Source organism: Falco punctatus, assembly GCF_963210335.1.
Source record: "Falco punctatus genome assembly, chromosome: Z".
NCBI classification, from domain to species: domain Eukaryota; kingdom Metazoa; phylum Chordata; class Aves; order Falconiformes; family Falconidae; genus Falco; species Falco punctatus.
This window is the reverse complement of record NC_137586.1, coordinates 14,839,856-15,063,449: the sequence shown is the minus strand read 5'-3', so window position 1 is coordinate 15,063,449 and position 223,594 is coordinate 14,839,856. Positions and strand designations below refer to the sequence as shown.

Below are 223,594 nucleotides of genomic sequence, written 5' to 3'. Positions count from 1 at the left end.
GGAACCTAGATTCACTGTGTGAATTAGATTACCCATTACAACTACATTATTTCATGACAGACACAGGGTAAGCATGTGTGTGTTTATAATTTATGTCAAATAAGACAGCTTCTGAGGAAATTAATGAACCCGTAAAAGCATATCTTTATATCTTTCATACAGCAGCCTCAGACCATCCTACATGGAAAGGCTTTTGCGTGTAGCTTCACCACAGACCAAAGCACTCAAATGCAAGGATGTACAAGAAATTAGTTTGTATTTGCACAGCCTTTGTTTTGCCTCCTTGTGTGAATACGTATTTAACCATGAGTGCAGTCTATAATTTCACAATGGCTCAGTATTTTTCTTCCCAGGATCCCCACCTCATTTAGTGCATGGGCTGGGTAAGAGTTAACAGAAAAGGTAGTTGTTCAGCCCTGCCCATTCAGTTTCTGGCCAATCGTTTATTTAGGGCAAATCTTCCCAAGCCTATGCTGCACCCAACATTATTAGTTACTCATGGCATTCATCACGTTTCAGATTCCCGTGAAGAGGAATGGATTTATCTTGTGAGGCAAGAAAACATTTTATCCCCATTTTTAATGTATGAAAGGAAGGCACCAACACAGAACTGTTTGTGGCACATATCCATTGATCCTGGCTATAAAACCAAGCTGCTAAAGCTAAAGTAATTATATTTTTAGTACTTGCCTTGATTAGGACTCTCACTATTTTCTCTTCCTTTTCTTTGCCTCTACTTGTGGTTAAAAAAGAGAGAAAACACCTCACATTTTAAAAGTATTCATTCATTCACATTCAAAAGTATACATTCAAAACATGTATTTTAAATGTACCATGCTTACAGCAGTAAAAAGGGGGCAGATAAAATTTAATTTAAATTTATAGTTTAGTTTATATTCTGAAACTTAATAAAAACTGGTGACAAATTCTAGAATTGAGTGATGTACGTCATTACCTCACTTGCAGACATCATCTGCTGTCTCCCAGCTCCCATGTCAACAGGAAGTTCGTTAGCATGGTTTTGAGTCAGTACTACAGCTTCCGCCAGAATTAAATCCTTGCATACGGTCTGGGGATACACCAGGCTGAGACAACCAAAGCAGTTCTGAAAGAATTAACTTATTTATCAGAAGCCATTCAGCCAGGGTAGCAGCACAGGCCCCCAAGCCCTCCACCTTAACTACTTAACCTGTCTAAGAAACAAGGTAGTAGTGCAGCTGAAGCGTCGTCCTAGGCAGGTTCCAGCATCCTAGCCAGCAGGCAGATGTCTCTGTGCCAGTTAGGTCAGCCACAGTACTGCAAAATGTCACAACATGTTGCAGCCTTGTGCACAGCAGCAGTTGGTAGCCCCAGGTCCCTTTCTTTGCCTGGATGGAGAAAAGTTACAATGATTTCACAAAGCCTTTCCTCTACGTGTTTCATTCTAGCTGGCTGGCTCCTGAACATATGTAGAATTTGTTAAATTATTTATATTCACCTCTGTTTAAGGCACTGTGAGAAAGAGGATTAAGCTGTTATTAAATGTATAGAGTTTCTTGCTCAAGACTTTTTACATTATGGGCCTTGTTGAAAAAAAATATTGATGTTTATTTTCTCTCTTAACACAGAGACACATAAATATTGCTTAAACTTCAAATGTTCACTGTTAGGTGCAAAGAAAGTTTGCAAAATGTCAAAATAAATGTGAATGAAATGTGAATTAGATGGATAGCAAGGGTTTTAATAAACATTATACATCCTACAGCTCAATCGTCCTGAGACAGAAAAAGAAAAGAAAAATCAGCATTGGCTTTTTTCCCTGCCTTTTAATTCTTTTTTTTTTTTTTTTGGCCTGATTCCTGATTTTGAAGTTCTTAGCATGAAAAGCTGCCTGATCCTTCATTTGCGTGTGGATGCACTTCGGAAAATGTACACAAAACACAGACACAGAATCCAGGGCTCTCATCCCCTTTTTTTGCTCATAGAAGGGACACCCTGCCAAGCTCCCTTCCCTTCTGGATCTCAGCTTCTTTCATATTCTCCTATCCTGGACAATGCCATTACACACCTTCCAGCTAACACAGGTAAGACCAGTTTCTTCTTCTGTTCTGATCCAAAGACATCCGTATTTTTTTGTTGTCACTGCCTCCTTTCACCATTTGAAATGTTCGCTGTACTCTTCTACTTGTTTTCTCAATTACTTCCCATTCCCTACAATTCCTTTTTCCCTTGATCCTCCGACCACGGTGTTCTCTTCTTTGCTTTTCTGTTTCCTTGTTCTTTTCTCTTTTTGTCCTTTCCAGTTGTTCTCCTGCTCCTGCTTTCCTGCCTTGGGCACTTTCATTTTTATCCCATGTTTAAAAGCTGCTCTGTTCAAATGCTCATTTTTTGTGCAAGATTGCTAACACTGTGGGTGACACCAGCAGAGGTTTTATTTCTCACCAACCACTAAGAAGAGTTACTATTCTTGTATCTTTTATTCTATGCTGCTTATCACCTTGCATTTAAAATCAGGACAAACATACCTTCCTTCTGCCCTCAGTATTTGACGGAGTTTTTTTCAGTACTTAAGTCAGGATTCTATATATAGGTAAATGCTACTACGGCCAGTTTAAATTAAAAAAATCAAAATGTTTTCTGTCACATGCCTTTTTCTGCTCCTATATTCATAGCAAGCTACTTGCTACTGGCCATGTGAAGAGACTGAAGCCTGTTCTAATGATATCCACTGACTGCTGAGCATCTCAGATATCCAAATATTTCAGTACAGATACCATGATATATAACAGCACTGCTATTAAAAAGTTAGCCAGCCTTTGTCAGCCAGTGCCCAAAGAAAATTTTAATGGGCTTCTATCAGGTTTTAAAAAGAGATCATGAAGACTTACGAAAAATAGTTTCTGCTGCCATGTGGATTTTGAGTAGGATGATGATAAGTTACCTTTACACACAGCTTCAGCACTATTACTGGTATTTATTTGGACTGAAACACTTAACAGCTGTGTTTTTTTAACATTTTTTTCCTCAGGTCTAATTAATATGCCAACCATACACAAACTCAACACCTGTTGCTTTTCACAGCTTCAATAGGATTATGCAGTGCAGAATGCTGTGAAAAATCTTACATGAACGGGTGCCTAAATATGAGGTTGCAGTAATTAACAATCTAGTTAGCAACCAGCCCAATTAATCAGGAAGATCTGTTGCATCACTTGACATTCTGTTATTTTGCAGCTGGTTGTTGTTGCTTTAGTATGATACTTATTGCTACTCTTGCATAATTTTCTGCTATGCGCTATATGTTCATTTTTTTTAATTTCTTCCATTACTGGACACTGAAGAAATATTAACTTTTTACCTAGTTGCAAATAATTCAGATTTTTTCAATAGCTTTTATTTCTAGCTGGATTTAAGGGTACTGTACTAGCGAATCAACTTAGATTATGCTGTTTTCCAAAATCAGAGCAATTCCAGAAACAAAATATTTACTGAGCTAAAAATTGTGTTAGGAATTTTTTTTTTCTTTTAGCCAAATGATCTCACTTTTGTAAACTGATACATGAAATATTATCAATTGAACTTCTTTTCCATAAAAATATATGTAGAAATACATTTATTGGATTGTATTTGAAAGGGCTGGCATAGGGAAATATTAGGAATATACCACATGAACCAGAAAAGCAGTTATACGCCCAAAAAGCAAATGCAGTGGAAACAGCCTCCCTGGGGAACAAGCTGCAAATTGCCCCTTGCTTCTTCTCCAAGCTGCTTAGCGAACATGAGACCAAAAGGCATGAATCAAAAATCCAAAAAAATACTCAGCATCCACCTACACCTAGTGGTTACACACTAGGGTCCTCTTTGCTTGCTTATTCTCTGCACTGTCCCAGTCTGAGCAGTCTGGCAACTCACCCCATGCCTGTAACCAAATGCAGCCCAGGCACTATAGGTACATCTATACTAGTCACTTCAAACAGTGCTAGGGAACATCCCTGGGCATCAGACCTTGATGGCCTTTGCTGTCCCATTGGCCGAACCGGACAGTTTTGGCTCAGGACCAGTGCAAGCCTGTCCAAAGTTGGCCAGCATGTATTTACAAGATCTCCATGTAATCAATGCCCTCCCCAAGTGACCCCATGAGCCAGCTGGATTCCCAAGGCAGCAGATGTGTGTACGATGCAATATCCATGTTTTCACATTGCACTTGTGTTTCAGGACCTCTGTACTTCCCAGTATTCCAAATTCTGCTGGATTTTCAACCAAGCTGTGGCCACATTCACAGTGTCTCAGATCCTCTGGCAGGGCCCAGGACAAAGAGACCCTGTTCCCAGAAGGCAGCTGATTTTATACACAGGAGGACAGACCTTTCCTATTTCTGCTTGTTGCTGCATTATAAAGATACAGGACACAAATCTCAAGAACAGCTCACTAAAGGACTTTGATTTCTGTAGATTAAGCCAGAGCTAGTAGCGTCACCTTTTTCTCCTCATTTCCTTTCCTGCATCATCTGAAGACTCAGACTTTCTAATCTTGCAGCCCAACCCTCTCCCTAGCAGATCCTAGCACCTTCCACTGCATTACAGGCACACAAGCACTGAGCTGCCGCTGCATCCTCCCACAGACTGCTCTGTATCACTGAGCGGAGATGTTGTGTGCAGGCTTTTACTGCCTCACACCCACTACGTAGCACTCGGAGGTCTGAAATACCAGTGAGTGGCTGCCATGGGCCAGGCATTGTGCAGGTCTGCTTTAGCAGCTGTATGTTACTTCAGTGACCACTGGTAATACAGAGCTCCCAGTAACTTAATTTAATATTATGCATTTGCCCAGCTGCTAAAAATGTGCTGATGAGCTGGATTTGGTTGTCCCAAACTGTAGAACTTCTAAACCGAATGCCCACCAATGCCTGTTCTTGACCTGACTCTGAGCTGCTGCTGAGGTAAACGTTTTTTACATAAGAAAAAACAGGTCAAGTGATTCTTGCAATATCAAATGGACAAACCAGTACCTGGTGATCTTTGGTGCAGACCTGTTTGTCTATTGTATCTGTCCACTGATCAACTTCTGAGATACTTCATTCAATCAGTGATGGCTTCTTTATACCTTCCTTTTTTATACCTCTGATGCCAATATTTCTTGGCTGCAGAAAATAGCTCATGTCTCTCTCATCCTTTCCTAAGCAGTTTAATGGGCTTCATGTGAAGGAAAAAATGAAAGAGTGATTACAAAAATTCTTGCTAACAGTATAGAGATAGCAACAGATGCAATGATTTTTTTTAAACCTTTCGATCCCATTTACTAGGTTTTCCCCTTTTTTTGTTTGTCCCAATATCGTTCAGGATTTATCATCTATCTAAAGCAAATTTTATGACATTGCAAATTAAGGAAGAGTGTTACAAATAAATTTGGATAAGACAAAATTCTCAACAACTACAAATCATTATAGCTCAGTTAAATTCAATACGCTAATTTCTTACCTGAATAGCTTGATTCAATTTTATATTTTTTCTTCTTTTATATGTGTATAAAGGTTAGGCTGCAGCTGGTGTAAACTGCACATCCATATTCGTTTCCATGGAGTTCTAGCAATTTAAGCTTGTTAAAGCTCTGCTCCTAGCTTGTTCCTCATACATGTATTTCTTCATTTGACCCTAAACAAGTGGAAAGCTCTTAGACCTTTATACTAGATTTTTAAACTTGAAGATTTACAACTGACATAGTAGTATCCTCTACAGCATATTGCAAAACCCTGTTTGGTGTATAAAAAGGCTGTCACTGGCAAAATCCCACACATCAGGGGGCAAAAGGGACAATCTTCTGATTTGAGAAGGACAGAACAAAGCAGTTTCTTCAGGAGGCCTTTACATGTACATGCAAAAATGTAGCTCTAGCTTTAAAAGCCCCTATCCACCACTGAAAAGGCAGAAACATGTTAACACAGTTTCAAAAGTAACCCCCCTCTGCAAACCTCCAGATGACACTGGAGGTTTTTTGTTGTGTTCTCTTACATCAAAGAGCTTTAAAAGCCCCTATCCACCACTGAAAAGGCAGAAACATGTTAACACAGTTTCAAAAGTAACCCCCCTCTGCAAACCTCCAGATGACACTGGAGGTTTTTTGTTGTGTTCTCTTACATCAAAGCAAACAATTCTCTTTTCAGGCTGTGTCCCTAGCTTTATATTTACTTACCTGTATAAAGTTCTAGTCACATAAAATTATAAACTAAGAAGTAAAATCGAACTAGTCTGATTCTCCATTTGGCCATTAACATATCTTTTCTTTGATTTAGAGTGAGTTATTGCAATTTAGACACTGAAAGACAAAGTTTATAAATCAAAGACTCTGCCTTACACTGGATCAACTGTAATTTGTAACACAGACAAGCCATCAGACCAGTGAAGAAGTTAATTTTCTCTTTAGTATTGATCTTCCCCCTTCCAAATGGACAAAATAGCCTTTTTTTTTTCAATCCCCCTCTATGTTTCTTCTCTCCTGCATACTCAGGAGCAGTGACTGATGAAAATGTGTAGAAAATTTGATAGGTAGAGAAACTTTATAATTTTTTAATTAAACTATTGTGTTTCTTTCCCCACATCTAATGGGAGAATGGAACATTGGAAAAGCTCCAAAAATAGATCCCAAAATGTCTTCTCTCACAGGGTGAGGGCCACTCATACTAGTGATGATCATGACATTTTAAGGGTCAGTCTCACTTTGCTACATGCTCTTTTGAAATCTATACTTATTTGGGGGGGGGGGGGGGGGGGGGGGCAAGGAGGGAGCTCCCATCTATCTAAATGATAGTTAAGGCTAATGCATACTTGCTACTTTCCATTTTACCATTACAAAACCTTAAAAATCTAATGTTCCTTCTTTATTTTTCTCCCCCATCTGTGGCAAATATTAATCAAACTACCTTCAACATAGCCTTATGGGTTACCACTTACAACTGACATTACGGCATTATTTTGTGTTTTGTGATCAAAGACCACCTTGATTTGGTCTGCATAATTCAATATAACCAGGGGGCGAAAAAAGGAACAGAAAACTGAAGCCCAGCAAATTAAGTGAAGTATTTTGATTATTAAAGGGTATCTGCAGGAACAAATCTGCAAAATAATACTCTGGAGTTTAAACATTACTCCTTTCTTACTCTTCCTTGTTGGAATAAGATATTCCAGTTTTTTAAAAGACATAATCTCTCTGACTTCGTATCTGTAAGGGAGCTAGTGCTGTATGGCACTGGCATGTAGCAGGAGGGTCCAAAGCATTTTACATGCAGATTACAAATTCACATCCAATCCAGAAGTTTAATAGTGAGCCAACACTTAGTGGTGCTTCAGAGCTTATGTGAAATTAATTAGTCTCAGCAGAATTTGTAGTAAACAGGTTACAACATTACTATCACAAATATCAGTTAATTTGGCATTTTCAGGAAGTCAAGTGTTCCCTGGACATGAAATTTTAAAGGACAGCCATGAAGCATATTGATGAAACTGTTTAAGGAAATTTGATGCACTATGATCCAGTGTTATGGATGGATGAGATTTTACCATTTAGACCTTTTCATTCTGAAAATCTGGTGTTCCTCAAGAACATTAGTTTCATATTTAATATGCAAAAATCAAAATAGGATAATCATTGAAAATCACATTTTAAATTAAACATACTTGGCATAATCCTATTAGCAAGATTCTTATATGCGTGTCATGAATTGATATGCCAGAAAGTTTTTGTACTCTGGATTTACAAATAATTAATCTCCTACATCAGTACAAATGTTTTAAAAGTGCACTAATCAGTGTAAAAACTAATTTACAATTTTTGAGATGAAACTTAATGGTCGCAAATACCTAATAGAACTATATTTTTACAAGTAGTGCAGGATCTGAATTGAAAGACCTCCACAGAGAGAAGGGAAAACTCACGAGTGCAAAATGATTGACTACGGAACAGGAAAACAATTACCTGCCCTTGTGAAGCTATTTTTATACAGCTGGCTATTTCTACACTTCAATTCGATTATTATTTGCTGGTTTTGTTCCTGAGAATTTGGCAAGTGTAGTTGCAAGAAATTGCCTTGTCTACGGCTGTCTGAAGTGTCGGGGCTTGATGGAAGGCATTACCTGCTAATTTATATTTTTTTTTTTAATACATACGCTTATCTTATTACCCAAGTGTAACAAATATCAAGGCAATAAACAGATCAATATTTGAGGCTGCTGACGGACTCGCTGCACGCAAATCAAGAAAGCAATGAAAAGGTTGTTTGGGGTTTTTTTTTAATTACTTCACGTATTAAAAAGCAGAGTACAGGAAACATTCGGTGTACAAAGCTAACGGTCACGCCGTATCCGCATGAGCGACCATCTCGTCACAAGGCAAGTGAAGCTCAAAAAAGGAAAATTCAGCAGGCAAACCTCATAAAAACAAAACCAAAAGTAATTTCACTTGACAGACCAAAAGCTTCAGATGTGGTGACGGAGCAGTAATATAGGAAGCCAGTTGCCAGCAGGGCGAGCTCTTCAAGAAAAGGAAGCGTTTCGCCTCGTTTTCTGGCGCAGCGGCGAAGCCCCCTCAGACGCCCCTTGGTTCCCGCCACAGTCCTTCGCCCTCAGCCTTGGTCTGTGCGGGCCGAGGTGCCGGAGGAGAAGCCCCCACAGCCCCGTCCCGCTCCCCGCCAGCACCCACGCCGAGCCTCCGGCAGCCCGGACAGGCGGAGGCCTCCACCCCCTGCCCGGGGAGGCTGAAGATTAGCAGCCGTCACCCGCCCCCGCAGTACTCCAGCCCCCTCCTCGGAGCCGCCGGGCGCCGCTGCGACACAGGGGAGCGGTCACGGCCAAACAGCGGCCGCCCAGCCGCCTCCCACGCCCGCCCTCTTCCCGCCGGCGGCGCGCGGCACGGTGGAGGGAGGGGGCGAGGCGGTGCCGGCGGCTCCGCGGGCTTTTCCTCGCGAGAGCGGACGAGGTTTCCGGTGTTGTGACTGCGGGGCCGTAAACATGGCGGTGAGTCTCCGCGCCCGCTCGTTGCGGCACCTCCGCATCCGAGGTAAGGGGCCCCAGGCAGGCCGCGGCGGTAGGCTGGCCCCTTGCTGGCTCCCGCAGCACGCCGGTGCCCAGCCGTCCTCTCCGCTTCTTTCCTCCCTTCCTCCTCTTCCGGCTCCTTCCTCCCCGCCAGCCTAACGCGCTTCTCTTCTCCCGTCCCCGTAGGTCGGAACGACAGCGGCGAGGAGAACGTCCCCCTCGATCTCAACCGAGGTAGGGGGCGGGGGTCGGTGGGCCGGGGGTCGCCGCCAGCCCCTCGCTGCGCGTCCGCGGCGGCGGAGGGGGAGCCGGCGGCGGCGAGGGGCCTGGCGCTCCAGAGCGGCCGCGGGGGCTCCGTGAGCGGTGGGGGGCGGCGGAGAGGGAGCGGGGCGCGGGTGCCCTCCGTCAGTGTGCTGCCCGGCGGCCTGTAGTGAGCGGAGCTGCCCGTAGGTGGAAGCCTCCCCTCAGCCCCGCCGGCTACGGGCACCACGGGGCCGTGCCGGGGCCGCGGGGCTGGCCTCCCCCGGCCACAGGCGAGGGGAGCCCCTGCGTGCGGGCCGAGGCCGCTCGGCCGCTCCTGGGGCAGTTTTTCAGAGGAGGTCGTTGCTTGGGGACGGGGCTGTTGGCAGCGCCCGTTCCGCAGCGGGGCCGCCCGCGCCGCTCCCCTCTGCCCAGCTGCCGGGGCTTCCTCCCTGCGGCCGAGGCTCCGCTCGGCGGGTCGGCGAGCGCCTCGGCGGAGGTGGCAGCTCCTGCCTCCATGCCTTGTGTATCCCTGCCTGCCCGGGGCCGGCTGGCCACGGTGCTTACCGCGACTCTCTTGCTGTGAGACCAGAAGGCACTCATCTGCCGTTTGCTTCTTTAACTGCTCCAAACATCCCCGACTGCGCTTCAGGTGTATGGGGGGGATAAGAGGAAGGAAGGAACAATAACATCTGCTACACACTTAACTAATTTTGGATCAGACAAATAGGAACTATTTCCTTACCCAAATGTATAGTTCATCTTGCCTTGCAGAGGGCTAAGGTAAGGGTTAGACTCTCCCAAAGAGCCGAGTAAAATGCAGAAAACAAACTGGCCCACTAGAAGCAATGATCTTCCCTGGGGCAGAAGGTCTTGGTCTGGGATAGGGAATAGAGTTGATGTCTGTGATATAACTGTGCTGCTTCAGGAGTTCCAGGACTGCTGCTATCCCTGAATAGATCCATTTTATGAGGAAGTAGGCAGGGAACTACAGAATCAATGATGTAAAAGTAGAATGTGAAATGTGGAGGAAGTACAAATACTAGCAGCATCAATAAGTTTTTCAGCTTAGTAAGAGGCTGTATCAACAATTACACTTAATTCTCCCCCCCCCCCCCCCCCCCCCCCCCAAGCCTTGTTTAGAATTTTTTTTGTTAAGCAGTTTTACCATGGGCTGAAGGTTCTCTCTTGTGTATATGTATCATATTTACAAGTGTATTGTAGTTCCTGGGAAAAATGCTGAGGATTTTTCAGTGTAAGGAAACAGGTCTCTTCCCACCTTGCCTCCAAATGGACGTGATTGCTTTAGTGAGACACTGTCTTTAAAATAAAGTGAAACTTCTCTCAACGAAATGTGGGACAAAGGCCTTAACAGTTCAAACACATGATGCAATTATTACTGTAAGCAGTGTCACCTGTTTATGTAACTTACAGAATCAGGGTTTTAATGAATGGGCTCAGTAGGGTTTTTTTATGTTGTCTAGCATACTGAAGTGTTTTTGGTAAGAAAGAACTATATACAAAACTTAAATGCTGGAGTGGTGTTTTTTAGATGTGGTCTGTTTGAAACCTTTTACTCAGAATTTGATAGGCAGCTATCATTATGATACTGATTTTTGCCATGAGGTGTGTTTAGCCACATACTGATTCCATGAGACGTGTAGTAGCAGCAGTATAACTACTTTATGTGTATCATATTGTAAAGGATGCTGTCATGTAAGATGCAAAGTAAATTTTAATTCAAGTGGGAAAAAAAAAGGCGTTCTGCACTGTGACTGTATATAGCCTTTGCTTCAAAAAAATTAATAAATTGTTGTGGTGGTTGCAGTTGAATAAGAAGCTGCTTTTAAATTTAGTTGTGAACCCCTTATGAAAAAAGTGAGGGGTTTAGGGTAGTAGTCAGAGAAGCTACAGCTGACTGATCAGTAATCATATAGCTATCCATGGTAGGTATTAACTTCATTTTAAAGAGAAAACAGAAGTGGAAAGAAGTCAAGACACTAACTAAGCTAGATAGATGATTACTTGGTTTCCACACTGAACACAATGAATGTTTGTTTTTTCAACTGTTACAATAGTTATGTAAGCAGTTAGTTTAAGTATTTTAAATTGTTACCCTAATTCTGTACTAATAATACACTGTTTTGATTCACTGTGAGCGAATCACATAGTTTTCCACAGGGATTACGTTTTCAGTAACTTGAAAGAATATTCTAATGTCTTTTGTTTCCCTGGACAACTGAACTTTGTGTTGATTAATATGAAATAGCTGATTTGGGCAAAGTAGAGAAGCACCATAAACAGTGCCTAAGCCATATGTTTCTGGTTACAGTGGTGTCCTTATTACAATTGTGAAATTATATTGGTATTATTTTGTTTTAAATTTATTCCTATTATTAATGGCTTGATGAACATGACAGCCTATAAAAGTCAGCCCTTCACTGGTCCATACCTGTGGACTATATGCTAACAATGCTTTTTTCACACAGAAGACCAGTATTAAGGATTAAGTATTTCAGAAGGAAGAATAGATGCAGGGATGGTGCTGTCTGTGTTTGTGCTGCTTTGGTTCCTTCTTCTTCCTGGCTTTTTGTGCAGTAAAGCTTGGGGAGTGCTTTGCTACTTGTAGAGCTGATCTAGCTTTCTTGGCATGCTTTTTGTTAGCTCTTTTCTCTGCTGCTGTAGTATGAGGGTTACCCATGTTTTTCCAGAAGACAGCATGTTGTCCTGTTACGTATTTTGGCCATGGCTGGTATAGAAGGTTTTTACTCTTTGGAGCTTCTTAGTGCTCAGTCTTTTTAAAAATATTGTTTATGAAAGGCATTTGATATGATGATATATTGTATGTGTGTGTTAACTCTCCAAGTTGAGCCTGGTTAAAGATGATAATGTGAAGTCTGTGGTTTGCTGTTTCTGGCTGCGGGGTTTGGGGGGGAGGTGGTGAGGGTGGGGGTGTTTTTTAAAAAAGAATTCTGGGCCACTCAGCCCCATCTTTTAAGAGGATTCTGATAAATCATCTTTTGGGACAACTTCAAGAAAATCAGTGTGCTGAAAGGGTGATCAATTCTGGAAGAACTGTCCCCAGGACAAATTGGGCATAATGTTGGTATAGTAAGGAAAAGCTACAGATACAGGTTTTGGTTTTGTCTACTTAAGGTCATATGTCATGTCTTCTGTTGATTACAAAATTGGAATTAATAATTGGGATTCGGAGTACTCAGGTTTTGGCCTTGTGTTATATTACCTGCTCAGAATAGAACAGAAAAGGAGGACAGACTTACCGCCAGTGCAACTCCCATTGCAGTCATCTGGAAGCAATGGGATGAGGTGGGCTGGTTTAATTAGACTCCTGAAATCAAGCTCATAACTTTGTAAGGCCAGAAAGGACAGGAATTCTTGCACAGGGTCCAGTCATGGTTGTGCGTGTAAACACAATGCGAGTATTATATGCTTTGAGCGTAACTTATCTTCATTTCTGACTGTTCTCCAGGTATTCCAAGCTGAATTACAGAACCTTATATACCTACCAGAGCTCTGAGCACTGTAAAAGGCTTGTGTAACCCAAGCTTCATTTGCTGTTAAGTTCTTTGCTCACCTCTGTAAATGAATTGCTTTATCCTGTTGGGTGACCAGCACCTCTTCCTTTGCTGGAGTCTCAGCTGTTGCCTTTGGGTTATGGAGGCCGAAGTAATTTACAGCTTGCCTAGTTGAAAGCATTGTCTCACTGCATTATCTGTAGTCAGGCACCTTTAAATGCCATTCTTTCAAGAGATCCCAGTTTTCTTGGATCCCAGTAGCTCTGAGCCTGCAGTGGCTATTAGGAACTTTTCAGAGCTTGTTTACTTGCTGAAGCTTTGGGTAGATAGAAGGATGCCAGCTGCTGATGGTCAAGTGCTGTTCATGTCTGTGTTCATTTCCTCCTTTCTGTGGGTAGCAATCTTTACTTTCTGATACTGTAGTCATTAACTGAAAGGTACCTATCTCCAACAACAGTACTTTATTATTTATAAATGTGCTTTATGAGATGCTACTTTGATTTAGCAGCTTTTCTTGTAGAGCCAGTTTTCTCCATATTGTAGAAGTTGAGTCTTCTAGCTACAACATGAGACAGATACGGATAAAGTAGCTGAGAAAACTGGCACTTTTTTTTTTCTCCCCAAGAGAGAGTTTCACAAAATTGGCTAGTGTTGTATAAAAAATAATACCGTTTTTATTTTTTGCCTCCATTGCCTGTGTCCTGTCATGTAGGTAAATGGAACTTCTGTATCTTTTATTTTTTAATTTCACAAGGTCTGAACTGTATTAGTTTTCTTACTGTGCTTGCATTACTTTAAACCATGTTGTATTTGATTCCATGTGCCCACATGGCAAATTGTAATGCATTGCATGCAGGGCAAACATCTCAGGATGCTATTTGCAGTTTACAGCCCACAAAAATGTCAGGCATTTTTAGGGGTTATTTGTGGGCTAGTCAGAGAAGGCTGGATGAACTTTGTTTCCAAATTCAGCTTGAGATTTGATGACCACACGGTTTCCACCTTCCTTCATCAGTATGGAAGAAGCAAGGAGGTATGCCGTCCATGCACCTGTGATACCCACAGCTAAAGTAGTGTGGGAGGGGAAAAAATACTTTTTAAATGCTTGCAGCAAGGCAGTGGGGAACCAGTGCAGAGATGGTAGCTAATGTATACCTTCTCAGTGGCTCAGAGGTTTTCACACTAATGGCAGGACTGTTATGGAAAGACTTTTTAAGTTCTTCTTTGCATGCTGTTGCAATATGTAGTCTGGGTTGAAAATACAGAGAAGTGGGGCTCCACCGCACTGTAGAAACAGTATTTTTAAACTGCCCAGATGAACAAAATGTGTGGGCACCTTTCTCCCTCACTTCACAGTGTGCCACCATTGTGCAGGATGCTTGTGTTAGAGCAGATCACACAGAACAATAGCTGGTTTTTGCTCCCTTGTTTGTTAATCTGTAACAGAAGCCATAATGGGAGCAAGAAGGTAATTAGTAACATTTTTTTCAGTTCTTCTGATATAAAGGGGCAACTTGAAAAACAGCTGGAGAGATTTCTTCTTGTCTTGCTGTCTGAGAAAGTTTCTACTGCATTATTTTTGTATATTGGGGGGTGTGTTTGTGTTGGAACACCAAAGAGGAAGTGATCAGTGACATTGCCTGCTGACTTTTTGGGCAACTTTTTGTTAAATTGTAAAGGTAAGGAGAGTTGGTGGTGCTGAGTATATGCACTCCAGAATTAAGGCTTACACTTAGCTTTCTTGTCTGTACTTGTGCTGTAGTTGACTGTTGTTTTGGAATTGTATAGTGCACTGGCCTGGTTAGATTAATAACACTTGTGTATCTTTGGCTTTGCTTCCTAACCTATTACTGCTTTTACAACCTTAAGACTTCTCCGAACTACTAAAATGGTGTGGACTTACAGTACTTTCACTTTTATTTTCTTGAAAACAGAACACTTCTAATGAAGGAAAAAACAAATGGCAACTATAAAAACTTATGACTTGCTTACCTAATGTTAAGGTGTGTGTAGGAGCTGGGTGCTACCATGTGATTCAAGATCTGTGTTCATGTCTGTCTTTGAAGTTTTTGTCTACAGCATCTCTAAATTTGTTTTGGTGGGTGGATTCTTTGGTTTCGCTGCTGTGGTTCAGATTGGTCAACAAATGTCAGCACTTTTTTCTGAAGGGCAGAGAATAAAATGACAGTAAAATGATGATCTAATATCTTGTTTCTATTTATAGTTGACAAAAGAGATTGTTCTGCAATTTGGCTCAGTATAAATAGCTGCTTAGGTGTTTAAGCAATGCTGTGTTTCCATAACATTATAGTAATCTGCATCCCCCTCCACCCCCTCACCCACCCTCATGTGAACCTTAGAAACTGTTGAAGTACCAAAATACCATTCCTGGCTTCTTAATATGAGTTTTTTAGTCTTTGTCATAAATGATCTTCAAGTTTTTTCCTCCCTTCTACCCCTGCGCCCTTCCCTTCCACCCCTACACCCCCCAACCCCCAAAATTAATGCACTGCTTAACTTCAGGATTATTTTCTTTTTTCAGAGCCTATCCAGTCTAGATGCACTGTAAATAAACACACCCTTCATCATAATTACAGTAAATAAGGAAGTTATGTCAATGGTAGCCTTCCCAGAAAGAAACAGATCACTTATTTGCCCAATCTCATGACCTTCATGCATACTTTACGAATTACCCAGCAATCTCTGAAGTCTTTCCCTAATAAACATAGAAAAGATGCTAAGCATCAGGTAGAATGTTTCTCTGTAAGGTGAGAAGCAGTTGAAGTAGTCAGTTATAGTGAAAACCTGCTGTTTTCCAACTGTTTATATCCATACAAACCAAACACTGCAGAAAAAGAACAGTGTTCAAGGGGGTTGCGGGATGTCTTGGGAATTGATGTTGAAATGATGGCTGACTAGTTTGGAGGAATGTACTGAAAAATCAGATAAGCCTTTTATCTTTCATACTAATGAGACTCCTGCCTGAGACCTTTTTTTTTTTTTTTTTCTAAATAATAAATGATGTGAATAACCTACCTTGAAAGCAGCTAGCTTCTTACAACTAAGATGTAAGTGTGTGACTTGAGGCTTTGATAACTACACAGAAGATTAGATAAAATAAGAGGTTTGCTTTTCATTGGAAGTGTTCTTTACTACGTGCTGGCAGATGGTTATGGTTATATCATAGTGCAAATTCACCTGCATGCTGAGCAGCACTCCTGTGATGAGTCCTGATACAGAAGGTAAGGTCCCAAAACACTGCTACACAAGTGCTGGCTGATATTTGACAAACTGTTTTAACTGGAGCACTTGCAACTTTCATAATAAAATGTATTTTGCTTTATTCTAGTTTAAAACTCTGTAATATTAGGATGTTCATGTATACTGCAGATTATTTTATTTTTTTTTCATTTGCCAACCATCTGTTGTGGTTGGAAGATTTCGGTGGAATGCATCAGGAAAAAAATAGGAGTTAGCAAAACTTTGAGCATGGTTAGTGAAGAGTGTATTCACCAAATCCTTGCATCTGGTGAAGAGGAGGAATGCTGGTAAAGATGCACAGTGAGAAAATGGAGTTAAAAAAAAAAAAAGAACATAATATCTAATAAATAAAAAGAACCAAAAACCCTACCTACCATTATATTTTCTTAGTTATGTGACTGATTTTTAATGGTGGCACATACCTGAAAGCTCTGTAGGACTCATATTCTTACTCTTCTGGTATATTCATCTGAGTGTATCAAGGTGCATCTACACAGTGGCCTAAATAGGTTTGGGTAACTAAATGTCATGAGGAAGTCTCTTCTGCCAAATTCTACCTGAACAGCAGTATCCTTGGAATCAACATTATTCATTAATAAATTATTCTGAGTGATAGAGCTCTTAGGAAATTTTTCCTAAGAGGGGTGGTTTTGTTTCTAAATTTACTGGTTTATTCTTCACTGTCTAGACTACTTTAAGCTCATTTTAGTCCAGGTGCTATTTATTGTGAAAGTTTTGGTTACATCTGACCATTTCTTCAGAGAGTTGCTCCTGGAACATTTCAGAAAGCTACTTTTTAAAGTATTTATGAATTTTATAGAAATTAAATACACTTAATTGTCTGATATGTAAAATGAAAAGTACAAAGATTTTGAGTTCTCTGTCAGATAGAGAAATGAGTAGTTAACAAAATTTCCTGCTGTTTATCAGTGATACATTGAATAACCTTGTAAGTATAAGACCAAAAAGGTGGCAAAATGGCAAAGATGAGCTGGGACAGTCACTTACCCATATTTGAAGTGGTTACTGTTAGTTAGCACTACTTTGGTTAAAATGAGAGAGGTATATCTCTCTACCCCATTTGCATAGATTTTATTTGTTGTGAAATGAGCTGTGGCTGTTAGTTGAAGACTACAGTGTGATTAGTAGGAGATAGTTGTGCAAAGAGGTAAGGTATTTAAAGCAAAACAATATGGCCTTGATTTATGGGAAAATCTATAAAAGTAACAAAAATAATTTTATTAGTCTCCTGATGTAAAGGTATATGGTGAACAATACAGGGATTTCATTTGTTTTCTTTCAACTGCATACAAGATTGGCTTCCTGCTTGAAGTATATATGGACTAGAAATAAATGCATATATTTTTAAAACGATTCATAAAAATAAAGGACTAACAAGAGCAGCTGTTGCTGTTTAAAAATTACTGTAAATTACTGTTTTAAAAAAATCCTGATTAAATTTGTAAGTAATCTTTTTCCATTGTTAACTTCTGAGCATCAGTGAAGTCAGACTTCAGCTTTAGCAACTCATATCTTTATCTAATGTCTGTAAACCATATGTGATTCTCATGGCTAGGCTTGTTGGTTTTTTTTTTTTATGAAATACAAAAACTGAAATGGAAAAATTTTGCTGTTTCCTTAGGTGTGGTGTTTCCAGCTCAGGTTTTTGGTTAGCCTGTTACTTCAGTGGCATAGTTTTTTTCAGAGTTGAAATTGAACAATGAATTAGGTGTCTTCTGTGTTTGAAGAATTGTACTTAGATTTTGCTGTGAAATTTATAAATATGATGCTTCCTGTCCATTCTCTGAAAATGACCTTTTCAGGAGAAAGCGTAAAAGTCTTGAGCTGTCACAGCTATGGACAGATGTGACCTGTCCTATCTCTAGTACAAGAAAGTGGAGTTCCCAAGCATCATCAGTGTGTGTACTTTTTTGAACTCTTTAAGTTATAGCATTTTAAGGGGAGTAGTTACCACATCACACACTTGCCAGAAGTTAAAGTTTTTCTTCTGCAGTTAGTGCTGATTGTGAATTACTTGTAGTTTCTAGTTATATGCCCGTAATGTTTGAATTTGAGGTTGTTACTATTTTACTCTTTCCCTGTCTTGCCAAATTGCCTTTCATGCCTTCATCAGCAAACTGGGTGATCCTACATCTACTAATGTTGCTAGGCATTTTCTTCTTACTTGACACTCTATGAAACAGGGTATTTCTGGGGACAGTGGCTACCTCCCAACGCCTTGGAGTTTATCAGTAAAGGCCATTTAACTGGGCAACATTTGGTTTCAGTTTCTTGAACACATAAAATGATACAAAGAAGAATCAGAATGTTAGTTGGGAAAATTTTATTAGATATGATCATATTTCTCCCTTTCACAAATTTTCTTCTAATGTTGCTGATATTATTATTAACTTGCTTGTCAGTTTGATAATAGTCAGAGAAATACATGATCAGAATTCTTTTAAGTAGTTTTGAAAGATTTGCCTGATACAGTCACCAAATGGTAGTTGCATGATGTGAAGCAGTCACAGTATATCTTTCATTAAAACAACTAAAAATTGTGACTCTCCTGAATTTTCTGTTCCTAGGATTGGTGGCAGAAAAGAACAAAATGGATTGAAGAAATTGAAGATAATTTTTCTAAATCATTACAATAGGCTCATTCACTATTCAAATTCATAATTGATGTTCTGCAGTGTATTAATTTGGTTATGTGGGTATAACAATCAGTGTTGTGAATCTGGAAAGGCTTATTGTCCAGCCTTTTATTGGCTTTTGAGTATAAGAACAGCTGTACTGGGTCACTCCAGCCTTGTGTCCTGTGTTTGACAGTAGCTGATAATTGATTGCAGAGGAGAGAGGAGAGCAACAGGGCAAACAAACACTTAGTGGTGCCACTATGGAGCATTCTCCAGTCTCCAGGATTTTGTGCCTCCATTTGTGTTCTTTTTGCATTCTCTTTTTCTTATCCTTTTTCTTGAAAGAAACTTCTGAAAGTTTTAGAGCAAGTTCTTCTAGAGTTTAACTGTGTATTTGAGAATAATTTATATTTCTGTTTCAGTATGAAATGGTAATGAGAGAAACTTGGTTAGACTGTAATCTCTTCTTGGTTTTAGTTGTCATAATATGCAGTAGTTATAGTTGTGTAATATTGTAGAAAGATGGCATTGTGGGGTTTTTTTTGCGGCAGAGGGGGGCAGCGGGAGGATAAGTACGTAATACACAAAGACTGTATATACTAAGAATGATTGCTAAGATTCTTGGCATTATCATCACATCTTCTTGAGTATTGAGGACCTAATGGTAAATTTAAATGGGGGACTAAACCAAACGTTCACTCTCTATAATAGACAAGTTACTTAAAGAACAACAGGGTTTTTTTCAAACCTGCCTTATTTATTTTCATAATTGGTCTTTGAGGAAGCTCCTGCAGGAAACTAGTCTGTGTAATGCTATAAAGCATTTAAAGTATAGTTTATAAAAAGCTGTATGTAACTAATCAGCATTGTAGCTATGTATTGGAATGGTCCTCCAATTTTATCTTTTTGTGTTCGAAGTTCAAAGGTGGTGTAAATTTGTGTCTAGCAATCCAAAATAGTTTATGTGACCAATCTTCAGCTTTGTGCCATGCTTCTGTTTAAGTCATAATACTGTACCTTTAAGTGCTAGGAAAGCTGTTAACATTTCAACTATAAAACTTGTTTTTCAGGAGGTTTAGCAGTAAAGCAGTGCTGTCTACAAACTTGGCATACAAGATCACACACTTGGAATAATGAACATAATTCCAAGGGTCAGGATGTAAGGATGGCTTTTCTACACATGATAGTATTTCTTATTAAGACACTGAGATTATGTGAGACAGTAATTTGGAAAGTAGTCCATTCTTGAAATGCTGTCACTGCTTCAAGAAGACTGCAAAACCAGAACATATGTTTTCTGCCACCTTTATCCATATTTAGGAAAATTTTTAAAAAATAACCTTTATTTTGCAGTATTTTGTGCACATCTGCAGAAGAGAAATTGTACAGTCACAGTAGACATTTAAACTTTGCTTTCCTGTTTACTTACAGAAGTCATACGTGCAAATCTAGATACACAGTTAAATATGAAGAATTAGACTCCTAATCTGTAATCCTGATACAAGACTTCCTTCTTATCTGAGGTTCTAATGATTCTTGGATCCTACCTGGGATATGCTGTCTTTTGCACTGCTTTCTAGTTGACTGATTTTTTTTGTAAATGTGACGGTTAATTTCTACCTGATTGTAGGAAGAACAGTTCTCTTTCTTTGATAGCAGTGAAAAAGAGGTGTGCTTTTGCTCCATGTTACTAAGTCAGTTTTGTCTATTCATAGCTTTTTTAAGCAGCAAGAGTGAAAACAATCTGAATTTGTAACTTGTTTTCCTTCTGTTTTCATGGACATGGAATGTCTCTGTAGTCAAAGTAAAGACCTTTACGTATGGTTCACCTATAGAAGCTATAGGAATCAAACTAAGTAAATGTCCAGGTACATTCTGCAGAAGTCACTGGTTTTTGTCACCTATACTTTTCAAGGGGATGCATTGTGGTTTTTTTAATCTAAAATTTATGAGAATTAATTGGCAAAACTTAACATCACACTATACCAGTACACGGTATTTTGCACCTTACTGAATCAAGTGTGATAATAAATTTTTAACAATGATTGTAGAGGACACCTATCTGGCTTAGTATTCAGTATGTTTTTCAACATAGTATTAACTGCCTAAACTTGATACTACAAACAACTAATTTCTATGTTTTAACCTTGTAAATTGTCACATAATGTCAGTCTAAATGGCTACTGCTGTGTTTTTGAAAATCATAGGCTGAGTGTAAACTGTTCATTGTCTGATTTTTTAAATCTGGCAAAGTGGAGTTGATGTGTCAATATAAATAATTCAGGAGTGATTTCTGTCATGCAGTTTGCTTTTTTTATGTAGCTTTTTCTTCTTCCATTGTTCTCAGAACCTTGTGGGTTTTCTTCTGTGCAGTTTCCACATTTTGAATTAGATGTAAATTAAGAATGTGTCATATTATGAGGGACTACATAAATGTCCTGATTTTATTCCCAGCAACTTGATAATGGCAGGATATGCCTTCTCATTGGTGTTCCATTTCATTATTAAAGGTGTTGATAGAAGTGTTTGAGCAGAGTGATTACCTGTCATCTAGAATTACATAGACACCTCTAACTGATTTCTAATGTTGCATTACTTGTAACAACTGATAACTCATGACTATTTCAGTGGAAATGGAGAACAGTGTGTTAATATTTCTAGCTGGTGTCTGTTTGACTCAACTTCTTTCATTTTGGCAGCATGTAGTTTAGCAAGCCACTCAGAGCAGCTTTGCAATATACAGTTGCTTAGCACTTAGACCTTAAAAATCTCTCATAAATGTAGATGTGTATAGAACTTCACCAGGATCATCCATTTATATTGTAAGAAGAAGGTATCTCTTGTGTTCTTAGTCAATGGTGACATGCTTAACTGTTGTGAAGTACAACTTCCTTCTTTAAGAGAAGTCTTTAGGCCTATTTAGTCACTTATTTTACTTCTTGGCACTATGATTTTAGTAGGTGTGATAACAGCTGCTAGTGGAGTGTCTCACTTGATACTGTATGTACATCGGTTACTGTGTACAGCTGCTGTCCTAGCATCTACCAAGTGTTGCGTATAAAATACACACTCCTCAGTTTAACTCATTATGCCTGACTTCAGGGTTACTGCATTATTTGTGTGCTGAAGCCTACCATTCTTTTATTTGATTATTATTTTTTTTTTAATTCACACATGCATAACAGAGTAGCCAACTGGCATGCTGCTAGCATACTGAATGTGGCTAAACAATGCTGCTAAATATGTCAGGGGAAGGGAGTTGTCACTTGTGCGAATATAGCTATTGCTCGTCCTGTTTCATTCCTGCATTAGATGGAGCACTAGCTGTTTTGTGCAGCTGGAGCTCTGCAGTGTTCTTTCTCTTTGGAGAACAGAGCTGTCAGAATGCATCACAATTCTCACTGGGGAGAAACAGTCACAGTCCTGAAGGGGTGAAAAAATGAGTCAAGCCCTAAAAGGTAATGAGAGTTTAAAAACAAACAACACAACTTTGAGGATCTTTAACATATATGTGTAGAGAATCATGGAATTCTTGAGGCTAGGGTTCTAAAAACACTAATTTCGCTCTGTGCTAAAGATTATCATTGTGTTTTAGGTGTTACTCAATGCAGGCAGTTGTGAGTGAGAAGCTGTTTAGTGTATAAGAATTGCACAGAACAAAAATATCTGCTACTTCTAAGTGCTTGCTGTCCAAAAAAATAAGATTGATACATAGACAATCAGATGGTAATGATCAGCAAGCTAACCTGTTGTTGCAGAAGATGTGTGCCCTGAAATTTTTGTCTATATTAACAAGATTTTATATAAGCTTCCAGTCAAAGTGCCTTTGTATACATTAATTGGGACAATTTGCCAACTGTAAAGTGCAGGTAAAAAGACAGTCTTCTAGTGAATTTCTTCCAGAAAGGTGCATCCTGCTTCCACCGTTCCACCTGTGAATGGCTGAGTGGCACTGCCATTTCTACATGTATACTTGTAAGACTTCAGTATTCAGTTTGACTTGGTAACCCAACAGAAAACTAATGTAGCCAAAAGAATGAAAGGTGTTCTGCTGAGTTAGTGTTATTTTAATGTGAAGTCAATGGGTGCTGGAGTAGTGTAAAGGATGGGGCGTATCACAGAGTGGGACGGAGTAGAGGGGAGGAAAGTAAGGGAAAGGGTTGTGCATCTTCTGGAGAAGAAAACTCTTAAGATCAGCTCAGTCGGTTTGCATAACTCCACCCTCAGAAGCACCATGGGGAAGAATGTGAAGATATTTGGTTGTCACTATCGGCCAGCTTAATCATAGAATCATATTGCAAAAGACCCTTAAGATCATTCGGTTCAGCCGTTAACCTAATGCTGCTAAACCATGTTCCTAAGTGCCACATATACACATCTTTAAAATACCCCCAGGGATGGTGATTCAACCACTTCCCTGTTCAGCCAAGTGCTTGACAACCCATTCAGTGAAGAAATTTTTCCTTATATGAGTCATCAATTCAGTAATAAATGAGGTAAGTTAGGAAATAATAGACTTTTGAGGGGTCTTAAAGTTATAACAAGTAGCTTTTCTTCTTTGTCTTTTTTTTTTTTTTTTCAGATAGAAAAGCAAGAAATTCTGAAGACCTAAAGAGTAAAAGTTAATCAGAGCTAAGAAATCTCTGCAGCAGTGGTCTGAACTGTGTCCTTAAAAAAAAACACCAAAAACCCCCCAAACAACCAAAAACCTCATAAAACCCAAGTCCTTGTCAATGAAGTGTTAAGGCCATAATATTTCATCTTTTGAGAGAGAAATCTCAGATTTTGTACCATGTTTTTTTTCCATTCTGCATTAATCCATCTCCAACTTCAGTGCTGTTGCATAAGATCTTGTGATGGGAAAATGGGCAGTGGTGAATTTGATCTTTGAGTAAATTTTCTACTTTTCTAATATATGATACTTTTCCAGAAGAGAAAACACAGGATAGCCAGTCTTTCCTTGAAGTTAATATTTCATAACTCTTTTTTTCACTTTTTTGGAAGAGACTTTGCAAGAAGGTTCTTCTGAAGTTTAAAGACTTGAACTGACAAGGCTTGGCCAAAAAGCGTTTGTAATCTTGGTTCTTTCTGAGGTACTATGCAATTAGTACTTACTACTTTTATTGTCTGGTTTTTTTCTACAGTAGTAGTGGTGTTCATATCATCAAAGTGTGTGTAAGCCAGCTAACTTGCTGTATTCATATTATCAGTTTGATAGTGGAAAAGTCTATTCTCAATTTTTCAGTGTTGCAGATCCTATACTGGAGTTCTCACTTTGCTTCAAATTACTTACCTGCTAATGAAGCTTCTGGGAAATACCTGTCTGCTTTGCTAAGTACTACAGAGACGGTTTTCCTTCAGCTTTTCTGTCTCTCTAGATAGGAGCATTTTTCTCAGCAGAAAGAGAACAACTTGAGGAAAAATTGCTGTAACTGCATTTTTTCAAATGCACATAGAGTAAAATGGTATTACTGCACATTTTGATTAAGTAGCATTGTTATATTGGTCTGCCATAGCCGCAGAATTGTTGATGTGGGGAGTGGTAGCATCATTGTATCCTGGTTTCTTCACATTCGAATTGGCTGCCTTTCTGCACAGCACAACTTGCTCACTTCTAAGTTAGTGCCCGCTTGTGTCAAGTAGCTGAATTAGAAATGTTCATTGTCAGTGACATACAAGAGGTTTCCTGACTTTCCTGACCTTCAAAATTAAAGCTTACAAGCATATTTCCAGTCATTTCGGGAAGTTTTTTTTGCTGCTTGTTCTCCAGGGAATTGAAGTAGAACATTCTGGAGAGATTTAAGTCTCCTTACCTGGGATCTTTCTTTTGGACCTGTAATGTACTCTGTTACGCCACAAGTTGTGTGAGCCAGGGAAATTCCCACCCATTACCCAAGGCTGGCTAAAGCATAGAAGTCAGCCAAATGTATTTTCAGAGAAACCAAATTATGAGGAAGTTTTTTCCCTTTCCTATTATGTTCCCTTGAAATTAGGGGCTGTGATGTAAACTATTTGTAGTGCTATCTCAACTATCCCAACCTACTTGTCTTCAGTATTTCTCTTGTTCTCTTGTTTCTATGGCTTGTGCTATTGCAAACCTCTCCAACTAAGTTAAGCCCTGGGAAAGTAAATATGCAGAGGAGTCCTAAACTTGAGATGGATCTAGTAAGATTTTAACTGTCTCTAATTTCTGTGATCATATCAAAGATTGTTTTTTTTCCTTGATTTGGGGGATGTTCAAAGAGGTGCATGTGTATTTCTCAATTTGCATTCAAAGTTATTGGATGTTTGGTTTCAGCGTGCATACTGCTGTGCAAGGTAGCTCAGTACTTGTGGCTGTGTATCTGACAGTTGATTTTGCTTATTGCTGTGACTTAGATTTGTGGAAAAGGATATTTCACATCAAACTGGTGATGATAAAGATTGATGCCCACACTTAGGAGCTTGCCTTATCCTCCCAAAATCTTTACTGATTCTTTGAAAAAAATCACTATTATGTGGCAGTAGCCTATCTGTACTTGTGCTGAAGTCTCATTATAAGCAGTATAGTCAATACAATTGATTCACCTTACCCTTGAGTAGGCATCTTGCAGCTAGTCAGGTTGTTTCCAACTTCACTGGCTGGTAGACAAGATATCAGTTGACTACAGTGGGTTACAGGTTTACACACCCTAATTCAGGTGCCTTCCTGTAGGTGTCTTAAACTTTAAATATTGTCTAGTATTCCTGATGGTAGTGCAAGTACAGGGTCTTGTCTTTCCAAATATGTTCTGTATGTATACTGATGAGTTTGAAAACTTAAAAGCTAAAATTTGAAAAAGCAGACATAACTAGCAAACTCAAGCCAGGCTGAGTATTTTTTTATTTATCACCTCCAGTAAAGAGGTAGTGAAGGAAGTACTTTCTTTACATCTTGGACACTTTGTTTCCTTTGTGTAATGAAAAATACACATCCTTTCAGGATGAACAGGGGAGTAAAGGACTACGTATACACCACAAATTCAGCTGTAGCTGTTCATAGTGCAGTGGGAGGCAACCTTCTATTACTGAAGTTAGTGTGGGGCACCACCCACAAAACGCTTCTCTGCTGCTTTCCAGATGTCTGGTGTTTAGATTCGTCAGGCTTTTTCTAAAGACTTCCATTTTATGTAATGCATTTTTTGGGTTTGGGGTTTTGGTTTTGTGTTTTTTTTTTTTTTTTTTTTTTTTTTTTGTAATGTAATACTTTCTAACAGTTCACATCTCCAACATGGCATTGGTATTTCATTTATTTCAAACTACAGTGCTGTTGATAGTATTGTTGTAGTGCCTATCACATGATGTCTAATCCCAAGACTGCAAAAGAGTTCTTCCTTGGAAACCTGTTCTGCCACAATACCACTGTGTACAGAGCTTACTGCAGTTTCTGTTACAGTAGTTTTGCGTGCAGCTGTCTGCCCAGCCCCAGTCTGTGCTGTTTGTCCCACTCTGCCTCAACTCACAGCCTTATTCCTGAAGATGTGGCTATACTGTCTTTTCTCATCATGTTTGGTAGTCCTTTTCCATTTCCCAGCAGAATGCAGGGTCATCAATTGTGTGAATTGTGGTTTGTGGGATTGAGATTTATTGTTGTTGGGATGGTGGACCCTTGGGAAGAAAGGAAAAGACATTCCTAGTCCCCCTGTTTACCTTGTAGTTTGCTTCCCATGTCACTGAAAAGTCCTAGCCCTCTAGTTAAAGCATAGGGTGATAGTGGATAGAAATTAATATAGAAGGCAGAAGAGAGTCCTGTCTTACCCAAATCCAGCCAACCCTTTGTTTAGAGGAAAGCAGTCGTTTGGTGTGGCAGTAACATGCTGTCTTTCTACTTCTAGGTTTACTTCTTGTCTTTATATTAGAAGAGGATTAAGGATAAAGTTGTTCAGTTATAAGATGTTAGGATTGGAGGTTCAGACACTAAATGGATTTCTTTGTCAGTTGTAAATCTAAGACACTGAAGAAAATCTGCTTTAAAATTGGAGTCTCTTCTCCCTGGGTTTTAGCATTTATTCTAGAGAACTTGGGTATACCTGGTTTTGGTTTTAAGCATAAATCAAATTGATGCTTCTTGAGGTGAAAATGATCTGCGTCTTTAATTAAGACCAAAAGTACCAGTTATATTTAGGAAACTGCATGCTGTATGTATGTTTAGATTTTTCTTTTCAACTGTATCTGCTAATAACCTGTATTCTTTTGCAGAACCCTGTGATAATATGAGAGAGATTCTCCAAAATGTGGCCAAATTACAAGGAGTTTCAAATATGAGAAAACTAGGTCACTTGAATAATTTTACAAAGGTAAGAGCTCAAGCAGTGTCAGAACAAGTGATCATACAGGCAAGGTATTTTGCATTTACTTTATCAGACATTGCCTGGGAGATGCATGAAACAGCTTATTGTTATGGAACAGTACTTGAAATCTACATACTGTGGGAGAGGAAGTGAGCAAATAAGACAAGCAAATTTGTAAAGGCGGCATTCTGCTGAACGTTGTCTACATGTCCTATTGGCTCAGGGTTTTGTAGTACTTTAGTGCTTAGAAGACTGATTTCAGGCTTCTGATATCTCCAATTAATAGGTTAAGTTGTGCAAATAGAGCCAAAAATTGGTTGCTGCTCCAGAGAACTGAATTAAAAAAGTGAAATGCCAGACTCTGGATGTAAACTGACAAAGTGCGGTGAGGGGGAGGACTGTATCAATGAGCATGATATGCAGTGGTTTGGACACTAATAGAACAGCAACTGTCAACTTTCACTGCAGTTTTCATAGTGAAAAAGATTTAAAGGGGCAATTTCTAGGAGTGCTGTCAGTACTGCTGATTTTTGAGGTGCTTTTTCCAAGTACGTGCTTCCAAATCATAGACATACGACAGATATTTGCCTCAAAGTATGATGGGTATGTTGGAAGCTGTCACTGTGAGCTGACAGGAGGCAAGAATTAAAATCTTACTACAGGCTGAGGAAGGAGGCTGTGAAAGGCCTTCAGAAGGAGAGCAAGTGCCATTTTTTGGGTAGGTGAATAACCTCTGGAGAAGAGCGGAGAGGACAGATGGGAGGTGAGCAGGGTGTTAGGAAACAGGTGTCTGTAGCATTAATGGTTGTGGTTGGGCCAGTGTTACATTTATCAAGGCAAGGGAAAAGTGCATTGCAGTCAGTGAGCTAGGAGGCATTGGAGCTTCAGTGTGAGAGTTACCCGAATAGATGGACTGATACTCAGAAGGAGCATGTAAGTTGCCTGCCTTCTGGATAGAGCACCACAGATAAGGCAACATGCCTAAAGATGAAACACAAGTTTCTGTGATGGAGGATGTGTCCTGCAATCAGCTTTAGCCAAGAAACAAGATAGTAGTGGAGAATTTTGTGGGTAAAGTTAGTTGTAAATTATTACTGTTGTAGAAGAGCTGGTAACAACCAGTGATTAAAATAACCAGGAAGCTACTTGACAGTTTTGAGTCAATCTCAAGTCAAAGAATGAATGCTCAAGAGCAGATTTGGGGGACCAGTATATGAGAATGACAAATATGCATGACAATCTTTAAAGTGGGCATGCATCTCAGCTGTTAAAAGCACTCCTTGTAAGACTGAGCACCACTTCAGTGGTAGTATGAGATTCAGTTGGCAGGAGGGCGAGTACTGAGAACAAAATCACAATAGCAAATACATTTCTCTTCTAGTGCATTAATAACAAATCTGTAAATGCTCCAGGTTGGTTCAGAGCACATGTAGGGGCATAGTATTCACTGGGGAACTGATACACTGAAATACTTTCTTTGGGTCATTGCCTTATGGTGTGTGTTGGACATCCACCACTGACAAAATGCTGCTGTTTTTACTGAGATTCCACACTGTTGCAAGAAAGCCCTTTATTCTGCTAGCATAAGCTGGTGCATAGCTGTGTTTCATTTATCTGCTGATCTGGAAACTTAAACGTGAGTCCTTCCAAATTCTCTGGTAGGCTTAAAATTGAAGAGCTGGATTAGGTTTGCAGGTGCATGATTCCTAGTGAAAAGTCAATATGTGAAACTACGGATCTTAAAACACTATTGATTTTACTACTGAAAATCAATTGTTTAGCACCTCTAAATTTGTTAATTAAAGTACAAACCAAAAATTCTTTTTAAAAGATGGTTTTGAAAAATTGTTAAAAATGGAAAATACAGAAACACAAGGAAGGTGATCATAAATTGGACTTAAGGCTAGCAAGAAATGATGAATTTGTGAAAAGTAACTTGATAAAATTAAATATGACTTTTGAAGGCATAGTGTGTGGTTCATAACCTGGTTTTGATTCTGCATCAGAGTGATCCTGTATAAGGGAATCATCCTACTCTATTTAATATTTAGCACTTGTTCTTATATTCATCTTCCTGGAATATCTGCTTTATAAATGTATAACTTGTACATATGGTTTTGCAAACTCTTCCTATTTTTGTTTGAACTGTAAATGCAGTTATGAAAATAGAATAAAGGTTGCAAATTGTATTGTATTGTCTGCCTTGTGGTTGGAACAATTCTGTGTTTTTCATTCCAGTGGTTAAGAGTGAAAGCCTGGAGCCTGGGGAGACAGTTTTGTTTCGTCTTTGTGCTCTGGTCTTCCACCATGAATTGATACAGTTTCAGTTCTCCCTTTGAGATTCAAGTGTGGGGAAGATAGGCTAAGAGCTGGTTATTTTTGTACCCTGTCTTGGAATTATAATGAAGATCAACTTCATTTGCTTGTAAATTCTTGCATTTTTTTAAAGACTACTAGTTACCAAAGATACTTGCCCTATGGACACGGACAGGACCTTTGAAATCTCTTTAATAGCATATTTCTGGAAAAAATACAGAAATTCTGTAAAATTTAACTTTCCTGCTAAGAATATAATTATACTGAAAAGAAAATGCTAGCACCAACCTAAGCAGTTGCTTGCCACTGCAACAGATTTTTCCTTCAAAGACTGGGCAAAAATTGCATTTGGAAGAAATACTATTCTGCTCTTTTGATAATTACAATTAATGTAAGTTAACGTGGACTTCCCTGACAGATCACGGTAAACATTAAGTTTTGTGTTAATTTCAAGATACATGAGATATGCTAAGTTCAGGCTTCTTTCCTTGAAAGAAGACTAGATTTCTAAGGTGGGGTTTGTGCCCTCCACCCCCTTTACTTAAGGAGAAGGAAATTAATCACCCTTTAAAAATTGCTAAACTCGGCTCCACTATTTTATGCAGAAGTTAAATATTTTTAATAAATTTTATTTAAAATATTTAACAATGATGGTCAGCAGTCAACAGCATTTGTTACTTTACCTGCAGGAATGATACCATAAGGCAGGTATTTTGTATGAAGCTTGGTTGCCCAAGAGATGTAACTCCCTTTTCATTTGTCTTGCCCTTCAAGAGAAGTGTTAACTAGTGATGTTCAGGTCCCCACAGCACCCATACTTACTGTGCATAGTATGCTGTATACATGATATTTTATAAAAACTTGCATTTCATTCATCAAGTTTTAGCTAGTACTTCTTGGTAAAAGCCTTAATGTTCATGTTGTTGGCTCTTTGTCTGCAGAACATGCGTTGTTCTTGCCCAACAGATGCTTTAAGTTTTCTGCTCCAAGAAATAAGTGTTCCCACTCTGGTAATACTTGGGCTATGGAAACGTGTGTTTTGTTCTGAATTGCAGCAGTGGCAGACTTGGAGATTTATTTTTTTTCTCCTTGTCTGTTGCTTATCACTTGAGTGAAGCTGCAGTTTCATGGGCAAAAATTTTCTAAGTACTGCCTGACCTATATTAGACAAAATAGTCCTGTTTCTTTCAAATGACCTGCATCACTATTTAAGCTAACCTGAATTTTGATCTGAAAATTCTTTGAGGATTTGACCTCTAGTAAATGGTCAGTGACATTTCCAGTTGTCACAGCACTTCCCAAGCTTGGCATGTGCCTTTGGCTTCAGTAAACTGAGTAGGATTATCCATTTTTCATTTATATGGCCAGCTATGTAAGGCAAGCGCCTTGAAGTTTCCCAGCTTCTGCTCATTAATACCAGAACATCATTGTTACTACTTTGGGGTTTTCCCCACCCCTGTGAGAAGTAGTAAGTGAGAAATTACTGAAAACCAGAAGGAGCTGTACAATTGCATATACCTAGTGGAAAATATCTTTCGGATTTGAAGTATGTGTTTAGAATCCTTTATTATAGAAGGCTTATTCCATTGTTGGGTTCAGAGAGATCTTTCAGAACTTTTTAAACCTAAGAGCATATTTAAATAATGAACAGAAAAAAAGATCCACAGATGTTATTAGAGGAATTTCTATTTTTCATTTAAAAAGGTGCTTCTTTAAGGTCAAAATGAAACTTAATTCATTTTTAGCTTAAATTTACCAATTGAATAGCATCAGTGATTTGGAAAATGGTATTTGCAGTCTACTCAAAACTAAGTCTGTGATTATTTAATGAGGCTCTACTGTTGTGCTGTATGTTAGGTTTTGACCATGCTGCTGAACTTCACTAGGATGGGGGTTGAGTTTGAGGCTAACAGAGGCTTTCATGGATTCTGTCTATGATTCATAGTCTGTCATTTTAGTGTCTTGGCTGTCTTTTGCAAAACCGAAGAATCTTAGAATCTTAATGCAGCGCTGACTGACTGTAGTGCCCATCCGAGTAGCTAAACCACTGTGGCAAAACTTGAAATCTCATGATGAAGTATGTAGCAGATAGGAACAGATCTGGAGAGCTAATGGGTCTAAATCCAGTCCACAGTTTCAGTAGGGGTTTCTCCTAAGGCTAGGATCTATTAAGTAGTCTCCTCATAAATATTACTAGTGATGGTTCAAACTTTATTTCCAAAATTACAATATAATAATTATATTTTGGATGCATAGAATAGTATCATACTTTTACCTAGTAATTGCTGTAACTTTTGTTAAATACACCTTTGGTCTCCTTGTGCACTCAACTTGTGTATGCTGTTGACCTCCTGTGGTTTTGTTGTTTTGAGCTACTGTTTCCAAGACATGTTGATGTGTTACTCACATTGCTATGACTCATCCAAGTAGCATGAAAAACTCATAGCTGACAGTAAACATGAAAAAAAACACTGTAAGTTAGTCACTGTCTGGCCTAGTGTAAGTACCATTTTGTCTTAATATTGAATCATACCCTCAAAGAGTTTGTGCTGTTCCCATTCATTGACTATTACATAAAAAAAATCTTGAGTTTTAGAGTTGACTTATTGGCAGTTTTAACAAGCAAAGTATACTGTGTGTTTATGTATACATATTGAAGTATATTGTATATATAAATGCATACATTTTATATAAAAGTTGTTGTGTTTTTCACAAATATCTATTTGCATAATTCCAGGCACTATATGGTAATCTGTTGCTATTTTAGTGAAATATAACAATGTAATTAGTCAAAAGCAGACTTTAGTGTTCTGGTACTGCTTGCTTACAAATTTATACTACAGTGATATGCATATTAATTGTTAAATGTTACAGTCAAACATGTGACAGTTTGGCCTTGTCAAGAATTCAGCCATCTACAAAAATCACTGCATTTGGGCTATTATCATTGGCCTGCTTGTGTTTGAAGGTGAAATGAGAAGAAAGTTGCAGTTTTCCCTATAGTGTAAGACCAGACACTGAGCAAATACCTAAAGCATTGAGACTAGCTGAACAGTATCTTCTTATAGCAGCTTCCATGACTTTTTCCACTTTTAAACATACATCAATCCAACCTTACGTTTGCAAGGCTTTTTTTTTGCCCAGACTAAATAAGCCCGATGGCTCAGCCATCATGGGTGTATTTTGTAGCTGTACTGTACATTTTCTGCTACACTTTTTCCAGTTTGTCAGCTCTTAAAATGTGGTACCCAAAATTTTGGTTTTCATGCTGTTTTGAGAGCAGCCTGTCAAACAGAAAAACATCTCTTAACCTCAAACTTCATGCAATGCTATTAGTACTTCCAAAGGTAAAATTTCTCCCCTCCCCTCCTGAAATTATGTCACTAACTCATTGAGTTTATAGCTTGCTGTAACTTACAGTTCTTGCTTTCCTTTTGAAATCTGTTTTTTTGTATTTAACGTTCCAAATCTGTTCTGGACATTTTATATTTCTCTGCTGGACTTCTTTCAGTTTTCATATGCCTGTTAGTATGTGGTACCCTGAAGGATATGTTACAGCATTCCTTCTATTTTATTCAATTTTCTCACTGAGTTTGGGCACTCCTTTCAATTCACTGAAGCATTTTGGATTCAGATCTTGCTTTCCATCTCTTAAATTCTTTTCTAGCTGGAAATCCTGTAAGCACACTACTGTGTGTAAATTGGAAGGAGAGCTAGTACATAAGTGACAGCGGCCCATTGGAATGAGAATAAACTAATAGCTAAAGTAGCTAGTCTTCTTAGGTTTTTTAGCCAATTTTATCTCTTTATTTTCTGTGAGAAATTTCATGTGTATACACAGACAGCATCAAACACTCTAGTAATTACCATCACATTCAGAAATTTGTATCCACACAGCAATTAAATTTGATGAAAGTTGTAACTATCGTGAGGTTACCTGACTGTATAAGATAAGGTTAAGTTTCTTTCTATATCAGTGAGGGTATATGCAGTGGGAGCACATGTATAGAGGAAAACAATTGGCATTGAGGAGCTAGTAACTGCGCTATATGTAGCTATATTGGCTAAGAGTGGTTACTGACAACTAGACTAGAACTCATCCAGTGAACTGAGTACTCTGTAGCAATTGTAGCAAGCTAGGTGAATTCCTGAAAAATGTCATCTGCTTTGGTTTCATCTTGGGACTGCTAAAGATGCAAACCAATAGTAAGTGCAATGGTAGCAGGCTTGCTTCAGAAACGCACTAGTGGACACAATAGCAGCTTTCTCAAATATCATTTTTTCCTACATCTAAACTAATTCTATGGGTTGTTTAAAGTAGGAAAAAAGACTGTCAAAGATAATCTGGTATGTTAAACTAGGATTTCTCATTTATGTCTGGGGTGGATTGATGGGGAAAGATTTAGATGTGTAAATGATTGGGCTAAGCAATATTGATGTACTTGTCTGAAACTGAACAATGCACTGGTTTTACTCACTATCTTCTCACACAGTTTTGCTTACACTCTGCCAGCCAATTTTTACAGTTCATAAAATGTCAATAGAAATGCTAAAGCAGCAGTGGTGGCCTTAGGCAGTTCAACAACATGGCATAAAAATAGATTGATGCTAGGAAGTGACATATTGTCATAAGCAGTTAATGCACCAATTGTCTAGTTTTATTATCACTTAAATTTCAAAGGGGGGGGGGAGGTTATATAATAACTTCCCATAGGTTTTATAATAATCTTTGGTTATAGCCACTGTTAAGAAAAACGCAAAATCCAGATTATTTCAGTTAGCTTATTTGAGCCCAAATGTGAAACTGATTCAGGACAATCTGATAATCTCTGTCATTAACAACTTTGGATTTCAGCATTATCATTATGCTTATTTCTGTATCCTTTCTATTTCACTATCACTTATTTTTTTAAAAATGTTGCGTGATCCTTGGAAGACTTGGTACCTGTTGAGCATAAACCTACATATTGCTTGAATTTAAATCATCATGCTAATAGAATGACTTCACTTAAAAGCAGAGTTTCTGTGCAATATGCTGTTATTTCAGGTGGAGTTGAACAGTAGAACAGGAGCATGGAACATATTAATTATTTCAACTCACAGTAGCTTTAATTTAATTGTTTGTTTAGTTTATAATAAACTTATTGCTAGCAGTAAATACATGTAAAGAATGTGGCATGGGTTTTGAGATATATTAATACTTTCAGAGTGAGGGTATTTACTAGTTAGCACAAACACTTACTGAATTCCTCACTGAGGAGAAAATAACTGTGTCGGTTTAGAACTGAACACATGAGAGGACAAAGTGCAAAGCTATTGCACTCAGTCACCTGAGTGAAGTGCTTGGAAAAATGCTTTGGGATTTGGATGTGATAATAAAGTATTTTGTAATTTTAGCTAGGGGTAGTAAATGAGATTGCCAGGAATGTCTTTGTCACTCTTGCAAAAGGAGAACAGAGTCAGCTTTTATGGAGGAGACACTTTCCCTTTCATCAAGAGGCTAAAGCATTGGTACACACCAGATTGCTGCTTTTGAGATTGGTTTTGCATGTAAAAAGTGCACTTGTAAATCTTGAGTCTTGTGTTCAAAATGGATGGATATGGTTGAAGTGTTCAGGTTTCACAATGTTATAGGTGTCTTCTTGTGTGCATAAATTCAACCTTTGCATTGATTGTTTCAGAGGTACAAGTTCTGTGGGAACAATGGCAGGCCAGGCCAAATGTCAGTTACAGGATACTTACCATTGGCAATACCTTTTGATTTTTATTTTTTTTGTAGGCCTGTGCTGTTGCAAAACATGACAGTGGACCATCAGTGGCAATCTGTGCTTCAAAGCTGTCACCAGAGCCCTCTTTTTGAATGCAGATGTGCTTTGACCTCAGGGTTTTTCATCTCTGCTCAGGTTACCAACTGCCCAAGTAGCAATCTGGAGTTGAAAATCTGACCAGCTGGCAGTTTACAGGATTGTACAAGCGTTTCTCTCATATAAGAAACCATAGATTTGTGTGTATGTGGTATATAAACAGAATACTGACAGAAATTCTCAGGGTAGTCTGAAGATTATATGCTTCCCCTTGCCATATATGAAATTTCTCAGGTTTCTTAAAAAGCATTGCCAGAAAGCTACATTTTACATAGTTATTTTTGAAGAGTTGTAATTAATGGATACATTCTTTTGCTTTCAGCTTCTGTGTAATGCTGGCCATTCTGAAGAAAAGCTAGGTTTTACATATGACAGCATCATAATATGGTAAGTGGTAAGGAGCACTAGAGCAATACTAGGGTACTTTAATTATTCTAGGTATAATTAAATAAACTTTATTTGTACTTTTAAGCTAGTATTTTGTATTTTTACTGTGTTTGAAATTTCATAATACAAATATGTACCTTACACATATTTGAGTAAAATCAGAAATATATTACTAGCTTTTGAACAAAGAGAGGGGAAAAAACTTTGAAGTTAAACATGTGGGTTTCTTTGTTATATTCTTCATAGATGTAAAAATACCTCTGAATAACTGTACTCGCAGAAAGCACTTTTAGTAAGAACGTGCACCTATAGAATGTGAGCATACTGCTGATTTGAATCGGGATTTGAAGATAAACATTTTACGTTGGCTTGATGTGTATGATTGTCTTTGTAGTAATGCTTTCCCTGCTACTAAAACACCCTTTTTTCAATCAATCAAGTGGAATTTTCCTGTATTTTGTCACAGTTTCTGACAGTCAGAGGTAACTACATACATATTTTTAGAATGTATCTGTTTTTACACAGACATATGTAAACTTGTCCTGAAGCTTAGCACTGATGGCAGAAACAACTAAGATCTATTATTTAATATGATTTTCTGTTCCTTCAATTTAGTTAGCTGACTTAAGGAAAGCAAGCTTAGAAGAAGCTGGTAATTCTTACTTAAAGTAAAATGTTGGAAAAACTTGTGTAATATCTTGTGGAAATACTATAAGTCGTTTTCTTAAATAGAACTGATTTTCCTTGCTAGTACTGAAAATTTCTTAAAATGTTAGCATATTTTTGTGAAAACATGTTTTGCTGTAAACTTCAGTAGGTTATCATCTTCTGATCTTATTTATATAATCTATTACAGTGCTTTATGATAGGACTACTTAAAAGTACAACTTCAAATTTCAGAGTTCATTACCAAATATTTTTAAATACAAATCTTGAAAGGTTATGCAAATGCCAGTGTTTGTTTTTATAGGAAGAAGTTTGCAGAAATATCTGCTAATCCAAACACAACTATGGATATTGATAAGGAAGAGAGAAACTGTTGTTCTAAGCAGATGCATGAAGAGAATTAGCCCCCTGCTTAGAAAAATGCCAAAAATTACTTGCCAAAAAAAATGAGAAGACTTAGGGCAGGAAAATAAGCTTCGTTAGCATTGTTACTTTGGTCAGTTCAATGGTTCCTCTGTGTATGTATATGAGAAGCAAATCTTTTATGCATAGATGTAGGTTATTCTGCTAAAGTGATAATTTTCAAACTTAATACCACTCAAACACTCAAATTTTAACAATCATAATTGTGCTGATTGGTAGTTCTACAGAAATATTAATTGATCGTTTTCATGAAATAGAGACTTTTCAGGCAAACTTCTAAGTTTTTCTCTATGGAGTGGTAGGATTATGTTTGCAGATTATTTTGCTATACAGCATACAGCTGTTGCAAGTAACGGAATTTTGATTTTGGAAATGACCTTCAGGTAGGCTAAGTACCTTTGGAAATAACATTCAAGTTCTGTAATTTGCTGTGCTGATGTTCCCAATGTTATTTTAGATTTCTGTGGGGAAACCTTTTCATTCTGCAAAACAAACTTGTTTTTCTTTGAAAGCATGAAAAGTTATTTAGATGCAAGAAATACTTTGAGTTTTCCATGTTTGTGAAGTATGAATGGCTTACTTTAAGAGTTAAACTCAAAAGGAATCAATGATTTCAAGGATAATTGTAGATTTCCTTGATAGAATATTTACCTAAACTAAAGAGTTACAGCCTACAAGAATTGCAATTATTTTCCAGGTAGAGATCTGTATTTTAGAACTTGTTCTCTTTATGGAATTTTATTATAATCAGGTGTCTGATTATGTCCCCCCAGCAGATGGGGATAATGGTGACACGTTTTGTTGTCATTCCCGGTGTGGATGGGTCTTCCCATACCGTACCATTGACAGGTGAGAGGAAGCCTTGAGCCATGAAGAAAAGAGAGTGTCGGTGGGCCTCAAACTTTTGAGGTCTTTTAGTAACATGCCAGGAGACTTTGGCCATAAAAGCAAAATCCAGAATATTCACTATTACCTGGCTGGATTAAACAGAGATTTGTGAAAACCGTGGTTGTCTTTCTCTAGTGGGTGGATAAGATGCTACAGGATAAGGTGTGAGAATGATTCTGTGATAGGTAGTGAGTATGCTTTCTTACTCCACCCTTTGTTCTTCCAGACTTTATCATTCTTATTGTTTATTAGTCTTGATGCTGTCTTCAGAAGTTACTTTCTTTTCTGCAGTGTTGTTTAACTGCAGCTGGTAACCGAGCCCCACGCAGCTGCTCTCTCATTCCCCCTTGCCCCGGTGGGATGGGGGAGAGAATTGGAAGGGTAAAAATGAGAAAACTCACGAGGTGAAATAAAGACAGTTCAATAAGTAACGTAAAAGCAGTGTGCACAAGCAAAGCAAAACAAGGAATTCATTCACTTCTTCCCACGGGCAGGCCGGTGTTCAGCCATCTCCAGGAAAGCCGGGCTCCATCATGCCTAACGGTGACCTGGGAAGACAAACGCCATCACTCCAGATGTCCCTCCCTCCCTTTGTTCTCCCCCCAGCTTTATATGCTGACCCTGACATCGTGCGGTCTGGAATACCCCCGTGGTCAGCTGGGGGCAGCTGTCCGGGCTGTGCCCCCTCCCAACCCCCTGTGCCCCCCCAGCCCCTCGCTGGTGGGGTGGGGTGAGAGGCAGAACAGGCCTTGGCTGGGTGTGAGCGCTGCGCAGCTGTAATGCAGACAGCCCCGCCTTACCAGCGCTGGTTCCAGCACAAATCTGTAACACAGCCCCATACTAGCTAGTATGAAGAAGATTAACTCTGCCCCAGTCCAAACCAGTACACAAGGTTGCTTAAAATACTGGGGCAGGTAGTATTGTACTTACTTTCTCTTGCAGAAACGTAATGTCTTTTTGGCACAAAGGCACTTTGAGCCACAGATGCATGCAGAGTGTGCATATCTAAATAATTTTCTGATGGCTATTTTGGAATCATGTAGTATGGGTTTTTAACACAGTTGTTGTCTTGATGTGCGTTCACATCCAACAATCTTGAGTTTTATTCATCATCTCGTTCTCTTGAAGTTTCTCATAACCCCATCCTGTTCTTATTAATATGAACAGAAATGCTGCCCTCTGCATTTCTGTCCCACTTGCTTTCTCCAATTCAAGAAATGTATACTAAATACTACCTACAAAAGTAGGTTGTGAACCTGGATAAAAATTTTCTGTTCACCTCTGCTCTTTAAATTAACCTTTTCAGATTTTGATTTGTGAAACTACTTTTCATCACTCTCAGATCTTTTTATATCCCTTAATACAGGTTGAGCAACACCTTAGGGCTTTTTATTTTTACTTGTAAGTCTTTCAAAGGATTAGTGGAATAAAGTTTGTGTACAATCTACTGGATGTACAGTTATATTTTAAGGTGATTTTATTTTAAGTTCATGAACAGTCCTCTGGATGCCCTTTGGAATCCTTTTTTTTATAGACCTGTTTATCACCTTTTCTCCATCTTGGCCCCTACTGTTTCTCTTACAGTGCTAGCAGATATGTACACTAGTTCATGTTAATGTTCTTTCCACTTAGATGTGAAGCTTGGTGGGCTGCTGATGGTACTTACTGATAATTTCCTCCATTTCTTTTGCTGTTTTTCACTTGTTAGTCTAACATATTTTTTATAATAAAAGTCTTTATGGTAGGAATCTTCATGCAGATGTCTAAAGCAATGACTTAATATGAAGAGAATGTTTGTTTCTGTCATGCTTCTGTTTGTCTGTTACTGGCTTCATCCCGTCTCCTTTTCCTTTTGGGTTAGCCAGGGGGTCCAATTTATTTTTTTGAGTTGTCTCCTTGTGGTATGGCTGATAAATCAGAACATGTAGACACATGCACATACATTTTCCTATGTATTTTTTTCTACCTGCTGTAGCATATCTTCATTGTCTTTATAAGGTCAGGTTTCTTTCAGGTTTTTGCAGGTCAGTCATTGACTAGTGAGTGTTTTGTTTTTTGTTTTTTGTTTTTAATAGATTTTTGTTCAGTGTTGTATGCTTATATATATCATTGTTTTCATCCAACCTTTATAGATTTTTGTGACCTTTATATTATGTCTATATCTTTCTGGCTAGCTATATCTTTAAGTAATGAGAATACAATGAAATGCGTAGTGACACATACGTTTCTGGTACCTTCTGCTTTTGGATGTTGAATCTCATGAGAGTGTTGTCCTTTGTAGTGGTTTCACTGTTGCTAATTTTTTAATTAACTTCTGTCTACAAATTAACAATATCTTCCTCTTTTGAGTTGTAGAGCAAGCTTTAGTAGCTATTACTGCTTTTGAGAAACTATTAGTCTAAAGATTGCTTTGGTCTGCCTTTCAGCAAAAATTTTCCTCTCGGATATAAAAGTAACATTCTTTACTTGAAGGGAAAAATAAATAAATAATATAGATTCAGGATTTGGCTGTCCTAATAAGAAATGTCATGGATAGCAAAAACACCATTTGCATGAGTAATAGGTAACTTCTGCCCTAAGAAGAAACTGCTTAAGTCTGCTGAATTGGTATATCTAAATGAATTGTAAACTATAAGGTAAAAGTTCAAATAGAAAAATGCCATTGAATAGAACAGAGTCTTAGTGCTCATCCATCAGACTTCCATCTCTGCAAAGATGCAGAATTAGAAACAAAGCACGATTTGTGATCTGAGGAATACCTGTTATCTACTCAGTACAATGGAAAAGTTGATTGCTTTTCTTGAATGACTTCAGAAATAAATCTCTCCTGTAGTACTTTTTTTAATTACAGGAATAATTTTTTGTGACCTTACAGTATTGAGAATCTGTTTTTTTGCTTCTAGCTCAGCTTAAAGTAAATTAATAAAGGCAATTAGTGGCAGTCATTAGGTGATGAGTGTTTGAATCATGTTTGATATTATAGCAGAGATGGTCTGCCTGAAGTTAATTCCCTACTCGGTACTGAAATTAATAGCCGCTCCATCTTTATTTGCATGTAGTGTTGCAGCCTTTCTGCTTTGTCTGTATATCATGTGGAATTAGGTTCCTGTTACAGTGACTTTTACACAGGCCACTTAATGTCCAGAAAGATTCAGAAGGTTTTTGGCCTTAGAGTAGCTGATTATCATGCATGATGATCCTGGAATAAGAAAAACAAACAAACAACCCCCCCCAAAAAAACCAACAAAAAACCAACAAACAAAGAAAAAAAAAAACAAACAAAAATGTGCCATTTGTATAGGTGGAAATTCAATCTCACTGACTGAAGTATTTATATTCTTAAGTGTTTGCTGAAAGAATCCTACTAAAATACATCAATGGAAGGCTGGATTTTTTTTTGCCCCACTGTGTAGTCGGGTAAAAAGGGCAGATCTTTGAAGGACCTTGAAAAGGACGGCATGTCACTTCATACTTTCACTGGAGGCCCTCAGTATCTCATTTCTTTTTACCTAGATAGTGAACTTAGGAAATTATATTATGATGACAGTTCTGTTTAGGAAAGCTCACCTTGGTGCAAGCAAAATGCTTCCAAAATGTGTGGAAAGACAAGTATGTTTTGGTTATATGTTAAAATGAAGTCTGTGCTGTGCGGGGCTGCTTTAGTTATGACTCAGTCATATTTCATGTAAACGTAACATGGTGCTATAACATTTGTAGTGAGTGGTGCATATAATTCGGGTAAAAATCATCTGTTAGGTGTCAAGATACGTTTTTGAGGGCTTACAGTTATGGGCTGGCAGTCTAGCAGAGGAGGAAATGCTATCTACCTGTTAAATTTTATTGGGCTAATACTGTGCTTAGCTGTTATATCAAGTAAGTCACATACAGGTCTTGGTTGTGTATCACTTCATGAATGTGCAAGCATTCTTTTAGTGGAGAAAATTGATTTGTGGCTTTCAGATTAATGAATTGTCTACATCTGCTGGCAGGGTGAAGGTTTGCCTTCTAGGCTGTACAGGTGAGCATCCTGAAGGCAGAAAATCTAGGCAAAACATTTCTTTATAAAAATCAGGGTTTTCTTTATTTTAAAGGAGTATTTAGTAGCTGCATGTCAGATGGCAAAGTCTACCTGCTGCTAAATAGCTGTTTATCCCCCTTTTCTTCTTCATTGTAGCCTGCGGTTAGCTTTACTCAATGAAGCAAAAGAGGTGCGAGCAGCAGGATTGCGAGCCCTCCGCTATCTCATTCGAGACTCCAGTATTCTCCAGAAGGTGCTAAAGTTGAAAGTGGATTACTTGATAGCCAGGTAATTTTTCTCTTCCTTCTTGTTGTAAATTGTACAATTGTAAATCTTTTTCACTTTTACTTGCTTTCTCATGGTTAAGCAAGATGAGAATACGTGTTTTCATATCCTCTTACATTCTTGATATGTAGTTTTATAAAAGCCATTTTTCTTCAATATGAATAATTTCCTCTAAAATTAGAAGGATAATACATTACATCAGCTAATCTAAATAAAATGTTGTCCTAATATACGATATACTATGAATAATCTATATTAATTTATAACTGAAAAATACAGAAATCTGTGGTGCTGTTAGAAGGTTGAAACATAAGTAATTTTCGTAAGTTGGTTTATGGGAGTTGTTCTGATTCTTGTTATTATCATAGTGCTTTGGAGCCTTTAGTACAGAGTCAGGGCTAAAAATCAGTTCATGCCCAAGAATTTGTAGCCTAAGTGTAACCAGTGACAGAATAGAATACCAAAGGGCAAACTAACAATGAAATAATATCAGCATGATGAGTGGATGTAAATATTAGCATTTATAGTGCTTCCTTTGTTTAAAAACTTGTTGGATTTAGTATACTGCTATAAGCATGTGTGTTTCTGTTTATAAATATACACAGTCAGTTTTAGTGTGCTGTTCAATTTTATTGGAGCAAAAGGACTTTTCTGATCTGAGAACACATGCAAAACATGATGTGATATATTACAAATACTTCTAGTCTCATTTGAAATGACAGTTGCAGCTAGCTCAGAAAATACTTGTTGAAGCCATTATACCTTGTTATTGTACATTTGAGAACATTCTAGTGATTTAGTTATCTTCATTGTAATTAAAAAAAAAAATCAAGTGAAGCTAAGTGACCAATCATAATGAGTATACTTGCTGAAAGGCAGAGTTTTTAGCGAGTCATAACACTCTTTCTTCTGTTTATTCAATTGCATAAATATTAACACAAGCTGCTAACAGTTAAGGTGAAAGTTAATGTTGCTATAAACAAAATATGTTCTTTTAACTTATTTTAGGTGCATTGACATACAGCAGAGTAATGAAGTAGAAAGAACCCAAGCACTTCGATTAGTCAGAAAGGTAAAATCTAACTATAGATGGTCTTACAAGCTATGCCAGTCAGTTGTGCTGATTTCTGTCTTTTTCCATCAGCATTTTTTTTCCACAGGCTCTAATACCTTACCTTACTTTCTCATGTAAGAAGAAATTGTAGCTAATAATTCAAAAGAGAGAAGGAAGGGTAGTGCTGACAGTTTTTTTGAGTTTAATCTCTTAGCACTGAGAATCTTGAATGGTCTAGAAAAATTCTGCTAATTGTCTTTAATAGAGATCACAGTGGACAAGATTTGGGAAAAATTTATCAAATGAACACAAGGGTATAAAGCCCATATCATTAAGTTTCATCTAATGATTAACTTTATTGTATAGTGCGTTTAAGCATCTGTGAATCAAGAATGGGAGATTTTCTGCCATTTGAGAAATGAGGCAAATGGCTGTCACTGCAATAATCACTTGAAGGAATGCTTCTAGTACTGCTTTATCTTTAGATGTTGATGCTGTCTATAATTATTTTCTCAGATACACAGTAAGACATAGTTAGTTTGTGGTGGTTACTGTCCTGTGTAGCCATGGATCTGAGATGTTTGAAGCTCATTTTTCAAGTTCATCCTAGAGAAATTGGCATATACAGCTACTGAAGGTATTTTTTCAGGCAACGTGGTTCTGCCTTTGTACTGGACTTTATTGTTCTTTATCATGCTTATATTACTCCCTTTTTACTGAGTGTCTTAGCAAAAACTACCAAAGACTTGAAGTAGTTGGAAGAATGATTCCCCAGGAGCACTGTGTGTTTAATCTGTTTTGTGTGTTTATGTATTTTTTATATATTTAGGTTGAAAATATGTGAGTTTGATATGCAGTTTGTTTTCTTACATTAGCTCACTTGGTTTCTGTCTTGCAGAGGAGACAACATGCCTGATTAACAGTTGTGCCAAAAAGAGTTTCAAAGCTTAAACACTACCACCACCCATAAACCCAAACAAACAAAATCCACAATCATAAAGGAATGGATCCTTGAGGAAGTCAAGTTCTTAGCTAATCTGCTTTAAAAAAAGAGCTTCAATGTAGAGCCAGAACAAAAATTGGAAGATGGAATGGAAACACATTTATAATTGGCTTTATTTGGGTCAGAAACTTGTCCTCATTATTCCTGGGCTTTTTTGAGCATTTTCTAGTTGAGCAAAGACTTCTGTCTTGCTTGAAAGAGGCAAGAGGAAGCAAACGATAAATAGATTATTCTGATTTGCAAAAATGATACTGGAATCATGTAGCTGACCACCAGAGCTTTTTCTCCATCATTGTACAAGGATGCTGTGCATGTGTCGTCATTTAATCCGAGCTAGCAACCAAGCCTCACGCAGCTGCTCTCTCATTCCCCCCTGCCCCAGTGGGATGGGGGAGAGAATTGGAAGGGTAAAAATGAGAAAACTCACGAGGTGAAATAAAGACAGTTCAATAAGTAACGTAAAAGCAGTGTGCACAAGCAAAGCAAAACAAGGAATTCATTCACTTCTTCCCACGGGCAGGCCGGTGTTCAGCCATCTCCAGGAAAGCCGGGCTCCATCATGCCTAACGGTGACCTGGGAAGACAAACGCCATCACTCCAGATGTCCCTCCCTCCCTTTGTTCTCCCCCCAGCTTTATATGCTGACCCTGACATCGTGCGGTCTGGAATACCCCCGTGGTCAGCTGGGGGCAGCTGTCCGGGCTGTGCCCCCTCCCAACCCCCTGTGCCCCCCCAGCCCCTCGCTGGTGGGGTGGGGTGAGAGGCAGAACAGGCCTTGGCTGGGTGTGAGCGCTGCGCAGCTGTAATGCAGACAGCCCCGCCTTACCAGCGCTGGTTCCAGCACAAATCTGTAACACAGCCCCACACCAGCTTCTATGAAGAAGATTAACCGTATCCCAGCCAAAACCAGTACCGCATGGGATGTACACAGGGGTGCTAATGGCTCTTCAGTGCTGAGAGCCATGTTGATGAAAAATACTTCCTTACATCTTTTGCTAACTAGAGCATCATTGTCTTAAAAGACAATCAGACAAGTAAAAATCCACCCAACCTGCCTACCAGTAAAATGACACCTTCTTCATGTCAGGTCAGGGCTACAGCAGTTAAGCATTGGCATAGAGCAGTCAGTAATTGAGAAGCTCTCACTCACAGGGAATGCTGGGACACGTCCTGAATGGCACATTCTGTATTTTCACACTTTTTATTATTCTGCTCTAACCCTTTTCTCATCTCTCCTGTCTCCCTCAGTATCTCGAACAGTGGTTTGCTATTCCTAAAGATTAGGTCTAGAAGAAGAGAATAAGTGGCAAATAAAACAGAGTTAATTCATCTGTGCAGGAAGCAATTTCCTGTGAGCTGTGAAAGAGCTGAAGTGGGTTCCACCAGCATCACTGAACAGTTGTTTTCGGTTTCAAAGTCTGGATGCAATTTTTCAGCCTCATCTTTGACAGTAAAAATGTCTGTGTAAGAGTAGCATAGATACAAAATGTTAAAATTAAAACATTTTTCTGTTCCTTTTCATTTTTCATGGAATAGAAGAACAAAATGTAAAATGTTTATCATGTTTTATGAATTTATAAAAGGCACTGAATGCTAAAATTATTTTTAAAACATGTATGTTAAAGAAGGGGAGGAAAAGAAAAGAAAACAACTTTAAACTCCTAAAACTTCGTTTCTGGGGTTTTTTTAAGGCTTTGAGTGCTTACTCTTTTGACTGTAATTACCTCTACATTTCCTAGTAAGAGCTTTGCAATTTAATAGTGTCTTCAGCCCTGAAAAAAATGATATAAAGTTGTTTCAGAATGTGTTTTTGCATCTAGTGGAAGTTGGTAAGACTTCATTAATTTTAATAGGCAGGATGTGTTATTTTCAAAACAGAAGTCAGGGTTAGGTACAGTATGAACCACCTGTCTTCCTCTTGGGATCTTTAAAAGATCCAGTTCATAATCTCTGTTACTTATTTCATCGTAGCTTCTTGTAAGTAGCTTTACATCACCTGTCTTTGGTCTTTCGAATTGCCTTTCAATACCTAGAGCAGAATGAAAGCGAATGCAAAAGTTTGTATTTATTCTGCTAATATACATGGAATTCAATATTAAAAGAAAGAAATCTTTCCTACTTATGTCTTAAAATCAAAGAAAACAATGAAGCAGAACAGTCTTAACAGACTGCTTGTGTCGTCACTAAGTACGTCAGTATCAGTAGAAAAAAAAAAGTTACTTTTGTAGAGTGGATTGGTACACCCATTCTATTTCTAATTATTGTTACTTCATGCCACTGTAAAAGTGAAAGACTGGGGGGGGGGAAACTTTTTTTCTTTGGAGTCCTATCTTAAAGCTTCCTGTTTTGTGGGTGACAGCATCATGTATGACAAGAAGTTTCTCAAAAACATGTCTTAAAAAAACTTGTTAAAGTGTTCCAATATATTTGTTATAATGGTTGATCTCTTCTTGTTTTAACATCCTCTGCAAAGGTAAAACAATCCTCTTTGTTGTACAATACCTATAAGACATCTAATGGAGCTGTAAAGTTTTTGAGAAAATTATTTTTGAGAAATAATGAAGGTAAGCCTGCTGTTGGAAACAGAAAGGGTATTAACCAAAACCATGGAAAACCAGCCACAAGTTTTTAGGTGTTTGATGGTTAGTGGTTTGGTTTTTTTTTTTTTGTTTACCTCTTGCTTTTATTTATTAGTAGAAAAAAATGTGAAGTGGTTGAGTGGACTGTAACTCATTCAGTTGTTCACTTTTTAAGCAGTCAGGCAAAACCCCCTACTTCCTCCTTAGTAATACATCTGTTTAGTGATGTTCATGTTCTGTAGTATAGAGGATATATATTTAATTTTCTGAAACTATGAAAAAATCTGAACAAATAACTACTCAGTCAAAACCTCGTTTGGGGAAGGGTGAGGAGAGGTGTTACAGGTTAATTGTTTTGGAATGGTGTTTTTTGCCTTTCAAGTGTGTGCAGGGTCTTGCTCCTTAATCTGGTGAACTGATTTTCCTAAAGTAGCAGCTGAGGACTTCCATGGTGCAGGACCTCTTCAGTAGTGTAAATGAGCATTAGCTGTTAAAATCTGGTCCTCTATTCTGTCTCAAATTTATTGCAAAATTTTTTTTAGTTGAAGAGTGACTTAATTAATGGATGCAGGTCTTGTGTTCATCTTTGCTTTTCAGTTTACGGTGTTTAAAGGGTGTGTGTTTGTGTTTGTGCCATAGCTACGTAACTTAGGGTGAAGTTAAATTACACCACAGTTCTAGGCAGATCAGGTACTATGCCAGAGGATATTGGGGTGTTACTGACAGTTGTCTTCCAAATACTATAGCAGCTTCTGTTGACCATTCTATCTTTTGTAGTCTGCAGCAACCTAAGGATCCCTCTACAAAACAGGGGATTTTAGTCTTGGCTAATTAAAACAGTTGAATATTTATTGAAGAATCTACTGCCATATGAATTAATCTTCTAGTAGATTTTGTAATCTGCTGTGTCATTGCATAGCATTTTTTTGTTGATAAATTCTTGGAAAAAAGTACAAAAAAGGCAGGCATAGTTCTCTGCAAGAGTCCTCTTTTTAACCTTCTCCTCTTATGATAAAATGATACTAAACTAAAACACAATCAGGAAGAGAGTGGCAAAGTAAATTGACAAACAGAATTTCAAGAACAAAAGCAACAGTTTTGAGGACTTACCATGTACAACCAAGTAATAGATTAAGTGGTCTGCCTGGTTGTATCTAGGAAGCAGAATGCTGGTGAATCTGTGAGTATATTTAGAGAAATACTATGAAGAAACCAGAGCATCTTTTCTTTCACTTTTGGCAGATGATCACTGTGAATGCTTCATTGTTCCCCAGTTCTATTACTAATTCTTTGATAGCAGTTGGAAACGATGGCCTTCAAGAAAGAGACAGAATGGTTCGAGCATGTATAGCCATTATCTGTGAACTAGGTAAGATAACTAAAAGCTAATTAAGAAAAATTTTAATTTGGTTATCATCAGTTTTCTAATACGACTCATCTGTGGGTTTGTATTAAATAGATTTTATTGAAGCAATCAAGGGCATTCAGTTAAGAACTTTAGCATGTTGCTCATTATTAATGTCAGTTTCATGGATTTCAGTCATTAGTTTGATATATAAAACAATATAACTTTAACTTAAAATCTAAATCTGTTAAGTGAAGTACCTGAAGATTTCAGATGGTGTTCTTTCCTTGAAGACTTGCTGATTTTTCATTTACCTTAAAAACATTTCCCTACTGCAGTTGAAGTTTCTAACACTAAGGGATTGGAAGTAGGGAAAATTCCATACATGAGATGCTGACCAATGTACAAGCATTCAGAGAACTACAGAAGATCTTACTTTAAAAACTTTTACAGCACATACTGTGGTTAGCTAGCTTCTGGAAGGCAATATTATGTGTCCCTATACAGGCTATCTGGACAGTGGTTTGTACTAACTCCCTGTACTTACATGTGGGTATTGATTTTTAAAGCTTTTTTTTTTTTCAAAATCAATCAATGACAAGTAACTTCAGTAATGTTTTCAAGATACAAACTTCTGTTGTAAAGAAGTAATGTGCTGTTACTCTTTTATATTCTAGTATAAATATTTTATCCATGTCAATCCAGTGAAGCACAAAACTTTTTTGTAGGGAAATACAGAAACTACTCTATGGAGACTTGGTTGGAAGTAAGTTGGGAAATTGCTGCATAATGGCAACTGACTGACCAGTATCTTTGTTCATGATAAATTAATCCAAAATCCCAGTTCATTGCAAATGTCAGTCAGTTCCATTAAAAGCCTTACTTACACCTCAGCAGTGTCCAAGGAGAAAAAGATTTTATGTACTAGAGACAAGTTTGTTGTATTGGAAGCCATGAAATGTTTTCTTCCCTATTACTGGCCAAAGTGACGTGTTTTTGCTTTATTTAGCACTTCAGAATCCGGAGGTGGTGGCTCTTCGAGGTGGTTTAAGTACCATCTTGAAAAATGTGATTGATTGTCAGCTAAGCCGAATAAATGAGGCTCTGATAACTACAGTTTTGCACCTCATTAATCATCCAAAGACCCGACAGTATGTGCGAGCAGATGTAGAATTAGAGGTGGGTTCAGTTTTACTTGCTAAATAATAGAAATTAAATACTGTATGTTTAGTTTTTGTCTCAAGATTTCACCCTCTGTGATAGTGCAAAACGTTTAAAATATAACATTTTAGGCTAAGAGCATAATGAAATATAAAGTAGGAATAATGTGGGACTGAGGAAAGAGCAAGACCCATTTAACTGTATTCTCATGTGAAAGTAATGCATGTCTTTCTTTTGTTTAGCGAATTTTAGCTCCTTACACAGATTTTCACTACAGGCATAATCCAGACACAGCAGAAGGACAACTCAAGTAAGTGTTAGTGCTGCTACTTGTGCTACCAGTTGTGTTCATGGTATTGGAATTAAGCTGGTTTTCTTTCCACAGTGAAAATAAAAGCAATGCCCTAATACTAAACTACTTGAAGTTGGATATAGTAGGTTAGGATGCGACTTTCTGCGATACTGTTAAGCATTTAAGATTTAAAAGGCTTGTTTAGCCTGCAGAGGAGAAATTTGGGGGGCACCCTGCTTCAAATAGCAGCCTTTCTAATACCCATGAAGCTATCAAGAAGATGTAGCCAGGGCCCTGCCTGGTGGTGAAAGGTGGGAGGACAAGAAGGAACATACAAAAATTGAAGTGAGAGGTACCAAGTCGATGGAAGGGCCGGGATTTTCTGTGAGGCTAGTAAAGTGTTGGAACAGGCTGTCCAGACAGGTCCTGCAGCCGCTGTCTTTGAGAGTTTCTAAGGCTCAACTGGATGAAGCCTTTAGTATAACTTGGTCTGGTTTGATACCTGACAACTTTGTGCAGGAGTTTGGACGAGAGACCTCCTGAGATTTCTTCCAACTTCAGTTATTCAGTTCTTTTTTAATTTTGAAAGGGCATTAGATGCTTAGGTCTGGGTAACTGAATAAGGTCCAAATCTTTAGGTTCCTGCTGTAGACTCGCTGTCAGTGGAGATGCAGAGTGATTCATCTGACCACAGATAGATGTTTACCTTGTGATGTTATCCTCCTGCCATGGAAACTCCCCTGAAAAAGGAAAAGTAGCAATACTTAAAAATTCCAATCTTTGTGTGTATATACACATTGCCTAAATACATATGCACATATATATGCTTATATAAAAGACTTCTCTTACTCTGGACTTTGTCCCCATCTAAGATCTCAGTGAACTTTTTACTTGCTATGTTTTATAGTAATTAACTGTATTGTGACACTGTTGTTTTAATGATAGGGAGGACAGAGAAGCACGGTTCCTAGCTAGTAAAATGGGAATAGTGGCTGCATTTCGATCATGGGCAGGTAAGTTGTTTTTTTGTTTGTTTGTTTGAAGCTGGGTGATTGGAAAGGGAATTTTACTTTCTAGTATGAGTGGTTTGTTTAAACACTGAATCCGTCTCATTTGACATGTCTCACTTCTATCAATACCTTCCTATAATGCTACTAAGATGGGGTTTGATACTGTAAAATTGGAGGATGCATACATAGTTTTCTTTGATTACTGACAGGATACAACTACCCCCCCTGCTCTGTATCGAATACCTTGTAAGTTGTACCTTAGTGGTGGTACTTGACATTTGATGGGTGAGAGGATGTTGAGAATAACATCATACCATAAGACTTTGCCTTTGAGATGGTTCTGCCGCTTTAAATAACAAATCTTTATGTGAAGAGATAGATCAGATTAGTTTCATTAGCACCTGCATTTACCAGGTGCCATAGCTGAAGACAAATTGTCGTTTGGGATTTTTCATGTAGAATGCATTTCTAAACCAGAAAAGCAGGTTTCTGCATTTTTCTAAGTCTTTTCTCTGCAGTGTTAGAATGTCTAACATGAAGACACTGCTTCAGGGACTGCTTATCCTTTTAGTTGAGACAGTGTCTTGCAAATAAACTCGGATCAGTTGGTATGACCATTACCGATATTTTGAGCAGGATTTTTATAGGCTGTACTTAGGAAAAGTTCAGACTGTATAGAAAGCTTTTTTCATTGTAAAACTATTTGCTTTATTTTTTAGTGTTCAGAAAACAATCACTAAGCTTAACTTGATATCCAGATATCCTTCAAAAGTTTCTCATATGTATTCTCTCTTGTTTGGGGAGGAAGCTTGGGAAATTTATGAACAACTTTGAAACTTTCAGAAAGCAGTTCCTGACAAGAGTGTTGCTGCACTATCCCTTACTCAGACACTTAGAACTAATGAGATATGCCTGACAGGTCAAGTGACTGAAGAAACAGTTGTCTTGAAATACGTTACTTGCTGTGGCACTTTCACTGTTACACATTCATCCTTTTTTATATTATTTGTTAAGTTGGGGACTTAGCATTGTAAATGCTTTTGGTACAAAAATGTCCTTACACTGTCAGTCTTCCAAAGGACATCTAGTTGAACCAGGCTTGAGGATGTTCTTTGGTTTTGTTTTGGGTTTTTGGGTGGGGTTTTTTTGCCTGTGTGTACTACCTGCTATGCTCTGCTGTTCTGTTCTCCTTATTTTGCAGACTGGGTTATTCTTTAAAGCTGGTGGTTACTATGTGCTTTATCCTCATGTGTGATGTCCTTAGAGATAAAACTAGGGCATGCAGCAATGACTGCATGCACCCAAATCTATTCCTGTGTTGCAATTTGGGTATGACTCCTACAAGCTCTTAGAAAAGACCTTTGAGATGCACCGTAGAACATATGTAAAAGCCCTCAGTGTGTCTGTGGCCACATGTGTGTCTCTTTTTAAGTTTTTGTGACATGGAAGTTTTGGAATTGGGGACTTTCAAGTTCGTAAAAAGCACATGTCATTGAAGTTATTCTGTAGTAGTGAAAATACACAGATGAGTGGGTGCTATTTTTCATCTTCTAGTAATTTTTAAAAAGTACCAGTTTGGTTTTACAACGTAAGACAAAAGTGCAAACGTGGATTCTTTTTGTTCATTTAAAGTTGCCTTTGGAGAAACTAGTTTGTTTTTCTGGATAGCATGTTTCTGTAAGTTTTAATTTACTCTGTGAAGTATGAAGAAAATGATCAGGGAAATGAGCAAGGTTACAGTCTTTGCAGACACATTTTTAAGGAAAATTAAAATAAATTGAGGCTGAAAATCTGTGTAAACTTTAGGTGGTATTCTGTATCGTTTAGAAACAATCTGAAAGTTTTCCTCGTTCATATCGAAATATCAAACTAATTGAGTAATAATACAGTATAAAATGACCAAATTATAAGAGGAGCTTTGAGATTTTATGCAAATTAGATCAACTGTGTTGAAACTCCTGGAGGTGAGCACTAGTCTTTTGGGAAAAGATGGCTTAAAATGGTGCACAGATAATGGTATTCCAAGTATGTTTAAACGTGCTGCTTAGAATTTGCCTCTAAGATTAAAAGAAACTGAAGTTGTTACATTAAGACACGGCTCTTGATGGAGAAACTTCTTATAGTTTTGCTGAGGTGATGCAGATCTTTTAGGATTCATTGCTTTTATTGCTTTTAATGAATTTATATATTCATTGCTTTTATTTTTGTCTTTCTGCCATTTCTTTCATGTAAATGTTCTTTTTGCAGATAATTTGAAAATACTCTTTACAGTAGAAAGGGCAAAAGTAGCTATAGCTTTTAACAAGGAAACAAAGTACTGTGATTAGAAAGTTTTGTTAAATAACACTGCTTGGAAAGGAGATGACATTATAATGGTGAAAATGTTTATGATTAGTAATCTTCGTCATCTGTGCTTGTACTCAAACTGGAAATAAAACTTACAATGTGTCTAGTGCTTTTTTTTGTCGTTGCTGAGGGGATATTATTATGTATTTAATGTTTTCTAGGTATTATCAGCCTATGTAAACCTGGAAATTCTGGGATTCAGTCTCTTATTGGGGTACTCTGTATACCAAATATGGAAATACGGGTAGGTGCTAAATATTTCATACTGATGTAGGAATAATACTGGGTGTTTTAATTAGCATATTCTTGACATTGTAACAATTTAGTCGTTTAAACGGAGACTCCAACTATGAGACCACTGCCCTCAAATTCGTTTGACCCTCAAGTTCAAGTCTATGATTCCATTATGAGGTTCCTGTGAGAATGGAAGCATACCCTGTATGTCTGAGAGGGGGACATGGAGGAGAGAAAAGTACATAAATTAATTTTTCTGTAGTCACAAGGCAAAGCAAGTTCACAGTAGCTGCACTTAAGAGTTTAAAGCATAATAATCAGAGTTTGAATCTGAGATAATAGGTAATTGGGAAGAAACATTTTTATTTAAATCAAGAATTTGATGGTGGCAGCGCTGTTCTGAAAATCTTTAATCCCAAGTAGCCTGAGCTTCTGTAGAATTCACAGTGACAATAGGGCACAGTTCTAAAATAAACAAGCCCCTTCTACAGATTATTTCGGTTAATGAAAATAAACATGTTCTCAAAAAGAGATACACTGAAACAAATACACCAATTTTAGCGTTCTGTAGTAATCCCAACTTCAACATTAATAGTGAACAAAAGAATAATTTTTGTAAATCTGTAAAATTCCTGTTGTGTGTGTTTGGTTTTTTTGGTAGCGAGGTCTGCTTGAAGTTCTCTATGATATATTTCGCCTTCCTCTCCCTGTTATTGCAGAAGAATTTATTGAGGCACTTCTCAGTGTAGGTAAGTATTTAGAACCAGTTCATAAGAGTTCTCTCTGTTACGCTCTTCTGCAAATTTGAACCCTTCACTGTCTATATTGTAAATTAAGGGTATTAACTGTATCACTGAATTAATTGTGTGCTCTAAAGTCTTCCTTAAAATTCTTTATCAACTGTTAAATTTGTAAGTTTGGTCAAAGGTCAGCAGTGGAGCATAAGGGAACATTTGCACAAAAAACTGTGTAAACACATTACTACAAATTGGATTTCTTTGAAGTGTTAAAGCATTAGTAATGTTAGAAACAATTAGAAGTGTTAGTGAATGTTACAGAAAAGTTATTAAATAGTCTTTTCTGTTTATTGTGTGTCTGCTAGCTATCTCCTCTGCACTTTAGCAGACTTTTACTTTTCCTAGAGCAAGTGTATGCTTTTTAATGTGTTTAGTAGAGTTAGCCTTTTATCTTTAGAATCATTCCTTTGTAAACCCAAGAGTATCTTCTGCTTTGTCTCACAGTGCAAAAGGCTGAGCCCCAAAGGAGCAAGTTTCAGCCTTAAATGTTCCAGCAATTGTCTTTTCTGACTTTTGGTTATAAATGTTTTGTCATACAGTTGATTATGAAAACTTAATCCTTATTCTGTGTCTCTAAGTAAATAAATTATTCTTTGTTGCAGACTTGCTATTTTGTGACATATGGATGTGCATTTTAAAATTTTAGGTGTTATGATATTTTTTTGTTTTGTAAGTTCAAAGTGTTTATGAATTGGAAATGCTACTGTTTTGGCTGACACAAATACAATATTTCTCCTAGTTTAGAAGTTAGCCTTGCTTTATTCAGGAATGTGGATTGGATGTCTTGTTTTCTATAATTTTCTATAATACAAAACCTGAAATAACATTTCTTGGCAAGAACTGCTGTGTACCTACTGACAGCCATTAAAATAACACTATGAAATCCAATGTTGTAATTACCATCGTCCATATTTTCTTGTTTTAGATCCAAGCAGGTTTCAGGACTGCTGGAGACTTTCTGACGGCTTTGTAGCTGCTGAAGCTAAGACTGTATTACCCCATCGAGCCAGGTCAAGGTGAGCATTTAATGAACTCTGTCTAAACCTTGGTTTTGTTCTCTGGTGGTGTTGACAAAATATTTGGTTTTTTTCTTGCAGAAACACACAATAAGAAACGGACTTTCTAAACTGTTGCTTTACTTTTTTTGTCCTTAGGCCTGATCTCATGGATAATTATCTGGCTTTAGTGCTTTCAGCTTTTATTACCAATGGACTTCTAGAGGTAATTATTAGCTTTAAGTTTGAATAGATGCTTGCTACTTTTTTCCTATAAACATTAAAATAAGATGTTACACATTAAATGTTGTAATAACTTCTTAACTTTTTGAAGGGTCTGGTTGAAGTGATCACAAGTAGTGATGACCATGTGTCTGTTAGAGCAACTATCCTTTTAGGAGAACTTTTGCACATGGTAAGTAAAACCTTTTGCTGAGAATGCGTAATATTAGCAGCTAGTTTTGAATAGTTATTTCCTATTACACCATTGAATTTGTGTTACAAACTTGGAACATCTACTCTTCATCAGAATGGTGGGTTAACTTACATTACGTCTTTTGGCACTTCATATATGAAAAAGTGTGAATCAACACAAAAACTGTTGGAAAGTACTGAAAGTGCTAGGGGTTCTGCTCCAAGGATAATCCTCAGCTTTCAGACTCTCACCAATACACTTCACTGCCTCAGTAGCTAGTTGTATTTTTTAGCTGGAGTCCTGCAAACTCACCCATCGGTGTGTTTGGGAAAAGGACTGTTGCTGATTTTTTTTCTTTTCTTAGAATGATGGTAGCCCTCTGGCAGTGTGTTTAGCTTTCTGCCTCACAGGCTAAGCAGGTGAAACTTTTTAGTATTCAGCTTGATGTGGCTGGGGCACTTGATACTACTTACTCGAGCAGCTCCAGCTTGGTGGAGTGCTATCTCAGCACTGCTGTGGGTAGCCCCTGCTACAGAGAAGCTGAAGGGATCTTGCTTTCTTCACTTCCCTCTACCTAACATATATTTTACAGTAGGTTCTCTCTTAACCTAAATTATTTTGGTATAGAGATGGTGATACTGTTTTCATATACAGTCCAGTGCTACCTTTTAATCCTCTACGGAGCTGTTATTTATATGTAAAGTAATACAATTTACCTTTCTTGCAAAACAGTTCTCTTAGTTTTCATATCCTCTTGATAAGAACAGCATACGCAGCAGTGCACACTTTGATCAGTTCTCTTGTGTTTTTGTAATCTTTTTCCACATAAACTATACGAGATTGTAATATAGTGAAATACAACTTTGTATTACAGAAATTTAAATATGAGTTGCCAGACTTAGTCTGCATCTTCAGACAATTGACTCATTTCAGTGGTGCTTAATGCTCCAAAAAATGATCAAAATCTTCAGATGTAGGACTGCTTACTACTACAGTGATTTATAACACACAACAAATCTGTTCTTCAGTCTCAAGAAATTCCAATTATTTTAAAAAATATTACTAAAGAGTATTCAGTTAACAATTTAGTCTAAAAAGAGGAATTTGTAATAACGTATACTATTTTCTGGTTTCCAGAATTCTTTTAAATGGGAGTGACTATCACTGATGTTTGTGTGCTGTAAAGCACAGCTGTTCTTTTGTTTTCTGAAGACATAAATCATTAGTCAAGAGATGATTTTTTTGATTTTTCAAAACACTGAACAAATATTTGCACTTCTTGAGTTGTTTTTTTAGTTTTAATTTCTTTACCTTCGTTATTATTTAGTTCCCAAAAATACTTAGAACTACCTGTTTCCCAAAATAAAAGCAATTAGATATCTAGTAACTTAGAAATCTGTTAATTAATCAGAATTTTTTATGCAGAGAGGTTTTAATAGAAATCATCAACTTTAATGGTATTTCTGATTTTAGATTTTGATAGTACTTTCATACACATGACATAAGGGTATCTGATGCTTTGCATGTTTTTGCGTGTTACCACTTAAACACCAATGCAGACAGTACAGATTAGAAGGCTCTGAAATTGTCTTAAATTAGTTTCAGTTGTATTTCAAAATTATTAGTTAGATCAGATATTCAACATGTGTAATTATTGCTTTGATGTTATGCAAAAGGTAATTATTTTTTTTTATGCATTTGTGAAAAGTAGTTTCTTCAAATCCTGATCCTAAAGAGATGGCTGAAAATGTAGCAAGTTATTCTAACTGGTCTTTTGTTGTTTAGGCAAACACAATTCTTCCTCATTCTCACAGCCATCACCTGCACTGCTTACCAACGCTAATGAACATGGCAGCATCTTTTGACATCATGAAAGAGAAAAGGCTGTAAGTTACCCTTACATCTTCTTTCCCCCTGCAGTTGAGGAAAAACCTGCATTATAAGTTTCCTGGTGGCTGAAACCACTGCTGGTCTTTATTTAGAAGCAAATGTGTACATATGGAACATTCTGTCACAGTTACTAAGGAAATAGTTTATAGTGCATCATTCCAGAACTGTTTACAGTAATGTGGTGGGTTGACCCTGGCAGAATGCCAGGTGCCCACCAAAGCCACTCTACCACTCCCCCATGTCAACTGGGTAGGAGAGAGAACATATAACAAAAAGCTTACGGGTCAAGATAAGGTCAGGGGGATCACTCAGCAATTACTGTCACAGGCAAAACAGACTCTACTTGGGGAAATTAGTTCAATTTATTACCATTCAAATCAGAGCAGGATAATGAGAAATAAAATTAAAACTTTAAAAAACACCTTCACGCCCCCCCCTCTCCCCCCTTCTCTCAGAGCTCAACTTCACACATTTCTCTGCCTCTCCCTCTAACCAGTGCAGGGGAGTGGGGAACAGGGGTTGCGGTCAGTTCATCACGTGTTTCTGCTGCTCCTTCTTCCTCACACTCTGCCCCTTCCCTAGCATGGAGTCCATTCCACAAGAGACGGTTCTCCATGAACTTTTCCAGCGTGAGTCTTTCTCACAGGAGGTAGTTTTCACAAACTGCTGCAGCATGGGTACCTTCCATGGGTGTAGTCCTTCAGGAATATACTGCTCTGGCCTGGCTCCTCTGAAGGGTCACAAGTCCTGCCAGCAAACCTGCTTCAGCATGGACTTCCCACAGGTCACAGCTTCCTTTGGGCCTCCACCTGCCTTCAATGTGGGGTCCTCCCTGGGCTGCGGGTGGATATGTGCTGCAGTGGTATCCTCCATGGCTGAGGGGGACAGCCTGCATCACCATGGTCTTCAGCATGGGCTGCAGGGGAATCCGCTCTGCGCCTCCTGCTCTCCTTTTCACTGACATTGGTGTCTGCACACTTTTGCTCTCACATGTTCACACAACTCTCTCCTGCTGTGATTTGTGTTGCACAGATTTAGAATTGTGAATTTAGAAATGTGGAACTTTGGCAGGAAAGTTTTGATACTGTATTTCAGAACACTGTTGCATAGATTGCAGGATTTTTATGCAGAATTTTTCTTAAATGAACCTGTCACTATTTGACCAAGCAACATCCAAGTCATGTTCCTTGTGTTTGACCTCTCAATTGTTTCACACTTCTTTTTTGGCATTTTGATGCAATTAAGTTTTCAAAACTATAAAAAAGCTTGTACCATTTTTTTTCTTCTGTTGTTGTTTAGCTCATTAAATAATAATAGACAAAATCAGTGAGTTGTCATTAGTGTGAGAAAGAGTAAAAAGTATAATACTGGCAGGGAGCTGGATTTGGGTTGTTTGTTTTTTTTTTTAAACTGGCTTTTTCTTCAGAAGAAAATGGTAATTATAATGATAGTAATTATGTTGAACAAAAGCACCAGAAAGCTTTAAGTTGCACTGATAATATTTTCAGTTCCTTCCCTTCCATTTAAATATAAGAATGTATGAACAGAAAGCTTAAATTTAGTGCAGCATTCTGCAGTAGTATGTGATCAAGCAGTTATCAGGGAACTGTTTCATAGTGGTGGTGCCAATCACATGAGGTATGTTTAAGCAGCAAAAAACATTTATAGAACTGTTTTATTCTTTGAACTAGAAATACTTTGAACTAGAAATACTAGAAATAGAATTCCAAGATCTTAAAATCCTATGGGATTTTTGGTTAAATTATTTTTTTAGAATTTCTCTGTACATTTACTAATCTTACAATTTAACCTCCAAAGTGCTCTGTCATAAAATAACATCTCATGGGTACTTCACATGATTCAAATCTCCTGAGGAGAAGTCAAAGAATTTGATAGATTCACGTACTTTCAAAATTTGTTTCTGTAACTCAGTGTTCTTACTTGCATTTCTTTATAGAAGACCATTTACATTGAGTGTGGGTTTTTACTGAAAGCAAATTATAGGAAACGTTTTTGTTAATTATTCTTACCATTCCTGATCTGCCTTGTCAGATGAGTATTCTGATAAATGTATAATAACTTTCTATTTTGTCTTTCATTGTGTTGTCAGTGATAAATTACAGAATCTTTCTGAATTGCTACTATAAAATGATAAATGCTGTTTGTGGAGTGCTTCCAAAAAACAGTGCTCTTCTGCTTTTTAGTTTTGAAGGTTTCATGTAGGGAGATTTTGATATGTGAAAACACGGATACACCTTTTTTGAAAAATAGGTGAAACTCACAGGGTATTTCACTTGGTCAAAGTTGTGGGATGAAAGGAAGGATGAAGAGCAAAAGGGATGCTTTTCTGGATTACCTTGGCGTTTTTTGCTTTCTGGCATTTGTGGGCACACTGATAGAGTAGTAATAATTGTTAATTTTTGTTTTGTTTGAATAAAATGATTTTGTGAAAGCCATGTTTTTTATTTGGGGACCTTGGTTTTGGTCAGCACTCTGCATTGTTTCATACTCTGAAAAACCATAAGTGCTGGTATGGTTTAAAATTAGATGTGACCAAATTCAAAGACTTTTATTTGTTTTAAGATAATACAAACTAAAACCACTCCTTTTTTATGAGGATTTTTGTTCATGAGGAAAAAAGGTAGACTTACCTCCTCATTTTTAGACTTCCTTTTTTATTTGCTCAGATTGGGCTTTTTTTCTGTTGCCCGTATTTCATTATTATCTTTCTGCCCCTGTATTACTTCCTATCTTTTCCTGGAAAACTTCTTACATGCTGTTGCTGAACTCTTTAGCTATAAAGAGCAGGAAACATACTAATGATAGTCTCGTCACCTCCTGGAGGCGGGGGGGGGAAGAGAAGTTACAAGAAATACTTTGTCCAATTGAAGCTAGCTAGCTCGACTCATGTTTACTGCAGAATGTTGATCTACTGTGACATCTCACAACACTTATCAACTTTAAACTTTTCAATATTTTCTGTGAACAGTGGTAGACGTTACTAATTTCAGAGTAGAAGAAAAGGTATCAATAGGGCTTATTCTTCAGTACTAGAAATTCTGAAAGATAAAATTATCTGTATAATTGTAGTACAAGACTGAGGCCTATGGATGTATGAAAACTTGTATCAAGAAAATTCTTTAAATTTGCTTTGGAATTGTTGGGCATTCCGTTCTTGAGCCACGTTTATTTACTTGAGATAGAGCAGTGGTACCCTAGTTGGATAACAGTTACCAAATATTGATGATAGTATTTCTTTTTCCTATTAGACGAGCAAGTGCTGCACTCAACTGCTTAAAACGTTTTCATGAGATGAAGAAAAGAGGACCTAAACCTTACAGCCTCCATTTAGATCATATTATTCAGAAAGCCATCTCAACGCACCAAAAAAGGGATCAGTACCGTGTGCAAAAAGACATCTTTATTTTAAAGGTATTATTATTATTGATCTTTCAAAATTGAATTTGACTTTGTATTTTGGAGGCTTAGATCCTGCTGCCCAAACTTCACTCTCGTCTAGTTCAGAGCAATTCATGTGATTTCTTTGTAGTAATTTTTTCATTTAATTTGTCATGTACATACTTGTGGATACTGTATGGTATTTGTAGAAATGGAGGAGTGAATTTTTAATAATTTTTAATACTTTTTAGGACCAGTTACGATCTCTTATTATGAGATTCTTAATGCAGTACTATAACCATGCAATTTACTTTCAAGTGCAAGTTACTGTGGAGCGTAACTCTTACAATGATTGTTACATGAACAGTAAGTATATCATGACACAACTGAAAAAAATTATGCAAGGAAACTTACTGTAGCTTTTCATGTCTGTATTTCAGGATACAGAAGAAGCACTTCTAATGAATCTTAGAGACAGCCAAGTTCTCAATCATAAAGAGAACCTTGACTGGAATTGGAATCTGATAGGGACCATACTGAAGGTGAGCTTTAAAAGAGTGTGATATTCTTCTTATGAAATTGTTTGAACAAAGTCTCTGTTTCACATGTGAGCTTTGACTTTCTAATATTAATTCCATGGTACCTCTCATAATCTGTTTTATTTCAGAAAATTAGGATCTTGTGGGTTTAATAAGTGGTGCTGTAGTTTCTTTGAATACAGCCCTCACACTATATGCAAAAATACAGTTAAATTCACAAATTTTTTAATAAGCATGTATTAAAACTTATATAAATTTATTTTTATAGAAATAGATTTTACAGAATTAGCTGTAATGACTTTAATGCTGCTAATACATTAGACTTCAGTCCAGACTAAACAAGGATACTGCCTTGTTCAGTTTCATAGCAAATATTTTTATATAATGAGAGCTGATAAGGCTGGAGTTTACAGATCAAATTTCAGATGCTTAGACTGAGCTTCATATGAAAACTTCAGTAGTATGTAGTCTCATTGTATGTTTTGAACTAATACAAATACTCCCACAGCATCAAGTTCATTACAAAATTAACTTGTTTTTACAAAATAAAGGAAATACCTTTGACAGGGAGGTCATGCTCTCAAATATATTTAATGCACGACTTTTAAGAAAGCCTCTCTTCTTAAGCAGAAAAATTACTTTCTTTAAGAAAAACTTGGGTCAGTACTGTCCTCAAACCAAAGTATCTCCTGTGATGCTGTGCATCGAAACCATCCTTCACCCAAATCAATGTTTTCTTGCTGTCTTCTTTACTGTGTTGTTATAAAGATAGTGAAAGTACAAAAAAGTTCAATGGTGACAATCAGAATCAAGGTATTTTTAAGTTATTATTAAAGAAACTTAAATATTTCTGTGCGTTTTCTCAAGGACTGATAAACTTGAGAGAGCAAGCATCTGTGTGGTATAAAGAGCTGAATATATATATATATATATGACAGTAGCATTGCTCCACCAGATTTCACTGTTTACAGGCTTTTCACTGGAATTACTGGATGTACTGGATTACTAGGTGTTTATGATTATTAATCATAGATATTTTTACCTTTCCTTTAGTATTAAAGTGCTGTGATTGAGAGACGGGACACAACTTGATGCAAGCAAATGTCACTTCAATTAGGCTAATGTCATGATTATATACACACAAACAATTGTTACATCTTATTCTGATAGGTTCCAAAACTTGCTTATTCTATAACTATGTGGCAACTCATGCGAAGATCTCACACTAGCTGTTTAGGAATTCAGCAATAGTTAAAGACAACAACGTCTGTAGTTCTTGCACCACGTCCTTGAGCAAGCTGACAAACAGACCAACCTATTCCTTGTGTAGTCTCAACTTGATACTTAGTCCCTGTTTCTATACCCTTCAGTAATTTCTCGTGTCCCTTATGACCAGGGCTTGTGGCCTACAAGCTCAAGCACATTCCTTTCAGCTAACTGATTGTTACTTGTGGTCCTGCTTCCCAGGCCCCCTCCTGCATTAAAGATATTATCAAGACACTTTTTCAGATTCTCACTGTTAATTAGTCTAAGTAGTAGGAAGCTTTATGGAGTTGACCACTAAGGTGGTGTGTGATTTTTTTTTAATTATTATTATTTATTTTTACCTGAAATTTAAGTCAAACTGTAGGTTTCCATGCTATCTCGGACCTCCCCAGTACTTTCTAATGTCCTGTCAAGCAGTTGCTAATATCTCAAAATCGGAGAATTGTCTTTCAGAATGAGAAGGCTATGTGTTTTCTGGTTTAATTCTAACCACTTCCCTTCCTGTTAAACTGCACAACAGCAGCATAAACTAAGATAATGTTATCACAGTGATTCATCTTTAGTCCTCCAATGAGCAGGATCCAGATTCCAGTGTGGTTGCTCACCTCCCTCTTGTTTCTGTTGCACCTTTTTAGCTGTGAAGCATCAGCTTTCTAACCACCTCGCTACTTGCATCTCATGTGCTCCCTTACTGCCTTTTATATTTGCTTAGCTTGCTGTCTAAGCTGCTAAAAGAGCAGCAAAAGTGGTGGTGGTCAGGATGGAGGACTTGCAACTTCGTTGTTGACAGCAGAGCTTCATGCTTTATCTGGCACTGTTAGTGTAGTCAGTTTTACTAGTCATCAACTAGTGTACTGTATGTCTCAGTGCTAGTGTACCAGTTGGAAATGCAGAAGTGTACTGCTTAGGTAGGAAAGAAGAATGATGCATTCATTTCCATCCCTTTCAAGAAGTAACTTACTAGTAGCAACGGAAATAAATCTGAGACCATCAAAACAACAGGCAGCTGTAAAAACAGGGGAAAACATAATAGGAAGAAAGGATAGGTCCAGAAGAGAGTATTATGTTTTCATGTGGTCCTTCTTAAAGTATCTTATGAATTATCAACAGAAGACTTTAAAATACCATTTTAAGAAGCAGTGTTTAAGTGAGCTATAACAGAGTAATGATTATTTTTAAAACAAATTGATGAATTGGTGAAAACAACAAAACAATTACTTCCCCACCACAGCAAAACCTGTTATTTGCAGAGAAGAAACTGAGCAATAAAGTGTATTTTTCATTACCTTTTCATAGTTTGCTGTTTTCATTAGAATTGTGGCCTTGTACACATAGCATGTGACTGATGTTCCCTGTCCTTCTCTAGAAAAAAATCAAACAGTTCTTGGAGGAAGAAGTGTGGGCTTTTCAATAAAATAAGGTTTTTCATACATAACATTAAATGCAAGAAAAATTACACTGCTAATTATGAGGTAAATGTAGCTAAATGAGTACATTTTGATGACTAATCAAGGACTGATGTACAGGTTTCATATAATGCTATATTTGCTGTTTTTCTAGTGGCCAAATGTAAATCTAAGGAACTATAAAGATGAGCAGTTGCACAGGTATGTAAAAATTATGTAAGACTTAATTGAAAAAAAGAAATTTGGAAAAACTTCGTAAATATTGAAATAAACTATCCCTTGGATATGTCACATTTTTAAAATTGAATCTATAGATCAGCAGCAAAAATGAAAATTTAGGTAATTAGATTACAGTATTTGCTTTAAACAGGTCTTTTAAGATTTAGTGCTTTCTTTTCTATGCACAGATACTTGATATATTTATTCGCTTAACAAGAGTCATACTAGCTTTGCAAACACCCTATTTCATTTTAAAGCTTAAAGTATTACGTCTTCAGTATTTCATACATTAGTGTTTGATGTCAGCGCTTGACAAGTTTTGACAGAATAGGTCTACAGTTGTAGTTACAGTTACAGCTTTCATCAAAATCAGAAAAAGTTATTTCAAATTGCTATTAATGGCAATGGAAGCATGTGGGACTTGCAGAAAAAAACCAAAAAACTTAGTACTGCTCTAGTTCTTTTTATGTACGTTGGCATTAAGACAGTTCTATTACTTTTGTGCATGTTTTGTAATGGCGTTACTAATTAATTCTGGGATGTACCCTCTAACATGCATTTCTGACATTGATTTGGTTAAATTATTTTGAAGAGTAGTTCTGCATTTGTAGGCATGGAAAGGTACTTCTGCATAACTTTGTGGAAAAAGCTAAAGCTAAAACATATGCTGAAAAGCTCATGCTACTCCATTTTAAATTTTTACTAAAAAGTAGTCAAGTTACTTTATATAGTGTTCCCAGCATAAGTGGTAGTCCTGTTGTAAAAAAAAAAAATAATAATAATAAAAAAAAATAGCCATGACTTAATTTTGCATCTGTATTTTTGGAGGTTTTTTCTTCCCCAGGTGTTAATTGCCAATCCGTACCTTGTGGTAAAGGATTATTTTTCAAATCTAGTAGTTTATAACATTGCTTCTGTAAAGCAGTGTCTGCAGGCTGGGCTGTGGTGCCCATACCCACGCCTCTGCCTACCTACCTACGACAGTGTTTCTGTTCCCTGGTTTTGTGCTGCACTCAAGCATTGTTCAGTGCCTAAATAATGTAATTCCAGATAGCTTGAGAAAATCTATGATTGAGTTGGTCTAAAACTTCTACACTCATTGATCCTTTCTGCAGGATTGTGGGTTAGATGCTTTAAAATGCTGTTGCTGATGTTTAATTAAAACTGATCAAGCCCTAAATCTCTCCAGTTTCACTGCTAAATTTCATAAATTTACAGCCACTTTGGTTTTAAGTGTAAAGTACATTGATTTGTCCTTCCATAAGTTGATTTTTTTTTTTATTGTTAGTGTTCTTGTGGTGATCTTAACAGCTGTTAAAATGAAATTCCAGATATAATCACTTTATTTCATAGAGCTACAATTAATGAGATGTGTGTATACACATGTACATGTATATACATACATATATCCATGCTTAATAACCAGAATAATATACATTTAATTTGACAAAATCTAAAGAAACCTTTGGATTTCCTTTGTAATTGGTTCTGTATTTAGAACTGGGGCTAGTGGCTTACTCTCACTTTTTGTAACTAAAGCACTGCACCTTTACTTAAGTTTTCTTAATGCTTGACATAGCTACCTTGAGACAGAGCATTTTGTGTTACGTTAAAGCACATATAGGTGTTTATTTTTTGACAAAGAATTGGTGAGTGGAAGCTCTTTGCTGAAGTTTTATTCCTGCGATGCAAAACTGAAACTATATTTCTCACCATGATTTCAGGAAGTCTTGAGTGAGAGTCTGTGTTTGTAATCACTGTTATGCTTCAGAAATGCTTAAGTGAGGTTAATGAAAATAACAGTTGCTGAATAAATACAGCCTTTTCCTGCCAGAACACAAAAATGTGTTTTTCACAGTAATGTTGACTGTCATAGCTGCAGAAAACTCATGTCACAGATTCTTTTTTAGCTCTTTGGTAGTCTAGGTAGTATTGCCTTTGAAATTCACCACAGGATAAATTACAGCAGAATAAATTATAAGCGTGAGAATGAGAAGAAAGCTATGGCTTCTAAGAGCATAGAGATTTTGAGTGCCATTGCTTATTTTAAGTCCTGGCTTAGAAAACCTTTTATAACACACATCTCTGAAATCACGTCTGCATAGACTCACTACTGCTATCTACTACTGTTTTAATAACTTTGGAAAATTTATTGCAAATAAGCTAATTTAGTCCTATCTTTCCTACCAGCGTAATTTGGTACTATGAGACTGTCCTTGCATGCTGAAAAACAGCAGACTTTTTTATTTTCCATAGGTTTGTAAGGAGATTGCTATATTTTTACAAGCCTAGCAGTAAACTGTACGCCAACCTGGATCTGGACTATACCAAGGCTAAACAGCTCACTGTGGTGGGTTGTCAATTCACTGAATTTCTTCTTGAATCAGAGGAGGTAAGAAATGTTATTCTGCAGGACTGGAGAATGAGTAATGCTGCTGTATGCCACTTAGAGGGGGAAAAACCTTAATTTTGGTAAAGACTTCTGTAAGACTTTGGCTGTTAAAAGTAAAATGATCGGTATAATTAAGAACTATAACTTAAAGTTTTGAATTATCCAAATGAGAGTGAGGAGTACTGTTGTGTTTAAGTCAAAGTTTTATTAAATATGGCATTTTTAAAAGCAACGTTGGGTTTGGAGTTGTTTTGATTTTTGCTATGTGTATCTTTCCTTTCTTCTTGAATGCTAACTTTCATGCCTGAGGCCAGAGGAAATTGTCATTGAACAAACATTTTCCTGGAAAGAACAGAATTGGTCCCAAGATGTCTCCAAGCTAAACTCCTTTTATTTGCCTTGAACCTTCTTCTTTAGTCTGAATTGTGTTTGCTAGCCAGCATTTCTATTTTGTATCTGTATTGTGTTTATGCATTTTAAGAAATTTTAAATTGGATTTCAGTAAAGAGAGACCCAGTTCTCTTACTAGTAAATGCTATTACTTTTGTTTTATTAGGATGGACAAGGTTACCTGGAGGAATTGGTTAAAGATATTGTACACTGGCTCAATTCTTCATCAGGGATGAAACCTGAACGTAGTCTTCAAAATAATGGGCTACTAAATACCCTTAGCCAGCACTACTTTCTGTTTTTTGGTACTCTCTCTTGTCACCCTCATGGAGTGAAAATGCTTGAAAAATGTAACGTGTTTCAGTGGTGAGTGGTTTTATTCTGTTTGAATTGTGCTTACCGTTACAATAGTTACAAAAATAGTGAACTATGCATGAGGACCACCATCTGTAAAGCTGTGAGTCAGTCAAAAGAACTTTAGAAGTTTTCGAGTGAAGATCCCCAGTTTTGTGGGGTTTTGGTGTGTTTTTTTAAGAAAGGGTCTTACAGTCTGGCACTACTGATGATATATGGGTGATTGTGCCACAAAATAGCTTACTTTTTTCTTGTCTGCACCTTTCTGGCAGAAATCAGCATCAGGAAACATGGTACTGTACTGAAAAGACAGGAAAAAAAATACCCCTCCCCCCAACAATACAAAACAAACAAAAAACCCTAACCCAAACAAACAAAGAACTCCCCACAAAACACCAAAAACAGGCAGGGATCATCCTGTTTGAGAAATGTGATGATGCCTGTTGTACCTAAGCTTCAGTCCAATATACTTGGGTAACGCTGTGAAGTTCAAAATTCTGTTTGGGTACAAATGGACGTACTTCCTTAGGGAGTGAATTGGCTTGTGGCTAATACTGAGGTGTTTTAAGTATAGTAAACTTTAAGTAAAAATTTAGGTGTTATGATGTACTGTCTTTTTTCAGTTGAATTGTTTTTATTGAGTTTTAAAATTCAAGTATTTTACTGGTTTCAGAGAACTTGATTTACAATAAAATTTATACAGTTAGTAGGACTAACCTTATGGCAAGCTTTATACATGGAATGTTTTACCATGAGGAATTGCTTAGAGCTTCACAAACAGTATTTTTGTACTCATAATCACTAATTAAAGTATACTGACAAAGTTATTGGAGCAATTATAAAAAGGGTTGGTTTGGGGTTTTTCCCCTTGCATTAATTATAAAAAGGGTTGGTTTGGGGTTTTTCCGCTTGCAGTTTAGCATATTTTTTGGTCCCCATTTGACTCTTTAACAGCTGTAACAGTTGAAGGTTAACTCTGATTCATATGAGAACTTACTTTGTGATCTGTGTTGATAGAAATGAAAGTCTAATTCAAAATACTTACATTTGAATGGTTGATTGAATAAATAGGTTTGAATGGGTTCAATTACTGATTTTTATTTTCTTTTCTTTCCTTTCCCACAACCCCACCTCCCACCCCCCAGTCTTCTTAATCTTTGTTCTTTGAAGAACCAGGATCACTTGTTAAAATTGACTGTTTCTAGTTTGGACTACAGCAGAGATGGGTTAGCAAGAGTCATCCTTTCTAAAATCCTGACAGCAGCTACTGATGTAAGTTCAGTTCAATTTATGTTTATTGTTATTTGCCACTAAACATTTATTTTGTTATTCAAGGTGTATGACTTCATTTTTAAACTATTATATATCCAGAAAGGTTTTTATTTTTATATTTAGAGAGATGAAACTCCTACTTTACGTAGCTTTTGAATTTGCTGTGAACTTCACAGCGTATATTGGGTTTGTGCTCATGAAACTAAGTCATTCAGATAGAGCTTTCTCTCATGCACAAAGAGGGTTAAAGTCTTCAAATACATAAACCAAGTGTAATGTTATTGTCTAGGTCAGCGGACATCCTATATGAATTGAGAAAGCATTGTTTTCACAAACAGAAATAATGTATTTCTAGCAGTAATAAACAGGTTAACCTGCCAGTGGTAGATACTGCTTTGATAATGATTGGTGTTACTGTGATGGAATGGAGTAGAAGCTATAGCTCCTGGAATGAGAAGGTGGTTCAGAAATAGGCATTGGAATTTGTACTTTTGAATCTAAGAAGCTGAGCAGATACCAAACATGGAGTTATGTAGACTTGAGGGAGGAAGCTCTTGAACTTCTAAGAAAAGAGAAATGAATCATGTGTAACATAGTAGACAAGCATTGATGTCAGGGAAATGACAATTCATAAGTTGAAATCTAACTAGGGAAGAACTCGTGTATTACTTCAGGGAGAGGTATTCCTCTGTCTCCTGGATAAGGCAGAATATATTCTAGAGTGTATACAAGAAGGAATAAGCTAGATGCTAGCTTTAGATGTCTCGCTGTATTTTGGAAGAGGAGAGGGAAAGAAAGAAATTGAGGATATTTCTCTGAGACTATCAAAGATAAGATTCTTACAAGTAAAGAATGGAGTCTGAAGGTAATGAAGATAGTTGGGGTTCAAGGAATGGCTCATTGAAAGAAGAGGCTGAAGCTCCCTACTGAGTAATTTTAAGTGATGACTTTGATAACCTTTCTCTAAAGTTATTTTATGCCTAGTCTGAGCAAGAAAACAAATCAATATGTTGTGAGGACATATGTCTGTGTCTTTATTAGACTTCTATGCTGTTAATAACTGTCAGTTAAGAGCAGTTTAGACTGTGGAATTTCATTTAGCTTTTCTATTGAGATTTTTGTGTCAATGGGTACTGCCCCCTCCATCACCTCCCAGCTTCATAAAAGGGGGCCATACATGGGGGAAGAGCACACCAGCATTTCAAATGCTAGTTAACAAAGAAGTCGAGACATGCTGTCACAACCTCCTTCATAAAATATACAGTTAGACTAATAATTTGAGGAATTTTATTATGAATTAGTGTTTGTGGTTTAGATTTTGGGAAGGATTTCTTGATTCTGATAACCTATAGTATGAAGACTTAAATTCTGTTTTAAGAGAGATTCTTCCAAATGTTTTCAAGCATCCCGTACTTACACCAGAAGCTTTATGTAGGTAAGAATAGGTTGATCTCCTTCCAAATGTTCTATAAAGACCTACTTTTGTACTTTTTTTTTTTTTTTTATCTTAGCAGGGAGGAAGAACAAAACAGAATTCATTCAACACTGATACCCATATCACTCACTAGCTGTTAGCAGGCTGGCTGGAAGTGGGGTGCAGATACTGTCTGAACATACTGTCTCAAGTATATACAAAGCCAGAAAGCAGTTGAAAGCTACTGCTGCTCTTAGTGATGATAACTAAAAATAGTTTCCACCTACTTGTAAATCAGCTTAATGAACAATGGGTAGTAAACACTTCCCGTACTTTAGATGTGAATAGGTTAGACATCACTCTCCAGCACCTTAGAAATTAGGAAAGCTTGTAGAACCCCCAGGTTTACCCATTTTAATTCTGATCTGTTTGGGATTGTGAAAAGTATTAGATTGCGATCTGATTGCTGGCATTACCTTGACTGTTTAATGCCAGAGCTTGACAGATGTCAAAGTAAAACTCTGGAGAAAGCTAAGAGATATTCTACAGGCTTAAGAGTTTAAGAACGCAAATTTTGGATTTCAAACCTAAATAATCAGTTTTAAAGTTGAGATCTTTTCTTGCTGATACACTGATACCTTCTCACATCAATGATGTTTTAAAGTCTCAGCCTACATTAGTAGCCTATGGCTGCTGAGGTCTAATACTTCCATTTCCCAGTCTCATTGAGGTATGGGTCTAGCAATATTGTCTAGTGAAATGGCAGAGATTAGGTAACTGTCTATTTTTCACAGTCTCCTGAAATCTGGAAGAACAGAAACTAGTAGAATTTCTCAAATGCCGGGCATTGACTTGCTCTGTAAGTCTAACCTTTCCCATATGTGCACAGTCAGTAGTCCTTACTGTCAGTGTTAGGTGTGCATTCAGGTATAGCAGGTATCTAGCCATGTCAGTCTTCAGGCAAGTTCATAGGTGACATCTGTTGAGGCTTAAATTTTGCTGTTTAGAGTTCAATGTTGCACTGGATAAGACTGTACCTTGATTTTTATGTGCTGCAATACCATGAGAATTCCTTCGGTATTTTCTTTTTTAAAAAAAGAATTTAGAACACATTTAAGAAATACAAAAAATAATTAAATCTTATTTGTTCATCACAAATGTAAATGAATCTTTTGCTATCAGGATACTAAAAGATGATGTACTGTTCGAACCTAAACAGAGCGTGACTTCCTTTGTGAAACATACTGAACCCTGAGAGACAGATAAAACTATTTCAAGTTGGTTTTTTTCCTGAATTAGTTGATCTGCTTGGAATTCTTAGAATTCATAGGGAAGTATTTTGTGACTCTCCTCTTCTAGATAAAATACACAAACAGAATGGACTGTCTCAGCCATTAGAAATGGGTCTACATTTGCATCAACCACAGATGATTTCATACGTGTATAAAAGTTATTTACTTCCTTAAATTCTTTTCCTGTTTTACCATGTGCCCAATCCCATACATTCTTACAGTGGAAATGGAAGTGATAGGATTTTGAAGAGAAAATTTCACTAAATACTACTTGACAAAAAGGCATAATGTTGACCTGTCCAAGAACCCTTTGGCCATCCTTCGTTTACACAGTATTGCCAGTATCATATCTTGGACAAAATGCTGTCTTCGGTCTTTCTGGTGTTTATGCTCCCAATAGAAGATCAAAGGTGTAAAAAGCTAATCCAGAGGATAAAACTTCTTGATTATTCAGTATTAACTGTATCCTTAGTAGTATAAGTGGTATTTTTGAGCAACTGCAGTTGGCAAAACTACGGGTCTCTTCCCGAAATTCACATACTCGTGTGAGGTGGAAATAGATGTCAGTTCCAAGAGGAAAAGCTATCTGAAAGAACATGGAAATACTGGAACTTACAGGTATTTGCATGGGCAGCTCCACTGACTGAGAAGTAATTTGGAAGTACCTCTGCTTAGAGTATGGGGAATGTTAGGGGAAGGTATCTGCCTGCCATTTTGTGGGGTTTACAGTCTGGAATTCTGAAATAGCAGCATTGTCGACAGCAAAAGAAAATGTACTCCTCCATCTTCAGCAGGCACGACAGGAAAAAATGAAAGCTTAGCACAGTTTATACCACTCACTGCACTGTCCCATAAGGAGAATATATTTTTAAATACTACCAGAACTGACGTTCTGTCACCTTGGACAAGTAAGTGAATCTTAAAATTAAAAATGAACATGCAGTTCAATTCAAATAAGGCACTTGCCCTTCCACCTTCCCTTTTCAAAGGCTTCTGATGAGGGCCTCATAGGATGAGTGGAGCCTGTATAGTAGGGCTCTGAAAGGGTTTGTATTAATTAATAACCCAGAAGACAAAATGTGATTTTGATTCTGTATGCTGCCTCTGGCTTCTAAATTCTGTTTAAAAGCAATAATAATGTGTGGGACTGGGCATAACTTCTGAAGAGCTGTGTTTTCTGAGGGAGGAAGACTGTCTCCAGTAAAGCTTCTTCGCTTCAGAAATTTTAATTCCCTGAGACATTTGTTAATGAGATACCTATCTGTTTATTTCAAAAGCTGAAAATGTGCTTTTTCTTGGGTTAACTGAAGTTTATAGCCTCATACACCTTTTAAAGTTACCCAAAGCTGTGAAGCACGTTTGTTAGCCATTTGCTAATGAGTGTCTCTGAACAAGGAAAAGTAATTTCTGTAGCCAGCTTAGCATTAGAAGCAAAGAGTAGCATTTTGGGCTGGCTGTATATAACAAAAACATTTACAGAGCAATAACCTTGCAGATCAGTGAAGCAGAAGCTCACCTTAACCTACTTCCAGATGTGCTTTGTTCATTCATGCTAAAGCAAATTAATACTCTCAGCTGCCTTTCTGCCAGTTCATGGTAGAAACAGTGGAGTAGCCAGTGTGTCCTCAAGTGCTGTAGTTCATGACCTAAAATTTTATCAAAGGGGTAGACTTTACCCTACATCTGCTGGCATCTGTGCTGAGCTGTGTGTAATCGGATAAGCTTAGTGACCTCTGGCTTGCTTCTTCACTTCTAAGGGTCTCAAAGGCCTTTAGTAGTAAAAGGAAGGATCTTCTGTCAGACTTAGTACAGGGCTTTATCTGTGTTTTTCATGCATGAGGGGAATACCTGTTTCCTCCAGATATCCTCTGCAATGGTTTTCCTATCAGTTCTCATCAAAAGTAAAAACATTCTTGGATTTTGCTTCATCTGGACAAGCAGTGCTGGGCTTCACCCCTCCGATCTGGGAAATGCGTACAGGTGATGTTGCACACAAAGGCTTTGGCCCTGATTGAAGTCTTTACCACTGTTGCGAATGCACACAGCGGCTTTGCAGCAGGTCTGAGGTTTGAATATCTTAGTCTGAGTCATTCTTTGTTGTAAAGACCCTTTTCCATACCTGCAGTTACTTAAAACCCTGTTCTGCTGTTCTTTACACCTTTATAATTGTTCTTCTTTTTCTTTCTGATGGTGGCAGGAAAACCAGAACAGTGTCCAGGATGTCAGCACTCAGTGAATTTACCTAGTGACAATGCTGATGAGTTTTGTTCTGTTTACTTTCAGTGGGTTTGGTTGCCATTGAACTTCTATCTAATGCTTCCACAGAATTAATACTAGTATAAAGATCTTTTCCGTGGGTGGAGAGAGCTGGCTCAGAGCCTGTTGCGTGTATAGAGCTGGGATTATTTTTTTACTTTAGCTCATTGTTTCAGATTTATCTGCAGTGAATTTTATTTGCCATTTTAATGTTGCATCAGAGTCATGAGTTCCATCTTATCTGTTCCTTCTCCAAGCAGAAAACAAAAATTATTCTAGCTCTCTGTACTAGCTGCTGGATAGATTAATTCATGTTCAGGAAGTATTTCAGGAAGTGAACATTGGTATCTTTTGTCCTCTGTATCACACTCAGTGTAATTATAGCAGTAACAACAATTCTTTATAGACAGATTTTAGTACTTGAACTATGTGACACTGAAATCTGGTTTCATATTACTGTGTTACTCTGCGGGCCTAACTTACCAAGTGATTGTTTTGACATAATAAAGCTTGTTCTGATCTTTAGTAAATACGCTGCTGGTTGCCTATCCCACATACCAGACATACCACTGAAGAGATGCAAGCCATTTCAAAATGATTGTGCAGCTTAGGTCAGTTGTGAATCACTGTTCCACAGTCTTTCTTGGTACCTGTGCTACATCCTGCCTTCCCTTCAAAATCAAAAAGCTTCTCTATACTGAAAAAGCAGAAATATGCACATGATATTTGAAGGTGAAATAATGAAACAAAGTTTTTGAATTGGAATGTGCATGTTCATATTTCCTACTCGCGTTTTTCTTTCAAGTCCTGCTTGCCAAATATTTCTGGAGAAAAAGAAAACAGTCCAGAAGATACTGTTAAGCTAGGTAGTGGTGTCCAACCTGCATCACTTCACCTATCGCTTGGAATACTGTTCTTTACACGCATCCCAACATAGATTATTTATATTCTAATGTATAGAAAATTTACTTGGTTATAGCTATCACAGCCTTAAAAAGGTATAGGGACTGAAGACTTGAAGAAAGATTTGGGCACCTGAATTTATCTTTTCCAGCTATACTTGTCTAAATATAGTTAATGCCTTTCCTAGTAAGCATACGTTGTCAGGGTTTTTCTGTGCTTACTCCAGATTCTTGTAGATTAAGCCTATTTGCTTTTATTTTGTGTGTAATTTTTCTAATAGAAAATGGTGTTAATCAGTTTATGCTGTTTATTCAGCAAGCTTTGAACAGCAATGCAGGAACTCACGGTATATTTACTTCATTCTGCTGTTACTTGGAGCAATTCATAGTAGTAAAATAAGTGTTGGGAAACTGTCTTATTACAGAAAGTAACGTTCTTTTATCTAGAAGGTTTTCTGAGAAGTTTTGAAGATCAGATCCTTTGGGAAACAATTTTAAATTTACTGAAATGCGTTCCCCAGAGGTTCTTACATATTTGCTTGTTAAAGTTCTTTGCGAAACATTGCATACGTGAAAGTATCTGCAATTGCACTGACCATTTACAAGGTATTTTTTCTGCTAATAACTTTGTGTGATGCTAGTGTTCACGGTGAATACTAATTGATACGTGCTTTCCAAGGAGACTTGCAGTAACCAGATTACTTGTGATCGCAGATTCAGATTTCCCATTTGATAAGGTGGAAGCAGTTATCTATTAGACTGTAGCTTTAATTCATAAGGTGTGAATCACAGCTCCTTGCTATTAAATAGGGTAATTGAAGTGTATTTTTTAAAATGAAATATCATTAACTACACTAACTGTTTTTCCTTCATTCAAAAAAGCATTTTCCTTACTTTTGCAGAGCTGCAGGTTGTATGCAACAAAACACTTAAGAGTATTACTGAGAGCAAATGTAGAGTTCTTCAGCAACTGGGGGATTGAGTTACTGGTGACCCAGTTACATGATAAAAATAAAAGTATTTCTTCTGAGGCACTTGATATTCTAGATGAGGCATGTGAAGACAAGGTGAGCTTCCTTTCCCTTTTCAATATCTTATCGGTATGCTACTCTGTAAGCTGTTACCAACTCCTCCCCCACTAGCAAAGTAAAAGTATGCAAGAAGCTACTGGTGGTTTCCTTTCTTGATTGTCATTGATGGACTTCATAATACTTTATCGACCCCTTTGCTGAAAATACCGCAATATCAGTGACAAGAAAGAATAGACTTCTGGAGTATGCCTACTTTTAAATATGAATTCAGACTCATTCAGCTATTTTGATTATTATACTTTTTGTGAAGTGATATATGTTTAGAAGGTACCTAAATGGATAATATTAGAATGAGGTTAGTGCTGTTTGATACTTCCTTTTGTGAAAAACTTGATGCTTCGTTGCTGGCAGATTGTAATAGTTGCAGTTTTCAGAATTATATAGCGCTCAGATACTCTTTATGCATTTTTAATCATTTTAGGCTAATCTTCACGCCCTTATCCAAATGAAACCAGCTCTTTCTCATCTTGGAGACAAGGGTTTACTTCTACTCCTAAGGTAAATGTAGAAACAAGTAAGTGTTTGTTTTTATTCAAATTATGTGATTTTCTTTAAGTGGATTACTGACTGTCTGATATTACTTTACAGATTTCTGTCCATCCCAAAGGGGTTTTCGTATCTAAATGAAAGAGGTTATGTAACAAAACAAATGGAAAAGTGGCAGAAGGTAATGCTAAGAATAAAAAGTGTGTCTGATACTAGGAGGAGTAAGAGTCTAAATATGCAGGTTTAGAAAGTCAAAGGTTCTCAAAAATACTGCGTATTCATATACGTGAATTGCTAATGTCAATACATTTATTGCCTCGGTTACTTTAACGATTTTGCTGAAAAAGGTGGAGAGGGATTTACACTTCCATAGCTCCTCTGTACATGTGTGCTTTTGATTTATACAGGCCTTTTGTATAATTCTGATACTTCAGCAAATATTTCAGGAGTGTAGTTACTTCCTAAAATAGGTTATGTTGTAAAGTCATAGCTGGAGAAGTGCATAAAGAAGTACAATTTTCAAGATACCTGTTACCTCTGATTGTTGCTAATTAAAGTCTAGAGCTAATGAAGATAGATATGCTGTTAGGAAGTGAATAGGAACACAAAACTTAAGACAAATGCATCGTTGCCATGAGTAAAATAAAACTCTTCATACGTTACTCTGTTTTCATAATTGATTATAAATACTTGTTCTCATTCCTGTTGGCATTTTTTTTTACTAACTCTACAAGATGTCACTTCTCTAGGAATACTGAAATACGCGGTGGCCTGTTAGATTATTTGGGTTAAAGTCAGATGTGAAGCATCTCCTTCTTTCCTTCCTTTTAACAAATTCTCTGAAATAATTGTTTTTGATTGTTGACCCTGCAAACCCATTGTGTGTATGAAGTACAGTAATTTTGGTGAGCCCCATCTTCAGATCATAAAGAAATTCAGCCTTCCTTAAGGAGCACTTCAGTTATTCCTTCCTTTACAAAGTTTCATACTATAAAATGTAATAGTATTGTGTCAACCTTTGGCTGTTATCTTTTAGGAATATAACTTAAAGTACGTTGAGTTGATTGAAGAACAACTTAATGAAGCACTTACAACATACCGCAAACCTGTTGATGGTGATAACTATGTTCGTCGGAGCAACCAAAGGTAAATTTGGGAAAATGTATCTTTGGGCATAAGCTGGTGGGACTGATCAATAGGGCTTTAAAGTAGAATGTGGGGGGAAATGGGATACCAACAGGATTGCAGTAGGTAAGCTAAGCATTGGCATGGCATCGCCTGAGGGTGGCAATGGTGCTGGGAACATTTACAGTGCTCCTGGGAGCAAGAGCACATCTGAAATGCTTGTACATCAGTGCACATGGTGTGAGAAACAGGATGAACTGAAAGCATTGTTCAGTTCCCAGAGCTATGGTATTGATGTTAGCATGGCTTGGTAGAATGAGTCCCACAGCGGGAGTGCTGGGATGGAGGACTACAGGCTGTTCAGGAAGCATAGGCAGGGCAGGTGAGGTGGAGCTGTGGCTGTAATGTAAGGGAGAGGTTTGATTGTACAGCCCTCACAGTTAGTGGTGATGTGTTTGAGAGCTTCTGGGTGAGGATTAGGGGGATGGCAAGCAAAGCAGATGTTGGGTGTCTATTACTTATTACTCTGCTAGGATGTTAGCACTAATGGATTATCCTGTAGACAGGAAAAATTTCGGTAGCCCTTGTCCTCATGGGGGATTTCAACTTCTCAGACATCAGCTGGGAATACCGTACTGCTGTGCTGAGCAGGTCTAGGAAATTCCTGAAGTCTGTAGGAGATAAATTCTTGTCAGAAATACTCAGTGAGCCAACTAGGAAAGACACCCTCCTAGACTTGCTGTTTGTAAATAGAGAAGGACTCATGGGAGATGTGATGGTGGGTGGTTGTCTTGGCCACAGTGATCATGAAACGGTTGAGTTTAAAAATTTCATTGTAATGAGAAAAAAGGACAGTGGAGTTTTTACCCTGGGCTTCAGGAGGGCAAACTTAGGGAGCTATTTAGCAGGGAATCTGCTTTTGAGGGTTTAGGAGTCCATTAGTGCTGGTCCATTTTTAAGAACCACCTTTTAAAAAGCACAGGAGCAAGCAGTCCCGTTGTGTTGTAAGTCAAGCAAGTGAGGCAGAAGACAAGCTTGGCTGAACAGGGAACTCCTTGTGGAGCTCAAGGAGAAAGAAATTTTATGATCCCTGGAAGCAAGGTCAGGTTTCACGGGAAGATTATAGAGCTGTGGTTCATATGTGCAGGGAGAAGACACTAAAGGCCAAAGCTCAATTACAGTGGAAACTGGCTAGTGTTGTGTTAGATAACAAGGGCTTTAAGTACATTAATAGCAAGAGGATGTCTAAAGAAAACACTGAACTGATACTTGTTGAAGATGGTCAGCTGACTAATAGGGATGAAGAAGAAGCAGAGGTGTTCAGTGGTTTTTTGCCTCAGTCTTTAAGAATGCTGATAGACCTTAGGCTGCCTGGTCCCCTGAGCTGGAGGACCACAACTGTGGGAACAGCAACTTTCCATTTGTGGACGCTGAAATTGTAAGGGACCAGCTGTATCAGCTGAATGGTCACAAGTCCATGGGACCTGATGGGGTAATTCTGGAGTACTGAAGGAGCTAGCAGATGTTGTGGCAGGACCCCTCAATCATCTGCCAAATGTCTTGGGCGTCTGAGGGGGTCCTTGCTGGCTGGAAGCTAGCCAGTGTTGTGCCAGTTTACAAGGAGGGTGTAAGGGAAGACCCAGGAAGCTACAGGCCTGTTAGTCTGACCTCACTTGCTGGAAAAATTATGGAGATCATACTGAGTACTGTTGAAAGGCATTTAAAGAGTAGTACAATCACCAGGTGCAGTAAGCATGGGTTCAGAAGGGGAAAGTCCTGTTTAACTAACTTCTGTGATAAGGTCACCTGCCTAGTGGATGAAGGCAAAGCAGCGGATATATTTTTTCTGGATTTTAATGAAGCTTTTGATACTGTCCCTTACAGCATCCTTTTGGACAAGTTGTCCAGCTGTGGGATGAACAGGTTCATGATGTTCTGGGTGAAGAATAGCAGGGTTCCAAGGGTTTCAGTGAATGTGGCTACATAAGGCTAGTGACTGATCACCAGCGATGTTCCTCAGGTCGCAATTCTGAGGCCAGTTCTGTTCAGTATATTTATCAGCAACCTGGATGCAGGAGCTGAATGCATGATTAGCAAGTTTGCTGCTGATACCAAACTGGGAGATGCTCTTGACTCTTTTGAGGGTCAAGAGGCCTTGCAGAGGGATCTAGATAGATTGGAGCATTGGGCAATGATTAATGGGATGCAGTTTAACAAGTCCAAATGCTGGATTCTGCACCTAGGATGGATGGAGTGATGCTGGGCACAAGTATAAATTGGGAGAGGAGTGGTCTGCAGAAAGGGATCTGGATGTGCTGGTTGACAGCAGCCTCAACATGAGCCAGCAGTGCCCGGGCAGCCGAGGGACAAACCGCATCCCGGGGGCACCAAAGGCAGCCCACCCCGCCGCTCAGAAGGGGCGACGTCCCACCGCATCCAGCGCCGGTGCGGCCTCACCCCGGGTGCTGTGCGCGGTGCTGGGCCCCGCCATTTCAGAAGGGTGTGAAGGTCCTCGAAGGCGCCCAGAGGAGGCCAACAGCGCTGGTGGGAGGGCGGGAAGGCCCGGCCTGCGCGGGGCGGCTGAGGCTCTGGGCTCCTCTGGTTTGGAGCAAAGGGGGCTGAGGGGCGACCTCGCTGCTCTCTGCAGCTTCCTGGGGAGGGGACGTGGGGAGGGAGGTGCTGATCCCTTCTGCCCGGGATCCGGTGACAGACACGCGGGAATGGTTCAAAGCTGCGCCAGGGGAGGCTCAGGCTGGACGTCAGGAAGCACTTCTTCACCGAGAGGGTGGTCAGACACTGCAACAGGCTTCCTGGGGCGGTGGGCGATGCCCCAGGCCTGTCAGTGCTTCAGAGGCGTTTGGCCAATGCCCTTAGTAACGAGCTTTAACCCTTGGTCAGCCCCGAAGCGGTGTCAGGCGGCTGGACTAGGTGATCGTTGTGCGTCCCTTCCAGCTGAAATACTCCATTCTGTTCTTGTCTAAGTTCTCCAAAAGAATCCTCTTTGTCTGAAAAAAAACTCAACTCATTGCATTACATTGCAGTGTAATTTATTTTAATAAGAAAATGTCAAAACTGCTGGGATAGCATATGATCTCTTTTTCCACCAGATTACAGCGACCACATGTCTACCTGCCAGTTCACCTTTATGGCCAACTGGTGCACCATAAAACAGGCTGCCACTTATTGGAGTCTCAGGTGAGGACAAAAAATATTAATAATTTGAAAGATTTTAAAGAGTTCTGTAAACCTTTTAAATTTTTTTAAGAGATGGCATTTAAACAGTCATTGCAAAATATGGCGATTAAGACAATCTTAAGTTATATGGGGCCAAATATTTGTGAAGACAGTCTTTGCCATCTATTCTTAACTAAAATTCCTTCCTGACACTGCGAGGTATTTCTCTAATATTTCAGTATTTTACTTACAATGGCTAGCAAAATCTTAAAATTTTTCAGTCTGTGTGAGTGAATTGTATATTGACGATATATATAGAGAGAGAGAGACAAACTGTGTCTATCCTTTTACACATACAAAAATGTGGAGATGGGGGAATAAAATCTTATTTCTAGTATTCTGAAAAACTAAGAAAACAAGCCCTAAGCCAGTACATTGTTACTTAAATGAGTTCACTTTTAATGTAGGTTTGCAAGATGATGTAATGAATTGAACATGACAGTTGAAAAGTTTAAGAGAAAGCTTACATATTGGCAGTGTGTTAGCCTGATTAATCTGTTATATTTATAAAATCTGAATTAACTTGATGCAGTCAGTGGTTACATTAAAATTTTCTACTTGCATTACTGTTGCTGTTAATTTATGCTTATTATTCCAGAACTACCGCTGTTCATTTTAGGGTGCATACTTTAAATTAGTGCTTTACCATTTTATTAAAAATGCAGGAGAACCTGTTTGACTGGAGGTCTCCTTTTCATTTCCAACTGAGTTGGTTTTGTCTTCTGTTTTTCTCCCTCAGAGTGTTGTTACAGATCTAAGTTACACTGTTCGTTCCCCAATGCTGGATAAGTGGGAAGGAATTAAGCAGCTGAAAGCAGCCCTTTGGGCCTTGGTTAGTAAAAGATTTCAAAACTTTCTGCAGTTGTTTGAGTTCTGTTATGACTCTCAATTCTGAAATAACTAAGGAAAGTTCCATAAAATCATTAATTAGGTTTTTTGTTGTAAATTATGTGTGACTTTTTCCAAGTTGGTATTCTGTACCTTAACTGGACTTCCAGTTGAAAATGGGTCACTGCACCTTTTTTGTTCTTTATTCTTTTTTAAAAAATAAAAAAGAACAGATTATCACAAGTAGCAACAGTATTAGCATGAAAAGTAGTTAGAAGTTGCTGTGGTCTGGCTTTAATGTATTTACTGTGGTGGTGCAAAATTCAGTGTTTCTGGCAGAAAGTTGGCTGCCACTGTTGATGCATGTGAATATATATGGTTATGACACCTTTGGTACTTGTGATGGGCAAAAACCTCATGTCTCTGCCTGTCAGAGCTACATTTCTGAACCTGCTTTGCCACCTCAACTGTTCATCTGCTTCTTTCTTCTCTTTCCCAAACTTTATTTGGGAACATTTGTCCAAGGTGACTGTTACTGGAAGATGTTGTAGGTAATAAAATGCCTGAGTAAAGGAGAATGTAAAATGAGTAAACCAACATTGTGCTTTTGGCTGTAGTAGAATTGGTAAAATGAGGAATATGTAGTAGTTAACTGTGAGCAGTTTTAAGTACTATACATTATATGCAAAGTTCTTTTTTGGATTTTCACAACTAGGAAATGCCAGAAAGGGTGCTCAGATAACTTAACTGCTTTGCGAAGACGTGGCTTGAAACTGTGCTACCAACAAACAAAAATGTCAGAAGTTTTACACTGATAGTACTTCAAATCACATCAGAATAAAAGCTTACTTGACAAAACTTTTCTTCCAGGGCAATATTGGATCATCAAATTGGGGTCTTAACTTACTTCAAGAGGAGAATGTAATTCCTGATATAATGGCACTTGCCCAACATTGTGAGGTTCTCTCTGTTAGAGGGTATGTGTATCCAATTTATGGCAACTACCTTCTGTAAGTTTCACGTATAGGTTTTCAGATAGCCTTACCTAATTTACATGATTATAGTTTTTTACTTACTTGGTAGTCAGTTATTAAAGATCAATAACTGAGTATCAATCTCAGTCCTATACAATCACAGAATTGTATAGTAAGTGTGAAAGAACATGGAGTAAGAAAATGAAACCTATGAAAAAAGATACATACTATTCTCCTTTTTTAAAAAAACAATTAAAATATTTGCTACTTATATCTCTGTAATCATTTTATTATTCCATAATTTTTATTAAATGTATTTTTGAATCTTTAAAAGCATAAATAGATGGTCTTTTGGCTAATATTGCTACTATATTGATGTTTGTCCTTTTGCATATTTAAAAAAAAAGATACTTTTCTACTTTCTGTAATCAGACTATTGGAATAATTAGGTTTTATTTCTGAATAGGATATTGTTCTCAGATATTTTAGTCCATTTTTAAAGCTTCCGTTGACTTACACATAAAATGAACCAAAAGCTACTTGGCAGTTTGGTGAAGTTTCTGCTGAATTGTTTTGAAAGTTTCCTTTCAAAAGAGAAATAAGTTTAGTTAAATTAGATGCTATTATTGTTGCTCTTTTTTCCATATATACATTAAATACAGAACCTGTGTCTACGTGCTTGGTCTAATAGCCAAAACTAAACAAGGATGTGACATTTTGAAGCATCACAACTGGGATGCAGTGAGACACAGTCGTAGACAGCCTTGGCCAGTGGTCCCTGATGACATGGAGCAGCTCTGCAATGAACTCTCTTCTATACCCAGTACTCTTAGTTTGAACTCCGAGTCCACCAGCTCTAGGCACAACAGTGAAAGTGAATCTGCTCCTTCAAGTAAGTAAAAACAAAACAAAAAACCAAAACAAAAACCCCAAACCCCACCACAGAACAGCATCTTGGTGTTCTTATGAACCTTCTAGCAGGATGAGGTTCAGCCAAATACTGTAAAAAATGTTATTGCAAGGAGTAGTGCAGGCAAGGGGACAGTTAGTGTGCATTCGGGGGATGTAGACAAGTGAGAGGGAAGAGAACAGTGTCTTTCGGGGGTTTACATTTGGTGTAGAAGTAAGAAATTTTAACATCAGGCTAAGTTACTAGTTTTTATGTTGAGTCATGGCAGCTTGCTGTAATACCCTGCTGAGGAAATCTCCATGCTGAGGTAGAAAGATACAGTTACTTGGTTGTCCTCAAAGGAATATTCTAGAATATAAATACATATAATCTGTATGTGTATATATACACACCTATTGCTGTATTTAAATTCTTGTGTATTTTAGAGTATCTAATACATTTTAATTTTGCTGTGGATATTTGGACTTTAAATCCAGAAATATACCATATTTAGATATCATTAAAGGAACACATGGGTTATAATCCTAGTAACTGGGTATTTGCACTGAAATAAGGTAGTGGCTTTTCTTCTGAAGTGATGAGACCTTCAGCTCAGGTCCTCCTCAATATACTTAATTTACACTATTAAATTCTGCAGAGAATATGCTGCATTAAAAAATGCAGTAAATCATGTAGCCTCCCACTTTGGCTTACACAGATTTGCTTACTTTTTTTGCAACACAGACATTTCTTCAAAGTGTATAAACAATTTTCAGTGACAGTCCTGTATAATTTCAGGTATGTTCATCATGGAAGAGGACCGTTTTGGTGGTACTTCCACTAGTACGTTCTTCCTAGATATTACTGAAGATGCAGAACAAATATTTTGTGACAGACCTGGACCTTCAAAGGACAAAGACCGTAGTCCCTTTCCTTTTTTTTCTTCTAGTAGACTTGTGAAAAATCGCATTCTAAACTCTCTTACTCTACCTAATAAAAAACACAGAAGTGGCACTGATCCAAAAGGAGGAAAGCTGACATCATCTGACAGTAAATCAGTTCTGAGGCGAAATCGTACAGTAACAGAACCTGCCAGTAGCATAGACTTTCCTGCTGGGGAAGAATTCAACCCTGTTTTCAGAGTTCCTAAAATCCAGACTTTACGATTAGAAACTTCTTTTGTTGGAAGCAAGCACGTGGAAGATACTGATAGTACCCCAAGTATTGGAGAAAATGATCTAAAGCTGCCAAAAGGTCTTGGAAATGAAATTCATCGGGAAAATACAAGCAGAGAAAGGCTAATAGGAGATGGTACTACACAAACACATTTCAAGAGTCGTAGCCTAAGTTTTAATACAGATACCACAACAAGTGGCATAAGCTCAATGAGCTCTAGCCCTTCAAGGGAGACTGTAGGTGTGGACACTACGAATGTAGATACTGACTATGGAAGTTTGAGTACTGTGGTAAGCACAAAAACAGTTAAACCAAGTCACTGTTCAACACCACATTCTAACCACCTGCCTCTCTCAAAATCCAATTCTGTATCCCTGGTATTGCCAGGGTCTTCTCATACTCTTCCCCGAAGAGCCCAGTCTCTTAAAGCTCCTTCTCTAGCTACGATAAAAAGTCTTGCTGACTATAACTTTAGCTACACAAGTTCTCGAGATGCCTTTGGCTATGCTACACTAAAACGCTTACAACAGCAGAGGATGCATCCTTCACTGTCTCACTCAGAAGCCCTAGCATCTCCAGCAAAGGACGTGCTGTTTACTGACACTATTACAATGAAGTCTGGCAGCCTGGATTCTCGGCTAACCCCAAGTCGGTAAGGGATTATTATGTGCTCATTTATTTCTTCAGAGCTGTAAGAGCAATTATTGAATAAAACCGGTATTTTTATAATATTTTTTCCAACTTCACCTAAACATGACAGATGTTGCAGAATGATTCATAACTTCATTGAAAGCAGAATCAATATTGGGGAAATAATGTAATGGAATGAGAATTCTCAGTTTCATAAGTGCTGTCAGAGAAGCCTGGCTCTTGTAGCTGTGCTCAGCCCTTTTCTTTAATGCTGTTAGTGACAAAGGAAGATGTTTCCTTTCATCACATTGGCTTACTGTTTAATTTTTTAATATTTAAATGCAATTACACTGCTGACATTACTAAAGTTGCAGTCACACAAAAGTGCCTGTGTAGTCAGGGTCAGGGACTCTGCCAACATGCTCTAGTCATGTTCCCTGTGGCACTGAGGCCATACGACTAATAAAAATGTCAGTTTGGCTTCTTGGCTACAGCAGAGCAAAAATTTTTACTTGTATCATTTATTTTTAGATGGCAGTGTCACCTCATTATTTTTTAATAATATTAAATGTTCTGAAGACTAATTAGATAGTTACATAAGATATCTAGCTCATGACATTGACACTGTTCCCAGCAGCTACAGTCAAGGCTTAACAACTTTCTCATATAAGCTCTTCTACCAGTTTTTTCCTTTCAAATAATCTTTGCTACTGCATTGGATTATCACATTACTATTGAAAGAGGAAGGACGCTTTCTGTCTCTGTTCTTGCCTGAACATCCTCCTCTCAGATGACAGGAAGGGGACAAGCCAGCAGTACATTAGTCATCTGCTCACTGTACGGAACAGCAAATGCCCAGTCCCTGAACTGCACTGCACATACCCAGTTGAATGTGTATAGTATCCATTTACTACTATGCATTTTTGTCCTGATAAAGAGCGATGTTGGTTTGTTGATGTTTTCGGCAAAGATGCCATGAAGTGAGTTTTGTTCGCTTTGTTCAGTTATGTTAGAGCTAGACCGAGTGTACTGGTCCAGTTCAGGATGATTCGGTGGTTAAGCTGCACTATGCTCCATCACTGGCTTCCTGTGCTAATGCAGGAACAAATCAGCGTCATTTCAGTGGCAGTACAAGTTTTGTTGCGGCTGTAATAATGTACCATTCCTTGCAGTAATGCCCTTGATTTCATCCTGAGACTCTGCAAGCAGTGTAGTACTAACAGTATTCCTGGTGCTTAGCTGCTCATGATCTCTGGTGTCAGTGGTTATGCTCAGGGATTTGAGCTGACCTGTTTAACATTGAACTGAAGTGGCTGGAGCGCACCTGTCTCTGAGAAGGTTCCTTGCAGATGTACATATGACAACAGACTGTCAGATTGTGTTGGTTAACAATATAATTGATTGGAAAGACTGTGATGTACCTAGTACATGTATTTTTCTTACTGGTCACAGCTGAGTTTGCACTGAATAATTGTGGTCCTTTTAATTTCAGAGTGTGTTACTACTTCCAGCTAAATATTGTCTTTAAATGCTATTTAAGTAATAAATTGGAAAGCAGTAGTCTGTCATTTTTGTCTGCCAAGGCTGTTTTTCTGTCCTTCTTCAGAAAAATGTCTTAATTTCATACTTCATACTCAAATCCATGTGTTCATAGCAATGAGCAGCTGTAAATTGATTTTTGTGATATTTCCAGTTGTTCTTTTTGTTCAAAAGGTTGAAAAGCTTATTTTTTTGCATAAGTTGTTTTGTGAGGCTAGATTTCCTACCTTTGTCTTTAAAGACCAACTAAAAATGTTAATGTGCATGTCACAGATCCTGATCGTGGCTCTCACCCTGTCTCCTGCAGACATGCTTTTCCTGAAAATTTAGTGGTGTTTATCACTACTAATGATATATCTGTTAGCTTTTGCAGGAAATGCAGGGATAAATGTTTAGGACTAATAATTTTATCATTAATTTTATGTTCAGAGTAACTGTAGAATGCTTTACTATGAAATAACTAATGCAATTGTAACTTTTTGGGGGGTTGAATCATAGAATCATTTAGGTTGGAAAAAAACTTTAAGATCAAGTGCAACTGTTAACCTAACAGTGCTGATGGAAAGCAGTAATAGAGAGCAGTTCTCCAGCTGTCAGTGTGAGCCAGGGCTCTGGTGCAGCACAGACCTATATGCTGAGAATCTGGTAAGGTTGCTTGAAGAAGTACTGAAATGTATAGAATCATAGAACCTTTTTGGTTCAAAAAGACCTTTAAGATCATCAAGTCCAACTGTTAACCCAGCACTGCCAAGTCCACCACTAAACCATGTCTCCAAGCACCACATCTACAAGTTTTTTAAATAGCTCCAGGGATGGTGACTCAACTACTTCCTTGAGCAGCCTGTCCCAGTGCTTGGCAACCCTTTTGGTGAAGAAATTTTTCCTAATACTCAGTCTAAACCTCCCCTGGTGCAACTTGAGGCCATTTTCTCTTGTTCTTTAAGGATGGCTTGACTCTTACTGTAAGTCCACTGCTACTTTTGTTAGCATTGATCGGAATTAGTTAGTAGCAAGAAAACCATTGATATCCTGTAAATTTTGTTCTGCACATTCCCATCTTACTATAATGTTTTGAACCTTAGGTCAAACCTTGATAATTTAATAATTTTATCTTAGTATAAATCTCTTAACTATTAGGGATAAGAAGACATTTTAATTGTCCATTAAAACAAAAACGTTATAGAAAATTATAAGGCAGAAAGTCAAGTAATCAAATGTCTACTGTACCATACTTCCCAATGTATAGTAATTTGCAGTAATATAATAAAAAAATACTGTTCCTGAAGTGTGTGTCTTTTTACTAGGAACCTTTAATAAAACCTGCATATAGTCCATTACAAAGGGTGATTAGCACCTTTGCTAAAAAAGAAAAACGTTTACAGGTTTTTTTATCTGTGATGAGAAGTAAAATGACAGATAGCCCAATGTGAAATTTTGATCATCAGGACTCTGATCAGCACAGAGGACTTGTTCTCCAGCCTCCCATCTCATTTTACCAATACATTTCTTTGTTCCTGAGGCTGCGTGTCACAGCCACCTCATTGTGCAGGTTCAAGTTTGTTGTTTGTGCATTCGCATTGAGCAAATTCTTGCTCCAATACTTGGGTGACCTAATGGGTGGCTTCTTTAGAGTACAGGAAAAAAATCTTCCTTGCTGTCATCACTAACACCTTAGAGACTCAAGCTTTTGCATTTGCAGGGATGTGCCTTAGTCAGCTCGGAGTTTGTGTATATCCAGGGAAGGCACATTCCATGTATGGGTATGTTTCAAAATGAGGCAGTTAGTTTAAAAGCCTGAATCTTTACTGACTGTGTCAGGGCTGTAAAACTTCAAAACCTTGTAAGTTGGAGAATATTTGTGGTTTTGCAAGGTTGGCAGCCCCTTAAGCAGAAGTTTCTACCTGCTGCCTTTTAAGTCCCTGTCCCAGGACTTTCAAAGAAAAAAAAATTTACCTGAGGAATTACCAAACCATGCAGTACAGTATGAGACAGTAAAAGCCAATGAGCCTGTAGCTGTGATTTGACAAAGTAGCAACCTCTGAGTTCTGCAGTGGGAAGATGAGGGTAGTCTGTGTGTCAGCAGTCCGTCCTTTTAATGTGCCAGAATGAGAGATTTACCAAGATTGTGATTTATTATTTCATGTTACAGGTTCATGAAAGCTTTAAGTTATGCTTCGTTGGATAAGGAAGATTTATTAAGTCCTATCAACCAAAATACACTTCAGCGTTCGTCTTCTGTTCGCTCCATGGTATCTAATGCTACATTTGGTAGCTCTGATGATTACATTGGCCTTGCTCTCCCAGTGGATATCAATGAAATATTTCAGGTATGTATGTGATAACTTACTGGGTTAATTTGCATTTCTATACTGAAAGGTAGCCAGCTGTTGCATTTTCATCAGAACAGACCAGACCTACACAAGTGGCAAAAAATGAATGTGGTACTTCCAAGGAATGCGTTTTGAACAACAGGAGTTTCTTTTCTACAGGAGATTGCTATTCTGTTTTGTATTATCAGGCAAATAATGACACAGACAAGGCTAGAAGAATGTTAACTAAAAGTAGCATAAATACTTTGTCATAAGATTTTTAGTTCACAGCTGGCTTTTATACTAAATTTAGCATAGTCTGTGGACATTTGTTAGTACCTCTTTAGCCAACTAATTGAGATGTTCATTGGTCAGCCATAAATGATGTGTTTAATCACACAGTTAACTTCCTGCTACCACGATCTTGATATAATTTATTTGTATATATAGTCATAGCATTAAATGATATGTCTTTAACCTCACAGATACATATATTTAAGTTAAACTAGATTATTTAAGTATCTTGCCAATTGCCTTCCTCTTTCTACTTCCATTAAAACACATTCCCATATAACAAACTGATGCATCTCAGGGTTTAATATTTTGTTACTTCATTATAAACATAAACAGGACATGATCCATGTTATAGGTAAATCAGTCTGCTTCCTTTATCTTTATTTTACTTAGTCTTTGCCTTTCAAACCTAAATTACTTACTACTCTTGAATAAATTGCTAAAGCTAGAGCAAAGGCAAGATTTTCCATCATACCTGCTTCTGTTCCCTTTTTATGACATGACTACTACTACTTTCTCCTTCGCAGTCTTTGGGCATATTTGTTGCCTTATTTCTTCTCTCACACCTTGACTCTACAGCATCTTACAGGCAACATTTTAGATATCCTGGGTGTTTTTGCACTGCTCTCCCAAGTTTGCTAGCGGTGCAGAGTCATCATGGAGAGATCATTAACAGCCACCTCTGGGTCACTGTTTTCCTTTAATAAGTGTTCATTCACAAATATATGGTTTTCTCACTGGCTTTTCTTCAGTACTCAGGAGTCCATTCCTAATTTCCTCCTCTATGTAGCTTTTTTTTTTCTGAAGTAAAAAATGGCCAACATTTTTTTCTCATAAAATCTACTTTTCCTTTATATATGATTAGCGCCTGTGCTAATTTTAATTTTCACTTGAATATTGCAGGTAAAGGAAACTCCGTATTTCCAGAAGAAAACCACACCTCCATTTGATGACCGTGGAGCTAGGGTCTTTGCACCTGATGCAGGAGGTACTGTTTTTATTCCTCTCCTGTACATTTCTGTTGATTGTTTGTACGTCTGGTACAACAAATAAAGTGTTGGTTTCCTGAATTTTTTTTTTTTTTTTTTTTTCCTTACAAGAAAGGGTTATTCTTAGCTGTTTAGTTTTGAGAGCTGTGTTCTGGATTGAGGACAGCAGGCTATTAATGACCTGTTTTATTTAGCATGAAATAACATGATGTTACTTCAAAGCAACGTAAGGTTGGTCCAGCTCTAATAAACAAAGGAGGAAAGTCTGTCTATCTTTGATTATAATACAGGCTAATGCTAATTGAAAACTGGTAGTGGCACTGCATTAAAGAAAGAAAAAAAAATTAAGGTAAGATAAAATACGTATGCCACATACTGAGCTGTTACATTTTTACTTCCATTTGATTACACGGGAATTCACAAAACCTAACAACTGAATTGAATAATTGAACAAAAGAACTAATCATGTTAGGTGTGTATTTCAGAAATTAAGCTTTGTCTGTCTGGGATGTTTCCATGACAGTCAGCGTAGTTGACGGGACATGGGACAAGAGAATTTCCAAGTGCTCTGTAATGCTTGGCTTGTCCTAGAACGCACTTACTTTTTACTCCAGAGTAGCCAGAAATCTACAGGGCATCAGTATGTGTCTTTTCAGTGAGACAACTGAAAAAGAAGCATTGAAAGTTGTCCTAAAATAGTATAGGATAGCTGTTGTCTTGCCTCCTATCTAACTGGAGCTTTATTTACAAGTACTTGGAATGTCAAAATAGACCCACCTTTCTGATTTTATTATTACTTTTGTGGTGTTAATATATAAAAACCTGATTTTCCTGAAAGTGTGTTTCTGTAGTTTGCTAAGTTTCAGTGTAAAGTAACTCTTGTTCAACATTGTATTTGTTGGTATTTTCTAGCCAGTGAAGAATGTCACTGAAGTGTCTTCGCCTTGTTTCTGTGTTGCGTCTAGTTTCTTCCCATTAGGGGCACTCAGTTACAGGGGGGGTTTTAAGTTGTGTTTTCTGTGTTCATTGGTGCATATGTCATTTAAACAACTGGCATATTGTTACACTGTTCTTGTTGGACACTATGGAAATTGGTAACAGTGGTACATGTGTATTACTAATGTTGATACAATGTCACCATTTACATCTTATAGCATGTGTGTTCAGAGGTTGAATTCTGTCCTTGGCAATGCTTTATCTATGATAAGCTGGGACTAAAACATGTTTCCCAGATACTAACAATATTGGGAGTTTAACCACTCAAAAGTTCCTCGATTTTCACATGCACACCCTCCCAGCCCTAAAAGGCTTACAAGGGGAAACTTAATGGAAATAATGTTGGTTGCTTGCTTTGGTTTTTTTCTGACCTGTTAAATGCTTATCTGCAGGTCTTCCATCAGGTACAAGTGATGTTGTCAAAAGCCCTTTTCAGATGCTCCGACAGCAGATCAGTCTTACGGAAATAATGAATACCAGCCGTTCAGATGCCTCTCAGTTTTTAGAAAATATGGAGGATACGGGGCTACAGGAGCACACAGATGAGAACTGCCTTTACTGTGTCTGCATTCAAATAGTGGGTTATCAGCCTAACAACAAAGTGAACTCTTCATACAGTCGTACAGGTTAGTGTTCCTTGTGGGGAAGTGTGATAAAACTGACTGAAAATACTGAATTTTTATCGTTTTTAAGATTGATCAGTAAGGTTTTTTTCTTACTGACTGTTGACCTTGAAATTAATTCTCCCTAATAAGCTCACTGTGCAACCGATGGTATTTCTAGCTTTTCTGTTTTAGTGATGTTAGTATGGCTAAATGCCTGCATGGTGTTTTTTAATATTTCTAAGAGCTTATCAGAATATAAAATTGGAAACTTTATTTAGTATTTAAAATCTATGTCCTGAAAACTGACACTCGCTGCCAAAGTAATGGAAAGTCTGACTTCAAAGCAAGTCTGTACAAACCAAAACAAATGAAATTGGAGGAGTTTGAAGGTGAGCTGTAGTTTCTGGGATTTAGTCATCTTCCTCTATATTTTGAGATTCAGATGAGATTCAGAATTATTTTTCTGAACTTGCTCTGCAGTGCTTGCAGTACATGCCTTTTGTAATGTCTGGAATAAAAAGATAATACAGTAATGGATGCTTAGTAGGATTCCTCACCATTTTACAACATTGTTACACGTTGAGCTAGCATATAAAGAGTACTATTGGCAAGGAGGATGATGTACAAAATGTGAGGAGTGGCCCAGAGAGGTGTGTTTGAGCTTGAGTTCAGTATTGAGAAGGGATGGCAAATAAAATCCCAACTGTAGTCTTCAAATAGCAGAAGGGCATTACAGGTGTGGCAGAGCCACCAGGCTCTTGTTGGAGGCACACAGCCAAAGGACGGGAGGCCATAAACACATGCTGCAGGAATAGAAATTTGAATTCAACGTAAGGGGGAAACTCTTTGCAGTGTAACCTGCCTCATTTTGAGGTGAGCCCCTCTTTGAGCAACGGGTTGAACTAGATCTTCAGGACTTCCTTCAGACCTGTTTTTCTGTGGTTCCGTTAACTGCACCACATTTAAGTTTGGATTTTATATCCTTATCTTTAAATCCAAAATGCCAAAGGCTGTGGATAGTGAAGCCTCACAGCAGAATCTTACTTATCACATCTTTCTGTGGATGAATCAGAGCCTGTTCTGCAACATCTGTGATAATTGTATAAACAAAAAATTATGTGTATGCAAAAATTCTTTTTTGTGGTTGCGTAAAATAGAGCACAGATACAGCAGTAAGAGCCTTGTGTGTGCTGACAGGTTTTGGGCTTCTGTCAGTGTCTGAGTTGATTATTTTCATTCAAGTATTTCAAGATTCAAAAAAAGTGAATTTTAGACATTTTGACTATGATTTGCCCAGAAGTCCAACATCTAGTTTCCAGCTGTTTTATATGCACAGTACTTACTGCATCAGTGTCTTGCATGCCTACCATTGTTGAAAAATAAGGAAAGCATTTGTAGTGAGGAGAAGTGTGAATATCAAGGATGTAACATCTTGTTTATGTTAGATTTTTCAGACATTCCATATACTGACTGGTGTGGGCAGACCATACACAATCACTTAGATGTGCATTCCTCCAAATTTTCTGGAATTTCAGGCTGTAGCGATGCAGTATCCCATGGTTCAGCTAGCAGCACCAAGAGTACAGAGCTTGTACTAGGTAAGTTTGAAAGTCTTGTGATTAATAGCAATTATAACTTACATATTTGAGGTATTCTGGAAAAATAATATTTCCTTTACATATACTGCAACAAAGTAATGCTCATTATTTAAAAAAAAAAAAAAAAAAAAGAATAAGAACAACCACTGTCTTGAGATGGGAGAATGTACTTTTAAACACTTGTCCTTTTGCTATGCAGCATTTCTGCAGGTTATTAAATAGTTCTGTATCCAACATTACAAGCAAATCAATTGCTTTTTTTCCCCACAGTAGCGTTAGGTTTTTTTTAAAAAAAACAACACGCCATAATATCTTGTCAAGTAGGTGGTTGCTGATTTCTCCAGTATCTGATAGAAACAGGCCAGGTAGTCACTCACCCGGTTTGCAACTTGATTTTGTGGTAGAACAGCACTGTAATCGAAACTTACAGGTTTTCCCATTTATGAAATGGTGGTTTACATGTTTAAATTATTTATGTTAAAATTCTGAAAATAATGTGGTTTTTTTACTATTTCAATGGAAATATGTGTTGATAGTTCAGAATATATACATAAATACTTGTGTGTGTTTATTTATGGAATGCTAAAACAGACTTACATGGTGTAAGATTAGCTCAGGCAAAGATTATTCTGTTTAAACTCCAACTGTTTAATTTGTTTTTCCAGGAGTAAAATCAATCCCAGATGATACACCAGTGTGCAGAATACTTCTGCGGAAAGAAGTCTTACGTTTAGTAATCAATTTGAGTAGTTCAGTAGGAACAAAGGGCCATGAAACCGGACTCTTGACGTAAGTTCAGTGAATTTCAGACATTTTAGCAACATCTAGTTTTATGTATTCTCCAATATCTCTGGGATTGTGACTAACCTTACTTCTGACTCCTCAAAAAATTTTCAAGCAGATATGCTTGAATATAATGTAAAAGCTAAACAAAGGATTTTCTTTCTAATATTTATGAAAATCAGTAATTCAACTGTAGTGATAACCTCATTACATACCCACTATATCATGCATCTTTAGAAAAGAAACAATTCTTTTTTGTTATTTGTTCCAAATAATAGATATCAGATAAGCAGAATAATGAACTGAATGTAACTTCCTGAGAAACACTATTACGCTTTAAGCAAGCGTCAACTACTAGGATTAATTTATAGAAAAAAAAAACATTTAAAAATATATGAATACAAATCCAGGGACCAAATGTTATAATAAAAGCTGTAGGTTTCTGGGCTAGTGACATTGGAAACTGATGTACAATCGCTAAAGAAAAATGCAGAAATGTTCATTTTAGTTTCAGAAATGCTTGCAGTAATTAAGTTAGCTTTTCTGTATTTTTTTATTACTGCTGCACATGTGGATAGCAATTCTTTGATATACTGTTCTCTTTCTACATCTATAATTTTAAGAGTAGGTGATCTCACCAATTCCGTACAACTTTCAAATTACATACTGTTTCATCTCATTAGTATAGATTTCTTCCAGTTTGGTACCAAATAATGCTGTCTATTTTGATTTCCTTGCTTCATCAGATCCAGAATTTAAAATGCCTGTTACTGAAGAGCTCTACTTTGTTAATGATGACAAAAAATCTAATGGAACAGTTTTGGTTTCTTAAATAGATAGAAATCTCTTCCAGACTTAAAAAAATGCTTTTTCACCTTTTCAGAATTAAGGAAAAGTATCCCCAGGCGTTTGATGACATATGCCTTTACTCTGAGGTGTCCTACTTGTTAGCACACTGTACGTTCCGACTTCCATCACGAAGGTTCATTCAGGAGCTATTTCAAGATGTACAGTTCTTACAAGTAAGTGGAGGGTTCAACTGCGTAGATTGCACCAAAATGTGCCAGCTGGGTGCAGGTTTCACGTTCTGAATAAAAGATGCTTTCAGATATGTCTTAAACGAAACCGGTTTATGATGTCTCTCTAGTAACAGCATTGATACTTCATCTGTCTTTTTCTTTAGATGCATGAAGAAGCAGAGGCTATTTTAGCAACACCAACAAAACAGCCAGTAATTGATACATCAGCTGAATCCTGACCTCTGTCTTACGCAGTGCGTCGCATTTTAGACTTTCTGAAATCCTCAGACAACCTCTGACTGACTGGATAAAAGGCTTGGAGCATCACCTTCTAGACCGTTCCAGAAGCTACTGGTACCTGGAGACTGAACTGAAAACTTTCTTCCTCAACCAATTACTGCCCCAGTCTTTTGAGCCCTTTGGGGAGTTGTTAAACGTTACCGTAGTTTTAATAATAGTAATTACCAGTATATGCAAGAGCCAAGCACTGAACACCTCCACAAGTTTTCATTTCATTTTCTACCATAAATTAAAAAAAAAACAGGACAACACACAGAGACATCTTTTTTTGATTGACTTCCAATTCTGTTCTAGAGAAGCAGAAGAATGCCTTGCTTTTTAAACCCTGGATACCAGGAGTCAGAGATGAGGGTGCATTCCATTGCCAGCAATGGGGAGCCATGCTGTAATCATGGGCACCAGGGGATTAATGTTAGCCCTCCTCTCTTGGTTTTTGTACTGTTTATAACACTACTTGGGGGTTTGTAACTTCAGACAGAAAGAAAAACCTCTGTGAATCTGAGGTTTCCTTTAAGTTATTTTAATATTGCTGTAGTTGTAAGTCATTTTATTAGCAGTCTCTCCAATTTCATGACATTTACGTACATGTATCTTATCTGAACCAGTTAAGGATTTTCACTACAGTTTGATTTTAAAACTAACAAATTATTTAAACTTAAAATGTTGAAATCAAATTGTTTTCCCTGAATGATATGCATGTGTTTGCAGTTTCTACACTCATATAGTATGAATGTTGGTATTACTTTTAACTAAAATCCTTAGAAAAAGCATGATTTCTGACAGATAAATGAATATTGTATAAACTAAACTTGAAGACATTTAATCATTGCTGCTGTTATGAGAAGACATATTATGAGTGTTTTCCAAGTTCCATGAAACAGCCAAAAACAAAGGTTTATTTTAATTTTCAATGGATGAGTGATCAGGCATCAGATAGTACTATTAATTGTAGTGAAAAGCCTTAAGTACCAAATTTTGGAGCAGCATTATGTTGCAAAAGTTAAATGATACAGGGGCTGTTAATGATTGAAATGGTTGCGCCTATAATGAGGTTTCTAAATTAATGAGTGCAAACTTTAGAAAAAAGTAAGAATCCCTGTCACTTTTGTCATGACTCTAAAGATTCAGAAGCCTTTACACAAAGGTAATATAAATATATGCAAATGTGTATATACAGTAGCATGGTCACCTTTGTTAGAATGCCTGTGATAGAAGGGATTACCCTTTGATTTTGATGTAGGTGAATAATTCAACTGGACTGTACAAAGTAGAACGTATTTTTGTCCATTGGCTTTTACCATTTTTTTTATAATTGTCAGATTAATTCTCTAAGTGAAATTTATCCTGATACTCATAATTCTGTTCTTACTGGCTATACCACTGGAGATTTCAGTAAGTAGTCCTGTGATTCCTGGTGAAACGTAGAGTTCATTTGTTCTTACTGGATATTTCATCTTGCCACATAAGCACTGCTTTGCAGCTATCTTTTCACTGAGTTCTCACGTGCACTGCATACCGTCAGGTTCAGGTAAAGCAGATTAAGTTGCTGCTCAGAGTCAGATTTAGTTCCTAAGATTATCTTTTCATGAGTACCCACTGAAAGAAGGAGCAAAAAGAAACTTCTATGGTCAGTGACACAAATATATCTGTGTGTCAAGACATGTTTGAAATGCTTTGAAAACATACCACACCAGTAACTATAGGACTTCTGGTTGTAAGAAATAAATGCTTCTGTAAAACCAAAATGTCAATCACAGTAGACCAAATAGTGGTATAAACTCCAAAGGAAATAACGTAGTTTTCCCAAAAATGGGGCTAGTGTATCTTATACAGTAGTTTCAAACACTACCTCAGTTAGGCTAGAGTGTAAGACTTTTGTTTCAATAACTAGATGGGGTTACATCAAACAACTCCATGATATTTTTCTGCAGTTCAAGCAAAATAAACAAATTTTATCACCTGTATTAAAAAAAAAAAAAAAAAACCAACCAAAAAAAAACGAAAAGAAAAAAAAAAAAAAAAAAACAAAAAACAAGAAACAACTTTGTTCATTTGTTACCAGTTTAACCCATAGCACTTAATGTAGAAAGCACCATAGGAGGGCTTCCAATTATAAAAAGGTAAGCAAAAGCAATGTCAATATACTTTTGGAAGAACCTCCATCCTGCAATGCTCATGTGTTCTGATGTACTCGCTCGTGTGGGGATCCGTGACAATAGAAACTTGACATACAAATTATAGCTACAAATCCAGTTATAAAATATGGTCGTTCCTTTTTCTGAAAGTATATGAGTGTCAGTAGATTTCAACAAGTATGCATCAAGGATGTAAAGTCTGTACTGTAAATAATGTACAACATTTCTAGAATTAATTTACATTAAGCTCATGTTAATACTTCATTTTAATTGGCAAATGAAGGGATACTGTTACTGAAGGAATTTGATATTGGCCTAGCTATAAACTGTGAATTTCTAATTCTGTAGATTTCTTTTTTGAAAGATCCCTTTCAAAGTCTTATTTTGGGATTTTATTTGCTTTGTGACAAAACTTTGAAAGAAAACAGTAGTAAATAAAAATTGTGCTTATATTAACCCTAATAAAGAATCCTTCCACTTCTCCTAGAAAGGTTTGCAAGGGAAGCTGACAGACCACCTGCTTTCTATTTTTCCAACCCGAACAATTGCCAATACTGTCAAATAAATGGCAAAGCATATAGTATTCACTTACACTATATAGAAATACAGTTTCATTGCTGTGGCAAAGAAAACTCATGGATGATTCAACATGCTAACACAGAATACTCGGGTCTGGTGCAGAAGCCTCTGTGGGAAGGAGACGGCTGGCTGTGAAACCGGTTTCATTTGGCCTGCTACATTAAGCTGGCTAATTTTCTTAGGTCGTCTTTTACAGTCAGTGGAAAGGGGTAGTCCTTCCCAAAGGGCTGAAGGAGAGCTAACTGAAGGGCTCCCAGTTACTTCCTCACGGGACTCCTTCTCTCCACTGAGTGGGGATGAGGACTAAGCTGGGTGCTGCAAGAGTCCTTTTGGAGAGAGGTGTGCAGAATGCTCCCAGCTGCTGTGGACATCCCTTGGAGCTGGAGATGGTCAGGCTTTGAGGTGCCTAACTTGTACGTTGGGCCCCTGGCGTGTTGTACTTGAAACAGCCTATTTTCCTCATCTGTCAGGTCTTACTTGACCTGACAATTGTGCTCTACACATGCTCTCCTTGGGTTTTGTTGTTTTTTCCGTAAGACACAATGAAGTGCAAAGGATTTGGTAGTTTACTGTGCCGTGGCTTGGCACACTGAGGTAAGCTGCTCTTACAAACATTTAAAAAGGTAGCAGTGAGAATCCTGCTCATCTTTTTGTCATCTTATTTTGGAACATAGGTAGTGGTCTTGCATGTGAGTTGTAATTTGCAATGAGACTGGAAAAACCTGTAAGACATTTACTAGGTGCCTGAAGAGAAAGGTAGCCATCTGAGAAATGGGCAATACTCAAAGCCTAGTAAGCAGCAAAAAAGTTGCTACTGCTTATTGCCTTTTTGGACTGCAGGAAGCTGGTGTTGGCTTGTAAGTGAATGTGAGCTCAAGCTGAGCCAGCCACAGTGAAAGGACTCTTGCCAGGCTTTGGAGTGTCTGAGCTTTCTGCTCGCCTCGTGGCAGAGCTGCTCACAAGTCCTGTTACTTGGAGCTTCGCTGGAGCCAGCTGAAAGCAGGTCCTGTAACTTCTTTTTTTTTAAAGTTACACTTGTATTATCATGTGCTTATTAAGGGTATGCTAGGTGAGTGTAGAATCTGACAACTGAAAAAGACCTTTGGGGGCCATACTAGAAGACACATTTGTATTTTGCTAGAAGCCCCCCTATCCTCCTTGGTTATTGTTGAACTCCTGATCCTGGTTCTCTGGATAGTTTTGTTTTCAGCAGATTTGTGTGTTCAGTAAACAATGTGGATTTTCTTTGGGCTAGCTTTGTAACATAGACAGACAGCAATGCCACAGCATGCAGAATTGCACATTTTGCTTGTAAGATACACTATTTTATTTGATAAATATAATTTATGCCAAAAAATGTAACATGCCATTTTGCCACTGAATAGTGTTTTAAAACACACAAGATGCATTGTCTTGGGGGGGAAGGCAGACATTTTGTCAATTTAATTGAAAAATTGTTCCAACACTGGGCTGTCAGCATCCCCAAAACTGCGTTATAAGAGATTAGCTAAATCATTCTGAGGAGGGAAAGGATCAAGGAAAATCTCAAGACTTACTCTCTCTGTCCCGTGTGGTCTTTTTTTATTTAGTAATACGCTGCTACATATTTGGAGGTTCTAGTGTTTGTAGGTCACTGAACAGACAATGAAATCTGATTTATATTGTATACCTGTAACATAGAAAGAAAAAGTATTTATATATTTTCCGTAAGAAAACTGCATTGAGCTGTGTATAATTTAAACAGAGGCTTGTCCCAAAATGGTATTGCCCACCTTGATTTTTTGGGTTTTTTCTGTTTTGTTTTTTTTATATAGTGTGTACAGTTAATGTCAATGGGCATTAAAAGCCTCCTGAAGCGTAGTCTTATCAAAGGGATGCATTGTTAATAAAATGTACTTAAACTTCTTATAGTTGTTCTTGTCTCATCTGTACCTCTCAGCCCTATAAATGGGTTGGAATTTGTATTTGGAAGTTACTAATTAACCAGGACAACCTGAAGCTTTCCAAATAAACTTTTTGGTAAAAAAATATATTTTACATTAATGCTTTGCAAGACATAAGAATAGAAGGGGACTCCTTTAACAGTTTGTACACCATTTTTATTTCAAAAACCTTAGCATGCTGATACTGAGAATAATTTTCCATTATGCGACGATTTAAATATTAGCATTTCAACAACTGCTGTGAAAGTTGAATTAACGAAAAAATTAAAAGTTTACATTTTTACCCATTCAACCATTAATGCAATACAGATGTCTTAAAGATAAAAATTATACGTGCCTCCCCACCCATGCAAAAATTACTTTTCTAATCCTTATTTCTAGTTCTAGTGCCCTTTGAGTGGCATGAAGGCATTTTCCACCACCATGTGTGCTTTAAAGCACAGGTGGTTTCAGCAACCAGAAACGGGGCCAGCAACCAGAAGTGTTTATAGAGGGAGAGGAGATAGCTTCTTAACCACCTTGCCAAGCAATCTGCTGGTACCTGGTACAGTGCTTCCATGCTTTCACGTAATGAAGCTTCATCAGTGCAGGATCTCCTCAGGAAAGACCAAGGGAATTGAGGTGGGAACTCTTCAACAGGCCAACCTGTCTCCCCCACCATCAGGAAGGCACAACTCATAACACTGCTTCCCCCAACCCCTGCCCAGTCACTCCGGGGCTGAATTGCCCCAGCCATGCCCCAGTGACAGCAGCTTTTTCAAAAGTAGGAATTTGTGCTTTGTTACAGCTGTCCTCAGGCATAAGGAGCTGCATCATGATGAAATTTAAAATGTTTTGTTGGATAACCTGACTTTTTTGACTGACTTCTGCTTCAGAATTCCTTAGGTGTATAACTCTTGCTTTAGGATACCTCTCAAACCTTTTAAAATAAACAGGCCTTTTCTTGAAACACGCAGCTAGGAAGCTTTAGTTTGGTAGTGGCAAAACAGCTTGCCTCTGTGTATTGGCCTTTTTTCCAGCAGTGAACTTCTTAAACTACACAAGTACACATGGTATGATGAAACGCTTTGGAGAAGGAAATGTTCGAAGTATACCATGGTATAAAACTTCAAAATTCACTGTCACTCAAAGGAGAGTAACATAAAGGGAGGAAAAGTTTCTCTGGGATGTTTCCCTATTCTCTGTCAAACTGCACTTCAGCGAAGTGTGACCTGCTGTGTTTCCTTACTCCACCGTCTGAGGGCTGAAAGGAAGGCCTGTGCTGCTTTGTTTTGGTTAGTTTGTTTTTTTCTTCTCAAGTAGATCTGTGTGTGACCTGCACATGGACACAGCACAGTGTGTGTTGACTGGATACCTCTAACCACAGCCTGCCACCTGTGTGTTTGTGCCTCACCTCTGCCTGCCTGAAGACTCTGCCACAGCCTGTGTAAGGTCTTGCTGGTTTTCCTGTTGCAACTCAGCTCACAGACATTACAGCAGTAGCTGTAAGCAACAGTATAAAACCTAGATGTTGGTCAGCATCAAAACTAATTTCTGTGTAGAGCTGCTTCGTTTAAACTAACTTAGTTTAAACTTAGCTAAAATGTGATTAGCCAGTTAAACATGGGGGAAGATAAGTAGCTACATTTTTAAAAGTTAGCTGAAGATCAAATTGCAAAAAACACTTCATTTTTTCCCTTTTGAGAACTGCATATTTTATGCTTTTAAGTTGAATTCATAATTAGGTAAGACCAAAAGGTTCTTTGTTCACTAAGGCAGTTAATCTGATGAGGCTTTCAGATACAATTCCAACTATTCTCTTCATTAAAAACGTACAATGTTTCAAAAATCAAAATGGGAGACCAAATTCACCGCTGCCTACTGTAGGGATTCTGAGCACTGTAATAAAAATACTACTTTTTTAGTACATGCAAAAGTAGTGTTGGAAGATGTAGCTGATACGTAAACTGAATACAATGTTCTCCACAACTGGGATTCGTACACCTATGCATTGACTGCTGTGTCTGCTTACCTTGTTTGGGGCTTGCTAAATCTGTGCAGGGGTTAATGCCAACAAAAATGAAAGTCATGTGCACAAGCCCCTCTACTTTCTGAATAAATTTTTAATCTCTGCAAAATCAGTAGTTTTCTGCATCAGGCTAAGAGAAATTGCTGTGATCTAACCTCCTACATAATACTGGCCACGAAACAGCCTATAAATCTGATGTAATGCCTGTAATTTGTGATGAAACAATAGCACGCATCATTCCTGCGTGCAAGTCAGTATTTTTAAACTAGCCCTGCAGCAAGAGCTTTGCAGCATTAAACAGAAGTAGGACAGTTGGACTTGTGAAAGCCTTCATCAAAAGAAGTTGTTGTGGTTAAAGAAATTCTTACTTACATTGTGTAACAGACATGGGATGGACTCAGTGGAGGAGAGAGTAAATCAAAGCTTCCTCCCTAGGCAGTGCACATCTGTTTGTGAAATGTATCTCAGACTGGTCTTTCTGCCAGCTATTTCTCTGGGTGATGCAGCAGCATCTTCATTAAAAATATCAAAGTAGTAGTGTGGCTGGTACAGCATGGCTGATGGTTCTGGCATGCTTGCTTCTACTGTCTCCAGAATTTGATAGGGGTCAGATTCAGCTGCAAGATGAGAAGAATAAGTAAAATTTTCAAACCAAGTACGAGTCTGAGGTGCAGGTGTTGGCGTAAAGTTTCTCTCTTCGTTTTTGTTAGGGTAAATCCAGGAAGAGTTGTGACAATCAACCTTATCTTCTGTTGGTGTTGAAGACGGCTTGGTCCATGGATGTAGTTTCTGGGCTTCAGCCTTATTGTCCACTGCTAGCATGTCAGGAATGCAGTCACTTATTTTCAGTACTTTCTCAGAACTGATCTACAAGAGAATAATTAAAAAAAAAAAAAAATTACTCATAAAAAGAATCTCTGCATAAAGGAAAGGCAGTGAGTACTTCAAGCACTTCTAATGTCTGAAGTTCTTTTAACTTGGATTTTTCAGATACAAATGAATAGAATTTGAAGGAAAGACATACAGAATGCTCAATGGAAGCTGTATTTTATGTGGAATTTATCAGAGTGTGTATTTAGAGGTGTTTTTTTTAAAGTAAGTTCGATATGACTACATTTGAGGAAGGAACCATGTCCCTCTACTTTAAAAACTTTGCCAAGGTCTTTGATGTGTGCCGTCTCCAGGCTGAACCGCTAGCCAGCAGGGGGTGGCAGCAGCGCGGGCTGTCGGGTTGTGCAGACTCCGGCGCTAAGTGGTCACTGAACACCGGCCGCAAAAATGGCAGCAGCCCCGTGTGTGCCAGGGCGGTCAGGCTCCTGGTTTTGCGACCGCCTTAGCACGCAGCATGGAAGCAGCAGCTTCTCGTTCAAAGGGCCTACAGAAGATGCTGAGGGCTTTTTTGCCAATCCTTTCCTCCCAGCCAGACCTAGCAGAGTCCCCTGCATGCTCCCAAGAGACAGGACATGCATCACTCCGCTGTGCCTTACCACAGGGGGGTGTAGACTAGGAGGAGCGGGTGGATGCAGTTCACGGGATGCAGCGAAGTGCAACATTGTCTGGTCTGTTGTGTTCAGACCGTGCTGGGTTTTGAACAGTAATACTGGAAGAATCACCACCTACTGTATCAAAAGGTTTAATTTATCCTCCAATTATGCTTTAACTTTTCACAGCAACAGACTGCAGAATGTAAACTTACCACTGCAGAGTCACACAAATATCAAAAGGAGAATTTTCTACTAAATCGTGACATTAAATTATGTTCATTTCTGGGTGAGTGTCACTCATTTTTAAATTTAGTCAACAACAAAAAAAAAAAAATTCCTGAAACTTCACTCATCAAAGAATGGAAAATTTTAAAACACTACATTTTCAGTGATCTTTCTTACCTTTAACTCTTTGAATGACAGCACTTTGCTTTTGCTAGGACTAGGTATTACAGGACAGCAGCACTCCTTCACCCTGGAAATGAGACAGCAAAACAAATGATGTTTTTGTTCTCTCATCTAAGCATATCCTACCAGCAGAAGCCACGCATAGATGTATACAGAAAGAGCAGCAGATGATGAGTGTCTCAGGAATGCCGCAAGCCAAATACTTACAACATCCACACAGCTGGACAGCCAAAGGAAAAAATGAATGAGGCCTTCCAGCAGGCTGGAAGCAACAAGCCGCAGCTGTGGTTTGTAAATTACACTAGATATGTTCTCTGTCTACAACAGAAAAACGCACTGTAACTTACCATTTCAACTTCCAGTGGCATATAGCTGCTACTAGTGCTGGAACTATCACTAGCAGGACTAGAAGGTACAGCATGCTTGCTGTGAAAGAAAAAATACTTCAAAAATTTGTTTTCAACTTCTCACCCGTTAAAGTCAATATAGCCTGAGTTTCTGGGACAAAAATAACACCAAGCCCACATGAGATACCTTGCAGCTAACTCAGCAGTAAAGCCGTGTGGTCCATGGTTGCAAGTTGGGCTAGAAGTTCTGGGATGCAGCTGTAAGTCTCTTGATTTCCTTTACCAAAACTGAATTACTAGATTGCTTTTAATTTGCCCTCATGTTAGCATCTTACCTATAAAGGGTGCATTTCCAAAAGTTAATACAATGATAATCTCCCTGAATTATTTTGTTTACGTTTTCTCTCAGATCCCCAAAGATGACAGATTTTACCATGAGACATTGACAGAACACCTGTACCTCCAGTATTAATGCACTGTAGCAAGACAGACACTACGCAAGTGTTCATGCTCCCTGAGGAAGCATCTCAGTATCTGCTTCTAGCTGGAAGGAACAGCCTTGAGCTGTTTTCCATGAACAGTTGGAGCTGTAATAGGCAGGCCAAGGGGGAGCACTGGTTAGTGCTCACTCTCCCTCTGCCCTGGCCAGTGCCCTCTTGCCCTGTGCCAGCAAGTGGGTGCGCCACTACCACACACCACAGCAGCAAATGGGCATGTGTTACATTCTGCTTTTATCTTTTCTGGGTTAATTAACCCCCCATTTTGATTCCTTGTACGGCAGTACAAATGTCTGTCTGTGCCTGTACAAGAGAAGGCTGGCTAAGGGGAGCTGGAACACAGGTGTAAGAGGCAGAACTGCCTTGGCAAGGGTACGATGAGGGTTTAGACATTGTTCTGCTTGTTAGCCTAGAACATAAAGTCTCCTTGCATGACCAATGCCTTTTCCTACCCCTCCCCCTTCACCTCCACCCCCAACACATTTCTCAGAACCAGGCATCTCCGATTCAGTTCATAAGTTTCACAACCACGATTGTTGAGTGGTATTTCCAAGGGAACAGAACTACAGGCAACTATTTCCTGTTCTGCTTTGATGATCAAATCTGTCCAGTTAGTGAACTACAGTGCTTAAGCCAGCAACCCTTTCTTATTGGCTTATGAAGGAGTCAACTTAGCAATGGATTTAAAGACTGATGAGAATATGAAACAACATCAGAGTTTCAAGAATCCATACAGAAATTAGTTGTTTGCACACAGGTCTGTAGTTTTCCCCACATTAGAAAACTAGTTAAATCCAAATGCAATTCTTCAATGCATTCTAGCAAACCAAACTCACTAGTCATGCAAATATGCACAAATTAAGCTACTTCCCAGAAAGATATGACTTAAATAAGCATGTAAAAAAACGTAGCTAGTTGAAAGTATCAAAAAGCTGTGTTGATATGCACATATTGTTTCTCAGTTGGATTCTTTCTCAAGTGCATTTTACATTGAAATAAATGTTTTCCCTTGAGAAAGGAAGATTATTCTAACCGTTTGAATCACCCCATCCTTCTGCCAGAAGACAAATTTTCCACAGCCAATACTCACAGTTAAACGGTGTGTCTATGTATATAAAGTCAACGATGGGAGTCTCTCCTCCACCTGTATATGCTTTAACCACTAGTTTGTATTTTGTGTTTGACAGAAGGTGTTTCACAGTGTATCTCTTTTCTTCTGGGTTTTCAATTGTGTATTTACATAGCACTGAATCATCTAAAATGAAACAGAAAAGACAGAATCATGGAATTGTAGAACCATGGAACGGTTTGGGTTGGAAGGGACCTAAAAGATCACCTGGTTCCAACCCCCCCTGCCATGGACAGGGACACCTTCCACCAGACCAGGTTGCTCAAAGCCCCATCCAGCCTGGCCTTGGACACTGCCAGGGATGGGGCATCCACAACTTCCCAGGGCAAGCTGTTCCAGGGTCTCACCACTCTGAAAGTAAAAATTTTCTTCTTTATACGTAATAAAGCTACCCTCTTTTAGTCTAAAACCATTACCCCCTGTCCTATCACTACATGCCATTGTAAAAAGTCACTCTGCATCTTTCTTATAAACCCCTTTAAGTACTGAAAAGCTGCAATAAGTTATCCACAAGATGTTACAAGTCAGTTTAACTGAGACCACTAGACCACTGAAATAACAGAACATTTGTAACCCACCTTCTTTGTAATTTACATACTTCCTTCTGAGAAGGATGATGCATCCTGACTCATTGCCACTGGTATGAACTCACATCCCCTGTAACCGGACTGTCCACAACATTGACCAGCCTCTGGCAGACCACCTAATAATTTGCTGTCAAAAGCTGCAACTGTTTATTTTTATTTCCTTTCACTAGAGCTTTTTAACAGAATGATCTGGGTTTGCCATTTCCTTTTTCACCAGAATCCCGTAGCCCTTAAGCTAAGGTCAAGTTCTTTGAAGATAACTAAAGCAAGAAATCTCTGCCCGAAAACAACTCTTTTGCCTCTCTATTGTGCAACTCCCAAACCCCAGGGACAAAGGGTTAGCATATTCCTCCTGTTACCAGTCACACCCCTTGTTTGCTAGCTCAGACAAACTGGGAAGCAGGAAATCTTCAATTTAAACATTTAAAGTCTAACTGGGATTATTTGCAGAATTATGGTTCATCTATGATTAGTTTAGTTCTGATAGGAATTCCTACATCAGCTGCCTTCAGTTCAAACTAGGCTTTTTAGCCTGGTACTAGTCTAATCAGCAGAAGGATCTGATATAGGACATGATGCAACTGGAAGAAGAGGCAAGGGAAAAAAAACCAAAATCCTTAAACATGGAAATATCTGAAAACTGTAATGGAGCAGAGTCATCTGGAACAGTTTTGAGTGTGGAGCAGGAAGATCAGATATGAAAATTTAAACACGGCTTTGCGGCACCCCACAGCTCCGTTCTGCTGAAGGAACTCCACTGTAGAGCACAGCCACAAATACTTTCACTATGAAAGAATTTAAATGGGGAATTTACACAGTGCTCAAATTCTAAAGGAAATAAACTGTATCCCGACTGTTTCTAAAATACCCCAAATCCTAGTAAAACTAACATACTTTCTATGACTGTCATCCAAGTAGACCACAAACAGATGTTTTTGAAATTCATCGAAAATTCAAATCACAAGAGGCAGATATTTGACTTGTCCTACAGTACTGCACGAATCTTTTCTGGAGCTTGCACTGGTGTTAAAAGGAGCTACAGACAACAGGACAGGGGCTATAAATCTGTAAAAAGCCAGGACCCACTTCTGCCCATTAGCACCTCAAGCATTAGAGAGGAATCAAACGCAGGAGGTGTTGAAATCTGTATATTGCCTAATAAGCCAATTTTCTTGCCTAATGTGAACTTTCTAAGGGGCTACAATAGTCAGCAACAGCCTTTTGGCTGTTTCTTTTGTTTGGCTGTTTCACTTGTACCAATGACAAAAATTCCTAAATCCCAGAGCTCAATTACCTGGAAGGATATGTTTTTTGGATCCTTTCAAACTGCAGTATTCGTGTACAGGTGACACATAAACATGGTAGCCTCTTACAAAACCAGACTGTGACTCATTTGTGGGGTAAGAATCCCAAGACAGCGTTACTGCATTGAAAGTCAGTTCAACTTTATCCACCACAGGATCAAGCAGAGGAGCTAGAAGAAAGGAAATTCAAGTAAAACTCTCCATTATTCTTCAAGAATGTTTATCTTCTAACTTGAAAAATATCTACATTCCCATGTGGTGTTTCTGTTCATATCTTACTTGTATTTAATAGCTGAATAAAGCCAAAGCGCTCCACCAAAACTGTCAACTTCACAGAGCTTTCATGCAGTCCACATTATACACAAAGCTGTGACTGCTAATCACAGATTTGTTTAGCTATTCTAACATGGACTCTGCCTGGTCACTGCACTAGTTAAATATCCTCGATGCAGGGCTGTGTACGTTGTTGTACAACTTTTAAATGATTCACTGATGATATAGAAACAACACAGCAAATAATGGTTTTAGCAGGAGGAAAGCTGTGGAATTCTTCTGACTGATGAATTTAGCAAATACACAGACCCTAAAAATGTTGCAAACTTACGAAGCTCCCTGAGATAACCAGTCTTCTTCTCCAGTAAGGAGGCTGTATTAGCAACAGATCCATAGATGTGGAAGTTGTATCTCACCCCTGGAACAAAAGCAGCTAGAAAACAGTGGAAGTAATTACAAAAATAGGTTATGGTTTGTCTTTTGGATTTGCTTTTACTTAACTGCTTTCTATAGAGGTCTACGATCCATTAGAAATCTTCTTTGTGTGCTACTGTGTTATTGAAGCTACTGAAGGAGACACAGCATAAACCAATTCTTAGTGTGCATAATGTGAATGGAACACATGTATTCTGTCTGAAAGGGAGAATTCAGAGGGAGGTTTAAAATCTTTTTGTTGCCCTACATAAGTCAAGATGAGTGTACAATAGACTCCAAATGCATCTAAGAGCAAGATAATTTCATTTCCATTTTTGGCACAGGCAAAGGTTGTGTTTTGGGCTGTTTCATGCAGACACATACCCATGCATCAGGATTCCATGTTATCCTCACTGACATCCACTCCCATTTGGATTAAGTAAATGCAACCCACTGAAGAAGTGGGCAACGTTTTTTCCACAGTGTCGCCACACTCTCCTTCAGTGAGGACACAGGATGCCATGTGTTTGTATGAATTGAAGTGCAGTTCCCTTATTGCGTATTGAAATATGCTCAGTCAAATTTTGTTCAAACATATTTCATTCCTAAGTGAACTCTCAGCTTGAGAGACTCCGGGAAGGCTATATTCTCGCAGCTCTAGAAGTGTACCAGAACAATTTTCACACAGCCAGAAAGGTCTAATGGCCAGCACTGGGATAAAAACCACACAACTGGTCCTAAGCAAGGACTGGTGTTGAAACACATTTTTAGCACATTGACAGCACTAAACCTCTCACTACACAGTGGGTGTTAAACTATTGACCTGTGTTACAGCCAAGGCAGAGTTCCATTTTTTCCATGCTTCATGTCTCCTGCTAAAAGATTTTTAGCTCCTTCATTAACCTCACCATGCTCCTTCAAAGTGTTACTACAAGCTACTCGGAAGAGTTTTCTTCTAAAATACTATGCTGATTTCCAAGGCTTAATGGTGCTGGCACATATGTGAGGTCTAATTCATTTGTTAGGCAAAACATAATACCATGTGCCTTTGAAAAATTACACCTGCACTGCACAGACTTCAATATTACACAGGATTTGTTTCCCTAAATTCAGTTAATGCCCACAGCATGAAAGATTGATGTACAGATATCAGAAAGAAAAATTGTTGAGCTGTCACCTGAGTTGATCAGAGCACTGGAAGCGTTGGGCCCAAATCTTTTCCACTGCAAATCACAAGGCTGCAACATCGGAAAGTTACACCAATCAATAATATAACTGTCATACATATGTCTGGGGTCCCAGGAAATAAAAATGCCATCATCTGTACCATTAACCTCTTCTTCTTTAAGTTCTTTGGTGCCTAGGAATGTACAAAACAGTCTCTATATTTTGCTGCATGAGACCTCAGATTCATAAATGAAGATCAATACAGTTTCTATGCTAAGCTGTTAAACAACAATAAAATAGCTGTGTTCATTCACTATCAGACATATGGGATCTTTCACATGCTGAAAGCTGATCTTTTTGTATGCTGAAAGCTGACAGCTCAAAACCCATCAGTTTTCATAAAAAGAACCCAACTGCAGAAACATGGAGTCATAAAACAGAAAGTCACAAGAGACTAATCACACACAAGGGTTCCCTGTGAGGCAGTGGCTGCACATTCATGGCACCTGTGGCAGGTTTGAGGCTCAAGTTTAAGCCTAAATGTGTTTTGCTCTGTGGAGACAATCTGTGCAAAACAGACTTTCTCTTGTAAGGCATAGATGAAGGCCCTGAAGCTTAATATACATACAGTTACCACCTTGTAGGCAAAAATACACTAATAATTTCCATATAGCAGTGATGTGAGTTAACAGGCCAGGTTAATTTGTTCCCCTAAGACGATAAATTATTATTTCACTTAAAATAGGTAGAAACAAAACTCTCATAATGAAAATCTAACTGAAAATACTCCTACTGTTACCTGTAGCTTTAGGAATGATCAGTACTGCAGGAAGTGAATAATTAACACTGTTCTTTGCCATGATACTGATTCTGTAGGAATGGTTATCAATGGAAATCCTTGTGCTATTGTAGACTGATGAAAAGGAAAGTCTTTCAGGCTTAGAGCCATCTTCTACTTTTTCCCAGGTTACTTCATATGAAATACTTCTTCCATTTGCTCGAAAACTTGGTGGTTGCTGGGGAAATAGTTATGGAGGTAAACAACAATTACTTAGTAAATTTTGCCAAAAAATATGAGAGGAGCATTTAGAACTTTAAATAACTAACTGGATGTATTATTTCTGTAAGAATATAAATGCTCGTTTTCATACATACATAAATATACAGGATGAAATGGAAGTGCAGAAAACTCAGTAATGGGATTTGTCTTGTTATAATACTTAGAAAAAGAGAAGTGTATGTCTGAAATGCCAGGACAATACATCATCATACAGCTACATACGTTCTGAAATAAGTTATACATATTTGTCTTAGATTCTTAAAGGACATTTTCATACTGAATTGCTATTAAGTGCACAAAGGCTTGTTAAAGTTCATGGGAGAAATTTCCAACCCCCTTGTGAAAGGGTTTGTTTCTGTTTCTGTTCTGGTCTCACCTTCCAGAACAAGGTCACATTCCTCCCACCCAGAACCGGTGTGATTTCTCTCCAGATGTCCAGTTTCCCTGTTGGAGCTGGAATACAGTAAAACAAAGATGTTTTAGGTGCAGAAAGGATAAACTATTTAATTGCTTCCTCCCATATAATGAAATTCCACCCCCAAAACTTCTTTTTCCCCATCAGTCCTAGGTCTTGTCAAAACATTATTCTTTCTCCCTTAATTATTTTTTCTGAATGGATGTCTGGTTAGTTTCCCCAGAAAGTATTTCTTTGCTTGCAGTTCTGAGATGCTTGTTTCCACCTCTGCACCATTCCTACAGCCTTCACTGAGCATTGTAACTCAGTCTCTTCACCCTCCCAGTCATTCAGATTTCCCACTGCCTGCAGTGGATGAAATGGCAGAAACTGGCAGAGGACAAGAGCTGTTTAAAAAGCCACCTTCTTAAATTTTTCTTACTGTGCTTTTGCTTTTATGCATGCAGCAGGAGTCTGCTTTAGCTACACAGCAGAAGAGTAGCAGCAGATAGCAAACAGAGGTGGCAAGCTAAGAACGCTCTTCAAGGTTCCCGTCCCAGTAGGCTGGACATACTTGCTTCCTTTGTTCTGATGGTTTGGACTTCACTCCATTCACTCCACCTCCAGAAATGCTTAGCTGACCCACAGCGTACTCTAGTTCTGTATTCAGTGTATGGCTGCAGTCCACCCAGGGTGATGGTCCCATAATGGAGATATGTGTCTGAAATATTATGCTGCAAGACAAAGACAGAACAGTCAGAGCTCAGTTCAGCTTCATTAGCAAGAGTTTTTTGTCTGAAAAAAAAAAAAGTTCTTCCTCTAGATCCTACAATAGTCAGTTAAGCCTGACTTGGAAAAGGTAATCATGGAACAACAGTCAAAAAAACCCCAACAAAACACACACGATCAAAAGACACAGAGGTCCAAAAAGAGGTCTGCAAGCCATCTCTCTGTAACTGTCTGAGTAGCAGTCAGAATCATAGACTCACAGAATGGTTCGGGTTGGAAGGGACCTTAAAGACCATTTAGTGCTAACCCCCCTGCCATGGACAGGGACACCTTCCACCAGCCCAGGTTGCTCAAAGCCCCATCCAGACTGGCCTTGAACACTGCCAGGGATGGGGCATCCACAGCTGCTCTGGGCAGCCTGTGCCAGTGTCTCACCACCTCCACGGTAAAGAATTTCTTCCTAATACCTCATCTAAATCTACCCTCTTTCAGTTTAAAGTCATTCCCCCTTGTTGTATTGCTACATGCCTTTGCAAAAAAAAAAAAAAATCGCTGTCCAGCTTTCTTCTAGGCTCTTTTAAGGTACTGGAAGGCTGCAACTCACAGCCTGTCAAATGACTACTCTTTACACCAAGAAGGGAATTTACTGAGATCTTATACTCACAGACTCTGGGTCTTTTACTCAGTTCATGTAAGTAGGACACTGTTCCAGACCTATGCACAGCACCTACAGTTACCTTTTCTTCCCATTTTTTCCTCAACTTTTTCCCCCACTCCCTCCTTGGAGACAGGCTGAGTTCTGGTAAGAGTCAAAAAGTGAGCATGCTTTTAAGCCTCTCCTCTAAACTGTCTCCTGTAGTGGCCACCTGTGGCAGCCATTTGAACTAACATCTCTTGACTAATACTTAAGACAGAGCATAGCTTCATCCTGATCTTCATAATGCCTCTCTCATACGCTACAGGCAAGCTGCCTTCATAGGAAAAGGGCTCCAGAGAAAACACAGTATGCATGCAAAGAGTCAGACAGTCTCACTGTTCATGGAAGAAGTGGAACAAGACAAGGAGTCTACTCAAATAATCTTCAAGGAGATGGAAGAGGATGGGAAGAGAAACTGTCCTGGGGTTTCCTCACTAGAAAACAGGCACATTACCACCAGGTACAGCAAATAGTACATAGAAAGCTCCTGGACTAATATAAAAAAAAAAAAAAAAAAAAAGCCTTCAACACACATTTCCACCATTTGTGCCTAAGACGATATGAGTAATAAAACCATGAAAAACCAAGACTAGCAATAGCTAACAACAGCTATAAGGCCCATAAATATTTTTATTTACTTCCACAAATCTCAGAACCCATGCAGCAGAGGACAGAGCCACATATGCAGACCAGTCACACTGTACACTTTGGCCTGCAGTATAGGAAGTGTTGGCGTATGAATTAGTGCCAGCAATGGCTGCCCACATGGACTACGTCATCAGTGTAGAGCTTGGGGGCAAACAAATGCAGAAAATAGACACATCCACATGCTCACAAGATTTAGAGTGTATTGATATTGCTGTGGAATTATTTTTTAATCTCATGTCAAAAAGATACTTGTTATGTTTTTGTGTATGAAAGTCAGGTTTCATACCAGTTCTACTTTCCCATTGGGTAGGAGCAGTTCAGTTTGACAAAAGAGTTCAATTCCTTTGATTTGATGTTTCCAATATAATGTGATTTCCGCATCTGTGTATTCTTCCCATAGCTGGAAAGGTGCAGCGGGATAAACTGCCAATGGAAAATCTGAGTTAACTCTTGGAAAACATAAAGTACATGCAAAAGTATTTTAAGGTATTTTAGTTTAGTAGTAAGAGCAAAGATGACATACAAATCTTTCTGCCAGTCTAGAAGAATCAGATATAAATTAGTAAAATTTAATTTCAAAATGTAAATATAGTAATCAAGTAAATGTGATATAAGTTAAAAAAAACCCTTATGTGACTTGAAAATATTTCAGAACATCATGAACAAAATAAAGTCTTTTTCTGCAAATCCAGTAAAAATCTCTAATCCTTCTGGTGGAAGCTCCTGGATCTAGCATTGTAAGTAACATCTGCTACATTTCTACATCCCAGAATGCAGCCTCTTCACCAGAAATTTTATTCACAACTCTTACATTGACTCCTTCCAGTAGTCACCCTCTGGTAAACAGAGATAATGCTACTCCTTCCAAAAGATTTCTGACATCCTTTACTACTATGCAAATAGCATTCAGCAAGGGCAGCAGATCTCCAGCTCTCCCATATTATCAGTACAATTGTAAGGAATGAGACATGGCAATGGAAGTGAGTGGTATGTTTACAACTTTGGCCATTATCCTGACACTTCACAGACCAGGAATTACAATTTGAGGACTTCCAGACTCAAAGGAGATTGTGTTTGATACAGAAGGTCCCAGCTACCTAATGCATAATTGGAAATGATGGACTTCAGTCTTCCTTTACTTGCTGACATCCTTTAAGTAAGGAAAATTCTACTGTAAATATGTCCAGGATCAGAGAAAACAGAAAGAGCTTTACAGCAATCACTATTTAAAAGGTTAACATCATAAATATTATATATAATTCCTTTAACTTGTAACAATCACTAGAACTGAAAAAACAAAACTGTAGTAAAGCTTTAATGTACTTAGCACGTTCAATGTAACCTATTTTAGCCTGCCATGTAAACTTAGTTTGTAATATTGCATTGTCTTATTACGTGTCAGTTTACTCCTCCACTTTCTTCCTGCTCTGTTTCCTCCACCCCCAGTCAATTAACTTTTAGAACTCTCATGCCTTTCTGAGGCAAATTTAACAGACAGGCATTTAACATATGTTCCTACAAGTCATATGAAAAAGCGTGTCTAGCAAAACTGTAATCAATGCCTCTGAGGAAGCAAGCCCTGCCAGAATGCAGCAGTTATACCACCAGCCTCCTCACCCATCAGTCTGTCAGCTTCAGAACGGAGCAAAGCACACGTTGCCTCCTGCTTCTTCAAACAGGACCACAGGTGGCCTAAATAAACAGGTGGCCACAGGACCCTGGGAACACTGAGATGGATGTGGTGGGACTAGAAGACACAAGAAGAACTGGAAATACTACTGGCAGGAAATACCCAGGTGTTTTGAAGCTGGGGTACACTGTGATAAAGGACAGAACTAATAGGGAAGAAGGAACCACAGCCATCAGTAATTGCTCACAGAATAACCCATTTTATTTGTGATGATAAACTACTCTTCTGCCCTTACAGTAGCACTGAAGACGTTATTGTCCCATATTAGCACTATCAGTTCTTCCTGGTAATAGCTGCTTACATCTGCATCACATCCCATTGAGAGAGGTGCTAGCAATTTTATTTACCTGCTTTTCAAAATGTGCATCTCCATTTTATTTTGGAAAGACAGTAACATCAGCAATAATATTTTGGAGAAAGGACTGAATTCCCAAGTAACCTACACAAATATTTTTTTTTTACACCTCCCCATTATATAACCTTGTATCGTGTTGCTTCACATACTATGAGCCAGCTTTAGCAAAGAAGCAGATTTTGAAGCATTAAAGGGTCATTTCAATAAGGGTCGTTTCAACAATCAAATTTGACCTTTGGAGTGAAGCTGTTTTCCACCATTAACACAAATTTTGCAAAGCTGAAACTGAAGAGACAGCTGATAACTAACAGCACAGGCACCACTAACAAATAAAAACTGGAAAGACAAAAATCAAGGACTTACACACTTTAAACTGGGACACTCAAGTATTGAGATCAGAAGGAGAACAAGGCCCATGACAAAAAAACTTCAAGACAGACATTGAAAAGACCTTACTTCTGTAAGTTACATCAAAAACATCCGTGGCAGTTTTCTTTCCCAGTGGGTTTTCCGCAGTCACTGTGATATTATAGATCCTCTGCTGGCCTATATCCCAAGAACAGGAGCACTGCTCAGAACAACTTACTGTGCATGGAACCCTTTTTTTGGAAAACCTATTGGGGCAGGGAGAGAAGTGAGGAAGGGAGGGAAAAGAGAGAAGAACATTTTTCCAAAATGTACAATTGACATAGATGCTGAAATTTTTGAGGCTCAACTACGTTACAGCATCATACAAAATAAGGCAGAGGGGGACAATAAGAAGCCACCCAGTTCTGTCCCCTAGCCTGAAGCAGAATGAATATAGGTATTCTTACAATTAGAAGAACGTTTTCTTCAAAGTCTAAGTACTTTTTCCTTTTAAGATACAGCTAAGTTGCTTTTAGTGATTTCCTCATGGAAATTCTAAACTAGGGACCATTTGCCAAGAATTAAGCCATTCACACGTCTACCACTACGCTTTTAAATGAATCAGTAATTTCAAGTGCATCTTCTAACCTACCATTTTTAAATCACCATCATAATATCTTAATGGAAGTGAGTGATGCAGAGACCATGAAGGTACACGCAGTGATGACCTGCCTTCTGCTGAGGTCTTTTGATGAAAGTTTGTTGTGTTGATGAGATATCTGCCCTGCTTAATGAGTTTCCCTTTCTCTGCAGACCCTGCTGCAAAGCCCCTCTCTTCTCCATTTAGGTGCCTCTGTAGCAAGGAGCCAAGGGCCAGGTCTGATATGCACAGCTGTGTAACCTTGACTCAAACTGCTAATATAAAGCTGTGAGAAAGTCTGCAGAGAGATTAAAAAAAAATTAAAAAATAAAAAAAAAATTTAAAAAGCGCTGAAATTATAAAAGCTGAAATTATAGAAACTATAGACAGAAGTAGGATTTTTGAGATAGGATTGTCAGTAGCGAAAGGACTCAAGAAGGAAAACAATAGCATGTAAAGTGGAAAACAACAGCATGTAAAGTTATAAAATCATAAAGAACAAGAACTAGGGAGGCTAATCAGGCTAACTAGAGGGTTAGCAGGGAATCATCATTTTGAGTCAGCATTAGTGGCAATGGATCATGAACACATAGTCAGCCTACCAGTTGATTAATTCCTAGTTATCTGTTGTGTGTGTTGCCCAATACTTATATTACACTTCTAAGTTATCTATATCCTGATTGCAGGGTGTCTTCATACCTGCTGAAAGATACTCAGTTAACCCAAAATAATGGTTAGAACAAGGTTTATCAAGCAGAAACTGGGCTGATAGACCCACAACTTTGTTAGAGGTAATCCAGTTCAGAGCGGTTCTGCACTGCTCAAACTTTGTTAAATAAGCTGATCAGTGAGCTGGGAAGAGGCAGGCAGCTAATTTCAACAAGGATAAAAAACTTTTCCACATATTTAAAAGGAAAGAACATGACTGTTCCGTATAGCACAAGCCAGAGATAATGTAACAATGAGGAGACTTACTCTTCAGACAAGGTGTATTTTGTTGAATGACGTCCATAAAGATAGGTGTCTCCTCCCTGGCTCCAAGTACATGTTACTACTCTCATGTCTTGAGTTTGGCAGGAAAAATCATTAGGTGTGTCAGGTGGTTCTTGTCAGAGGTAATAACCAAAAAAACACCAACAGCATGGCAGTCAAGGCAAAAGTCATCAACCTTTTTACTGTATTAACAAACTAGAAATAATGGATACGTGTAAAGTCTGGTTTACTACAGATACTACTTCAATTATACTTACTCAATGACCACTCTGCAGAGAAAATCAGGACAACACTGTAAATTAATTGCAATCCAAACCCCTCTATATGCTATTATTTTTTGTTATATTCATGCATTCATGAATATAATCGGTATTGTTTTCTGTCTGTAAAAATTGCTGCTGGCCTTTGAAAGGGGGACTGTGCTGAGATTTTACCACATGCACACAGACAATACAGCTGAACTCCTAAATGGGTAGGTATATTTAAAAATCAGTTACCTGTCCTAGGATCAATTAATGAGATTAATCTGAACACATTTAATGCTATTCTTTAATGTGTTCCATATGCAAGTGTACAGATCTGAAGACAGACATTAAACAGAGTTCAGCTGGACATGATAGGACAATGACGAACTTACAGTAAGCTTCTTTTTTCTTCTCCCTCCCATTCCCTACAGCCATTCCTGACTTAAAACAGCAGGAAAATATAACTGTAATAAAACATTCACTTACTACCCACAAAGAAAACTGCATGATCATAGCACTGCTCTTCGTTGCAAGAATCTTGACAGTAGACACTGATGTGAGGCATCTCTTGATGTGCCACATTTTTCACAGTGATAAGTCTGACTTGACCATTTGTGTGATTGAAAACATGAACAGCTGGGACTACGAAGAATTCCTTAATGATTTGACCTTTCCTCCCAATGCAACACAGAGTGATATCAGAACCTTCCTCTACAATTTTTTCATTTGGAAAGATTTGTGGTTCACTGTTATTTGAAGTGTCCAGGGCTGCAAAGTAATACATAATAAACAATTTCAAAACCTGCTTATAGGAGCAGCCTTCAAACAGAACACATAACTGAACATTTACACAACAATCTGCTAATGTTATATTAGCCATTCATGCACTTTTATTTAGGATTTTTCCCCATACAGAGATCAACTCCACATCTAACTGTACCTATATTTCTCTTAAACCCATAAACATGTAACGAAGTCCAACAAACTACCTAAGAGACTAAATGCATCTTTCTGCCTTTCACTTAAGAGGAGACAAAGAGTTTGTGTTCAACAACTGCCTTTACGGATGAACACTGCCTCCTGCACCTATGAACAGGCTGATGCTTACATTCAAAATGCCTGCTTTTGAAGATTATGAGCAGGAGGTTAGAAAAACATGTTCTGAAGCTTATGCAGACCTCAGCTAAGAGAAGTCAACATTGAGTGAATCAGATCAGTAAGGGGATAGTCAGCTTTGAGTAAGACCCCTATGGCTTTCAATGTTGGACTCCTTGCTGAATGCAAAAATCAGGGGGAATTAACTGCCTTTTGGGTAGGTTGGAGACAAAATCTACTCTCAAGAATCTGATCCAAAAATCTGATGACGCCTAAAGTCACTGTCTTTCCAGAGAGCTCTAAATCAGGTCTGTAATGCAGGATCAGTTTGCGACAAAGAAATAGTATTTCTGATCCCTATCCAATTTCCATTGAAAAAACAAGATCTCCAAGATAGAGGTTAGTGAGAAAGAAAGGGAACCTTGTATCCTATTTCCCATTATATAAGGTGAGGAAGAAGAGCAATTTATGTGCCACAACCCAAGTATACAGACCTATGATACTTCTACAGCCCATGGTATCTCCCACAACCAAAAGCCATTGCAGCTCCAGCAAGAGTAGTGTTTCTTTACAAAATCACTGTAGTCATATTTTCAAAGGCAGTTATAAAGTTTGTTTAAATTAAATTATCTGCAAACCAAATTGTTCTAGTAAGACAGTATAGCCTGGAAAAAAAAAAAAAAAAGGGGATGGTGGTGGTTTGTTGAGCAATCGTTAATTACATTATGGGTTCACTCCCTATTCACTCTCATATAATTCACAGAAGTTCATTCCAAGTGACATATGGAGCTGTCTTGTTTGTCTCTTCATCTTTTCTACTAATGAAAGCTATGAACCCCAGACAAAAGAAACATGCATCAGATGATGTAACCATAACTATGTTCTTCCTCTCCTCTCCCCTAGTTTGGGCCAGGGCTGCATCTAATCTGGTGATAAGCTACACTAGAGCCTATCCAAGATCCCATGCCACTCTATGCATGACTGTTTTTAACGTGCAAGCAAGAAAAGCTCTAAAACTTTTGGTCTACTAGCTTAGGAAGATAGTCTGCAAATTAAAAAAAATAGCTGAAACATTGCTATTATTACCAGGGGAAAAAAAAAAGGGGGGGGGGGGGGGGGGTGTTGGCGGGAAGAGTTTGTCAGTACTTAGACATGAAAGCGTTCAAAATGGATTCTTAATTTGATGCCATCTCTTCTGAACTGGACTTCACCGTTACACTCAGCAGTAAATGACAATCTAGCTTTGTACTGGAAAAAATAAAATCAATATTGCAAAGTCTTATTGTGCTTACCCAGGACAGTCTCCCACCGACTCCACTGACTCCAGATTTTTGATGCTTCTGTTCTGCTCCTGATTCTCACTGAGTGTGACATACACTCCAAAGGTAAGTCTGAATCCCATACCCAATGAAGAGGCTTTCCTGATTTATCCAGTGTGACATTATGAAACTCCTACAAACAAAGGCCAGTAAGGCAAAGTATTGAAAACACAGAGATGTGTAGACATTTTGGAAGTCAATCAAAAGCAGTGAGAGAGAGAGAAAGCTCAAAGGAGGACAATGTTTTTGAAAAATGAGCCTCTGAAATATCACTTGCTAGACGTGATCTCACACTAAGTAACTAAGAAGCTAAGTAACTGCTTACAAATCTGTACTAGCAGTGGTAGAGTGACTGAGGTGCTGTCAAGACTGCTTGATTCTGACAACATAGTTGTGAGTCAGACCCTGCTTCTGATGAAAGTGAAAATAACCACTCTCAGTGGGTTATTTGTGCCTGCTATTACATGGGTCGTAGCATGCACAGATACTCCTGCCTGCAGGTGACCTTGCCTAAAGCTCTGGGTTACATATCCCTAGCTCTGAATTACAGCAGGCATTTGCACTGGCCAGTAAGAATTAACACAGGTGATACTGTAGGTCTGAGGCACAGCATCTGAGGACAGTACTACCACCAGTGACAGGCAGAGTAGGAGAATATCTGCTGATTTCCTCAATACACACATGCAAGAACCACAAATAAATATATTCAAAACTGTTACAGCTCCATGAAGACAACAGAAGGACAGCCTAAAGTATGAAATGGAGTATAAAACCCACGAAAGCTAAATGCCCTGTAATTTGGCAAACATTTTTATATCAAATTACATAAATTCAGACAAACAGCAAAAAACATTAAATGTTCTGCTGCTCTCTAAGAGAAGATACCCTACAAATTTCTTTTAGCATGTACCTACTAAGGCCCACCTGGGTGCTAAATGAGCTGCACCAATACACGGCACAGCAACTCAAACTAACCTGGGCACCACGTAGGCACACAGACAGATGAAAATGTAACCCAAGTGTGAATCTTCCCTGGCATGACAGTCCATAAGAAGCAGGAAAAAATGGCTCAAAAAATTCTAGTAATCATCTGTAATTATTAATACATTTTAGAACAGAACACATGAAAATGAGCCCCCCGTGTGCCCAGGTGGTCAAGGAGGCCAGCAGCATCCTGGCTGGTGCCGGGAACAGCGTGGCCAGCAGGGCCAGGGCAGTGCTGTCCCCCTGCACTGGGCACTGGCGAGGCCGCCCCTCGACTCCTGTGTTCAGGTTGGGCCCCTCACTGCCAGGGGGACGCAGAGGGGCTGCAGCGTGTCCAGAGACGGGCAGGGGGCTGGTGCCGGGGCTGGGGCACAAGGCTGGTGGGGAGCGGCTGGGGGAACTGGGGGGGTCAGCCTGGAGAGGAGGAGGCTCGGGGGCACCTTGTGGCTCCCTGCAGCTGCCTGACAGGAGGGTGTAGGCAGGGGGGTCGGTCTCTTCTCCCAGGTGACAAGTGACAGGGCAAGAGGAGACGGCCTCAAGTTACACCAGAGGAGGTTTAGACTAAGTATTAGGAAAAATTTCTTCACCAAAAGGGTTGCCAAGCACTGGGACAGGCTGCTCAAGGAAGTGGTTGAGTCACCATCCCTGGAGCTATCTAAAAAAACTTGTAGATGTGGTGCTTGGAGACATGGTTTAGTGGTGGACTTGGCAGTGCTGGGTTAACAGTTGGACTTGATGATCTTAAAGGTCTTTTTGAACCGAAAAGGTTCTATGATTCTATACATTTCAGTACTTCTTCAAGCAACCTTACCAGATTCTCAGCATATAGATCTGTGCTGCACCAGAGCCCTGGCTCACACTGACAGCTGGAGAACTGCTCTCTATTACTGCTTTCCATCAGCAACACCTGCACTTTCATAATATCACCACTGAGAAACACTCTGCAATCAGTTTACAATTTAATTTCTCAGTTATAGCACTGAGGAATGTAGTCACTGCTTTGGAAGCTAGACTGTCCATGCTTTGGTATGAGCAGGATCACTTTCTTTATTGGACCACATTCTTCAGAAAAACACAGAAGCAAATACATTTCTGTCTGGTAGTGACATCACAAATACCCTGTTTATTTCCCTTGTCATGTTTATTATAGTTAACAGACAAGACTATGTCCTTGGATTCGAAAAACTCATTCTTTCTTCCAGCAAGTTAATAAGAGTTTGTTGGAAGGATACTCAAAAAAAAAACCCCACTTACTTGTTTGTAGCTGTATGGCCCCAGTTTCTGACTTGGCTAGATCTACTCATGGGATGTTAAAAATCCTACCCCATGTATCAAAGTAGTCATAATCTTCTGAATTCCATAGAGCTCATCTGCAGGGAAGATGTGGTTCTACAGACTTAGAAACAAAATACTAACAACTTGGCTGATCTGAGAAAGCTTTGATTCTTAACAGTGCCCATCTTCTTTTATTGACTTCTGGTTTCAGAAAAATAAGCCCTTCTCTGCTTTACCTACTTTCTCACAAATAGCAGCTTTAAATAAGCTAGAGCAGTTTGCCAGTTTTACTGAGTTTTAACATGTGCATTTCATCTTCTTCCACGGTTCAGTCAGCAGATGATTCATAATAGGTTATAATATCCCTAAAACATGCATTAATTCCCAAAAGATTCTCAGATCCAAAGGAGAGGAAATTTTCTTTGGAGACAAAAACTCTCACACTGAAGTCACAAACTGGGGAAAACATCAGGAGTAGGCCTAAGCCTATGATTTGGTAATCTCCACCTCTTCAGAAAATTTGGCTGGTTTAGGTGTTAAGGAAAACTAGCAGCACAGGGACTCTGCAAAAAAGGCATCACTACTTCTTCCTTAACTGGAAGAGGTGGGTATAAGACAACTGTGCTAAAGGCCAAGTACAGGGCTTAAACGGCTTCACCCTCACTGAGATGACCTTTTGTTCCACAAGGTGAGAGGAGGTGCAGCAACATGACTCATGTTCACTAGTCCCCAGTTAAGGGTAGTAATCATGCTATAAAAAAACAGGCTGTCTTTAGGAGTAATGGAAGTGTTGTTTCTGGGAGGCCACTTGGGGAACCTGCATAGTGAAAGTGAAACAGAAGTCTTGAAAATCAGATCTCCTAGGTCTACCCACCACAACGCCTCAATAAGGATATGCAAGGCGTAATAGAAATTACTTCTTCATCTGAGCCTACCTTTTTTTTTTTTTTTTTTCTTCACAGAAACTGGGCATAATGACCAAGTCTGGCACCTATGAAATATGAACGTATTTCTAGTACAGTTTTGTAAATACTGTGTTGTAAATTGTAAACCTACACAGCAAAACTATCTGCATATGCATCTGAACATTTCATTTTCCTTTAGCTTCCTTTGTATCATAAATAACTAATATACCTTTTTTAAACATATACTTACTGTCCACACAGTAGTGGTTTCATCTGTTCGACGGACTTGTATTTCAAAAGACATCGCCAGCTCAGCATCATGCGCTGACTTGTCAACATCCCATTCCACGAGCAGTCGCTGAAGAGCCAAATCCTTGGAAATGTTAAGGTGCTTTACTGGAAACAGAATGGATTCTAGGAGCACAAAAAGAACACAAAAATATTAATGTTTAGCTGTTACAAAGCAGATCTGAAACAACAATGGTTAGATGTAAAACAGGTTCCACACTAGACAGTTCTGAAGGAAGAAAATAAAAGCGATCAAGACCCATGCTGTTGATGTCAAAAGCAAAGATCATCTTTAATCTTAAGGCAAAAGCAGGCTAGAATGAGGTTCCCAATTCTACTCAATAGCTGCCCCCGACATTGGGTGCACCACTTCACTTCTTCATGCCCTCAATTTACTAGCTACTTTATGGAAATATTGATCCATCCCTTCATAATCTTATGAAGAGAAATAACAATGTATTAACAGGGACTGAATCCCAAGAAAGCCTAATCCCCAGCAAGCCTTCTCATCATCAGGGCAGAAAATCTAGGTTCAATTTTGCTGTCTAACCTAATTAACACTAAACTAATTAATGCAAGTCAAGTATTTGAATAGGATGTTTCCCTCCACTAGCTAGCTCAGATGATAGTCTAGTATTAGGCGCATTCCTGGTTGCTCTACATAGAGCTTAGGTACTTTAGTCAGGGCTGTGGATTCTTCAGCTGGAAGTAGACACCTAGTTATAATGGCAGCTCCATCTTTTTGTGGGTCTGGAGTTAATTCCCAGAATAAAATAAAGTTTAAAAGTCAGGCTGAGGTCCCTTTTGGTGTAAGGAAAGGGAAGTCCACTTAAGACTAGCTTACTGAAAACTACAGATCACCTTAGAAGTGGTCCCTCTTTTTAAATGTTTGCTCTGTCACCCCTCCCAAAAAAAACCTAACTCTTGGAAGAGATGAAATACGATGCCCATTGATCTTCATCTTCTCTCATTCCTGAAAAATAAACAGAGCAAAAAAAGAACCTAAACTTGATTTGGTTGTTACTGAAGCCAGGGAACTGAAATGGCCAAGTAACCAGGCTTTCTCTTTTGTCATGGTTGCTTTCCAAGACGCCTCTGCTTGTTACAAATGACAATCAGAATGCTTATATTGACCAGGACACAGAAAAGAAATCACAGAAATAACTGTATATTCTAATAAAACAGAATTCATTCTGGCCATTCCTGCCCCACTACAGCCACAGTCCTCAGGGTCATGATGGATCGAGACCTCAGCAGCTTCTTCCCACAAAACTGTCACGTCCAGTGATTTCTTCCAGATGTGCTTCACTCACTGACCCAATGATTATCTGACACTGTTACAGACTATTAGTGGCAGAAATGCAAGCATTCAGGAAATTTAGTTTGAGAATCTACATTTTGATAGAAGCTTCTGGAAGCAATCAGATATCCAAACTATTTTGCAACTTATCCTGTGGTGCCTGCTCTGCTGTAACTTCTGTGCAATCATTTCCCTACGTACAGATCTTTACATTAACTGCAGGAAAGGAAAGGCTCAAGAGAAGCAACAGTTATAGCAATCCTTGATCCCTCAAAGGAAGCAAATAATACTTTATAAGCTTATTTATTAATTATGAGAATACAGACACTGGTACTGCTTAGTTGTTTATACAAGTCCAGCCTATAACTAAAGAATAAATGGAGGCATGTATATCCGGTACCATTAGTAACAGCTTATAAAAAACTGCTGAAAGAAATGGTTGTTTCTCTTTTAGCAGATCATCTACAAACTCTGTTGTTATAATTTTAATCCATTCCATTTTAAAAGGTAATCGAAATCAAAGCAAAATGAAAAACACATGCTTTCAATCCAGAGGAAACTACTGGCATAGGTTCCTTCAGATACACTTGGAGGGAGAAATCAAGGTTTCATGGTTCAAACATTTGGTCTCAGAAACAGAACTGTGGTATCCTAAAAAAGTTTTTGAGAAATAAGTATACACGCACATATATGCACACGTACCTTCTACCAATTTTTACTGCAGCCTTAACAAAGAATTGGTGGGAAAATATGAACATGTGTAAAATCCATTAAAACAGAATTTGACAGCATTGGTGTATTTTGTAAGGTAAACAAAAATATGTTTCAAGTGCAGAAGTAAAATTTCTTTTGTGGCTATGGTTATGACATGGTCCTTAAAAAAAACATACCTGCTGCTTGACAGTTGCTTTTGAAAAATAACGGCTATCAGTTTTGTACTACCATAAGGAAACCCAGCACCCATTCACAGCTAGTAGATGCCTGAAACCAAGCGGAAGGCCTGTAGATAAATTTCACTTGCCTAAATGACAGGGGAGCAGCAATTTTAGGTTTTACTGGAAAACAGAAATATTGTTGGCTTCACTGCCAAGGACTGACCAGACAAAGAGCCAGAACAACCAAAGCAACAAAGTGAGCCATAAAATTAACTGTGGAAGCAGTGTGTCTTATGTTATTTTAGGAAGGTATGACAAGATGCGCTTCATCTCCCAACATTCTACAGACTTCACCATCAAAACAAGATAAAGGCTGCTAAAATCCCACTTATGCTAAGGAATTGACTGTAATGTTGTTCCTCCCCAGCATATAATCTTAGCTGTTAATTTTCCGGTGCACCTCACCTCTACATTCATCATCCATTTACATGAAGCACCACTTACCAAGCCTCTGAGGGGATCTGATTTTACATATGCAAATAGGTGGCTGACCTAAAGCTCTGGCCCTTGCCATTCTTGTGTTTTCCTCTTGCAGCGCTAAAGCAACTGGGGGAGACAGGTGAGCCTGGCACAAATAAACCTAAAGGAAGGGACCCAGCTGCTCTCTCAATGAAGCTCACAAGCACAAAGTAAGACTCTCAGGGAAAGGAAACAAATACACCTGAAAGAAGAGCCAGCCCGTTGGCAGAAACCCCTTTCCTTTTTCAGGGTGCACCATTAAAAGAAATCCCTGAGTATCTTCCGAATTTCCCTATCCTCTTTTCTGCTCCTTCTCTAGCCAATCCTAATTGCAAGTGTCACTACTATGCCTATTGCATTGACAATGAACTTGCCTCTCTTCTCTACATGTGACTTTTTGCCCAAGCTAAAATCTCATCCCTTTTCTCACCATGGACAATATTTTCACCTGCTGCATTTAATTAACTTGACAAAAAACCAAAGGCCTCATTAGTTTTGCTTTCCCTCCATCTACATAAAGTGTCCCTCCACTACCCCCTTCTAGTTAGATGACATATCACTGCCAACCTCACAGAAATTTGTTTTCCTCAGAGCCTGGCATAAGACAGTCTAGATCACCGGTCAGGGCTTATACACAGTACCAACAGAAAAAACAATATAGTTAAGAATATATCCAAGATCTTGAAGGCCACATTGAGTTACAATGTGAGACTTAAAGACTTCTGTAGTATAATTTAGATATGCAGAAGTACATGTAGCATCCAGTTACAATCTTCCCCTCCTAGCAAAGTTAAATAATCAAGGCATCTTAAGGCTTGTTTTAACTTGAAAGCTAACTCAAAGACTGTATGAATAGCTTTATGATTACAACAGAGACGAATTCTGTTCCTGAACAACGGCATGTGAAAACAAGTGACCAAATCATTGTAACATAGTAACTGTTTAGACTTGCCTGCATTACAAAGTTTTGCTACTCTAGGGACATTGGTAATGGTCTCAAAACTGAGCAGCTGGCACCTGGAGTGAATGGAGTGTGAACACAGGAATTCAAGGTCGAAAAGAGACATAAAAGTCTGAAATAGATAGATTATCCCCTTCAGTATGATGACAAGTAATTTATACAAAAAACCACCCCTCTCCCTCCTTCACCAACTTAATTCAGGCAATACAACTTCTATAATGCAGACTATAGTCTGGTAAATTCTGCCTTCTTAATGGTGGTTATAGAAAAGTAGATTAAAAACATTAATTCTTTTTTTTTTTCTTTTAATGGAGTAGTGCCCAATGCTATTGCCAGTGGCAAGAGTGCAAGTAGTACTTTTAAGTACTTTTAAGTACTTAAAACACACACCTTTCTGAAAAGTTATCTATATTCAACTTCATTCCCTTCGAATATGCATATTTGCTTCTTTCTTTGTATTGGATATATATGTGAAGTGTAAGAAACAAAAATCTGTGCCATCATCAAAAAAGGAACCAACAGAAGCGCTGATTTTTTCATAGAGGAGTCAAACAAAAAAATACAAAGGGAAGGGAAGAGATAGAAAAGCATAGAAGTTGTCAAAGAGGAAATAAATTACTTGAAGATCTATACTTGAAGAGTACAGATCAAAAACTTGAGACAAGGGAACATAAATAAACACACTCTGGCTTCGCATCATTGCAAGTTATGGATTCAACAGGCCATTTTGCATTATGGGGTTACAAAAGGTAATTATACAAGACGCTTCATCACCTTACAAAAGAGAATAACTTGATTACACATGTAGATTGCTTAATCACAGGAGACTTACAAGTGAGCATGTCCAAAGCTTCAGTTGTTGTAGATTGCTTCCTTCTAAATAAAAAGCAGATGTTCAGACATTTACCTTGCTGTGAATATGTAGTGTGGCAAGTCCTCAGGAGGATCAGTACTGCCAGGACCATGAAGTAAGTCATCATTCATCCACCTTTTCCTGCACAAGACTTATCGGGAAAGAAGACATTTCTATTTATTTGTTTCTTTTAGGAGAAACACATGCCGGACAACAGTCCAGGTAATATTACTGTATTTCAGAAAAAGTAAATAAAAATGCAACCACACAGACTCCAGGCATCTTAAAAGAAATTGAGGAAGAATGGATAAAGAAAGATACAGAATGAAAAAACTTGCTTGTTTTTTTAGGACCTGGTCACAGCATAGGGAAAAATACACTACACTTAAAAAAATCAGTTGAATCTAAACAAATAAACCACACAATATCTTCAAACTTTTCCCTCCGTTTATTTCTAAGGAATATTAAAACAAAATTTTCTCCTGATATATTTTGGCTTTCCTCTTGCACAAATAACAAGATATCCATCCTAACAAGGGGGGAAAAAAAGTATATAGGTACATAAGGCTTTGTGGTTTCTGCTTCAGCGTAAGCCTGACTGATGAATCCAGCAGACTTTGGCAAGCATGGTCTCTCCCTTGGCCAGCATCCAAGAACTATATGAAGGGCTTTAGTTACACTGGAGTCGAAATACACATATCAAAGTTTTGGCAAGTTCCATTCCTAGAAGGACCATCATCTCAAGCACCACACAGCTCTATCTAGCATTCATTTTACAGCTTTTACACTCACGTTGTGACAGGCTGAAACTGTTTGACTTGCACAGCCCAGTCCCAAGGGACCGATCATACGTCAGATCTCATAAACTGCGAATTCCCCCATGCAGAAGGGAGAGGTAAACATTCAGCAGCAGTACGGTTAAAAGCAGTCATGCACAGAGGGTACAGGAGTCCAAACAACAGGAACAGGACAATGGATACAGCTGTCCTTCACTTTTCATTTCCATGCTTTACATTTCTGGAGCTGTGTAGAATACTGATAAAGAAAGCCTTCTACCACTGCATCCACAACAGAAGTTGAAACTGCTTAGCAGGACAGATAACCAAGATGACCTTCTGTCCCCACAAGGACAGAACATTTACTGATTTCAGAACAGCCAGGAATTCACTCCAGAATTTCTTCCTAGCAGAAAATTTCCAATTTAATGCCTTAGAGCTACAGACACTGAAGTTTAATGGCCTTGCCTTAGACTGAATGGTTTTGAGAAACTCTGAATTTCTCAAAAGGATCAAAAGAAAAGTATTTCAACTTCTTTCCCCCCCCCCCCCCCCCCCCCCCGAAGTTTCTAAAGGTCACATAGAAATTGTAGAAGAGTCCTGGGTGCAGCACTGCAGCCCAGGGCTCAAGCTCACAACAAGCACCCTTGCTGCAGTGTGCCCCAACTTTTTCCTTGTGAGCATAAACATGGAGGCCCCATATTTAAAAGGTGAACGTGGCTTTGCCTAATGTATAGGCTTCTTCAGTCCTTCTTGCCATTATACCAACATCCTCAGATCTTCAGTTCTTCTTGCCATTATACCAACGTCCTCAAAAGTATTCAGACAACACTAAAATCAACATTAATAAAGAATCTAAATATTTTTGAGAACGTAAGCCTAATTCATATGCAACTAATAGACTGTTCCAATAACTGACTTGGGGAAATCAGCTTTGTTATAGTTTTTCTATGTTTAGCCTTTGTTCTATCATCTGATGAAATTTAATATCTAAAAGGGAAAATATTTTGATATGTTTTGTCTGGAATAAACACAACAGAATCTTTGTTATGGAGCAGTGAGTGGCAAGTAAGTGACACAACAAGAAGTCTTTCCAAGGCAGATTATGTTAACATTTCTGGTAACTCTTTAGTAGATTTATACAAAATTAATATTGAGAAACAAAGTCAAATCTTGCATGCCCTTTTTCAGAAAAAAATGAAAATAAAACTGCCTTTAAAGCCAAGGTGTTGACTCTCTGCTTTAAGAACCAATTTAACACAAGGGCGGTCAGTTAGGTTCAGTGGCATAACTCCTGACTTGACATGACAAAAATCTGGCCTCACAGGACTCCTGGTTTTCTAAACATCTTTGTTGGGTCGGACACACAAAATTTGTCATCTATCACTTAAATCCAACATTAAATACAGTGGGAAATTATTGTGGAAGTCATGACAAATCAGACTATTTATTTAAATTACTTCCTATTTGGAAGAAATTTTCTGTTCTTAAGAGGCATTCTCAACTATTGTATTGAAATAAGCATCTAATTTAACTATCTCTCTCCAGTCATTTACATTGTCAGTCCACTAATGGCACAGCCTAGATCAATTTTACTGATGCATAGTACAAATGCTGTATGCTACTAAAAGGCATTATAATATAAGTTCATCAGAATATAAACGTATTTTGGAAGCTACAATGCTTTTCACTAATCAGTATGTTAATAATCTAGTTTAATACTGTATAATAAATTATGATAATGTGTGCAATTGTAGGTATCAAAGAGTTTTCATGGGAAAAGTTCTGGAATTCTCTAACAAAGAGAATATGAAGTAAGTTTAAATAAATGAAACTCTATTTGAGCAAAAAGAAACACAGTCCTTAATATATAATATTTTGACTTAAATCATCTTTATGCAGAAACTTTATGCCTATGACTAACAAATTAATCACATACAGTAATTACTACTGACTAATGTCAAGCACTTGTTCTAGATTATCAATAATTAATTTTATAAAATCATCATTTAAAAATCTGTGTCTGTCACAAAGATTAAAAAAGAATCAAAACAGTTGTACACAATACATTATCAATTTCATTTTATAAAAACCCATTATGATAACAGATTAACTACACCCTTGCCAAAAGTGAAAACAATTGAACAACCAAAGGAATGAAGACAGGAAGCCAAGGAAGGCTTTTAGGTATCTAAATAATTCATCATCCTAAAAGAGGCAAAGTACTACCTCTGAGAAATAGTGAGCAACTATCAAATACCACAAGAAAAGTGACAATCACAACCATGGTTCTGGTGAATAGCTTAGCTCAGATTTGCCAATCTGAAGAATTATGAATACCATACTAGTATGCCACAGTTCTTAACCTGAGAATGAATCACTGCAGACTTTTTTCTTAAGCCTAAGAGAAGTCATGTCTTGTCACCATGCTTCAACATGGAATGCCTGTGTACTTTGTTTCCATGAATTGCAGGTAAGAACAAGAAGTTCTCATGCCAGTGACTTTGAACATGGACTGCAGACATATAATTTGAATACTTTTCCCTTTCTACCTACTTTTGTCATTAAGACAATTTTGCAAAGGAATTTCTCTAGTCTATGACAGAATCACTGATTTTCCCCAACTGACTTTTGAAGAACTCCAAGGATGGAGATTCTACAACTTCTCTGGGCAACCTGTTCCAGTGCTTGCCACCCTCACTGTGAAGGTCTTTTTTCTCCTCATATTCTCCTTATATTCAGATATTAATTTTTCTCCTTATATTAATACAAAATAACTTCTTCTATTCTCCTTATGTTCATATAATCATTTTTCTCTTTGTATTTTCCTTGCTACAATTTGCACCTGTTCCCTCTTGCCCTTTTGCTGTACAACTCTGCAAAAAGCTTAGCTTTATCTTCTCAGTAACTTTCCATTAGTTATAGGACTGCGGTCAGGGCTGCCCTTACCTTTCTCTTGTCAAGGCTAAGCAAACTCAGCTCCTTCAGTGACTCCTAAAGTGCTTCAGCCTCCCAAGCCTCCCGGTGTCTCTCTGCTAGACTCAGTCCAGTCTGTCAGTCTTTGCACTGTGAGCCCCAAACTGGACATAGTAATTTAGATATGGCCTCATAAGTGCCAAATAGAAGGAAACAATCACTCGCCTAAGCTCTAATTATTTGCCATCATTATCAACAGTAGTTACAGTTCTAATTTCTCTGATGAATCTCGTTATTGGGATACACTGTGAAATGTTCTATAAAATGGGGGATAATGCTAAGCCATAAACTGAGGATGATTGGGCACAAAGTAATCTGTCAGAGCTACAGAAGTTAGCTGAGCAACACATTTTTCATTTTACACTGTATTCTTCTCGTTTCTAAAAATTCAACATCCACGGGGGAAATAAAGCAGACTTGTCAGTCTGTAGCCTGGATCACTGATACACTTTTTTTTAAAAAACTCATGAATGTATACTCTACTTTTAATCCTTCCCATTGGAAAATTGTAACCTGGGGTATGACAAAACAGATACAGAAGGATTCAGGACTCCCCAGTACTGATAGATACATCAATAAAACAGAATCATTTTGGAGACCTGGTGGCAATTGCAATAAAATTCAGCAGCAACAGGCATGCTCAGAGACCTGACAAGTCAAGAGCAGTCACTCAAGAGCTGGAGACAGAAGAGAAGCTAATTACCTTGGGAAGAGATGAAATCTCCTTCAGTAGGTAGTTTGTGAATAGTCTAAATATATATCTCCAGGTAAACTATTTCTCCTTCAAAGCAAAAGGCTGGCTCAGATGATCCCTGAAGTCTCACCCAGGCCAATGCTTTTGTGATGCCATGGATGACAGGAAAAAAAATTCTCATTATTCATCTGGTAAACATGCCTAAGATGAACATTTTGTCCAACCTCTCTTCAAAGGCATTAAAGCACTAAAATTCAACTGAAACCTCTTTCAAGATCAGGCTCATAGTCTTCAGGAGTCATTGGCTGGCACATACTGCTGGAGTATAAGGAACAGCCATGTGTGTAAAAAAAGGAAGCCCCTGCTATAAACGTCTAATCATAGCTGACCGCAGAGTCATTCTGTTTTCTATCAATCTTCTTAAAGCCACATATTTCAAATCACGCTTCGTACAACTTTCCTTTCTCAGTGCCCTTTGCTTTGCTTATTTATAAGAGCTGTCAGTCACAACCCTCATCCTCAAGTGAATCAGCCTGTACATAGGCTGGGAAAAGAAGTTTTCAGCTTCTAAGATCCAGAAAACTTTATCCATTTTAAGAACAGTATTAGATAAGGACACCAAATCATAAACACCATTGATCTAACAATTTTTCCTAAACCGACATGGAAGAGGACTGCCAGCAAGGCAAATGCAGTAACAATACTACGTTGGATTTATGTCATATTTTTCATCCTATGTTCTAATTCCCTCTGCTTCACAGACAGACTGAGGATAGGAATCACAAATCAAGTTCATACCACGCAGTATAAGGTCACTAACATAACTGATGTGTTTAGTGCCAAAACTTAATAAACTCTTTCCATAGCCAACAAAGAGACAGACACACCTAGAAAGTAAGCCAGATCACAGGCAAGTTAGTCTTCCAGAGGTGTTTTTTTTTCCTCTTAAATAAACAGATAACTAGGTAAGTGCCAAAATGAGCTAGGATGCCTGAAGTCAATGGTTTGTACAAAGACTCTGCACTGAAGTGTGCCTCTGCTCTCCTGATTCCTGCAATTCCCAGTACATCCCTTGCAAAATGAAGTGCAGAGCTGACATCCAACTGAGGCAGCTTTACTGGAAACACAGCGTCAAGCCATTGAAAACCTATTGAGTGTCAGTAAAGTAACATCTGCCAAAGCATCCTACAGCTAAATAGATGCCTCTTCAAAATAAAATTCATACTGTTTATACAAAATTTAATTTGCACGATTATGAATTCTGAAAAAAAAAAATAATAGCTGAGATAGCAAATTCTAAAGTGGAAGAACCCTTCCTTTAGTCCCTGTACTCAGGTTTTCTTCTCCCAAATAATTTTAAAGATGGTTTTAATTATACTTAGCACACAAAATACATCCGTGTATAAGACACTGAAAGCTCCTAATAATCCTTTGTGATGCAATGAGAGAGCAACAATTTTTAAAAGCTGCATATGGAAAAAAGTAATTTCTATCATCAAGGTCTGATAGGCATGTAATCATTTGGCCACTTAGGCACAGCTTTATCTCCTGTTTTTTTATAAACAGAAATCTCTTTGATGCATGCTGTTGATTGTCTGAAGAGTTTTGCCAAAACAGGAAAACATTATGTACTTCATGGTCCCATGAAGGCTGGAATCCAAACATAAAAGCAATTAAAAAGTGAAAAAATGGGGTCTAAAAACATAAAATGCTTGACAAGCTGTGTAAGACTGCTTCTGCCCTACCAGAAAGCAAATGCTTTTTGTAGGGAAGGAATCATATAACATGGTGGTATGACTCACACCAACAGGAATAATAATTTTACCATGTTCTTCAGGCTTGTAACATTGTTAGGATCTGGTTTACTCTGCTGGAGTAGAGTCTGGTCCAGGCATGCAATATTTAGAATAGAGACAGGTAAAAAGTTTACATCAACAGAATAGCCAAACTCCAAAAAAAGCAGGAACCACACCGGAATTTATGTTTTCTCATTTACTCCGACAGTTTTGAGACTAAACAACAGATTTCAGCTGCTTAAAAGAAGGCAGAAGCAACACTTTTTCTCTGTATGATGCTGGACTTAAAGGTCTGGGCTTGCCATTCTGGGCAAGTCAACACCTTCTGGAAGTAGTAGGAACAGGAGACATTAAACCTGAACCTAATCACCTGGGAGGCGCCGCATCCACACCCCACCATGTATCTCACCCGAGCCATTTTTGCTCGGGTCAAATCAGCCGCTTTGACGCCGCAGTAAAGCGGTGACACCTTGAAAGCAGAGAAGGTTGGTTGGGGCAGGGGGAGTGTCATAAAACGCTTTAAAATTGAACGGCAAGTGATGGTGCTGCCGGGACCGGCAGTTCCTGAGTGGTGAAGCGCCGCCCCCACCCGCACCCCCCGCCGTGACCAGGGATGCCTGGAAAAACGGGGGTTAAAGGGCAGGCAAAGGGTGAGGAGGGCTAACGGGCACCAGAAGGACTAAAACTCAAAATCAAAACTCCAGAGCGCTTCAGAAAAGGGGCCAGGGTGGAGAGGGTGGATGGGTTTTCCTCAGCGGAGCAGGCTGCGCTCCCCTCAGCAAGGGCGGCCGGGGTCCCCCCGCGGGAGGAGAGGGAGAGGGGAAGGGGGGCTACGGAGCTAACGAGGGGCTGCCGCGACAGGGGGAGACCGGCGTAACTCACCCGCACCCGCCGAGCAGCTCCCTCGGGGACGCGGGAAGCCCGGTCCGCGGCTGACGGGCGGCGGGACGCGCCGGCCCCCGGTCAGTGCCGGCAAGGGCTCGGGCGGCCGTCCCTCCCCGGCAGGGCGGTGCCTGCTCCCGGCTGGCGGGGGCCGGGTGAGCAGCGCCTCGGGAATTTCCCCCGGCCGCGGGGAGCGCGGCCCGTTCCCACAGGCAGGGCGCGGGCCGGGCCGCCTCCCGCAGCGCCCGCCCGCCATCTGCCCCCTCCTCCGAGCACCCGAGCGGCTCCGGTGCCCCGGGGCGAGGAGGGGCAGCAGGGCCTGGGGCCGACGCAGGGGTGGCCGAGCGAGGGAGCGGAGGACAGGCAGGGCAAAGACCTGAGAGGAGACGCGGCGCTTGGCTCAAACGGACGCTTTCCCAGGGCTTCCAGTCGTGAGCTGGCCAGAAACCGCACTAGGAGCGGTGCCTCCAAAAGGCCTGTGCCTCTGGCGCTCTGGCCACAGGGCTGCGGTGTCCCCGCGCCCTGGCTGCAGGGAACTGGGACGGTGGCAGGGGCCACCAAGGCAGCGGGGTGAGGGAGGTGGCCTGGCGCCTGCAGCAGGGCTTGGGGTTGAGGCCACAACCTGGTATGGTGCTGCGCTGCTGTCTCGCACGCAGCTTTCCCTCTCCGAAACCACGTTCAGGAAGGTTATGGCTCAAAAAGTGAAATTACCCTCTCCCAAAAGCACAGGACCTTCCCAAAAGCAGGAAGAGATGGCAGGAGTTCGCTGATCTGCTGCCCTGCCCTTCAGCTGGGGGTCTCTGCCTGACAGGGGTTGTCTTTTTTGCAAGGTGCAAAATTTGTGCATGTGCTATTTTAAAGTTAATGTATTGAGCCATTTTTCTGCTCTAAGCCCCTTCACTTGTGTTTGAAAAATATGTCTTCTTTAGGGCTCTACTGGAAATACCTGTTAAAAATGTGTCAATACATTTAACATTTTCTGAATCGGTTTCAACACTGCTGCGTATTACAGATGTTCAGCCCTCTCTTGCCTCTCCATTTGTGTAGCAGCAATGATTTGTGATGCTGCTTTTGCATGCTGATCCACATAATCCAGAACTTCCAGAATGAACAATGTAATAGCGTATCCTTCAAATGCTCTAGACTTACAAACTTATGAACTCATTGCCATCTAAAAATAATGTTCAAAGTGCTAATTAGTACCCAAACCCCTAACAAATTATTGAATGATGTCTATAAGGAATTCTCAGGCCAGGTCAGAAAGTGTTTCAAAAAGCAAGTTATCAGATTTCTCGTATTTGAGGTGGGGAAACTGAAACAGAAAAAAAGAACAAGGGTAAATACACAGAAGAACTTGGCACTGCAATGTGTTGAGTGTCACAGTGTCTACAGAATTTAAAGTCCCAAGTTAGGTGCCAGAGTTCTTTATATACCAAAAATAGCAATGTAGTTTGGAAAGGCCTAGAAGAAGATATCCAACCAAACCTGAGACTCCCTTTCTCTGTAACCACAGCTCTGAATTTTGCCCCACCTCTTATAGGTACTTAGTTGCCTGTGTACATACAGCCAAGTCCCAGCATAGCTGCATAACCTTGATCCAGGTTGCTATGAGAGAGCTGTGAGAACATCTGTAGAGAGATAAGAAAGAGACAGAAGTAGGGCTGTTGACATGAGGTAGTGGGCAGTTCAAAGATTTCACAGGGAAAGTACCAGCATTAAAAGGTATAAAATCCTAAAGAGAAAAATCACCTGAGGAAGCCTGGTCAAGCTAGCCAGTCTAGCTAGGGACTAGCTGGGATTCATTGTGTCTTGTTATCAGTGTTGATGAAGCTGGTAGAGGATGGCAATTTGATGATGCTGGGAATACTTTCCAGAGAGCCATGGGAAGTGACCCTTCCCCTTTTTTCTCATGCCTGCCTGCCCAGCAAAGACTTACTGGGTAGGTTAACATGAGTGACAAGTAGCTCACTGAAATCTAGCTAGCTCTTCTGTCTGTTAGCCAGTAACTAACTGCTTTATTTTGAATTGCATGTATTCTTCTTGCAGAGTCTCTGCATCTGGCTAAAAGTACCTGAACAAATCAATCAAGTATGATGGATGCACTCAACTCTTTAACCAAACTAGTGGTAGCTGGGTGCAGGCTCCAGAGAAGCTAAAGGCCTAAGCCTAGCCAGGCCAACAACTTCTCTAGTTCCAATCCGTTCTCTGAAAACCCAAAAAGGAACAGAGTGACACAGTGAGCGTTGATGCATATGAGCTTGGAACACAGGTCACACGATTAACGCATGAATAGCAGGTGCCTTTTCCAAGACTCATCGATCAAGAAACAAAGAAAGTTGTGGGTACAAGGAGTCTCCTGCATACCTTTCCCATTGAATGCAATTTGACTACAAGCCAACAACCTTATGCCATAAATATGAGAGCTTAAGTGAGCTTTCTTTTGAGCTCTCCCTGCTAAGCAGCTGGCTGTGTAGCAATCTCCGCTTGAGCTGGGACACATCTCAGAGTTGCTCCTTGAAGCAGAAGAGACCTCCCACCAACTGCAGATCTTTGGTGAGTGACTGATACCATGAAAAACCTGGTATTACAGTACACTAAGTTTTTATGTTGGCAACTTTGATTTTTGTCTTGGCAACTTTTGAATTGTTGTTGTATCAGTTGTGCAGTAGGTTATAGAGTGAACCTTGCCACTGAATTTTGTTAAGATGCACTTTTACAACATCACATTTCAATAAAGCCACTTTTGCTGATACTTTTGGTAGTGGTTCTTTAAGCAGTCTAAATTACCCATCTGCAACACCAAGAGGGGCCATAACAGACATCCAATTTAAAGGAGGGATTCACCTGTCATAAGTCTTGAAAGCCCCCAGGAAAAGCAATTCCAGAACCTTCCTAGGTGACTAGTAGTGCTGCTCTTCCTTCCTAGGGGCAAAGTATACCAAATATCCAACCTCAGAATCCTAAACCACAGTCTGTGGCTGTTGCCTCGTGTTATCTTGTGCCATTTGCCACCACCAAGAAGAGTTGCATGTCTGCTTTGTCACTGTCTTTCAGGGAGTTGTAGGTTGCCTTTAGGTGGTCCCTTAGTCTCTCCTTTAGGAAACTAACCAGGCTTCTAGTTCATGTTATCTAGGCCACTGACAATCTTGGTACCCCTCTGCTGTATCTTCTCCTGTTTCTTAGCATCTCCCTTGAACTGGGGTGCCCAAAACAACACAGTATTATAGCTTTAAGGCAGTATCATAGCACAGCATTAGCACACAGAGCTCTAATGCCTCCTGTTTGTTCATTAATGTATCATCATTTCAGGTGTGCACCTGGGTGTGCTAATTCAACCCAAAGTATGACAGCTTCCCCCATAATGCTGTCCTTTGAGTTTCCTTATTTGTGTGCATAAGCTTGGGGTGGGACCTTTTGGTTACCAACCCAGTCCATTTTCCCTCACTTCATTGTCAGTCATCATCTCTCTCCTCATCATTCCCAGTTTAAAGCTTTTGACAGGATGGCCAACCCACTGGCAAAGATTATTTTGCCTCACTTAGATTGCTCTCATCTCCTAGCAGTCCTCAATGTTCAGCAAGCATCTCTTGATTCCTATCCGATTCTTTACTGTTCACCCACTGAATTCTCCACTCACTGAGGGCACCTTTCCCCTTCACTGGCAAGACTGGGGAGATACACCTGAGCTCCTTGCCCTTGGGTCTAGCCTGCAGAGCCAGGTGTTCATGCCCAATACACTCGACGTCTCCCCTCACAGTATTATTGGTGTCCACATGGAAAATCAGCACAGGTTATTAATCTCAGCGCCCAGAAAATCAGCACGGGATGGTGGTCTCAGTGCCATGCAAGCCTAATCTCTCCATGATGTCCTGGATCCAAGTACCTAGCAAGCAGAAGACGTCCCTGCCCCTCATAGCAGGGACTCTGCCACTATGACTCACTCTCTGCATGCTCAGCTGGCTCTTCTGATGCTTTGGTAAACAGTTCCTAGGCCCTCATCTGCTTCCAGGATACAGAGCCTATTTGTAGTTGCAGATCTGCAGGCAGAGAAGGAGACATGCTTCTGATGCCAGAAGTGACAAGCGTCTAGCTTTCATTATCGTAGGAGTATCGATTTCCCAACCCAATGCACATAGATGCTGCCTGTCCCTGTTTCAGCACAGCTGGGGATTCGACATTTGGTATCCGCAGAATCCTGGAGTTCTGGAGAGCTGTACTAAACCAGGCTTCTCTCTAGCATCCTCCCTAATCAGTCAGCTGAAGAGAAGAGCTCAAAGCACCCTTTTATCATGAATAGCTGATAGAACTCATTAGGAGTTGGTAGACCTTGTTAGTAGTCAAGGCCTCCTGAAACTATCTTTCTCCTGGCAGCAGCAGACACCCTGTAACTTCTGAAAGAGTTCCCAGGGGTTCTCCAGTGGTGCAGAAGTTCCTGAAAGATTAAGGGTATCTACAGGCAGAACCTGGAGACTGCTGTGCAGGCTGCTGTGTCTGTTGGCTGTCTCCATTACCGTCATCATTTAGTCATGTCTTTTTTTCTTTTTTTTTTTTTCCCTTTGCATTCTCCAGATACAAATATTGGCAAGTTTCAGTAGTAGGGACACTCAGCTGAAGAGTTTTGAGCTTCTGCTTTAGGAAGGCAAGTGCTGAAATGGTTACCATTCAGGAAACTACAGCATCCTATTGGACTTGTGTAAGAAATCTTAACTGGCAACACACAAAAACCTGGCATTTTAAACAGCAAGTCTACAGAATATATAACTCTAGCAAAACTACAGCAATACTGTTTGAAAGATTAAATGCATCAGATAAATAATAGAGAACATGAAGGGAGGTATGGTGTATGTATGTGTGTGTGTGTGCATCTTTGTGTCTTACTTCAGACAGAGATAGTTATAAACTTTGTGCTAGCAGTACTCCACATTGTCTGCCTACAATTCAGGCAATGTAGGGTTGTAGTCACTAAGAATTCACCTGTGCAGAGTTCTGGGTTAAAAAAATGAAACAAGTCAGGGACAGTACTCAGATTTTTTGCCCATTTTGCAAACCCTACTTGCTGATATTTGGCTAGACAGAGAAAATAACCCGGCCTAAGAGGAAAGAATAGCTTGGTTAGGGTTCTGAACACAAGAGTATTCATGCCACTTGATCTCCATGAGTAAGTTTTTCTTCATTAATTGGAAGTAATAATGTTTCCTTTTTGCATGTTTGTTTTAATTTCTCTTGTCAGTTTTCAGACCACAGACTGCCTCTAGCTTTTGCTGCTGTGCTGTATAATATGATTGGACATGACCCCCGGGAGGATATTTGAGTCCCAACTTTCAAATAAACACATAAATAAACTCATTAATAAATAAAAAAGGGATAAATGAATGACTAAAAAAAAAAAGTGTATTTACTAGCAGAGAGAGGCTGCTGCTAGTGATGTTAAGCTTGAATTTCAATTTTAATTTTCTCAATCTAGTCATATTAATTTTAGAAATGTTTTATTTAAATTATGTATTTTCAATATTTTAGTGTTGCTGTACCTAAAAATAGAATGTTTCCCCTTTCATACATAATTTTTGTAGCCTCTTAGCATCTAAAACTTTTTTTTTCTCTGTTGACATCTGTGTTCAACAGCATGCTTGTAATGGTACATAATCTACTTCCAGCATTTACAAAATCTACCACTGGTACACTAATAATTTTTACCTGTACTAACTTATATGGTGCAATAAATGTGCCCCTTATGAGTAATAAAAAAGTATTTTTCTGATTTCTTCATCCTTCAGGAAGAAAGCAAGCCATTGGAACAATGCTATCTACTTTAACAGGACCGTTTCACAGGAAAACAAAAAAAATAATTTGCAAACAATGTACGAAAGATAATTCCCTTTGTCAGGCACTGAATCAAAGACTTGAAACAAGAGAAATGAAGTAGTTAAGAGTTCCTTATTAACCAATGCAAGTGAAAGACTTTACTATGTTATTTAAAGTAAAATCAATCTGTATTTCAATATTTTCTGATTCCCATTAATGATCATACATGAGTTTCTGGACAGTTAACTAGAGATGTTGACTCTTATTAAAATACAGTAATTTGTACGAAAAAGCCTGAATAAATAAAAAAAGCCTGAATAAATAAAAAAAGCCTGAATAAAAGCCTGAAAAAGCCAGGCATAAATTTATGTTTAACATAGTGTGAAAGAGGCCATCTTTGGAGCCAAAGCAGAATGAATCATACCCACACCCTGATTCTCAGAATGTTTTCTTTAAAACTTCCACTGCTAGAGACTCTGCTGCCTTTCGAGACATTCTCTGGCTAGGACCTAACTATCCTTAGTGGTAGAAAGTTCTCTTATATATAAACCAAAACACTTACTAGTTCTTTATGCCCACCACTGTCTGCCTACAAACGAATAGAGACCAAGCTATTATTTTGTTTTGCAGCAGCCTCTGAAATATTAAGATTAATAACAGGATGCCCTCAGCCCTCCCTAGGCTAAACAAACTCAGTTCCTTCAGTGGTTAGAACACTGATCGTGATCACCACTGTGCACATCTCTTTTGAAGTCCAGTTCTGAAAAAAGAAATGGAGGGGACAGCACTCCCAACAGAAGCCCTATCAACACTGTATATGTACTTACAGGTGACGATTCTGTTCCTACCTGTGCATTTCCTGTTTCCTCAGAAGCAGAATGGTCATTTAAGATCCACTTGTGACATTCTGTGAGCCAAAGATCATTTTATCTTGCCAACTCTTTTCTTTCCTGCTTGTTCAATTATCTCTGCTTAACCCTACAACTTTGCACTTTCCCTGTTGAGACACTATTTCTCTGATTTGCCAAGATGCTTTTGAATCTTAATCCTGTTTCCTGATGTCCTTGTGATCCCTCATAGCTTCATGTCATCTGGAAATCATAGGTATCTTCTGTTATATCAGACAGATTGTTGCCTGCTAACAAGGACAGATCTTTCCAACTCCACCCGACATTGTTCCTTCCGAACAGTGAACCACTGCTAATTTCTTTGTGACTGCACAGTGGCAACTTCTAAAAGCAAAGCAAAGCAAACTGTTGCTTTCCATAAACAGTGTTCCTCATGCAAGATTTAATTCCTAGCCAGGAACAATTTCTCTTTGGAGTTAGCAATTGCAGAAATAATCTTTTAGAGCAAAGGGCAGTGAAGTGTTCTTGAGCTGAACTGCGCTGGAGTGAAAAATTGCAGGTGTACTTTTCAGTTCAGCCAGAGTAACAGGTTTTGACCAGTATTCATGGAGCTCCTCTAGGAGTAATTTTGGTCATCCCACAGCTGCAGGGGAGTCATTGGAACTGTATAGCCATATTACTGTTGGACTGAACTAGTATCCTATGCTTCTCAATAGGCCTCTCAGCTTGGAGTCAAGCTAGGATTCCTCGCTGCCAGCCTGAACTGTCTCATGAAATGTAGGGGGGAGGAATGGCATAGTTGTCTGCACTTGTTTTGCATCCTGAGTGTCCTACACAAATAAGCTTTCAGCTTTCTGTAGGCATTTCCATTGTGCCTGTAGTAGGTCACTGTAAAGGGCAAGGCCTGGGCTTATATTGAATTGCAGTGTATTGTACACAAACTTGGGTGGTTCCAGCAACAGTCTCTTCTCCAGGAATATCTCTTTGATCGAGTAATAATTGTGGTGCCTAACAAGTGATGGTGCAGGTGTTCTATGTGTCTATCTGACATTATCTCAGCTAACAGGTAGGTTTGAAAAAGCTTAAGAAACCACAGTAGCATAAATGAATGATTGAATTACTGAAGAAAAAAATGGTTATTTGTCATTAACTAATAATTGCATGAAAATCCTTATGTGAAACAGTAGTTATCGAGACGAAAACATGGTGAAATATAAGGAAATACCAACATTAGAATTCTAATGTAACTTCAAGTCACTTTTTTATGTATATACATAGTTACACAGTGCTTAATTTTTCTTCAGTTCTGGTTTTATTCACAAGGTCCATTTCCCCAGTGAACACTAAGATATATGAAGTTCACTTATTCTGTAGATCTTTCATATTTTATTTTCTCCAGGTTGCCAAATGGAAAGGCTGCAGCTTAGCTATTCTGAAGTATTCAAACCCAGCTCAGGATCAAAAAAAAATATTGTTCTCTAGTATCTTTTTATTTATGGTTCTTATCTGTGATGTCATATAACCCAAATTTATGTACATAAGTTTAAAAACAATCTCCTATCTTTTCCCCACCTAACTTCCTTGAAACCTGAAGATGCCAAAGCTACCAAAATTTTCTAGTGGGGTTAGAAATGCATTTGGGCTCAGCTGAGCACAATAAGTTCATTTCTAACTAATGAGTACTTATACTACATAGGCATTTATTTACCCCTGAGGTTGTTGGGGTCTAAAGACTATCATCTTCCAAGTACCTTTAAAAGTTCTAGTTTCTCCTCTGAGTAGATAAAATCAAAGCTGTTAATGTCCCAGAACTATTCTTTCCTATTGGATTGCAAGAGGCACAAGTAGGCTGCCTCTCCAGTTCCTGTGAGCTCTCGTGTCTTTCTGAACAATGACATAGACCTAACCGGAGGGTAGTGGCTGTCTCCACTCACACCATCCTTAAATATGTGCTTTTAGTCATTCTATGGGGTTGTTCCAACCATGTATTTGAACTTTCAACTGAAGAGAGAATGGAATCCTTCTCTTTAATTTCAGGATGTGCACTCTGGTCAGCAGGCTATTGTAAAAGGACTGTGTGCCTTCACATTTGAAAAGAGGGTGTCCTCAGCATCTTCCTGTAAGGCACGAATATGCGCAACCTGCCATAGTCATATCCTGAGAAAGTAATTTCCTGGGAATTCCCCTACCTAGTTTTTTTTATGCCAAAAGAATTTGTACAAGCTATATGCTTCTCACACTGAAACAGTTCGATGCATATGAAGTCTAGGTGCTTGGGGGATTTGAACTGACGTCAAGTGTATTCAGACTTTGAGGTTAATGGATAGTTAGATGGGATTCCAAAGGGGAAATTAGCTTCTGCCTAAGATCCTCTTTAGGTGACTGTGTGGTTTACTGGCTCATCCTGAAGAGATTAAGCTCAAGAAGTTCCACTGGCTGTCTCCTCGAATTTAAGACACAGTTATTTTCAGATTAGTTTTTCTTAGGAGAAACTCTCTGCTACCATCTTGTGGTAAACTGGCGGGAGAGACAGCAAGAGCAAACCTTTCCAGATGCGTGGGGGTCAGGGGTTAAAATTCATTCCGCATTTGGGGAGTTGAACTAATAAAATATCGAGAGTGTGATGGAATATTTCAGGACAGGAGAGTAAACAGCACAGTGTTCTGGAACAAAGTAGTGATTCCATTGTCACCTATCGAGATTGTATGCTCAAATATTCTGCGTAGATGCTTTTTTTTTTCTGGGAGAAAGTTTGCTAGGAGAAAAAAAGAAGCCCAGGATTTCTGTTTGTGTGATCAGAACACTAGTTATAGCGGCAGCAGGGCTACTTGATGACCTTTATGGTTACGTTAGACTGCACTTATTTAGGTCATATACAGCACTGTCCTTCTCATGTCCAGATACAACAGCCCATTTTGAGTGATTATATGAAGCTGGACATATCCAGAAAGAGGCAAAGAAGGTTCCCTGTGGATTTTTGCTGTGCTATGGACCTTTGCTCTGATGTAACAACAGATGTGAAATCTTCTGCCTAGTATCTGATGGAGAAATCATGGTATTTCCCGCTGAAGCCAGTAACAGTAAAGGAAGTCAATGCCAATTTTTATTCAGCATAGATGAAACTGAGGTCACCAGAGGACAACCAAACAAAGCATTGGGGTAAGAAGGCAATAAAGGAGTAGGATGAAGTCCCTTTTTGCCCAGCATCTGCAGAACAAAAAACAAGGATATAGAACAATCTCTGGGGCTATGTCAGTATAGACAGTAATGCTTTCAGATGCAAAATCCAGCATTCCAGTTGGAGACAGCAGCTAGCAAGAGATGACACATAGGTTACTGTCATGGTGCATCTCGCCTCCTTCCCTGGGCAGCTGTATGACCTCAGGAATCCCTGTTAGGCCTTGGTGTTTAAGTAATGAGTTGGGCGGTTAAGAACCCTTTGATCATACCAGCAACTCTTGTGTGGCTGAGGTGGGGAACCGTACTGCCTGTCCCAAGAACTGCTGTTGCCTGGCAATGGTGGAAACTAAAACAATAATCCATCACCCTCTGACAGCCTTGGGACACTCCTGACCTGAACCGTACCCTGAGTGGAACAGTACCACTGTCATTGAAAAATGACCGACTCAGATTACGGCCAGGATGGAATGATGCTGGGCTGTGACCAACATCTCCACCTGAGTGGGACACTGCTCGAGCATGCAAACATCCAAGTTTGTGATGCTAGGGGTACCGTGACCAAAAGCCGATGATGGAGCCTGAGCTAATACCCCTGCTCCTTGAGGCTCAACCCTTCACCTATTGAGAAATGCAAAGGCATTCAATGTGAGTATTTCACTGAAGTCAACGGGAAATTTTAGTAGGTATATACCTTCGTATATTTGTACATGTATTTCTATATACCTATCCCTTTGCTTGTTTGCATGTGTATATCTGATTTAGAAGCCTCATAACCAGTACAGTGTGTTAGAATTTCAGATCTGTAATTAAATTGAATTAAATTATTAATTGAAGTAAATCTTACTGAATCATTTTGTAAATGTTAAATTAATTAATGCTTAAGTGATGCTAAAAAGTTGATCTACTGATCAACTTTGAACTGTGAATAAACCCTCACTGTCTAGATACCCTTAGGTGTAAACCATTGTCCATGTCTGAGACTAGGATTAGACCTAGATTAGAGTTTAGAAGCAAGGACATCTACTTCGAACCTCTATGGGAGGGCCTCCCTCCCCCTTTTACATCTTTGGTCTCTGTATAAATCATTTCAGCTCAATTCTAGTTCAATTTTAATTTGATTTTTCTTCGTGTGTTCCATTCACATAATAAGTAAGAGTGAACCTTCCCACCGAACTTTGCACTCCCACAAATTTGTATCAAAACCATTTCACTTGCACCTTTGATGGTGATTCTTCAAGCAGCCTAACCTAAGCCATGCATTTGCGACAGTTTCTTGTCTTCAAAAGTCCCTCTGGTGGCAAGGGACTAGCCTACGGCCATTTCTCAGTTCTGGGACACAACAAGCCACTGACAGGACATGATGGAGTACAGCCACGCCAGACAGTTACTCAAATGAGACTGAGGCAAAAGACTGTTTCCCACAGGGTGATTGTTGGCTTGCTACAGAAATTAGTGGTGTTCCACTTTCTCAAATTAAAACTATGCTATTCTAACCTGTAAGAGAATTATTTGGTTTACACACTGTTTCAGGGTATGTCTGCTATTGATGGAATTGAGAAATCTAAACTAGCAGGCTAAGTGGGCTTGCTGTAGCCAGATGCTTTCAGGCTTCCCTGCTAGTTATTTAAAATGAGTGTGGGGATTTCCACTGTATCAAGCATTGGGGGTAGAGGAACAGTTCTAAACAGTCTCCAGATTTCCTTTAAATAACCTTCTCAGAAACTCATTTGGAATGAAGTTTAAGAAAAAGACACAGGAGCCTACAACAGGCAACTGGCATAGAAAATTTCAGCCTAACTGAGTTTTTCAACTCAATAAAAAAACTGAGAGTAGCATCTTCAAATGATAACACTACCTTATATACCTGCTTACATGTCAGTTTACAGTAGTCAATAAAATTACTGGAAAAGGACTTTGCAAGCCCTTTGGTGATACAAATGAAAAAGACGTTTGTTTTGTCTCATGTTTTGGCTTTGGACAAGACATTGTATTCAACAGTCTTGTTCATTAGGCAGTCCATGAAAAGCAGAGCCAAGCTCTAGAAGAGAAGTAAGCTTTCTCAGGTGCTGTATAACTCAGAATACCTCAGCAACAATCAGAATCCTTTCTTTATAAGGTGTTGAAACATCCTGAATTACAAACCTAATGTATTTCATGGAAAAATTAACAATGCCGGATGTTATGTGGATGTGCCAGAGGTAGAAAATCAAACTTCCACCACTGGGAATGAATGAGTTATGTCTTTCCCCTTCCCCCAAAATTTGAAGTTTGTCTTAGGATGCGTGAGGTTTAAAGAAAAAAACAAATTGGAGTGTGGAAGATCTTGAAATTTTAGGTAGATTAGTGTTGCATACCATTTCTTCAGTAAGCTGAGATTCTCAGATATTTAAATTATGCACCACCTGGTGGAAACATGACTGTGTATTTATTCAATGAACGAGGTAACTAATCAACTAGAAATTAATCATAAATTCATAATAGAAGATGATACAATGCAAATGTATGGGGTAATATGTAAAAGGCTGGCTATATTATTTGGAGAAAATGGCAGTTTGTATTCTTTGGATGATCAGGCTCAGTGGTTTCATGGCTGACGTTTAGTGCAGTGTTTCCTATCTGCCACAGTGAATGAAAGAACCTCTGTAGCAAAGCCAGAGTTGCATTGAGCAGTGCATCTAGGCAAGACCGGGGAAGTCTAGCCTGTGGAAAAGGAGGCATTAGAAGCATATCCTGGCGTAGCTGACTGACAGCACCAAGCAATTAGACACCGTGTGGAGTGCCAGGAGTTGGGATCTCTGTGGCTGACAGTGCCAATTACTGACAATTAACTAGAGAAGAGGCAGACTTTGGAAGCAACAGCCCAAAGAATATGTCATCAGAGCTGTTTGTGAGCATACTCACAAATACTGTCCATGCTTCAGGGGATTATGGGCGTTCCTACACCAGTATTCCAACCCTAGGGTTGTATCAGCAAGTCTCTTCTGGTGAGACAACTTACAGTAAAGTTCTGTTGTCTTCACTGTCCCCACCGTTTCACTGAGAAAACTAAGTGCTGTCAGCTGGTGGGTTTTCTGCTGATGTAGGGTGTGTTTGCACTGAGCTGTAGGCCACACACAAGGTTGGACTTGCAACATTTTAGCAGTGTGATGGGTCTTTCTCTGCACATGCGTATAGTGGTTTGCAGATCAATTCTTATAATTCTATAACGGTAGCTTTTCTGATTGAGCTATAAAGCTTTCCAAGACAGAAAATGCAAGCTAGAAAAATATCACCCTCATACTGGACTGTTTTACTCAGGGAAGCATCTCAGTGTGTACACAGCATTTAAATACACCTCTTGATTGATACAGTATTCCATGAGAACAGATTCCACGGGAAAGTGTCTCCCAGACAAGGCTAGGTGGCGCAGTAGGTTAATGCAATTAATGTTTTCAAACGTTTCAAGGTCTGCAAATTCCTGTAAATTTCCACAGCCTCATATGTTTATTGACACATCAATGCATTGATTAATGTGGGAGAACCGCATTGCTTTTTGTGGCTTTTCTGATTCACGATTTTTCGAACTCATCCAAGTAAAAGTCCACATAGAAAAGCTTCCAAGGTACTTTCTGGACAAAACAACGTAAATACTTTTCTCATTTTTTGTACATTGCCTTCCAAGCAGAAGTGTAGCTGTGGGTAAACAGAGACTGGCTGCTTCTAATTTGGGAAAATTAGAGTTTATTTCATTCTTTCTGCCCTCTTGAATACCACAGGGGTGTGTTTATAGATGTTTTGTATACCAATAAACCACTGTCTCCAAATACTTACCAAACATAGAGAAATACTCAATGTCAGCTTTTTCCTCCATGGAAAAGGAAAAATTTCTGAAAATATATTATTTGTGTGCCCTCAATACTTCGTCCATCTGCCATAAAAAAGAAAGCTGATTCTAGTAGTGTAAAATTGCTGTTTTGCTTGGACAAACTCAGAAGAACTACCTGGGCAGTTTTTTGAAGCTAGCTAGTAAGTGTAAAGTGGAATAATTTTTTGTTGCCAAATTAGACTGTAGCAGGCTGCTAGTTTCTGAGATAGAGAATATTGTTTACATAAAAAGCTCAAGATAAGTGTCTGTCTCATGTATTGTTATTTGCAGAAGATAACCAAGTGATGATTAATGAGTTATTTATATTCTTTACAAGAGGTCAGAACAGGAGTTATCAATATTCGAGCAGCAGTATGTGGCATTTTAAATAAACCCAATTATCAAAAAGGTTGAGGGTAACAGTCAGATGGTTAATGTACTGAGCATTTAGCATCTGCTCCTATAAGGTGTCAAGTGCAAGGCACTGAGTGCACTCAAATTACATTAAAATAATAAGGCAACTCACTTCCTTCCAGGAGATTCTCAGCCACTGGCAGGGTAAAGTGATTAGCATCCAGGCAGTAATGGGTAGTAGGAAAAATCCATTTCCTTCTTTCAATTATTTCTTTTTTTTTTTTTTTTTTTTTTTTTTTGAGGGGGGGGTGGGGTAGATTTCTGCTCCTGAAATGGCTTGCAGAGGTTACCAACGCTCTGTAAACACCAGATTGAGAGCTAAATGCCTGCAAACAAAATATCTCCTGTCTACTCTGAGACACCAGGTAAGCACAAAAGCTGAATACAAGAGACAGAAACTGAAGAGAGCAAGTGGCCATGAAAACTTGTATGTGGTAGATTTAAGCCCTTCATTACAATCTATTTCTATAGCATAGGGCAGCTCCAAGCATCTCAGTGTGATGTGGCCTACTCCTCTGTGTGCAGACACATAAGTGCTGGTTTTCTGCTGCCAAGCTCTGCCCTGCACTAGAAATGCAATTGCTGGACAAGATCATTCTGTCCAAATCCCAAGGGTCACAGCACACATCTCATTTTAGCTCATATTTGTAACTTGTTTCAGGATAATCTGTTTGTCCCATCATTAGTATACTGTTAAGTGTTGCTACTCCTAAAACTGCCAGAGCTGTGCTAGATTTTTGTGGTATTTTCAACAAATAACAAAACTATTTCTGGCAGGTTTAAACCAGAAGGAAAGTAATAGCAGTATTCCACAAGAGCCCAACAACAACTGTAAGATACTGCGTGGATACAGATGTGTGAACCAAGGTGCTGCTGCTGTAGAACAGCAATACCTCCTACTTAAGTACTTTCATTGAGCCAGTTTTGCTGAGCCAGTGTCCACACAGTTTGCACAATGCAGTCGTAAGAGATACATGCAGAAAACTGCATGGAATATTCAAGAGTTTGAGTGGTAAGACAACTTGATGAAAAAGCCAGCAATAGGCAAGTGTTTAAATTATTGAGGAAGCTCTCTCCTGGAACCTCATTGTTAGGTCTTGCACAAACATTTGACAAAATATCTGTAAATTCCAAGCAGCTGTGGAAATTTGAAATAGAAGACAGCTAATGATTATATGCAGAAAAGGAAGCACTAAGAAGCAACATTTATTATGTGATAAGTGGCAGTAATGCGTTTACATGGCAGTCTAGCTATGGCTGAAATTTCAACAGTGTTACAATATTGAGTGTGGAGGTGCTCTGGGGAAGCAAACATACTACATGCATTTCTCAAGCTGTTGAAGTATGACTTCCATTCGAAGTCTATGTCATGTCACCAGGGCTGGGCTGGAAGAGGCTGCTGAGTATTCTCAGCTCCTCTGTGGGAGAAAGTAAGCCAACAAGGGTTTCTGAAGCTGGCACTGTGAGATAATGCTAGGACCCAGCTTAACCCCAAACCACAGACAGAATTGTGGGTCTTCTGGGGAGCCACTGTCATCTTTGTAGAGCTATGCTCTTTCTCCACTCAGCACTCTGAGGGATATGGTAAGTGTCTTGTGGTTCATAGTCCTCTGGTTTAAGGGTCAGCAAGATTGTCTATGCTTGGTTTAGTCCATGAAAGGCCTTGAAAGAAAATGTATTTGATATCACAAGGAAGGGAAGTCAGTGGTGTGGTGCAGAAAGAAAGGTAACGGTCAAAATGAAAGAGGAAGGCAAAATGCTGGCAACAGCATATGGATAGATATGAGCAGGTCAAGCTGGACAAGGCTGGGGAGGGGGATTTCTTAGTGGATGACATGGGAGACATCAGTCTTCAGAAGAGTTTTAGCTAGCTGTTTAGACAAAAGAGGCTAAGTTGTAGAGATGTTGTGTAGAAAGGATGTTTAAAATTTAGACCTAACCTGCAGGTAAAGACATGGGAGAGTGGGCAATGATAATTCCTAGATTATTGACTCGAGAGACTATATGATGTTATCTCAGAAGATGAGAGTGTGGGAAGTGTAGTGGATTTCTGAGAAGGTTGAAAGTGCTATCAAATTTACCAGCAAATGGTTTAAGGTTGGAAAAATCTCTGAGTAATATGATGAATTAAATAGCAGTTAAAAGAACTGGGCAAATATTAGTATATCTGGGTTTATTCTACTGAATGTGTCACACAGTGAGCTTGTTTTTACTGACTAGGTAGTAGGCTTTGGCTCATTGTCTGTCTCCACTAGAAAGTGTTCTTCATATTCTATGGTACATGATGGTGTAAAGTTTATGGCAGCAAAGTCATGATTAGTGGAGGTTTGTCACCATGGTTTATGAGCAAAACTTACGCATTAAATGCGTTGACATCATTGGCATATCAAGTCTTATTCACTGATGACACAATCATGTGAAAGATGTTATTTTACTTCCCCTCAACATCTTTCTCCTCTTTTCTTTGCTACTCCATGTGATTTTCTGATCAGCTAGAACAATCCTTTGTGTATCGTTACTGCTTCACTGCTTCACTATCAACTTCTGTATTCTGTCCCAGACACTGAATGACCTTCTAATTACCAGCTTGTAACTTTACCTGTCTAAGTTTGTTCCTATTCCTAGCAGACATAGAAAAGAATCCAAGTGCCCTCAAATGTAAATTCCTTCTTACACCATTGCAAATGATACCTTTTGTATTAAAAAAAAAACAACAGTCATTTTGCTTACTCGTGTTTGTGAGGTGTTATCCCTGAAGAAGAAATAAGAACTTCTTCATTTGATTAGTCCGTATAAAAGGAAAGTACTCCTGAGCAAACCTTTATCTACTGTTTCTGACCATAATGCCACCTCATCTGCTTTTTCACCAATTCTATTAACTCAGAAAGTTTTCTGAAGGATGCACAAATCCTACATGAGAATAAATGAATAACAACTTGATGATAATGTTTTTGGCCTCAGTGGATGTTATCTTGTAGCCATCCCAAACATCCTGTGTGGGCAGAGAAAAGGAATGATGAGAGACAAGTTGCTTCTTTCTTTGTAGTTGATGTTGTTAATCCTTTGAGCGTCTAGTGGATGCTTAGATGTACCTTGAAAAGTTTGTGGTTGTGCTGGGTTTGGCTCATTTTGACTCACAGGAAGGGATCAGAGGATCACAATAACTGTTGTGGTTGCCCATAGCTGTGCATTTTTTTGTAGTAACATACAGTAATAAAATGCCTTGAAAGCTACTATGAAATTTGCCCAATGTCTTACTTATATGATGGATGTCGTATCACATAGAGTGAAAATTGTGTGAACGTTGGAGAAAGAGGAAATCATGGATAAGAGACAGGAGAAAATAAAGATGTTTTAAGATGACCAACAAACAGTGAGAACAACATCTGCGCTATATGAACTAAGTAAACTATAAGGAGATTCATTATACCCAGGAAGTTTTTGATCTGCAGGATTATATACAAACTTCAAAAACTGTATGACCTAGTGAATTAAAAACTGTTAAATTTCTAAACTTTTTGTGATCCAGGTTTCAATGATGCATGATTTGTATTTTGGCTAAAGTATGTCTTCATCCATCACCAGTCACAATCTAAGGATATCAGAAGATCTTGTCTGTGTTGCTTTTCCTGTTATTTTTAAATCTCTTTCAGGTTAGCATAAGGTGAATGAACCATCAGGTTGTTATTACTGCCATGGGTATTCAGGCCATCTGTAAACGGCTTGCAGGTTACATTCAAATCCTTTGAGAGTAAGAGGTAAGTGGATCCATGTTCTGGGCTGCTTTGAATGGCTCTATCATGGTGTAATAAATCCCTCGGTAAAAGGTATTTCCACCACCAGTCAAAGAAAGACTTTTTGTCAGTTTCTTAATGTGAATGTGTGAAATTGTGGACTGTGGGACTCTATTATTTTGACATCGATCTCAACAGTTTAGAGCTGGAGGCAATACTACTACATTCTTCTGTTTGAATTCTTCCTCCTTGTCACATCAGCTTTACTGTTCAGTCTCTAAATCACTCTGACAACTCTCGTGAGTTCCTTGTCCACTTGGCCCCATGTCCATTTTGAACTTAATGTTTCTAGGAACTTCTGCTTCCTTTTGTCCATCTAAACCCACTTATATTTCTAGTTTGAAAGAATCCAGTTTGCCCAAGTGATTTGTGGCTGTTGTCTGCTTACCTTCATTTTTACTCACAATGCCCCTAATTTTGTCGTGCACCAGCGTGATTTTATATTAATTTTCAAATAAAAATTCTTCCTGAAAATGTGGGATAGCATCCAGTCTTGGAAAACTGATGACTGATGATATTCCATTGAAATTCCCTCAATCAGTTATGACTCCTTTTGACTGTAGCTTTTAGAAATCTAGGAAGTGGCTAGTTCTTATCCCTGGTAAGTATGTACCTTATCAGCATTTTCTGTCTCAATGTTTTCTCTCTTCCAGTTTATGATTTCCGTATCTTTCCAAGCTTTATTAGAAACAAGTATCAGCAGGCAGAATGTCTCCTCAACTAGTCTTCTAGAAAGATTAAACCCATCCAGTAGAGCTATTATACTGAGAGGGTTTCTTGTGTTTCAAATGCAATTATGAAAATTTTTCAATGTTCTTCATCCTGATACCTACAGATTTCTCTATTATCTTCTGCTTTCCTTATGAGTTGTATTTATTTCCTAACTTCTATTTATATTAATTAGTTCCCTTTTAATACTTAGTTTCATTCTTCATTTACTTCTTAAGCTAAACCAGACTTTTAGCAAAATAGTTTATCTTACTTGGTTATGGGAACATGGAGGGTGGGTGTGTGTGCTACATAATAAATACCTCCTGTAAAATTTATAATTTACATTCTTATTCTTTAGTCTTCTATTTTTCTTCTGATAGTAGTTTCTTTAAGTTTGGTAAAATAGTACTTGTAATGTATGGCTCTATGTGTGTCTATATGTATAAAACTCATCTTGACAGACAAATGCTTGTACTGGAACATAAGCAGGTCTGATAAAGGCTTCTAGTCTCAACTTCTAATTCAGTGATTTCTCTAATGCTTAGAATGATTTAGCATGTGAGCAATTAAGAACTTTCTTTTTATCATTTGCCACACAGATTCAGTTTGTCTATTAAATACAGATTTTTAGCTTGTACAGCGCTTGATTCCCTTTCCTCATTCTCCATATCTCTGCCCTTTTCAGTGCTTACCGAATGTATCAGGTGTTACCAGCAGTCAGGACCAGATGGATGTTTAAAAAGCACACTGGAACAAGGCGGCTGTGTTTGGATTTCACTGAAGGCATCTGGAACGTTAAAGGACAGGGAAGCCAGTTTTAAACTCAAGCACAAACAAAAAATGCCCACAGTCAAAACCTTATTGACAATAGTCTGATTGTACTGTATAAGACTAGAGATGCCAAATTGAAAGAAACATTGCATTTTCTTCTTTTTAGTACACAGATGCAGTGACAAGGCAAGCAGAGTGCTCCAGTGGTCATAACATGCTTTGACACATAGGCAGCTTGGTAACAGTGAAGGAATGTGACAGAGTTGATCAACTTTACTTAAGAGTTGAAGATTCAAAACTATACAGAGAGCATCTTGATCGTACTTCTCAAATAAGATATTAATTTGAACTTTAATAACCATAGCTCTGTCTCCACAAATCAGCACTGCAAGCATTTAATAATCCCAGGCTGAAGTGGGAAGTATTACACCAGTTTATTTGCTAGAGTAGGGTTGAAGGAAGTGTAATGGGTCACCTGCAAATCTTCTGAGAAGTTAGTAATGGTAAGGCCTGCCAGGAATGATTGAATTTTTCATCTGCAGTAAAAGTCCCTTCTGACAAATGTCAAATCTCATCTTTATCTCTGTGTGCATGTGTGACTAGGAGAGATAAAGATGAACCTATAGATGCTACAGGATATGACTACCTGCTTTTAAATTGAAAACAGTAAGAGAAAAGAGCAGTGCTGCCAGAAGTCATGGATCTTGCATGACATTTCTGTACTCAGCAGACTCATCACAAGTTGTACAGTCTCAGCAGGATTCCTGTGCATTTGACCAAGCTTCCGGAGACTTTTGACAACTGTGTCCAGGTCTTTATCTCAGTCCAATAGGGACAACACAGCATTTCTATCCTTTTAGGTAAGAACAATGCAACTCAGTGCAGTCACAAAAGAATCAAGAACAGGCAGGAATGGATCCCTTGCCCTCTGCAATAAGATTTCCTCAATTTTTCTTGTACTTTGCACCTTCACAGTGGCTCTTTGGCTACCTAGCTCAGCATCCACCTAAATTTAGAATTTTAGTTTTATGGGAAAACACATTTGTACACATTAATTCACAGTTTCATACATAAGGCAGCACAAAACTCTCCAGCAACAGACTTCTGCAGTTTCTCTTTGCAAGCTTCAATCATAGTAGGCCAATGTGCAGATGTTAAAGACATATCTGCTGTCATCTTATCTTCAGTGCAAGAAGAAATGGTTGCAGCCTCTTTCTACACACTCAGATCTTGCCAGCTCAGGGGATGGTTAGGGTAGAACAGGGAGAAACTGCTCAAGTTCTCAAAGTCACATGTGGCATAGACCCAGTTTTGTCTTGTCCTTAATTGGTCCAATCTTTATGCTTGGAAAATGGCTTTGAAAATCATTATTTTTGTAGAGACTGGTTTTCTTTACTGTAGAAGCATGTTTTAGGAGCACAGGGAGCAGAAGTGCATGTAATGGTTGGGACTGGCATGTCAGATCTGAGATTGCAGTTGGGCAAAGTCTTCTCACAGCCCTATGCTTATGGCAGCATGATGGTTACTGAGCTTGTTTTTCCCTCTAAGCATGTTGTGCACTAAGATGCAGAATTTCTTGCCAATATGCAGTTGTGAGATCACACCATTGCTGTCTTTTCTGAGGCTGAGCTAAGAGTGGCGATCTTTTTCAGCATGAGTCAACACCACTATTTGAGAAATGCAGCCTGCCTTTTGAAGTGCCCTTTGTTGTAACCACGAGCTGCCTTTAAAACAGCAGATCTTAAGACCATAAACCTTAGCTGACATGCTAATGATCTGCTTTTGTTTAATCAGTCACAAAATCCTTCTGCTAGTCACTCTCCTCACTTGGCATACAGTAGAAGAAATTTATGATGCTATGAACCTCTTGAAACTTGCTAAAAGAGTAGATCTGAGATATATAGAGAAAAAAGGAAAGTGTTTTAGGCCTCAGACCCTACTAGAATGAGTAGATTTCCTGTTGTCGCGCTAGTACTTGTAAGCGAGTGGGCAGTCCTGAAGGGCAGCGTGTGGGCACTTAGCTAGGAGACTCGGGACTAATATACGGGACTTGAATGAGAAAAGAGGAAACATACTGGTTACAAGAGTTTGGTTTTCTTTTCTTTTTTTTTTTTTTTTTTTTTTTAGAAAAACTGGAAAATGGATAGGAAATATTTTTATTTATAGCAGAAGGCAACAGGTAGGCTAATTTTTGAATGATATGGACAGCATTTGTTTTTTTAAATGCTTTCTGTAAGAAATGGATTTGAAGTTTATTTCTAATTTTACAATATTAGGCAGACACTATTTCTATGTATTAAGGCCTACATATTATGTAGAGCCATATAACTTCAAATCCCATTATAAAAATACACATATGGCTGTCAGGGTTATTTTCCATTTTATTCCTTAGAAACAGGAGTTTCTTTTGTTACCTTCATTCTAAAAGCACTTCTTCCACATTTTGTTTTTGGACATACAGATATAACCTTTTTTTTGGTATTCAGCATTACTAAAACTTTCCATTTTTCCTAGATCTTAGTTTTCATACCTGTATCAACATGAAAATAACACACCTGAGTATGTAGCACAAATCTATGTGTCATGGAATTGTGTTCTTCATTCATCAAATAATTATAATCTCTTTAATGTGTCTATTAATGTTTTTTGAGTGCTGACCACTATACATAACAACTTTCTGATATTTGAATAAACAAATATGGTCTAATTTCAGTTATATTTTTGTAGATATTTTGATTTCTTTCCCATCACCTGTGTTTTCTTATGGATAGAGGGAGAAATCAGGGTTATATTTAAGGATTGACTGGTTTTGAATTGGCTTCAACACTAATTAGGAGATATGGGTTGTCTTTCTTACATGACCCTGAGAAAGTTACTTTCCCTCTGGTTTTTAATCTTTGTAGAAAGAAGGTTTTTGTAATGTAGTCCTTACTCACAAAATCTCTATAAAGGTCTTAGGTCTGTGGGACCTGAAGATTCTTGGAAAATAACATTGACACCAGATCTGACGAGCATTGACTGTAGGTTTTTATGGCAAGACCTGACATTGAGCTTCCAGCTGATGAATGTCTCTGAAAGCTCTGCTTTTTTCAGCATTCCCTCACTGGCTGTCTTTTAAGAACATGAAGATTCAGTCATGTTCTTCTCAGCATGAGAAATGTTTATTTTGCCCTGACAAATAGTCTCCAGCTTCCGAATCCTAGGAATTTGCAAATTAATTTTCTATTTATACCTAAGAAACTTTGCAACACTGGAGCAGCCAGAATTTACAAATGTTCTATATGTCAGACTATAGCCATTTGGGTTTTGCAGTCAAATTCACTGGAAAGGAATTCACCTAGTACAGACTGCAAAGAAAGTTATTGACTGAGCTGAAGTCCTCACACTTTACCTTTTTCTGGGCCTTTCTCTGACCAACCATCAAGTTCTTTACCTCTTGTAGTAAGACAAGTTTATCTGAAAAGGACCGTGATCATTAAGCTCCAAAGCCTTTAAATCTTTTGCAGTGCTAGAAAAAACAATAGTGACTTTTATATCAGAGTATAATATGTTTTGGCAACACAGCACAAATGCACATCCAGCAGCTTAACTGTATTGCAAGGATAAACTTGTTAATGCAACTACTTTGCTGTAGTCTTGCCAATTTAGTCTTGATATAAAGAGCATCATTCAGTTTACTGTTAACTGGAGCTGGGCAGATTTGTTCAAACTGTGTCATAGTTCTGTTTTTCTCAGATTGTTAGGTGAAGGAAACAGCTTTTCTTACTCATCAGTGTAACTGCAAAAAGAAATGTGGGAACACCTTTAAATAGCTACAAATTTCTGTGGAACAGCAAAATCATTCCCATTGTCTGAAAACACTATCAGGAGAAACCTGATAAAAATAAATTAGGTTCCTGAGTTTCTTAGGTTTCTGAAAGATTTTGTAACACTCACAACATATAAATAATTTAACAAAAATAAAGTTTATACAAAGTTCCTTATGAAATAGGTTTTCCAAGTCACTCTGCTAGGGTTCTTGTATCTCTCAGTTTGGTCTGATTTCAAGGAACCAGCATTCTCTTGAAGAGTGACACACAAGGCTCAAGCAAAGGACAAAGAGTCAATGAAACTCAGGGGCAGCAGCACAGATCCTAATTCTTCTCATTCCTATCTTCTGCTTTTTTGTAAGAGACTCTGGGAAAAGTCTGGATTGAAGGAGCAGAAAATGATTCAAAGAAAAGCCAAATTACGGCTTAATTGAAATCATGGTTGGCAGCAAGTGAAACTTGGGCTTTACATTCTGTTAAGGAAGCACAAAAAGAAAAGGAGGTCTGAAAAATTTGTTACATGATTGAAAGCAGGAAGGCACTCAGTGGTAAGGAAGAGGGGATAAAATAGCTCTAAAGAAGGTGCCATACCAGTCTGAAGAGATTAAGAATGCTTTTGATTCCAAAAGCAAAAAATAAATTCAGAAGTTGCCTGACCCAAAACCCAAGCCTTATTCCTTGCATCTGAAGTCAGCATGAAAAGTGGCTGTGTGAGAGTAGCCAAGTATCTATAAATAAACGTTGAAAAAGGAGATTTTAAACAAAATCTCCTATTCCTTTATAACATTCCTTTACAACGAAATCTTCTTTATGGAACAGACTCTTGTGTTTACATCCTAAGCACATCCCTTTTCCCCCGTGCTCTTTCCTTCTAATACAGCTTTATTTTTTCTAATATGTTCTTTCTTTTGCTGCTGAAGTGAAGCACAGACATTAGTCTCAAAAAGAAGTAATAACTATCTAACAGTCTTTTTTTTTTTTTTTTATGCTGAATCTGAATTTAATAGCATTTTGTTTCTCAGATAGTTATCTCAGCAGATATAGGTACTTGCCAAGTATTGCTGCTGTCAACATTCAGAAACAGGGAGAACGGCTTGGTTAAAATCCAGCTGTCATTAGAAAAATCTTTCTAAAAAGAGCTCTGTGGGATTTTCATTACATCTGCCCTTTTTCATGACTTCAAACATATCAGTATTTTCAAAAGCCAAGCTAAGTTCCTTCTAGGTCAGTCATGATCTCCAGGGACAAAATTAAAAAAGAAAAGCTTTAGATGACAGCTTTATGGATGATACATGAGGCAGAACAGACTTCAGTGTTGTTTTCTATAGCTGTGTTAGTTATGCATTGCTGACAAATATCATTTTCAGCAGTAAAGTAAGCTAATAGTTATGGGTGATTTCCTATCTCTTGAAAAGCTCTCCCATATCAGTGCATAGTAATTACAGTGCAGCAGCAGTAGACGACCTTGAAGAAAAGGATTTGCAAGGAGGTTAAAAGAGTAGGTTTGCATGGTTGCATATGCAAGCTCAGAACATTCATCTGAAATTTGAGCACGAAGTATGGAGACTGGTATTTCAAACTAGTCAGCCTTTGGATTCTGAAGAAAGAATGATAAATAAGGATGGAACAGCCTCTGAAGTAACAAGAAACAGTTCAGTGTCACATAAGAGGAAAGAAGGGAACTGGTGGGAGAAATGGGATGGGGTGGGATGGGGTGGGATGGGATGCTCAGAATCCTAGTCAAGTGTCAACAGAACTAAAACCACTGCTTCTTGTTGGGAACAGATGTCTCTGCAGGTAGTTAGAAAGTGATGACCTGGGAAAAGTTGGTAAAAGCTCCTGTGGATTTCTTGGGAGAGGAACAAAGAGTCTGTTCTGAGCAAGTGCTGTATGTGGGGTGTGTAGGTCGTCCAGGACCTGGAAGCAGTGTGCTTGTACTGTACATATACAGCAAACAGCTGGGTTAGAACAGGTAAGTGCCTTTTCTGCCTGAGGTTGGTGGGATCCATGACATTGGCTCTGAGTTTTAAGCTAGTCAGTAAATAGGACATACGTCACTTTCACAGGGCCTGAGCTGAATGCCAGTAAATATACAACACTTCAGATTTTCCGAAGTTTAATCTGTGTGCGGTAAAGTAATGCTACTTAACAATAGCCAGTCCTACCAATATTCCCTGAAGATGGTATATGTTGGAATGGGGCATAATAAGCAAAGGGGAGCAAGGAAACATGATCTGGAAGATAGGATAGCTTAGTTCTGATACCAAAGCTAGGTCGCAAATGATAGTGAGTGCAGTTTTACTTTTGCAGGCAGTACGATGCCTCATCATTTGGCCTTGGCATCCCAGAAGCAAAAAACTTCTTGTCCACAAAGACAAAAAAATCTCTTTAATTCTGTCAAATGTATTTAGTTTTGAAGAAAATTATCCTTTTCTTGGTCTTTTGTTGGAGACTGTGGCTGCCCTACTTGGAGATTGAGGTAGTGTCATCAGCCTCAAAGTTGTGAATGACAGCAGATGTGATATAACCTTTTTGGGCACAATCAGCCAATGGTTCTTGCTTTAGGCTGGGCCTTTGAAAGGGGATAATATTTCAATTTAAGCTTTCAGTGTAAAATTACACTATTGTTATAATTCAGGATTGATTGAGCATTTAAGCATAAGTATTATGCACTAGATTGAAAAAACAAAACAAAACAAAACACCAACCCTAAAAACCCAATCTGGTAAATGTGGCAGAGCTTAACTAGATTTTCCCAAGAAGACCAGAGAGAAGAGTGAAGGGAGGCTTATGGCTGTGGGACCTGTTCAGATCCCTCAGCTGTTTTGGGGCTAATCATGACTGGCTTTGAAGGGAGTGGTTCAGTGCAGAAATGTAATTTATTTCCCCATCTGGTTAGAGAAGGTGGAGTTCAGGCTTTTAACACAGGATCAAATGCTTTCTTAAAATCCCTGGGCCTCATTTAGAGCTTTGAGGGGCTTTGCACTTCTATTACTTCCAAGCCTACACAATGCACAACCATTGATGCACATCTAAAATACAGAAGCCCTCCCATATTAATAGGGGGAAATAATGCCATCAGTGAGGATGCTACAGTACCATAGAAGCCTTTTTGTCCCATTGGCTTCAGTGGGACATTTTATGGATTGGGCTGCTACTCAACACACACATGAAATTTCTTGGGCTTTCAGCAGCTCCACAGTTATGTTTATTGAAGAAATCTGATTTTCCCTGTATGGAACTGCAAAGAGTGTTGTACCGGCCTGGGTATTATCAGCCGCTGAAGCTGTATTGAGAAGCCATAGCCAGAGACTGCTAAAATAAACCTTGAGGTCTAAGTTTCATTTTGTCCTAGAGCTGAACTGAATCTTTTCTTTTGGGCTTGTAGCTTAGAAATGTTTTATGTTTTCCCACATAACGTTTCTAGGGATGAAGCCCTTACTTGTGATATTCTGCCAGGAAGAAAACCACATATTCAAGGTCATGACTGACATCTGAGCATTCAGAGTTGACTGCACACCAATAGCTTGCCATGCCGTTTACCTTACAAAACTCCTAAGAGCTCAGCTCATGACTTTTTAGTTTCTGGGCTGGACACGAATTCTGGGTCTCTGTTTTCCAGGCCTACTAAATTATGGCTGACCAGCACAGTAGAGGGAAGAAATTGCACAGAATATTCTGTTTTTGAGAGACTTTAAGCACTTTCAGGAGTCTTAGGAGACTTTAAAAGAATCCATTTTTTTTATAAGTAACAGTAATGCTACTGTTGACAGTGAAATAACAGTGCCTTAATCTCTCTCTAAATGTTTGATGTGAGAAGGGGAACTTCTGATTTGCCAAATGATAGTTTCATAATGCAAAGTTTAGGGATAAATACCACTTCCATCTTTCAAACAGTTGAAGTATAATTAGACAAATCTTAAGTACTTCTGAGCACTCTGTTCCAGAATGACAACCCTGATCCCATGTTAGAATGCAACTAATGCAAGCCTCTACATACTGCCTTTGAAAAGTGAAAGAGGTTGGCAGAAACATCAAATAATGATACTTATCTCTTGGAGCACTTTTTGGCTGTAGATAATCAGAGTCTTTCCAAGTACTGTTGCAAGTATATTAAACTACAGCTGATAAGTGCAGGTACACCCTCCCTTTTCTTTTTCTTACTGCTCTGCTACTAGCATCAACTGACTCACCTCAGGAAATTGGTCACAATGAGGAATCAAAGCTCCTTGTTGTTGTTGTGAGACAGCTTTGTTTAAAGGACTTTTTTGTTTTTAGAAAAATCTGGAGCTCATGGTGTCTCACTCCAGGGAGACACACAGAACAGAGACTATTCTGTCTTCTATTGGATTTCACTTTCCACCCCAATGCAAGATAGAAGGTAAACCGCAGACCAGCTAATAGTAGTGATGCTAGCCTGCATAAAAATCCAGGGAAGAGGTATAATTAGGCTAATGTGCTCCCATTGCATGTATGCACCTGAATAGCTTGTATCCCTACAGGTTTCTCTGCATGCCAGAAAATACCTAGGAGCAGCTGAAGGTTTCCAACAACTCCTTCAGAAAGTAGTATTTAATGGTTCCTCCAAGGCATACCAGAGCCCTCCATCAGCTACTCATATAGGTTTCATTTCCTTGTCCTGATGTTTTCCATAAGCCATAGTTCTTGTTTTATTCCAGTCAGCAGGTAAAGAAGTGGATTCTCAGACACTCACAAATTCTTTTCCTATAGACTCTGAGGAGTAAGAAAGTAGAAAGGTACAGGGTGAAAATAAAAGTTAACCCTGAAATATTTCCATTTTTATTTTAGAAGTAAGACTGTACATTAGATTCCAACAGTTTCCAGTACTAATTCTCAGCTCTACTTGATTCCTGATCGATTTCTGACTTCTGCTTTGTTTCCCAAATGTAATGTCCTTTAGTATCACTGCCTTGTCCCACTTAACCATTACTCTTAGCACTCCTGACCACAAACAAGAGAGTCATAGCGTGCTTAGAAGACCAGGAACTCCCAGCAAAAGCCTGTCTTGCCCTAAAACAGCTTTAGAAATCTTCAACAGTTTGAGAATGAAACAGTTCTTCAAAATTGCTTCAATTCCATGAGTATATTCAGCATGAAGCTTTAGGAGTTTTCCCAAACATGCAGAACTGTTCTTAAGCAAGATTGTCAGACCTGTCACAAAGTAAAGGTAAGATAACCTTTGCCTGCAAGACATCTAGAGCTTTTCTATACCTTTTCCTTTCTCTGTAAAACTCTAACACATAGGTTATTGCTCTTCTAGGAGAAATTCAGAACCACCCAAAAAACAGTGCATATTTTCTTATGTATAGAAGCCTTACAATATATGATTATGTATGTTTAATGTGGTATAGCCATCATATGGGAATATCTTCATTTGCCTTTAGGATACTAGAGTTTTATCCAAGTTCATTCTGCATCTGGACTAGCAGAGAACTGAACCTCAGGGTTCAAGAAACATCACTTTTGGAAACAAGTTTTCTTTTTTGAAAATCTGAAAGTAATGGTTTGCTTAGAAACTCCAAGACAAAGCAAGTGAAAGTCATGAGTAAATGAGCGTTCTAAGAGAAAAGAGATCTTGTGGGAAGCTCTCCTGGGAAAGACTTGTTCCAGCCACTGAAAGCAAACACTGTTTTAATGTATAATAACATGTTTTGTTTCCTTTGGTCTGGCTTCTCTCTAGAAAATGCTACAGTGCAACTGAGTGGTAAGGAAAAGAAGCTGACTGTCTCAAAGCAGTTTTACTTGGCTTTGTATTGCAGTTATGTACTGGACCACAGAAGTGCACAATTAAGATCTCACCTGTGCAACAAAGTTGAAAATATCTTCTATCCACCTACTCTTTCAATGATCTCAAAGTCTTCCATCACTGAAGTCAGTGCATTTTCTGAATGCCCAGGCAGCCTAAAACACATGAATCAGAAGGTGGTGTTTGAAACCATACAAAGACCCTGCATGTCTTGGTCCTGGTTTTCCTCTGTGCATGATGTCTCAACTGTTTGTTCTGTTAGAGCAGCCAAAGGGCTAAATCCCACAGCCCCCACAAACCCCTTACTTTCATTATTACACAGCACTACCTATGCTTCATCCTCATAACTCTGTGTGTTTGTCTTTCCCCTCTTCAACACCTCTGAAGTCATTGCATGCATGAATAAGAACTACCTAACACTGATAACAGTGATCAACACTGATCTCTACCCATAACCACAAATGTCAGTGTGCTAATGTGGAAAAGGACAAGGATCACAGGAAAAGCTGTTGAACTTGACAAACCAGACAGTGAAGTTCAACTCTTCTTTTGGAGACCTGGGAAGATGCCAGGGAGAAATTGTTAAAACAAAACCCAAACAGATCCTTTGATCAGGTTTTCCACCTGACTGCTGCTGAGCACTTTACACAAACGATACATGAATGCAGGTCTATTGGGAGTCAGGACATACTTGTCACTTGTCAAGCCTCCAAAATGTTTCAGCTGTAACTCTGAGTGCTATTAGATGTCTACACAAAAGGCCATGGGAAGTCCCAGTAGGAAGTGTGTGGCCTCACTGTACTACATGCTGCTTGGATGTATTGAGAAAAGGATTTAAGAAGTTTATGATGAGATGCAACTGATGATTAAAACAAACAAACTGACAGGCTGGGGATGAGGAATCAGCAGCACATGAGCATGGTTTTAACCTAATGACTACTTGCCTCCACTGGGTAACCTGCCTAACCTTGGTATATCTGAGTTGCATCATTTCAGAGAATATTGTCCTTGAGTGATTAGCACTGCAGTAAAGTTACAGGTCAAAAGGTCTGAAACATGACCTGTTAGGAAAGATATAAAGAAAGGTGGTTGTTTAATCTGGAGGAGAAAAGACTGTGGGGAGGCATGGCACAACTTCAAATTTGCAGAAAAGAGGAAGGGTATAAAGTTGCAGAGAGGACAGGAATTAATGGGTATGAATTGCAATGTCAGAGATACATGCTAGAAACATTAGGTTAAGTTTAGTTAGTCTGTCTCTAGGATACTGTTGAATCCTTATCAATGAAACTAAGAATGAATTAGACAAGTATCACTGAGTGACACAGATACTGTAGATGGGCAGGGAGATGATCTAGATGACCTCATACTTTCTTCTGGCAGTAGTTTCAGTAGTTTTTGTAGTATCTCTGTGTACTTAAAATGCACAGAAGGCTGTGTATTTTAGAAGCTGTTTATGAAGAACCTCTCCTAGTCTTTAGGGTTGCTTAATTTTAGAGAGCCACACTGAACATTTTGTGCAGAAAACAAGTGCTTTTCCCCCCTCTCAACCTTTTTTCAGAATTTTGTCTCTGAGGGGAATGTGAGCAGCTCTTTGCAATTTTAGTAGATGTATGATAAAAGAGGTATATTGTTTTGTTTCCCTCCTTGTGTTTGCAGTCTCTTGAGTTTGTTCTGCTAATTTGCATTGCCACCAGGTTCAAAGTAGAGAAGCTAGAGGCAGAAGAAACTTTGTAAAATGTTGACAACTATTCATCATAACATATAACTGACTGCAGTTTATAAGGGGTTTTTTTTCTGATTCTCAGGACTGTATGTAATAAACAAACATACTGTTACTATAGTCAAGACTTGTTTAAGCCCAACCAAAAGCAGCTCGTCCAAATGTGTAGACGTTCACCCAGAGCAGAGTGATCAGGGAGCCAAAGAGCTGTCTGATTCTATAGTAAAGTAACGTACCAAGAGTACAGAACTGACAGTTCACTTATCAGCACTTGTCAGTGTTTTAGCAGAAAGAAATAGCTCTCTCAACTGTTCACTGCACCCTTCTCCTGCTCCAGTACTGAGCTGATCTTCCAAGTGGCACTGCATCTTCATTTCTCTTCTGACCATATGATGCATGTTTATGAAACTTTTTAAATCAATGGCATGACTTTTTGCTTAAGAATAAAGCTTTCTGCCAGGTCTGATTAGGGGAAATGCTTGAAGATATACAATGGGATCGTGCTTGCTTGCTTTACTTAGCTTGTGCAGAAATTTAGACAGCAATAATCAAAGGGTGTAAATACAATATGGTGCCACTCAGAGACACTGGACTGAGACCCAAATAACCACGTTTGCATGGCACAGCATTGTGTTCACACCTAGCTCAAGTGTTCCTAAACTCTCCTATAAATGGTATTTCTAATAGTTTGTGATTTGGCCAAGTCTGGACAGATTTTCATGCAAGCAATACAAGGTCTTATATTCTCAGATTGTCCCACCATTGTATTGCAAAATTTAGTCCAAAGCTTGAAGTTTTTAAAATTAACTATTAAATGTAATATAGTCCATTTTCTCCTTATTTTACTCTTAAGAATGGAGGTGGTGTTTTGCCAAAACTAGGAACAAACCAGAACAGTGTAACAACATGCCCTGAATGGTTGATGTTTGGCAAAAGAAAATGAAGGTAAGTAATAGTATGATTGAAACAACAACTTAGTATTCTAGCTGTCTTGTCTATGGTCAGCATAATTTAAGATCTTTATTTCACAGAGAAAAGACAATGACCAATCAATTTATTTCTGGTTCTTAGAAAAGTTGATAACTTTTAACTTGAATTTATATCTTGCTCCTTTGAAAACTAAGCTTTGAACATGGCATGACCTTTGCATTTCTTACGACAGGCAGGTAACCTGAAGTTATTAATAACAGAGTATTTGGAAATGTTCTAGTTCTGGGCTGACAAATGGCATGCACTGTGTTATCAGTTGGCTCTCTCCTGCATACCTTCTTAGGGAAGTAAATAGCTGGCACACTTGGAGACCTCTGGTTAAGATAATCTGGGGACAAGAGCAGGGGAGCTGGAGGTGTTGGAGATAGACAAGCACAATACCTGGCAAATACCTGCCTACACTGTTTGCAGTTCTAACTTTTGCTTTTTATTCCTCCCTAATCATTAGCCATGTTAAGAATTTTAAATGGAAATTTAAGGGTTAAGTGCAATGCCTTTTACCTTTTTTTCAGCTTTTTCTAAAACCTAAAGCAACTCCTATGGCAGTGTGACTCAGTGAGGGGAGAGAAGGAAAGAAAGTAAAGCAAAGGGACAGTGACATTTGCTGCTAGACTTGTAGAATGCATAAGAATTGGAGCATGGTAGATGTCTTCAGCGCATGGCTACCTTGCAAAAAATAATGAAGACTGGGAGAAAGAGTCACCAAAGTGTCTTTAAAAATCCAGCCCCAGCTTCTTCCATTTTTGGTGTACTCTGCAAGATCAAGGCTATCCAGTCCCATCAAAGACGCAGGTGTCTGTCTCCCAACTACAGAAGTACACGAGTTTTATACAACAGATTCTCATAGAACTGAGCTTAGCACTGTGGCCTCTCCCCTGCTCCACACACCAGATACAGCTGGTTGGCCTCATTTGTGTCGCCTTAACCAATGGCATCTGCACATGTAGCCCTGAGTAGGACAGCGGTCATTCTACAGTGCTGCAGCCAGGACAAGAAGGGAGAATTTGCCTGTGCCTCATAGCATTTCCTTTGAAAAAAAAGAGCCCTGCCAGATGCACACTCCAGAACTGCAGCCAGTCCCTGCCTCACTGTGCCATGTGTTAACCCCTGTTTTTAAAGGAAATACATTCCATCATGTGTCCCAGCATGCCTCTGTCTGTCAATATCAAAGACAAAGTCATCTACAAGGTCTGCAAATGTCCTATGGTGACCAGCTGATTTTCTTTAAACACTGAGTCCTTCCTTTCTTCTTTCAGACAGTTTACAGTAAGACCAGTCTCCGACTTTGCAAAGTCAATTGTATATTGGGCTAAGCTCCCATATTAAATATGAGCTTCATGGGCCATTCAGCCACAAGTTTTATTTGTGACTCCTGCAGCCTAATGCTACGCAGGTAAAGAAATACAACTACCTAGTGAAGAATAAATAAACCTCAGCTTGCTCTGGTGTAATTTTTCTTAAGTCCGTATTGGCAAAATTATTATAATTTGATAGTAATATGTCACTTTGGGTGGACCTCGTCTTTTTTTTTTAAGTGACAGTTTTTTAAAATCTCAGGTGAAAAAACTGTGGGTAATCTCTGCATAAAAATAAATGCATGCATTATTAAATGCTGAAAGATGATTTTATGCAGACTTTTCTGCTGTGCCTCATTATCAAGTAAATATCATAGATCCACTGCATGAGTCCATGCAAGTGAAAACTTATGACAGGTAATTTCTTGGATGTGTTTTGCCTTACGGCAAGGATTGTCTGTAAAAAGGCTATGACTTTCCAAAACTGAGTCATCCTTTGTATGCAAAACAGCTAAAAACAAGAAGATACAACAGAGAATTTAAGATTACATCTTTCATGTGTTTAAAATCCTTTTTCTTCCTAAGGATCCAGTGTTTATAAACATATGAAAACATATGAAAATCCCTAGAATGTGCCTGATAATAAGATTTTATCTAAATTTGATATCTGTTAGGTGAAATTCAGAACCAAGGTTTCCCCAAGACAGAGCACCTCTTCAGCATATCAAAAATAATGTGGTAGGCAAGATGAAGAATATATTTTCTCTTTCCTCCTCCTTCCCTGAAGGTCAAATCATTATTCTGACTGCTTAATAAGAACTGTCATGCTCACAAGCCTATTAAGCAGACAAGACTTGCCCAGTACCCTGTTTCTGACAGGGACCAGTAACATATGGCTAGCAGGAGCTAGAATGTGACCTGTTGCCTGGTATACTGTCCTAGTTGTTGGTCTTTGGCAGCTGAATGACTTCATGAGCCTGTGGTTGCATCTGGACAGTGTCTAACAGCCACTGACATGTTCAGTGTAATAATCTTCAATCATTTCTTGAGCCTGCAAGGGTTGCAGTTTACTTTGTCTTGTCTGCGCATTCTCCTGGGAGAAGCAGGTCAAGCAAAAGAGAGGATGCTTGGTTTTGATGGCCCCCTCTTGAAGAGCACCTGAACGTGCGCACCAGGAGCAGGACAGAAAGGTGGGGAAATAGCACTTTCTACAGCATGAGATGGAGCAGGCAGAAGAGAAGCAGTAAGGTTCTATTTCTGTTTCTAAATGAGAGAGGCTTAGCCAAGGAGCTCAGACACTGAGCTGCTGCTTAGTTGCTAGCACGCTCTGGTACAGTTTTGGACTGTGCCAGCTAGCACCCTCTGAAATACTGCCTGAGTTTGGTCCAGGTGATAGCATGTGCCAGGCTATTCCCAATACGTATCCATAGGCTGAAGCCCTACCTCTGAACACAGCCTTTCTTCTGTTCTTAGGTATCTTAGATTGAAAGAAAAAAAACATGCAAAAAAATATTTTAGAGACACATAATCATGACAAGGAACACAAAGGAGACCCAAAGCCGGCTCTGTACAGTGTGAACACTGCTGTTTGGCCCAGGCATGGCAGCAGTCCCTGCCCTTGTGTCACCTAACAGGGTAAGTAGGTCCAGAGAGACTGGGAAGCTGATGAGAAAATCAGGAAGCACATCCCCATTCAGACCTCAGAGGCGGTAGAGAAAGTGCTTTTTTTACAAACCTGAGGACTTGTGTGGAACTGGTTACGTGTCAGAAATGTACTACGCTGCTGTAGTGAGGGTAAGCGTGAATCCAACAGCAAGGTAGTTAGGAGGCTTATAAACCTTATTAATATCTTTCTGTCTCAGTATGACCTTCTCTACTTTAAACCAAGTTTATTCTCATTTATGTCCCTTCATCGCAAAAATGTTGAAGCTTAGCCAAACTCAAACTACTGAAGCCTTCACAGAGGGGTCCTGAAGTCTCCATTACACCCACGCTTGAAACACCCATAAAACACTGACTTGAGCTGTAACTTTCAGCGGAAGGTACCTTTCCTGAACAGGACGGTTGCCTTGTTTCACAGAAAAAATTATCAGGAAAATTCTACAGTCACTCCTCTGTGTAAATTGTCATCTGTACTACTTCCTTTTATTCATCATTGAACTTGTATAGCACGGTACTCAGGAGCAGGGCCTGTGCCACACAACCTTGGTAATGCAGCCCTGAAAGGCTGATGGACAAGAGGTGCAGGTAACTCTTTTCTTTAATCACAGGTATAGAGGCCATAAAGGGCCTCACATAAATTTCTCCTCAAAAGGGCATTGCTCTTCTACATTATGTTTCATCATCATCCTGATTCAACCAAGCTGTGCCAAGCACCGCTTTCAGATAACTCAACCTGACACACTGAATTTAATGACATCTCTTCCAGACTGTTCCCACTGGCTAGCACTAGCTACATGTGGTTAAAATTACATTGGTTCTTTCAGTTTCTTGTCTTCAGAAACCCAAATATATTTTTTCTGGAAATGGAAAAAATATCTTTCAGCAGACAGATTTCTGTAACAATATCGCCTTCTGTCACTGAATTCACATATTTTGCTTCATAATTGATCTCATAAAAGTTGATTTCTCATCTCTTTAAAAAGAAATACTTATATCAGAAGGAAAACACAAAACCCATATAAGCATTTAAAAGGAGAAGAAACATTTTCTGAAAACACTGCATATTTGGCATATGTATAACAAATATTTACACTTTCTCCTTCATCTGCTCAGTGGCCACTTCATTCCTGCAAAGGACAGAATACAACAGCCAGATAAAGACAGATATGTAACCTGAGAAAACCAAGAAATCTTGATGGTGCTAAATATATTCACCCTATAAATTACTTCAGATGCCTCTCTCTCTGAATCCACAACCCTGTCAGCACTTTCCAACACTTCATCAATTTGTTGTGGAGAATGAAATGGAATGCTAACTTGGGACTGTTCCTTTTTTCCATTGGCACCCTCTGGTGCCAGTAAATCACTAGCCCCCCAGGTTACAGTGGAGAAGTCAACATAGTGAACTTAGCTAGACAAACTGGGGCCTAATGTGAAGTGTTCAGCCGAACTCTTACTCCACATGGGGAATATTCACAGAGAAAACATTAATAAAATTTATGAGCGTGTTGAGAAGAGGCAAAAACAATCCCTTGAATAAAAAATGAAAGGGACAAAAGTAGAAGTATTTTATTCTTGGCTTGTTTCCTGGTTCAGAATGGTTAACAACATACAGATTATTTTCTCTGCTGCAAATGGCATTTGCTAACTTGCAGGTCAAGATTAACTGACAGTAATAATATATGCTCCAAGAAAAAAGATTTTAGATGTTCAGTGCTCATAAGATGGTGAATTCACTGTTTTCACTGTCTTCCTCAGGGCACCTTCAGAAGCATAAATCTACTTTTCATAGAGTACATTAGCAACTTGATGCACAGGGACTTCACACCGTAACACCAATTAAACAATGAAAGTTCTACAACTGCATCCCACATGCCTTCAGCTAATGGTGTTTGAACTCATTTTCCTTTATGAGTTTTTCTCTATTTTTTTTTTTATGTCATTAAGAAATGCAGTACAATTTGCATGTTTTGCAGTCACTGTGTCCACACTAATCACGCGTTTTTCCTCATCAGTTGAATTTCAGCAGAATTACTCTGCATGCTCTGATGGGTAGGACAGAAACTATTGACATACTGCATTGATCTCCACTACTGTCTCCATTTGCCAAATTGCAGCCTGACTTTGCTCATTTATGGCAGGTTCTATTAGTTTACTTACTGCCTTCTCTTTTCTTGATCACGCTTTGCATCTTGTTTTTCTGTAAGTGCTTTCCTTTTCTCTCCTTTCTACCTACTATCTTGATTTTCTTCTCAAATGTGTAATCAACAAAGTATTTTCTCATTATATATTAATAGCCTGCATGTTCCCAAAGCTTTTATCAGATCTTTTTACCTAAAAAAAAACCATGCAGGGTAGATGTATCACAGGTCTTCAAAACTGAGCTGGTTTTGTTTTATCAGTGACATATTGACTGTTCATTTAGTCATTTACATAAGATTATATGCTCTTCTAAACAAATTCTGACTTCATGTAGGTATCATTACATACATGAGAACTTCAGGAAATTTCTCTGTTTTTACAGTGCAGGTGCTGAGATTGCAGTTTGGCCTGATGCATTGAATAGAAATATGCAAGCATTTGTAAAAAAGACCGGTAGTTTTGGGTTTGATCATACATGCACTCACTCTAGTAGGGGAAGGATCCCTAAAATCTCGCTCTGTCTTGTGTATCAAGGAGCAGCAAGAGCAGGCCACTCTACAGGGTAGGACAGACCAACAGTGATGACAGCAGAGCACAGGTTCATCTCAACTGAACAGGCTGGGCAGAATAAGGCCGCTGATACCTGGTTCCATCAATAGCTCCACATGTGGGGAGTTGGTAAATGAGGTCCAGGGTCCATCCGGGGAGTCTAGTCAGGAGCAGCAGGAGGTGGGAACCAGAGGCAAGACTGTAAACCAGGCTACAGCACAGGTCAAAGAGTCATCTGGCAGGTAGGGCAGAAGGTAGGTACGCTAACAACATAGCTCAGGCGGGGAGTGAAAGGACCAGATCTGAGCTTACGTGTAGCTCCTGAGCCTTGGGTAAAGGCTGGAGGTCCCAGGTGAGGCTGGTCAGAGCAATTAAGACCTATTGGTACATTCACAGTCCTGACAGTGTGGTCTTGGATGAGTTTCTTAGTCCCAGGTTTTTCCGCTATTTCGTCTAATTCCTACCTCCTTCAAAATCAGAATCAAATGAGCTGTTTAAATGACTTTAGAAATCTGGCTGTAAGTGCAAATGATACTTAGCTGTTACACACTTAAGAAGCTTTCAAGTACATCCCTGAGGTCAGTAAGGCCACGTATTTAGTCAGCAAATGTTTGTATTGGATTTTAGCTTTAATCTCTCTGTCTCTTAGCTTTGTTGTCTTTAAGATGGTGTTCTTCTGAAGATTAATTCACCTCTGTATTGCATGCGAAGAGGAAAAATTTCTACAAAATGCTATGCTGTTATGCTATAAACTGTTATGCTAAAGGTTACTTTACCTGTTAATCCTAACATTAGAATAGATATTCAGACCATATAAACTGAATGGTAGAAGAGATCCTGTAGAATCCATTCAGACTTCACCTCCATGTGCTTTGATTAGCTCCTTCTGTGCTAACAAGCACGTATAAAGTCAAAACTAGGGAAGTTTCTTACAGTGCTTCAGTAGTGAGACAGAGGAGCAGCGCAAGGAAGCATGAACCTCAGGTGTGCGAAGCTTGACAGATCCATAGGTTTTTGTAATAAATAACCTGAACCCCCATGGTGCCTCATGAACCGTCCAAGACAGCCAGAAGAGAGCACATGAGAGCACAAGTATGAGATGAGACTGAGTTCAGACTGAATGTACTTTGTAACAGGTAGAGACTGGTCCTCAATGCCCAGGGGACAGAACCTATTGCACTATTGATCTTGCAAGTTCCAAATGCCATCACCACCTTCGACTTCAGAATTGCAGCTGAGACATTTGGCAGGGCATCGAGGACATCTGTGGGAGAAGAGGAAGAGATTGTCATACTTGAAAGTAAAAAGGGTAGGGAATACAGATCAACCTCTAATGCAATCCTTGATGTCTATATCTAGTGAATATTATCCACTTATTTGTCATTTTGAAGGCTCCTTTTTGATTTTTAACAGTTCAGCTATGTGGCTATATAGCTGAGTTACTAATTTTGTAGTAATGCTATCTTTGGAAGGTGAGCCATTACTAGCTGATTGCTATAGCAGTATGTTGAGCCAAATTTACCCTGACATGACTGCTTTGCTCAGGGCAGCCACACAGATCTGTTTATGGGATTTCCAGACAGCAATTCATATCCTCCCAATACCAAACACTTTCTATTTCAGTTCCGTGTATCCAGGCTTGGCTCAACACTGCATTACCCCACATTTATGCTGGTAGAACTCCTCTGGTATAAAACTGGAAGAACACAATGATAAAATAGGCTTCCTATTGTCATTTTCAGGACACTAAGATACTTCCCTGAGATAAGGATGAACAGACATATCCTGTTGCAAATTGCTGCCTCAGCATGTGGTTTTCACTTGTTTTGTATCCTTGAAGCTTTTAAGTATTTGCTGTATGTTTCTGAGCACCCCTATTAGATTACTCTGATTTGGTTTTTCCCACAGAAAACCGGCATTAAGTGGTCCTTTTCCCAGCAATAACAATCTCATTTACTATAAATTATTTTATTTGTAGTACCTTGGAGACACACTAATGCTTTTACATAATAAAAGAACCATTTATTTCCAAATATTTTAAAGCTTGTTTTCAGTGTTTTTGGGTTTTGGGTTTTTTTTTGTATAGTTGGTTGGGGTTTTTTTGTTATCTTTGAAGTGGAAGACATTTAATTTGATGTGGAAATAATTGCTATTAAAAATAATTTATAAAAGTGTATATGTAACATATGAAAGGATAGAAACAAGGTAACACCTATTTCTTAAACATATAAAGGAAATTATGAACTTTGTATAGATAAATAAAATTAAAAGTACATGAAACAGGTAAACTCTGCACTGGACTCAGCCTTCTGTTGACATTTACATTAAAGTTTACAGCTGCCTACATAAAAAAAGATGTCTGGTAATAAGGCAGGTTTTTGAAATAAAACTTGCACCAGCGTGATTATGATTTCTTGGCAAGTCTGGCTAAAAGGAGGAAAATTTAAAACCCAATTTTAGAGGGGGGGTGAGGTAATGGTACAGGCTATGAATTTGTATAATCCTTCTTTCCTAATCCGAGCAATAGACCAGTCAGGCAAGGCGGTTCATATACACTGGTAAGAGGATGTACAAGGTACCACAGCAGCCTAAAAAATTATTTATCTAAATATTTATGGAATATGTTCCAGATGTGGATTTATTCTGTGACCCTCTAAAGGGCCCCAAATGTACCTTCAGGGGACCAGTCCAGCCGGATGGTTCCCACTGAGGGGCTGGGACCTGCTCTGGCAGCTTGCACCAGGGTGCGATTTCCATGATGACGCTCTAAAAAGCCATCTTCTCAAGATACATAGATGACAGCCAGGAAGCTGAAAGAATTTAGCACTGTCCCATCTGCATTTCTTAAATTCAGGTCAAGTGTAGAGCAGATGCAAATGTTACTCCTCCAGAAAGGCTCTGTGACCAGTGGCTGTGTGATGGGAAGCAGCATGCCTAGATAATGGACCAGGTGGCAGTGGGGCTGTGGGACATCACATGGAAAGGGTGGATTTTGAAGCATGAAGAGGCTGAGTGGGGCCTGGGCCAGAGGAGATAATGATTTTATATAAATGCCACTAATTTAATTTGTGATTATTTATCTTGGTCCCTTGTAGCTGCCTTCCGTTCAAGGCTTAGATTTGATACCTAAGAGAGACCATGCTAAATTTGTGTAAGCACATACAGGTGTGAGTGTGTGTTTAATAGATTATGGTCCTGTTCAGCAAATGCATTTTACTCTCATATGGCAGGAACGAAAAGGTAACACTGACACAAACAAGTGGATTTGATGCTGTGGGTATACAGACCTTTCTGGGGCCATTCCTAATTCAAGGATGCTGTCCCACTGGTGGCAGTCAGACCTCTTGCCATGTGAAGAGCTAGCAAAAGTCAAAGTTACAAAGCAACGTTTACCCTGTGTATCATGGCACATATTATGAATCAGTATTAAAACACACCATCAAAAAATCTCCCTTTTCTGAACTGGAAGTAAGGCTTAAAGAATCATTAACAAAAAATCAAGATTTTCCAGGTTGTAATGATTTTGCTTTGGTCAGGCTACCTTCCCATGACTTTGATGCTTGTTTCCTATGAACATCTGATCAGTTGTTTTTTATGGAAGTAGTTGTCAGCATTTACATTTATTATTTTTCTCATGTATCACTATAATCATCCTTTTATCTGACTATTTTTTCAATAACAATGTCTGTATTTAGAGTGCTGTGTTACACTAGTGACACATACCTAAACTAAGGTGACACAAACCTAAACAAGCTAAACATACCATATTATATTATATTATATTATAAATAATTACTGGTACAGTTTGTCTTGCTGCATACTTAGAGTAGATATGCATTTTTCAGGGCAACTGTCATGATTTTGTGTTAGAGAAAGTACATACAAGAGTAATCAGGAACAGTTATAACAGTGGGACTGAAGGATTTTCATCTGTCACTGGATCAATTTCACAAATGCTCAGTGGGAATGACTAATGTTCAACAACTGGACAGGCACATGAAATAGCAACGGAGACACTCTTCTCTAGGAACAGGAACAAAAAATAGAATCTCTTCTACTTACCCAGCAGTAGATACTGCAGATGCCTATAGTGAGCTTTTTACTTTATGGAGTGCTGTCAAAATAGGGTGCAAATCTTTATATTCAATATATACACAGCACAGAAGCTACAGTTAAGAGGAAGTGCCACATTGATTTTTCCGGTAAGAATCTTATTTTTTAAATTATTATTATTATTCTTAGCTCTCTGAGAGCCAAGTTATTAGCTATCGGTAGAGGTTGCAGGATGTTTGAACTCTGCTTTTTAGTGGCAAGAAAGTGAGATTAATGGGAGTTCTGGTGTCTCTTTGCTGACAAGAAGCCCATTTCCATTTTTGCTTTTAAAGGAAAGTGCTGCATTTCTCGTAATTTGCAGGAGAATCATCAGCTAGATATAAAGAAAAAAATATATATTCAGCCTCCCTTCTGAGACATGGCATCTTGGCTGTCACACTTACTGGCAAATAAGCATGCAAAGGCATTGCACTGCTGTGCTTGTTGAGCAGTTAAGTGCAGCCTTTAGTATACTGGGACTTCATAAACCATCCTCTCCACTCCCTCAATCAATTAACCCACACGTTGACTTTGCATTCTTCTCCTGGGGTTCTATCTTGCATGTTTTTACTCCAACTGCCACAGACAGTTTCAGAGAAATCTGTGCTGAAACATGGTCAACCCCTGTGTCATTTGACAAACAGTTTTTCCCCAGTGAAGCTTGCCTTTGAGACCTGTGGGCTGTGGGGAGTGAAACTGCACAAACCATTGTCTGTCTCCACTGTTTTTTGTGCACAGGGCTGTAACACAGACTTGTATTTCCCCTGAAAGCTTGTCTGGCACCTTTTGATTGATTGTGCAATCGCTAATTTCCTCCTTTTCTCAGTCCACATGTACCAGCACTGATAAGAGCCTGCACAAAGCCCTGTAGTCTATGTGGTTTCTGTAATGTAGTGTTTAACTCCTAGGCTCCTGTATTTCCAAGAATCATCGAAGATCTCAAGTAGGAAGGGACCAGTAAGGATGATTGATTCAGCTCCCTGGTCCTCACAGGACTGCCTAAAACTAAATCATATCACTAACAGCGTCATCCAAATGCTTTCTTGTGAACCATAGACGAGTTCCCAAGAACTAGTATATTATAAGCCATTCTTGGACTGCCATACCTAGGTTGCCCGAGAATGGTTTGCAATATATTACTTCAGACTTTTCAGCTGTAGTTTTTATGCCAGTCCTGATCAGAAAGCATTAAATAAATCGCACTGTTTTTTCACTGTGGAGAGCAAGAAGGAAGTGATTGGGGAGGATAGTGAAACCAGTAGTGTAAGGCTTTTCCTCTCTTTTGCTAGCACTAGAAGGCATTTCAGTAATACTGTCTCCTCTTCTAACACACCAGCTTTTTGGGTAATAATTTGAAAGCTTCACACCTGGCAAATTTCAAAAATGAAAATGTTTTCTTGAAAAGACACTAATTTTTTGTGTGGTTTTGATCAGAAAATTATGTTCTGCTCTGTTCTACTGGAAGGCACAGTAGAGCACACTATATATATTCTAAGCACTTCTATAGGGAAGCAAGATTCCTGTCCTCTGAATAAATGTGTTGCAATTGCTATCCCCTCATACCTGTTTCTCATCTGTTTCTAGCTGCACAGGTGTCTTCAATGATGAACACTCTGTCAGAGGTTGCTGCTGTGTTTAAAGCCAGAAGCAGGTAAAAGGAAGCAGGCCCACTCTATTATGATCCTGATGTACGTGAGAAAAAGTAAGCAGGAAGATCTAAGGTGCCTTAAAACCTCTGCAGGTTTTATGAGATCTGCTAAGGCAGAGAAAAAGAGAAGCAAGTGATAGCATAGCTGCTACTGTGAGGGTAGACAGCGCCAAGTGTCTGCCAAGCACTGATTCTGAAGTCCACAGAAGAGTCTTAACTTTGGCCCAAGGATGGCCAGGCAATCTAAGATGAGTGCATTTGTGGGGAAAGCATGGTTTTCAACTTTTGGCTGCTCAGGGATTGGTAAGAAGAAGAAAACATTGAATTTCAGGATACTGGCATAGATGGAAAAAGAAGAGATCTGATGATGAAGACATTTTTATAGGAACTTAAAAGCTGGAGTGGAAGGGAAGAATGTATTTTCATGAAGTGGATAAAGACCTGATGGGGTAGTTAAGGCCTATTGGTGCACTCATGGCCCTGACAGCCCTCTAGGAATATTATGGTGTATATATATAATATGGTAGTGAGTGCTGCTGAGGAGAAAGGAGGCATGTGAGAGTGTTGCAGCAGTGAAGGTGAAGAGTGAGTTGGGAAGAAGGGAAGTGATGTGTTTGGGAAGTGCTGTGGAAGGCAGGCAGTAGGAGGACAAGAGGAGATCTGGATGGAAGACATAACTTCATGCTGAAAGTTGCAATCTTCAATTGCTCAACTTCTTGTTATAAAAAAGCATCAGTGAAATACTAGATGCAACACCACCACAAAGTTTATGGCTATTCCATGCTGTACATTTTATTTGTCTGACTTTGGCCTGAAAAGATTATCCCTCCTCTGTGCCAGGAGATACAGAAAGAGTGTCTAGTAGGATAATCAAGGTCTGAAGTAAATGGTTTCTGGTTTTGTTTCATTGATGGCGCAACACACAAGTTGACAAACAAAGCCATGTTCAGCCAAGTTTCCTCATTTCTATACAAGTTTTCCACACTCTCTCTGCGCTAGTTGTAGCCCTGTAAAACAATGGAAGGAAACGTACATGACAGAGTATTGTACATGAGGCAGTCAGGAGGGTTTTGCAGCCTTCCTACCTTCTCAGTCACAAATGAGATGTCCAAATTTGCCATTCTTTGGAATTCCCTTCCTTGTTTGAGTACAGCTTCCCTGACGTTGCCTGAGCCTGCAATTTTACTCTTTCCTACAACAGTGTTACTGCTACCACCTAATGAATCCCCATGGCTTAATGTATCTGTGTAATCCGTTTAATAACTGTTTTGATTCCTTGCCCTAAAGCATCTCTTACTGCAGTTACCTTTACTTAGTAAAGTTGTCTCAGAATACCCCAACTTCTGGACTATTTTAACTTTTCTGTTCTAACCCAGGTTCTTCAGGCCTTATTTATAGTAGTTACAGTGGTGCACTTCCTTCCTTGGGGAAAAGGCACGTACACTGGCAAAAAAAATGTTTTGCTGTTACTGCTTTTAACAGTTCCTGGAATTCAATAGCTTTGCTGATTTTTAGGCTGGTACAAGCACGGCTTTAGACCTCTGGTCAACCTCAGTGAAAGAAAGCTAAGCTAATTCAAACTACCTTGCTTCTCATGCGGGCAGAGCATACACAGACAGCTACAGTTATCCTGCAGAAACTTGTTTTGTCTATTTAGGGACACCTCTGGGGTGTCTGCCAGCACAGTTGTCAGAGAGGTGTGTGATGTTTTTTTTTCCCCACACTCTTCAACATTTGGTCTCTGCCAGTAAAACTTCCAAGTTTAGACTGGCTGTAGTGTGAATGCAGCTGTACTATTAACGCTTGTTTCTGTATTAGAAGAGGGCAACGTTGTACCATTGTAAGTAGATTTATCATCACACTTATTTAGGGGCTGTATCAGCATAAGCACTTTGGTACAAGTGAGAATTAGATCATTCATCTATCACGCACCCTGCTGCTGATGAAAGGGCCCAGTTGCAATCAGCTCTGAACCTCTGAGTCAAAACTGCAGGATTTGCTGACTGAGACAAGTTTTTGTATCATTTGAGAGATTCAGTGTCAAGCAGTTGCAGCGGTGGTTTTAAAAAAAAAAAAGTACAGGAGCTAAATGCTAAAAATCCAACAGTTACCGTAGTAACCTAATGCACCACTACAATATTTCGTGGGTGGTGGCATCACCCTTATTCGCAGGGTTTGTTGGGCTGGCCAAGGTTTTTTTTTGGTCTTGATACTTCACAAAGTTCTTAACAAGATATGATTCTGTGACCTCTTCAAAGTTGTTTTTTTTTTAAGCTGCACACCTAGATTTAATGCATTTTACTTCAATAAGATTATTCAAGAGAAAAAAAGGCTCAGCTGACAAAACACCAGAGTGTAAGAATAGCATGACAGGATGAAGAGACATTCCTTACGATTTTAATAGCTTGCTTATGAAACTATGGCCAGCTTGCAACCTGTTTTCATCAGCACATTTGGTGTAGGCATCTGCTCTCTGAATCTCAGTAAATATGCCCTACCTGTACTTTTCAGATAGTGTATGTTTAATCTCATGTTCTCCTGTCAGCTTTTCTACCCTAAACCCATTTCTCAGGGGATGAAGTGCAAAAAGCAGCAGTTAGTTTCTGTAAATGTCTGGAATTGGTCCAAGGAGTTTGGTAAAATTTGGATGATTTGAATATAAAGGGTACAGTGTGTTTTCTGCTTTTGATTTTCCTGCCTCTGCATTCATCTATAATTTGTGGAATCACAGTTAAGTCATGTTATGCCACTGACATTTTTCTATGGTGTAATCATTCCTGATTGCTGTCTCTGCCCTTTGCTAGTTGGTTTCTGTCTGCAGGACAGAGACCATAAGGAAAAAAAAATATTAAAAAAATAGAGTACCAGCAAGGCGTTCTATTTTCATCACTGAATGTTTGCGTAAAACAGGTCTCCCATGGAAAATGAAACCAAGTGAAATGCCGAGGTAAGTCAATATGCCACCTTGTCATCTTTCTTAATGATTTCTTCCAAAGCAACAGAAATTTGCCCTTATCAGCAAGTCTTAAGCATTGGTTGCTGGAAGGGAAGCAGTGAGCATTCTAGTAAGGCATGTGCCTCACCATGAAGGGAAATAAAGGCATGATTCACATGCAATCTGTCCTGTTTCTGCATTGTACCATGTGAACCTCTCCTGACCTCCTCACAGGCCCCAGAAGGTCCCTTACTGTTTCTAGTTATTCTCAGTGTGCCTGGCTGGACAGGTTGTGAGAGGCCCATCCACCATACAAACAGTGCATTTTGCCGATTCTGTCCTATGCCAGCCTCAAACAGTACAACAAGGAAACTGTTCTCTGGAAAAACTATTGCTTATAGGGTGAAAGAAAGGCAGGGTTGTGGCCTGGCACTGCAAATGTCAACTGAAGCTAGCTGGCTGGGACACACTGGGAAGCCTGCTCCTGCTCTGGCTGTGCTGTGCTCCCTACCCAGATACCTGCAACTTTAGGGTCAGGAAATCTGTAGGCAAAACCATCCTAGAACAAAAAATGTTTGTCATTGGGAGGCGTTGCTTAGAGCACGAGCAGTGATGCAGTAGGGTTTTTACAAAGGCATGTTGTCTCAGGTAGATTTAACTCCAGATGGGTTTTAATCATTACTACAGCACAGCTGGCTCTGAGAGGAGAAAACATAGCGTATGAAGTCTTTTTCATTCAGATTCTACAAAATGGTGAGTTGTGTATGAGATCTTTTCAAATACACTTTCAAATAAACACATTCTGGCCAGTCAGCCTGGTGATACTTGCTTCAGTCAAATACTTGCTAGATTCTTCCTGAGGGTAACCAGCTCTTCAGCCTCAGCTGCATTAATCCGGTAAGTTATTAGCTGGTGCATTTGTGAGACAGGACTGTGAGCAATGATAAGAGAGGTTCACTGACAGTTTATTGTCAGGGGCTTACAGGAACTGGCTACACTTATGATCTTGTGTAACTCATTAATACAGAAAGAGGGAGCCAAAGGTGCTGGAGTTCACTATCACAGAACATTTCTCAGCAGCTTTCTGTGTGGGATATGTATCATTTTAGCTCTTCCTAACCTCCTTCCAGTGTTATGATTGTAGTCCATAAAACAAATGACAAAAATGTATTTGAAAAGCATTTGTTTCCAAGCATACACATCTATACCCACAAGCGATGAAACAAGCAAAATAGAAGAAACTGAGTAAGTAAACATGCTAAGTTCAGGCTAGTTTTCATGTGTTTGTAAGTCATACCCATTACAGTAGCTCTTCTCTATATGCCTTTTGGATCATTTGTTTAATGGATAAAGCTGAGATGTCCCTTCATGGGTTTATTTCAATATTTATTTTTTTAATATAAATGCTCTATATTCCTTACATTTAGCTTTTGGACATTTTTAACCACTATGAGTTATTCTTGTAAATTATAATCTTGCATTCCTGCTCAGTTCTATACTGTACAAGAAGGAATATGAATAACAAGTCTTTTCAAGAATGTATTATCTAAATCAAGCCCGTGAAATTAAAATATATGATCAATCTTTTGTGTACGCTAGTGCCTATTACTATGCACAGATTCCAGGGTTATGCAAAAAATTGTACTTGCAATGTAGGCCCCTACATTCGACAATATGATCTTTAATATCTCTGTTCATTAGTTCCCATTTGTAGAAACTATGAGATCTAATTGGCCTCTGCAAATGTTTTTGATTAATAGAATTTAATCAAGATTAAATTCTGGATGGGACTATGGTAATCATTTAATCTGATATTTTGCAGAAGACTGACAGACATATGAAGCTCTCCATGACCAGGAGGAATTTATTTTGATTCATACAGTTAAAGAAGGACCAACACTGTTTCTTTCAGTTGAACTACACACTATTTTTCAGAAAACACATCAATGTAAAGACTTCAAGGGTGAAGTTCGTCTTACATGGTTTCAGCTTTAGTCTTCGGTGTTTGTGTCGGTTGCCTCTTCAGTCAATGCAGAAACAGGCATTGCAGGCTGACATGTCTAAGGACGATGGGCTCTGTCACCTCCAAGAGACATCTGTCTCTCCCTACTGACTGTAGAGGGGACCTAGACAATTGGTTGAGGACAGATTTTCATAGACAATAATAGTAAAGTAAATGCCACCCCAAGTGCTAGTGTTGAGCTATGCCATCAGGTGTCTAATGCTTACATATCTCATTTTATTTTTGATTTGTTTGTAGTACAGCTTCCCACCACGAACACTTGCCTGGACCCTTGATAGATTAAACTGCCACTTAGGGAAATGAGAACTCTCCTCGTTGTGGTATATCCTAAAAGACACTGACCTTGTGGAGTTCCTAATCTCTTTCACAAACTTAGTAGATTTTTTTTTTTTTTTTTAATCCTCATTAATAAGACAGATTTCCCAGGCCATGAATCATCTCTGCTGAAGTACAAATTCATAAACTAATCCTGCAAAAAGACCCTTAGAGGTTGTTTGGTCCTTCTCCTTTTCCAAGCGTAAGATTGTCTCCTTCCTCAACAGAACATACGTCATTCCTAACAGATACTTGCATAGCTTGTTCTTAAAAGCCTTCCACCTTTGGATTCCATAACTAAGCCATGCTAGAGCTCACTGTTTTTCTTAGAAGAAAATTTTCCTTAAGATTTAAGCTCCATCATTGTAGCTGCAATTAAAAGTGTATTATTACTGCCTTTACAGTCTTTCACTCTCTGGGTATGGAACAGTAGTGGTTTTTGCAACAGCATGTGCAGGAAAAACTTCACTTTTCCCCTCTCTTCTTATTTCATAGAAATGTAAAGAAACTTGAGTATTCTGTCTCTTTTTTGCTGTTGGTTTTTTTTTTTTTTTTTTTAACCTCTATGTGGAGTATGTGTGTTACCTGACAATCTGTCTCTGTCTGTTTATGCATCACTAACATAATTTGTTGTTAATTTTATAGTCATGAGAAACAGAGGTATATACATAGGTGAAACTGTTCTCCTAACTTTGGAATACTAAGCATAGACAAAGCATGTCTAACAGTTCTGAGGAAGAAAGGGCACGCTCAAAATGTGATCACCAGACTAAATACAGAAATAAAATGTACGGCTGTGGGAAAAACATTCTGCTGGTGGGTTCAACTCTAATTTCTCCAGATTAGAAAAGCATGTCAGACTGTAGCAGCTGACAGGCTATTGTTCTTTTCAGATACAGAATCTGGTGACACAGGAAGGTGAGGAGATGGGTAGTTAAGTTTTAAATTGCATGCAAAGCACTGCCAGAACAAACAAGCTTTCTGGATCATTTCCTAACAAGGAATCAGGGATATAATTTTACTTCAGGGATGTATTAACAACAGAAGGCTGCTGAACTAATGATCTCCATGTCATATAAAATGCCACAACCTTCCAGAGCTGAAACCATCCAGTGAAAATGACGGTCCTATTCAGCCAGTAAAATGCTTGACTATAGCCAGCTAAGGTGCATTTATACTATTGGGCTTATCTTTCTGAGCTGTGTGTGGTGTAATGGAAATCAACACTGGTTTATAGGGATTTAGGTCAGGACTTTTTTCACTGTGCCTCTTCTGAGTGGTTTAGCACCTGCAAGTGCATGCAGAAGAATATAGTAGCTCCTTGAGTCCAAAATTTATCTTGTGAAAAAAATCTTCTTATATAAATCTGCAACTTCTCCTATTCCTTCAACCTTTAGCTTACATGCATACTGGCATGGCACAGACTTCTAGACCAACGCCAGACACCGAGCATGCGTATCATAGGAACACATGACTTAAGAGAGATGGTGCTTGGTGTAATTGGAAGAATCTTGGAGAGTACCTATATGACAGTAAATATGGGATCTTTGTAACAATTCAAAAATAGGACTGCATTCTTGATGCTTAGTTTAAACCTGAATGAGAGCCTGAAATGAGAGTGCTGACTGTAACTGCTACTGTGAAGTACCAGGTTGGTTAATTATTTGGAAACTCAAAGGAGACATGCTAGAAAGAGCACAGGACAAAGGGTTACAATAAGCTGTACACACACAAAACTGCTCTCAAATTCTTTGAACTTTAGAGAAAGATAAAATAGTAATTCATTGATTTTTTTTTTCCCTTCTCAGCCCTCATTTTCTTCTCTGTTTGTCCATGCTGCAGTGTTACTTGTGGTAGTTCTGCTACAGAATGTCTGTTTCATTATCAGGGTCATGACCTTCATAACCTACTTATTAAGAGCATGCGGTAAAACCAGAGCATGCAATAGCTGTGACCAGTTGTAACATCTCTATTTCTGAAACAGTTTCTGGCCACAGCCTCCATCCAAATATTCACTGGTTGAAGCGCCTTCTTGTGTGACACGTGGCTGGCTGACCATACACCAGATAAGCTCAGTGCACTGAAAACAGTATGGTCTAAGAACAGTGTTATAAGGGTAAGGAGAAAAAAATGTTTTCTTTTGCTACTGAAAATGAATTGTCTTCCAATAATGTCAGTACAAGAGTGAAGAGAAGGCAAAGAGAGAAGTGAGTAAAGCTGCAGTACAAAAATTGTTAAAGAAAAATTAGATCGCATCTTTAACATATCAAAATAACATTATAGTTTCTTTGTACACATTTTTTATTGTGTATTTTATACACAATTTTAACTAGTATACAAATGATATATGAAATAACATAGAATCATGAAATCATTTAGGTTGGAAAAGACCTTTGAGATCATCAAGTCCAACCACTAATCCAGCACTGACAAGTCCATCACTAAAACATGTCACTAAGTAACATATCTACATGTATTTTAAATACCTCTGGGGATGCCAATTCCACCACCTCCCTGGGCAGTCTGTCCCAATGCTTTAACAACCTTTCAGTGAAGAACTTTTTCCTAATATCCTAATATACAATCTAAACCTCCTCTGGCGCAGCTTCAGGTCATCTCCTCTTGCCCTGTCACTTGTCACCTGGGAGAAGAGACCGACCCCCCTGCCTACACCCTCCTGTCAGGCAGCTGCAGGGAGCCACAAGGTGCCCCCGAGCCTCCTCCTCTCCAGGCTGACCCCCCCAGTTCCCCCAGCCGCTCCCCACCAGCCTTGTGCCCCAGCCCCGGCACCAGCCCCCTGCCCGTCTCTGGACACGCTGCAGCCCCTCTGCGTCCCCCTGGCAGTGAGGGGCCCAACCTGAACACAGGAGTCGAGGGGCGGCCTCGCCAGTGCCCAGTGCAGGGGGACAGCACTGCCCTGGCCCTGCCGGCCACGCTGTTCCCGGCACCAGCCAGGATGCTGCTGGCCTCCTTGGCCACCTGGGCACACGGGGGGCTCATGCCCAGCCGGCTGCCGACCAGCCCCCCCAGGCCCTTTCCCCCCAGGCAGTTCCCAGCCCCCTGCCCCCAGCCCGCAGCGCTGCGGGGGCTGGTGTGACCCACGGGCAGGACCCGGCACTGAGCCTGGTTGAACCTCACACAACTGGCCTGGGCCCATCGCTCCAGCCTGCCCAGACCCCCCTGCAGAGCCTCCTGCCCTCCCGCAGATCAACGCTCCCCCCAGCTGGGGGTCACCTGCAAACTCACTGAGGGGGCACTCGGTCCCCTCACCCAGATCATTGGAAAAGATATGAAACAGGACTGGCCCCAACACTGAGCCCCGGCCACCAGCTGGATGTAACTCCATTCCCCACCACGCTCTGGACTCAGCCGGCTCTTAACCCAGCACAGAGCACACCCACCCAAGCCACGAGCAGCCAGTGTCTCCAGGAGAATGCTGTGGGAGATGGTGTCAAAGGCTTTACTAAGGTCCACGTAGACAACATCCATAGCCCTTCCCTCATCCACTAGGCAGGTCATCTTCTTGTAGAAGGAGATCAGGTTCATCAAGGAGGACCTTCCTTTCCTAACCCCATGATGGCTGGGCCTGATCCTCCGGTTGTCCTGCCACGGGATGCCACCCAGGATGATCTGCTCCATAACCGTCCCTGGCACCGAGGTCAGGCTGGCAGGCCTGTAGCTGCCTGGATCCTCCTTCCTGCCCTTCTTGTACCTACAAGACTGGTGTCATGTTGGCTGACCTCCAGTCTTCTGAGACCTCCTGGGTTAGCCAGCGCTGTTGAGACATGACGGTGAGCAGTGGTGAGCTCCTCCACCAGCTCCCTCAGTGCCCTCGGGTGGATCCCGTCCAGCCCCACAGACTGTGCGTGTCTCCGTGGAGCAGCAGGTCACTGACCGTTTCCCCCTGGACTGTGGGGACTTCATTCTGCTCCTCCTCACCCTGTCTTCCAGCTCAGGGGGCTCAGTACCCAGAGGGAAGCTGGGCTTGCTGTTAAGGACTGAGGCAAGAAAGCATTAAGCACCTCAGCCTTCTCCTCATCCTGTGTGGCAGTGCTCCCCCCCGCATCCAATGAAGGATGCAGATTATCCTTGGCCCTCCTTCTGTTTCTAACATGATAGTAAAAGCGTTTTTTGTCATCTTTTACAGCAGTGGCCAGCCTGAGTTCTAGCTGGGCTTTCTCCTCTCCACCTTCCCCCTGCGTAACCTCACGACACCGCTATAGCCCTCCAGGGTTGCCTGCCCCTTCTTCCAAAGGTGGAAAACTCTGCTTTCCCCCTGAGTTCCAGCCAGAGCTCTGCTCAGCCAGGCTGGTCTTTCTCCTGGTTTGTCTTTCAGCACATGGGGACAGGCTGCTCCTGAGCCTTTAGGACTTCCTTCTGGAAGACTGCCCAGCCCTCCTGGACCCCTTGGCCCTTCAGAACTGTCTCCCAAGGGGCTCTGTCAACCAGCCTCCTAAACAGGCCAAAGACTTCAGCCCTCCAGAAGTCCAAGGCAGCGCTTCTGCTGACCCTCTCCTTACTTCTCAGAGAATTGAAAGCTCTGTCATTTCATGATCTCCATGCCCAAGACTTCCTCTGACCACCACTTCACCCAGGCCTTTTTCACACCCTCCAGGAACCTCCAGACTGTTTCGTCTCTGCTGTGCTGTATTTCCAGCAGACATCATAGGTTGAAGTCCCCCATGAGGACATGGGCTAGTGATCTTGAGACTTCTCTCAGCTGCTTGTAGAATGTTTCGTCTGTCTCTTCATCCTGGTTGGGTGGTCTATAATAGACACCCTCCACAACATCTGCCTTTTTGGCCTTCCCCTTATTTCTTACCCATAAACACTCAACCGTACTGTCACCATCATTCAGCTCTAGGCAGTAAAAGCACTCCCCGACATACAGGGCTACCCCACTGCCTCTTGTTACTTTTGCCCATCCCTTCTGAAGAGTTTGTAGCCAGACCTTGCAGCACTCCAGTCATGAGAGTTATCCCACCATGTTTCCATGATGGCAATTATGTCATAGTCTTCCTGGTGCAGGATGACTTGCAGCTCCTCCTGTTTGTTGCCCATGCTTCAAGCATTGGCATAGATGCACATCAGCTGTGCTATTGGTCTCACCTCCATCCCTGGCATGCGGCCCCCAGGCTCATCTCTAATGAGCTTCATTTTGTTCCCTTCCCCCTCTGAATCTAGTTTAAAGCTCATACTAGAAGATGATGGATTTAGGAGGAACTGTCTCTTCATACATGCAGATTCAGGAATAACAGACTGAATTACCCAGTTTATCTTCAAGACTGTGGCTATGGAGACTGGATTTTGTCAGTCCCCAAGGTACACCTATAGGCCTTAATTGCCTTGACTAGCCTCACCTGGGGTCTCCATCCATACCCTGCCCTTGGAAGCAGGTACCTCTTCTAAGTTGATGTCAGGGATTTAATCCCTGTTGGAGGTATGTTGCAAGGATACTAATCTCTAACTCAGCCATAGCCCAGGCCAGCTGTGTATCCCATTGACCCTGTTCTACTCTCTGGCTTATTCTCAGTCCTGTTTCATTACTGTGGACTTGCTCCATGATCACTGAACTATGTCTCTCTTTGGGTTGTCCTCATCAGATCTGATCCTGGCCCTGACCTACAGATTTACTTCCTGGCTTGACCTCAGACCTGATGTATCATCACGCACTCACCTGATAATCTGGACCCTTCATTGTACTTGGCTACCACCTCTGAGTCTGTCCTGCTCACTTTGCTTGGGCAGTGTGGGGTCTGGGCTCATGCTGATGAGACCCCTGCCCTGCCATCCTTTTATTGTGCTCAGCTCCTGGCTCTTCTTCCCTTAGGGAGAAGTCAGCCCTCACTGTATCCTGAAAAATCTACCCAAAGCACTGTTACCACTGTTGCTTCTCCAACTGACTCTCCTCAGATTACAGAAAAGCTCAAAATATCTACGCTACATTCCAAAGACCCCCTAAAAGGACATGATTTCAATCTCTTTTCTGCATAAAATACTGCACAGACTTTATTGTGGAATATTTGAATGCTTGTCAATGCATTAAAATACTCCAATAGAGATTATTTCTGTATTCTTGTTAGCTTATACGGAACTAAAGCCACTGCATCCTAACTCTTGGGTTGAGTTCCTTGCTAGGAGATATGAAAATGGCAAGTCTGTTTCCCCAAACAGTTTTATATAGATTTGATATATCAGCTTAACGGAACTACCAGTATGTTGTCTTGTGTAAATGTAACATTCCAGGTCTTCCATAGTACTAAACGATGTAGGTGTCAGATCAGTATTTCAGTGTGAAGATCTCTCTACACAGTTGTATTAATGCTTGTGTTTGTCGAAGGCAGTCACAGGGAGGAGTTGCTTGCTGAGATATATGTTCTTTGCTAAGAGATCTGATGTAGAGAGTCGTACATGAACAAGAGCTTCCTGCAGTGAAGAGTAACCTGAATAGATCCTCATGAATCCCTGAACAGATCATGGGTGAATGATCCTCATTCACTCCTCATGACTAAATATTAACGCTCGCTAATGCATTAAAATACTCCGGTACAGAATACTTCTGTATTCTGTATTCACTCCTCATGGGTGAATGAAAACTTAATTCATTTCTCCCAAAGAACGTCACTTGAGAGGCAATTTTGCCTCTGTTCAGGTTAAAAGTTAGATCTGTTTAATGGTAAAATATTTCCAAAACCTCCTGCAAGAAAGGCAAGTTAATGAACAAAGCAAAATCCAGATTAGCATTGTTTTAAGGAATGAATGAAAGAATAAAGACCTTCTGAAGTTTTACTAGCTCTCAAACAAACTCTGGGACCACAGACAATTTCTAGTGTTTGTTTTTCAAAAATAAAGTTGGTTCCATTACAGTCTATGCCATTCCTTTACAGTCTATGTCTTAAGTTTCATCGTGATACAATTAGACTATGGAAGGACACATGTGATTTTAATATATACACAACTTTTGCCCATATTTGGCATTGTTAAGGAAGTAACTGGTACCTAAATACCTAAATACATTGAGAACTTGGGGCTCAGTTGTAAGTTTTGCACAGATGAATAGCCTTATCTGTATTTTTTTCCCCAAATTTATAACTGTGTGCTTGTCTGTATATACAGTAAGGCAGCCCCATTCTTTGCAGTCAGACGCCTACAGCTGCAGTCCTTCCTACATCTGTGATACCAAGAACTAAGCTGACAGGGTGACACAATTTGCTCAGATGAGAAGAGGGAGATTAAACTGACATCTGTCTACTGACAAGTGGTTGAGCAAACTACTGTCTGTACTTGAAAAAGAAATGATACAGAAACATAACAAGATAGCTAATGTCTTTGAATAGGAAAAGCAAAAGCTTTGTTCCCTGAATAGTGGCTGACTACACTGGGAATACTCAGGTGTGCCTCTAAAAGCTGTGGCTTCAGGGAGCACAAAGTGATCACAGAATAAAGAAAGAAATGAAAATACACACATTCTCACACATGCAAGCAGAACAGGGGGAAAATGGAAAGGGACAAACACTGAGTTCAGTTTATTTACTTGGTTGTGAATGAAAGTCAGTGTCACAGTGAAGAACAGCAGGGGCCTTGGATTGTTTTTCAAATGGGTGAGGTGCTTTTTTGGTTAGAACTAGAAAAGCAGTAGCGGTTTGAGACAATGTGACTCAAGAAATGAGCCAGACTTTCAGAGTGCTTGTGCCTCACTTAAGACTTACTTAAGCCTGAAGCCTTAATTAAGTCCTTATTTTAAGGGCGTTACTGGAGACTTCTAAATGTAAGTATTTGGGTCTAGTAATTATCCAAAGTCATTTAGGTCAACAGCAGTTTCATGGACTTCAGCAAGCTTGAGGTCATGTCCTTAATGAGGGTATTTAGTTGCTATGTATATATAAACAATAAACACAAAATATATACATGATGCGTGTATTTCTGCAGAATAAAGCTTTGTATTACATATAGCTTTTCCCTGTCTATTAAACATTAGTAAAGAGGGTTAAATATGCCATGTCTCTTCCCCCCACCCGCCACCCCCCCTTAACGCAACCCGTTTCAGGTATGAACAATCACGTTTTTGCAAGTTAACTATTACACAGCAAGTTATTGACTTTAAACTCCCTTCATTCCTGCAAGCTATGAGGTAGACACATTTTAGGTTGGGGCAACTCCTCCTACATAAGAGAATCTTTCTGTCATGTTATTACCTCAGATGGTCTTTACTTTGTAGGTGAATGTTTATACAGAGATTTCTCCTGTTCACACAGCATAAGGCTACCGGAGAGTTCCTATGCCCAGCACATAGCAAAAGCAGGAAGAAGGCAGTCTTGCACTTGCCAAAACCAAAGAAATACCTCTCCAAAAAGAATGGAGAAAAGGAAACCAAATGCTGAATTTTAATCCTGTCTCCTGTGGAATCCTCCTTACTCCTGCTGCTTCCAGCAAAGGCAGATCTCTTGACACCTTGCAGAAGCTCAGGAACACCTGGCTGGCTCTCAAGTCTAGGTAAGTCTAAACTTGCCTATGAGTTCAGGAGAAAAATACTGGCATGTTTTTCTTTTTACACCTGATTTTTCATTTCAGTTTGCCTACAGAGGCTCTGGTCAGTGCAGTTTCTGCTTCTCAGAAATTCCACTAAACAAATGTTGATATGCTTGGCTTGCAACTTACAGTGCCAAGTTAAGCATCTGTCCTGAAGGTCTTGGGCTCCCTTGGGTGCCTGAGGTTTCTATGTCCTTGCAAAAAGAATAGAGAAGATGACATAAATACACACTCCTTTATTTTTCTCTTTTCACTGGTTTGCTGGTCTGGGGACAGCATGTACTAGCTAACAAGTTCTGCTCTGTGCTATTGTTACCGTAAATTGCTACTCTTTGGTCAGACAATTAGATCAGGCAATTAGAGGTCTTTGTTGTTAGGCTCCCTTTTAACATGTATTTAGATTATGGACTGTCTAAAAAGACTACTGTGGGTATCTGACTAGATCCATACAATAGGCTACACAACTACTCAGTCAAATTCACTTTTTTCCTTCCAGCCAGGAAAAAACATTAGGGTGTGTAAGAGAGAGGAAAGTGAGGGGTTTCTCACTAAGCTGTAGTCAAACTATTAAGGAGTGGTGTCTATGAATGAACTTTGGGAAGGCTGAGGATTCTTCCAGAAGAAAGCTGCTTTGGCCCTAAAAAAGAGGTGTGAGCAAAAAACCTCTCAGACATTGGCTTGCTTCCCACTCCCACTGGAGTAAGTCAAAATGCTTGTAATACATTTCAAAGGGTGAAAGCCATGCCAGCATTTGCACAGAAATGCTATTTTTTGTGTACTTCAATATGTGGGACCAAAGTTCTGGCCCTTCTGTAGCTTATGTAATGGAGTAACCTCCAAGGAAAGGGAAAATTGGCTGCTATATAGATGTGGAAACATTCATTAATCACTGGATCAGCACTCTAAACATTTCCTGTTTATATTCAGGGTAACACTTCTTTAAACTATATTGCCAGCTCCATTTTGGCATCGATGTTTTATTTTGTAAAAACAAGCTGTTATCAAATTTAACAGAAATAGAACAGTTTCCATGAAGAAAAGGATTCTGCATGGCTTCTGCCTCAGATCTTCTTTCAGAAAACAAACTTTCTTCAAAAGTTGTGATCCAGTCACCTCAGGCTGAAGAATGGAAGGGAATCTGGTTGAAAAAAAAAGTTTGGAGTTGTCCTGTAATTGTCCACTTCATGAGAAAACTTAAAATGAATTATTGTAGAAATTTCCAACTGTCTGGATCAGTTCATGGTAAATGAGCCTCTGATGGATGTGTTTCTAAAGAGAAAATGCCGTTGTACTGCTCACACACCCAGAAACATCCGTTCTGATTCTTGCTGTTTGTCACTCATGCTCTTTCAGAATTGCAATGATCAACATCTCTCTCTCTCTTCCCTCCTGCCCCTCCTCAGACGTAAACCTACCTTCTTTTCCTCATCAGGACCCAATTAAGACACAGATTTCAGCATATTTGGGACCACTGCATGAGCATATAGTCAGATTTTGCAGAAAGAGAGAGGGACAGAAGAACCGGGGGAAAGGAAAAAGTAGCTGAAAGCCAAGCCTTCTAATCCATTTCTATAAGTTTTCTTCAATACGGCAAGGCCAGGCTTCTCAGGCTAAATGTATACTGGGAAACAAAAAGCATTCTTTTGCACTGTGTTTAACTGGGGCAGAATAGCTGTGTCCATGCTGTTAAGCTCTATTACCCTCAAAAATCTGTTGGCTGTATCTAGACTACCAGTTGGGACTGATTCCTGGAAGCATGCCTGGGAATTTTTGGGAGAGCCCTACCTGGTCTCAGCTAAAGCCATACCCCACTATTCAACTGCTTTAATAATTGAATGGCCAAGGCAGCTGATTTTCAACATGCACCCAAGTTTTCTGGCACTATGTAGTTCACTGGTATAAGCATAACCTAATCGTCCCCTGGACTGTAACCACTATGGACACTACACCAAAAGAAAAACTGCATTAAAAGCTTAAATTATAAAATATTCTGGGTTCCGTGATCTCTGTGTGGTAATCAGAAAGTTTTACTTTGACACTGATATATCTCCTCTTTCCTCTACGCATACCTAGCCAGGGAAGGACCTATATGGTAGGATACTGGGGGTGGGTGGGGGTGGGGGTGTGTAGCAGTGGCAAGTTCTGTATTCCCTAGCACACATGTGGTTTATAAAGGAAGAGGGAAAGGCCTTTTTCAGAGAAGATAGTAAAGAAATGCATCCAGACTCCAGATTTTCCCCTTGCCTTTATACCTGAGCCATCACATCAATGCATGAAAACACTCTTTCCAAATGTCAAACACCCGTATCTCTCACCCCCTGGAAAAACAGGTGGGTGAGTAACTTACCTAAGACATGGCTGGCTAAAACATAGTAAATATCAGAACATTGTGTCTGTTCCTACTCTTATCTGTTCTGCTGTTTCAGCACCTGAAAGAAACAGGCTTTAATGGCATATAAACTGCTGATGGAAGGGTGAGTCTCCTGTCATATTTTGTGTGAAGCAATTGTGATTCTCACAGTTTGGTTTGCAAGATAAAATCTCTTTAGCAGTCTCAGCAGAAAATTATTCTTGGTGCTTCAGTGTCTTGGCATTTCTAAATCATTAGAAACATTTCAAGAACGAAGGCTATAGTTTAATCCAAGCAAATTCAGTGCACTGTGAGAGAAACTGTTTAAAATTCAGTGGGTTGTATAAAAAGACACTACAGAATAACTTAATCTGGTAATCATCTATTAAGTGTTTTTAAGTTCAGGTCCCAGGATATGGCCTGCAGAGAAACAGTAAAACTTTGGCTTTCTGTTCAAGCTCTCCTGACATACATAACCCACAACAAAGCATCTGGCCTTTGCCTCTACAACAGTGCCTTGTTCCATGGCAGGGCCAAGAATGTAGGAATGTGGCTCCCTGCCAAGCTGGTGGGGAGAGAATTCCCTCAACCTGGAGGATTCCAGCAGTCTCCATGTCTGCATCTTTTGCTCAGCACTTTATGCCATTTGCAGCGTTTGCTTCCCCGTGCTGCCCACAGCTGCTGTTCTCCCTCCTGCATCTGCCGTTCTCACACTCCCAGCCTGGGTGGCCATGCTGGGTTTGTGCATTGTGGGCTAGCCAGGATGTGGCTACTGAAAGGGCAAATGTGGGGAAGGCCAGAGCTTGGCTATATATGCATAATATCAAGTCAGTCAGTGTTCAAAGGCTAAGAATACCAAGTGTCTGAGCTAAGGGAAGCTCTTTGTTTGCTTTTCCTCGCACTAGTGACTGGGTTCCTTCAGCCTAATAGAAGGCTCTTTATTTTATGCTCTGTGAACCTGACCCATCACAAATAAATTACAGAAAGCCTACAGGTTCTTCCCTCCTGCTCCTCCCAGGAAGGGCAGCTGACATTGACTCCTGATGAATAAACTTGATACTTCCCAGAGGACCGTAGTCAGTGACTCAACGTTTTTATTTCTGCTTTAAACTCTCACTAAAAGAGAGACAGGAGTTTCAGGTGAGGTAGTGGTAGTAGAAGAACAGGTGTTTTACGCTTTATCTGCACCAGTGGGCAATTCCTGACTGCCTCTTAGATATGCTCTCTGACTTTGGGAAGCATCCTCACCCCGGGTCCTCTGAGGAGGTGAAGTCTTCTGCTGAGCACCATATGACTGCAAAGTATCCAGATGCCAGAAAATTTATTGATACAGAATAGTACAGAATAAATTAATACATATTTAAAACTCACAGTTCTCCCTGGAGTCCGAATGTACCAATTTCTGGGAAGTGTAGGGTTAAAGAAGTGAGTGGTTTATTTTGCTGTAAAGACAGGAACTATTATGAATTTATCCTGTGGCTCTGGGTTCAGATGTTAAAGTAGACTGAGGCCCACCTCTCATTCTAAACTCAGTGGTAGTCTACCAAGGAATGAAATTAATCAGCAAGGATTTAAATTACATCTTTTTCCAAAGCCTGTTTATATTCTTTGCTTTAATCATACTTTCATTGGTCCAGCAAATAACTTTGTAATAACATTGTGCCAGACAAGTCACTTCAAAAACAGGAAGAAATAGAAACTACAAACACTGAACTGGCAGAGAAGGCGACCACTAGAGATTGCCCCAATGGTGCCGTGGTGTCTGCAGACATTGCAGGGAGACAATAGGAGACAATACAAGGGGATGGAAAGGGTTCTGGAGGCAGAGTGCTTGTTCAGAGGATGGAGGCTCACAGCCTCTGAGATTTGTATTTATGTGTCTTATTTAAGGCCATGTTTTAAAAAGTATTTAAGTATCTAAAGTGTCAGTTTGGTATCTGTGGGATTTCAGATGGGAGCTGGGGACGTAGGTGCTTTTGAGATATTAGTGACCATTCTGCTGCTGCAAATACTGTAAGAGTCTGGCTTTTTGAGACTGGTTTCTCAAAAGCACTTGGCTTCACTGAGGTATGAAACAATCAGACTCGAGGGATGCCCAGGACTGTGTAAGCATGGAGTAGCCTCCATTCCCATTTACACTGGTGAGGATATGGAGAACCTGCTTCAGCATTCCCACAGCCCAAAGGTAAGCTTTAACCTATATGAGGTTGCTCCAACAAGTGCTGGTTTGTTGCTAGCTTTGTAATTCCTTTCCACCTTGCACAAATGTTGTGATGCATAATTTGAGTTTGCAAATTGCTCTGCTAGGAAAGCACTCTGACAAGCAATATGTTGTGTCCTGCAGAGTTTGGTTTTAGTCCAAAGAGACATAAAGTAGCAGGAAGGAGGCCAGAATTTTATTTAATCATCTGTATTTCTGCATCCATGTACAATGCTGCTAGATGGGCTCAGAAATCTCCATATGTTGGACAACCTGTGAATATTTTTTGAAACTGTATTGGAATTTTTCTTATGCCATTGGCTCTTGCAGGTCCAACATATTTACTGTGTGCAAGCTGAGAGAGGAGCAACAGTGAAGTTCAGGCTGAATAATGCCAATTGAAGAGATGCTTATATAGATAGCAAGGGTGGCTAAGTCCTAGCACCTTCATCTCTAGACACATGTGACTGCAACAAGTGGATTAACTCTCAAGGCATAGGAAAGGATACTCCGTTCACTGTAGTGTGTATGGTGGAGGAGATATGAATGTTTGTGCATTGAGAATACACAGCAACACAGTGACCACAGCAAACAACCTCTGACTTACTATATGGTTATTAGCTAACTTACAATTTCCTCTCAGTTAAATTGAGAACATTGGCAGTCTGGAGTTTGTACATTCTTACATCATTTAATGGGGCTTACAAGGACGTGTGCTTAAACTGCCTATGGAGCATGGACCTCCAAGGACTGGGTGATTTTTATGCTAATTTAAACACTTGGTGCTGCTCTGATTTTGTGCTTAGCTAGTCCCAGCTATTAAGTGCAAGGAGAAAGCTGCTGCTAGCAGTTGAGCCTTCTGCCATTTGCTACCTGGCAGGATGATGGAGGGCTTGGGCGAGAGAAGGAAGCCTGATTTGCTGGCTTTCTTCTCAGCTTTGAAAGGCTCACACAATTTGTAGCACGGTCACTTAATTTGATATCATGGTCACTTACTAAAGAGAATTCTTCTTTGGCAGGAAGATCAGAGGGCAATGGGCTTATACATGGGGACTAACATACAGGTATGTATGTTATATTGATATTAAGTTGTACGGTTTTGTGTATATATATATATATATACACATGCATGTGTGTGCATATGCATACACATAAAAGCAACAGTGACAATGTTTCTGCAAGGAAAAGCAGGGAGGAATCCGTAGCTCGCTACAATACGGATGTCCACAGCTGAGCTAGACACTCCACACTTCCTTACAGTCAGTGGTGAGAAACAGGCACTTAGCAGAGCACAATTCATCTTATAATCTGAAATTAATCACATTTTTAAAAGGCTGTTTCTCTCCATTATCTGTAAAGGAGCTGAAGATGTTGATCTTCAGCTGCAGAGATCCATGTTGCAGAGGTGTAACACGAAGTGAGGTGAATCCCACCTTTCCTATCTGAGTTCTGCAGAGTATTCCACATACAGTTTACCATATTATAGGTTGCTTACAATGCTCTTTGCGTGACCCAAGTGTTCACTTGCCAAAAAGCCAATGAGTAAACCTGATCTGAATCCAGCTGAGAATTTTAACAGATTTTTCCACACAGCCACCACAGTATTTATTACAGTGGATAGTGCCTTCTTGAATGCAGTCTTCTGTCTATGAGATCTTCAGGTTTTGGAGATTTCTTTCTCAAATTAAGTTTGTTTGTTGATCTAGATTATAACATGATCACACAGACAGTAGTTTTAGCACAATAGACAGCTCTCCACCATGCCATGGGGCAAGGGACAGGAATCTTTTAAGAAAATATTTCTGCTAAAATTTGTGTTAGGAGAGAAAGTATAAAGAACTGGTTTGGCACACAGAGTTGTTACAAGCGGAATGAGTTTAATTCATCAGTAAAATAAGCAGAGTAGATACCCAGTCTCCTGCCTACACACCTGGATTAGAACATTAGAGGGCATCCCCCAGGAGGAGTTAACTGTGTTATGTAAATCTTCACATTTCAGTAGCATCTACACTGACCACAGTATTACATGATGTAAGATGCATCTCTGATATGCTTAGGACACTTCAGGTTCAAATTATGTGGAGAAAGTATCAGATGACAGCAGCATAGCTATACATTTTTTGCTTATTCATGCGTAGAGAGAATGACATAGACAAAATACACCTCAGGGTTTCCTGAGGTAGACTCAGATTCACCCTACTTAGCTTCAGGTGCTGAGATGTCCAAGACAGAACTCTAGCTGTCTTAAGTCACCGTGAAGTTGGTGGAAGGAGAAAGGGGCACGCCCAGAAACTCTTTCAGATTCATTCTTAAATTTCTCTCCATTGGTGCCCCTCTCCACTGACTATAGAAGGATCCTAGAATAACCAAGCACTAAATGTAGGTGCTCTGATTAAATGAATGAGTGTAGGTGCTACTTCTGTCGGCTCTTTAGCTGTATGGCATTCACAGGGCCCACAGCAAGTCCAGATTCAGATCTGTGTTTGCTATGTCAAGGGAAGCATATTTTTTCCCTAGTTACTCAAGCACAGATTTATCAGTCAGCAACATGTTGCTGTGTTTGCTGATAATCTCAAGATCTCTTTCCTGTGAGTGCTGACAGAGGTGTACGTGGTGTAGATCTTCAGGCTGTACTACCTAGAGAGAACAGTACTTACAAACAGTTCATTAACTCCATTTGCATCAGGCTCTTACCCAGCGGATGTTTACTGGCTGTCTTGGCTGGGATTGTAATGGCAAGTGGTTGCTAGGCGGCAGGAATGGATCAATCCTAAACAGAAAGGCAGGACAGAGAGTCAGCTTTTGAAAGGGAAAAGTTTTTGTCCCTTTAAAAAGAGAAGCACGACACGCAAGTACTCCAAAACCAAGCCCAGGACAGCTAGCTAACCAGACCAAATGTGGTGCAGGTACCAAGGAAAATTTGAAGCTGTGGTACTGGGAACGTGTAGATCAAGCCTACAAGTCCTACTTTCATGCCTTTAGTTTTGACAATGTAGTGCGAAATAATAAAGGTAAAGCTGCCCTGGATAACACTCAAAGAAGAAACAGATTCTGTCACATCTGCTAAACTGACTTGTGAAACGTGGTATGTTGGCAGGACTTAACGCATTGGACCTAGGAACATGTTTCTCCCTTTCAATAAATCCTATAACCAGATTCAATAAAAAGGGTAAGGCATCCTACTTGGAAACATGCACCATGTTTTCTCTGCTGCTCTTGGAGATTTTATAAGGAATATTTAGAAAGATGAAGTAGATAAACTTTCTGCAAAGTAGTCTTTTTGAAGCAAGAGTATTCTCAGAGGTAATTTTATGAGGGCTTTTTTTTGTGGGATTGTTTGGTGGAGGTTGAGGGGGTTGTTGGTTGTTTAGTTTTTAAAAGAGGTTCTGCAGTGCTGGAGAGTAGACCACATCAGAGACTGGAAGGCACTTTAACCCTCTCTTCCACTGTTGAGATGAATTAAGAGGGAATTCTACAAACCCTACCTCTTTCAGCATGTTTGTGATGGGAAATAGGGCTTCACTGACCCCATAGGGTGTTCTTTACTATTACTGAAAATAAAAAGCCCTGTGCAATAGCTGGTAGAACCTGCATGGAGCCACTGGAGAGAGTCCAGAGAAGGACCCCTAAGGTAACCAAGGGATTAGAGCATCTCTGCTATGAGGAAAGGCTGAGAGAGCTGGGACTGTTCATCCTGGAGAAGAGAAGGCTTAGGGGACATCTCATCAATGTGTATAAATGTCTGAAGGGAAGCTGTAAAGAAGATGGAGCCAGGCTTTTTCCAGAGGTGTCAAGTAACAGAACCAGAGGCAATGGTCACAAACTGAAACACAGGAGGCTCCATCTGAATATCAAAAACCATTTTTTTTCTGTGAAGGTGACTGAGCACAGTAACAGGTTCCCCAGAGAGGTGGTGGAGTCTCCAACCCTGGAGATTTTAACAGACATCTGGACATGTCCTGGGGAACTGGAGTTCTGCTTTAGTAGGTGGTTGGACCACATGATCTCCAGAGGTCCCTTCCAACCTCAGTCATTCTAAGATTCTATACATCTGGAATAGCGTCTATGCATTATGAATTAAATACAGAGGCCTGGAAAGAATTATGAAGTTCAAGGGAAGGAAGCTGCTCTTGCAGATGTAAGAGGACATTAGTGGGGAAGAGATCACTTCCAGCTTATCTTTGGATGTTACTGTCCTTGCAAATTGTTGAGGAATTAACACACATTAGCACTAACACTTGCAGGATGTGGGGTCTGTGGACCAAGCTGAGCTACGTGCCTCTTAGGCAAGAGGAATAGCTGAGAAAAATTGCTTGTTAGCATTACTTGTATGCAGACTCAAAAATCACCTTGCTTTGGCTTCTTTCCAGCTCTGGGACCCAGCTGCCAGCAACCTGGTTTGGGTTCAGCTGATCTTCTTGTTACTTTTTATTTTAAATTTCATTGACCCAGAAAGTTAAAAAAGTAAATGAGAAAACAAATTTAATAACAAGGATGAATAAAAGGTAAATAGATTTTCTTTCATATGTGGGATGTTCATAGGCAAGTGCGTTTGGTAAACATGTGGCCTACATCTTCCTACTACATCCTGCTTGAGAGAAATCCTATGCGTGTAGGTTGCTCCTCTTTCTCAAAAGAGGCAGCTTGTGATCCAGGACACATAGCACTAAGGAGTCCCACTAGCTTTTGCGAGTGACCCTAGATCTTTTCCATAGCCTTTCCCTTGCAAATTCATCAGATTAATAATAATCCATAATTCTGCTTACTTGATAGGAAAAAGTAGTTTTCATAATACTTTAAAATACTATGATGTTCTGTTTCCTTAGACTCAACAGGAGGAAAGAGATGATGTGAAATTGACCTAAGGCTAAATCATTTTTGGGGCCCTGGCATGAGGGAGTAACAGTCTTCTCACTGAGAAGACGCAGAATAAATGTGATGGAAGATCTCAGGTGTATATGGGTGAAATAACTGCAAGCATTGGACCCAAACAGTCACGGCACAACACAACTCTGCTTTCACCGTCAGTTTCTCTCAGAAGTTGTTACTGTTTTCATGCTCCTCCATCATATCTACACCCTTTGCTACAACAGGATCTTTTCAGCATAATGCACATGCCACATCCCAAGTTTTATTCAAAAACCTTCCCAAGCAGTTGCAGTAGGGTTCCCTAACAAGGGAAGTGTGTTTGAAAAGTGGGTAGAAAATGAAGATGTTATGTAGTCCAGAGTTCCCTGTTTTCAGACCTAATTTTGGGTTTATACATATCTCTAAGGTGCTAAATCTCTATGAACTGAGAACTGTAAAGTTACTATGATTTGTGTAAGGTAAATGTTTCCTGTCAGTATTTTAAATATAGAGGAAGGCTTAAAATTATGTACCAGCCCAAGAAGTTATTTAAACAGCACAGGAAATATGATGAACTCTGAGTCCACCAGTGTCAACACAGGAAAAGGAAAGCCAGAGATCAGATAAGACTTTGGTAGCAAGAATGATGGTGGGATAGTTTATTCCTCCAGAAGTTTTCACATGTTTGTCTCTGATACAGGTAAGCTCACTAACAAAGGAGAGATTGTACTATGATGATAACACATAAGTCTCCTAATTATGGACCTGGTTTTGTGGTAACAGATAGAAACCACATTTACCTTTTTTTTGATGGCTTACTGTGTATATCTTTAAGAGCATATGCTTCCAGAAAAATAATCAGAAAGGGAACAGTGATTTGTAGAAAAGGGACAACACAGGAATATTGTTTGTCCTGCTGTCTTGCTTGAACACACTGACAAAATAAAAGTTGATAAAAAGATAATTCTGGCTACTTTTTAAAGAAAGTCCCCTTATAAACTCAGAGCTTCGAGCTCCAGTGTCCTTCATATGCTGGACAGAAAAACACTTTCTATCAGACACCACATTCAGTTATATTTTTACTTATAATCCTACAACTAGAACAGTATTCCACATTGAGGGAGGAAGCCTTATTCTTATTCTTATTACTGATATGTTGCTGCTATTAACGATTACTGCGGATTCCAGCTCCCTCCCCTTTGTTGATTTATGTGGGTGTTGCCTCACAGAATTAGTTGATAGTCTCATTATATGCAATCCTGTTTGCTCCTTGTGCAAAACCATCTTGTCATGCCTGGCAGAGCTCCCTTTTCTTCCTGTTTCTCTTTTCCCTTAGTTATTTCAGAGACTCTCTCCAGAAAGCATGGACTTTCAGAGTGAATGCTTATCCTGTTTACTGGCCATAATTCCAGCCTCATCAAATTCAGCACCCTGTCCTATTCCTTTCAGTAAATATTTTCTCTGAGCCAAACAGCATACAAATATTAGCTGTAGCTCTTTTGTGTTCAGTTCACGTAATAGTGCTATTCTGAAGCAATTAAAGCCTCTCAAACAACATTTTTGGCTTGCATTATGCCTTTAAAAAGCAGTCTCCCTTACAAGGTTTCTTTATGGGCAACAAAGTAAAAATGACTCAGAGCTGTAGTTGCCTACATGTATTTTTGGTACTTGCATACTGAAGCACTTCATAAAGTAGATTCACTTAATCCAGGATATTTCTAAAGCATATTAATCGCAAGTATATTTTTGGTGACTAGCAGCTCTTAATGAGGTTACTAGAAGTGTGTAAAGGTTGTTGAGGTGAATACAAGCATTAAGAGCATCACAGTAAGTGTAACTCTAAACAGCAGTTGTAAAGCAAGGTGAGAACCATAACCACTTCTATTGTCTTTATTAAGTGCTAAGTGTATTCAACGATAGCATAGCTGACTCGATGAGAATTTGCACAGATATGCTTCACATTTTTTGTTTTCTTGATTCAGTGCTTGTGAAAAATGCCAAGGAAAATTTAAGACTTTATGCTTATTTATATGACTAGACAGTGAATAAACCCATTTCCCAAGTTTGTTTTAATCCGATAATCCTATTCTGAAGTACTTTCAAAAGTACTCAAAGTACTTCAGTACACCCTATTCAGCACAACAGGTTTTGGAGGTAATGAAGGCTCCTAAATTTTCTACTGATTCCTTTTATACAGTTCCAAAAGCTACAACATAATTAGTTATACTCTAATTCTTCATCATTAGTTGTCACAGAATTTCTAAACTAAATGGGGCAAGAATTGTAGAGGGAAGTAATGTCTCATTTTCATTCAGCTCAGAAAAAGCAGATAAGCTTTTTGGGCATGTAACAAGAATAGTTCCACTCAAAAATCTTACCTTCAAATTTTTGGACCAAGAAGTACATAGTAAGACTATTTACAGCCTTAACACTACATATGCCTTAGTTATATTGTACATGAGAAAACAATTTCAGCATAGTTACACAAGCTGCTGTTCCATCACCTTCTAGCATCTGGTATCTCAAGACTGTCTGTCCAGAACTGCCACACAAGCAATGAGTGTTGTTCATTCCCTGTGATTATTTTGCATTCAGGAACACCCTGAGGCTTTGACCAGGATCCACTAACAGGCAGCCCTGACAGGAACATTTTCAGTCTAGATAGGAAAGATCATCTGGCCATGACAATACAGAATATCACTGTGGGAGAATTGAAAAGGTCTCAGCACAGCCTCTAAAGTCACAGCGAGTAAATTTATGAGGACGATTAATTACCTCTCTATTAGGGACTATATTTCAGTACCATGTTACTGGTAAGAAATGCGGCAAAGTCAGTTGCCATGTAGCTATCTGGCTGCTTAAAATATCTCTATTTGACTCCCTGTTTCTAACATTTCTGAAGTTCCTACTGTTAGCTATTGGGCCTCTGCACTGGGCTTCACTCAAAGTCAGACAGCAAGAGCAGGTCCCTGTAAATAGGAGAATTTGTTTCATACCCTTACTCCAAGTTATTTAGAGAAGAATTTATATCTAGTCCTGCCCTTCTGCAGCAGTGCACCCTAGTCACTGCCCTCTAATGTAGATTTTAGACTGGTAGATATTTTAGACTGCTCAAGTTTTTCTATTTCTCATAAAATGCTGAAATACCTGCTTGGAGCATGGACAGGGATCCCAGTGCTCCAGCATTGTCCTAAGCATCGAGAGACAGAAGCAGATTTCTTTTTCCTGCCCAAAGACTACTTCAATAATTTGCATGTAGAGATATAATTTCTACTGGAGAAATGGAAAAAAAATGCCTCATTTGACACAGGAAAGATCTGCTCTCAATCTTGAAACAAAGGAGATCCCAGGTCACAGTTTGGGTTCTTTAATTAACAGGCTATTAAGTTATTAAAGGAGACCATTTTTTCATGAGAACAGCTAATCTGGATCAAACGGGTCCAGCTGAGATGCTGATGAGCAGAAATAGGAGGTACAGGTACACAAACTCCCCCACCATGTGACAGGAAACGCATCCCACTAAACCTGACAGCCCGAGGGAGAGGGAGGCTGTGACCAGCCTGGCAAACACACATCCTATTATTGTTTCCACTGGGGCAGCTGTAAGCAGCTCCAGGACTCCTGGCTCTGTGTGTTGGCATCTGGACCTCCGGTTCTTAGGTTTGTCACAGGCGAAAGATGCTGGGTGTTCAAAACCAAAGCCTGTTATGTCTGTCCAGGTGAAGAAGGAGTTACACATTCTCAGTGATGAGTATTGCAGTATTCACCATCAGCGATCTCAAAAATGTACAGCTGTGGATGTGAAAATGACCTCAGACCTAATTTCCATGTTAGTGTCCTGCTTTTTACAAGGTCTTATTTTCTCTACTCATCTGTTGCCCTATGGAAACAATTCTTAAACTAGAGGGGCCAGATTTGCAATCATGTATATCCTGTGGTTGTATTGCCATATAATAATTTACAATAAGAATCCATTACAAATGCAGCTATTAAAATGGCATGGGAAGCATCCCAAGTACTTCCCTGTTTCAGAATTTTCCTCAGTTTCACTAGTTTCTCTCCTTTAAAATCTGAGAGCTTTTGTAGTGCAGAGTGTTAGCAGAACATATTCCGTGGGTACTTCAGGATGTCGGCATGTGAAGCAAAGGCTTTTTCAGACAGCTGCTTTTCCTTCTGCTGCCCCTCTTGCTAATGCCAGGCTGTTCACCTGTTTACCTCACCTTCGTTTACATCTACCTGTAAAAGCCTTGCAAAATCCTGCACAGTTGGGCACTTCGGGGATATAGCAAGGAAACACTTGAATATCCTCTCCAATTCAAGCCTGGCAGACAAGCACACAGAGAGGCTTTCCATGCGCAGCTTTGGGGGACAACTTGGATTAGGCTACCAATTGCTCTGTAGAAGGACTTTGTAAAGTCTTCTGCATTGCACAGAACCATTATCAATTTTGAGATAATGACTCAACAGAGCTTTTCAGAATAGAGCTATGTTGTAATGCTGTTTTCAAATCCATCTCTGTTAAACAAAGAAACTAAATATCCACTCAAATGAAAACTCGCTTATATAATTTGCTGCATCAATCCTTCACAGACGGCCTGCTTTTCTTTAGCAGTGCTTCACTTCCTACTTCATTGTAGCTGTGATCCTGGCATCTCAACAGCAGGAAAGTATGGCTGTGCCTTAGTGTTACAAACAATGGAATCTGAGATAAAGACATTCTGAGGAGAAATTCTAAGTCATAGTTTCCTTTTAGTAGTTAAATTAGAATGACATTGGCAATACCACCCTGCAAATATGCATAGTCAGACATAGATGTATAGACAGATATCCAGAGAAAAGGCATTCATGCCAGTTTTACTTAAAAGGACACATAGGGTTTTTTTGCTTTACAGGAATTCCCACAGACTCCTAGACACGACATTGAAGAGAGCATGCTGTCTCTTGTCCAAACGATTTCAGTTGATTTTATTAAGAAAAAGGAATCTTGGAATAACATCTGCTGTAAAAGACAGTATCTCTCTTTCTTCTGATGTAATAAGAACTGGCAGAAAAGAGCACAGAAGTGTATCTTCCGTGAGACTTCTCAGTCTCTGACAGCTGCGTTCAGTGCTGTGTTGGGGCTGTAATTTTCAAAGGAGTGCAAGGACATAGGTGCTCATGTTCTGTGTTCTTTATGGGTTGGGTCCTTTGTTCTTTATGTTCCTGTGAAGCTTATTTGCTGCAAGAAATACGCTTTGCTACATGGTAATCCTTACCAGACGTAAAAGGAATGTTGTTACAGAGGCCAGGAGTACTCCGAACTATAGTGCAGCAAATATAGAATGGCATGCATGTGATAGCCTTGCTAATAATGTTCATGAAATCCATACTGATTTACTCAGACAAGACAATCAACAGTTTAATGGAAGTAAACTTCATTGTAAGTGGCGCCATGGCCATGGGAAGAGAGGTATCATTCCCAGGTGGTCCATAAGGGTTATACCAAATGGAGGGAAAGATGTTTAAGGTTACATCTGCTTCTTAGGAAGGAGTATCACTGTTTATTGTAGCAGCAAGGGTGCTGGAAGAAGGTCTAGGAGGAGATTATGTCTATCTCCACTGATATATTATCAACTCACTGAAATGACATTCTCAATTTCTGTAACCTCTGAAGGGCAAACCAAGCAAACTGGCTGTATTTCAAGCTAGTCGAACATCCAGTACATTGGGAACAAATAAATGTGCTCTCAGCGAAGAAACACCTACCGACATAAAAAATTAATTCTGTGCTGATTATGATAATAGTCTTCAAGAACCTTGCGAAGTGTGGCACCAAAATAGAGGTGGACAGCTGCAATACAGAAGTAGAAAAGGAAGATGTGGAAGACAGTGAGAGGGCTCTAATGTTTATCATGTATCAATTAATAATGACATTAGATTAATTGGCTTTGCCACAGTTAAGGATGCAGTTGGACAGCATAGAAAGTTTCTTAATAAAAATGTTCTTAAGCACATCCATTTATCTACAGAGGTGGCTCCTAGTAATCAGACTGCACATTTTGTCTCAAGATGCAAGCCAAAGATTGGAAGCACAAAAGCTGATCACAGAGTGATAGCACAGAAGTGTTAAGAAAATTCAGTAGACAAGTTACAGATAGAGCACAACGTCCTGGAGGTATCTGAAAGACAGGCTGGAATAGGTAGCAATTAAAAATAGGCTTCAAGAGATGCCATGACAGACTGAACCACAGAAGATAATTTAAAATTCTAAGTATAAGGAACAAGGGATCACCGAACAGCTCACAGGAGCGTAACTGGAGACAGGCATGCAACAGTGAGAATATAATTTCCAAGGTGGTCTCATGCTAAGTGTGATAAGGCCAAAAAAAGACTCTGCAGACTTTGCAGGATTCGGTGGACCAAATGGAGCAAAAGGAAAATGCATATAATGTGGGAGTATTTTATGAGAATTACAACACAGGAAGAAAAGTAGATCAACTGTGAGCAGGATACAAGAACGCAGTTATGGATGGAGGGTGGGAGGGAGGGAGCTCTTTAATGACTTTCTCAGTATAGACATGTTACAGACAGCTGAGCCGTTTGTAGAAGAGTTAAGAGGCAGTTTGAACTCTCAGCAACAAAGAAAAAAATGTTGGGAATTTTAGAACTAAATTATTGGGAACAGAAAGGTGATGGAAAGGACTTTGAGGAATGGTGGGATGAGGTAGCTTAAAGTCTATGCAAACTGACTCTGTTGGACTGAAAATAGTGTTTTCTCCAGCATTTTTTAAAAAGGTTGAAATAGACAGTAATAAGTATCACAAAACTTCCTGCTCATTACAGTTTATAAAATCCCATTTGTGACATTTTATATACCCATCCCTTACACAGAAGCAATAACTGCTGAACAGCAATGTGATTTCTGGAAAATGAGAGTGGGAGTAGACAGAAAGATTGACTCCTCCATGTCTTCTTAAGGTGTCCTGGGAGTCATGGCACAATTACAAAATTTGCTGGAGAGCCTGAAACTGATCCTCACCAGTCATTCTGATGTTACTAATAATTTTGGCGCCTACAGAAAAAAGAAAATATGATACAAAGGATAACTGGAGACTTCAAGGAACTAGAAATAAAAATGGGACTTGAGATAAATAAAGACAAAACCAACTATTGGCTTATTCTGACAAGAGCATTTTAGACAAGCTTCTTTTGCAGCCGGTAACTGTAGATACCAAAAACTTGGTAGCTGAAATACTTCAGGGCATTGACAGTGTATCAGTGAGAACACTAATATTAATGGCAATCTGAGGAGGTAAATTGAGTAAGAATGTGTGTTCCTTTATTTTAAAATCAGAAGTCCAGTATTTAGGATATACCAGACCATTTCAATGTCTTTTGTTTTACATAGAAGTGACACTTGGTTACTTACTAAAAGACAAAAAAAAGAAACTAAATAACTTTAGAAATAAAATACTGTTCAAGGATATGTGGGTATGATATAGTTAGGAATGATGGGGGTCAATAAAGAACATGAATAGTGATTTAATCCCCATAGTTTCAGTGGGCAAAGTGTGTGGTTAGAATGACACAAGACAGACCAAGAGGCATCTGGTGAAAGCCCTCCCACTGCTGCTTGAGGCTGGTAAATCAAAATGAAGTGGAAACAGTAAGTTGAAATGGTATTCTTAATAAGTGTGAACAGCTGCATGAAAAACGTGTCCTAACAGAATAAGTTTGGGGCAAATTATGTACCATAAGTCATTATGATCTCTAAAACCATGAAAGAGGGAAGGAAGGAAGTACGTGGGAATGAAATAGACCACCAGCAGAGATTTGTGCTTGCAGGCGTAGCCACATGCAATAAGAGACAGCCGTGTAACAGACAAATACATTGCGATTATGGTCTCCCAGATTGTGAGCAAACCAAACTGTAAGCCATATCACCATTTACATCATTCCTGAGTTTACTCATTGAGATCTCAAAACAAATAAAAGAAGAGCCTCATATTTTGAGAGGTTCTACTTCAGCTTTGTACATACTCACTGAGTCCAAAAAGATGTGGGGAATGTCCAGCTGCCACTAACACCAGTGCCTCTGAGGTGCAAGTGAGCTGGGTTGTAGGTGCTTGTAATGCACACTGTACTGCTGGGCTGACCACACACAGTATTGAAAGTAATAACAAACATTGAGATGTAGCTTACTGCTCATTTGTAATATGCTGCAGAAGCTGTGCGAGGAATTAATCTGCCCAGAATTATCCAGCAGGCTGTGGATTTCGAGACAGATTTAATTGCCATTATGAAAGAAAAGTTCTTCCCACTTATTTTCTGGAGACTGTAGCTTTTTGCCTAAGTATTTGAAAATGCACCTACTGCTGCCCTGAAACACACAGTAGCAAGTAATAATGCTCCTGGTTCTGGCATTTAAAACATTATGCCTGGAGCCAAATTGCTCTGTAGCAATTTTAACTATTACAGGGACACATTCCTGAAATCAGCACAAATAGTGGTGGGGTTTTTTCCTTAAAGAGCATGTGTAAGTTTTGGATGCTCATGCTCAAGGGTGTATCCCTTTGTATCTAAAGCAGGGGTGCATAAGCCGTCCCTGTACATACCACCGCAGCTAACCACTGCAGACTGCCAAACTTTTTGTTCTGTACGATTTCATGCAACCATGAAGAAAATGTCACCTTAGAAATCTAGAGAAGACTGTTTTCCTCCTGTAAGTGATTTTATACAAAAAATATTTTTACAGTTTTCTTCCAATTTCTATCTACAATTGAAAACAGAAATAAAAGATACACTAGTGCTTTCTGGGAAGAATCAGTGGCACAGAGAGAAGAGAATTTATTTTACAAATATCTTCCAGATTTGAAGACAGAGTGCATCAAATGTGACCATAAAAGCTGAACTTAATTTGAAGTTAAATCTATATTTTAAGAATATAAAAACAACTCAGAGTGAGTCACTGGGGAGGCAAAGTAACCACAAAGTTTGTGCACAGTCTATACAGTGAGCCTGACATGGTTTCTAAAACCTTTAATTTCTGTTGGTTTAGGGGAACTAAACACATCCTTTAAACAAAATGCTATGTTTTTGCAAAGTTTATGCTTTGCAAAAATGAAAAAGTTACTGAAGAGATTAACTCTTCAGTGCTGTAATCACAACAAATGTGGAAGCATATGTACTGCTAAAAAGTTTCTACGCAGATCAGCTTGGAAATGGGTGTCTGAACTACGGTCCTGACCTGCAAAGTATTAGTCGAAAAGAAGGAATGCTTTTCAGCCCAGTTGCTTTTATAGTTCAGATCTTCTTTTCTGGATGTATTTCAAGATGCAGAAGGAGACATGATTTTACTAATTCCATAAAAATTAGGTGCCCCGTTTTTGCCAGACAACCTTGATCTCCAGTGTGGCCATAGACTTGTTATCTAGACTGTTACCTTCAATGAATCACTAAAATTTCTCATTGTGCAACTTTTCTTACCTACTGAGAACAATCATGCCTACTTTGCAGGCATTTATCAAAGTTAATGAATCTATGTTACTGAAGAAAAAGTTCTCAGAGTCCAAGCAGCTTATCCAAAGCTCACTGGAATCAAAGGGATCTTTTCCGTGACGAGGATTTGAACAAAGCCTTTAGTACTAACATGAAATCCTGAAGAACACTGTTGCTATTCTGAAAGAGATATTCTATCAGTATCAATCTGATGTCAATGCAAAGATTTTTGTTGCTCTTTGTGGAAGCAGACTGGTAAGAAAGCCTTCAAGAATGTAAAATATTTTCTGAGTTACTCTGCATGAAATGATGAACACAGAAAACCTATCATAACAGTCTCCTAAAAAGAACAAATTACACCTAAGCAGGCTGTGCTTCACATGTGGTTATATAAACAGAAGTTTGTGATGACACCAATGAAAATGAATAAACCATGTCACAAAAAAAATCTCGTGTCCGTAAAACACCAGTGGAAATTCTCATCACATTCTCACCTATTTACCTGAGCTGTGAGTGCACTAGCCCCTCTCCTCACAAGGGGAATGAAAATCTTTCACAGGTATTACTTGATAAGTGGAAAGCCTGTACAAATTTTTCTCAACAACCCACCAAGACAATGTGAACTGGAACTTATGTTTCAGCATTTTTTATTGGGAGTACTCTGAGTATGTATTATATTTTCAATGCCATAGGTACTTAAAAGTGTAAGTGTATCTCTGTCTTGTGTAGATTGCAAAAGAAATAGTTATCTGAAGTGTCCTACACCTTTAGCTCAATGAAACTGCATACAGGAGGCAGGTACTTCCTTAAGCAGTGTGTGTGACAGGGGCAATAGATGTCTTTTTCACCCCCTTCTGTGAAAACCAAGTCACTCTCTAGAAAGACTTCAAGTCTCATCAAGCAGGAAAAAGGCAGCAGTCGCCTGAATACTTAATGCAGTAATGGAGGCACTTTCATGGGCTAATGGAAACCTGGGTTCTGGTCCTGCTTAAGCTATTTATGTGAAACAGTAATGGGATTCAGAGCATACACAGTCCTTGGAGTGGGAGGTTGAATTTAGATCTCCCCTTCTCTTGACAAATACCCAACTTAAGACATTTAAAATGGCATTCTCATCGTCTCCCCTTATTTTAGTAGGAATCTGTACAAATCTGTGTCATTCATGTTTTGCATTGGCTATCTTTAGACTCCTTTTCCAATAAGAACACTGACCTAAGGCAGTTCCTTGTACTGGGAGCTCAGAGAATCAGTTATGAAAGCCAAATGCTCAAGGGAAAGGCAATGTGTGACTTTGAGGCGCCTAAGAAAGAAACAGATATGGAAGCCAGGCTTTCCAAAAACTTGTTCAAAGCCTCTTCTAGCCTCAGGTCTGTTTATCTCAGTAGGCATGGGAAAACAGCTTACAGCATCTGGAACAGGGTAATTTCCTGCAAACTAATATTAAAAATTGTAAACTACACTCATGTAATGTTACTACATGTATGACCCTCTTGCTTATAAAGTACTGAGTATTAAGGATAAGACAGAAAGTGAACAGATGCTGTTTAGAGTACAGGAAGAAATATGCTGAAATAGGTCATTATTTGGCTATTATCTATGTAATGCAGGGGCCAAAAACGTTGAAAACAGATTATTTCTCCCTGTGTATATTGAGGATGAAAAGGTTACCCAAGGTTTTCTATGCATTTGGCTCAAGGATGCTGCAATATGAGAACATGTGATTTCTAAGGGAAATCCTATGTGACTCTTCTACAGCAGCTAACCAAGTAAACAAGAAGTGAACTGGAACTTTCTGTACAAGGACTTTTACTGGAATCATTCGGAAGCTTTGAATATAGTCAGGCTTCCTCAGGAGGTTCCCTCTGCATAGATCTGTTGCTGCAGGCATCATCTCTCAAACAAATGATCTTCAAACAACTTAAGATTTTGGACTTCAGAAAAGGTTTTTCACCTCTTTAGAAGTTCAGGGTCATTTCGTCATAATGATTTCTATGTGAGTTGATAGGCTTTTAGAAAATATACTCTACACTTCTGTCTATTTTTTAAAGGAAAGAAATAGCATAAACATAATTTAATAAACTTTTGACCATAACAATCTTGCTGATAATCATGTATGAGTGTCTTTATAAGGCTACAGTTCATCTCTTTGCATATCTCCACATGTGGCTTTTCAGACATTCAAGCTGGCATCTGTCTGTGTCATTAAATCTAGAATGATTCAAAACTTCCTATCTTATTCTAAGCCTTCATCTATGAAAACCACCAGTGTAATTCTTTTCTTGACTCCAATGAAAACCATGTAGGCATCACTGAATGCTGAAAGCTCAAGACTCTCACGATCAAATTATGTCTCTCAGGAGAAGTCAAAAGTACAGTGTTCTTAAAAATTCATGAACAGAAGACAAAGAGTAAGATTATTGCTGAAAAAGTTTAAATTCAGCAAAGCACCTCAGATAATGTTTAAAAAATATTTTTAGCCACACTCTGCACTGACATTTCCACAAGTACATCAAGATCTGCAACAGAATATGTTTCAGTAACAGAATATGGACAATGAAATTTTTTAAAAAATGCATTTCCCTTATTCTAACATGAAAGTGGTTGTATTCAGAAGTTGGTGACAGGCGCATCTGGTCTCTCTGCTCCTCTTTTGTTCCCTGTCTGTTTCTTCTCACCTGGTACTCTTGTGCAAGCATTCCTACATTATTTCAGTGGGAGGATCTCAACTCAGAAATGTTGGTTTGTGCTTGCAGAAAGAAATATAAACAGTAGGTGCCCATCATGTTTAAAGTTTATCTCATTGTCTCTACAGTGACTATGCTCAGTGACAAAAACACAGCAGTGTTTTATGCCAAAATTTGGGAACCACTGCACTTGCAAAGGCCTGTCCATTTGAACTTAGAGTAATCTTCCACTTTTCCACCTTAACCACTAAAGCCCAATGCTTTCCATTAGTTTCCAATAAAGAAATTGCCTGTGAAAATCCTCATGCCATACATACAGACACTTGTAAATTGTTTAAAATGTTTAAGTGAGGAATAAAGAAAAAATCCAAACCTGTTCAAATCTGCATATTTACACAAGACTTACTTGTAGATGAAGACTGGACAATGTGTATTTAAGTTTCCCAGTTGGTTGCCTGCTCTTTAGACTGTCGTAGTAACCATTGAGGATAAAAGTGAAGCATCACATTGGAGATTGAGCAACTGTTCAGTGGCTTCTATCGAGGCCGTTTCAAAGATGCATGTATGCTAGCATTCTGGGTAGTTATGTATGAGCCTTCTAAGCCATATTGCCTCTCCTGCCCCCCATTTCATTTCAGCAACTAAAATACAGGGTGTCGTGGATGATTCCCATTCAGACAAGGTGCCAGTGACAGACTCGGACCTTTTGTGATGAACCTTCTGTTTACAGGCAGGGAGGGACTGGTGGGTGATGTGGTGGTCAGAGGATGTCTTGGGCATGGAGATCATGAAATGACAGAGCTTTCAATTCTCTGAGAAGTAAGGAGGGGGTCAGCAGAAGCGCTGCCTTGGACTTCTGGAGGGCTGAAGTCTTTGGCCTGGTTAGGAGGCTGGTTGACAGAGCCCCTTGGGAGACAGTTCTGAAGGGCCAAGGGGTCCAGGAGGGCTGGGCTGTCTTCCAGAAGGAAGTCCTAAAGGCTCAGGAGCAGCCTGTCCCCATGTGCTGAAAGACAAACCAGGAGAAAGACCAGCCTGGCTGAGCAGAGCTCTGGCTGGAACTCAGGGGGAAAGCAGAGTTTTCCACCTTTGGAAGAAGGGGCAGGCAACCCTGGAGGGCTATAGCGGTGTCGTGAGGTTACGCAGGGGGAAGGTGGAGAGGAGAAAGCCCAGCTAGAACTCAGGCTGGCCACTGCTGTAAAAGATGACAAAAAACGCTTTTACTATCATGTTAGAAACAGAAGGAGGGCCAAGGATAATCTGCATCCTTCATTGGATGCGGGGGGGAGCACTGCCACACAGGATGAGGAGAAGGCTGAGGTGCTTAATGCTTTCTTGCCTCAGTCCTTAACAGCAAGCCCAGCTTCCCTCTGGGTACTGAGCCCCCTGAGCTGGAAGACAGGGTGAGGAGGAGCAGAATGAAGTCCCCACAGTCCAGGGGGAAACGGTCAGTGACCTGCTGCTCCACTGAGACACGCACAGTCTGTGGGGCTGGATGGGATCCACCCGAGGGCACTGAGGGAGCTGGTGGAGGAGCTCGCCACTGCTCACCGTCATGTCTCAACAGCGCTGGCTAACCCAGGAGGTCTCAGAAGACTGGACATCAGCCAACGTGACACGAGTCTTGTAGGTACAAGAAGGGCAGGAAGGAGGATCCAGGCAGCTACAGGCCTGCCAGCCTGACCTCGGTGCCAGGGACGGTTATGGAGCAGATCATCCTGGGTGCCATCCCGTGGCAGGACAACCGGAGGATCAGGCCCAGCCATCATGGGGTTAGGAAAGGAAGGTCCTCCTTGATGAACCTGATCTCCTTCTACAAGAAGATGACCTGCCTAGTGGATGAGGGAAGGGCTATGGATGTTGTCTACGTGGACCTTAGTAAAGCCTTTGACACCATCTCCCACAGCATTCTCCTGGAGACACTGGCTGCTCGTGGCTTGGGTGGGTGTGCTCTGTGCTGGGTTAAGGGCCGGCTGAGTCCAGAGCGTGGTGGGGAATGGAGTTACATCCAGCTGGTGGCCGGGGCTCAGTGTTGGGGCCAGTCCTGTTTCATATCTTTTCCAATGATCTGGGTGAGGGGACCGAGTGTCCCCTCAGTGAGTTCACAGGTGACCCCCAGCTGGGGGGAGCGTTGATCTGCGGGAGGGCAGGAGGCTCTGCAGGGGGGTCTGGGCAGGCTGGAGCGATGGGCCCAGGCCAGTTGTGTGAGGTTCAACCAGGCTCAGTGCCGGGTCCTGCCCGTGGGTCACACCAGCCCCCGCAGCGCTGCGGGCTGGGGGCAGGGGGCTGGGAACCGCCTGGGGGGAAAGGGCCTGGGGGGGCTGGTCGGCAGCCGGCTGGGCATGAGCCCCCCGTGTGCCCAGGTGGCCAAGGAGGCCAGCAGCATCCTGGCTGGTGCCGGGAACAGCGTGGCCAGCAGGGCCAGGGCAGTGCTGTCCCCCTGCACTGGGCACTGGCGAGGCCGCCCCTCGACTCCTGTGTTCAGGTTGGGCCCCTCACTGCCAGGGGGACGCAGAGGGGCTGCAGCGTGTCCAGAGACGGGCAGGGGGCTGGTGCCGGGGCTGGGGCACAAGGCTGGTGGGGAGCGGCTGGGGGAACTGGGGGGGTCAGCCTGGAGAGGAGGAGGCTCGGGGGCACCTTGTGGCTCCCTGCAGCTGCCTGACAGGAGGGTGTAGGCAGGGGGGTCGGTCTCTTCTCCCAGGTGACAAGTGACAGGGCAAGAGGAGATGACCTGAAGCTGCGCCAGAGGAGGTTTAGATTGTATATTAGGATATTAGGAAAAAGTTCTTCACTGAAAGGTTGTTAAAGCATTGGGACAGACTGCCCAGGGAGGTGGTGGAATTGGCATCCCCAGAAGTATTTAAAAACGTGAAGATGTGTTGCTCAGTGACATGTTTTAGTGATGGACTTGTCAATGCTGGATTAGCGGTTGGACTTGATGATCTCAGAGGTCTTTTCCAACCTAAGTGATTCTATGATTCTATAGTTCTATTTTAGTTTATTTGCAAGGCCCTAGTAAGCCTGTATGCCTGGGCACATCGGACTCTTTAAGAGACGAAATCTCTTCCACTGCTCATAAGCCTCTCTTTCTTTCAGTGAGCACTCACAGGAGTTCTCGTCAAACTTTCTCAGGTGCTTGTGGCAAGCGCTTCTGCATCTTGTATTTCCATGCTACTTTCTCTTCCTATTCAGTTCTTTGTCTGCTGGCTACATAAACCTTCACAAATATATATCAGAAGAGTCCTCCTAACAAACCTTTTGGGTAGGGAAAAATTATATTAGTTGAAACCATTTTCTTCTGTTTTTTTACAAAATAACAGTAAACTCACACTTTCCTTGGACAATTTCTGGTTTGAGTTCTGCTATTCTGAAGTGGTGGAAAACCAGATAAATATGGTAAGGATGCTGGAACACCCCAAGAGACACAGTCCTGTGGCTTCACCTGGAAACAACATGGCCTTTTACAGGTCTTTTGCAAACTTGTGAGATCAGTGCCAAAAGATGTGCTTTGTAGAGATTCCAACCTCTTGTCATCAAAATCATGTCAATAGGATCACGCTCCAAAGAACACTGGGGAGTCAGAGACTGCTGATGCCTAAGGCAGCTCTGCATGCTTTCTGTTCTCTAGAGCTGAATCTGCACATCTTCTCTTGCTTTTCACAAGCCATCAGCACCTCAGATTTTGCTGGATGAATGAGTCATACAAAAATAGTGTAATGGAGGTCCTCTTCTGCTCATGGAATGTCACAGATTCTTCATTACCTAAGTACTTTTGGGTTATTTTAGATGCTATAGATTCATTCTTCTGAACTGATTAGGTTCAAAGAGGAGATTTTGAAGGTCACAAAAAACACAGGCTGCAAAGGTAAAATTTTGTGGAATATGTTCCCTTAATAGAGTTAATTGTTGTCTCACTTTCTGAGTTTTGTAAAACCAAACTGAATACTTTTATAGTAATAAAACAAAATAATACAGGAAATGTACCAGCCTGGAACTAAAGGAAAGCTAACTTTTGTAATTAAAGTAACATGTGAAATTTATACAGTGATTGTACCCAGACTGGTCAGCAACTGCTACTAATGCATTAAGATTATTCAGGAGCTGCCCAATGCTGTTTTTCTTTTTCCTAAAAAAAAAGAGGATTTCATGCATAAAATCCTTCCTCAAGAAAAAGCAAAATGTGTTGATCTTGAACTTGTAAAGATTATTCAGTGTTGCATTAATTTCAAAAGTAAAATTGCAAAATCACAAATTATGCATTAATTACATTTGTTTGCAAGAACAAGCATTAACACACATCTTTTAAACATCATTAATTGGCTTTTAGGAGTAAAATTATGGGGAATGAGTCATAGTGGTAAAGTACCAGTCTTTCTAATGATAATGTCACTAAAGTCATTGCCTCTGCTTCATTTGTCTTCTTCAGGAAAAGCTTTGTGAGGGCATAGGTCATATGGTAGAGAGTTCAAATTTTTCCTCACTAAAACTGATAGCAAAGGTTTGCACAGGCTTGACCTGCTCCTGCGTACATCGAAGAGAAGGCATTCACACTCACTTTGCCTAGCCAGGTTTGATATTAAACATTCGTGCTAATAAATATGGAGCTGGTTTATGTCACTTAATAAAATTTAACAGCCACACAGCTTTATCTTTCCAGACTGCTGGAAGCTGCAAATGACTAGCTAAACACAAAGATAACCTTTCCTCACTAATCTTGAAAGTCCCATGCTTCCCATTTGTTTCCAGTACAGAAATTTCCTGTGAAAGTTATTTCCCCATACAGCACTGCAATTAGAGGAGAAAACTTAAGGCATGTCTGGGAGGATATTTAGTGGGTTGATTCTGCAGCTTGTGGTTTATCTCAAAAGGTAGGAGTAGCATCACATTTGGTCAGTGACTGCTGCAGTATGAAATGAGGGCTAGCTCTCTGGAAATTTCTATGACTCTTGTGGCCACAGAGGGTAGCCCTCTGTAAGAAAGTGCAGGAGAAGCCCTTTAACCAGCTTTAGAATAATAAATGAAAGAGCAATAGGAGGGGGAAGGGAGAACAAAAGGGGGAAAACCCAACCAAAACAAGGAAAGACAGGCCAACAGCATTTGCAGAGCTGTAGCAAGATATCTTTTGGTGTTTGAGTTAACACTGCCCGCCCCCACCCCCACCCCCCCAACTTTCTTTTCTTAAACTGAGATGCTTGTTTCTGAGTCAGTCTGAGATTGTGCTGAATAGTACCTATTGGAAGCAGGCCTTGTTCTTGTTCTTCCTCTTACCAGCTGTGGGAACTGATCCCACAGGTGAACTGGTACAAATTCTCCCTGGAGCCTTTGGTACACTCCCTTTTTCTGGAGTCAGAGCCAGCTGCGCTACCAGCACAGACTTCACATCCATGTGCAATAACAACAGCCAGACCGCAGTCTCTCTGGCAACCTCTTCTTGCAAAAACCCTGATGATTTATGCAGCTACTGTCATCTGTGGAGCATACAAGCCTGTCTTCTAATTCTGGAGTCTCACTCTGGAGCTGTGAGCTGTGAGATGCCTGCTTCGGTGTCACTGCAGGACAGTGTTGCTCTGTACTCCCAGCCCAAAGCACTATGATCAGCCCTTGCTTCCTGAGAGTCACCTTTTCACTGCAGCTGAGCTCTGGTTGGCACATACCAATGGCTGCTGCAGCTCCTGCCTCCTCCAGATGTGGAAGGTTTCGGGGAAATTTTTACCACTTGGACCTTGAAGAAAAACCTGTTACTGGCACAGTTTATGTTAAATGGTAGATGGAGTGGAAACTTCAATAAGTCTTTCTGTCAGGGCTCTCCTGTTCAGGTTTCTCTGTGGGAGGAGTTAGGCCATTCTGGAATAGCTCAATACAAAGAGTTGTGTTCCTCTGAAGTCCGGGAAAGCAGTAGGATTGCACAAGATGGGTCAAGGTTGCTGCCCGTAATAAGGGACAGGGTGAATCATAGTGTAACTGTCATGGGTAAATACAAGTTTCTTCCCAACTTCCTCAGCAAGCCTAACTGTTCTGTGTGAAGAATACATGGCTCCTGCACCTGAATACACAAAAAATGCATGCCCCGGAGCAGGTATCATAAGTCTGCACTTCCCCCTCCCTACCCAGGCACTACTGTTTGCACAATCACCTTCACTTCTGCTTCAGCTTTCTCTGCCTCTACAGCTTTACTTTTGTTTTTTAAGGATGCCCATGCTTCAGAAGCAGAGTGGACAGTGCCCTCTAGCCTAATGAGGTGGTCAGAGCACCCTGTGGACATGGGACACATCTGGAGCACCCTTGCCCACTGTACCCAAGCTCCTCCACTTTCCAAACAAGCCTTTAACCACCTCTGCAGTTGGAGGTGATGTTTTCGCTGACATACGATGGCATCTGTTGTTTGTCCCATGAGACTTCAGAGAGAGAAAATTCTCTGGTGTTTAAATCCACAAGAGGGTTTCAGGTCATAAATGCCGTTTGGGGATGCCTGAGGATTGTGAGCAGGTGGCACAACATGTAACAGAAAAGATTGGTGTTAGTGCCATCACTGCCAAAGCCAGGAAAGACTCCATCTAAATGTGACTTCACATTGTGTGTATATTCTACATCTCCAAGGTCAAGACTTTCAGTCTTCCTTGGCATCGGTCTTGCTAATTACAGGCATAAGAAGGAAGAGTACATGTATGGCCAGAGGTCTGGAACAAGGCATGGTGAAATTGCTGCCTGTTGGTACATATCAAAAGAGGGAAGACAACAAAACCTCAGCTCACAGAGATATGTTGGAAAGCAATACTGAGAAAAGAAATGAGACAACAGGAATTTCCATTTGGCTACAACAAGTGCCCTGTGCTCAGCAGGTTGCTTCCTGTGAGCCTTTTCCTCTGTCTGCTAGATGTCTGTATGGATGTAATTACATATTTTACGTTCAGAAAAGGGTGTGTCTGAGCTTTGATTTTTTTTGAGTTCTCAATTTTAATTCAAATGAAGGAGAACTAGCAGCCTAACCAAAATATGTGGAACATTAAACCACTGAGTGCTGCAGTGCACATAACTTATGCAGTTCAGCTCCAGGCTGCATTCCCCAGCAGCACCATGCATAAAACACGGAAGAAGTACAGGCTGAAGAGGCATTCAGCACTTGGGGCTTGCAACAGCCAGCACGCCAAAACAAATCACCTTTACTGGGGTTTCACTGAAGTATCTCTAAAATTGGAATTAGCCTAATAAAGGATTCCTGGATGTATGCTCTCCTGAAAGCCAGATACTCCACCCAGGCAAGGTAGTTTCCATGTGGGTCCCCAAATTACTTGGTTATAGAGGTTTGCGGAGATAAGCATTCATAGAGTCATAGACTCACAGAATGGTTCGGGTTGGAAGGGACCTTAAAGACCATCTAGTTCCAACCCCCCTGCCATGGACAGGGACACCTTCCACCAGCCCAGGTTGCTCAAAGCCCCATCCAGCCTGGCCTTGGACACTGCCAGGGATGGGGCATCCACAGCTTCTCTGGGCAGCCTGTTCCAGTGCCTCACCACCCTCACGGTAAAGCATTTCTTCCTAATATCTAATCTAAACCTACCCTCTTTCTGTTTAAAGCCATTCCCCCTTGTCCTACTGCTACATACCCTTGCAAAAAGACCCTCTCCATCTTTCCTGTAGGCCCCCTTTAGGTACCAGAAGGCTGCAATAAGGTCTGCCCAGAGTCTTCTCTTCTCCAGGCTGAACAACCCCAGCTCTCTCAGCCTGTCTTCATGGGACAAGTTCTCCAGCCCCCTGACCATCTTCATGGTCTGCCTCTGGACTCATTCCAACAGGTCCATGTCCTTCTTATGTTGGGGGTCCCAGATCTGGATGCAGTACCCCAGGTGGGGTCTACCAGAAGCAGAGTAGAGGGGCACAGTCATCTCCCTCACCCTGCTGGCCACACTGCTTTTGGTACAGCCCAGGATATGGTTGGCTTTCTGGGTTGCAAGCGCACATTGCCAGCTCATGTTGAGCTTCTTGTCCACCAATGCACCATTGCTCTTGTGCTGAGATATGGGCTCAAAACAGGCCCATATCTCAGCACATATCAGTCCAAATGATCTTTGTAATCAGGGATACAGCTCTGTTCCCTCAGCTATCACTATGTTGCTTCACAGTTCCTTGTTTTCGTTAGGTTCCTACTGTCCGTCCATCTTGGCTATTGTGAGTGTGCTTGGGTCCCTGGCCATGCCTGAAATACTACAGTCTAGTGTGTAAGGCACATAGCTGAAGGCTGAACTCACCATGTCTCCCAGACTAAGTACAGCCCAGAGCCCAGGACTGTGGTTTGACACACTGCAGGAGTGCTCCTTCAAATTTTGCTCTTGGCTGTTTATTCCAGCCCTCCAGCCCTCCAACTTTTGACCTTGGCTGTTTATTCCTGTTTATTCCTACCTCCTACCAGCCTTCCAGTGGCTTGATGTTTGTGTTTAGTGTAATTCACAGCAGGAGAACTATTCAGCCAAAAAATACCTTGAACGGAGATTAATTAAAAAAAAAAAAAAAGAAGAAGAATTGTTTCCTTGATCTCTCTTACTGTGTGGATGCATGCAAATATTTATGCAAACACAATGCAGTAGAGGATCATATAACAATAGACGCTCAAGTTCATACTGCTGGCAGAAAAATTACCTGCCAAATCCTAATCTAGGCCATTACATGCATTAAATCAGCCTGTGCCTCATGCATTCACATACCGTGTTTTGCTGCCTCGCTGGTGATCTATGCTTCAGAGCAGGGAGCACTGAACAGAGTCAAGTGTGAAGGTGAATCACTGTTTTAGCTCAGTGCTGACAAATGGGGTTCTATGACACAGGGATGGTTGTTCTCTGCATCTCAGGTGACCTAAGTGGGGAAGGAAGTTGCCTAGACATCCATCTTGGCAAAGATGGGGAACAAGACAGAGCAGGCTCAGTCACACAACTTTCAACATGTATGTATACTTCTGGCATCTCCAGTATTGTCCACACACGTTCCAAGATGTGTTTTACAGAAAATAGTTTTCTGCCTTAAGAAGCTTAATGCTACAGCTCCGATGCTACAACAAATCATCCTGTGGGTGAGCAGCTCCTTTGGCTTCATTGTTGAGGCAGATTGAGACTGCCATCAATCTGCAAACTAGTTTGTTACACCAGAAAGGAGGATGTGAGGATGTATGCAGGTATGTAATTAAGTGGGTACTAGGTTAGGATTGTACGTCACCAGTAGAGATGTTTTTGTATAAAAATAAAAGCACAACAGAGGACAACAATAGGTCCACTTTGATGGAAACTCCAGAATGGGTACAGAATTTGCCACCATATTTAACCTAACTGCAAATAATAATTTGCTTTTTATGAAAACATCTTTCAACCTGAATTTCAAATATGCTGGAATTATCGTCTTTACTAGCATTAGAATTTCTGTTTATGTACAAATACAGACCTTTTATTAGCCTGCAAGAGAATGGAGGGTAACCAGGGCAACTGGGACACACCACAAACAGTAATATTCCTAAAATCAGGCCCAGAAAGGATAAAGTTCCTTCTAGTAAATGTTTTTTGCCATTGTGTCATCCAAAGCCACACCTTAAGTATCTTATTTGCCCAGTATTTAATACTATAATATCCCAAGCACTGATGCACTGTGTCAAGCAGTATTGAAAGCCACATCTGAAAAATGTCAAGGAAAGACTGACAGGACAAATGCCATGAGCCAGGTAAATACAGAACTTCACATGCTCCCAAAAGCATGTTATGTATCTGCACCTCCTCTCTAGCAGAGCTGTCTTTGTCTTGCTACTTTTATGCTGATGCATAGAAATTTGGTTCCAAGCAGTGAGTGGGCTTACAGCTCAGTCCGAGGGTAGTATGGGAGAAGGCGTATTTCTTTTCCTGGATATGGTTCAGTGGGGTCAGAGTGTTGCTGCCTGGAAATGTGGTGCAGAGAGAGTTCTGAAAATTCTAGCCGCTTATTCAGGATTCATTGAAGCTGGCAGCTCAGCTGAGTTACACGAATTTTGGTTGAATGGCTCCTGTTCATGTAGAGATCAGCTTTGGAGTGCGTGTAAAGTTCATAACAGCTTAGGGTCCTTTAAATTCATCTGACACACATCAGCCATGTTCAGGTCATGGACTGCAGCACGGAAAAATTGAAGCATCAGCTCACTAAGCTTTGTTATACTGAGGGCATTTCTTTGTGGGATCTCATAGAAACAGAGAAAGCAAGGCAATATCCAGCTGATAAACTGGTGAGCCAAAAGACTGACTGGAAAGGCACTGTCTTAGAAACAGAGCCAACACCACAGTGGCAAGAACTGCTAAATAACGAGCATAGTTGGGAGTTGCAAGGCAAAGCATGGCAGTATGTTTGTATGTTATACACTGATGCTGTGATGCCAAAGGAGGGCCTTGCAATGTTAAAAGTATATGAATGTCTGAGATGTTCTCAGTATCTTTTATTTTAAGATTCCCATGCTTCTCTGGCTATTAGAAATCTAAATTAGCTTCTGAATCTCATAAATCTTCTTTTTCATAATGTAATTAGTCCCTTCTACTGCTGTGCAAAGCAAGCCTCTTCAATTTCACATCCACAAATCAGATTTAGTTCTAGAACTGATTCTACCAACCCTTCCAGAGTTAGTAGGATTGTTACCATTTGTTCAGAAAATTATATTTAGCTTAATTTCTTTCCAAGAACTATGCTGTGTCTTATTTCACTG

The 223,594-nt window shown here is 39.5% G+C and overlaps 2 protein-coding genes across 7 annotated transcripts; one reads left to right on the top strand and one right to left on the bottom strand.

The window, feature by feature from the left end:
* Positions 1-6,745: 6,745 nt before the first annotated feature.
* Positions 6,746-99,541, top strand: RICTOR (RPTOR independent companion of MTOR complex 2). 2 transcript variants are annotated; one of them, XM_080372106.1, is made up of 38 exons: positions 6,746-9,027; positions 9,189-9,236; positions 26,896-26,993; positions 35,490-35,554; positions 41,706-41,837; positions 42,843-42,906; positions 47,713-47,839; positions 48,825-48,994; positions 49,219-49,286; positions 50,214-50,281; positions 52,786-52,868; positions 53,520-53,607; positions 54,581-54,671; positions 54,810-54,876; positions 54,985-55,065; positions 56,851-56,951; positions 60,225-60,387; positions 60,795-60,896; positions 63,720-63,766; positions 66,041-66,176; positions 66,733-66,932; positions 68,066-68,192; positions 74,959-75,123; positions 75,569-75,645; positions 75,736-75,814; positions 76,670-76,779; positions 79,866-79,953; positions 80,732-80,824; positions 81,691-81,797; positions 82,457-82,686; positions 83,482-84,511; positions 88,178-88,355; positions 89,535-89,619; positions 91,009-91,242; positions 92,676-92,819; positions 93,485-93,608; positions 94,486-94,624; positions 94,786-99,541. In XM_080372106.1, the coding sequence occupies exons 1-38, from the start codon at positions 8,979-8,981 to the stop codon at positions 94,858-94,860; spliced, it is 5,133 nt and encodes a 1,710-aa protein (XP_080228232.1). In that variant the 5' UTR covers positions 6,746-8,978; the 3' UTR covers positions 94,861-99,541. The 2 variants fall into 2 exon arrangements, with proteins under 2 accessions (XP_080228232.1, XP_080228231.1); XM_080372105.1 differs by having other exon boundaries at positions 6,748-9,027; positions 92,667-92,819.
* On the bottom strand, positions 98,268-134,878 carry LOC308056548 (oncostatin-M-specific receptor subunit beta-like). 5 transcript variants are annotated; one of them, XM_080372140.1, is made up of 19 exons: positions 134,494-134,612; positions 131,825-131,956; positions 127,424-127,520; positions 122,824-122,987; positions 119,383-119,542; positions 117,482-117,763; positions 116,733-116,862; positions 115,226-115,383; positions 113,011-113,147; positions 111,225-111,384; positions 110,633-110,709; positions 109,996-110,212; positions 109,207-109,389; positions 107,947-108,048; positions 107,333-107,512; positions 105,413-105,577; positions 103,826-103,904; positions 103,473-103,545; positions 100,858-102,453 (listed from the first exon to the last, which is right to left on the bottom strand). In XM_080372140.1, the coding sequence occupies exons 3-19, from the start codon at positions 127,494-127,496 to the stop codon at positions 102,004-102,006; spliced, it is 2,790 nt and encodes a 929-aa protein (XP_080228266.1). In that variant the 5' UTR covers positions 127,497-127,520; positions 131,825-131,956; positions 134,494-134,612; the 3' UTR covers positions 100,858-102,003. The 5 variants fall into 5 exon arrangements, with proteins under 5 accessions (XP_080228264.1, XP_080228266.1, XP_080228265.1 ...); XM_080372138.1 differs by lacking the exons at positions 127,424-127,520; positions 131,825-131,956 and adding an exon at positions 98,268-99,304 and having other exon boundaries at positions 101,959-102,453; positions 134,494-134,878; XM_080372139.1 differs by lacking the exon at positions 131,825-131,956 and having other exon boundaries at positions 134,494-134,632.
* Between the last annotated feature and the right edge of the window lie 88,716 nt (positions 134,879-223,594).

Bases quoted from the DNA above. Each gene is read 5' to 3' on its own strand.
- RICTOR (XM_080372105.1), top strand. From the start codon at position 8,979: ATGGCGGTGAGTCTCCGCGCCCGCTCGTTGCGGCACCTCCGCATCCGA. The intron at 35,555-41,705 runs GTAAGTGGTAAG...TCTTCATTGTAG, and splicing joins TATGACAGCATCATAATATG to CCTGCGGTTAGCTTTACTCA. The intron at 68,193-74,958 runs GTAAGTTCAGTT...TTACTTTTGCAG, and splicing joins TCCTGACAGCAGCTACTGAT to AGCTGCAGGTTGTATGCAAC.
- LOC308056548 (XM_080372138.1), bottom strand. From the start codon at position 134,749: ATGGCGGGCGGGCGCTGCGGGAGGCGGCCCGGCCCGCGCCCTGCCTGT. The intron at 119,543-122,823 runs GTAAGTATATGT...CTTTGTTTGTAG, and splicing joins AAACCACTACTGTGTGGACA to GAGTTTCATAATGTCACACT. The intron at 110,710-111,224 runs GTATGTCCAGCC...ACTGTATTCCAG, and splicing joins CATCAGAACAAAGGAAGCAA to CTCCAACAGGGAAACTGGAC.